Below are 243793 nucleotides of genomic sequence, written 5' to 3' on the forward strand. Positions count from 1 at the left end.
AATCATATGGTTTTTCTCCTTCAATTTGTTAATGTGGTGTATCACATTGATTGCTTTGCATATATTGAAGAATCCTTGCATCCCTGGGATAAACCCCACTTGATCATGGTGTATGATACTTTTAATGTGCTGTTGGATTCTGTTTGCTAGTATTTTGTTGAGGATTTTTGCATCTATGTTCACCAGTGATACTGGACTGTAGTTGTCTTTCTTTGTGACATCTTTGTCTGGTTTTGATATCAGGGTGATGGTGGCCTCATAGAATGAGTTTGGGAGTGGTCCTCCCTCTGCTATATTTTGGAAGAGTTTGAGAAGGATAGATGTTAGCTCTTCGCCAAATGTTTGATAGAATTTGCCTGTGAAGCCATCTGGTCCTGGGCTTTTGTTTGTTGGAAGATTTTTAATCACAGTTTCAATTTCAGTCCTTGTGATTGGTCTGTTCATATTTTCTATTTCTTCCTGGTTCAGTCTTGGAACATTGTGCATTTCCAAGAATTTGTCCATTTCTTCCAGGTTGTCCATTTTATTGGCATAGAGTTTCTTGTAGTAATCTCTCATGATCCTTTATATTTCTGCAGCGTCAGTTGTTACTTCTCCTTTTTCATTTCTAATTCTATTGATTTGAGTCTTCTCCCTTTTTTTCTTGATGTCTGGCTAATGGTTTATCAATTTTCTTTATCTTCTCAAAGAACCATCTTTTAGTTTTATTGATCTTTGCTATCATTTCCTTCATTTCTTTTTCATTTATTTCTGATCTGATCTTTATGATTTCTTTTCTTCTGCTAACTTTGGGGTTTTTTTGTTCTCTTTCTCTAATTGCTTTAGGTGTAAGGTTAGGTTGTTTGAGATGTTTCTTGTTTCTTTTTTTTTTTTGCGGTACGTGGGCCTCTCACTGTTGTGGCCTCTCCCATTGCGGAGCACAGGCTCCGGACATGCAGGCTCAGCAGCCATGACTCATGGGCCCAGCTGCTCCGCGGCATGTGGGATCTTCCCAGACTGGGGCACGAACCCATGTGCCCTGCATCGGCAGGCAGACTCTCAACCGCTCTACCACCAGGGAATCCCTCTTGTTTCTTAAGGTAGGATTGTATTGCTATAAACTTCCCTCTTAGAACAGCTTTTGCTGCATCCCATAGGCTTTGGGTCATTGTGTTTTCATTGTCATTTGTTTCTAGGTATTTTTTTATTTCCTCTTTGATTTCTTCAGTGACCTCTTGGTTATTAAGTAGTTTATTGTTTAGCCTCCATGTGTTTGTATTTTTTACAGATTTTTTCCTGTAATTGATATCTAATCTCATAGTGTTGTGGTCAGAAAAGATACTTGATACGATTTCAATTTTCTTAAATTTACCAAGGCTTGATTTGTGACTCAAGATATGATCTATCCTGGAGAATGGTCCATGAGCACTTGAGAAGAATGTGTATTCTGTTGTTTTTGGATGGAATGTCCTATAAATATCAATTAAGTCCATCTTGTTTAATGTATCATTTAAAGCTTGTGTTTCCTTATTTATTTGCATTTTGGATGATTTGTCCATTGGTGAAAGTGGGGTGTTAAAGTCCCCTACTATGATTGTGTTACTGTCGATTTTCCCTTTTATGGCTGTTAGTATTTGCCTTATGTATTGAGGTGCTCCTATGTTGGGTGCATAAATATTTACAATTGTTATATCTTCTTCTTGGATTAATCCCTTGATCATTATGTAGTGTCCTTCTTTCTCTCTTGTAATAGTCTTTGCTTTAAAGTCTATTTTGTCTGATATGAGAATTGCTACTCCAGCTTTCTTTTGATTTCCATTTGCATGGAATATCTTTTGCTATCCCCTCACTTTCAGTCTTTATGTGTCCCTAGGTCTGAAATAGGTCTCTTGCAGACAGCATATATATGGGTCTTGTTTTTGTATCCATTCAGCCAGTCTATGTCTTTTGGTTGGAGCATTTAATCCATTTACATTTAAGGTAATTATCGATTTGTATGTTCCTATTACCATTTTCTTAATTGTTTTGGGTTTGTTATTGTAGGTTTTTTACTTCTCTTGTGTTTCCTGCCTAGAGAAGTTCCTTTAACATTTGTTGTAAAGCTGGTTTGGTGGTGTTGAATTCTCTTAGCTTGTGTTTGTCTGTAAAGGTTTTAACTTCTCCATCCAATCTGAATGAGATCCTTGCTGGGTAGAGTGATCTTGGTTGTAGGTTTTTCTCCTTCATCACTTTAAATATGTCCTGCCACTCGCTTCTGGCTTGCTGAGTTTCTGCTGAAAGATCAGCTCTTAACCTTATGGGGCTTGCCTTGTATGTTATTTGTTGTTTTTCCCTTGCTTCTTTTAGTATTTTTTCTTTGTATTTAATTTTTTATAGTTTGATTAATATGTGTCTTGGCGTGTTTCTCCTTGGATTTATCCTGTATGGGACTCTCTGTGCTTCCTGGACTTGATTAACTATTTCCTTTCCCATATTAGGGAAGTTTTCAACTATAATCTCTTCAAATATTTTCTCAGTCCCTTTCTTTTTCTCTTCTTCTTCTGGGACCCCTATAATTCGAATGTTGTTGCATTTAATGTTGTCCCAGAGGTCTCTGAGACTGTCCTCAATTCTTTTCATTCTTTTTTCTTTATTCTGCTCTGCAGTAGTTATTTCCACTATTTTATTTTCCAGGTCACTTATCCATTCTTCTGCCTCGGTTATTCTGCTACTGATTCCTTCTAGAGAATTTTTAATTTCATTTATTGTGTTGTTCATGACTGTTTGTTTGCTCTTCAGTTTTTCTAGGTCCTTCTTAAATGTTTCTTGTATATTCTCCATTCTATTTCCAAGATTTTGGATTATCTTTACTATCATTATTCTGAATTCTTTTCCAGGTAGACTGCCTATTTCCTCTTCATTTGTTTGGTCTGGTGAGTTTTTCCCTTGCTCCTTCATCTGCTGCATTATTCTCTGTCTTCTCATTTTGCTTAACTTACTGTCTTTGGGGTCTCCTTTTTGCAGCCTGCAGGTTCGTAGTTTCCGTTGTTTTTGGTGTCTGTCCCCAGTGGCTAAGGTTGGTTCAGTGGGTTGTGCAGACTTCCTGGTGGAGGGCACTAGTGCCTGTGTTCTGGTGGATGAGGCTGGATCTTTCTTTCTCATGGGCAGGTCCACGTCTGGTGGTGTGTTTTGGGGTGTCTGTGGCCTTATTACGATTTTAGGCAGCCTCTGTGCTAATGGATGGGGTTGTGTTCCTGTCTTGCTAGTTGTTTGGCGTAGGGTGTCCAGCACTGTAGCTTGCTGGTCGTTGAGTGGAGTTGGGTCTTGGCGTTGAGATGGAGATCTCTGGGAGATTTTGGCCGTTTGATATTATGTGGAGCGGGGAGGTCTCTTGTGGACCAGTGTCCTGAACTTGGCTCTCTCACCTCAGAGGCACAGCCCTGACACCTGGCTGGAGCACCAAGAGCCTGTCATCTACACAGCTCAGAATATAAGGGAGAAAAAAAGAAAGAAAGAAAGAAGAATATAAAATAAAATAAAAAATAATTGTTAAAAAAATTTTTTAAGTAATAAAAAAAAAAAAGAAAGAAAGAAGAGAGCAACCAAACCAAAAAACAAATCCACCAGTGATAACAAGTGCTAAAAACTATACAAAAAAAAAAAACCCCAAACAGACAGACAGAACCCTAGGACAAATGGTAAAAGCAAAGCTATACAGACAAAATCACACACAGAAGCAAACACATACACACTCACAAAAAGAGGAAAAAGGGGGGGGAAGAAATATATATATATATAGTTGCTCCCGAAGTCCACCTCCTCAATTTGGGATGATTCGTTGTCTATTCAGGTATTCCACAGATGCAGGTACATCAAGTTGATTGTGGAGCTTTAATCCGCTGCTCCTGAGGCTGCTGGGAGAGATTTCCCTTTCTCTTCTTTGTTCGCACAGCTCCCGGGGTTCAGCTTTGGATTTGGACCCGCCTCTGCGTGTAGGTCACCTGAGGGCGCCTGTTCTTCGCTCAGACAGGACGGGGTTAGAGGAGCCGCTGATTCGGGGGCTCTGGCTCCCTTAGGCCGGGGGGAGGGAGGGGCACGGAGTGCGGGGCGAGCCTGCGGCGGCAGAGGCCGGCGTGACGTTGCACCAGCCTGAGGCGCGCCGTGCGTTCTCCCGGGGAAGTTGTCCCTGGATCACGGGACCCTGGCAGTGGCGGGCTGCACAGGCTCCCGGGAGGGGAGGTGTGGAGAGTGACCTGGCCTTGCACACAGGCTTCTTGGTCGCGGCAGCACCAAGAAGATTACTGGTTTCAGTAATCTATATTGTGAATATATTGCTACATCCTGACAAAAGACAGTAAAGAGTTTTATTGGCAGCATTGGGGCACTGGATGGGAGGGGAAGGTGATAAGCAACAACAGACTTGAAAAAAAAAAACCCTAGCTCTCAAAGCCTAAAATTAAACCTTTTACCTCAGTTCTGATACTATTTTAGATGCATGTATAAAGGCCTCCAGCTGCTACACTCTGAGGTGTGATCCTGTCACTGTCACAGTTTAAGGAGGACTGTGTCACAGTCGTGCCTTGACTAAAAGGACTCTCGGATATACTTGGGTGTCACTGGATGGTGTTCCAGCTGCCACAAGTGAGGAGAGGTCTCACCTGTCCCCCCCCGCCCCCCACCAGGCAAGGCCAAAACATCCCCTCAAGCCAGCAAACCTTCCAGGCACACCCAGCGTCCTACCATAAAGACATCCGGATAGTTCGCTGTGCTCAAGTTCAAATTAATCAGGTGAGGATTTTGTAAACTCCCTACGAAACAGACAGACAATACTAGCATGTCTTCGCGTCCAACCAGAAGCGTGTAGAGGTGGTCATTTTACCGTCTGACAGGACCAGCCATCTTGCCAGGGTGGCTCCTTCTGAGGAATTGTTTTCAGACAAATATATTCTCACACATTCATCTCAGAAGCTAAAATTAATCATGTAAGGTCTAAGATTTCCTTTTGTAAAAGTTCATAGGTGTAGGGGGAGGAGATTTGGGTCTTCCTTCTATCAGCAAGGACCACCACTCTCACCTGGGCTTTGAGAGGGGGCAAAGGAGTTAAGAAAACAAAAAAGCAAAGAGGAAGAAGAGACGAGGGGGAGAAGGCAGGAAGGGAAGCCAAAAGTTTGCTTCAGAATGAAGGAAGAGAATTAAATCACCCCAAAACCAGGACCGTTGTTCCTAAGGAACTCAAATTTTGGCCAAACCTAGAATCACTGAGCTGGAAAAACTGTTGCGATGATCTTGTCCAAATCTTTCAAAAACATGGTGAGGAAGCTGATGCCCAGAGCAGGGCAGGGACTTGCCCAAAGTCCCTGGTGGGTTAGAGGAGGAGATGGGAGTAGAAGCTGGCCTGCTGATGCCGGGTCCAGTCGTTGGCACACCACCCAACACTCAGACAGGAGTGTTTAGGGTTACATTTTTGGATACGCATATATGGTATATATGTTTACAGTATTACAGATTTCTTTTTCTCCGTGTTTGTAGATTATTCTATTCAATATATTTTTCAGATTAAGATAATAATATGTTTTCTACTAAATAATGCTCTAACATTTACTGGGTATTTAAATTTCTCTCGCCAAACATCTTAAACTCATTCAAATGAAGTACATTCAAATGACGGAAACAAAGAAAGTGAATATTGCCGTTTATTTACATTTCCCAAAAGCATGAATTAAGGATTACCTACTCTTGAGCACAGCATTATCTTAGCTACAGCTTTCTACAGTCAGTTTCATTTTCAAGACCTATGATAAAAGATGTGGCATCTATAACAGTTTAGACTCCTCCCTGGGAAAGGGATGAATTCCAGGCGATGTCAACACATTGGCAAAGATGGCTAACTCTCATCTCCCCAAGTGAACCTGACCTTAGTCCCCAGCCTTCTTCCTCCCAGCCCACCACACCCTCTCCTTCAGGAGCAAAATTATGAACATTTTAACAAAGGGACAATAGTGGAAACTCTTAATGCTTGGCATATGCAGGCTCTTTCTTCATTACGAGGACTATTCAGATCACTAAACTGTGTCAGGACAAATAAGGCAGTGCTGAAAGCAGCTGTATGTTAATCGGGAAGACAAGGAAATAGGATTTCCTAGATTTTGCCCTCAGCTAGGGTTAAGCTACCTGGCTTCTCAAACATGGCTCCTAAGTAACTTATTTTGCAACCTCTGTGGCATGTTTAGGCTAGTGCCTATTTATATTGAGACAATGAGACCCTCTGCATTTCTAGCACTGGTTTCCTTTCCCCAGTCAGGGCCCAGATAGCTATGGAAAGGTATGGGGAAATTTCTGTAATGTCCTTCCCTCCCTTCTATTCCTCTCTCCCTCTCTCCTTAACCAACCAACCAACAAATAACTCAGCAATCCTCTTCTCTCCAAACAACAACCTATAACTAATTCCCTCAAAACCACCCCCCATTCTTAAGAATGACTGAAATTCCATCATCCATTTTCTTCATTTTCTTGTTTCAAGGTGAGCTCCTCTTTGTGTTTCTCGGGTACTCAAATACCCTCACATTCTCTATCTCAGTCAAAGAGTACACTACACTAAAACTGAAATGACTACCAGCAGCTAAAAAAGATATATCTCCCAGGAAAGGATTTGCCTTTTAGCAAAGTTCTGTGAAGATGTATGCCCAGTGCCCATACAGTTCCCAGGGACTAACAGACTCTCCAAATTTTTGTTGAATTGACAGTTAGCTCAATGGGCAAAATTAAAGATTTCCAAATCAGACTGTTTCAAAATCAAATTCCTTTCAGAGTGATAACTGTCTCTATTGATAATAGTTCATATAGAAGGGTGCTAGAGTCTTGGATAACGAGGTAGGCATTTGGAAAAATCTTTGATTGAAATATTTGAGTCTAGGCAAACAGAATAACTCTTGTAATATAATTTTCATGGATGACTTGTCTCACCGACTAGTTAATAAACTTGAATTCAAAGAAGACATGGATATGATATCTTATTTTCCACAGCTCCTACTATATGCCTCACTTGTAATTAGAATTCAGCAGTACTTGCTGAATAGATGTGAGGACAAATGAATAAAAATGGGATAGAAAAATGGATGGATGGAAGGGTGGATGTAAGGCTGGATGGTTGGATGGATGGATGATTAGACGGATGAAAGAAAAGAGGAGAGTATCAACGGCCTAGAAGGGAAGTCACAAATTAAACGCCACAGTTCACTTTCACTCAAGACAAAACTTTAGTAGAGTTTCAATTAAAAGGAAATATATATATTGGAGACAGTAAAGGGGGAAGAAAAGGAGGAATAAAGGATCAGTGGAAGAAGCAGCCTAGGCAGTAAGAAAGTGGTGATGGTAAGAAAACCTAAACATACCAGGGTATCATAAAGCTATCTAAAACTTGGAAATAGGCAAAAAGAGAATACTGAGAAGCCTTTCAGTGCAATGCTGGGCTTGGCTTTTTATTGTCTGGGTCGGTTTACAACTCTGCAGAATGGAGGTTAACTTGTAGATTTTTGTTTGGTGGAATAGATAACCAGAGAGGTTAAGGCTCAGTTGGATATTAACCAACTTATCTTAGTATTGCCTATAAATGCATAGCTACTCAAATGTTCTTTGAACCAGTTTTAACATCTTATTGGTTCCCTCATTAATTAATGATTTAAATAAAACCTTTGATACAAACGTTCATTTTATATTTCTGTGAGAGTCATGATTTCCTTTTACAAAAATTATCAAAGATCTTCATGACACATCATTAGAGAAAGATTAGGTGATTTAGATCCCACATGCCATGGAGCAACTAAGCCCGTGCTCCACAACTACTGAGCCTGCACTCTAGAGCCCATGAGCCACAACTACTGAGCCCACGTGCCACCACTACTGAAGCCCACGCACCTAGAGCCCGTGCTCCGCAACAAGAGAAGCCACCACAATGAGAAGGCCGCACACCACAACAAAGAGTAGCCCCGGGTCACCACAGCTAGAGAAAGCCCGCACGCAGCAAATAAATTTATTTTTTAAATAAATAAATACAAATACAAATGAGGATCTCACCCTGAACTAAAGTAATATAACTCTAAAACTGAAACCCATGAGCTTCTACCTGAGACAGGTAGCCAGCCATACCCTTAGCTGCAACGAGAGTGCATGTGTGGGATTTGAAGCAGAATTTAGCTGTAAACAGGGAAATACCATTAGCAAACTCATGGATTAGGCTTCATTTTAGTCATATATTCACTGAGGCACAGCTCCCACCTATGTGGTAACAAGAAAGAGATTTCAAGAAAAAGTAGGATTTTTCTATATCGTGAAAGGCATTGATTCAATGCCCCAGCCTCTCTAGACTCTTCATAGGTCATGGGGCTTGGGAGATCAGCCTAGGGATATAGATGCTTAAGACGTTAGCATTTAAACTTAACTACAGTAGTGAGAATAACTGTTACATTTCATTATAGAGAGCTCTCCCAGAAAGGCTATAGAGCACTTGCATTTCACATCAATGAATATTTTCAGAAGGCACGTTGCACCCAAGAACAGTGCATTTCAATCGCCACCCTGTCAGTAGGCTCCAATCACTAACCAGCCAAATGGCAAAGGCTCCTTAAGGGTGCAACTGTTAAGCCCATTCGCATGTCTTAATATGACAGACTCCTCCGTTTTTTAGAGGAAAGAGATTAAAACTGAGATATTGAATATTTTAGGGACTTGACAAGTCTCTATAAGGTCATTTTTTTCACTTATAAACCTTAGGGACAGATTTCTGGCTGTGATCTCCGAGTCACCTGTTTTGAAATCGCAGAAGAACTTGCTGAGAATGCAGATTTGGGTCCACAGATTGACAAAATGCCAGAAGCGGTGGAGCCTAGGAATCTGCATTTTTACATACTCCCCAGGAAGTTTCTCAGCACACTCAAGTTTGAAAGACACTATCTTAAGAGATGTTGGGTGAATAGGAACCTAAAAATAAAACCCAAACTGAACACATATTGCTCACAACAGATCCTTTCTGACCTACATCTACTTACCCTCTCTCCCTTCTTCTTAGGTTAGTTTATTTCACATATAAATTCAAGGATGTTGTCATTCAGCTTTCTGGGATCATCCCCTCTCTCTCTGATTCTCAACCTCACTCCACCCCAAAGACCTTAAAACTACATAAAAGGTTATGTCTAAGCCTAGAATCACAAGAAAACACAAGCTTCTCTTGCTTTGTCTGGGGTTACCTCCATCATATCATGACAAACTATAATTCAGTCTGCTTTTATCAACTATAATTCCATTTCAGAAGATGTGACGCTGGCGCTGAAGAAAGCACATGGCTCTGATGGCAGGCAGACCCATCGCACATCCTGTCACCGGCCCTTGGTGACTCCTTTTATTTGGACAAGATACTTCATCTGTCTGAGCTACGGTTTCCTCATCTAGAAAACAGGAATCATAGTGCTTGGGATTGTGAAGAGGACTAAAGATAGTTTCTGTGATGTGGTGGTTCAGTGAGGACAATTGTGCATTCAACGTTTACTGAGCACCCACAGTCTGCCGAATACTCCTTCTAGGCCCTTGGGACCCATCAGAGAGGAACAAGGATACCTGTCCTCATGGAGCTTGCAATTTTAGAAAGAGGTTAAGCTAAACAATAAATAAAATAAATAGAGTAGAAGTGCTAAATATAACGGAAAAAAAGGAAAAGTAAGGGCAGTGTAAGTGGGATCAGGATAGCAGAGGTGAGGAAGAAATTCATGTCAGCCTTCTTCAGGAAAGTGAGATTTGAGCTGACTTGATGGAGGTGACAGAGGGAGCCAGCAGAAGAATGTTCCAGGAAGGGGACAGCTGGAGCAAAGGCCCTAAGACAAGGGGGAAGGAGGGGTGCCTTGTGGGCCTCCATGAGGACTTTGGCTTCAACTCGGAGTGAAATGGCGAGTAGCTGCAGGGTTTTGAACAGAGGGGTGACAAGAGCATCATGATTCCTTACCTATCATGAGAGGTGATGCACTTCAATTATACATCCTAAGACAGTACCTTAAGTCCAACATGTATTAACAGATGAGTCCTTTCCAAGAGGAATAGATTCTGCCTGGGCTTACAGTAATTCTTCTTTATAACAGAACTATAAAACAGGACAAAATTTACCAACTTGCTCTCCTACGTTTGCATAACCATCTTTAAACATGATGTCTCTGGAGAGCATTGTATGTGTGTGTGTATATGTGAGTTGTGTATGTGTACATGTGTGTGGATGGGTGCACATGCACACTCTCAAGCTAATCCCTAAATGCTGCTGCCAACTCTACCTGGATCGCAGGCCAAATCCCACCCTACTCTGGCACTGAGGTGCAAACCTGTGTTCCTGGGTGTGGAGCAGGGTCTGAGGAAGACGCAATAGGCCTTGACCTCTAGTCGTGAGCCATTACACTGCTGCAAGAGATCAGAGTTCGGCTCTACACACACACAACTCAGGCCACTTGACACCCTAGTGAAAGATTTTATAAGTGATGCATTTTCCCAGCTCTGCATAGTTAAGTGAGAGATGGTATATGTTAGACCTGTGCTTGAAGGAAATGGGCAGGCATTTAGGAGGAACCACACACTCTTCAATAGGTTTGGAAACAGGTAACAGGGCAAAAGGGTATCCTTTCCCATTTTATTTTTCCACGAAAGCCCTGTCAGGAAGCATCATGTAGTTCAAAGAAATTTTACTATTAGAACTTTGTGGTACATTTTAGAGATCCTAGCAGCAAGAGTATGAACTTCCCATATTTCACTTCATTGCTCATATCTTTATTGAAAGTTAATTTTTCTTTACAGGCCACTGTACTCGCTAATAGTGCCTGAATAAAGTGTAACGGCACAATAAGGTAAAATGTGTCCCACGGAACGAATAAACCCCCGGCTGCTGAATGGGCACCTTGAGCCCTCCACCTTTTGCTTGCTCTTCCCTGAGAACTGTATGGTGAACTTCATGGGTGTTTTTACTATTAAAACTTCATGCCCAAAAGGGACAAAATTGCACTATATTAACATGTTTACCTAATAAGAAATGAGTTCAACCAATTATTACCCTGTGTTCATTTCCTTTTTGGGATTCATCTGGAAAATTTAATTAAGCCAGGTCAAATCTTCTGATTGAACGTACAAGCTAATAAACTTCCTTCTCTATCTCCCGTATAACTGTAATGTGATCTAAACGCCGGCACTCGCTATCGTCAAATTATTTTTCTAAGGGTGTTTGCATCAATATTCAAATTGAATGGAAATCCTTTGAGATGGAAAGGATTTAATGTTTAATGTTTAAATGTATTCCTTTGCCAATATACTCAATAAGGGCAGGACTCTGGAGCCTAAGTGCCTGGGTTAGAAACCCAGCTCTGTACCCACCAGCTATGTGATGACGGCAGGTTGTCTAAACTCTGTGACTGTTTCATTGTCAATGAAGTGGGACTAGCAGCAAAGATGTTAAGAGGATAAAATGAATTAATAACTGAAAGCATTTAGAACAGTACTTGACATGTTATGATAAGTTGTTAAATAAACAGAAAAAAAAATCAAATGACTCTCTTATGACTCACTGTAAAGAAAAAAAAATAATAGGTCTTCCCTGGTGGCGCAGTGGTTGAGAGTCCGCCTGCCGATGCAGGGGACACGGGTTCGTGTCCCGGTCTGGGAAGATCCCACATGCCGCGGAGCGGCTGGGCCTGTGAGCCATGGCCGCTGGGCCTGCGTGTCTGGAGCCTGTGCTCTGCAACGGGAGAGGCCACAACAGTGAGAGGCCCGCGTACCACAAAAAAAAAAAAAAATAATAATAATAATAATAATGATGGGGGGACAAGAAAATCACTACCTTGAGCGTTATTTTACCAGCTACTTTCATAGTTCACCTGGTCTCACTGCATCTCTCCAAAATCCTCCTATGTGGGGGAACCACACCCTCCCCCTGCAAAGGTAGCATCCATACAGGTGATTCTGGGCATGAGGCCAAAACTCTCATCTCTTCTATTCCTTTTTGACAGTCTCTCTGATTCTGGGGGAGAAATACCTCAGGCTTGCCTCTGTGAGAGGAACTTAATGCGCCCCTTCCAAGCGTTATCTGTGGTACTTACGGGGGCTCCACGGAACAGCAAACCCTGGGGCCGTGAAAAGATAGAATCCAGAAATGGTTTCACAGGTCCACAGCTCTCTGGCATCTTGGTGAAATGCTGACCCTGCCATCCACAGGGATGGGGGTCAGTGATGAAGTGGACCAAAGGCAGAGGGATGTGCATATATACACAAGTGCTTATAAATACACACACAGTGGCCACTCACCCAAAATAGTTTGTCCTTCCACCCTTTCCTCCCTGAAGGTGCTGCACATACTCCCATTGCCTGGCACAGTCTGGTCCAGCTCACAAGTTCCCTCCTCAGAAAGACTGTCTGTGATCAAACTAATGCCCACAACAGTGGCTAGCACATGATAGATAACTAAAACAGTTACACAGAGATGAAAGAATGATCTGTTTCTTCACAAAGCCAAAAAGACAGTCTCATCATCTTTTTTTTGAGGGGAGGTAACACACTTACATGGTTCAAAATTCAGTAATACAAAAGGATTTACAGTGAAAAATCTCCTGTATCCTTAAACCCCATTTGTCCTCTTCTCCTCCCAGAAGCAACTGATATTCTCAGTTTCTTGTGTATCCTACAGAGATATTTGCATTTGCCGACCAGTATGTATATAGTCTGTTCTCCCTGCCTCATCTGTGACCCTTTTAAACAATCTTCTGTTGTCTTGCTCTGTTTTCCCAGAGCTCTTATAACTTTGCTTTGTGTTTTGCCTACTTTTAAAACCGAGTATAGTTGAGCTTACAGAATCACCAAATCAAAGAATTATTACTTGAGTTCTTATAAGTTGAAAGTTCCTCTGGTGTTTTTCAAAAATGTTTCTATTTATAAAAATTTATTTTGCAACTCATTTTTCAGAAAAGTCTTCGTTGCATAAAGCAAATAAATGTAAAATCTGCAGGTAAGTTTATGAGCACATAACCTTTCTATGGTCTAGGATATTTTAAGGAAAGGCTCAGAAACACACCAGTGTTGAGCTAAGGGGTATTTTTATATTTAAGATCAATGTGAAAGTGAATTTTAAGCACAGAGGGCTTCTTGTAGCAATTAACCACTTTTAACCTTTGGTTGTTTTCTGGAACTACTGACATGGGTTAAAAATCTCAATGTCCTGTGTGATTCAGATCTAATTATGCTGTTTGGGCCTCTAATGCCAACATTCTTTTATTTTCTACCCACTCAACTACAGGAAGCCCTGACTTCTCCGTTTCCTCGTTCTCAGAGCACTTTCTTTTACTTGTCCAGTTCCCCTCCCAGTGGTATACCAATCTCTACCCTGTTTCTTTACCCCATTTTCAGATTTTCAAAATTTCTTTGAGGTGTACCCACGCTTTAAAGTGATGAACCACATGAGGCCCGAGAGGAGACCGAGAATCTATCACTTATAAAATTCAAGTCTTATGTAGGGGTCAGCAAACTATAGTCCGTGGCTGTAAGTAAGGCATTTTTTTACATTTTAAAAGCATTATTAATTCAGAATGAAGTGCTCTTACAAAACAGAGTATTTGAAAAGTGAAGGCAAACTTCTAAAACATGATAGCAAAAGTGTTTTGTACCATTAAATTTTAAAAATTAAAACCATTTAAAACTAAAAAAAATAAAAAATAAAATAAAAGTGATGAACCACAGAACAGGTTAAAACCAGTGCTGTGTCTTGGAAATAGGAATCATTTCTAAATTAATTGACTTAAAGTCAGTACTTTCCCACCATGGAAGCCTATTATGGAAATGAATAAAACTGTAGAGTAATGAATTAAAAGATAATTTTGTATTTTATACCATTTGCCATATTTGACTCACAAATTTCACATTTAAATAAAAGAAGTTGGGGTTGAAATAGAAAACCATTACATGAGGGAAAAAGAAAAGTACTTAATAGAAATTTAATTATCAAGGGCAGGTATATTTCTCTTAAAAGGAAAATAACTTACTTTTGACAAAAGTATTCAAACAAGTGACTTATGAAAATATTAGTTATGCATTAAAATATGAGTGGGGTTTTTTTGCTCAATTGCCTTGGAAAACTTGAGGTTTTTTCCCAACCTGTGGCCAACCAAACTGTATTCTTTGTACTTTGTCTCCTACTGCAGGGAGCCTATGTTCCAGACAAAGTGGATAGCAGAATCAGAAAGTGTTAACTGTGGAGTTTTGAAATTTTTATTCAATATTATATTTTTATATTATAGAAATTGTGATTATATCATTCAAATATAAATATATACGTGTGTGTATATTTTTTATAATAGAAACTACAGAAAGCAAACCAATGCTTGGCAACATTTCCTTGGCTGGAAGAAATATGCAGAATACCCAGTGATTCTCAAATAGAGGTTCACCCCTAGGGGCGTGCTGGAACTTCAGACAAAAGGGAGAAGAAGATGTAAATTTTTTATATCAACTGTAGGCAAGAATGTTAAAGAGCTGCAAAACATTGGTGTCTGGGGGATATAATGAGGGTAAGTGAGCATCAGGGCTGTTTGGGCTAAAGGGACCAGTCTCTGGGCTCCTGTCCTGAGCTCATGATTGTAACATCAATATTTGACCATCACTCTGTGCCAGGCCCTGGGCTGAGTGCTTTGGCACCATCTCATTTAATCCTCCCCTGACCCTCAATGTACATAATATTAAAACCTCATTTTACGGATGAAGGAATGGATGCTTCAGGGGCTCAGATAACTTACCCAAGATCACACAGGGAGGAAACTCAAAGCCAAAATTTGAGAAAAGACATCCATGTTCTTAATCATCTTACTCTATTCTACTCTACTGGAAAGGGTTGATTTCTGCCTTTCATTAAAACATTCCCGGACTTCCCTGGTGGCACAGTGGTTAAGAATCCACCTGCCAATGCAGGGGACACGGGTTCGAGCCCTGGCCCAGGAAGATCCCACATGCCGCGGAGCAACTAAGTCCGTGCACCACAACTACTGAGCCTGCGCTCTAGAGCCCGTGAGCCACAACTACTGAGCCTGCATGCCACAACTACTGAAGCCCGTGCATCTAGAGCCCATGCTCCGCAACAAGAGAAGCCACTGCAATGAGAAGCCCGTGTACTGCAATGAAGACCGAACGCAGGCAAAAATAAATAAATAAATTTTAAAAATTAAAAAAACAAAAACAAAAGAACATTCCCATTAATCCTGTTGCTATATTTGACTGGAATTACTTTATATAGTCTCTTCTCTTAAACCGTATCATTTCTTAAGAGCTATATTCCAAAATTATTTTGGTATTCAGTGTAAACTAGTAGTCATGGGTTACATTAGGATTCAAATTGTGAAATTACTGGCTCCCTATAAATTAGTTCCGTCATGAGATATAGAATGAATGAAAGCTCTTTTGTCTAATAGGAAAATAATACTAACTAATCATATTGAATATGATGTGCTAGGTGTGTTCTGAGAGCTTTAAGTTTATTAATTGAAATTGACTTGATCTCATTAACAGCCGTATGAGGCAGGTGCTATTATTATATCCAATTTATGGATGAGAAACTGAAAATGCTTTTTGAAGACCTACGAACATACGTAATCCCTAAAAATATATGAATAAAATGCTGCAAAATAAAAACAAATGCTTAATAAAATGTCTAGCATGTATAGCCTTACATAGATTCTATTAATTATTGAATCTAACATACTTAAAATCCTTATTGTACCTGAAAACAATTTGTAGGGTAGATTTTTCTCACTTGTGGGAATCCCTGAGTATATTCATGGTGCTTGCTAAGACATCACTGCCAACTTTTACATTAAATGAGTTACTCATAGCCAAATAACTCAAAAACAAAATTATAGAAATCTCTCAAAATTCTCACAGAAAAAAAAAAAACGAAAACAATGAGAAAGGTGTTGGGGCATTTCCCAAAGAAAAGGAAAGGGCTATGAAGGGGCTAAAACCATCACGGCTGGTGATGCGACAAATTACAGAGCCTGGAAGAGCTAAGGACTTTACATTCACCTTGTTCAAATTCACTCTAAGTTTAAGATCCACCAAAGGACCATGAAATAAGATTTGAAAGCTGATGATCCTGCTCTGTTCCCTGCTGGCTGTGTGACCCTGAGCGAAGCCCTTGGCTGGCCTGTGCCTCATCATAAGACAGGGCTGTTGTCAAGGTTAAACAAGATGGTGTATTGGAAAGCGCTTTGCCAACTATATTTTCTGTGGATGTTACAATTCAGCCGTCAAGTCCAGCAATACCATTTTTCTCTTACTGAGGGAAGGACAATAAAAATTCTAAGATGCTTTTAGAAGAAATTTTGTTTTCTTACCATTTAGTAAATATGATGCTCCACCAAAATGCTGCCAAGTAGACATCTTCCCTTGGGAGGCTTTGTATAAATGGCTAAGAATAATGAGCCTATTGACCTTCCACAAATGAGCATTTCTTTGATGCCAGAGAAGTACATCTATTTAAACAGTTTCAACATACTCTCTGAGATATTATTTGTACCTGCCAGATCTCATCAAGGTGTTTTGGACACTGTGGTAGCCACCGGCCTCTGGGGAAGGTCCAGCCAAAGACCTAAAGGCAATTGTCCGCTCTGTTTTTCTCAAAAGCCCAAGTTCGGGAGCTGCTTATTGGACGGCCCTGGACTGTGTGAGCCTCAGAGATGCCCCCGTCATTCAAGGCTTGGGTCTGAGCAGAAGAGACACAGACCTGCTTTCCTCGGGTCTAGTGAGGAGACGGCCCAATCTGCCAGCCAGAGACTTTCCCTGGTTTCCCTCGGCTTCAAAACTTTAAGGGAACCAAAGCAAGGGGTGCCTGCAGGCCCATCCTAACACAGAGGTCACTGGAGATTAAATAAGGAGAAGCAGAGAGAGAGGAGGTGGAGGATGGAATCCAGTGATTCTCCATCTATGTGCCTATTAATTTTGACAATATTCTCACCTGGCCAAGTGGAGCCTCCAACACCGAGTGCAGCCAAACCTCAACTCTCCCTCCTCTTAGTTAAACCGTCTGTCTTCCCAGCCCAATATTTGTTTCTGCCATATGTACGCATTATGCATAGCATTTATATTTTCCACCTGGGAGAGACTTGGGATGATGAGACGGGAGGAGGTTGAAGAAGAGAAAAGAAGAGGAAAGAGCAAAGGGTAAAAGGTGTTTGTTCTGTCTCTGCCTCCTGCTCTTCCTCCCCATTCTCGAAGGGGGAAAGGGCCAGAGACTAGTGGAAGAGTTCAAGAGAGAGCTGGTGTAGCTCCAGACAAGCAGAGCTGCTACCCGGCTCAGGGGGCAACATTCAGAGCTGTGGAGGCCATTCTCCCAGCCCCTTTAAGAAGGCAGGACCAGGCTTCCCTGGTGGCGCAGTGGTTGAGAGTCCGCCTGCAGATGCAGGGGACACGGGTTCGTGCCCCGGTCTGGGAAGATCCCACATGCTGCGGAGCGGCTGGGCCCATGAGCCATGGCCACTGAGCCTGCGCGTCCGGAGCCTGTGCTCCACAACGGGAGAGGCCACAACAGTGAGAGGCCCGCGTACCGCAAAAAAAAAAAAAAAAAAAAAAGAAGGCAGGAACTCCTGAACCCCAGAAGCAGTGGAAACATATGGGAGATAGAATACAGACGATCCAAATGGAAGGTGCAGTGACCACCACTGCCAGGCTAGTCCAAAGACATACATAAAACCCCAGAAATAACACAAGTGACCTCAAGAGGCCACCAGAGTCAGGCAGGTGAGGTCTCCAGCTACCATAGCTTATCCCCTAATGACAAACGTAGCCTGAGACACCTTGGTGACATTGATGACATTACTCCCCTCACGAATCAGTATCTGTGTCTTACAGCCCTGGTCCGCATCACAGCTCCCTTCCTCAAGGGGGGAAGCCTTCTGCTCCCACTGGAGGTTCACTTGTGGTGCCACAAAACCCTTTCCTGTATGTGATATAAAAGTCAGTTCAACTAGGCTCCCGGCTCTTCATCAGAAATTCAAAACAAGGGAATGAGTTAAGAACGTTTTTTATCTTTCTAATGAGACAAAGAGGATACAAATTAGGCACAAAAAACTAACTCACCTCATCCAACTCTGGCTCCCATGTGAACTGTGTAACAAGGACTCTGAGCCTGCCATATAGCACGTCTTTGGAAAGACAAGCATGGGTACAAACTCACCAATGCACCTAATTAGCTGCCCTGGTGATCTCCTTAAGCTTGAAACATCTAATTCCTTCTTTCCAGGCTGAAATTGTTACGAATCCCTGTTTCTATATTTAAATGTTTGGTTTTCTTATGATATTAAAACAAAAACATTACTGCTTTTAGCTTCTCACAGATTTAGAAAAGCATGGATAAATACCTAAAATGTGTGGCTGTGTTAGATACAATATCCTTTCACAAAATCTTGGCTATCAAATTACTTGCAAAAAGAGACCTTTTTCCAGTTGTATGGCAGAGAGTGGGAGGAAATATCACTTGGTATTAAAATGTCAACTTTGATGGAACAAAAACTGAAAATGGAGAGACCATCACTCAAGTGAAAGAAGATAATATTGTCCACATGTCACCTGAATGATTTTCACTGTTTCCTTTTCTTTCTTTTTTTTTTTTTTTTGAAATGGGAAGAAATGAAAAAACAAGTCAACTTACGCACCAAAAAAAAAAAAAAAAAAAAAAAAAAAAGGCTCTTATCTTATTCTGATTCCTATCCACCTTTGTCCAGGACCCAAATTATTCTACGGGAAACTGTTCTAAGTGATAACAGAAAGAGTTGAAAGAGGGAAAAAGCAGAGAAGATGGATAAAATTGTCCTCCAAGAATCTCAGAAGACACTAAACATTAAGGAAAATGATTCAGACCCTCAAATGAAATGTCAGAATAGAATCCCATCCTGGTCCAACTCCGATTAATATGCTCACTCATATTAATATAAGATGTTATTTAATGGACCTTTGTCTGCCATTTGAACTTTTAACAAAGTTGCTCTTTTCTGGTTTTATAGATTTTAATTATTGTTTTCACCATTACCCCTCAATCTGAGGCAGCTTCAAAAAGGGTGGGATTTAAAACCTCAAAAATAATAGAAATGTTACTCTGATTGGTCATTTAGTCTAAATCCTACACATGGTCCATTTGGTTCAGTTATAGATTTGCAGCTAATAGCTACGTCCTGATGTTTTAGTATTAAGTGTAGGTTATTTAATGGAACAAAGAAGGTGACTATTTCAAGCTATTTTATCTTAGAAGTGGCATCTAAGACCCGGTCCAAGAGAGCTTGCTTCCTTCTTGCATGCATCAGGGGGATCTAGAATCCCCATTCCTGGGCACACTCGTAGGTGCATATGCGAAGGATTCAAGGGCTGGAATCCCACATCCTTGAGGTTGTTTTCATTGTCTTTTTTGTTGAACTGCAGAGCAGAGGGTTTAATTAATCATAACCCATAGCTGATGGCACATTGTTTTCCTTGACTCCAAGAAACGGTCTCTCTTTTATTTTACTTGTGAATTTAGCTCCTGTCCCCATCCCTGTCTCCATCTCCCTCTCCCACCACTGGCCATGTTTCTAACGTGTTTGAAGTCTGTTTCTTTCATTGGACCACTCCTGCTCTGCACCCATGCCTCCTCCCAATCTTGGCACTCCGTATGCAGGGTCTTCTCCCCATCCTCACATTTGATCACATCTTGCTGTCAGCGTTAGTTCCCCAGTTTACCTGCCCCTCTGCCTCCTCACTCGCCATTCCGTTTCCTTCACCCCTTGCTGGCTGATGTCGCCATGACTGACTACTTAGTAACGCGCCTCCTAGGCTCAGGGCTGGAGCTCTCCAACAAGGGCAACCCAGGCAGGAGGAATGGCCTGGACCTTCCAGGAGGGACTTTGGCCTCCCAGAGTCTGCTGTCAGGGAATTTCCACCTAACACTAACCCCAAAAGTACCTCTTTTTTGGAACTCTGATGATGTGTCAGATGACATACGCCTACTTAGGGAGTAAAAATATCTTCACTGATGACGTTGGGCTTTACTTGAGGGGAAACTGGAAGAGTCAAAGGAAGCTTGTGCCTACTTTTTATCAATGGTGGTGTGCGCTTCAGGATTTACTAGGTAACCATAACATTCAGGTATTGATTAGCTCCCCAGAATGCAGATAATGTGTACCCCCAACTCTTAAGAAAAACAATGGAGAAAATATTATTGTGTTTATAACCCCAAAAAGGGATTGAGAATGAGCCATGGTTTGGCAAACTTACAATGTTCAGATCTGTGCTACCTTTGGGGGCCTGTTACAGGTCTGGGACTACAGTGGTCGCTGCTGTAGACTGAAGGCATCCTTCCATGTCCAGGAAACCTCTGCTCACCTACTGTTCTTTTGGGAGGATCTTCCATATCAGGCATGGCATAGAGGTGGCTTGTCAAAATAGACTGTTAATAAATGTGTCTTTTATGAAAAAGGATATGCAATGCCATGGAAATTCTTGGAAACTCATTTTTAAATCTTCAATCTGGCAGCGTTAAGCAGACAAAATGTGGAGCAGCATGTTTTACTTTTATTTTATAATTTTAAACTTGCTTTTATTATTTTCATTTATCAGTTCCTAATGTCTAAATTCAAATTCTTTTTTTTTAACATCTTTATTAGAGTATAATTGCTTAACAATGGTGTGCTAGTTTCTGCATTATAACAAAGTGAATCAGTTATACATATACATATATTCCCATATCTCTTCCCTCTTGCGTCTCCCTCCCTCCCACCATCCCTATCCCACCCCTCCAGGTGGTCACAAAGCACCGAGCTGATCTCCCTGTGCTATGCGGCTGCTTCCCACTAGCTATCTATTTTACGTTTGGTAGTGTATATATGTCCATGCCACTCTCTCACTTTGTCCCAGTTTACCATTCCCCCTCCCTGTATCCTCAAGTCCATTCTCTAGTAGGTCTGCATCTTTATTCCCGTCTTGCCCCTAGGTTCTTCATGACCATTTTTTTTTCTTTTTTTAGATTCCATACATATGTTAGCATACGGTATTTGTTTTTTTCTTTCTGACTTATTTCACTCTGTATGACAGACTCTAGATCCATCCACCTCACTACAAATAACTCAGTTTCGCTCATTTTTATGGCTGAGTAATATTCCAATGTATATATGTGCCACATCTTCTTTATCCATTCATCTGTTGATGGACACTTAGGTTGCTTCCATGTCCTGGCTATTGTAAATAGAGCTGCAATGAACATTTTGATACATGACTCTTTGAATTTTGCTTTTCTCAGGGTATATGCCCAGTAGTGGGATTGCTGGGTCATATAGTAATTCTCTTTTTAGTTTTTTAAGGAACCTCCACACTGTTCTCCATAGTGGCTGTATCAATTTACATTCCCACCAGCAGTGCAAGAGTGTTCCCTTTTCTCCACACCCTCTCCAGCATTTATTGTTGTAGATTTTTTGATGATGACCGGTGTGAGATGATATCGCATTGTAGTTTTGATTTGCATTTCTCTAATGATTAATCATGAGCATTCTTTCATGTGTTTGTTGGCAATCTGTATATCTTCTTTGGAGGAATGTCTATTTAGGTCTTCTGCCCATTTTTGGATTGGGCTGTTTGTTTTTTTGATATTGAGCTGCATGCGTTGCTTTTACGTTCTGGAGATTAATCCTTTGTCAGTTGCTTCATTTGCAAATATTTTAAGCAGCATATGTTTTTAAGTATCTCACAGCTGTCGTCTTAAGAGCTGTAGACAGCTTTCCTTCAGCCAACATACTCATTTCCTGTAGATAAAGGGTGGAACAGACAAATACCCATATCTCCACATACAAAATGCATGTATTTGAGTATTAGTCTTCACTTAAATGTGCCTTATATTTGCCAAGGGCTTCGCTTTTTATTTGCACAGGGCTTTGCGATCACCCTGGTTACTCACTCCATATGGCAATCCTGTGAATTACCTTTTCTAAATTGACAGAGAAGTAAAACACTGCGATTATGTCACAGGCTGAGAGCCTGCACCTCCTGGATCCTGCAGCTTCAAGCGTTAGGAAGAGGAGACGGTAAAAAATGGGAGCTATGTTCAGCACCCTGTGAATCACCACTTCCTGTCCTAAGTGGATGTTCCCAGGGAGGCCTGTTAGGTGATGAAATCTCTCCTAGTTGGCAGTGTGCAAGTAATGCTGGCCTACACTTTATGATTCTTTTCTCCTAAGATGCTTAAAGTACTTTTCAGGTAATAACTCACAAATTACCCTAACATCTCTCTGATATGTGTCTGTGGCAGAGATCATCTCCATTTTAGCAAAATGAGGAGGAAACTGAAGCACAGAATCACAGAACAACTTGGCCCTCCCCTTGCTTCCAGGCAGCAGGCTGACTTAGCAAAGGACCGGGCACCTAAGTTCCATGAAGAGCATTTTGACAGAAAAGACTTCAAATGCACTTATTTACTAGCAACAAAACTAAGACGTAATTATGTGTTAAACCCCAAACAGAGCTATTTGCATTGATGAGTCTCAATAAATATCAAGTGACCGCAGCAGTGATAAGAGTCTGGTTGTTCTTTGCTTAGGAGCCCATCTCAAACCCTCTTTGGCCATTTAAACTTCTTTTCAAGGCCGATCAGTTCTTATGGAGGTACTTTGTTCACCTCTATTCAGAAAATGCAAGCCTCTTTTGTTTCTCTGACAAAAATTCAACTCCCCACCCCACCCCCCAAAAAAAGAAAAACTTAGGAGAGAAACAGAAAAAAGTCAGGGAGCATGGCTAGCTCCTGCAACACATAATTAACCAGGTACCTCTTTGCATGCGTGTGCATTTATTCGTTTGATTTTCCAGCTCTTTCAGGGATCCAGATGTAAAACAGAGCACTTGGGAAAAGCTCATAGATTTACAAGGCCCTCTAGAGGATACAAGTCTATAAACTGACGCATTAGCCTCATCCATAGACCGGGTGCAAAGTACTTTTACTGCCACAATATGGACCACAGTGTTTCTAATCCAGAAATAATTTGATATCGGTAACCAATATAACACTGGCACCGAAACGTCCTTCATTTCCCTTAACTGCTTCTGAACCATGGAAAAGTAGATGCAGTTGAGTGGAAATTGCTTTTCAAGGAGCTGTGTCTGCACTAGAAATGTGAAATGAGGGATCGGAGAGTCCTTCTCATCTACCCAGGCCCAAGAGGGAGCACCTTCTATTTGAAAACATGACGAAAAGTTCATAAGGTGGCTTCCTGTGTTGAATGTGCATGATTTCAGTAGAAGGACATACTGAATACAGTTTTACAAGCCAATAAGCAAGGGTGCAAAAACATAGCCTTTACGTTTCCTATAATTGAATTTAACTTCAATCTCAAGCTCGTGCTCTTCTCCGTAGCAGAAAAGTTAATCTCCCTAAGTTAATTCAAGTTAGTGATTCTTCAATCATTTCATGGATAAAATCAAGCAATTTCAGGTGTTTCACCCTTTCCCTTTCATTCTCTTGAGATGGCAGTGAATGTCTGTGGGTTTGCACATGTCATGGCACTGGAGAGTGAGGCAGCTTCTCCACTGGCACCCAGTGAAGGCAACTCCACCTGCTGGTCTCTTTCTCTCTCCACAGCATGCCCTGCCCTTGTGCACCGGTCCACTATGGCCTCTGGCTTTTCTGTGCTGCTCGTGTTGACAGTGAACTCTCATCACAAATCTCTCAGCTATGTCCACAGTCCTCTTAGGGACAATAAAAATTCCTGTGGGCTCTCCTCTGGGATGCAGGAGACTCAAAACTGTCAGATCCCTGCTAGCCTAGATTGGCCTAGCCACTGTCTCTGCTTTGCTGCTGTTCCAAAGTGCTCATGAGGTTTGATGTGCACTCAGGTTTCACCCAGGAACGGCAAAGGTCTTCCCTGCTCTTGGAACCCTCCAAACAAAGCTGAGCTTTCTATCATCCTCAACCAGGGTTTTGTCACTGCTAAACAAGGACTCTAAAGCCATACTGCCTATGTACAAACACTGGCTGTACCACTTACTGTGTGACTTTGGGCCCATCACTTGCCCCTCTGTGCCTGTTTTCTCATCTGCAAAATGGGATCTCATAAGGTTGTTGAGATGGGTAAATGAATCAAAATATGTAATGCACTTAGAATAATTCTTGGCACATAGGAAGTACTAGGTGTGTTGGTTAGTGTTATTGCTACTAGTATATGATGGAGACTGGGATGGGGCATTCCCTCTCCTAGAATCATATCAGCATCTCCCACCCATCCTTTTAGGAGAAGAACTAGCTATCACCCTCATGCTGTCTTTCCAAGTCTATTGTCTATTGTATGAACTTTGTGCTCTGAATCCTTCAGTCTCTTAGCTTTCTGGAACTCAAAATACCTTTTCTCTTTCAAAAACCTGGACTTCTGCAATTTAAATCCTTGACTCTGCCATCAACATCAAGAAATTATTGAACTACTGGACGTCCAAAGTCAAGAACTTAGAATCTAAAAAGAAAGGTTCTGAAGAACCTAGGGGCAGGACAGGAATAAAGACACAGACGTAGAGAATGGACTTGAGGACACGGGGAGGGGGAAGAGTAAGCTGGGACAAAGTGAGAGAGCGGCATGGACTTATATATACTAACAAAATAGCACAGGGAGATCAGCTCGGTGCTTTGTGACCACCTAGAGGGGTGGGATAGGGAAGGTGGGAGGGAGGGAGACGCAAGAGGGAGGAGATATGGGGATATATGTATATGTATAGCTGATTCACTTTGTTATAAAGCAGAAACTAACACACCATTGTAAAGCAATTATACTCCAATAAAGATGTTAAAAAAAAAAAGTGCCAGTCTCTCCTTACAAGTTGAAGAATATTAAGAAACTGAGTGAATTTCTTTTCTGTTTGCTTTAACAGATATTCTCAAAATCTTTGGACTGACTTAGTCCAACATCTTTTACAAATCTTTGTGGCTATAAAGACGCAAAGTCTGATGATACTAGGTCTGAACCAGATCGCTAAGTATAAACATCGTAATCTCTCGCTAGAACAACAGAGGTAGCCAACAAAAAGCCTAAATTATATCACTCGCATTTTATTAATCATGTAACTTTTAATTTAAAATAAACCATTTTATGTTATAAAAAAAAGAAAAAAGAATTTGTCTTCGACACTAGTCTCTCCCCTAAGGTAATAGCCCTGAGCCCTGTGATCAGGTATATGTAATGGAAAAATTGTGAGTTAAAAAGTTAGCATTCCTCTTAACTGACCTGCAAGTCTGAGCACTCTGTAGGGAGAAGAATAACAAGGTGGCTAGGCTGGCCATGCCTGTCCCATGCTTCAAATACTTCCAGGAATCATGAGGGCAGTTAAATGCTAGCCAACGCAACAGCCTGCTAAACTAATTACTTGAGGCAACTCATGGAAAAATGCAGAAATACATTAAAACACGTGTGTCATAGCCATCTGCAACAACACAAAAACAACGCATACCACGAGGACTGGACTGCTACCGCTGTGGCTGCTTGACTGCTGTAGGAGTCAAGATGTTAATGCTTTTCCCAAGATGTTAATGCTGTTCATGAAAAATTAAAATCAGTAATAATTTTGTCCCCACAAGAGCTTTGTTCTGAGCACAAGTGGCATCAACACCTCGGGAGGTGACGGTTAGCCAATCTGAGGAGGATCCTCTAGAAATGTATTTCAGTCGTGGATTTCCCACTGGGATCTTTATTTTAAGCTCTAAATATGTTTTTGCTTACTGAACCAGATCCTCTGGCATTAAAGTATATCCCCTGTGCATACTCAGAGATATATTGCCTCTTCCAGGCCATTAGAGCAATATTTGATGAGTTATGACCCCAGCTACAGGAGGACATTACTCACACCGAGTCCCCGAAAGCATCAGTTTGGCTACAGGCTCTAAAGTTACGGCTTAAAGGCAAGTCCTCAAAAGCCTTTTTAAGAAACAGCTAAATGATGCCACTAGGCATTTTAAATCGACCCACATCCATTTGAACTTCAAGTGATCAAACTTTGTGTGAGAAAAGGTAACACCGCTTTCTCAGTGGTTCTATCCTACCTCAGTATGACATCCTTCTGTCCTCTGCGCATCTTCAGACACGTGTTTTATATGTCAGCTTTTCAGGCACTAATGATTCCACAGATTCAGCACAGTGGTCACCACAGAGTTCCTTATGATCTATGAGGGGCAGGATCCTTGAGAATGCCCCAGGCACGGAGCCTTCAAAACCTCAGATTCATTTGTATATGTAAATGGAACCTGTTCACATTTCCATAAAGCCACAAAAGCACTGATCACTTTCATTGGCATCACTTCCATTCTAATCGTCTTAGGCTGATATTAAATGTATAATTAAATGACTGCCCAATTGTTTGGTCTCAGGTAATGGTAATAGCTCATACTTACAGAGGGTTCATTATGGCCCACTCACCATGCTAAGCTATTTATGAGTATTATCCAATTTGGTGCCACAAACATTGCCATTTTACATAAGCCTCCTGAAGGGTCGGCAGTTTGTCTGAGGTCACACAGCTCAGGAGTGTGGAACTGGGACTAAACTCAGGTCTGCTTGATCTCAGAGCCTCAGCTCAACCCCACCAGGCCACACCACCGCATGTACTACATAATCCAATCAAAATGAGACGGCATTCTCAACTTTCAGCCCTGAGAGACTCAAATATGACTTCGACCCTGAATAGATATTAAATTTACCTCCATGAAATGTCTTTCCCTCTTTTCCTCCTTCCCCTCTTAGCATATCTCTTTGTTTCCATTCACTTTACAAAACCTCTGGCCCCTTTAAATGCCGAGAGTCTCAAGCTCTCCCCTCACAGACCGCCTCTATAGTAATACAGCATATTCATTAAGGTCTATAAAGCACTTGAATAACTAAAGCAAGTCTTTACGAAATATGAATATTCTTATAGAGAAAGAATTTATTATTGTAATCCTTCTCAACTCTTAAAAGAAATTTGTTTTAAAAAGTGAGCCCCACAAAAACAGAAAGATAGATCAATGGAACAGGATAGAAAGCCCAGAGATAAACCCACGCACATATGCTCACCTTATCTTTGATAAAGGAGGCAGGAATGTACAGTGGAGAAAGGACAGCCTCTTCTAAGTGGTGCTGGGAAAACTGGACAGGTACATGTAAAAGTATGAAATTAGATCACTCTCTAACACCATACACAAAAATAAGCTCAAAATGGATTAAAGACCTAAATGTAAGGCCAGAAACTATCAAACCCTTAGAGGAAAACATAGGAAGAATACTCTATGACATAAAACACAGCAAGATCCTTTTTGACCCACCTCCTAGAGTAATGGAAATAAAAACAAAAATAAACAAATGGGACCTAATGAAACTTCAAAGCTTTTGCACAGCAAAGGAAACCATAAACAAGACCAAAAGACAACCCTCAGAATGGGAGAAAATATTTGCAAATGAAGCAACTGACAAAGGATTAATTTCCAAAATTTACAAGCAGCTCATGCAGCTCAATAACAAAAAAACAAACAACCCAATCCAAAAGCGGGCAGAAGACCTAAATAGACATTTCTCCAAAGAAAATATACAGATTGCCAACAAACACATGAAAGAATGCTCAACATCATTAATCATTAGAGAAATGCAAATCAAAACTACAATGAGATATCATCTCACACCAGTTAGAATGGCCATCATCAAAAAAATCTAGAAACAATAAATGCTGGAGAGGGTGTGGAGAAAAGGGAACACTCTTGCACTGCTGGTGGGAATGTAAATTGATACAACCACTATGGAGAACAGTATGGAGGTTCCTTAAAAAACTACAAATAGAACTACCATATGACCCAGCAATCCCACTACTGGGCATATACCCTGAGAAAACCAAAATTCAAAAAGAGTCATGTACCAAAATGTTCATTGCAGCTCTATTTACAATAGCCCGGAGATGGAAACAACCTAAGAGCCCATCATCGGATGAATGGATAAAGAAGATGTGGCACATATATACAATGGAATATTACTCAGCCATAAAAAGAAACGAAATTGAGCTATTTGTAATGAGGTGGATAGACCTAGAGTCTGTCATACAGAGTGAAGTAAGTCAGAAAGAGAAAGACAAATACCGTATGCTAACACATATATATGGAATTTAAGAAAAAAAATGTCATGAAGACCTAGGGGTAAGACAGGAATAAAGACACGGACTTGAGGATATAGGGAGGGGGAAGGGTGAGCTGTGACAAAGCGAGAGAGAGGCATGGACATATATACATTAACAAACATAAGGTAGATAGCTAGTGGGAAGCAGCCGCATAGCATAGGGATATCAGCTCGGTGCTTTGTGACCACCTAGAGGGGTGGGATAGGGAGGGTGGGAGGGAGGGAGACGCAAGAGGGAAGAGATATGGGAACATATGTATATGTATAACTGATTCACTTTGTTATAAAGCAGAAACTAACACACCATTGTAAAGCAATTATACCCCAATAAAGATGTTAAAAAAAATAAAATAAAAAGTGAGCCCCAATAAATAAATAATGAAAAATTAAAAGTAGTTAAATTGAACAAAATATTTTATCATAAAAACTAGTAAATTTGTATTGATATTTGCTTCTTAATAAGCCATGCTTGAAATAATCTAATTTAAAATTCCCCAAAACTTAATTTGGGCTGGGTAATTTTTCACTGTACAATGTACTTAGATTAATTGTACTTACTGTCACTTTCATCCATTTTTCACTCTTTCATAATATTATGCTAGAGTAGTTGTTCATTTTTATACCATTAAAATGTAGAAATACTCTAAATCAATATAGAATATCACATGTAATATTGTTAAAACTTTCACAGCTTAAGTCTCGTGAGGTACTTGTAATCATTTCCCCATGAGGCAACTTTTAATATTCTTTAAAATTATTACAGGAATATATCTAAATGATAGGGTTGCATTGGCGATCTGCTGTAAAAGCAGAGCATGGACACTACATGACGTAAGTACAAAATAAGGTTTTTAAGAAAAACTTACAGGCAAAGAAGCAGCAGAGGTCATGAGCCCCATCCTCTTGCCATCCTGCAAGGAGACAGTCTTGGGTCATGCAGAGTCAGACACACCATGGAAAGTGCACCAAATGAAGGACACCCCTGTGTCTGTGCCCCTTTACCTAGTTATAGAATCATTGAAAGGGGCCAGGAAAGCTCTAGACACCTATAAAATCATGGGAACTGCATGGTAGGTGTGATGGCCTTCTTAGAAAGGGGGACTCTCCTGACATCAGCCTCTGGGATGGCCTGCTCCTCTGTGGAGCTGTCTTGGATCCTAGAAGCAACTTCTTTCTAAGCTATTAAAAGAGGACAGGAAAGACCCTCCAGAAGTCTCCAGATTTGTATCTTTTCAGGATCTTAGTGAATATTTTTAGGTAGTGGGGGAATCATTATCAGTGCTGCACTGAAGAAACGAAATATGTTCAAGAGGTATTGTTGTGTAATAGGTATTATTGTATAATAGGTATTATTGTGTAGGAGGTATTATTGAAGGAAGTCTAGCCATTAATATAGAAACATCAGTGACCTAATTAAAAAACAAACCTAAAAAGCAGTGTTACAGGACTTCCCTGGTGGCACAGTGGTTAAGACTCTGCGCTCCCAATGCAGGGGCCCCAGGTTCAATCCCTGGTCAGGGAACTAGATCTCACATGCACGCCACAACTAAGGAGCCCTCCTGCTGCAACTAAGGAGCCCACATGCCGCAACTAAGGAGCCGGAGAGCCACAACTAAGACCCAGCACAACCAAATAAATAAATACATACGTACATAAATAAAAATAAAAAGAAGTGTTACTAGCTTTCTTTGGTGACATTTATAGATAATCCCATAGACCTGTGTGATGTGACACCGTGTACGCTCTAAGTGGAGGCTTAGGTTAGTCTTTAAAAGATAAGAGTTGGCGAGGTTTAGGAGGATGAGTGGGCAGTACCACTAATAGAACAGAGAGCTAACATGAATTCTGTGAATCAAGTAGAAATGGGGAAACTGATGTTTTTCCAAAGTTGTGCTAAAGTATCACTATACACTGGAATAAGTTTGGCCCATTTGGGGCAGCCAAGGCCACAGGTGTCTTTGGAATCAGACAGTCCCGGATTCAAACCCTACTTACTGGTTGTGTTACCTTGATCCAGTCATGTAAGTTCCCAGAGCCTCCTTTTCCTCATGTATAAAATGGCATAATAACATAGACTTGTCAAAACTGTTGGGGATAATAAATGAGATAATAAACATGAGCACAGCAGCCCACACATATTAGGAACTCAACGCATATTAGTTCTCTTCCCTTCTCTCCTCCCCATGGAAACAAATACAGTTACCAGAATAATAAAATTAGGTCCACATGAGGGCATCTCACCAGAAAGGGGCTCCACTGACATGAACTCAGAGGACAGCAATATATGGAAGTTGTACTTGCAGAGATTCATGACATACTTGGCATTCCTAAATAAGATAGAAGAGGTTAACCTTAACCTTCTAGCTATAACTTTAAAGTCTTATTATTGTTTGTTTCCATAGATTATAGAAGTAAAAATTGCAAAGAACAATAGTTAAAATGTTATAGGTTTTCTGCCGTTTTTTTTTTTTTTTTTTAATCTTATCTTCTTAAAAAGGCTGTTATGGTCCTAGAGCAAACCTTAGTGGCGGTGCAGCAGGGTTTCTGTAGTTCTTTGGGATTATAGATAATAATGAAGCTCTCAAAGTTCACTTTCCTCCCAGGCTGGCGCGGAGGTGGTGTGGCCAGAAAGTGCAGCTCAGCTGTGCGCATTGTGGTTCAGCAGGAACAAAGCAGAGAAAACAAAGATAAAGGAAGCAGGACTACACTGTTCACAAACCTAGGTGGCAAGCTGAGCAGCGCTGGGGCTGGGCTCTTACAGAGGTCTTACAGAGAGGTGATTATGTCTTGTCTTAACCTAATCCAGAGAAAGAAACTTCTGGCAATGTGGTTTCCGAAAGGCAAGAAGGAGATCAAAGGTCACAAGCAGCCTGCTGCCTGTTCTATCCTGCGTGCACATTTAACGCATCCCTCAGTGAGCCTCGGAAGCTGTAACAAGCTCCGCTTCTGTTCATAGCTGTTCCTCCCCGTGTCTCAAACTGCTCAGATCTGTGCTGAGAAAGAGCCTGCTTCTATGGCCATGTCTCCATACAGGGCTGTTTCCCAGAAGCCAGTGGTCATGTGTCAAGGTCTGATGGGTGTAAACAGAGCTTGAACTGAGCTGGGATCACTGCGGTGGCCCTCGATTCTTGGTCCAGATCTGCCCTGCTCTGAATGAACTCTTGTGAGACATAGCACAAAGGACGCCCCTGCCACCCCACCAGCCGAAGGCACCTTGCCTCTATTACTGGTCAGTGGCTCTCTCAGTCCCCCTCACAGCTTTGTTAGCTCAAGTGTGGAGAATGGGTTCCTTCGGTCTTTTTTTTTTTTTAATTTATTTTATTGAAGTCTAGTTGATTTACAATGTTGTGTTAATTTCTGCTGTACAGCAAAGTGATTCAGTTATACACATATATATGTGCATATATATTCTTTATGATATTCTTTTCCATTATGGTTTATTACAGGATATTGGGTATAGTTCCCTGTGCTATAACAGTAGGACCTTGCTGCTTATATCAGAATGGGTTCTTTATCTATCTCCCCTGGGCCAAGAACTGTGGTTCCCCATCTTTTCACCACCAAGAACCGTTTCTCTTTTATCCATCATCAAGTCCAGCATGAACAAAGAGTCAAATCTCCAGTTTTAATCCCTTGGAGATCCCTTGGATCCCTTGCAGATCCCTTGGAGATAACAGCCAGGGGAGAAGAGGAGGAAGGAGGACTCTATTTAACAGTGATGACGTTACCTTGAATTGGCAAGATTACCTTTCCCCTATTCATTTTGTTCTAAAGACGGCTATATATTTTTTTTGACCACTTGAATTTTGTAACTGTGTGAATATCATGCCTGCCACAAATGAAACACTCATTAAGCATTTCTCAGATGTCTCCTTCTCCCTGCTTCTCACCTCTCTTGTAGCTGCAGGCTGGGGATTTGAATTTCATAGCCTCAAAGGAGACATTTAGCCTTGTAAAACTTCAGACTTTTGCTTTTTAACGGTAGACTTTCCCCATTTCTTTTATCCTGTCTGTTCTCATAGAGTAACTTGTGATAAAATATTTAGAGAAACCTAATCACACACAGTTATTTAGGAAACTAGAATACAGTAAAGGGGATTAGTAACCAAGTTGTGTTCCAGATTTGTGGTAGACAACAGAGGACCTGTTCCCAGCCACATGTAGCCAATGTGACAGTGAAGGAATGACCAGTGTTCCAGGGAGAGCTTCTTCATCACGACAGTCCTGGGGCTTGAACCAAGTTCTCCACTGAAGAACCAAGTTCTTCTCCTTTCCCAAGATGAGAGTGATCGGGTAAAGTATGGAGTCTATGGTGGGTACTATCTAACTTGAGGAATACAATATGAAACAACTGCAAAATGTAGATTATTTCTGAAAAGGAGTAGTTTAACTGCCTTCTATACCCAGGCAGTGGCTTTAACACAATTCAGGACCTTTCATGTCATCTTTTTTCACATAATCTAGCACTAGCCTAATGTGCTGTGGGATTGTTTTATAATAATTGTGAAAATTTATTGAGCATTTATTTATGTCAAGGAACTAGTCTAATACCTCTGAATAAATTAGCTCATTTAATTCTTGCAACTCTATGAGACAACTACCATAATTAGTCCCATTTTATAGATGGGAAAACTGAGGCATAGAGAGGTTAAATAAGGTCACACAGCTAGTAAGTGAGTTTAGAGCCCATCTGTGAACCACACTAGTTTCACATTTAAGCTTGGTCTTTAATAAGCTTTAAAATTCTTTGAAGTTAGGGACTGTCTTATCTTCCCTACTACCTAGCCTAATGGGCAGAAGGTAACAAATAAGTGATTATTGACTTAACTGGTGTGAACAAAATTATGTTAATTAAAACTGCCCAACAGGGAGCTCCCTGGTGGTCTAGTGGTTAAGATTTGGCGCTTTCACTGCCGTGGTCCAGGTTCAGTCCCTGGTCGGGGAATTGAGATCCCGCAGGACACGCGGCGTGGTGGTGGGTGTGAGGAGGAACCAAAAACACTGCCTAACATTTTCTTAACTAAAAGAAAACAAAAACAAAAAACCAAAAAGCATTAGATCCTGATTTTTTTTTAGAAATTCAATAAAATTAATAGTATAAACATACACAAAAAGAATAAATTGTATCCTACTTAATGGTGAAACGTAAGCATTCTGATAAAAGTCTCAAATAGTATAAACATGCCAAACAATAAAATAACTTTACAAAAGTAAAATAAAAGGCATTAATATTCTTAACAAAAAACAAGATTGACTGGACTTAGCATTTAGAAATAATATGGGAATTCTGCTGTCACCAGTCCTCTTTGTGGATCTAACACAAACCCTCTCATTTTATAACTGGTTCAACAAAAGAATCTTACTATTGGTCACCTCATTCTGATTCCTGGTGATCTATGTCTCTAGGAAAATTAGTCTAGATATTGTATCTGTGATTGGAACCGAAGTTTTGATTTGACTTCTCTGAAACGCGTAAGTCTTACCTTTTGATTTACTGGTAGGTTTTTTTCACCAAGACCTAAAGTATGTTTCCATAACAGTGTCTCATAGGAATAATTCTCGTCATATGTGATATACATTTATTCCTGAAAAGCTGAATGTAAAATGATTCAACTGCACTTAGGAAGTTTGTTTCTTAAAGATACTCTACACTGAATCTTTTATAAAAGAAAAAATCTCATATTTGTTACTTTTATAAATCTATATAAGTTACACTTATGTCAGCCTCCTCAGAAAACATGCTGATGTTACCAATCTGATGCCTTAGCAATAGAAGTAACATACTAGGTGGCCATTTTTAGCCTTATAACGCTGATTGAAGATCGCCTTCTCAGACTGATTGTCAGAGAAGTTCTGCATTTTCTTCTGAGGCTCTTCTTGGGGTCCCTTTTAGAATACTGCCACCATTGCTCTCAAGTTCCTGGGGGAGCCACGAAAATGAGAAAAAAAAGCAAAGAGGTTGTTGGAATGGAATTGTCCCTGCTTCACTTTTTCTGTTGCCCCTTTCCAAGCAGATTCACTGATAGTCTTCACCTGTAAGCTCAGGAGGTGTCCAGAGCTGTATTAATAATAGCATTAGTTGCAACCCGTCTCCCTCAGTGGGCCATGGGATTAGGTCTCACTCAGGATCCAGCAGCCTAGCTACAGCTACGGGACTCTTGGGTACCATCTTTATCTCCACTCCCTGCCCCATGTTTCCTTTACTCCCAATTGGATCTAGTGAACTGGGGGAAACTTGGGGTCTGGGTAACTCCCAAGATGAAATGCAACCTCCCTCCTAGCCAGGGAACTTCCGTGCAAACCTGACAAGGCCTAGCAAGGAGTCCAGGGGCCGGCTTGCTCTAACCAGCCTTGCCTTGCTATTTTGGTGAGGCCTGAGACTTAGAAATGAGCTTAAGAGAAGGAGTAGTCTTTCAGCCTGCTTGGTACTAGATGCATAGCTGCCTCTTGTGGCAGCCAAATGAATTCTGCACTCTAAGATTTTACATCAGGGTTTCGCGCAGAAGTGGTAACAAGTATACATTTGGCAGACTTTTGTCTCCTGTGCCCGTATTTCCCACAAGTTCCTTGAAGATGTGGCAGATTGCTTTAAGACAAAGATTATATATATCACGGACTTCTGATTATACACTACTATCTTATGTTCACTCATTTATTCTAGATCCCTAGCTTTCTGGAAAAATTATTATTATTTATGTTATAAATATGATTCATCTTTTGGGTTAAAAGTTGTACTCTCTGGCTTCTAAAAGTTCTAGTTACATGTTTCTAATTAGTATAGAATATTGGATAGCTAAAAGCAGTTCATGCTTTATGCTAGAATTATTTTTTAATTGCATTTATCTAACTAGATTAATATTCTCAGTTGTTGGGGATTTTTAAGAGAGAAAAGTGAAAGGCCCAGAGATCCCACGAGCTGAAGCTGACAGGTACCTCCCTGTATTTCCGTGGATTGATTCCGGTGGGGACAGATGTTCATCAGCAACAGCCTGAGGGGATGACTTAGTTTATGGCGAGGAACGAATGATATCGCCGATGGTTCCACTGATCTGCTCAGGCCATCCTCAGACTATTCTTTACTTCTTTTTTTTTTTTTTTTTTTTTTTTTTTTTGCGGTACGCGGGCCTCTCACTGCCGTGGCCTCTCCCGTTGCGGAGCACAGGCTCCGGACGCGCAGGCTCAGCGGCCATGGCTCACGGAGCCCGGAGCTCACGGGCTCCGCGGCATGTGGGATCTTCCCGGACCGGGTCACGAACCCGTGTCCCCCGCATCGGCAGGCGGACTTTCAACCACTGCGCCACCAGGGATGCCCCTCTTTACTTCTTAATAATAGCTCTTTCTCTCCCTTCTTAGGAAGAACTGATTTTTCAGTTTAGTCCTTATGATTCAGAGAAGAAAGAATATGAAGATTTTTGTCTTTAGAAGATGAAAGATCAGGAAGAGAATGTAGAATTAAAATGGATCCTTATTTTCAACAGGATATCCTTTCTGAAAAATCAATATCACTAAAAAATAAAAGGGCGCACCCCCTAAAGTTACTGCAAATATATCTGGAAAATCTAAGTCGGAGAGAAAATAGTTAAGCTAACATTAAGTTGAAAAAAACAAAATAACGGTAAAATTCGGAGAGAAAAAAAGAAACATAAAGCCTTTGGAGGACTTTTACAACTAAATATATTTGTGGTAGCTTTCCAGTCCACGCTGGTGTTGGAAGAGGAGGAGGGGCAGTAGAAGGAGTAGTAACAGTAGTAGTGACAGTGGTAGCAGCTAACATTGGACTGCTTGCTATGTGCCGATACCTGTGCAAGGTCTCTATATGCTTTATGTAACTTAATCCTTAAGGAAGTCTCTAAGAGATAAATAATTGTTGTTATTATTATTCCCATTTTGCAGATAAGAAAACTAAAGTTTCAAAAAATATAAGTAACTTGCCTAAAGCCACATAATTAGTAAGCAGCAAGGCAGGATTTGAGCCCAGTCATTGATCTAAATACCTGGACTCAGAATTTTAGGACTGAAGCCATCTTTACACAGTGTCTAATCCAATCCCTCATTTTACGGATTAAGGGACTGAGGCCAAAAATGATTCATTCAGAGTTGTATGGGCAGAGTTAGAAGAAAAAGCAGAGCGAGAAGTCAGGTAGCCTCTCTTCCAGATCAGCGTTCTTTATACTATACAAAGCCAGTATAACAGCCCAGCCCATACCCCTTGTGAGATAGGTCTCATATTCCAATCCCTAGAGTAAAAAGAGAGATGCTGCCACGTATAACAGCGTCAAGCACTCACTTTCACGCGATCGTTAAGAAGGGGCATTGAATAGGCTCAGCAACCGGGGGTACCGGCTTCTCCCCTCCACCTGCCCTTTCAGGCGATGTCTGTGGACAGAGGACCCATCCGCGCAGGGCAGCTCTGGGAGAATTCCGGAGACACAGGAAACACAGGGGGGATGGGCCGAGGGCAGGAATTTAAGTGACCCAAACAGCTGCTGTCAGTTCCTGAGAAGCTGAGAGGCCAGACCATCTAGAGCATTCAAATGCTGCAGAGTGCATAGGAAATACCAGAAATCAAACCCTGAAAGTAGAAAACCGGAAGTAGAATAGAACTTTGTGGGAAGAAGGAAAACAGAAGAGTAGCAGGCCTAACCGGAGGACGAATGCCCTGATCTCCCACCTCCAGGGAGGGGAGCAACTGTAAAGATGCTGTAGTTTCCTATCATTTTGTTCTCAAACTTTTCAAACATACAGAAAAGGTGAAATAACTGTACAATACACACCTGTATACTCCCACCTAAATTTGACAATTCATGTTTCACTACATTTGCATTATAAGATATTGATCCCTCTCTCCATCCTTCTACCCATCCATCAGTCCGTGTTATTTCTGATGCATTTCAAAGTAAGCTGCAGACATCAGTACACTTCACTCCTTAACACATCAGCAGGCATACCATCAACTAGAGTTCAATATTCATAGTTATTTTCTCTTTTTGATATAAAGTTTACATTCAGTGAAAGGCACAAATTTTAATTCATTTGTTGTATGTTGACAAATGCATGCACCTGTCTAACCCAAACCCCTGTCAAGGTACAGGACACTCCATCATCCCAGAAAGTTGCCTCAGGCTCCACTCCAGTCAAAACCCATCCTCCACACCAGAGGCAACCACTGCTCTGAGTTTTTTTCACCATAGATCCGTTTGGCCCGTTCTAAAACTTTTTAAAAATGGCATCATACTTTATGTATTCTTTCATGTAAGGCTTCTTCTTTTACTCAGTACAGTGTTTTTGAGATTCATGCATGTTTTTGTGAGTACCAGAAATTCATTCCTTTATATTGCTGAGTAATATCTCGTTGTATGTAATATATCACAGTTTGACCACTCTCCTCTTAAAGAACACCTCAGATGTTTCCAGTATTTAGCTATTATGCATAAAGCTGTTATGAAGATACTTGTACAAGTTACGTGTCTTGGGGTAGATATATTAATTTCCCTTAGGTAAATACTTAGGCATGAAATTTCTGGGTCATTGGGTAGATGTATGTTTAATTTTAAAAGAAACTGCCGGATTTTTTCCCAAAGTAATTGAACCACTTTATGCCCCCAGCGACACTGAACATAAAAGAGTTCTGGTGGTTCCACAGGCTCGCCGACCTTTGGTACTGCCAGTTTTTATAGTTTTGGCCATTCCGGTGACTAAAATTTATTCACATAATTTTCCACCCATTTCCCCCCCTATAATTTAGAGGGGGAAACAGTCATTCCTTCTGTCTTTAACGCTCATTATAGCATTTTTCACTGGACGCTTATTATGTGCCCGATGCTGTGCTAAGCACATGACCCCATTGTATAGGCACTCCTTTATTATTATCATTTTATAGATGAAGCTACTGAGACTTAAGACAGTAGCTCCATCAAGGCCACACACCAAGCCATCAGTACCCCCATACTTGCCTGACTCTGAAGGCCATGGTTTTAACCTTTCTGGTGTACCACATCCCAAGGCTGGTGCTAGGACAGAAAGAGATTTCACTTTTGGCGCTACGGCCTCTCCTTTCTTCTGCATAATTAAGTCTCCTCCCATGAGACACACAAGTCCTCTTAGGTTCGAATGTGAAATAACTGGAGCAAATTCAAAGCTTAACAGGAATCCATCGAGCCACAGGGAACCCACCTGAGTGCCCATGAGAAGTGCATCCATTTCCGGGGGCCACTGCACCATTCATTCGTCCAGTCAGTCAATAGCCTCTTACTGGGTGCCCCAAGGTGCCCGATACTGTACTAGACTCAGGATTCCAGAAAAATGAGTGCATTTCACAAAACCTAAGATGCCACTCTTTTCTGTATTACTAAGAAATAAATAACACTGCTTTCTTATCATTTGGAATTTTTATCTTATACTTATTAAAAGAATTATTTTAATATTTAGAGGCAGGTGTCAAATAAGCTGTGGTCACTGGATCTTGATATTTTATAGTGCCTTTGCTTTGACAGTGTAATTTCAAGATGGTCAAAGAGCACCTGGATTTTATTAGCATTGCCACTTTGACTAAACTCATAGTTTGATTTTCTCCCTCAACAAAAATCACATGTTGCTGGAAGTTAAGGAGTTTCTATTCAAAGGTAGCAAGAAGTTTGATAAATTCATGTTTGATGCCTTAATGGTAGGCCTGCACCAGGCATAACTGACCCCAGCAGCTTCTCTCATTGCTTTAAAATTCTATCACTCATCTAAAGGATGTGATTCTTCTGCCTCCAGGGATTTTGCTTGGCCTGCAAACAGAGTTCTTCTGCACATATCTGAGGAAGAAACATACCACAGCTTCATCTGTTTGTGGGGACTTCCTCTCTTAGGTACCGTAGAGCATTTGGTTTTGCTTTGCAAGAAAGTATGGAGTTGCAGTTATTCCTCCAACAATGAATACCTGATTCATTAATATCAAATGTATGTCCTATTGCTCTGTTTCTGTGCCTTTCTTTGAACATAATGACTTTTCAATGCTGAATCGGAGAGTAACATTTCTTTTTCTTCATCAATAAATGTATTGTCTTAACCAAAATAACTTGATGGAGAATTGAGAGCGTATTGTTCAGTTTAGGCCTATTCTTGAGCCCTAAGGAAGCTGGCCACCTTCTGAGCAACCTCATCTTTCTTCCAGACAAGACAGATTTTAGGACAATCCTACCTTTTCTTTTAAACTCTGTCAAGTTTCTTTTACAGACTGGACTCTCTCTGTAGCAACATAAGCTTTCCAATATACCTCTTCCATCACGCCTGGAGTTACATTTTTCTTTAACTATTGAAATAATTATTTCTTATAAGCATCCAACCCATATGTTGATCATGTACTGCCACATGGAATTTTTTGCGTTCTCAGTCGTAACCAGGGAATCATTTGGTATCTGTGGGGGATAGAACAACTCCCCCCTCGCCCCCCGCCAATCCTCAGCTCCCTCAGAGCCCCAAAAACTTCGTTCCCAAAGGAGTCTGGCAAGGCCCACATCTGAAAGGACGTGAAGGCGGCAGGCTGACCACCAGTGCTTTCCACATTCCATTCCTCTCCGCTCTCCTGCACCTCACTGGGCCTTCACAGAACTTGTCCACACCAGTGAACTCTGCTGCAGTGTGGCTTGGAAACCAACCTTCACAAGCATGGAAGTTTGTGAGCAGAAGCTGCAGAGACTAACATATCCTCTTTTATTCAGGTGTAAGCAATCTGGCAGAGTAAGCCTCTGATGGAGACACAAAGTCTCATCCTTCATTTGGGTGAGGTGTACTTGTTTTTAGCCTCGACTACCAAGTGCTCAAGCATGGAAATCATACTTTTCCCCTCCTCTTCCTTCTAAATTTCATGTTGTATTTCTTAACAACTGTAATAAGCCTATCCTTCCATATTCATGACTTGATACAGACCTGAAGGCTTTGCAGTGCTACAAAGGACAAGGTTTTTGAAGATAATTTTAACTGTCTTTTGTTTAAATTAAACTCAACATGTAGCGCCAACAATGTACATCACATGATTGATGAGGAAACTGTATGAAGAGCAGTGATCATGTGTGTGCTGCAAAGCCAAGGACACTACATCACTACTGCCACCAATGTCAGGTTGTAAAATGTAAATTAAACAAACAAAAGTGGAACAACTCACCTAGAAATGAATGAACTCTGGAGAGAACTGCCTTGATTTCAGGAAGTACCAGGGCTCACCTCCTGTGTGTCTCCATACTCCCTGAAAAGAGCAGATTCAGCTGTCATTTCAGGTGTCATGGTTATAAATAAGTGAAAATTATCTTTAAAATTTTCTCTTTCCTGTTATACAGCTAAAATGGGAGTACATTTAATGTAGGTTGAAGCTTAAAGACAACACCAATGTACATTGCTGGAAATAACAGTGGACCTTATTTAGAGTTATGTTTACTCTTCTAATGAGAAAGAGAAATTTTTTTTTTTAATTTAAGGGACAACTTAAAATATGGTTTCTGGTGGCAGCCTAGAAAAGTATTAATGACTTGCATATCTGCAATAAAAAGATGTGAAATACAAATCTACTAGTAGATATTCAGATATGTTACCAATTACGCCAAGTTTCCAAAGTAATTAAGAAAAAATCTTACCTGAAACAAATGAAAGATTAGTCTTGAAAAGAGTATAAACAGTACCCTAACTGATGAATTCAAGGTTTCATTCTGTTTTTCCCAATTGTCAACATTAGCCTTCTTTCCATTTTCAACCACAATGTATATTGTAGTTGGACTTTCTATGCCTCGTTATGAATGCTTCACTTTTATTGACTTATGTTTTCCAAGAACAATGAGTTAAATGAATTCCATGGATTCCACTTTATTTACAACCAAGAAGTCAGCATTAAAAGATTAGTGTCAGTGGCCAAAAACTATTATGTATCCAATCCATGCCCCAGTCTTTTGCTCATCCTATTAACACTCTCGTTCCATTTGTACTTCAATTCAGTTCTTTCCATTCATTTGTTAGCTTATTTGATCAAAATGAACTGAGTTTCTTTGATGGGGGCCCCAGTACAGAGACAGCTCAAAAAAGCAAACCATTTCTCTTCTTTGAGTTCCTTTATCATCTTTTCAACTTACATGAGAACCCAGAGGACTAAAAGAGAAAATTTTAAAGAAAGCATGACATTTTTTTTTAAGTTTGACTATTCTAAATCATTTGCTTCAGCCAGAAAATCAGTCCTTTCATCATGGATTTTCTCAAGTTACACATCTCTCATTCTTCATTCGGTTTCTTTGATTCTATGTATATGATATGGTGCTGATGTGGGCAACTACTGGGAATAGTTATATTCAAGGGGATGATCACCCAATTACTTAGAGATATTTCCTGGGCAATTAATCAAGAAAAATAATTTCTGACATTCCATGGAATTTAATATGCCATCTTACATTTTAAGTAGTCAGCAAATATCTACCTTATAAAGGATGAATGGGAACATTTGAGGGCTGTGAACTTAAGTCTTTCCCTCACTGTCCTTTCTTTCTGAACCTGTCTACCTTCATTAAGTAACAGAGCTTCTACTGAGAAAAACAAAACAAAACAAAGAAACAGAACCATACAATAGCTGAAGTACTTTCAGAAGATTAGCATTAGGCCATGGTGTTTGACTTATTATGCACAATGATAAACAATCATATACCACAGGATAGTGAAAAGTCAGGTAAGTAAAACAACAGCAAACTGCTCTTAAGTGTTGTTTTATCGTAGGAAACTTGGGTTTGCATATATCGTTTTCAGATTTCTGCTAACATTACAAGCAAAAGCCTACAAAGAAGGATTAATTACACTATTTGCATGAAATCTGATTTCTACAAAGCACTTTACAGTATTTGGATGAAAAAAAGTGTCAGAGAAAATCATCAAAGCAATCAAATAAATTAAATTGCTAATTGCACATCCCTTTTAGTTAGAAATAATTCACTCTGCCAAAAAACGGCATAGAAGTAAAATTACAAAATTTAAGGCTTGTAATTTGGGGAATGTTTTTCCTTCAGCTCAAAACTGATAAACTGGTCATTAAGCACTGCCGTTAAAGTTGAGGCTTTAGTCCTTTCTTTTTCCCCCACAAACAAGAAATGAAGCTGCTTAAAAGGGAGTTATGTCAAGCATTTAAGCACGCTGTTTAAAAAATGAAAATGAAATCTGACTGATAAGTCAAAGTAGAGGGACTTTAAAGAGAGCACCCAGGGCTTCCCTGGTGGCACAGTGGTTGAGGGTCCGCCTGCCGATGTAGGGGACGCGGGTTCACGCCCTGATCCGGGAGGATCCAACGTGCCGCAGAGCGGCTGGGCCCGTGAGCCATGGCCGCTGAGCCTGCGCGTCCGGAGCCTGTGCGTCCGGAGCCTGTGCTCCGCACCGGGAGAGGCCACAACACTGAGAGGCCCGCATACCACAAAAAAAAGAGAGAGCACCCAGTTATTATCTGTCTCTTCAAGTTTTGGGCTACTCTTGCTTTGGGTCCGACTCTTGCTTGTATTAGTTTCCAGTGCTGCTGTAACAAATCATCACAAACTTAGTGGCTTAAAACAACACAAATTTATTATCTTACCGTTCTGGAGGTAAGAAGTCTCAGTAGGCTAAAATCGAGGTGCCAGCAGGACTGTGTTCCTTCTGGAGACTCTAAAGGAGAACCAAGTTCCTTGCCTGTTCCAGCTTCTAGGGGCTTCCCACGTTCTTTGGTGTATCACTCCAACCTCTGCCTCTGTCATCACGCCTCTGACTCTCCTGTCTCCTCTTTTACTTATAAGGACCCCCTCTGATTACATTAGGCCCACCTGGGAAATGCAAGCTAATCTCTCCATGTTAAGATCCTTAACTTAATCACTTCCCTTTCGCACAGTCCTTCTTGCCATGTAAAGCAATTATATACATAAGTTCTGGGGATTAGGCATGAATGTCTTACAGGGGGCTGGGGATGGAGGGCTCATAATTCTGTCGGCCCCACCTGGGGAACACCTGCGGGCTAGCAGCTGTGAGGTGAGCCAGAAGAAGCAGCCCCACTGGGCAGTCTGTGCTCCAAGACCAAGTCAGAGCAAAGGATTCCTAGTGTTTTCCATTGACCAAATGATGTGGGCAACGCAAGTGAGAGAGAAAGGATATTCAGGCAGCCTAAGGGGTGACAGGCCTCAGAAGAAAGAAGCCAAACGTCAGCATCTCTCAGGCATGAGGGAAGGAGCAAACAGTGAGCTAGATCAGTGCTCAATGAGCGAGGTCAGGACTGGTGCTGGTGCACACACTGTGACCAATCTACAATGTTGAAAAAGGACAGAAATTGAGAATAAGCCTTAGGAAAATTTTAGAGCAGTTTGACAGAGTAATTTTCTGTTGTAGAATGTGATTATTTAAAATGCAGGTTTATTTTTTGTATGTCTTTTCTTTCCATTTCATTTTATTAGCAATTTTTTTTTTTTTGCGGTACTCTCACTGTTGTGGCTGCTTCCGTTGCAGAGCACAGGCTCTGGATGTGCAGGCTCCGTGGCTTGTGGGATCTTCCCGGACCGGGGCACGAGCCCGTGTCCTCTGCATCGGTAGGCGGACTCTCAACCACTGCACTACCAGGGAAGTCCCACCACTGATGATTTTTCAAGAAGCCCTGAGCTAGAGGAAAGTGCATAACTTACAGAAGGGAATTCCAGGTGAGAGGTCCCCTGGAAATCTCCAAGGAGCCAGAATCAGCTGTAAACACTTGCCAGGCACTCCAGCGAGTTCCACACCAACTCACAACACTATCAGCTCACTAAGAACTGTCCCGGCCCCGTTCCCTTTCTCCACCCTATGCTCCAACCCCAAGGTTGGACAAGCTAGGAGAGGGGTAGGACCACTACCAGGAAAGGGGAAAGAAGCTTGCCACACCATTGTCCTCTTAAGTCAAACTTGGAGTTTTGATTATTACAAGGGACTAGACATTTTAATTACTGAACTGAGAATGTGCTCTGTGGTTTAAAATGAATAAAGGACATTTTTCATTGTATAACAGTGACCAGAAAATTCATGAGATCGGCCCGTTTTCATCCAGGGTCAGGGCCAGAACAAGCCCCGCAGACCATTTTAAAGGAAGAGTTTAAAGACAAGAAGTCACTTTATGGTTTCATCCCTCAAGTCATGATTGTTCAATCTAATAATTATGTAACTCTTAGAGATAGGGCAAGTCTCAATATAGAGCCACTCATGCCATGGTTTAAGGCAGGGTTTCTCAACCCTGGCAATATTGCCTATTGAGCTGGATAATTTTTTGTTTTAGGAGCGGGAAGGGGAACTGTCCTGTGCATTACAGGATGTTTAGCGGCATCTATACCTTATCTCTAACCCTTAGCACTCCCACCCCAAGTTGTGAAAACCAAAAATGTCTCCAGACAGCCAAATGTCTGCTGAGAGGGCAAAATTGCCCCCAGTTGAAAACCACTGATGTTAAGAGGAGCAATGAGATTCTGTTTCCTTTTCCCACCCAGTAAATACCTCCCTACCAAGATCCAAAGCATCTAAATTCCATCATTCCACCTTCATTGCCCATTCCAGGCATTTTTTTTAAATTTTATTGGAGTATAGTTGATTTACAATGTTGTGTTACCTTCAGGTGTACAGCAAAGTGATTCAGTTATATTTATATATTCATTTTTCATTCTTTTTCAGACTTTTTTTTTTTTTTGCCACACTGAGCAGCTTTCAGGAATCTCAGTTCCCCGACCAGATACTGAACCCAGCCTTGGCAGGGAAAATGCTGGATCCTAACCACTAGACGACCGCCAGGGAACTCCCGGACGTATAATTTTAAATTCAAAGTCCTCTGAGAAAGGACATCTAGCTGTTATCAGTCATTGATGCATTACCGTAATTGGGTCATCAGACTCCTTTCTTTCACAGATTGGCCCATTTTTAATATACTGGTTGTCTGAAGCCAAGGTGAGAGTAAGGCACAAAGATCTGGGAAAACCAGTTTGTTCCTTCCATTTCCAAAACATCCTCTGATCTTCTCCCTACCCCCACTACCAATTCTCTCTTTCAGGAACTCCGCTTCTCACCTGTATTATGGCAATAAATTTTTACCATGTCCTCCTGCACCAGTTTCATGTCCCTCAAACTCACCTTCTGCATTGTCCTTGGAATGATCTTTCTAATCATGCCATGTCCTAACTCATAAGTCTTTAAAGACTTGCTATCATCCAAAGGAAAACATCCAAGCTTTTAACAAGGCATGCACCCTACTTCCATCCATGTGAATGATTTCTAACCCCCATGTCTTTACCCTTGCCGTTCCCTTTCTCTTTCTCTTTCTTTCACATTTCTTTGTTTACTGGAAAACTCCCACTCAAACCTGCAGTTTCAACTCAAGCACTCAAGGTCCTTGAAAAATCCTTCTCTGATCCACTCAGCAATAATTAAGTTGCTCCTTTTCCCAGGATCCCAGATAACAGTGAGCATATCTTTAGTGTAGCACTTACCTCTTTGTGTTTAATTATCGTTTTACTAGACTTTTTTCTCCTCTAGACCATGAGTTCGTTGAAGGTAGAAACCATGGTCTGTTGTTTTCCTGAAATTCACAGCATGGTTTACAGAGCCCTGTGTGATCAGGCCTCTGTATTCCTCTCCTGTCTTATCTGGCCACACTGTGCATCTTGGTTTCAACTCCCATACCACACAGACATTTATTCAGTTCCAATTCATCATGTGCTCGCCCACTTCCAACCTCCCCATACAGTCTTCCCTCCTGCTTGCAATGCCCTTTTTTACCCCCTTGAACGCTGTCCCTGAAAACTCTGCTCTTTGTTTGTCCCTCAGCTAAATGTTACTTCTTCCAAAAACTTAATCTGAACTTCCAGACCAAGGGAGGTCCCTCTGTTTTACTCTTCCAAGACATTCTGTGCTTCTTCTGTGCAAAATAATTTTGCACTTATTGCAATCGTGTGACTCATACCACCTCACTCAGGTATAAGAGATGTGCTATTATTTAATTTTCTAAGTAAAATTAAATCTGATTCTGAACTTCCCACTCACCAGTGTGTGGGGAGGAAATATCAAAGTCAGTCATGTTTTTGTAAGACTGTTCAGAGTACAGAATTCTGAAGGCCTCTGGAATGCCTAGGACTTGGAGTAAGGGCCTCTAGTCTTTAATCCACTGTGACCCACGATCACTGCTAAGATACTCACCATCCAGTTTGTGGTTCATTCAAATACAGAAGGCCCTGGTGCTTCACGCCAAGCTTCTGGGCTCCGTGAGGCCCTAGAGTTCTTCCTATCTATCTACCTCTCTCATGACATCCAGGGCTCTATCACCCAAGTGGCCCCCTACAGCCACCTTCCTCCGAGGCCCCAAGACTTTCCAATGTGCCACTGCCCCCAGGACTGTAACTTTTGCTTCTAGCCCTCTGAGCACCAATCTCACCCCTAATATTCACAGGGGCCAGAACAAGAGAAAAGTAGAGGCTTATGTATCATACATCCAAATATTTTCAAAGTTACAAACCAAGCCAACAAACTATTCAATGAGTTCTATTGTTCTATGATAACATATATACCTTCATAATTTCCTGGAAGGCCACATTCAAGTTAAGAATCCTTGGATTCCTCAGTGTCCCATACTGGAACATGGTGGCCTAATCATAATTGGTCCTTATCCCATACCCCCAGCTGCATCCCACACTGTGAGGGGCCTCACATGCAACTATGTGGACTCCCCAGCCTGCAGAACCAAGCTGTATCACACCCCTGCAAATAGCCATCCTTTGGCCACCCTTCAGGACTAAGGTACTCAACTGGCAGGATAGGATGGACCAGAAGATGCTCTAGAAGGTGAGGCTGTTTGGATTGAGAATGCTGGATCCCAGGCACCCAGAATGCAGTCTAAAGAAGAGTGCTCAGGGTCTAGGTGGGCATATTCCCTCAGATCCACAGACTCTTCAAGAGTGACCGAAAGAGAGCCAGAGCAGGGCTCTGCAAAGCGTGGGGCCCAAGCAAGGGCCTCTCTTACCTGGGTCTGAGGGCAATCCTGAGATCAGATCCTTAGGCCTTGCTGGGACTAACTTGTCAGCACACAAGACGAGACACCAGAAAATAAACTTATTCAATATGCTAAATCAGTATTAGTTCAACTAATACTGATGTGTGGAAACCAAGAGGAAGGGCCACCAAGCTGTTGCTAAGCTAAGAAACAAAATCAGTGTTTCGTGAAATTTCATAAAAAAAATTACCAGTTTTACCAGGAAAAAGTACAGTATTCTGTAATGAAATGTTTGAAATACATATTTTAAAGCAAATTTTTTCTTTAATGCAGAACTTCTCAGAGCCTTTAATGTAAGAATGTGGCCTGTGAATCTTCAAGTAGGCAAATAAAGTCGGTGACATTTTCCAAACTTGTATGGGTGTGTGTATGCCTAGGTATGTGTGTGCTCAAGCACACACCTGTACACACATGCATAATATATCTCTTGGCATTCTGAAAATGCTATGAATCAAATAAAACAAAATCACTATAACAGCCAGAGTTCTTGAGTGCAAGTGACAGAAATAAAATAATTAAATGGAAGATTATCAGGGAAGTCTTCAAGAACCAGGCTTGGAAAGCAAGTAGTCTGGGCAGTAGAAACCACAGCAGGAAGAACCCAATCCTTATGCTACTAATACTGAAATAAATTAATTCCCAACCATCACTACTTCCTTATGTCATAGGGAAATGCTAACAAATAATAAGTAAAAAAGCAAAACCAAGATGCAAAAGAACATGAGTCCCTCTCCACCAAAAAAAAAAAAAAAAGAAAGAAAGAAAAAAGAGATGTACAGAAAGTCCTAGAAGGAAATACAACAAAATGTTAACAGTGCTTTTTTTAACGCTTGATAGCTTATAGGTAATTTTAACTTTATTTACGTACATGAATTACATTTGTAAGTATAAAAATAAATATTTTTAAAATGAATCTTTCCAAATATAAAAGAAAACTTGTCCCAAGGCCAAAATTTTCAAACTCCCTGTTCACAATTTTCAAATCCTTCTGGATTTCATAAACTTTGATAATGAGTTTTTCTAATTATTAGATGATCATTTAAGTTCCATATTACCTGAGGATTTTTGAAGCAGTAAACAGTATTAAAGCTCTTTTTACGCCTTTTACATGAGTAACTAGGATATTATATAGAAATCACAATTCCAGTAAATTATTGACACTAATGGTATACCAAATCCCTGTTGTCAGTAACTAGTATAGTCACCACTAGTCAACACTATTGATAGGATCTCATAATGAGGAACTCTAGGTAATGCTTGCATATAACTTGGGATAATTCAACTTCACACATAATTTCACTTTTTCCAATCAAAATTACCTCTTTATTAAAATAACAACATAAATATTAATAAATTTATTCTTTATTAAAAAGAAATAAGAATTAACAAGGAAAAAAACCTCACAACACTACCCTAAATAACACCAGTCAAAATGAAATAAAAACAGCAATTATAATCCATTATTTTAAAAATAGCAACAATTAAGAGACTACATACAAAAACTTTGGAGATGCAGTCAAAATTGTGCTCAGAGGTAAATGTAGAGCCTTATGTGTCCTATTATTAAATAAGAAAGAAGTAAAAATCAATGAACTAAATCATTAATTACAAAGAAATATTCAGAAAACACAAAACAAACTTAAGAAAATAAAGAAGGAATTTTAAACGATTAAAAGTTATATTAATGATGTACAAAACAGAAAAAATAGTTAAATGCTGGTTCCTTTAGACTACAAGTCTAATAAAAGAAAGAAAAATGCAACTAAAAATATTAGAAGTGAGAAAAGAGCTATAACTATTAATATAGAGAAAAATATTTCCAATTATAAGATTATATGTTGAGGACTGCTAACAAATTTTTTTTTTTTTTTTTTTGGTGGTACGTGGGCCTCTCACTGTTGTGGCCTCTCCTGCCGCAGAGCACAGGCTCCATACGCGCAGGCCCAGTGGCCATGGCTCATGGGCCCAGCCGCTCCGCGGCATGTGGGATCTTCCTGGACTGGGGAACAAACCCGTGTCCCCTGCATCTGCAGGCAGACTCTCAACCCCTGTGCCATTAGGGAAGCCCCAAATTTTTAAATTCTATGAAAATGCATGATTTTCTTTAAAACTGTTATTTTTTTAAATTGATACTCAAGAAATAGTAGTTAACCTGTCTAAGCCAAAACCATAGAAGAAAATTTAAATTTTTTCAGATAATTATCTTCCACTCACTTACCCTGAAAAAAGCTTGGGGCCTAAACTGTGCTATGGGTGAGTTCCTCCAAACCTTCAAAGAATAGGCAATTTCTACACTCTATACTAATCTAGGGTACAGAACAACATTTTTTTGAAGCTGTTTAAGATAGAATTTAAAAATGTAAAACTATAGTCCAATCTTATTCATGAATATAAATGCAATTATCCTAAATAAAATGTAAGGAACTGAATTCAACATGATTGTACTAAAAGAGGAAAAAGAAAACAAAAAAACCCATGATGAAATAGGATACATCTCATGCAGAAAATAATCCAATATTGAGATATCTAGTAATATAATTTATTATAAAAATAGCCCACATAATCTTCTCTAGTGCCCAGAATATGTTTAACATAATTCAATAACAACTTTTAATAAAATGCTTAGTGTACTTGAACAAGGAGACCACTTCTTTAGCCTGATAAAGAACTCTATTTCAATCAAACAGCTAATATTAAAAGCTGGTGAAATATTACTGGTATTCCTAAAAAGTCAGGAATAAGAACAAAATTAATACCATCATATATTAAACATATGAGGTATTAATATTGTAAAGGAAGAGAGAAAATTACTATTAATTATACTTCAAATGATTGTCTACTTAGAAGAGAATCACCTAGAAAAATTAATGAAAGAGTTCAGAAAAGTTACCAATTACAGAAATCAATAGCTTGACCCAACAAGGAGCAACCAGTTATAAAACATAATGTGAAAATGATCCCAACAAAGATATAAAATATCTAATAATATAATTAACAAGAAATATGCAGGACCTACAAAATTACTGAAAAATATATAGGAAGCCTTCAATAACCTTGACATGCGACAAGTTCCTGAATGGGAAAATTATTATTACAAAGATGGCAATTTTCCCCCAATTAATCTATAATGTTAAAGCAATTCTAAACAAAATGCCAATTCCTTTTGGAAACTGGCCAAACTATAACTAAAGTTTACCTGGGAGAATAAATGCACAAATATAGCTGAAAACATTTTGAAAAAGAAGAGTAATGTTTACCCCATAAAAAAGTTAATCACACAATAAAGCAAATTACAAAATGACAATAATTAAAACAACATGGTTCAGGAATAGAGGATACCAAAACAAAACAAATAAACAAATAACTAATAAATCCAGAAACCACTCCAAGTACATGTAAGAATTTAATTTTGATAAATGTGGAATTTTTAAAACAGTGGAAGAGGGCTTTTTCAATAAGTGATGATGCAGCAACTAAATAAATATTTAGAGCCTTAATCACATCTATATCAAAAATAAATTCCATTTGGAGTAAAGATTTAAATCTAAAAAAATTAAAATAAAAAAATAGACAACTATTTATATAACATTGAGCTGGAAGAAGAGTTTTTCAAACATATCACCAAAAGTAGAAATCATGAAAGAAAAGATAGATTCACCTAAATAAAAAATGTAATATTTCTATATATCAAAGACATCATGAATTAAGTTGGCACATATATGACAAGGGGCAAAATATCTGCAGCAAATGGAATAAACAAATTATTAGTGGTTAGTGGTTTTAATGTATAAAGAGTTTTTACAAATCAATAAAAAGTGAACTCCCAACAGAAAAATGAGCAAATGTGTTCATTTATTCCTTTAACAGATATTTATTGTTCAACTAGTATGTGTTAGGTATTGTGCCAGGGGCTAGGAATACAATGTAGAAGAACCTAGACATCCAGACACAGTCTCTTTCATTCTTTCCAATATGGGAAACACAGACATAAAAAGTAAATAAACAAATAAATAATGTTACAAATTGAGATAAGGAATTCAAAGAAACAAAAAAGTGAGATAGCAAATAGGAGAGAGGCGAGGACTATTTGCAAACAATGCTCTGGGCAGGCCTTTTTTAAGATGTTGTATTTAAGAAGTTATCTAAAGGGTTGTGGTTGGGGAGAGGATAGCCAAGGAGAGCAAAGATAACAGCATTTACTAAGCCCCTGAAGTGCAGAAAAGATCTTGGCATGTTGGAGGAACCAGTGTGGCTACATCATGGTGAGCAATAAAGAGAGGAACATAGGTTTGGAGAGATAGGTAGGGATCAGATTGTGCAGAACTCTGTGAGTCACGGTAAAGGGTTTAGATTTTATCTTACAATTTACTCAATTCAATTTAGGAGTAAGGTCACTGTTGCAACTCTATGAAGAATGTATTGAAGTGGGTCATGGGTCAAGAGTGGAAGCAGAGAAAACAGGTAGGCTGGCTGTCATAATAAACAGGTGAGAAAAAATAGTGATTAGAAGTAAGTGTTGGCATTGAAGATGGAAAGAAGCAGACAGATTAAAGATTTATTTGGGGGACAAAATGGATATATTATGCCAGTCTATCTGATGTAGGGGAGAGATGAAAAGAATCTAGGATGATGCGTAGGTTTCTGGCTTGAGCAATTGGTTGTATGGTGGTACTCTTTACTGTAATAGGGAAGATGTGGTAAACAGGTTTGGGGTGAGAATGAGGAATTCGATTTTGGCCATGTTAAGTTTGAAAGATCTGAGTCATTCAAAGGAAGATACCAAGCAAGCAGATATGTGAGTCTAAAACTTAGAGGAAAGGTCAAAGTGGGAAACATAAATTTGTAACTCATTAGCATAAAGCCAGTATCTAAATCCATGGAAATGGAAAAGATCCTCCTGGGAAAGCACATAGAAAAAAAGAGGAACCCAGTGGAGGTGAAAAACCTCAACTTTTCAAAGTTAGGTGGGAGATAGAGCATAACATTAGGAGTGAACAGTGAAGCAGGAAGAAAACCTGGACAGAATAGTGTCTTGGATATGAAGAGATAATCTTTAAAGAATCAGGAAGTGGTCAAGATGAGGACAGGAAAGTATCCTTTTGGACAGGGTAATATGGAAGTGCCTAGTGACTTTGAAATGGGCACTTTCAGTAGTGGTCGTGGGGAAGTCACATTGTGAATTGAAAAGTGAATAGAAGATTAGAAAATGAAGACAGTCTATAAGGATAACTCCATAAAGAAGTCTGGTTATGAAGGACAGCTGAGAAATGGCTAATAGATGGGAAAGATGTGCACAAGGGAAGCTTTGGTTAAGATGGAGAACACTGGAGCATGTTTGCAGGCTGATGAGAATGATCCATTCAAGACACAGATTAATAATGCAGAAGAAAAGGGAAAAGCTAAGGAGAAAAGTCCATGAAAAGGCAGGAAGGGTTGGGATCCAGAGCACAAGAGGAGGGGCTGGACTTTGCAACTTCCTCCATAGTCACAAAAAGGAAGTTGGTGGTTGCCAAGCTAGCTGGGTTGGGGGTGGAGGGGTCTTGTGCTAGGAAGATGAAGTTTGTATGTAACATCTTCTATTTTCCAAGGGAAATTTAAAGTAAACAGGGAGGAGGGGATCCGAAAATTTGAGGAGAGTTGAAAAGGTATAAACAGTCATTTTAGAAGTGGGAAACTAAGACTACAGTAGGAACAATAGCACCAATTTGAGGTTTGAGATAATTGATTTAAAGTAAAACTAGTTGACTGTGTTGGGTGATTTTTCTTAAAGAAAATGTCCAATTGTCCCAGTCAGGCCAGTGGAAGGAGATGGTAAGGTTCATCTGGAGTGGGGATTTTACCAGGAAAGTAAACTGGAAGAAACTGAGGCTCAAGACTACCGAGGGCACTGTATTTCAAGGATGATGATAACAGTGATGGATCATGGGATCTAGGCTAGACAAGAAAGGAAGTGAATCCAAAACATAGGCTGATAAATACTGGAAAAAATGAGGTTAATGAATTAGCTGTCAGTGAACAAGGGATCCAGGAGGATAGGAAGATGGTAATCAGAGTGGAATGTCTGATAATGTGTTAGCTCAGGTCCTCCTAGAAGCAGACACCAAGGCAGGGTTCAACTTAGAAGAGTTTTATTGAGGGAACATCTGTGAAGGACAAAGGAAAGGAATCAGGATCAGGGCGGGGTCTTCATATCATAATTCAAGTCTGGCACCTAGGAAAGGAGAGGGAGATTGGGCAAGAAGAGCCTTAGACTGCATGCAGCAGGGTTCTAAGAAAGTTTCAGCCAGGCTGCTGAGGAGTCCCCATGCCCAAGCTGCTCGTGAGAGGAGTCCCGACGTCTCACTAATACCCCGACTGTGCTCAGTCATGGACTAAGGGTAGCCCAGGAGATGCACCAGCCTCAGCGCAAACCCAGTTGAGGATGCCCTGGGATGGCAGTCTAGAACGTGGGAGCAAGGGCTGATTCCGAAGGGAAGAAATGGTCATTGGGGAGGAAGCTACAAGGAGTGGACTGGAGGTTGGAGTTCAAGTTTAACCACAGTTATGCGTCACACGACTCCAGACAGTGCGGGTCACCAGCTTGCCGATGATGGGATTTGAGATGAAGACTCATGTGGGAGCTAGTCTTTTAAGAACTAATAATGAAAGAAGCTGACTAGGAACTTGACAAATGACGAGGAGGAGGGAAAGAGGATGGTATTGTCCAGTGGCAAGATTCTCAGAGAAGCCGGGATTGTGGCAGACGGGATGAGGAAGTGCTGCTCAGCAAGTAGCAGCGACTAGCAGGGAGGCCTTCCTCCCCACCCGCCGGCCCTAAGGCACACGGTCCGCCTGCGGGGCTGCGTGGGACAGAGTTCGGTAAAGCGCGGGGGGACGGCAGGTCTGCGATGGCTGAGGACCCCAGGGAGATCGCCGACGCCCGAGTGGACTTCGAGAGCTCCGGCGGGTGCGGCGGGAAGGAGAGGCGCGACGGGCGAGGCTTGGGCTGTGCCGGGCGCGGTAGCGTCCGCCGGCGGCCGGGCGGCGGCGCTCACGGGGGCGCGGGCTTCCCCAGGCCGCGGGCGGCGTGCTGGCGCTCCCGGGCGGCGCCGCCGCGGAGCTTGGCGCGGCAGCTGGCGGCGGCCTGGCGCGTGGTGACGGCGCCCGCGGGAGGGCAGCGGCTCCCCGGGGCGGCCGGGCGCAGGGCGGCGGCACTGCGGGGCGACGGCTTCCCGAGGCTTCGGCCCGCACGGGCGGCAGCGGTCCCCAGGGAGAGAGACAAAGACACGCCGGTTAGAAACGGGCCGAACGCGCCGGCGCCTCCCAGCTAATCAAGGAGCCGCCAACCCAAACTCGGCGCGATGCCATTTCCGCCCAACAGGTTGTCTGTCACGTAAACACAGGAGATAAACCTGTGTTGATCAGAGGAAAACAGCATCCGATTGAAGTGTCATTATACACGTTTTTAGCAATTTAGGGAAATGTACCAAAACCCTTAAATTTTTTAATACTCTTTGACCCAGAAATTCTAATTTTAGAGTTTTCCCTTAAGGAGTAATTATGAACACATGCAAAAATTTCATATGGGGTATTCAGTGCAGTATCTGTAACAGCAAAAAACAACAGGCAAAGAAAATGGAAAAAAAAAATTTAAGGAGAAACCGGGAATATCCTATATCCCAAAATACAATTATAGTCTTTCTCTTATAGTTGATACTAACCTGCTATTAAAACAATGCTGGGATATAACTATTCATATGGAAAGGCATACTAAATAGAATGAAAAAAATTAGGTTCCTCCCCATTTGTAGTGGTGGGATGTGTGTATACTTTATGTGCGTACATGTGTATACACACACAACACACCACACATGTATAAAACAATGGAGAGAAACACTCCAAAATGTTAAGTGGTTATCTTCAGGTGATGAGGCTGCAGGTAATCTTTATTTATATATTTCCCAAATTGTATACAATAAGCATATCTTTATAATAAAAAAATCAAGTAACTTAATAAAAGGCATTTTAGTTCATTCTTATGTGCCCATTCTAACTTTCTACCAATTCAAAATTATATTTTATATTGTGTAGCAAAGTGGTGGACATCAAAAGATTTTAAGAATGAATGAATGGTCCACAGAAGTAGTTTATCTTCCTCAAAAGTTCTGAGTAAATCACAGTATTTCAGAGCAGTTTATGCCTTAAACGTTATGCAGTTAATCAAAACCACTGTCTTCTGTGAAGTTATACCTTATTTCACTCTATTAAGCATTTCTACTTCAGGAAGAAAAAAAAAAAAGCTTTCTGGGCTGCTAACGAACCTAATTTGATTTGTAATCTCCACAGACTTAGGAACACAAAGTTTTCCGAAAAAAAATTACCATACTTTTGGAACAAATGTTTTAGATAATACCAATGTTTTCACAATGTATTCAATAATTTGCTCTTTAAGTTGAAAGAACTTAGTGGGAGCAAAACTAAAATACTGCAATAAACGAGAGTCTAAACTTTACATCTTGGTCTTCCAGTCATAACAAATTTAAATTTTTAGCACTCATTAATACCAAGGGAATCTGTTTTGCTAAACCTTGTTCCAGAAAAATGTGTACGATGACAATAAAATTATACTAATGTAACATAGGGATGGGATTCCAGGGCTTTGTTATTAAACTGATAGAAGATCCATTTAATACATAAGTTCCAATGATATTTTAAGCCAAAGTGACCTCAGAGTTGTCAGACTGATTTTCCTTAATGATGAGTAAATCCAAGCTTAGATGTTTATTAGAATGCTGCTTAAACAGATGATGACCTAATCAACCACACCATCCTGCAAGTTTCCTTCCCTCTGCAGGTACTGGATAAAATGATCATGTCTAGAGACATACCTGTAGTAAAAAAAATTATCAGAAATAAAATATACAAAAAAAACAAATCCTAAGTGGTCAAAACTTTGTGTTAACCAACTGCTCAAACAGAAAGTGTGCATGAGGTTTTTATAAAGCAGTGTCTCTCCAAAACCCTTATTTTACACCAAATGATTTAACATAACAGTATTAAATGCATAAGACAGAAGAACATTTTTGGAGCGCTATCATCTAACTTTCATTTGGTGTATCATGTCCACACAGCAATTTCAATTTAATTCAACATTTTTGAGTGCCTATTATGTCTCAGGCACTGTGCTCAGACACTAAGAACCAAAAAAAAGACATGAGATTCCTTCCTTTGAGAAGCTCTATCTAGAAAATTACCTTCAGATTATTCAGATAACTCCAACCCTAAGGCTAACCTGAATCCCTAAATCACGCTGCAGTCCTGCCAAAGCTTTCCTTCTCATATCCTTCAAATGAGCACTTTCTAATTTCCTGTCATTCCTTTGCTCAAATTCATCCAGAGCATCCCATTGTCTCCACACTAGCAAAATTATTAGTTCTTAACCTTTTAGGGGAATCAAATAATAGTCCGAGATTCTGCTTAGACATGGACTTTGTCCTCCAGAAGCATGCACAGAAATGCATACACCATATACTTTATTTCACTGCACTAGAAACTGATTTCTTCAACATAAGCAATATACAAAAACAAATATTTACAAAGAAAGGAATCCCTCCCTCACATTGTTATTTTTCATGAAAGAAAACTGGTGACTTCCTGAAAGAAATTTTAAAATTCTAACTGCTTAGTAGTAGATCTGAGATTTGGCTTGAGTTGAAATTGTAATATGGACTTTGACACAGCAACACATACATAATCTTGGATAATCAATTATAACTTTTTCTCCATGGCAACAATTGTTGAAATCCTTGACTCACAAAGGTACACAGAACCAAAGCAGAATTTCATAGAATGCTTTGTCAGGTTAAGGTAGCCTGTGTACTAGAACACTAAATTCCTCTAAGGCTTTCAAGTTGAAGTCAAGTCACATTATTTCCTCTGCCTTCAAGTTCAATTAAGACCTCTGGAAAGGCAGCACATTTCTTTCTGTCTAGTAGAGAAAAACATCATGTTCTGTTCCCATTTCTTGGCAATACCTCTTGGAAAGGTGGTGACAGCTGCTGACATGGAAAGTAATGAGGCACAATGACATGTGGCTATCCCTCATCAAAGCAGGAAAACCATGATGTATGCCTGACATCACAAGTGTACATCTGACCTCAGAGTGCTATCATTTTTTTCCTGCCATCTGAATAATTATCAGAGAGAGACGGAGAGCTATTATCTTGAAGATATTGACAGCCTTTCCAGTTTCCAAAAAGAGTCCTAAAATGAAATTCTTTGTTGATGACACCAGAGAGCCCATGAAAACGTGAAGGTTGATGCACTGAGAGGCATCAGTTATCCAGTTGCATGATGAACGGAAATGGCATGGCGCCCATTTTTTTCCAACCCTGGAATGAATGATACCATTTGACAAACACTGCCTCAATTCTCTTTCATGGGCCATATTTAAGAAACTTTGCGCCAAACTACTTGACTCTCCACTCCCCTAACATATACTATTATTTCCCACCTCTATGCTTTTGTTCTTGGCATTTCATCCATCAAAAAATGTCTTCTCCCTCCTCTCATGTATTCAAACACTGCCCATCCCTCAAGACCCTCAGCCATTCTAATTAGCTTTCCCTGATTACTGCAGTCTGAAATGATCTATCCATTTTTATGAACTCCCACAATGTTTACTATTTATAACTGTCCTCGAAGTGTGGTTATGAGACCACCAGCTTCAAAAATGCACCATAATCTGTATTTTTACAAACACCAGAAAGAGCTGTAGCAATTTCTCCACTGTTTTCCTAAACCTATTTTGCCATTCTTAAAAAAAATAACTTATCCCCAGATGGATGGAGAGGAGAAGGCTGACAACAATGCTTATTGTTGCCCGAGTGACAGATCAACTCATCTCAATTATTCCTTTCTGTACTCATTTTCACACAAGAAGTCTGATTTGTCAAGTGTGTGTTCACCAGATCGGTAATGCCATTGTTGACTGCTGAATTTACCACCATCATAACTCTACCCCTGGATTGTTCAATCATTGCCTCCCAGTTCCGTGGCCACCTGCTATTCTAAGGATTCAGACCATTTTCAAAATAACTTTACACTCTATGAGAAAGAAGTTAAGCAGATTTGAAGTTAAGGTAAGCTGATTAGATGGAAAGGCCTACAATCGACATCATCCACTCAAATAAGATATAAAATTACCTATATCCTAGAGCTGAGCAGTAACTTGAAGATTATCTCTTCCAACAGATTCACATTACAGACGGAAGAACTGTGGGGAATGGGGTATTTTGGAGCAAGAAACTTAAACTTTAGAAGTATCAAAATCTCAACAAAATGGTAGCAAAATCATGCAGAGTCAAAAGGGATTCAACATGAATGATAAATGCAATTGAGTTAAAAGAATCAGGAATTAAACAATGAAAATAACTCAAAATGTGAAAGATGAGATTGATCAGTCATCTAAAGAAATGGCCCTTTAAAAGACTGTCTTTGACATTACAAGTACCAAGGTAACCTGAACTTAATACCAGTTACATTTATTAATATTAGTTATCATTTATTTACTGTATGCCAGGCACTGGGCTAAGTGTTTTACATACATTGGTGCAATTTTATTAAACTCTAATGGGGAAAAAAATGTGCTAAAGGAGACAATCTATAGTATCTGTAAGAAAAGAAATCAAGAAAGCAAAAGCCGGCCATCTGTCTGCATCCTGGTCTACGAGAAAGGATTCTCTGAAAATTGATGAATATCTGGTCTGAGTGGCAAGTATATTCCTATGGGAAAGATGAATGTATCATACTACCAGAGCTTGCTGATACTGGTCACTAAGAGCTGATTCAATGCTCATCAAGAAACCTTCTCATTATAATTTAGTATATCTGCCTACTGGGAGAAAATACACTGAACCATAAACATGAGAAGCCAGTGTCCCTGATACATCTCATGACAAATTTAAAAAGTAGTATTGTATTTATACACCAGTATCTATGAGGCTGGTCAGAGTGACACAGTCCTCAAGCACCTAGTCACCTTGCTAGGTGAACCAGTAATGCCCCTAGATGAAAAGTAGAAAAGTAGTGACCATGTGAAAGTTACTTGTGAGGCCTAGCAGGGAGGCTAGCCTGCCCTCTGTCTTGCTGTTCACCATCTTCAAACTACAATGCCACATGATTTCAAACACATGCATGCAAGGAAGAACCATTTAATTCAAAACAGGAATAATGGAAAATGGAGGAACAAGATACAGAGTTGTTTCTCCATGTTCCAGAGCACTACCTTGTGAATTTAGAGCTTAGTTTCTACAGCAGAGAAGGCTGAAGATTTGTGTGGTTTTTTTTTTTTTTGGTTTGTTTGTTTATGGCACCAATAAGTAATTATTTCATTTATTAAAACAATTAGTCACCTAAGCAAAAAAGAAAAAGTTCGAGTAGAACTTGGACATATAAACTTTTACCAAAGAATAAAGATTAAAACATTTCTCACGTCCAAAAATATGCACAATATGCAGTTACTTAAGGGTTTTGTTTCTGTTTGGGGTTTTTTGTCAGTTTTTGTTTTCTGATGATACCTCTACAGGCAAGATCTATATAAATACAGCAAGGTCCTAACATGACTTATCACAATTCTTGACAAGACTTGAGTTCATGATGTCACATCAAGAATTCCAAAGTCAGAATGCAGTAAGAACCATTAAGACCCTGTGTCCAGGGTCAAGGATAACACACATAAAAGTTGTGCTAATGCTATGAACCTCAAGGATACAATTTTATTTGTTCTACTACTGAATTTTAACTATTGTGATATTATGAAAATATACTTTTAGTCTGATTAACTTTTTTCCAATCAATAATGGAATTATAATTAATACTATTTTCAAACAGAATTACTCAGTAAATGATACATGGAGAAGTACTGCCATCTTTAGGGAGAATGCAGGATTACTAATTATCTAAAGTAAAATTCAAGTATAAGTACTTGGCCTCTATGACTCTTAACATGGACATTTGGTATGGTTCACATTTTTTTTTAATGGATTTGTCTTTTGTAATACAGTCTGGTCCAAAAGATGTAAAATCAAGCAGTTTTAATAGGCCCCATTAATCTCTGAAAAATAAAGCAATAATTGCATTGACAGAGAAGCTAGCCAAAATAAACCCTGAATGATCAAAATTAAGGGTGTATTTTTATACAGATGACCATGAGTCATCTCAAGAAGATTAAAGCACATAGTTAAAACCTGTTTTGAGAAACAAATGAAAATTTTTTCTGATTTGCATATGAGTTTGGAGATTAGAAAATAAACATTTGTGCTTTAATATTTATAACACCACTGCTTGTCACTGGCACTAAGATATTAAACTGCTTTGTACATACTTACTATACAAGTTTTTACACAAGTTTAAAAGTAAATGATTTCCCTGAAAATTTCACCTGCCATTTCTTTTTCATATATTAAAGAAAATATCCCAATCAGCTATTTTGGGTAACTAGTAGTAATAATTATTATGTACATTTCACTTTAGCATTTATCATAAAATAAATCCATGACCATGCTCTCTTTCTGAAAGAAATGTGAAATACCACATTATGTTGCACATGAGGTACTCAATACGATATGCTAGAAGCAAAGAATAATTTAACACTTTGTTCACATTAACTAAAACTGGTTGTCTAAATGATAGGAAGTAAAGTAAAATGGAAAGTTCATGGACCAAGGGATAAAAACATCTGTGTTCTACAATTTTCAGACATAATGTTAAAAAGTGAAAAAAAACAAGGTACAGTATAGTATGCTACCATTTGCGTGAAGGGGAATATATACATTTATATGATTATATATACATAAAACAGATCTCAAAAGCCCAAGAAACTGGAAACTAACTTCTTAACTCTGGGGAAGAGAATGAGTAAACCAAGAGATGGGGTGGGAAGAAAACTTACCTTTCACAGTACATCTCTCTGTACTGTTTAATTTTGTTAACATGTACATGTTATTACCTACTAAAATAATCTTTAAGAGATAGCTGGTCTCTATTTCTGACTTCTTCACTGACCTTGTGCAATCACTTACCTCAATTTTCTCCATTTTAAAATGAGGTTATACTACATCTCTATAGTTCCCATCTACAATTCAACAGAATTTTGGCTCAAAAGAAGGTATATACAAAATGTATATACCAGATGGCTAAATAAAATAACTATAAGCCTGACTTTGCAGTGACTTACATACATGATATTATAATTATTTATACTCTGCCTGCTCTGTTCCCACCAGGCTACAAAAGCAGCATAGTAAGCAAAAGAATCTGGGAAGAAAATTCATGTTTGTGAACTTGACAATGTTTCTCTTCTTTGTTTTTATTCTTTATCAAAAGTAAAAAATCTGGTTAGTCCTGGGAGTTCCCTGATGGCCTAGTTGGTTAGGATTCCAGGCTTTCACTGCTGTGGCCTGGGTTCAATCCCTGGTTGGCGAACTGAGATCCCACAAGCCGCAGCCAATTAATAAATAAATAAATAAATAATAATCTGGCTAGTCCTCTTTATACACACACACACACACACACACACAAACTATTGCTTCTAAGATACAGACTCTCAAAACATATTTTGATACATGAGTAAATATTAAAAATAATTATAAAGAGGTAGAATCTTGTGGTAGAGTTTAAAAATGGATCCTGGATAAGGAAAAAGTTGAAAAATCACCCCTGTATTCCCCTAAAATTAGCCCAAGAACCTCCTAAAAATCATCCATAATCTTCATAAACACAAGATACTAGCAGACCAGGCAGGGTAGCCAAGGGTAGAGCAACAGAAGGTTTAGACCAGTAAAAACAGGACATGAAGAGGATACTGACATCTGGAGAACAGGAAACGGGGACAGGCCTGATGTTCCATTCATTCATGACCTTACATGCTGTAGAGCAAAACTGTTAGTCTTGAGACTCAGAGGGCTTACAGTCTAATCATGGGGACACTGTAATTAAATAATAATGCATTAATAACAAAAAGGATGAAAGTGAAAAAAACTGGTAAATCTGAGTTCATCAGAGGAAGAGGTAACCATGGGTTGGAGCTACCAAGAATAGATTCATAGAAGAAACAGCACTTTAAATCTGTGTGATAAGCAAAATGATGATAGCATGGACAAAATAAAGTCAGCAAGGGGAATCAGTGCTGGTAGTAGGATGATAAATTTAGTTTTAGTCACAGTTTGATTTTAAATAGTAACTTGGCAAAAAAAAAAAGTCAGAAATTATTTTTCAAATATTGGGTTGCCAAGTTTTCTTGATAGAATACAGGAGTGATGACATGATAGAGATATATCAAAAGTGACCGAACAGGCTCAAATATAAGATTAATATGCATCTAGATACAACTTTTAATAGGGCAGGGCTCTGAAGTATGAGAAAATCATACCTATACAGGAGGCTTGGCAACCCTCTTCCAGTATTTTCTTGCAAGTACCTAGTATTATTTCCTATCACAACCTTCATACGCAAGAGTCAGCTCCACCCAAAATACAACAAAATGAGGAAATCAAGAGGTGCCGGTTCTACCTTTCCATTGATTAAGATTGTGAGTTGGGTCTGCCGAAAGAGTTCTGTGTGTTTTACTACATGAAAAAAATGTCAAAAAAACTAACCTCTCTCTCAACGATCTAGTAACCTTGTGAAGCTAAACGAATAATATAGAACCATGTAATAACTTTTGGCAAGATACATATTCAAGGTATTATCTTATGAATAAAGAGTGTACATGTATGTGTATGAGTGTGTGTGTGTGTGTTGTTATTGGTGACATACTGATAAATCTTGTAAGAAATTTCTAAACAAAATTTCTCTCTAAAATGTTGGGCAAGAAAGAATATCAACAAATATAAAGAAGGTTATTAAACAAATGAAGTCCTCAGTGCAGAAAATATAAATTCTAAAATTCTACTCTACCATTCGTTTTTGTTACAATCCTTCAAACACCTAAATACACATATTACCTTTTTTTTAGTAATCTCTTAGTGATTTACTGATGTGAGAATGAGTATACAGAGGCTTGCTGGGGGGAGGGAAAAATCAATGTTTAGAAACAAATTTATTTAAAAAGGAAGATCTGAAACAGGTGTTAGTTAAAAGTTTATGATTTAAAATAATTCTGTGCTATAGCAATGTGCCCTGTGTTATTTTGATATGGTTGTTAGGTTTATGCTGATGTCTACTATTGATTAATTTAAAGTTCAAATAACAAGAAAATGAAACCATTTTCAAAGCATTAAAACAGAAAACTTTTAAGTTTTTTTTCTCATTTTACTATAGATTATAAGATTATAATAAAACGTTGTTTTATTATAGTTATCCTCTTCTAGTTCAAGTCTGTCAGCATTTCTATTACTGACTTCCGTTTTAAGTTTCATAACTCAACCATAAAATCTGCTCTATTGAAACCTGACACACAGTCTCCTGGGAATTCTTCCCTTTAAAGGCAGATTTTAAAAGTTAATCAAAAGTTGGATAGCTTAAATGGTATACAGACCTACACTTTCAGTATTAAATCATTGGTTTCGATCCCAAGCAGGACTGACTTCTTAAAAGTCATTCTGCATACCCTCCTAAGTATACGCTGGCCAGGGCAGGGTAAACAGGCTGCTTCATTTCAGTTCCAAGAAGACAAAAATCTCTACTTGAACTCTAGTGGTTAGCTAGATGGCAAGACCTAAAGTTTTATTGTTAGGTTCTCCCTTCAGAAAGGAGGTAAAAAGAGAGAAACCAGTGCGGAACACAGGAACATACATGACAATGCAGGGCCTAGTTTTCATTTCATTGTTATTTTAAATATTCACCAGTCCAAATAGTGCAGCTTGGCAAAGTAAAATTACTGTAATTTATTTCAATAATCTGTTCAATGTTTAATAGCATATTTTTGCCCTCAGAATCTGGCTATGGATACTAAATTACTTAAGTTTATCATATGGATTATGTCAGATTCTATTCGTTTACCCAGATGGCTTCCTCCCAGTTTTCAGAAATAGTTTCTGCCTTAGTCAGAGACATAGGGACTAAGTCACAAACAACTCCTGGATAGACCAAAGCCATGGGAGTCAACAAACACATCTTCTTCAGTCCAAGAACACTGATTGTTTTATTTTTAAAAGTAGGATATTTCCTTTTTAAAGAAATAATCTTTTAAAAATAGGTCTTACAGAGTTTTGAAAAAGCCCTCAAAATACAAGACGGATTAGTTCACATTGCCTAATACTATTACAATTTAATTATCTAGCACTTCTTAAAGTAGTATCAAATACATGCTATATTATAGATTTCATACGTTGCAATGGGGGTGGGGAGTGGCAGTGGGGAGGAGAACTGGTGCTAGCTAAACATCATTTCCCAAATGAAAAACTGAAATAGGAAGGCACTGACCTAAACTGTAAAATAAACCAAAAGAATGTGAGAATTAGTATGGTATGTTGACTCTATTCTTGCCAGTAATCTCTACATTTTCAACCACCACAGGTACATGAATGATCCCTAAATCTCCAGCCCCTGTGCAATCTCTCTCCTGACCTCTAGTCTGTATATCCTCCTCACACTAAGCATCTCCAATATGATGTCCCACAAGCACCTCAAACTCAACATGTCTAAACTTTAATTCAACACTTCCCCGGAAAAGTGTTCCTCCTCCTGTGAGTAATAAGCAAATTAATCCCTACCTTGAAGAATGGTACCACCTACCTGCCCAACCAGAAGGCCCAAACTAGACGCCATCTTCAACTCCACTTCAGAAATTCCACTTCTGAAATAATTATAGTATCTGTATCCATCTCCATAGCCTCAGTGCCATTACCTAAAATTAGGTCCTTATCACTTCTTAAATTTCTGAAACTGGTTTCTGTTTGATTTCCCCACCACAAATCTTACCTTTATCCCATCTCCAATTCAGTCTTCTCAATGCTATCAGATGCCCCTGGCTTAAAATCCTTCAACAGCTACTCCTAATTTTGAAAATATGATTCAAACTACTCACTTGGTATATAAGACCTTTCTTGATTCGGCCATAATTCCTTCCCTTGGTCTACATGTGGTCTCATGTCCTCTGTACCTACTTGGAAAGTTTGTCTGCCTAGCTAACTCTTTCAAAACTCAACTTAAAAATGAATGAATGAATGATGAAAAGCCTTCGCTAAACCCTCAGTGTGCCTTAATATTCCACTTCTGTGTATCCTTGTAACATGTTCTTCTTTCACAGTATTTGAGAAAAGGAACTGCATTTCTTATCTCTGTAACCCTAGCACCTAACTAAGTGCCTCACACAAAGCAGGAGCTCAAAATGTCTACTGAATGGATGAAGCGAGTCAACCTAAGACAGTGAAATCTCAAGAATATTGATGAAATTCTGACTTTTGAAACCTGAGCAGGCTCCACAGGGAGAGGGAGATTAATTTGCTTATTACTCACTGATCTGTTTCTAGATAATATTTTTAAATAATTTTTTCATTTTCCATTCAATAAAAGTTTGCTAAATTAAAATCTTTAATCTTTAAAAGGCAAATAAATTCCTCATGTCAAACACAACTAGTCCTACAAGTAATGAACACATTAATTAACATGTGGTACAAAGGCCTGCATCACTCAAGAGGCTAAAAAGGAATCTGGGTTAAGTCAACTTAGCAAATACCTGTTTGTCTGCATGGCTAGGGTACCACCTATGTATTAACAACAGGTCAACAAATCTAGCTGCCACTACTCTACAGCCCCCAAATCAACTACAGTCACATCAGCGTTAATGTGAGTGTGGGGTAATATAATTGTTGACTCTCATCCTTAGGGAAATAAATGCAAACGACAGAAGGCAGAAGCCCATTACTATTTCAGAAAGGCCAGAACTACAGACCAAGGTCTGTGAAAATGTAGGAAGATTCTAGGACCCCGTAACTTTTCTGCCTTTGCTATCTCCTGTTTTCCTATACTGATAAGCTATCTATTATCGATCCACTCATTCAACAAATATTTTTTAAGGACTACTATGTCCCAAGCATTGTGCTAGGCACAGGGTCTACATAACTCTCCCCAGTCTGTTACATAAATCTCTCCAGTGCGAAGACAGACATTAAACAAATCAATGCACAAATATAAACATAACTAAAAACTGTATTTAATGACAATATGGAAAGGAACATGAAACAGAACTATAAGGGAGACTACTCTAGATTGTCTTTAGAAGTGACATTTAAGCTGAGATCTGACAATGAGTAAGTTAGTCAAGCAATGAACCTACAGTAACAACAGATCTGTGTTTTAGGTAGGTAGTTCTGACAGCAGCATGGAAGACAGATTAGAGAGGAGGTCGGTTAACAGATTATTGCAGTAGTATAAATAAGAGATAGTCCTAACTAAACTATTAAAGGTGGAGATGGCAAGGAGGACCCAAATGTAAGAAACACTGAATTGCAGGATGAACAGGCATTGATCGCTGATAAGGTAAAGAGTGTAAGAGAGAGAAAGAAGTCAAGGTATTTCCTAGGATTCTAATTAGCCTAGGTAACCAAGAAGGTAGGAGTGTGAATAATTGAAACAGGGAACAATAAACGAGAAGCAAATTTAAAAAGAAGGTAAGTTTGGCTTACTGAGTTTCGTTGCTGGTAAGATATGGAGAAATATCCATGTGGAGATGTCTGACATGTAACTTTGAAAACAAATGGTCTAATAATCAGAATCGCCAGGCTAGAAAATAGGTCTGGGGTCATCTTCACAGAAGTAATAAGTGATGCTTTAGGAGTGAAGGAATCAGTAAGAGTATTAAAAAAAGAACAGAAAAAGGAGGAAGGAAACTCTGATCATATTTAAAGACGTAGAAACAAAATAAAAGTCAGTGGCAAGAGAGGAAGAATCAGAGTTCACAGGACCATCAGTTCAAGAAATATTTATCAACATCCACCATGTTCCAGGTACTGTGCTAGATGCTAGGGGTATAAAGAAAAGACAGGAGTTCTCAAGATGCTTCCAGACTATGGGGAGAGACACAAATAGATAAATTCAATATAGTTATAGATGGGGCACTACAGAAACACACAAGGCGGAAACCCAGCCAAACCCAGGAGATTAAGAAATACTCACTGGAGAAGACAGTGTATGATCTAAGGCTCTAAAATTAAGTAAAATCATGCAAAGAAAATTGGTAAGGACAAACCAGATGAAATCAAGAGAATGCTCCTAGACTTTTGGAATGCTGAACAGGATAACAGGTTATAGAAAAGAACTGGAAGAAGCTGAGAGGCTAAAGTGATTTAAATTGGAAAGAACACAGTTAAGAGAACCAGAAGATGAAAAAAGCAGACAAGAGGTTTTGGTAGGAAGTTTACAGAAGATTCTGGGGGAAATGTTACAGAAGGGAGATTGAGGGAAGCTGCCAAGCTGTATGAGGATCTGGGAAGAGATGGGCAAAGAGAACTTGTATGAAGCTTGCTGAGCTTAACGTAATTGTACCTTTCTATCTCCTTAGAAGATTTCTGTAAAATAGTAAAAAGTTCATTATTTTCCAAAGATTTGGAAACTTGTCTGTTTCTTTTGGATGCAATACCATGCTGAGACCAGCCCAAAGTGACTTAGTTACAAGTAACCATGAAAATCTTGGAAAGGTATATTTTTGTAAGCATTAATGGTCATAGAGAGTTCAAGCATGATGGGAAGCAAGAAGGCACTAGATTTAGCATTTCTGTGGTCACTGATGGCCTTCAAGTGAACTCTCAATAGAAATGTAGGGGTAGGGAAAAACTATATGGTTCACATGTGAATGGTATAGGCATGGCTCAATATTGTTCATTCACTCAACAAATATTTATTGAATGCCTACCATGTACCAGGAACGACCCTAGGCCCTGGGGAATCAACGGTGACCAAGGCACAGGTCTCCTAAGAGCTTAATGGAGAAAGGAGACAACAAAATAGACAATTACAGTATAGTGAAATTAGTGCTAAAGCACAGTATGAGAGGACATGAAGTTTGACAGTGAAAGGAAGGAGGAACAGATGGCAGTAACTAGACTGAAGGTAGTCTGGAGGGGAAGTTTACCTTTTGGCTGAAAGGAATTTGAGCATGTCTTGAGGGGAGAAGTTTGTGGAAAGGGAGACAGAGATGAGGAGGAGGAAGGAGAGGACAGTTGGAGGAAGGTCTGAGGAAGAAGACTGGCAACGGCAGAAGTGTTGGACTTGGACTTCTTCCTTCAAAGAACCAAAGAAGGAACCGAAGACAAAACTGTGATGCAGAAGGGGAGCATAAAGAAATGTCTTCTACCCTTTGTCATGATATAGGCAAGGCTGCCTCTTATCAAGGAAGCAAAATAGGACTGGAGGCTTTAAGGGCAGTATAAAAGTTCTGAAGTAGCAATGTGAGAATTGGATAAATGAAATAACTAATTCTAATTCCTAAGATTACACAAATGACAGAAGAGGCAATCAACAATTGTATGCTTAGTTTGTTTAGATCTGGGAGTGGAATATGAAAGTGAAATGTGAGATGCATTTCATAGAATTGAATAGGGATGAATTAAACAAAGGTAAGTCTTAAAAAAAAAGAATTATCAAAAATCACTAAATGTACACCCAGTGTATAACTGATTATGGATTATTTACCAGGGTATACAGTCAGTACAGCACTCCCATGAATTTGAACCTGTCACCACTACTTAGTAGCAATGGCAGAAGCTAGGAGCCTCAAATTAAAAAGTCAGGAAACAGAAGCCATCAGCAATAGAAACGAAGAGGAATTCACAGGTAGAGAAGCTATATACATTAGAAGATGAGGTAATGGGAAAAGACGCTTAAAAGCAAAGACATATTGTGGACTAATATAAGCCTGAAGATAACTGATGTAATGTTGCTGCTTTCCTTCTCTCCTTCTTTCCACATTCTCCTAGCTGTTTTATGCCAGGTACATTGTGAGGCATTAGTGATACAAAGAGAAGACATAATTCTTGCTTATAAATTCAGAATATGTTCTTGTACCCATAGCCTAATTTTTACAAAAAATAATAATAAAACTGAAAGCTGTTCTGAGTTTTGCTACTCAAAACTATGCATTGTTCTATAAGACATTAATCACAAGGAAGCACAATTACATCATAAAAAGTTCAACAACTTCTTGAACAATTAGCAAAAGGTGCTGCCAAACACGGCAGCAGGTTAAGTACCCATAAAATAATATGTTCTAACTTAATAAACTGCTGTCCATCTTGGCTTTATCACAGACGTTACATCTGACTTTTCCTTAAATGGCTGGATTAATACCAACAAAAAGGCAACGAACATCAAATGGCAAAGCAAGATAACCAGAAACTATTTGGCAAGTGCCAGAAAGTATTTTGGCAGCAAACTGATAGCAATTTTAGTGATCACTGTAACAGTATTAATACATATTTATTGAGCTCTTGAGCCAGGCATTGTGCTAAGTATATTACATACAATATATCATTAAACTTCTATAAATTCCCACAATAAACCGACCTATACCGCATTTCCTAATACCATCATTATACAGACAAGAAAATTGAAGCTTAGAAAAACTAAGTAACTTGCCCAACATACACAGTTAGTAAGCAAAGGAGCCAGGACCTGAACTCAGGTATGCATGATTCTTAAAAATCCATGTTTTAACCACTGTGTGATTCTGTTTTCCCAGAAGAATGGAATGGTGCCAGACACATGATTAACACTCAATAGTGCCTGTCCTTGAAGGAATGAATAAAGCAGCTATTGCAGAGTAAGCCCAAATGCGGAAAATACAAGAGCAGAAGCAATACTTTAAGGTTTCACTAAATCACCAACTCAAATTGTGCAGCATAATTGTGGGTGTCTGGAAAATCACAGCAACTGACAGAATGGCCTAATATGCTGTTACAGGAAATGTAATGGCTCTTTTTGAGTGAAAACTTCAGGCTGCCTATGAATCTACAAAGCCAAAGACGGAAACAGCACCAGGCAGTTCAGAAAAGGAACTGCAGGTGCTCATTAGAAAACTCCTCCCCACATTTTCTCAGTATGGAAAGGATCACTGGTGCTGCACTGACGAACAGTCAAGCCCACAGGTTACCTTTAATTCTATCACCTTTAAAATGAAAGAAAATGATGTGTACTGGAAAGATTAGTACATTCTAGAACTATCCAGATCCCTCTTTTAAAAGACTGGCACCAAAAGATTCCTCTTACTAGGTCCAGGGCCATGTTTTATGGCACTGACTCTGCTACCATGATCACCAACGACAGGACCCACAGAGAGCACCTGTCCCAGGAACAGCCAACCTCTGAAGAGCAACCTATGACCAGCAACCTACGAAGAGGCGTAGCATGGGAGATTTGCCCAACAAGAATGCACCTAACTGAACCAATCAGATTTTCTCTTACAGAAGTCTAAATTCAAGCTATATGGAGAAAGAAAATACTTGAAAGACACAGAAGAGGCAAGCAGTGGAAATAATGAGGCACTTATATAACCACACCGAGAAGATATCAAATGATGTAATTAGTGTCTTTTTTCTTAAAGTAAAAGCAGAGTCTGACACGGGGAGGGGGAAGGGTAAGCTGGGACGAAGTGATATAGTGGCATGGACACATATACACCACCAAATGTAAAATAGTTAGTGGTAAGCAACCGCACAGCACAGGGAGATCAGCTCAGTGCTTTGTGACCACCTAGAGGGCTGGGATAGGGAGGGTGGGAGGGAGACGCAAGAGGGAGGGGATATGGGGATATATGTATATGTATAGCTGATTCACTTTGTTATACAGCAGAAACTAACACACAATTGTAAAGCGATTATACTCCAATAAAGATGTTAAAAAAAAAAAAAAAAAGCAGAGTCTGAGAAGGGCTAATAGCAGCAGAGAAGCCATACTCCTGCTCCTAAGAAGGCAACACCCAGTCCCTAGAGTAGCATTATTTTTTCCGGCTTCTTTAACTGGTTGAAATCCATATGGTGAAGCCAGTTTGTACAATTACTGCTAGGTTCCCTTAAGGCCTGGCCCCTTCTGTCTTAGTTCCCCACACAGCACTCTCTAACGAACCTCTCTTGACCAGCTACAGACCAACTAAAACCCTGCACTCGCAGCAGCAAGCACATAGCACAATGCTCTATCACGGGCACACATGCACTCACACACCTGCAATGAGATGGCATGGCAAGCTGGGTGGTGACTGGTAATCCAAGTACTGTGGGTCTTATTTCCATCTTGTAGAATCTGTGGTTTGAAGACATTGTGTTCTTTAGCTCTAGTTAACTGTTTTAGAAAGAAATGACCTTCAAAGAAGTATCTTAAACCTTAAAAAATAACAATTCATATCATTACAATTATACACTTAGAAACTGAAAAGAGATCCAGGGCAGTTACAGCAACAAAACCATTTCCTTGAAAAGTTTCTTCCTCTGGTGTGTGTTTGTATCCAAATTTCATGGTAACTAAGTGATTGTGTTCACTTACAATCATAAGAAACAACAGCTGACTAGTCAAGACAGCAAGGCAAAGAAAGGGCCAACTGGAAAATCATGAAAACGTTCTGAGGAAAGCTTAACTTGAGGATATAAATATTGATGACGACTCACAAATTTCACTAAGCGTGTTCCCTCTATCTTTATAACAGCCCCATGAGCCTACCTTATGTCCTCAAAGGCTGCCCATTCAAAGGAAAGGAGAATAAAGCTCAGAAAGTCTCAAACATCTACAAATGTCCAGCATGTTGGATTCTTAGTAATTCTTAGTAAAGGAACTAATACTAATTCTTAGTAAAGGAACTTAGTAAATATCTAATGAACAAAAGGCATGAAAATGGCATGGCCACTCTCCTGCAGAAGCTTATACAGAACGACCCTAACAACTTATATGACAAAACCCCAAGAACACTACATAAAAATCTTTTCCCTAAAAGTTAATTTCTTTTCATGTAATTCAATCACTTGTGCACACAATGTTCCTAGTACTTGGCTATTTTTTTTTCTTAGAAGAAAACTATTCCTCACTTTCTCTTCCCATCCAAAATAAAAACTACCAGACACAACCAGTACTTTGGGGTTTAAGTCTACCAAAGCATCAATTTAGCCAAGAAGAGTCTCAACTTTTAAAAAAATATATTTTTGCACAGCTTAGAAAGAAAGACTGACTAAAAGCCACAGTTCCATTTCTCAGAGCTAATTTATTCTCAGGATAATTCCACGGATAGAAGGAATTAAAAACTAATATTCAAAACCTGGGTTGTAAAGAGAGTTCTATGCATTTAGGGTTCATTTTTGTGTAATAATTTCTCCTCTGAACATAACATTATTACATGCTCTTGCATAGAAAGTGTTACCAGATTATACAGGAGCAGGACACCCAGAGAGGCTGCAAGTCATTATTGCTCAAGCATTCAAAGCGTTTGTTTTTGTTTTGGTTTGCCTATTTTTTTCAACCACCTCATTCTACTGTTTAAACATTACTATGTTTTGTGTGCCAGAAACATGCTCAGATACCTGACATAAGAATTTGAGTATCAGAATCATTAAGAAACCACACAACCCAGGTGTTGGGACCCCAGCACTTAATCTGCAGATCAAGATATGAAAGTTCATCCAAACCAAGGGACAAAGGTTCTCTGGTGTTGCAAATTAACCCTAGACACAAAAATTTCTAAAATCGTCATCTTATGGTTAAAAAAAACAAGATCAAGAACAGGGAGATGTACGGGTAAACCCTGTTGGTAGATAATTTGACAGTACTTGGGCCTCAAGTGAAATGTGGAGTACTGTCACTAATGCCTATTATTGGCAAGACTTTTGAAAAGTACCATTTCTTATTTCTTCATGACACATTCACCAAAGAAATTCCTGACTTAGCCCAAATAATGCTCTCCTGAAGAATCCACTCTTTCCACAACCAAATGCTTGCTTTCAAATAGTAATGCATATCTACTTTAGTTTCATAGAAATATTTGAACTATGTTACTCAGTTAATATTTGCTCCATGTCAATACTTTACACATGACCAAAACCAAAATATTGTGTGATAGAACAGATACTAAGAGAATTTTAAGACAGATGGGTTGTCCTAAGGAGTAATGATAAAAACAAAGCCTAAACAATGAATGTGCTTAAAACTACCTAATACCTTTTCAAGATAAATGAAAAACTTGAGTAGGAATGATAAACTAGTAATAGCTGCTTAGAAGAAAATTGGTGGCAAATAATAATATAGTTGGTTGTCCTCATTTCCCAGTTAAACACAAAAGCAGCAGTTAAAATCTGATGCGTAGCAATAAACTCTCTTCTAATGCACACATTTCCATTTAAACTTAACTTTACAAGGTAATAAAAAGTTGCACATTTATACTGTGAAAATGACTTATAGTAATCATATCTAACATTTATTGTAACATGACAAGGACCACCCTGTTTTACATGTATTTTTCATTTTCTCCTCAGAACAACCCTATCAGGTAAGAAATATTATTCTCATTTTATAAATGAGGTTAACTAGGATACAGAATGCTTAAGTAACTGAACTTGCCCAAGGTCACACAGGAAATAAATGGTGGATACAAAAATTTCACCAACGAATCTAGCTCCAGATCATTACACCAAACTGCCAACAAGTAATGTAGTGACTGTACTTTGCAAATGATAAAATCTGCATATATAAGGTGCACTGATTAAGGGAACATGCTTTGTGGTCAGACTTAGTGTCAAGTCTCAATTCTATAATTTACTAGCTATGTGAACTGCAGTAAACCACTGAACTTCCCTAAGCTTCAATTTTTCTACTCTGTAAAGTGGGCATGATGAAGGAACAGTTCTTACTCCACAGGGCTCTTGGTGGATTAGGGGCATCATGCATATAAAGGATTAGCAAAGCACTTGGTACATAGTAAGCACTCTATGCACGTTAATTACTATCAACTAATACTAAGAATTCTCTTTATTATCATAAACTCTCATTTTAGTACTGGTGGCACTTTCTAAAATAAATTAAATCTATCAATATTGAGATAATAAAAGTTTAGGAAAGTAAGACCCAAAGCCTCAAAGTATATGACAGCACAATTCAGATGGAAAAGGCTACTACTTACTTCAACATCATTAGCAAACATTTATTTAGTGTCTGGATATACATGAAAACGTGCTAGGCACTAAACAGAATTATCAAGACATAGTCCCTGACCTCAAAAATACACAATCAAGCAAATTAATTCTGCTGAGTGGGCACAACAGCACAATCTCCAACTCCGGGCACTTTCTGAACCAGATGCACCTATGGTGCTCATTATGTTCCCCTGTTTGTGGTATGATAGTGGTGAACATATGTAGAGAAAGAAACTTCAAAATAAATAATAAACCTGACAAGTGTAGAATGATAAAGATTCAGGAAGAAATGAGCTGTTTTTCCACACTCTTACCTTCTCAAAAAAATATTTTAGCTATCTTGGTACTATGATCTGTTAATTAACCAGAAGAGAAAAAAGGAAAGAGCTGGAAGCTCAGAACTGAGGTCAAAGAAAAAGGGTACAGAAACAAATTATAAGAGAGAAGGAAGGAATTTAGAAAGTTAGAAAAGCCAAAATAATTGTAGGTGACTTTAAATGAAACACATTTTATTCTGCCATCTAACATGTGCTTTATGCCTTAGAAACCAAACAACTAACAGCCGTACTTAAGATTGCTGATCCTTACTCCTTTTCAATCTTGAGGCTTCCGCTAGCTCTTGAAGTCAGAGAAGAGAAAAAGAATAGCATAGAGTACAGAAGGATTCTGTCTAACACCACAGCCAACATCATGCTGCCCATATCTTAGAGCTCGGCCACTGATCAACTACGAGACTGTGTCTGAATCATAATCCTGATAATCTAAGGATTCCATTAGAAAAGTAAATTCTAAAACTCCTAACTAAGGAACTAGAATATTTCCAAGGGCCACTACAGGAAACCTGAAGACCTAATTTCTGAAGTTTTAGAAGCATTTCAAATCTCATTTTCAGTGGTCATGCTATTCAAAGAGATCTTTTACAACTTCACAGCAGGAAATGATATTCACTTGTGCTTCTATCTCTATACCTACTTGCCATAATACCTACTGGGAAACTCCTCTTTCTATACCTGCAGCCTCAAACTGTAGCAAAACCACAAAACTCCCCACTACTGCATCCACAGGCTCTCTAAAGCAAACTGAGTAGAACAGCCTACTGACCATAAGGCAATGTAACAAATACATATTCCTAAAAAATGTGAAGGTACTTTTCAACAATACAAGCAATGTGTCAACCGAAAATTTGGCTCATATATATATATATATAAAAAACTAGGCTAAAAGTTAAGGATGGATAATTTATATATTGCTCAAGAATGTGTACATTCAAGGTTTTCTTCTTGAAGTAGGGAGTAAAGAGGGGAAAGAGACATGAACCCCCAAAATGGTTATTGTGCATTCAAGGTATATCTGCATGTTATAATCAACACCTGCTTAGGGAATTCCCTGGCAGTCCAGTGGCTAGAACTCCGTACTCTCACTACCGAAGGCCAGGGTTCGATCCCTGATGGGGGAACTAAAATCCCACAAGCTGGGCAGCGTGGCCATAAAAAAAAAAAAAAAAAACCACCTGCTTAGTATCAGCCATACTTCATCCAGCTTTTGCTTGCACTATACAAACTTATGAAGTTGAAGCGCAAGCCATACCTTTTACTGTTTCTCCTCTTCCACCAAATTTAGGAATAAAAGGTATCTTCAGGAAGGAAGATGATTTGAATTCTATAGAAGAACTCTCAATTGATCAAATTGCAGCAAAAGTGGATGTAATTTGTAGCCAGAAATAGGTCTTAATATAAAATAAGGAGTTTCTGATGGTTCTTTACCTGCTTCACTACTCCCCCCAACGACAACAAAAAGTACTATAAATACTTGCTTATACAGCCTGTGTGTAGAAAAGCTTCTGGCACAAATTTCTTAGGCCTCTTCTCAAGACCCTCAAGCCTGATCCTCTGAGATGACAAACCTCAAGAGTCAAAATAAAACCAAAAGGGATGAAGACCAGAAAGGAATAGGAAGAACAAAGAATTTCTAATCACTTCTTACTTGTTCATTCTACTTAACTGGTCCTAGTTTAGTCTCTATGCTTCCCATGATCCATTAATTTGGCTATTATGATAAAATATTCTTAATCTCTCTAAGCCCTTCTAATTTAGACAAGTCCTGACATAATGCTATTTTTTTCTCTATGACCCAGATGAAATATTTTTATAGTCCTTGGAACCCTTGATGCCCCCTCCTAAATTCCTGCTCTGTGGCTCTAAGTTACGACAGTGGAGACAAACTGTATGTGAAAGGTCCTGTGGAAACAGGTGAGTAAAGTAAGGGAACTGCAGCAATTGGGCTCTCCACCACCACCATCAGGATATTTCTCTTTCTTCCCTACAGTATTTAACAAGTAAAGCAGAAAGGAAAAGGCCAGCATACACAAGAGAGGCTGCAGCAAAGAGCTACCCCAAGCTTTTTAGGAATCCTCATATCTTTCCATTTGTTATAGGTACCTAAGTCTGGAAAATATCTTTGGAATATGTCTTGTGTGTAGGAATGCATAAAAGATAACACCTTGCAAAAGTCAAACATACAGGTTTAATAACGTGCAACTAATGAAGATGGTTTATAAATGAAATAACACCTACACATTTAGTTCCCTAAATATATTACACTATTAATCATTAAAGTTAGACCTATAAGTACAAGTTTTCCATATGTGGAAAAGTAAATCTGTTTTTAAATTAAAGAGAAATTATTACTCTAATTCTTAAAAATAAAACTATCAGGATAAATTTCAAGTGTAGCTGCTCATAGTCACTGAATAAATTTAAATTTGATAATAAAACATTTAAGTTTCAACCAATGCACCTTCGTTGAAGCACATTTAGCTGAAATAACTTCGAGTCTGGTTTATTTCCATCACATATAGTACATTTTTCCAACAAGAGCATGTACATTCAATATAGAACATTTCCAGCAACAGTTACAGTCTTTCTAGTTTCCTTTCACAGTATATTTTAGTGCAAAGCACTGGGAAGGGTAAATGTTTTTCTAGCTATGAAAGCATTTTATTATGACCTTGTGGATCTTCAACATTTTAAAATTTTATACAAAAAGTATATAGATGGACAGGGTCCCTCCTAAGTACAGGGATGAACCTATATAAAAACATGGTATATTCTCTGCTGTACCTTTTAAAATTATAATTTGACAAAAATTACTAAAAAATAAAATATTCCCTAAAAAGTACAAAATATTGATTACACAAAAACCTGTCCAGTATTTCATTAAAGATAGATGTACTTCTGTTTTCCCTAAAATCTTGATTACAAAAATGGACAAAAATTCATTATTTTCTAAATTTTACAGTAGGGATCAAATATTATCTAAAGTGGTCATTTAAGATTTTACTTGGGAGAGAAAAAGAATCAGGGTTTATACCCCAATCTTCCTTTTTTAGCAATATGTAAAGAAATAAACTAGTATTATAAGAAGTGGTTGTGCAGGGATTGTCTGCATCCATAAAATAGCAGTAAGCTATTTATTACCTTCATATTAACATTAGTAAATGTGGGGTCTTTTAAAAAAAAACTGAAAAATTAAGTTGCATCTATCATTAAAGTGCTTTGTATGAAACTTAAAGAAAAATAGGGGAATGTTTAATTTTCATAAAAACCTCAGATGTTTACAAATGAAGAATGTGATGATCCATGGATGAAAATGAACCGGAAGTTTCCTATAGTATATATTTTAGAATGAAATTTTCAAACATTTAAGTGCTATAGAACAAGTTAGAAATAAATGGATGTAAAAATAATTACAAATATTTAGTAGGCTAAATATTTATAATGTGTTGAGATTTGTCTTTTGGTCCTAACATACGCTCACTAGGAAATTATATATCTGTACAATCCAATAAAAATTCTGCCAAATAAAGTGGAACAAAACTAAAATCGCTAACTTATAAAGTCTTTGATAATTAAAAATCACCAGTGGTGGTATTTTCTTCAGATTGTTGATCACTTAATCAACAAACTGCTGGAAAACAAAATTTGCAACATTTTTGTAGAAACTGTAGACCAAATGCACAGGGGTGGTTAGCTGATGGACTGTGATGACAATACAAAATGTCACAGCTACTTGAAAGTGCTGGAAGAGGCAGTGCCTTAGAAACAAGTGGTTAGATGGTTATTATTTTAGTCAGAAAACAGCAGTTACAGTCATATATTTATCAAATTTTTTTCTTTTTTTTTCCTCATAGTACCATTTGAAGATGTTTAGTGGTTCTAACACCAATTTAAAGTCTTTCCACAAAAATGAACTCCAAACCTTTTCGTACATCACTTGAAGTTATCTGAGGAGAAATGGGAATAAATGAACACTTTTGAGTTTACCAATAAAACCTTATTTTCAAAATAATACAATAGTAAATGACTTCTAAAGGATGGTTTCATCTCAAGTTTTCCACACAAATAAAAAAATGTGTGATAATCAAACCACAACATTTAACCTACTGAGCACTCAAACTAAGTATACTGCTTTAGAATCTGAATCCAAAACTAATTTAATACTAATTAAATATATTAAATGCATTAATACAAGGGACACAGGTACTGAAGGTAAACTTTAAAAATATAGAGAGACTTGCAAAAACAAGTACAGGGAGTCTACTCCTTAGTTCATATTGCATTTTAAAAATCTACATTTGTTCCAAAACCCTCTAAAAAACTAATATTTTTTTCTTTCTTCCCAATAGGAATTTTATTTTTCTTGCAACACACAACCACAGGAGAAAAAAAAAAAAAAACCTCCTTAATAATATTACCTATGTTGAAATGATCACCAAAACTTTATTTAAACGAAAAGGTAAAAATAAGAGGATCAGGGACCTAAACAATCACTTTTTCCAAAGGTAAAAACTAAAAAACAGGAACTAACACATACTCCCAAGGAGAAGGAAAAATAAACCCAAACTTTTGTTTATCGTTTCCCCCTTTGCCTGGAAGCACTATGTTAAACGTAAATAATAAATGCTAATTGTTCTAAATTCAATTTGGGGATTGTTTTTTCTGAGTGCAGCACTTTATTTAGCCGTCACAGATTAATTTAACAATAATTACAGTGCCTCAAAAGACTTTTTTCCTATAATTATTGCCTTCACAAATTCATTCTAATATACTTAACTTCCTACAATGTATTAATTAGTAGACTAAGTCACTGAATCAAATTAAACCTGTGCAAAGTTAGTTAAACAGAAGACTTCTATTGTAAACATAAGCCAATATAAATGTATATATTTTACAACATTGAGAGGAAATCACTGACCCTGTGCCATCTACCTATAACTATATTGCATTGTCCTGTGGAAGATAAGTTCTGAAGTTAACTTTTGTTCCCAAGCCACTGGAATAAAGGTCACTGAAGAGGTAAATGCGATATGCACATTACTCTTGCAGTTCCCACTGCCGTAAGATATATGGAAGCAAATGTGTTAAAATGGAACCAGCTATAAATTATGGTCAAATGATTTTTTTAGTTCGATGGGGGGAAAAAAGCAAAACTCTGTAACTGTTCCTCACCAGACAAGAGCCTTAGATCTTGTACTTCGGCCTTTGGTTTTGTTTCCTTCAGGTGAATTGGAAGCATTTGCCTTATGAGTTTTCTTATGATGTTCAAGATAAGTCTTTTTGGCAAATGCCTTTCCACATTTATTGCATCTGTGAAGAGAAAAGTTTTTTGTGACTTTTACTTCAATACCAACATCAGCTACTTCATACTTTTTACTAGGAGAGTTAGAAGTGCCATCGTGTTTTGAATCACTATGTTTTGCTTCGTCTCTTGAAGGGCCTCTTTTTGCCACTTTATTTAGAACAAAATCAATGGGCTTTTTTATAGCTCTGATCTCTAAACTGGCTGTTATTTTCCCAAGATAACGGGATGACTTTTTATGAACCACAGTTATATGTCGTATCACATCGCGCTTCCGACGAGTTTCATAAGTGCAAAGAGGACACTTGTAGAATTTAACATAAATGTTATTCCCATCTGTGTGCAATTCAATATGTTTAGTCAAGTTCTGTTTGGAAGTAAACTGACGTTTACAAAGTTTACAGTAAAGTTGCTTAAAGTCAAAGCCAGCTGAAAGTTTTGGCTTCCTGGTTTTTTGCTGGCCACCTGCAGCAGACGGACTAGTTGATTTAGGGCTTTCAGAGTCTTGTTTAACTTTATTTTTCTGTGCTGCCGGTGCGTTCTTTTTTTCATTTGAATGATTTGTTCCCTTTAATTCATTCTGTGGAGAATGGATAATGGAAGGGGGTGAAGATTCTACAGAATCTGCTGGTTCAACTTTAACTTTTATTTCTGAACTGTTGGCAGTATTATTGGGGCCTTTCTCTCTTTTAGAGTTTGTTCCAGAAAGAGTTATCTTGTGGACAATTTGCATATGTCTTTTAAGCATTATTTGTGAACTATATTTCCTCTTGCAAAGGAGGCATTTGCATGCAGTTAAATTGTATTCAGCCTTTGAAGACGACTTTTGTTTTCGAGCCTTAAAAGATTTTTTAGGAGAAACAGAATCCAGGAACAAAGGTTGCCCAGGCTTTGTTGCTATATCAGGAGTAATTGAATCCCTCCTTAGTCCTCTATGAACTTCATCAAAATGCCTCCTTACATTCGCTTTTGTAGCAAATGATTTACAACATACTGGACAACTCCTACTTAATGGAACTAGAACATTCTTACTGCGTCCTTTAGAGGATTGGTTTGGATTCTTTCGTGTTTCAATGTACTTTTTTAGTTCTTCCATTTTTTTCTTGTGTACTTTTCGAATGTGACGACGAACACCTCGTCTGGAATTGAATTCTTTTCTACAAAGACAACATATCAACTGGTGACCAAAATCAGAATTGTCAGAAGTTTCCAAGTCAGCCTGTGATTCCTGCAGTTGTTCATCAGATGTAGGTGCAACTTCATCTGCAACAATTTCAACAGGAGGGGGCTCTACAGTTTCCACCTCTGTGTCTGTAACTGGAACTGTCTTAGACTGTTCAGTGCTAGTTTCCTGTATTTGAACTTCAGGCTGTTCAGGAGTACTGCTTGACTCTGTGACTTCAGTAGGATTATCAGTCCTTGAAATATATTGAAAAACTGCATTCTGATTCGTTTCTATGGGTTCTAGCTTAATAATGTATTCTCGCTTGTCCACACTTGGATATATGGCTTCTAGGAGATCACTTATGGCTTGGCTTTGTTTATCATTTACATCAGGAAGGTCTGTTAAGGAAAAAACAACATTTTAATCTGAAATAATTAGCCTGCTCTAGCCCTCTAATATTTTTAAATGTATTATGAACCTCTATTTTAAAATTTATTATATTACTGGTTTGCATTTATTTTTACAAGAGCATTATCTACTTCTCAGTATTTTATGAGTATAAAAACAAGTATTAATTAAATTAAAATTTGCTTTAATTTACAATCTCATCATGGTACACAAATGTTAAGGAGTAGATGCAATCTGAAGAGTTACTTCTAATAAGGGCCCTTAATATAAAATATTTAAGCATATGGGTACAATAAACAATAAAAATAGTATTTCATATTTTTAGGCTAGCAAAGGCAAATCAAAGTTCTCATAACCCAAGATGGATAAAACACCATGAAGAATGTTACTACATATAAAAATAATTCTTTTTTTAGAAAATATAACAGCATTCCTATTAACTTAATCCATAATAAATAATCTCATCTAATTGTATAGGGACATTTGAACATCTTATGGAAAATGAAGACGATTTATAGGAAAATACATAAACATGAATGACAGGATGTATAGAAGTGTTTGCTAAATTCAGTCCTATTACATGTCTTCTTAACATGGCAACCTATTAAAACAAATGATTAAAAACTACAGATTAACTCCAAAAACAGAGCTAGTTTTATTTATCTGTGCAATAATTACACCATCTGTAGGCAACCTAATATTCCTATTGTAACAGAGCTGTCTAACACTGGTTATGTTTCTACCTAAAATGTTAAAATCTAGCTACAAGTATAGCATCAAATCTGGTATCTAATTATAAATCAAGAAATGACTCATCATAGCTCTTCTAGTCTACTAATCTTTCTTTTTTAAAATGGATAAAGTGGTATCTATAAGAAGAATTATACTTTCACAGAAGTATTTCTAGAATAAGTATTGCAGTGCACAATAATACAGCAAATCCATTTATCTATTTCCCTCTAAAATTCAACTAAACTTTATTTCACACCAAAAAGTAACAAAGAATGACTACCAGAAAATTAAATTCCTACTAGTTCTTTAATTAAAAGGTTAGATTTGAAACTAATCTCTATAGACTACCTTTTCATTTATATTTCAAGGATAAAAAGAAGTGTAGTAAGATTTAACAGTGGTAGGGAAAGTTTCCAGACAAATATGAAATTTCTGTTTCATCTATGTCCTATAATATACTTTAAATCAGCTTCATGCTAATAATTAAAGCAGTACTTTCGATATTTGGAGCTCTGCATTCCATTTCCATCCCAAAAAGGTTAAGTGGAAAAATGCACAAAATCCATAATGCAACTGTAATATCAAGCTAACAAAATAAATTCTATATTTTGTAAGTCCACAAGAGTTAAATCCCTGAACAAGAAATAATGAAAGTAACCTATTACTTATTAAAATATTTTAAGGAATTTACATTATTCTTTAAAGCAAGAAAATAATACCATTATATATACTGCAACTTAATCATACAGAGAAGAGACAATATGCTTAATTCAACAAACATTTGGTTCCACAAAGACTTTGTTAGGCTACTACCTGCCTTTACCACATAAAGCTATTTCAGATCTCAGGTTAGCCCATAACACAATCTAATTTCTGATAAAATGACTTATCTAATAAACTTCACTGAGAATAAAACTGATCTTCAAATCAAGACCCAGAAAACACTAGAAAGATCAACAAGTATTTTTTAATGCTCTCTACAATTACCAAAAAAATCAACTCATTTACTCATTCTTTGCTCTATTTCCAACTTTCTCACTTACTTAAGGAGAATCTAAGTAAATGATGAGTCATATCTGGTAACAAGTTTTTAAGAAGTAAGGAGGAAAAATACCAACACCCTCATCAAGCATTAATATTTTAAATTACAAAAATCCTGGATATAAACTGTATAGTCCATATAAACATTCAAATATATCCAATACTTTAATACAAATATACTCAAAAATCTAACCTCATATATCTTTAGCAAAATCCAAATGAAAAACACTGATATTAAAATATCTATTTAAGAAACTGAATATAACATTGAGTCAAGTATTTTACCTTATTCTCTATCAATATATTATCTGTAACTAGACATCGATACTATTTTAACATAAATGTATAGCTGTAGTATAAGAATACATAGCAAAATGCATAATTGAATATATGAATAAAACTTACTGTCATCCATCTGGAGACTTGGTGGGCAGTAGAATTTTTTATGGGTAATTAAATTTGGTAATCCTCTGAAGAGACTGCGGCATAATTTACATTCAAAAATAGTGTCCACATCTTTTAATAAAATATGCTTAAGTTGTTTAGTTCCTGAAGGAAAAAAGAAAAGAAAACTTAACACAAAAGGTAACTTTAACATGCAGTTTTAAACTGGGCAACCACTGTTGACAATCCAAAGGTGCAGTTTTACTCTTTAAAAACAAAATACGGGCATTGCCAATGTCTACCATACTATACTCAGAACTAAGTTATAAACTAAGTTTTAAGCAAAATTCTACTATCATTTGGATATTAGGACAGCTGAAATTGATGGTCTTTTTCTAATTCAGCAGCCAATCAATTCCTGGGCTATCTTAACAGTGGTTCCAACATCTGGTTGATCATCACAATGACCGAGGAATAAAGATGTACATGACCCACTCCTGGAGATTCTGATTCAACAGACCTGGAGTGTGAACAGAAGAATTAAATGCCACCCCAACCCAAGTTTTTGGCTGGTTCTTCCAGCTCTCTTTCACATTAGGAAGTAAACATGAGTAATACACTTTCCCCGATTCCTTAAAGAAGGTCAAAACTGTGTCACAGGATTGTCTGTGACTTTCTTTTTAACTTCAGCTTAAATTACTTCGGGTTCTGGGGCAACGTGGGATTATGGCCATTCAGTGAGAGTAAAGAATCCTTGTCCACGGTTTTGAATTTTGCTTAGGTCTCTTAATACCACTAGAAATTTATTCAAAGCCTTTCTCCCTCAAAAACTCACCCTAATTGCAAAAAATTAAATATTGATATAATTACTACTTTAAAGCCCGTCTTTTCCACTAGATTATAAATTCCAAGGCAGCCAAGATCAAGCCTGCCTTATTTACAGCTAAAAAGTGTTCAGCTCTAATAATGCTCAATAAATATTCATTGAAGAATTGCCACCGATCTATGGAATCTAAGCATTATTATGATGGAAGATCAAAAGGCAGAGAAAAAATAAACAGCAACAAGCACTCTTTAAATCTTCAAAATAAAACACAAATAGAAGATCTTCTGTCACTACTTCTTACAGGTCTTTGACACAGGTAAATTGACAAAAGTGATCTGCAGTGTTCACTAATTAAGGAGCCTTTGGTTTCCTCAAAAAATGATAATAATATTGACTTAAATTAAAGAAGGGAGGGCTTCCCTGGTGGCGCAGTGGTTGGGAGTCCGCCTGACGATGCAGGGGATACGGGTTCGTGCCCCGGTCCGGGAGGATCCCACGTGCTGCAGAGCAACTGGGCCCGTGAGCCATGGCCACTGGGCCTGCGCGTCCGGAGCCTGTGCTCCGCAATGGGACAGGCCGCGGTGGTGGGGGGCCCGAGTACCGCAAAAAAAAAAAAAAAAAAAAAAGGAGGGGAAAAAAAGCATCCTGAAAAATACTTAAGACTATCTAGGTGCACAGTGTTCCATCATTCAACAAGCACATGACTATTAAGCTCCAAGACTACTAGAGAATAAACACCATCTCAGTAGCATAATTAATACTGTAGGATCCATAAAGGTTAAGCATTTCTGATTCAATCTTTTGCAATCTGTTTATATTTAATTATTGTATTAATCATCATGTTGCATTTTATCATTTTGAAGACAAGCCAGCCCTCAAATTTCTACTGCCAACAAGATTACCACATTATCAGAACTTTACGAAGTCTTTAGAGATTCCAATTTTGATTATCACCTAGTCGTGTGACCTTAAAGGGCTATATAATCTTTGCACCTTGGTTTATTCATCTTTTAAAACAAACAAACCAAACCTATCTTGGAGAGTTATGAAATTTCGAAAATATGAACCTAAATTCTAGAAGAACTAAATTATAAATCCAGGTTTCTACTGAGAAAAAATAAATAAATAAATAAATTATATATATATATATATATATATATATATATATATATAAAATAACTTCCACTATTTCCCAATCCAACTCAAGGTTTAATTTGGTCCACTAGACCATACTACTGCAAAATCAGAAAACACACATTTTTAAAGATTCAGAGGATAGCTTGGGTATTATACTTTGTATAAAAGTAAGTTCACACTCACTCACACACACACACACACACACACACACACACACACACACTTCTCTAGTTTATTTCACATTACAAAATATATTGGCAATAAAGTGCTAATATGTTTAGTTCATAGTTAACCTCATAAGTCACTGACAAACTATGAGAGGTAGGCTGAAGATAAAAAAACACTTTAGATAAACCTCTCCAATTGATCTACATATAGTTCTCAGTAAGTGTAGGTGGGTGTGTTACCAGACGGAAGAAAACATGGGAAAATTCTGCACTTTAATTATAAATTAAAAGACCAGCTAGACCCATACTACAAATTCAATTCTGCCTCTAAAGGTAGTTAAAAAGGATTGAAGAGGGACACAGAAATAATCTGAACTAGGATTAGCTTAAGAATTCTACTGAAGATATAACTAGAACGTACAACATAAAGTTATTTGTAAAAATGTAAAACTGCATCTCGAAATCAGGTTCTCTCAATCAACCATAAAAAAACAAAAACAGTATCAATTTCTTCTTTAGTCCCAGTTACACAGTTATATTCAGTAGAGAGTATATATTTATTCCCAGTAAGCATCCCCCCCCAAAAAAAAAACGAGTTGGGGCTAACCTTGACTCATCAATCTTTTTTTTTTTTAACATCTTTATTGGAGTATAACTGCTTTACAATGGTGTGTTAGTTTCTGCGGTATAACAAAGTGAATCAGCTATACATAAACATATATCCCCGTATCTCCTCCCTCTTGCATCTCCCTCCCCCCACCCTATCCCACCCCCTAGGTGGACACAAAGCACGGAGCTGATCTCCCTGTGCTATGCGGCTGCTTCCCATTAGCTATCTATTTTACATTTGGTACTGTATATATGTTCATGCCACTCTCTCATTTTGTCTCAGCTTACCCTTCCCCCTCCCCATGTCCTCAAGGTCATTCTCTACTTCTGCGTTTTTATTCCTGTCCGGGCCTAGGTTCTTCAGAACCATTTTTTTTTTAAGATTCCATATATATGTGTTAGCATACAGTATTTGTTTTCCTCTTTCTGACTTACTTCACTCTGTGTGACAGTCTCTAGGTCCATCCACCTCATTACAAATAACTCCATTTCTTTTTATGGCTGAGTAACATTTCATGTATATATGTGGCACATCTTCTTTATCCATTCATCTGTCGATGGACACTTAGGTTGCTTCCATGTCCTGGCTATTGTAAATAGAGCTGCAATGAACATTGTGGTATATGACTCTTTTTGAATTATGGTTTTCTCAGGGTATATGCCCAGTAGTGGCATTACTGGGTCGTATGGTAGTTCTATTTTTAGTCTCTTAAGGAAACTCCACACTGTTCTCCATAGTGGCTGTATCAATTTACATTCCCACCAACAGTGCGAGAGTGTTCCCTTTTCTCCACACCCTCTCCAGCATTTATTGTTTCTAGATTTTTTGATGATGGCCATTCTGACCGGTGTGAGGTGATACCTCATTGTAGTTTTGATTTGCATTTCTCTAATGATTAGTGATGATGAGCATCCTTTCATGTGTTTGTTGGCAATCTGTATATTTTCTTTGGAGAAATGTCTATTTAGATCTTCTGCCCATTTTTGGATTGGGCTGTTTTTTTGATATTGAGCTGCATGAGCTGCCTGTATATTTTGGAGATTAATCCTTTGTCAGTTGCTTCATTTGCAAATATTTTCTCCCATTCTGAGGGTTGTCTTTTTGCCTTGTTTATGGTTTCCTTTGCTGTGCAAAAGCTTTTAAATTTCATTAGGTCCCATTTGTTTATTTTTGTTTTATTTTTCATTTCTCTAGGAGGTGGGTCAAAAAGGATCTTGCTGTGATTTATGTCATAGAGTGTTCTGCCTATGTTTTCCTCTAAGAGTTTTATAGTGTCTGGCCTTACATTTAGGTCTTTACTCCATTCTGAGCTTATTTTTGTGTACGGTGTTAGGGAGTGTTCTAATTTCATTCTTTTACATGTAGCTGTCCAGTCTTCCCAGCACCACTTATTGAAGAGGCTGTCTTTTCTCCATTGTATATTCTTGCCTCCTTTATCAAAGATAAGGTGACCATATGTGAGTGGGTTTATCTCTGGGCTTTCTATCCTGTTCCATTGATCTATCTTTCTGTTTCTGTGCCAGTACCATACTGTCTTGATTACTGTAGCTTTGTAGTATAGTCTGAAGTCAGGGAGCCTGATTCCTGCAGCTCTGTTTTTCTTTCTCAAGATTGCTTTGGTTATTCGGGGTCTTTTGTGTTTCTATACAAATTGTGAAATTTTTGTTCTAGTTCTGTGAAAAATGCCATTGGTAGTTTCATAGGGATTGCATTGAATCTGTAGATTGCTTTGGGTAGTATAGGCATTTTCACAATGTTGATTTTTCCAATCCAAGAACATGGTATATCTCTCCATCTGTTTGTATCATCTTTAATTTCTTCCATCAGTGTCTTACAGTTTTCTGCATACAGGTCTTTTGTCTCCTTAGGGAGGTTTATTCCTAGGTATTTTATTCTTCTTGTCGCAATGGTAAATGGGAGTGTTTCCTTAATTTATCTTTCAGATTTTTCATCATTAGTGTATAGGAATGCAAGAGATTTCTGGGCATTAATTTTATATCCTACTTTACCAAATTTTATAGCTAAATTACCAAATTCACTGATTAGCTCTAGTAGTTTTCTGGTAGCATCTCTGGGATTCTCTATGTATAGTATCATGTCATCTGCAAACAGTGATAGTTTTACTTCTTTTCTGACTTGGATTGCTTTTATTTCTTTTTCTTCTCTGATTGCTGTGGCTAGGACTTCCAAAACTGTGTTGAATAATAGTGGTGAGAGTGGGCAACCTTGTCTTGTTCCTGATCTTAGTGGAAATGGTTTCAGTTTTTCACCACTGAGAACGATGTTGGCTATGGGTTTGTCATATATGGCCTTTATTATGTTGAGGTAAGTTCCCTCTATGCCTACTTTCTGGAGAGTTTTTATCATAAATGGGTGTTGAATTTTGTTGAAAGCTTTTTCTGCATCTATTGAGATGATCATATGGTTTTCCTCCTTCAATTTGTTAATATGGTGTATCACATTGATTGACTTGCATGTATTGAAGAATCCTTGCATCCCTGGAATAAACCCCACTTAATCATGGTTTACAATACTTTTAATGTGCTGTTGGATTCTGTTTGCTAGTATTTTGTTGAGGATTTTTGCATCTATGTTCATCAGTGATATTGGTCTGTAGTTTTGTTTTTTTTGTGACATCTTTGTCCGGTTTTGGTATCAGGGTGATGGTGGCCTCGTAGAATGAGTTTGGGAGTGTTCCTCCCTCTGCTATATTTTGGAAGAGTTTGAGAAGGATAGGTGTTAGTTCTTCTCTAAATGTTTGAACAAATCAACTGGTCAGACCACAACTTTTCAATGTTTAAAGCAGAGTAAGCTTCCCTGTAAAAGCAGCACCTTTGTGACATTTTAACTTTAGTACTCCTCTCCTTTTTCCTCTCCCTCTCCTTCAACAGAATCCACACCAACCTCCTCATAATCCTTCCCAAGGGCAGTCATGTCCTCACGGGCCTCAGAAAACTCTCCTTCCTCCATGCCCTCACCCACGTACCAGTGAACAAAGGCACACTTGCCATACATCAGGTCAAACTTGTGGTCCAGGTGAGCCCAGGCCTCAGTGATGGCTGTGGTGTTGCTCAGCATGCACATAGCTCGCTGTACTTTGGCCAGGTCTCCACCAGGTACCATAGTGGAAGGCTGGTAATTAATGCCAACTTTGAAGCCAGTGGGGCACCAGTCCACAAACTGGATGGTATGCTTGGTCTTGATGGTGGCAATGGCAGCACTGACATCTTTGGGAACCATGTCCCACCATGGTACAACAGGCAGCAAGCCATGTATTTACCATGGAGAGGGTCGCATTTCACCATCTGGTTGGCTGGCTCAAGGCAAGCATTGGTGATGTGTGCTACAGAAAGCTGTTCATGGTAGGCTTTCTCAGCAGAGGTGACAGGGGCATATGTGGCCAGAGGGAAGTGGATAAGGGGATAGGGTACCAGGTTGGTCTGGAATTCCGTCAGATCAACATTCAGGGCTCCACACTATTTGACCTATCAACCTATTCAGGTTAGTATAGGTTGGGCACTCAACATCAAGGTTTCTACGACAGATGATAGATGGCCTCACTGTCTACCGTGAAGGCACAATCAGTGTGCTCCAGGGTGGTGTGGGTGGTGAGGATGGAATTATATATAGGGTTCAACTACAGCTGTGGAAACCTGAGGGGCTGGGTAAATGGAGAACTCGCAGCTTGGACTTCTTGCCATAATCGACAGACAGATGCTCCACCAGCAGGGAGGTGAACCCAGAACCAGTTCACCCACCAAAGCTGTGGAAAACCAAGAAGCCCTGAAGACTTGTGCACTGGTCAGCCGGTTTTTGAATTGGATCTAAGACGAGGTCAATGATCTCCTTGCCAATGGTGTAGTGACCTCAGGTATAGTTATTGGCAGCATCTTCCTTGCCTGTGATGAGCTGCTCAGGGTGGAAGAGCTGGCGGTAGGTGCCAATGCAAACTTCATCAATGACCGTGGGTTCCAGGTCTACAAACACTGCCCTGGGCACATGCTTGCCAGTGCCTGTCTCACTGAAGAAGGTGTTAAAGGAGTCATCTCCTCCCCCAATCGTCTTGTCACTTGACATCTGGCCATCGGGCTGGATGCCGTGTTCCAGGTAGCAGAGCTCCCAGCAAACACTGCCGATCTGGACACCAGCCTGGACAACATGGATGGAGATGATAGCTGCTGTTTTGTGGCTGCCAAGCAGATGGCAGACAGGAGGAGGAGAGGCTGTTGCTTCTTACAGCGCGACTCTTAGGCAGTCGATGTAAGAGAAACTGCCTGACTTATCAATCACAAATGCTCCACCACCCTCACGTCACCTATGCACACACACACATACAAACACAGCTGTTTTGATCCAGGCATACCAAAATTCTTTCAGGTCCTTGGATTCACCAAATTCTCTCTCACTTACTTTTCAGGCCTTCACCTATGTTTTTTTTCTCTCTGCCTATAACATTCTCTCATTTCCCTGGTCTGGCTCACTTCTAGCAATCCTTCAGATTCCAGGTTAGATGTCATTTCCTCCAGGAAGCCTTCTCAGACTTCTCCTGTTTTTTGTTAAGAATTCTTCCCCTCAGGCTTCCCTGGTGGCACAGTGGTTGAGAGTCCGCCTGCCGATGCAGGGGACACCGATTTGTGCCCCGGTCCAGGAAGATGCTACATGCCGCGGAGCAGCTGGGCCCGTGAGCCATGGCCACTAAGCCTGCGCGTCCGGAGCCTGTGCTCCGCAAAACGGGAGTGGCCGCAACAGTGAGAGGCCCGCGTACCGCAAAAAAAAAAAAAAAAAAAATTCTTCTCCTATATTCCCCAGAGCACCCTATACATCTATACTACATAACCCCGCTATCTTGTAATTAGTTACTTTTCTGTATCCCCATTAAACTGGAGGCTTTAAGAAGACAGAGAAGATATCTTTGATGCTCACCACTGTACTCCAGCTTTCAGGACCAGGCCTGATGGGCATTTGTTAAATGACATACTGAAGAGCCTTCTCTATGTTTCAGAAAACTTCCCTATAAGTAAGATTTCTATTAAGTCTATGTAAAGTTGACCAGAAAGTCAAAAAAGGGACCTGAATGATTTTCCAATTCTGCTTACATACTTTCCAAATGAGAAAAATAAGATGTGCCCTCATTCCATAAATACAGGCAAAAGTTATTCCCTAAGTTAGTTTCAGTTACCATTTAAGGTTTTGTTGGTTTCTCATGGGGACATAACTGCTTTATTCTAATCAGCTACCTTTTTAACTGATTGCTTTGCTCACTGACAATTAGACACAGCAACCAACTGTGCCTCTGTCAACAGTTAAAACTTTCTATAACCTGAAACACGAGACAAGACAGCAGCAAAAGTTCATCTAGACAGCCACAAAAGTTCTTCCACAACTCCTAACCCTGAGAGAGAGAGAGAGCCATGCTGCCTTACCCCTAATTATTCCTTTTCCTATATTTAACTCTTTTTCTTGCCTTAGGTTTTTAAATTATCTTAGAAGTCACTACATACTGCTTACATACTGCTTACATAGATCATCAATCAGTATCTTTCAAAAAACCAGCCTTCCAAAGGGAAAGCTTTTGATGCCTAGAAATTAACTAATTAATGAATATTTCAGATTATCACGCATAATGGATGCTCAATAAAATTTAGTTAAACCTCATCAAGGGTTTCTCCTGTGCTATCAATTAATGCCAAACACATTGTATACACTGATAAAAATGTTTAAAAAATTATTTTCAAAAGGAATCAATATTCAATTTTACATTAGGTTCGGTGGCAGTCAGTTGACATGACATAATATTAATTCTAACTCTTCAGTGCTAGACAAAGATAAACTTTCCTTTTCTCCCTTAATATACTGATATGTTGATCAATGATAAGTTGCAGCAATAATGATTTTTAAATAGTATACTGCATGCTTTATTGCTGACTCACACATGAGCTCAGTTTCTTTAGGATGACTGTTTAACCACAATATCATCCCAACACTGCAAGCAAATCTGTAACTCGTGTCATACCTCCTGAGTTCCAAGACCAGTACGAAGGGAATTTCGTACTGATCATCCTTAACGTAAGAAAACTTAGGGAAATTGAAATTGTTATCTTAAAACCACCACCTACAAAGGTTGGTTAAAAAAAAATTACTAAATTATGGAACACTGCCACATACTACAATAAATTTATAAGTAGAATAAAATTATTTTAGTGCCTACTTGGTGAATCTTTCATTTAGTCTTACACACATTTATTGAACACCTATTAAATACCAGGTACAATGTTATTCACTGAAGACATGAGAAGTGAAGGATATGATCTGCACCCTTGAGAAATTCCCTAATATAAACGGCTGCTCTCCTAGGAACACAGCCCCAGATGAGATGCTTTGAAGATGAATGTAAGAACAATAAAACAAATCTACATTTTTCTTATTCATCCCCAAAATATGCACTCTGATTTAAAACTTCCTACAGTTGCTATGTATCAACCAAAAAAAAAACCCCAAAAAATCCATCATATAATATGGCACTATCTTATGTATCTCTGATAAATCACACTTCCAGGACAGAGGCATCACCATCCAGTCATAGCTTACACTAACTCCAAGAAATGTTGCTTTAAGCAATAAAAAATAAACAAAAACTCTTCTAAGAAAGTAAATGACCAAACTTAAATTTAATTAATGACAATAGCAAACATCACACAAAGCCAATTCTCATTTTTCACTGCAATTTATTCCTCCCTAAGATTCAAAAAAGATGCTACTTGCAAATAGTAGTAATGTGTTCTATAGGTAGAATCTTTCTTCTATAATACAGTTGACCCTTGAACAAACACAGGGGTTAGGGATGCCAACACTCTGCACAGTCAAAAATCTGCATATAACCTACAGTCCTCCTTATACTCCCTTCCTCCATATCCTCACTTCTGCATCCTTGGATTCAATCAACCAAGGATCGTCTGATACTGTAATATTTACTATTGAAAAACTCCGCAAAAAATAGACCTGCGCAGTTCACACCCATGGTGAATGTTCAAGAATCAACAGTATAATATTGTAAAAAGAGATAATATATATTTCAAGAATTCAAAAAAAGATGTCAACTTCATATTAAAGACTAGTTATGAATACTGGACAATTTTCCATTTTTCTGCTTCTAACCTTAGGGCATTCCACAGCTCCTTTGCCTCTACCAGAAGACTAAGCGACTAAGAAAGAATATTAAGCTCGATTAATCAATTATTTATAAATACCTCATGGAAGTACACCTTTTTTGTTATTTAAAATTTTGTTTCCATTTGGGGAGAGAGGTTGGGAAAAGAAGGAAGCTAAAATAAAAGTTAATAGAGGGAGGGTTGGATTGGGAGTTTGGGACTAGCAGATACAAACTAATATATAGAGGACAGATAAACAACAAGATCCTATTGTATAGCACAGGGAACTATATTCAGTATCTGGTAATAAATTAAAATGGAAAAGAATATGAAAAAGAATTAATATATGCATATAACTGAATCACTTTGCTGTACACCAGAAACTAACACAACATTGTAAATCAACTATTTCTTTAAAAAAGTTAATAGATACGAGGGAAATTTGAAGACAAAAAGTCACAGACATGATCCTGGAAGGACTGACACAACTAAGGAAAGGCTCGAGCAAAGGGCAGGGCACAGTCAAGGTAGTACCTGAAGCCAGGATTCAAAGCAAACAGCATGTCTCAAGTCACCCAACCATCAGGGATTTCAGAGTAGAAAATCTGCAAGTAGGGGCAAAACAGGCAGCCTTCTAAAAAAAATGAGGTATCTATCTATGGACAGATGTCAAACAACAGTGGAAAGTACTGTTAAAAAACCAAAGATACCTAACTATGCAGAGTCAGCTACTCCTTGTATTAGGAAGAAAGTGAGGAATATATGCTCATATGTGTGTAGAAGGTCTCTAGAAGAAGACACAAACCATGTAGCCGTGCTGTCTGAACAAAGACACTTACTTTTGTATTTCTGTATACCCTTTTATACCTCTTTATTATTTTTTTAAACAACTTATTCCAAAAAGAAAAGTCTATTCAGATTACAAGTTAAGCAGATAGAAATAGGGAGAGATTAGAGGTTAAGAAGTATTTGTAATTTAAAGCCAGGAAAACAGTCCAAAGCAAAAGCTGAAGTGTGAAGCAAAGAAAATGAGTCAAAACTGGTCAAGCAGTCAGTACAGCACACATGGGGTTGGTGGACCTAAAAAATGAGTCAACTCCTTCCTCAGCCTTTTACGAACTTCCAGCTTGGGTAGGAATTAATACCAGGTCAAAGAGAGCCCAGTTTAGGCAGGAGACCATGAATCCTTTAAGCAAAGCTGATACCGGAGCTGAAGACAACTATCTTGAGCTTGAAGACAAAGGCAGATATCCTAACACATTACTACTGCCCAACCTGGTTTAGCCTGTGAAGGTTAACAAGAGCAAAAGCATAGACTTCAAAGTTCTATCTTCAAATACCTGTCAGATACAAAACACCACCAAGATTGTTCTTTAAATGCAATGTGTGTGACCCAGCTGTAATGGAAAGAGCCTAGAAAGAGATGAGTCATTGAGGGGCTGCTTGGGAGTAGAGTGAGACTGGGAGAAACTTACACGAGTCTCAGGATGAGAAGGGATCTTAGACCCTAAGTCATGAGGCCCCAACTTCCAGCTCATCCTCTCAAGGTTTCAGTCAGCCAAGGCTTATATACCTCAGTGCTAAAGAAGAGCTACCTTAGGAGACTTGAGATTATCCAGATACGTAAGAGATTACTATCTTGAGGAAATTAGAATTACTTAGCTATGAGATACACTAATGAAGTAAAAGAATTCCTTTTTTAATCCACAATTAGTTTCTTTGTACCATTCAGCATATTTCTAAATCATCTCTAATTTAAATGATAGGGTACTTAGAGAATTTAAATTATAGTATTTTCAAAATTTGTTTGGGGGGAAAAAAAAACTCAGAAGGCAAATTTACCAGGGACATTTAAGAAAGAACATATTACCCATTTCACAGTCCCTTTCCTTCAGCTTTGTAAAGAAACAATAAACACAGAAAACAGATACAACCACAGTGCAATGGAAAAACACGTAATTTCCTTTTTAAATATTCACCTTCCAAAGTTAAAAAAATATATAGATTTTGGGTACAGGAGCTTATTGAGAAGGTATTTTTTACAAGACAAAGCACAAATAAATGAAACAATTCTAACTTCTTAATCAAATAACACTATAATAAACTGAAGCAGTATAAAATAACTTCGTTAATCCCAAATTATGAATTTTTAAAAAAGAAACCTATATAGCAAGGAATATGACTATGTGAAGCTATTACCTTCATTTCCATGATATGAGAAAGAACAAAAAGAAATTTTATCTCTATACTAAAAGCAGCTAACAGAAACTCTAACTACAAATAAAAACTAACCATTCTTCTGTTATGCCAGAAACGTATTTAAATACTGCCTCTAATTAGAAAAATTTTAATTGTATTTACCACAGGAGAATTTGACATATTATTTATTTCTGTTAACCAAGGGCAATTATCAAAAGTAAAAAACAACAACAAAAAACACAGTAAAATACGTTATACCACCATCCAACATTAAGCATAGGCGTATGGTATACACGAAATATTTACTGACTTAAATATACATAAAAGCAATGCCATAAGGACTACAGATGAAAAGTATAAGAAATGAATCTTAGACTCAGAAATTTATTTTAGATTAAAGAACAATCTATTTCTTAGAATCCTAAAGTAAATCAAATAGATACTACTTCCCTTTAAAATGATTTAAAAACAAGCACCTCAAAAAATTTCTCAATACAAAACAAATGGTTTCATATAAATTATCTTTTTCTTTGAATCTCAGAAATTTTTCATTATGATATAATAAGCTTTAAAATAATAACAAAAGATAGTCTAACCCTTTAATTGCCCACCACTTAGGTGTCCATCAGTCATGTATGTTTGCTTGTTCATATTTGATTTAATAGCCTGCAATGTCAGAGAAGCCATATCCACAAGAGGTGGACAAGTGGATCATAAGAATCACAGCAACCTAAGACTTTACAAAACACTGTAGTTCTAACAGTTCTCAACCATTTATACTTAGTGAGCAACACCTACTTTAGAGCACTGGATTGTAACTGCACAAATATACTTATTATATATCCATTATTATAGCAATCTAATGGAAAGAAAAGCTAAACAAATATATCTAAATATCAGGGCTGGAATAATCTTTTTTCTATCTGTGCTCTACTAAAGATATTGAAACTCCAGGGTTAGGTAGGAGATGGTGAGTCACATAAACAGAGATGATAAAGTAATTAATCTAGAACAAGGGACATCTCAGACATTCTGAGTAAATAATCTACTCTGTCAAAGCTCATAAAGACTCTGTATAATCTACTACCGTCCTTTGAGAGTTTATAAAGAACATGCCAAAAAATAACAATGAATCTTTGCCAGCAAATATACCACATATTTCTTTAAACCATACTAAATACTTTTTAAATTAGTATATAATATATAGTACTGAAAAGGAATCTCTATCAAGTCAATATTTACTCATCCACTTTTTAAAAATGACAATCAAAAGTATTCTGTAAAGAAAACCAATGTATACATTTTATTTTTAAAAAATTATTTCTAAGGATTTCTAGGTAGTTTTTAGCTACTATGTGAAGATTGAAAATACATCCTAAAACATTCATACCTGATCGAAAGCACTCAATTATTTGCTGAATACCAGATTTGGATGTCTGTAGTGGTTGCTGTAACAAAGGAGCATCTCCAGGTTCCAGGATATAAACTACATGGAAGACAAACACCCAACCCAATCCCCACAAAAAAAGGGTTATTTATTTAAATCATTTACTATTGAAGTAAAACAATGGTTTGCTATAATCACGTTAATGACAATCACACTTTTTTGTATGTACTCCACCATTATCTTTGTAAGGCAAAATGAAATAATGGGAAAAATGTAACTAAAATTTTTCTCAATTCAAGGTGAAACTAAGGCTACGGAGACTATGCATTAAGTTCAAATGCAAAGATCTTACTATTTTGGTGTTAGTTAGTACATATTAGTCATGTTTGCCTTTTTATTCCCCTTGAAGAGGAACCACTATATTTAACCAAAATTCTAGGGCAATGATAACCTAGCCACACCTCATAAACCATTCCAAAACTCTCCAATCTAGTACAGCTCTCTGGGCAATTAAGAGAGCAAAACTCAAAAACCACTACCTAAGGAAAGAACTGGTCAAGTGCACAACGACAGATGTACAAGAAAGTTCACTGCAGCACTCTGCAGTACTGTAAATAATTGAGAAAAATTTCAAACAACTTAGAAGTCTCTCAAAAGGAACCAGACTAAATAAACTATGAAATATCCATACAACAGAATCTCTCACGGCTCTTACACAGCATGAGCTAGGTCTACATGTACTGACAACAAAGGATGTCAATACTACATTGCTAAGCAACAAAAACAGGTTATAGAATATGACCTCAATTATATTAATATATATTTCAGGAGCTACAGAAAGAAATAAATTTAAGGTATATGTGTGTCTATGTATAAATGCTAATATAAACACAGAAAGTCTGATGGGATACCAACGAAATTTAACAATGGTTCTTTCCATCAGGGTGGGCTTATAGGGGTGATTTTCACTTTCTGCCTCACACTTCACTAGCCTGGGCTTTTGGAAGTGTGCACTTTAGAAAGTAAGCATTTTTATAATAAGTAAAAATAATATTCCCATTGTAAAAGTAAAAATTTTCATATACAGAGGTCTATATCATGCCTGCTTTCCAAAATTCCCAGAGTAGCAGTATAAATATATAATATAAATAAGATTATGGTAATAAGAAACAAGGTAACTGAAAAGGAAAACTGAAGTTTCCCATCAGATATCAAATAAAGAGATAGTTGTGGTGGAGAAAAATTGGCCATTTTAATTACCTCTTTTTTTTCAATATGTTATAATGTTTTACCGTCTTAACCCAGATGATATTTTACCATCATCTGCTCAGTGTGAGAAGATAAGGAGGGTTACTTCAGTAATGTGTGCTGCTACTGCTTCAGGGCCCAGGCTTGGACAGCATTTAGCTGTCTGATAAAGCCTGCTAGGCTATGTGTAGAGACACAGACTTAGATTCTCATTTTGGTTTCAACTCTTAAGTTCAGCGTACACAAAGGGGAGGAACTATGTCTCAGGACCAAATCATTCCATTAAGCAAAATTTTCCCAATTTTAAGAGAAACTCTGAGGTGTTTTTAAGAACATACACGCAAATACAACTCATTTTGGGAATATCTGACATTGGCACTAACTGCAGTGGTTAAGAACAGAAGACTCCAGACCTGGACTGATTGCGCTGAAATTCTTTTGCTACCAATAACTAGATACCACTAGGGCAAATTACACTCTCTGATTTCTCTGTTCTCATCTCTAAAATGCAGATAATAAAAGTACCCAAATCATAGGGCTGTGCGAGGATTAAATTGGCTAATGCAGGTACCTGGTTATATCAGAGCCTGGAATATAGTAAAGGCTCAATAAATGTTCTAGCACCATCATCATCATAATCTACAAATCAACTGCCTTCCTGACACCAAAAACTGAAAAATCTTTTCCAAAATCTAAGAGAAGTAGAATGCAGCCCCTTAGAGAAACAACAGTAGAAGTTTGTAAGTAGATTGATGATATCATTTATTTAGGTTAGATGTTCTTTCCAGTATTTGTACACTGTAACAACCAATAACTGATTATAAAAAATAACAACTACAGAAGATAGGGTAGAAGTTATACAATTTTAAAGAACTAAAAAGCTTGAAGGCCTGGCTCTCTAAGTGACAAGAATTCTAGAAAGGAAGAATGAAAAAAAGAGTAATGAATAAGGGAGAAATATGGGGGAAAAAAATGGAAACTTCTCCTTAGAGCCCCCTTTCTTCATTTAGGTATATGCTCCAGAAAACTTCCTGTAATACACTAACTTCCACTTCCACATAACAACATCTGATTTTAAAGCTAGAGCAAAATTTTGTTACCCATAACCATCACTGGTACCACCAGAATACATACACATCCTGAGATACCATTCAAAATAACCCCAGGGTTAGTTCAGTTATGAGTGGACACATTCATTTGGTATACACATCTGTGTAGGTCCCCTTGTAAGAAACTTTTCTTTCTTCATGAAAACATACTCTCAATCCTAAAAAAACTTTATATGTTAGTATTTTATAAAATTTCCTCTTACATATCCTAACATCCCTCCCAAGATCAGGTTACATGACCATTCAGGAAAAAAAGAGCATCTCTCTCCAGCCAAAAAACACAAACGCTCAGAAGTTAACACCTTTCTTTACATCCTTTCAAGAACACACTTCCCAGAATAAAACACCCACTTTTTTAAGTCTCTCCTACCTTAAAATAAGCCCCTTAAAATATCCTTCTACCTATGATGTCTGAGATTTGCTTTCAAACAGTAGAGAGTAGGGGAGCAGTTGGAGGATGGAGAAGGGAACTGTGGGGAGGGGAGAATACAGATCAAAAGAGCTTGTCCACATATTGATAACTGATGGAGTTGTGTAATGGCTACATCAGGTTCCTTATACCATTCTCTCTACTTCTGAACATCTGAAAATTTCTCTAACAAAAAACTTTCTTAAAACATAACTAAGAATATTTGACATACACTGATAGACTTATAACACCACCCCTCAATACAAATTGATCCATCCTATCAAAACCTGCTCAGGAACACACTGCTCTCATTCAGAACTCACCTATCGTTTATAATCCAAAGGAGGTTAGACCTCTTGGGATAGCTCATTAAAAGATCTTCTCAAACATCATGTCACCGTCTTTCCTCCATCTGAGGGCATCCTCTTTTTAAAACTACCATAACATATTCCTCTCAATAATGGCCCATACCTTCCTCTGAAATAATGACAATTAACTACCCCGTAAGTTAAACTTTTGGCTTTCCACTGAACTAAATCCTCAGGAAGTGTTTACTTCTAACTAAGAAAGTGAAGAAATACCAACCACTTTTGACATGACAGTCTGAAAAATAAGTTGCATGGGAAAAGTTCCTGGCAAAATAAAGTTGAAATTTTTCAATTAATGCAACTTATCTGAATTTGTGTTAATGAGGGAGAAAAAGCAGAAAAGTTCCAACACATATTTAAAAGTTCAACTCTGGAAAACCTCTTTAAAAAGACATTAAAGTATCTAGAAAACTTTAATTACCAGAATATATACTTTATAAATAAGGTATGGTCACAAATTATCTTACTTGTTTACTTACGTCTATCTCTTCCCACTCAAACGTTCCATGAGGGGGTGAGCTTATCTGTTTTGTTCACCACTTATATCCCCATTGCCTTGAATAGTGCCTAGCCCCTAACCGGTGCTCCATAAAGATTTGTCAAAGAGATAAAGAAATGAGTGACCAAATAAATTTCTTCCTAAATAAGAAGTTTTAATATGATGATTTAATTAACTAATGCAACTCAAATGACTTCTCAGAAAAAAATGGAATAAAAAGACAGTGGAACACAAGTATAAGAAGTCATTCACAGCTTTGTACTTCAAAACTAGCAAAAATCCATTCAACATTTGGCAAAACGTTAAGTGATATATCATCACTTCAAAGATACAAAATATGCAGCAGAAAGGATGGTGAAAGGTAGGTAGATCAGGAACAGTTGAATAAACACTGGATTCCACCCTGGGATTGCCTGTTTTACTAGAAGAGGTATTATTTTCAGCAAATCAGTGGGGATAGGGTCATAGTACAAATTTTATTCTCATGTGTACCAAAGTGTTCCGAAAATAGTTCTTCCCCTTTTACCATTGCCATTTTTTCCCATTATACAAAAAAAGTACTCTACTTTACATGAACTCTACTGTGACAAAACCAAGTACATTAGTGCAGTTAAAATACTCCAACAAAAAAACAAGCAAAAGTATTAAAAAGTCCTAATAACTTTTAGGTCAAAAATAATGATAAACAACTGCCTTTGAACTGTAACATAAGAGCCCTTAGTTGGTTTAGTGACTGTGTATTCAAGGATTCCCTTTTTAAGCTGTATCTCTAAATGTTTGTGACAAAGCACATCATACTTCTAATAAGCAGAGAAACTATTAAGAGTTTATATATCACATTTATTAAAGTGTTGTAATACTCTTCATGAGCCTTCAAAAAGCAACTTCATTTCATAAATTCAACTCAAAAGAGTTCCACTGAACAAACTATCCTAAAAATATTTATGTATTCTATCTAAATATTCAGATTTTGCAACAATGTGCTCTGTCCAAGAAATTTCTTTAAGAGGTTCCACTTAACAAAACCTGATTCTTCCAACAAGTTGACTTCAGCAAACTTTTCTTAGCCCAAACTAAACTCATTTTTAAGTTTAAGCATTATTCTGTCTCTAAGCACTATCAAAGCACGAGAAACTTTGTTTTTAAAAATTTACATGAAACAGCTTCCTTGAAGATAATGCCAGTATTCTACTACCCATTTTTTCCTTTCTCTTCAGTTTTAAACATTCACAGAGCATGAGGGTATACTACTAACTGCAGGCTGCCTTGAAAGAAAAGGAAAGGGGATTGAGTAATTGATCTTGTGGAAAAGATTTAAGGTGACACTTGCAGTACTTTTTTTAAGAGATCAAGCAGGGGAGATCTCTTGTTTGTACAAGCTTTTAGCTTCATAACTGGTTTTATGCTGGGGGAAATTATAGCCTGCTTAGTTAGGAATGTCTTCTTGGGCAGGAGGTAAGGAGAACTAAAAGAAAACAGAAGGCAGAGCGGCTCTGGTGGAGGGCAAAGTAACTGAAGAAAGGCGTATACCTGGTTCACAGCATCCGTGATGATGGTGGTCAGTCTGACAGTATTTGTCCCTTAAAGGCATTTTCAGTGGGCGCGACCTACTTTCCTTTCACTGTAAGAAGCTCTTCATTGCGGCTTGGCTGTTGAAAGAAGCACAAACCCGTCACTCAGCCTGAACTTCCTGGGGGGGTTCTGGCTGCATTTTCCAGAAACGTTCCCCTCACCCGCCCTCCGCTTGCCCTCCGCTTGCCCTCCACAGCCCTGCACCCTCCTCTCGAACTGAGAAAGAAAAACGCACGAAGGCTTCTTCAGCCCGAACTCCCGCACAGGTTCACCGCCCTACCCGGAAACGCAGCCCCGGGCGCGCAGGGCAAGGGCCTGGCCGGCTGCGCGGGCGGCGGCGGCGGCGGTGGCGGCCTCGCCTTCCCGGGCGGGCGCGCGCGGAGACGGTGGCGCGGAGCGCAGCGGGCACGGCCGGCGCCGGGGCCCGTGGGGCGGGGGGCGCGGCGGCCGGGCGGCCGAGGTGTAGCTCCCGCCGGCGGCCGGCCCACGTCGCGCCCTCCCGCGACGCACGTGCGCCAGGGTCTCCCCGGCTGAACCCCCGTCCCCCCAACCAAGTGCGCCCAACTTACTGAACTCTTAGGGCGGGCCGACGGGCGGGCGGAAGGAAGGAAGGCAGGCCGGACGGCCGCGGGGACAGCCTGGCGTGAGAGGCGGCTTCGGGCCCCACCTGGCGCAGCCTCGCCGGACCGCGCGAAGGGACCGGGGTTCGGGCCAGACGCGCTCCCAGAGATTCCCCGCCGGCGCTGACGCGGAAGCGCCGCAGCTCACCACGTCCCTCCGCGGCCCGAGGCGACGGCTGTGGCGGCGGCTCACGGCGTCCCTCCGCGCTGTGGAGCTGGCGGGCGGGCTGACGGCGCGCGGGCGCAGGCAGTTGACAGGAGGTACCGCCCCGCAGCCGCTGCCGCCGCCACCGAAGGAGCCGGAACCGGAGCGGGCAGGACCCGAGGCGCCCCTTGCCAGGGCAACGGCTGCCGCCGGAGCCCGGCTCCCCTCAGCGCCGCTCCACCTGCGACGGTCCCTCAGGCTTTTGGAGAGGGGCGGGGAAGGATGGGGGTTTCCCCCGCCTTGGGCTCCTTTTGGTAATAGTTGTTGTTTCAGGAAACTTTATTAAGTCAGTCTCTCTCTTTCTCTGTCTGCCCCTCCACGAAGAGCCTGAGCTGCCGCCGCAGAGCGGGTAGGAAGGGGGAAGCAGAGACTCGCCGGCTGCGACAGGGAGCGACTGACTGACCCCGGACGGAGATGGGGCGAGGGCAGGAAGTGACAAGCTCTCGGAGTGGGTGGGGGGAGTGTGGCCGGCACGCCCGGGAGCGCCGCGCGCATGCGCCCAGCCCGGCGCCCCCGACGGTGGGGTGGCGACGCTCTGCGGCCGGGCGCGGGGAGGGAGCCGGGGCGGGTGGCGCGGCCCGGGTCTCGAAGCGGCCGTACTCCCGCACGTCCCCGGCGGACTGGGAGCCGAAGTCCTGGGCTTCGCGGGCCGAGAGGTGTGAGGCCCCTGGTGCGGTGATTGCGCCCGGGAGACGGACTGCTGGGCAACCAAACTGTTGCTATCGCTTTTCTTCTTTCGGTGGAACCGAAACGGGAGGCTTGTAAAAGCAAGGGAGGGAACTGTAGGAAAAGGCTTGGCAAATGCGTAAGCCGTAAATCGTGGTGATTCCGAAAAAGTTGTCATAAATGGTACAAGTGGAACTTTTTTTTTTTTTAAACCCAACAATTTCCGAAGTGTGTCTCTCAGAACTTCGGGGGTTTTAGCAGGTCCTTGGGAGGAATACAACCTAGTTGGTGGAAGATCGGTATTGATTGCAGCTGCGCTCCGCTTCTGGCACCTGAAAGTGAAGTTGGGTCACGTGGGCTGTACGCACTTTTTCTCATCGGCGCTCTCTTCCAGCTTGGAAAATCCCCCAAGATCGCAGTGGTCTGTCAAATTCAGCAAACCCGTGTGCCGCTGCTCGGGGGCAGGAGAGACGCCTCCCCCGCCTTCTCCCCGACGCCTAGGATGGAATTCTTGCTCCAGAAGCAAATATGAAAATTTTAAGACAGAAGAAGCCCCTTTGCTTTGTTTATCTCCATCTCTCCCCCCCCCCCCACCCCCAAGATCCACTTCGTAGTTAGCTTGCCAGTTTTCGGATCCCTGAAAAACAAAGTTTCGTAGATAGGCTTTTGGAAAAACAAATGAGTGTCTGAAATCTATTTTCAGAATTAAAAGTTAAGTTTGTAGTAGACCCAGTAATTGATAAATTTGTTACTGTAAAAATATTGAATGGAACATTTGCATAGGTCCTAAGGGATTGTAGCAGCTTGGTTATAGGGGTGACAGGAAAAGGATAGGAAAATGAAAAACTTTTTAAAAGGAATTCCACGTACTGTACATTCTACATACTAACTGGTTACCTTAGTATGTTTGATCTCTTTATCTGTCCCATTGTCAAGAAGCAATACAAAACATCAAACTAAAATGAAATGCCACAATTTATAAACCAGTGTAAAATAAACTACGTCCACATGATGGTGTTATGAAGCCAATTTAAAAAATCACATTTTTATAATATTGTGTGTAATATGCTTAAGCAAAAAAATAGAAAAAAATTTTAAACGTGACCCTTAACAGTGGATTTTATTTAACACTGGAGATCTTTGGTAAAATTTGAGGTGAAATATTGTCTTCACTTTTGGAAGATCTTTTCCTACTTTAATAAGCAAATTTATCATAGGTTTAAAAAATGAATATACAATTTTAAGTTTTCATAAACCTGAAAAGGCATCTCTTTGGATATGTAAGAGTTGTAAATGTTTGCTGACCAGATGTGAATAAAAAATGTTTAGTTTCCTGAGTAAATGCAGTATTATTTATATTGTAAGTGGTCATTACTAGAGGGTCCTCAAAATTGCTTGTTAATAGAATAAGTTTTAAACAATTTTTGAAAAATTAGAATTATAGACAAGATTGTAATGTGCATGTGGGTAGAACAAATATTGAACCCTGAATCATAGAATTTTAAAGAGGAAAAGAAACCATGGAAGTTACATAGTAAACCTTACTTTATAGGCAGAAAACTGAAACCCAGATAGGTTAACTGATTTGCTGAAGGTCACACAGTAACAGAACTGGGTCTAGGACCTAGATCATTCCCTTTATAAAATAACAATGCTAGTATCTGACATGTTTTGCGTAATATGTTTTAAGCTCAAGCATTAACTCATTTAATCCTAACAACAATAAGATTTTGTTATCATTCCATTCTTCAGGGGGAGAAACTGAGGCAAAGAATAGTTAAATAACTCATCAAGGTTACAGCTGATAGGCAACTGAACCAGCATTTGAACCCAAACGGTATGGCTCTGGAACTCATGACCTTAGTCACTATGTTATGCTGGCTATATACTGTGTTGCCTACACTGTACCACAGCTGTTTTAGATCACATTGTATGTGAAAGATGAGCCAGTGGATCCTGTCATTTGTGAAAGGTATTAAAATGCCACGTACAAGTTCACGAAGCGGGAATGGAGTTGCTGAAATCACAACTGAATTTCACAGGGCCCTAGAGTTTAAAGAGACTTTGAACATCTTCTAGAATTTTCACCCTACCTCTAAAAACACTATGCACAAACCATCACAGAAAAATTGTCTTCCCTTTTCGTTGTTCACTGCAGCAACCTAGGTGATACATCATTACAGCTTTAAGGAAATTTTTGATCCTTAAAGTCTGCAAGTGCATCCTAATGATTAACCTAAGACCCTCTTACAGTTTAAAAATATTCCCTCATCTTCAAGGCTAGAGAATATATATGTGAGTGTGTGTATGTGTATATATTACATATACACATACACACACACACACACACATACACATATATACTATTACTGCGTAGCAAACCACCCTAGAATCAGTGCCTTAAAGCCATTTTATGTGCTCTCTGGCCTTGTCTGGGATCATGCATGTAGCTGCTACAGTCATCTGGCAGCTTGACTGGGTGCACTCATGGATGGCAGCTAGTGCTGACTATTGGCTGGACCTCTCTCTCCCCTTGTAGCCTTTCATCCTCAATATTATCCTGGGCATCTTCACATTGTGGCAGCATGCCAAGCAAATACAGAGTGGGAACTGCAAGACCTCTTGAAGCAGAAACTTGGCATCACTTCCACCACACTCTATTGGTCAAAGAAAGTCAAAAGGTCAGCACATATTCAGAAACTTGGGAGATAAATTTCCCTTCTTTTTAAATTTTTTTAATTGAAGTATAGTTGATTTACAATATTGTGCCAATCTCTGCTGTATAGCAGTGACTCCGTTTTATACATATATACATTCTTTTTTTAATATTCTTTTCCATTATGGTTTATTCCAGGAGACTGGATATAGTTCCCTGTGCTATACAGTAGGACCTTGTTGTTTATGCATTCTAAATGTAATAGTTTGCATCTACCAACCCCAAATTCCCAGTCCACCCCTCTCCCTCCCTCCCTCCCCCTTGGCAACTACAAGTCTGATCTCTATGTCTGTGAGTCTCTGTTTTGTAGATAAGTTCACTTGTGCCATATTTTAAATTTCCCTCCTTGATGGGAGGAGTAGCCAAGTCACATTTCAAAGGGATACGCATATAGGAATGGAAGCAATTATTGTGATGATCTTTGCATGTAGTCTATCACAATATACAATTATTTCAAGAATGATACTAACTAAAGCTGCTGGATTGCTTTTCTTTTTCTTAATGCTTGATGATGCCTTTAAGAAGAGCATAACAAGGAAACACTAGTCAGACCAATTCTTTAAACTAAGTGGGTCAATTTGCTGGCCTTGTATAAATAAACTTTAGTGATTCCTTTACTTTCCTCATCATTTTGTTGCTTTCTTTAAGATTTTCCTATGTGTTCTAAACAAATCTCTCTAAAACACAGTATAAAAACCTAACAGCAAGTAGAAGCACTTATAGTTCCTATAGGACATACATATTCCGGTCCAGATTTTTCCAGCTTTGATTATGATGTGGCATTTTACAACACAAATAATTAAATTCATAATTATTTACAAATCAAATTATGGACCAAAATAGAGGCTGAAAGTTTAGAAAGTGTCATGGAAAATTGATTTAGAAGGGCAAATATTAAACTGTTGATCTATTATCAATTCTAGAACTTAACATCTAAGCAAGCAACATAATATGAAAAGGGATGATAATGCTTTCCCTAAGATGTTTATTTTAAGGACAGTAGGGAGTAGGTTGTACCTGCTGCCCTGGAGGTAAGTCACCTACTAGGAACCACCCCCCCACCCCACACCCCGAACATGGACTTAAAGTTTCCATTCCTGGTGCTAAAAGCACACTTAGGTCTTCCTGGCCAGGTGACACAGAGCATGTACCATGGTGCCATGTGACACGGCACCAAACCATGCCTTACAGGTCTTCCATTCAAATGCATTTCAGATAGCATTTAAGTGAATTCCATTTTTAAAAATGTTTTTTGTTATAGGGGAGTATGTTCATACGTAAGTCTGTATTATAATCTAATAATAATAGCTAAAGATAATTTTGTCACTTATTGAACTCAGACAAGGTGCTAAGTGCTTTCTGGTTTTTCACTGAATCCTTACCAAGTTCCTGGGTTAGATATTATCCCATTTTACAAATTAGGACACAGATAATTTGTGTTTGACCTAAGATTTAAACGTAGGTCTGAGTCCAGGTCCTGTACCTCAAGTTACATGCGTTCGGATTATATATTCTGATTATTTCTAAAATTTTATCTTCAGCTCAGACCTGTCCCTGAAGCCTCTAAGCTCTATTTCTAACTACCCAGGAGGCAGATAATCTGAATTTTCCCAGGCATCTCAAAATTAGCAGGGTCCAAACTGAACCTACCTTCTCACGAAACCTGTTCTTCCTCTTCCAAATTTTAATCGACAGTGTTGCTATCTATTCAGGCTATCAAGGTAGAGGCCTTGGAGTCATAGAGAGGAGCACATGCAGAGATGCAAATAATGCAAGTTACCTGTGTACAAGGTTTCTCATCTCACTTATCCCCAGCGTCTAACCTAGCACCATTGGTTATACCTCAGAAAAGTCTAGAAAATAGTGTCCTCTCTCCGTGGGCACCATCAATCTTCTAGTCCAAAACCTCATCTCTGAACCATTTCAATAACTACCTCCATGGTCTCCCTACCACCATCTCTCCCTCTCTCCATTATTCCACACTATCAACAGAACTATAGTCCAAACAAATATAATATTACTTCCCAATTTAAAATTTCTGTTGACTACTCATTTTCCATATGAAGAAGTCAAATCTCAACAAAAACCATTAGTAGAGAGAGCACATGGGGAATCCCTGGTGGTCCAGTGGTTAGGGCTCTACACTTCCACTGCAGGGGGCCAGGGTTCGATCCCCGGTTGGGGAACTAAGATTCCACAAGCTGTGTTGGAAAAAAAAAAAAAAAGCATTTGTTTTGGAGCCAGAAAAATCTAGGTCTTAGTCCCATCTCCACCATTCATGAGTTTTGTGTCTCTAAACAAGTGAGAACCTGTCTTGAAACTCAGTTTCCTCAGCTGTCTGCTACTTTCAGTGTTGTGGGAAATCAGTGAATGAATAAAGTGCCCAGAAGGACCTGGAACACAGTTCAGGTATAACAATAATAAATACTTACTATTATACTTGTCCCTCCCACAATTTCACAACTTTATGCTCCAAAGAAACTTGCTGGATTTCTCACCCTTTGCAGAAATCAACAAAGCAAACAGTAGTTTAACTGGGTGGGGAGGGAGTGTGGGACACGAGGGAATTTTAGAGAGAGATGATAGAGTTGTAGGTTATGTGGCTGTATCCATTAGCTAAAGCAACTGTTAAATAATAGAACAGTGGTTTGGGTAGAAGGTTGGGAAGTGTACTGGGAGGGGAGGGGTGCCAATTTGGGGGCTACTGGCCATTTTATAGATTTTGACCTAATGATCGTTACATGTATATTTGCCTTGTAATAATTCAGCAAGCTGATAGTTATGTTTTATGCACTTTTATGAATGTGTATAATATTTCACAATAAAAAATTTTTTTAAAGCAGCTGACGTAGGTTTTAATGCCTCTGAACTACATCTGGCATAAATCAGAAATGAGTATTGAACTTTTCAAGGCTTTGAGCCTTTGCACATGCTACTCCTTACACCTGGAAATAAATATCCTTCCCCTCCACCCGGAAAGCTCCTATTCATCCTTCAGATGTCACTTCTTCCGAGAAACTAGCTCCCACAGACAAATAACTGCTCCATTTTCCTGCTCCTGTAATAAATCATTCTGATTAAATGGCTGACTCTCCCATTAGTCTGAATTCGTCAAGAAACACATCATAACTTATTCCTCTTTTGTTTTGCCATCACCTAGCCCACTACATGGCACACGATAGGCAACAATTAAAAGTTACTAGATGGGCTTGAGTGAACAAATTTTCATTTCAATTGGGCTAAAGAAGAAATAATGACAACGTTCATTCTTTGCAATAAACATCATAAGAAAAAGTTTAGTGGGGAAAATCAATTTTACTGGTTTAGTTTAATTAGGCCCCTGGCCTAATAGGACACTCATTTTCAATGTAGAGAACAACCATACGAGGACAATTAAAGGAACCACTATTGCATAGAATTAGTAGTGCTGTAGACTATATGCCATAGCTGGACACTTGAAACTACTAACCATTCATCATGTAAAACCATTCATCAGGATTGTGTTTTTGTTTTTATGAGGGGTGGTTATTTTGGTTTGGTTGGTTTTTTTAACTTTTTTTTAACTTGCAAATAAATGGGATTGTATTTTAAGCAATTTCTGCCTTTTTTAGATATCATCTTTGACTTTTTTAACTTTTAATTTTGAAATAGTTTCAAATTTAAAAGCAAATGGAAAGAACACAAATAATTCCCATACTCTACTCAGATTCACCAATTTTTAACATTTCGTCATATTTGCTCACTTGCTCTCTCTCTCAATCCATATACATATCTGATTTTTTGAACCATCTGAGGGTAGATTCAAATGTACATCCTGCCCCTTTATCCTTAATTACCTCAGTGTGTATTTTCTGAAAGCAAGGATTTTATTATCTTACATAAGTGCAATACAGTTATCATATTCAGCAAGTTTAACACTGATACGATACTTTTATTTAGACTAAGGTCTATGTTATAATTTTGTCAGTTATCCTGATAATGCCTTTTATGGATTTTTTTTCCTCCAATCTAAGACCCTATCCAGGATCACATATTGCATTTAGTTGTCGTGTCTCTTTGCTTTCCTTTAACCTGCAATAGTTCCTCAGCCTTTCTTCGTCTTTCATGACAATGACATTTTATTCAATACGGGCCAGTTGTTTTATAGAATGAGTCAATTTGGACTTGTCTGATGTTACTTCATGATTAGATTGAAGTTTTACCTTTTTTGAATGGTATGTAATACTTGATGTGGTGTCTTTCTCAAGGCATGGAATGCCTGGTTGATAGGCTTTTTTTTTTTTTTTTGCACCTAGCCACGTGGCTTGCCCTAACCATTAGGCCACCAGAGAACTCCCAGTAATCCTTTTTCTTGAGATATAATTGACATATAACGCTATATTAGTTTCAGGTGTACAGCACAACGATTCAAATATATTCGTATATATTGCAAAATGATCCCCACAATAAGTCTAGTTAATATCCATCACCACAGAATTATGAAACTTTTTTTCTTATGATGAGAACTTCTAAGATCTACTCCTTATCAACTTTCAAATATATAATACAGTATTATTAACTATAGTCACCACGCGATACGTTACAACCCCAGGACTTATTATTTTATAACTGGAAGTTTGTAATTTTGACCCCCTTCACACATTTCACTCACTCCTTCCCACCCCCGCAACCCCCCGCCTGCAGCAACCACCAATCTGTTCTCTGTATCTATGAGTTCAGTTTTGTTTTGTTTTTGTTTTTTTTAAGATTCCATATGTAAGTTAGACCATATGGTATTTGTCTTTGTCTGACTTATTTCACTTAGCATAATGCCCTCTATGTCCATCACATTGTCACAAATGGCAAGATTTCTTTCTTTTCATGGCTGGATAATATTCCACTGTGTGTATATATATGCACATCAATGGAGACTTACGTTGTTTGCATGTCTTGGGTAACGTTAATAATGCTACAATGAACACGGTGGTGCATATATGTTTGATATTAATCTTGATCACAGGTTTAAGACGTTATTCAGCTTCTCCACCGTATAGTTACTGTTTTTCCTGTTGTTATGAATAAGTAATTTGTGTGTAGATAACAATGGTTTTATTATAGAGACTCCTTTCAACTAGTGATCTCAGTAATCTTGCTTAGGTTTTAGAAACTATCAAAGCAAAATTAAAGAGAGTAAAAGTTAATTGAACTGACTGTAATATAATTAGAAACTATGGTCAATTATGTAACTGGAAGCTGTTTTTTGGTTTACTCTTATATGATAAAAAGTTAGAAAAGTATTTGTTATTACCCTGGGTGTTAATTTATTATCAGTAAATCCATTCAACCAACATTTGCTGAGTATCTGTAATATTCCAAACATCATGTCAAGCTGAGAATACATTGATGAGTAAGACCAGGTCTCTTCCCTTTAGTAAACAAAAATTTCTTTAGTGCCTATGCACTGGGTTCTAGGAATACATCCATGAATAATTTGGGAAGTTCTTACCTACTTGGGGTTTATAGTCTAATTATTGAGGCGCTCCCAATCTAGTAACTGTGACACAGTAAAAACCTGTATTGTTTCATGATAATCACATAAGACAAGCACATGAGAGATGACTGAAACCATGGACTTATAAGGTCTATTCACAACAGAAGCACGGGGGCAGGGGGACGGGGGTGTTTGCAGCATGTTTTCATCTCGAGTTAGAAAGCCATAATAATAGATGATGAATAATAATATGTTGGGGTTTTCCAAGTAAATATTAAAATGTTACTAAGACCTATTTCTTTAGGCCAGCTGACTAACAGATTACCTATTATTATATATTAACAGAATCATTCATCCTAAATCGGAAGTTGTAAATGTTTTGTGATTCAGGTTGAACAACAGTCATGAAGGGCTTTGTATTTGATATTGTACCATCAAAAAGACAGTCTGGGGGATTCCCTGGTGGTGCAGTGGTTGAGAGTCCGCCTGCCGATGCAGGGGACACAGGTTCGTGCCCTGGTCTGGGAAGATCCCACATGCCGCGGAGCGGCTGGGCCCGTGAGCCGTGGCCGCTGAGCCTGAGCGTCCGGAGCCTGTGCTCCGCAACGGGAGAGGCCACAAGAGTGAGATACAGTGAGATGCCCGCGTACCGCTAAAAAAAAAAAAAAAAAAAAAAAAAGGGACAGTCTGAGTTTTTCATTCATTCTCCTAACTGCTCCTCCTTATGGCCAAGAAGGTTTATTTGAATGACTGAAAATAAGGCTGCAGTTCAGGACTGTAGAACAGAATGTCTTTTATGTAACTCTAACTTCATTAGTATCTTGATCTAAAATACCAAATCCAAAATCTTCTCTGGAAAAGTGAGATGATGCCTCATCTCTAACAACAAAGTATCAGAAGAAATGTACATTTTTGACTTATGAGAACTGAGTCAACACATGTGCCTTAGGTCTTAATTCCAGTTGAATACATAGACTACTATGTACCCGACTATAACCTACAACAAAATACTGTACTAACAGAACATTTTAAGTAAATAAATTGTGTCTGCACTTATTATATTGATCTGAGATTTTAAGTAATTTCTAAAATAATTTCTACAAAATGATCACATTTTTATCTTAAATTGGCATTAATTTTTCCCATTCAAACGGTCTAATTTTCTCAAATGAAAGTTGCATATTTTACATCTGAGAAATCTCTAGAATTAGAGCCTCTGCAGGTAGAAGGTACCTTATAAAAAGTCAGGAAGCTTGCTTGGGTGTTTCTTCTACTTCAAGTCATCAGTTATTGTCAGTCAGCAAACAGTTAAAGCAATTTCAGTGTTGTAATGATCATATGTGGAGTAAGGAAAAAAGTTAGATCGGTGAGAATTTTGAAAAAGAGCATCAAGGAATTACTCTCTCCACTCAAGAAGAGACGTTTCAAGTTAGAAGAAAGCCCCTCAGGATCCAGAGTGTCGAGATCCTTGGTAAGACCTGTGTTGCTGGGCAGTACTACGTCATCCAGTAACACCTAGATGCTGGAGTTAATATCACTGTTTTCAATGCCATAGAATGATGCTTTCTCCTTAGTAATTTGTGGGGGAGTACCTAAAGTAGTGTCACTCTCTTTTCTAAAATAAATGTCTTTGTAAAAAAGTGAGTCAAAGTTCAGTGTGTTTTTAAGCATCTTATTGCTAAAAGAGATGGTGTGCCAACTGTTAGGAATGGCAGTTTCATTTATGGGAACAAAGTTGCTTTACATTTCTCAGAACCTTAGTTTTAAAGAAACAATTGCTATAGGATATTCAAGAATTCCCCTATCCATGTTAGTTCTCTTTTCTTAATCTCTTGTGAAACTGGAAACTGTAATACAATAAAGTGAGAGAATTGAAACTTCTCATTTTTTAATCCTTGTCTTTCTAGTCTTAGGAAGCTCATTTTATTTTATTTTATTTTATTTGGTGTTCAAATACACTAATTTTATTTGACTTTGTATCCATAATTTTAAAGAAAACAAATAGCTAGAAGTTCATTTTAAACACACAACCCAGCCAGATGAATGAAGATGCAAAATAATGCACAAGTCAACTAGATTAATAAAATGAATGCCTAAAGATTGTTCAACTTAAGTGCTATATTTTATGTGGAAAACGTCTGAGACGTTTGTATCTCATCTAACTCTCCCTTAGGATTTTAGTTAAAGAAAACAGAGAACTCATGTCTTCTGGGAATTACAAAAAGAGTCTACAGAAGGTATTTTATAGTCTACGTGTTCATCCCTACATCATCCTTGTGTTAAAAGAGAGGGGAAAAAATTCTGAGAAAAAATATAAAGAGATGGCGAGGGGAAAGGAAAAGTTAATGAACATTAGCTGAGTCACTACTGTGGACCAGACACCAGCCTAGGCACTTTACATACATTCATTGTCTCACTTACCAAGCAGTATTAAATAGCTTTATACTAGCCTTCATATGTTCACTGAGCATGGAGATATTCTCTCCTGATGTGACCTATGAAAAAAATCACTTTGCCCAGTCTAAAATGCTCTAGCTCTGATACTTTCACGAGGGAGACAGAAAGGTTGCTGCCGATTCATAGGAATTGTCACTACACTACCAGGAGAAAACGTGTGCGGAAACTCCTGGCTATCTACAAATCCAGTATTTGGCAGGAGCATAGTTGCTGCACATAAACCACACTTAAAATACTGGGCTCTGTCTGGACACTACACTTTTAAAAGAGATACAAACAAACAGAGGCACATTCACTGGGAGAATGACCAGAAAAGGGAAGAGATAGGAAATCATGTCCTACCTGGAGTGTTCGTACAAACTGGGGAAATTTCGCCTAGCCACTGAAGACTTCAAAAATACATGAGGTGTCAGATGGAAGAGGAAAAATATGTGTTCTATATGCCCATCCTTGCTGGGTGCAAGAAGTGCAGGAAGGCCAATCTCAATATGATAGAATAAAGAATTTTCTAACCAAACTGTCCTTAAATGGAATGGATTGCCTCAGGAGGTGATAAGTTCTCTATCACTTGGAAATGTGCAAACTTTGACTGGGCCCTTGGCAGAAATATTGTAAAGGAGATTCAAACTTAAAATGGAAGACTGGGTTTAAAAAGATGACTCTGAAGTTATTTCCAACCCAGACATTGTTCACAAATGACTGGTGATTGAACCAAACCTTCGTGCCTCGGAACTCATAGTTCAAAATACAATAAATCGGAATAAAGTTTCCTCACATGAACCATACAATAAGAAATCAGAATTTTCCTACCCTTCCTAATTCAAAGTTAGAATATACAATTTTACTCACTGGTTTTTTCATAAATTGAGACACAAACCAACAACCTGACCTGTTAATGCCAACACTGGGATCAGGCATCACTGGTTTATCCTCTATAAATATCAAGGATGGAATTAGAGTATTTTGATTCATTCATGTAACAGCTATTTATTGAGCACCTATTATATGCCAATAACAGTGCTAGGGATTGGGATGGGAGATATAATCATGAACAAAAAACATGACCTCTGCCCTCAAGGAGTTTACAGTCTAGTACAGTTGCTGTCTCCCTACAGATCACATGAAATCTACTGTTTCCATGCATGTGCCTTCATTAATTTACTTTCTGATTAAAAATGTCAAAATACTTAAAACAGAAAAAACATTTTCCTTCTATTAAACATTCATCAGAAATATCATGATTATCAGCTTAGAAGGACTCAATTTACATAATCTGAGAAACCATATTCTACCAAAATACATCACTGCTTATATTTATGGAGTTAGTACAAATATACATAATATGTAAGAATGTTCTTTGCTATGATTAATTTATATAGACAAATTAATTTGCATGCAATGTGACTCATTAAGAGAATATAATTACTTGAATAATCAAAAATTATTTATGAACGTTAATTAGCTGGCGTTTTGCAGTTTTCAGATAGATACTGTGGTCTAGATCAGCATTAGAAACATTTGTGGTTAGTAGTCTGGTTCTTACGTACCCCAGTAGTTTGATTTGCTGCAAAATTAAATTTACAGTTGAGCTGGAAGTTTGGTAGTAGGATTTAGGTTAGGAGCTGGAAAAAAATTTTATAAGATTAAGTCATGTGATTTAGTTGACTGACGTTACCAAGAATAACATATGAAAACTGTGAAGACAGAATCTATGAAGCCTTAAGTTCCTGCCATATACAAAGCCACATGATGAGGAGATGAATTCCTATATTCTTGCAGGCCTATTCAGAATTGTTTGCAGGTAAAACGACTCCTGCCTTTGTAATCGTGGTTGATTAAACCAGTCATCATTTCACGAGTCACAGGCAACATTATACAGTCTGGCACACACTAGGCACCCGATGAACATTTTTAAATGAATGAACAAATGGGCAGAAGTGGAAGTAAACTCAGAATTAGCATAACAGGGGTTAAAAAAAAGAAAAAGTGACCCACCCATTAACTCATTCAATAAATATTTTCTCATCTCTATAATTAAATCGGGCACTGTACGTCAGATACTCTTCCAAGGTATATAGGTGTAAGCAAGACCAGACATGATCGTACTACCCCTCAAGAAGTTTAGTCTAACTGAAAAGACAGATACTAATCAAAAGCCGCCCATTAAAATGCAAATATAATATGCATAATATGAGAAGTGGCATGATAAGATGTATGGTGCTACGAGAGGGTCTAACAGAGGGGTCTGACCTTGTCAGAGAGGTCAGGGAATCCTTGCTAAAGGACATGATGACAAATAATTACCCAGATGAAGTGAGGCTGAAGGAGCGTCCCAGTCACAGGCTGGCAGGTGCAAAGGTCTCATGGAAGAATGAGGGCCAGTACGCCTTTGCACAGGAGGCATGGTGTGAGATGAGGCTGGAAAGACCCCTGTAGGCCATGAGTGGTGGTCCTTTAGTCTTAAAAGCAAGTAAAAGCATCCCAGTGTGTAACAAGATTAGGGATTTAATCATTACACTCAAACATGCACACAAAACATGGTGTCATCATGTTACGTGTGTGTCTATATACAATGTGTGTATATATACATATACATATATATATATTTATTTTTTTTTATTTTTTATTTTTTTTTGCGGTACGCGGGCCTCTCAGTGCTGTGGCCTCTCCCATTGCAGAGCACAGGCTCCGGACGTGCAGGCTCAGCGGCCATGGCTCACGGGCCCAGCCACTCCGCGGCATGTGGGATCTTCCCGGACCAGGGCACGAACCCATGTCCCCTGCGTCGGCAGGCGGACTCTCAACCACTGCGCCACCAGGGAAGTCCTACTGTCTTTTTTTTTTATTATTATTATAAACATCTTAGTTGGAGTGCAGTGGTATCTCATTGTGGTTTTGATTTGCATTTCTCCGATAGCTAATGATGTTGAGCATATTTTCATGGGTTTATTGGCCATTTGTGCATCTTTTCTGAAGAAATACCATGCCTGACTTTTGAATATCCTATTAGGCTTTCATAAAGGTAAAATATTGTTTATAATTATCTGAGCCTAGAATTTAACTCCAGGTCACATACAATCATGAAATATTTTTGCATGGTTTTAATATATGGTAAATTCAAGGAATGCAACTACCATGTAAATTGAGTATCGATTATACCATGTTATATTCAGAAGCTTAGCAAGATCTGTTCATTATTTCAGAGCACATGATCAGTGGCAGTGCCCTCATGGCATTTGAATTGCTGGTGTAACATGCCTTTCTGTATCAGTCTGCGCTTGTTGCTGTGACATGCAAATAAGTATCCAAGGGAATTTGAGACTCCTTTTAATAGATTTAGAAACATAGGCATCTCAATGCATGTTAACAATAAGGGTTGTTTGTAAATATTCTATGTTATTTCTAACTTATGTATTTTAATGTTGTGTAACACAGTGTTATCTATGCTGTGAAAATTACATATTAAAATTATGTAATTCATAATGTTCTGTTGTTTTTCGATCTTACTTCATGTTCCCAGAAGCCTGTCAAACAACCCTCTTGGTAGTCTCTTCTAATACGGTATTATTTCCAGTCTACCTTCTTCCTCTTCGCCTAAGGATGTAGTATCCAAGGTCTTTTTAAATACCAAAGATTGAGTGCACTGGGATTTTAAGACAGGAGACATGTTTTGTGTGTGTGTGTGTGTGTGTGTGTGTGATATTTCATCACTGTCTATCTGATGTCATAATAAAGGGAATTATTCTACATTGTACTAACAAATAAGACCAAACTCGCGTGTACAAATATCCTATAGTACTTCCTCACTTTCTCCATTTCCACTGTCTGTAATTTGTCTTGGCTGTTAACTACACTTCAGTCATGGTTATTTCCCTCTTTCTCTTATCATATACAAATAAGTCTGATCCATAATACGTATCCTAATTCTAGTTTATACTTTCATTTCCACTTGTACTTCTGCTCTTTCATTTTCCTGTATTTCTTGTACAGAGGAATTTCTTACTTCTCTCAAATTCAAACTTTTTCATTGTAACAAGACTCAAGCATCTGACCCCTACATGATATCTTCTAGTCTAGACATGCCCAGGCATTTACACATTGAAAGATTTATTATTTTATAGTAAATTACTTCCCCTTTGTTTCCCCTTTATATTAGGTATAGGTTACTATATTGATTTTTTTGGAATTCTATGTGGATACATTTATATTACCTATGACTTTCATTTCAGGATAATGAAGGAGGAATTACACAATATTCGTTATGGAAATGGGACACTGGATCTGAGAGGGTTGAGACCCGCTGCTCTACATCATATCCTCCTCCACCCAGGACAGCAAGCCTCACGGCCTGGCTATCATCCGAGGCCTGGCTAGCTTCTCTACACTACGGCAGGCTCTATGCTCTCAAGTGAGTAGGCTTGGTTCTTGATATGCTAAAAGAATTTAGATGATCATCTCTAGCCCAAGCCTGGTTTCAAGATTAAAGAAGTCAGGTAACTTCCCTCTCATCCCCAGAGCAGTAAACCTCAAGCCTCATCCTCAAATGCAGAAGATGATAAAACTCATGATTTAAAGGACAAATTAAAATGTGCTATTTTAATTATTGTTAACTATAAATATTTAAAGCAAGATAGGAGGTAACATAATGATGTTTGGGTTCTATAAACTCCAGATGCTGTGCAGATAATTGACTGTGAGAAGCTCATCTATTGACTCAAGAGAAACACAACAGCTTTTCTGGTTTTCTTTGAAATCTAGTGCAAATGTGGCCAGTATTCCCTCATGCTCTCCCATGGTGCCGGGTATCATTAAATTAATCCTTTATCACTTAAGGTCTTCTGGGACCTTACAGGACCACAGCATAATAGTGTAATGTACAAAGATGTCAAACATATAGTTGGGGAGTGGCTTAATATCTTCAGAATCTAATTCCTTTATATCTTAACTTTATGTATTGATTGTCTCCAAGTAGCATGGTTGCTCAGCTGTGGTCTTGGTCCCTGAAGCTTCTAGCTAATAAAGGCAGGTCTTAGAATAGGAGTCCAGGTGCTGCTTCATGAACTGGAAAACATGGAGGCTTAATGCATTCTTGCTTTCTCTCTCTGAAGTCTCCCATTTTATTTTAATTTTAATCTATGATTTCATGAAGTTGAGTTAGATCCAATATCAAGACATCTCATATTATCATGGGGCATTATAGCAACGAGAGTCACATTGGTCCATGTGAATTGTTTAATGAACCTTGTATCATTGATCCAGCCACCAATATAGCTATGACATTCCAGACTGGAGAGAAGGAAAGAGTCACCAACTGCCTTAAATTATTTGGCAGAGGAGGTGAGTATAAATTGTGCAGGATGGAATACGTAAGTTAAGATCGCCAAAAGAAAGAGTATAATGTATTAGGGATCCACCATGCTCCAGTAGGACCTCATCTTTACCGTTACTCGGCAAAACTCTATTTCTAAGTAAGGTCACATTCTCATATATAGAACAGACTTGGGGTTGTCAAGGGGGAGGGGGTTGGGGGAGGGATGGAGTGGGAAGCTGGGGTTAACAGATGTAAGCTATTTTATATAGAATGGATAAACAACAAGGTCCTACTGTATAGCTATCCTATGATAAACCATAATGGAAAAGAATATAAAAACTGTATATATATGTATAACTGAATCACTTTGCTGTACAGCAGAAATTAACGCAACATTGTAAATCAACTATACTTCAGTTTTTTAAAAAACTCAATAAATAAATAAATAGTCACATTCTGAGGTACTAGGGGTTAGGACTTGAACATATAATTCTGGAGTGGGAGGAGGGACGCAATTCAACCCATAACGTTTACCTTTTTTCTTAAAGCAATAATGCTTTGCCTGTGAAATTACGGCTGTGGGAAAGGGAGTAAAATAGTGGTACTGATGAGTGGTATGACTTCTAGCTTCAATTTCTAAGTCCTCCTGCTTATTTTTGTTCTTGATTTTGAGGGAGAAAAATACCAGAAATATTGGACAACTGTAAGTGCCCTTAAGTCATCTTGAGGGCTTTTCATGTGAAATAATATAATAGCAATAGAGATACAACTACTTGTCATAGAAGAACATGCAAAATTACCAGCCAAACTTTACAGTGACAAGAAATTGTTACTTTTAGATTTGAGCATATAAACACTGCTGATATACACCTCAGCTTCCTGCTGCCATTTTCCTCAAGATAAAGAATCTTCAAAGCAAAACCCAACCTAAGCAAAATTACGAAGTAAAGGAGACTTGCCTTTTGGCCATTCCCTTCTCTTCCTCCCCTGTTTCCTCCCTTTCAGGCACTTCACTGTGTTGTATTTGCCTTTCCTGGCCAGGATTGTCTAGGGTCCTGTAGACATTCTGCCATCTTTGCTGTTTGGCCCGTCCTGCCACGACCATTCAGGATTTGTTATGATGAATTTACCTGCAGAAATCTGCCAGTTCTGAATTTCCTCAGGATCAGACTCTTATTTTTATTTTTATCAAAATATATATCTTCTTTTTAAAATTTGTTTATTTATTTTATTTTATTTTGGCTGCATTGGGTCTTTGTTGCTGTGCACAGGCTTTTCTCTAGTTGCGGCGAGCAGGGGCTACTCTTCGTTGTGGTGCATGGGCTTCTCATTGTAGTGGTTTCTCTTGTTGCAGAGCATGGGCTCTAGGTGCACGGGCTTCAGTAGCTGTGGCATGCAGGCTCAGTAGTTGTGGCTCACGGGCTCTAGAACGCAGGCTCAGTAGTTGTGGCGCATGGGCTTAGTTGCTCCAAGGCATGTGGGATCTTCCTAGACCAGGGCTTGAACCTGTGTCCCCTGCATTGGCAGGCAGATTCTTAACCACTGCACCACCAGAGAAGCCCCAGGATCAGGCTCTTTAAAATGCCATCTCTGATCACAATTTGCAAAACTAATGAATTTGATCCACGATAATGTGGTCATGGGAGACAGATGAAGAATCTTTCCATCCCTTGTAGGTAAATCTATATTGAAAAAGAAAAACACCTTTGAAACAATGGCAGATGCCTCTGTTGTATAATTCAGCATAGTGGCTTCTATCAGGATTCTCAGGCAGGGAGAGCTACATCATTTGCATGATCCAGTGCAAATTGAAAATGCAGGGCCCCAGAACCAGTCCCAGCTCACAGGGGACAGGCCAGTTCCAAAGGATTATAACTTCCACACCAGTACACGCTCAGCACCTGGATTAGGGATGTTCAAGAGGGCCCTCCGAGTCACCTGCCAAATGTAGAGGGTGCTGCCGCCCCAGGACACTACAGGTCACGCTCCAGACTCTGACCCTCCTTGCGCCTGCACCTAGGCCACCACCAGGGGCAGAAGTGGGCAACAGAATGCAGGTTTCCCCACTCTGCTGCCACCACCTGGTTGCTAGGTCACGTAGAGGGTGACAGTGGTCATGGGGTGAGAGTGGGGAGGAGGAAAAGCATGCCCAAGGCACCAGGGGTCAGGAAACAGGCAGCCAAGAACCTCCGCCAGGTCAGAGGGGGGCAGGTGTGTGAGCCAAAGCTCCGAGTCCCCAGAGAATGGTTCATTGTCCCAGCAGACTTCTCTTAGAAACCACAAATTCAAAGATAAAATTATTAAAGAGTTTCAAGACAGTAGCCACAGAGCATTAAACCCTAAATGCAGTGGCTCCATAGACAAGGGAGCAGTATTTTCATGCAAGTAGATCTTTGTAGTGGTCCTTAATCACATGGCATTACAAGGACATCAAGACATAGTGCAAACAGCGTAGGATTTGGAATGAAAAGATACAGATTTGTGTCCTGAGTTGCTGGTTTACTAACCAAAGGAGATTATTATTATTGAACTTTTCAAAACCATGTTTTTATCACGTATGATGTATTGTAAAGTGGTGTCCTACAAGGGTTAAATTCAATAAGGTTTGTGTGACAGAGACGATCAGCTAGCCACCAAAATCCATCTTTGGGTACACAGCTAGATGACATTTCCTTGTCTTTCTTACAGATAGCTGGAGCCATCTGACTAAGTTCTCTCCAACAGAATGTGAGCAGAAGTGATATACGCCACTCCCAGCCAGGTCCTGAAAATCTCCCACAGCTGTTTCTCTACACCCGTCCCATCCTGTAGGCTGGTTGTAAACGATGGTGAGGTCCTAGAAGCAGGAATTCTTAACCTGGGGTCTGTGGAGCCCCAAAGGATCCATGGATAGAACTCAGGGAATCTATGATTTAGATGAGGAATACCTTTAAATCTTTATTTCCACTAACCTCTATTTGAAATGCTGCATTTCCTTTCACTGTTAATGTAGGCAACAAAGCACAGTACTATGAGCTGTAACTGACCCTTTCACCAATAAAAGTCACCAATACTACAGTTGTTGGAGAAATCTGAAATACAATGTATGCTCATCACTACTTTGATAGTATAGTCATCCTTAGACCCACTGCTAGATCTTCTTATTTAATGCATTAATTAAAAGCACATATACTACTCCATCACAAATTAGCTCTTTTAATACTTTAATAATGATAGTTCAACATATACATTTCATTATGTAATCTTAAATATTTTATTTTATGCATTTGTAACATTATTCCAAGAAAGAAGTTTGCAGGCTCAACCAGACTGTCTAAGTGGCCCATGACACAAAAAATTTAGGACCCTGGTAGGATTATGCTAAGGAGGAAAAAAAAAAATCTAAACTTGAAAGGCTATTTACTATGTGATCCCATCTATAAGACATTCTGGAAAACGCAAATTTATAAGGATAGAAATCAGTGGGGAAGGGAAGGAGATTGACTACAAAGGGGCACAAGGGTACTTCTGGATTGATGGACATGTTCTAGATCTCAAATGTGACAGTGGTTATGCAACTGTATGTATTCATCAAAACCCACTGAACTGTACACCTAAGAAGGGAGAAATTCACTATATGTAAATTATACCTAAATAAACCTGACTTAAGAAAAAAAAACAAACCCTGCTAGAGGACAGCAGAGCCACAGAGGAAAGGAGCCTTCATGAAGACATTGGAGGAGAGTCACCCACTGGCCCGTACAACTGCCCAGGGCTGTCCTGTGAGAGAGAAAGAAACTTCTATTGTGTTGAGTCCAGGCTTGGGCCTATTTGTTACCACAGTTTAGACCACCCTGACACATTTAGTATAAGTATTTGCTACACTGTAACACATAATACAAATGTTGGAATTTGCAAAATTTGGACAATCACTTGACTTCTCTGAACTTTAATTTCTTCATCATGGAATGGATAGATTGATTATACCCCCTTGCATTATGTTGTGAAGATGAGAAACAATACAGACCTTAGCCTAGAGCACCCAATAAATGAAGAACTGTTAAGTAGTCACCTATTCTGATTGTGTTTGGAGCACTACCCAATGCATTTGTAGTCCCAGCCCTACAAAATCTAGCATTACACCTTCCTTTGCAAAGCTATTTCTTGCAATGTAGGCCCCCCTCTTTAGCAAATGACTTTCAGATCTCATAATTAGATGGGATGTTCAAGACCATGTAACCCATTCCTTTTGCTTCCTTCCGCTTAGGGGAACAAAACTAAAGTAACAGTATAGCTTTAGGCTCTGAGACACAGAATTGGCAACTAAGACTCAGAGATGAAAGAAAAGGTCCAGAAAGACCCCACATTCTGAGTCAAAGCCACAGATATTGAGGAGGAGGCAGCATCCCATGGGGCTTGTGGAGAGCTGCCGTTCTGGAAGAACTGAGGGAAGAACTGGAAGAGAGGAGATCATGATTTGGGAGACTACAGCTTCATTGAAATGAGGCTATTCTCTTCCTTTACCGCCTGCAAACCAAAGAAAGGTGATAATAAAAGTAGAGGATTCCCAAACTCTCATCCCCAACTACAGTGGGGGCTACAGATGAGTGTCTTATCTAAGAGTGGATCAAGGACCAGAATGGCCAAGTGCCTGAAGCCACGTCAGAGAATGATGATAGATCTGAGAGAAGGTTTGTCTGGGAGAGGCAACCTGAATTTCCACTCTTTGGAGAAACAAGGATTCTTGAGTGCCTGTGGGTCAAGACGACACTGATGAAGGGGTCTATATGTCTGAGCCACCGCACTTTTACTGAACTGAACAATCACCCAACAGTTATAGGACTCCAAGTGATGGGGATCCCAAGTGAAGTGGCAGGGGCTGTGGCCATGGTGGCTGGAATCCAAGCCAGACCCCCCAAAACCAGGGACCGTGCAAAGAGGAGGCCCCTATCAGCACCCTTCAAAGAATCAACAAACATACCACAGAGAGAATAGCATTTGGTTGCTACCACAAAATGCAAATGTACGAGTGCCAGTCACAATCGGCAGAGTAGTAGCTGCTACTTCATTATAGGCCATTCTATAAGGAGACCCCTGCCTCTGCCTTTCCTACTTGCTCCCCACCCCAGCACCATAGGGGAAGCAGTGAGAAGGTAGAAGTGAGGGCAGGTGCCTCAGAGAGTGTCCACCATGTGCTCTCAGCCTGCTCCAGTCGGCCGGCCTACAAACCACTGCTCCAGCTTCTACCACCACCAACAACCACTACTATTCCCCTTACCACCACTCTGCCCACCACCATCACGACCAGTAGCAAGCAGCTAGAGCCAAAAGTCTTACCTGTATGGGCAGGGGTATGGCTAGAGATTTGGGCCAAGTATGAGTTTTATATACATATATATTTTTTACGTTTGAATGTATATGAGTTTAATATTTTTAAATGGATAGTACTGCCCTTAAAACACGATCGATGAACTAGCCTAATAACTCTGTGTCTTTGAAGTTGTGGAATTGCACTGAAATGCCTCAAAGGAGCCCATTACCCAGAGGCAGAGCATAACTTGAGAAGGTAAAATCATTTCATGATTATGCCCACAATGAATTGAAACTTTCGATAAAATGAATAATAAATTGACATTTTTTGAGCACCAAGTACATCCCAAGCACTGTTTATTAAACATGATCTTTTTCACACCCGAGAGAACTTCCTCACTGAAATAGCTCCCGAGCCAAGGTAAGCTGACGTATTCTTCCCAACTCCAATGACAAAAGTATTGGTTTGCAATAGATTGTGTTTCAATACATTTTAACAAGTACACTTACTGATCTGGAAATCATTAGTGTGTCATGAATTAAGAGCATGAGGTAGAAACAAAAGGTATCAGGGATCTCAGAGCTTTGCCAGGCAACTGCCCACGAGGGCATTCATTTATCAGTCAATACATGCCCACATAGCAGAAAATACGGAATGTGAAACTTGTTTCTTGCCACTAATGTATTTAATCTGTGGGTGATCAGTATCCCTTTGCAGAAAGTGAGGCCATCAGTTCTGAGGCAGATGTTGGCACAAAAAACAAAGCCACAACCAATATTAACACCATTGAATAAGCCAGATATTATGAAGCCAGGCTAGTAATTCTCAGAAAACAAAACAGGATTATGTAAATCTGTGAGCATTTAAAATGTACATTCTCATCTCGTTAATAATTTCCTTACATCGTTTACATGTTGAAATGATTTTAAATATATCGGGTTAAGTGAAATATATTATTAACATGGAAAAAATTTAAAAATAAAATGTACATTCTCATGTTAAACAGTGGTTTGAGAATTATTTTCTTTGACATGATTGATGCCACTGCGTCCCTCTGGGTTTCAGTGGTGGTGATGGTGGTAGTGTTTTTGATTTCTTTTGTTTTTGACTACCCAAGGTTCACCATGAAATGACTCACCAAAACAAAAACTGAAAACCCAAAAATAAAGATCAATTCATCACAATTCTTCACCAAACCCAGTAGGACAAAAAGGCCCAAATTGCATGCTTAGCCATTGTTATGAGCTGAATTGTTTCCCTTCAAAATTCCTGTGTTATTCCTGGCACCCCAGAATGTGACTGTATTTGGAGATAGGGTCTTTAAAGAGATAATTAAGTTAAAATGAGGTCCTTAGGGTGGGCCCTAATCCAATACGACTGGTTTCCTTACAAGAAGAGGAAATTTGGACACAAACACACACAGAGGAAAATACCACGTGAAGATACAGGGAGAAGACAGCCACCTACAAGAGAAAGAGAAGGGCCTCAGAAGAACCCTGATGCCTCCAGAACTATGAGAAAATTAATTTCTGTTGTTTCAGCCACCAGTCTGTGGTACTTTGTTATGGCAGCCCTGAGACTAATACAGCCATCATTATTTTTCAACTATATATTTTACTTAAAATCATAGCACTGTGCCTAAAGCATCAATTAAGTGCCACAGTATCAATTATCCAGGCCAACCCTATCATTCTATGTATAGTAATAATACCTAGCAGTATTGGGTGCCTACAGTGTGGGACACTGGGACGGATATCTATATTCTGATATTTACATCAACCCTGTTCAGTGTATGCATTGCTATTGGCCCCATTTTTACAGATTCCCAGAGCCAGCGACTATCAGAAACCTGGGTTCAAACCCAGGTCTGCTTGACACCAAAGTCCTAAACTCTTGGACATTACACCAGAATGAGTTTACCAATTTGCCTACTGTTAATCAATTTGCCTGCTGTTCTGACTCACAGCAGAACTAGAGCTGGAATGGAGGTCACCTGACTCCCAAACCAGTATCCTGCCTCGATGACTGCAAGACATTTTGAAACACAAAATTTTACAGAGTTCTCGCATCAGTGCAGGGTGGCCTGGCAAAGGGCTGAGACCCACTGGACCTCTTGTTCCTGTCTCATACTCTGCAGATGCTCTACACAGCATCAGAAGATTGGAAAATGGGTGAGGCTTCTGGACTAGGAACGCCTGTGAGGGTGGCTGGATGCTGATCGTGGGTAAGAGAAGAGGGAGAGCCACGCTGATGAGGTTTAGGGGGGTTGGGTTTATTTATTTTTTTAAGAAAGGCAGACTGCCACTTGCAGAGCCCTCGTTAGGATGTATCTGGAGTCCTGGTAGGTTGACTGCCCTATGTTGTCCTACAAATGGACCATAAGAGCTTGCTTGGAGGTCCTAGCAGGAGAGCACAGCTACTGCCTGCACTTGAAGGAAGAAAGATCCACCTCTATCAGGGAAGGTTGCCCTCATCCACCAGCATGCAGCTTCAGGAGGGACACACGTGATGGAGCGGGCAGGGAGGAAGAGGACAGTTGCTTAGCCAGCCAGATCAGCCCAATCAACCCTGGCAATCAAAGGGGTGACAGATATTGCCGCCAGATCGCCCTCACATGCAAGATTTAGAGTTTGAAGAGGAAAACTAAAATAGTTGGGGTTTAGAACATGAGAAACAGAAATTTTCACCATACATAACAGATTTATAAGCTTTTATAGGCAATCTGCATGTAAATAGGAAATTCTAGAATTTCAGAGGTTTTCTTTTGATGAAATTGCTTTTCCTCTCTCATGCCTGTAGAGATCTACGTTGAACTCCTGTAGTTTATACTCGAGCTTGTTTCTGACGCACTCATTCTGACATACGCAAAATCAGACTACAAAATTTCATGTTAAAAGTCCTAAATAAAACCTAGAGCTCAACACTGCAGTGTGAAATATCCCAAATGGAAGATGCTAAATTGTAAGGATGAAACTCTTTCTGCAGTGTTAAGGGAAAACTGCCTTTTCTAAACTGTCTTCACATAAGTAGCTCTGTATCAGTGGTTCTCCAAGTGTGGTTCCCCAGGCCAGCGGCACTAGCATCACCTGGGGTGGGGACTTGTTAGAAATGCAGTCTCAAGCCCCAACCCAGATGTACTGAATCAGAAACTCAGAAATCTGTGTTTATAAGCCTGCCCAGGTGATTCTGATGAGCACATATGTTTTGCAACCACTGGTCTATAATATTTTTTTTTTATTGGAGTATAGTTGCTTTACAATATTGTGTTAGTTTATAATGTACAGCTATACATATACATATATCCCCTCTTTTTTGGATTTCCTTCACCACAGAATACTGAGTAGAGTTCCCTGTGCTATGCAGTAAGTTCTCATTAGCTATCTATTTTATACATAGTATCAGTAGTATATATATATGTCAATCCCAATCTCCCAGTCTTCCCACCCACACCCCCTTTCCCGCTTGGTATCTATACGTTTGTTCTCTACATCTGTGTCTCTATTTCTGCTTTGTAAATAAGATTGTCTATACCAATTTTTTCAGATTCCACATATATGCATTAATATACGATATTTGTTTTTCTCTTTCTGACTTACTTCACTCTGTATGGCAGTCTCTAGGTCCATCCATGTCTCTATAAATGACCCAAAAAACATGGAACGCTTCACGCATTTGCGTGTCATCCTTGCACAAGGGCCATGCTAATCTTCTCTGTATCGTTCCAATTTTAGTATATGAGCTGCCAAAGCGAGCACTAATAAATATTTTTTAAACTTTGAAAAAGTCTTAAATACTGAACTCTAAAATCTTTAATCAGTAAAATGATTTAAAAAGGAGAGTTGTCAGAATGACCCAAGTAATTACTAAATCATGTTCTGTCAAAGACTCAACACCACCTATTGAAGCGATACCTGGCCTCTTAGGTACCTTTCAATACCTAGAGTCCGTGAGCATTGAGAGAGAACAATCTCCTGACTGAATAATTGCATAACTACAAATAATTGGTACTTCAGTTTTTCACAAAGTTTTGATTTCCCATTCTCTTAAAATTAAGATTGTCATTCCTATGAAAATATCCTCCTGAACCATAACCTATTCCATTTAGCATTCTCAAATCTAAATAAGGAATACACCAAAATGTTAAAAGTGGTTCTCTCTGGGCAGAGGAATTATGGATGAATTTTATTCTGGTCTTTATACTGTCGTATTAATATCTTTTTAAAAAAAATTAAGGTAAAGTTAGATAAGCATATGAGGTTCTAGTAAACCTGAGAGAAATCCATTATTATAATGTTTGCAGCCAGATCCACCATTTATAGGTCAAGAAAGATTTTTATAAATTGACATAGAAGGTATTTTCAATAAACAAGATTGAACAGAGACATTTTTCCTATCACTTTTCTCTTTTCCTTCTAACATGTGACAGATGGACTGACTATATTACATGGCAATTAGGAATTATTCTCGCGAAAAAGTCAAAATAGATTTATCTTAATTGTAACAAGAGTTTTTTTTAATGTTGAAATGTTTTCTACTCTAAGTAAAGAGTATGCTTTGGAATCTACAGAGAAAATCTTTTTATAATACAGAGAGTCACTGTACATAACCCCTTGTCATGCTTAATGGTCCTCAGTTCCATGGGCTGTTACTCTCTTTGGTTGATTGGCAGTTATACTGTAAAAGAGATTCATATTTTAGCTTCACTCTTTATTGCAGCAACTGAGATTGGAGTTTTTTATTTTCCTCGCTTTGATTCTTTAAGATGTGTTTTCCTCAACATAGATCTATTTTTTTCATTTTTAAATGTTTTTCATTTAAATTTCCCTTAGGTACTTCCTGTGAATTTTATGGGCCTCCTTTCTTATTATTGCTATAGCTGTCATTTCTGAAATCAATGAAGCATAGCCTTTTATAGGGCTGACATGTACCAATCTAGTGAGCTAGAAGAAAATCTAGCAGTTTATTTCTCTACAATTTTCTACCAAAATAATGACTCTGTATATAATGTTGTTAAACGAATTTTTTGAAATCCTAAGTACGGTCTTTCTTCTTTAGGTACATTTTTGTCACTTCCCATATACCGTGCTATTATCTTCGCACTGTGGTTTAGTAGAGGAAGCACAGAGTTAGAATCAAAAGCCCTGGATTAAGTTCAGTTTCCGCCACTTACTAATTCTATCAATCACTTAACTTCTTTGTATTCCACATTTTTCAGCTATAAAATGGAAGTGATATTAACTACATCACAAGGATTTAAAAATAAATAATAGTAAGACCATAAAATTTTAGAGTAATTATGGTTATTGTTTTCTGTCCTGACTGAAGTGCCCCAGGTAGCATGAAGTAACTAAAGAAGGGAATGGAAAGAGTGTAATTCAAAAGAAATAAAATTTGCCTTCAGAATTAAGCGTAGAACTTTTCTTGATCACATCCTTTCTGCCACATACACACCCTTCACTTACACACTCCGTGGTTTTTATCAGCTCACAGTGTTTTCCAGGTGGTTTGGTTGGGAAGGTTCTTAACCAGGCCTGGGAGGAGTTTCTATACTGAGTTTCTAGAGTGTGGTTGGAGGCTGGTGGTTAAAAAAAAAAAATCCTAGAAGGAAACAAAATCTAAACACTCCCTTAGCACTTCAACTATCTGTTCAACCTGTAAATTCTCCCTCCAAAAACCACTGGTACATCCTTTCCTCAAGCCACTTTTGTGGATAAGATAGGGTTTCTGAAACGGGGTAAAAAGAGATGGATGGCTATGCAGGTGTACATTTAGGTATATATAGGGTCACTTAGTTTCCTGGGAATAAATGAAGTATTGAAAAGTAAGGAACAGATGGATCTTGTGAAATGGATGAAAGACACAGTCCCAGAGAAACCTCTGGACTTGAGAAGTCAGACAGGACCATGTGTGCAGAAAGGTCTGACTCTTAGGGTAACCAGAGAAGGAGGACAAAAGTAACAGCTCTAGGCCGCTAACATGGGAATCTGAAATGGGTCTGACAATGACAGGGTGGCCCTGGTAAGAATAGATACAGGACGGATTTCTATGTAGTGGTTAGCCTCTCCTATTTCACTGTGTTCTTTCCTCTGCTAATTAAAACCTTTGTCCACCAGAGGATACTTCAGTTACTTTCTATTCTCTGTGTTAAAAATCTGTTTGATGTTTTCCCAGAATTAAGAAATTGTTTTGTACTAACTGCAATTAATAACAATGGAAAAGAGCATTCCAGCAAAAGTACAGATGGATTCTGTTTGCCTAAGAGAAGAGTAAGAAAACTCTATCACATTAAAGACTCAACTCAGTCACTGCAAACATGGTCCCTCAATTTACCCACCTATGTGCAGAAGATAATAATACTCATTTTATAAGGATGTTATGATAGTGAATGGGACTAATGCTTACACAGCACTGAAAATACTGAAGTCTAATTAATTTTATGCATTTTTCCATGATATTTGTGTATATGTGTGTGTTTTATGAAAAACACCTTGTAAAGAAAAATGAGAATGTCCAGTTGGTTGAACCAAAAGACAGAGATTAAACTACTTCTTTTTTTTTTAAGTTATAAGGGAGCATTACTATCATCTATTCTAAGAACTGCGAAGGGTTTTATGTTATTCAGAGACTAATGGAGCTACTCTATTTATTCTTTTATTAGGCCCCACCAATAGCAATAGAGAAAAATTAATTCCTTGACTCAGGAAAAATTTATTGAGCACCCATTACGCATTATAATGGGCTCTGGAGATTTGATTTTTTTAATAAGAAATGATTCCTATCCTTGATAGAGAGAAGTCTATAAAGAAATTCTCATCTCAAACAATGAAAAAAATGTACTCATGCATTTCAAAGTTTATTCTGTGGCCTATGCAATAGACATACAGTTTGCTCATAGAGAAGAATAATTCTGTCCCTCTACCACTATTAGTTTAAAAAAACATCACACTTCTAGATCTAAACATTGCTGAAGATAAAACATTTCAAACTAAAAAAAAAATTAATGTGATTTTCTAAAAAAAAAAAAGAATGTATGTGAAGTACACCAAGAAAGATGATTTAATAGATTATAAGTATTAATGTTGAATTAAATTTCAACTTTAATGCTATTGAAATAAAACCAAAGAATCCTCAGAGAACAAATTTTGCCACTGATACTGTCATTCATGAAAATGAGCCATTAAAAAGTTGTAGTTTGATAAGCATTGCATTGAATCTGTAGATTGCTTTGGGTAGTATAGTCATTTACACAACGTTGATTCTTCCAATCCAAGAACATGGTATATCTCTCCATCTGTTTGTATCATCTTTAATTTCTTCCATCAGTGTCTTATAGTTTTCTGCATACAGGTCTTTTGTCTCCTTAGGTAGGTTTATTCCTAGGTATTTTATTCTATTTGTTGCAATGGTAAATGGGAGTGTTTCCTTAATTTCTCTTTCAGATTTTTCATCATTAGTGTATAGGAATGCAAGAGATTTCTGGGCATTAATTTTGTATCCTGCTACTTTACCAAATTCATTGATTAGCTCTAGTAGTTTTCTGGTAGCATCTTTAGGATTCTCTATGTTTAGTATCATGTCATCTACAGTGACAGTTTTACTTCTTCTTTTCCGATCTGGATTCCTTTTATCTATTTCTTCTCTGATTGCTGTGGCTAAAACTTCCAAAACTATGTTGAATAATAGTGGTGAGAGTGGACAACCTTGTCTTGTTCCTGATCTTAGTGGAAATGTTTTCAGTTTTTCACCATTGAGAATGATGTTGGCTGTGGGTTTGTCATATACGACCTTTATTATGTTGAGGTAAGTTCCCTCTATGCCTATTTTCTGGAGAGTTTTTACATAAATCGGTGTTGAATTTTGTCAAAAGCTTTTCCTGCATCTATTGAGATGATCACATGGTTTTTATACTTCAATTTGTTAACATGGTGTATCACACTGACTGATTTGTGTATACTGAAGAATCCTTGCATTCCTGGGATAATCCCCACTTGATCCCCATGGTGTATGATCTTTTTAATGTGCTGTTGGATTCTGTTTGCTAGTATTTTGTTGAAGATTTTTGCATCTATGTTCATCAGAGATATTGTTCTGTAGTTTGGCATTTTTCACAGAACTGGAACAAAAAATTTCACAATTGGTATGGAAACACAAAAGACCCTGAATAGCCAAAGCAACCTTGAGAAAGAAAAACAGAGCTGCAGGAATCAGGCTCCCTGACTTCAGACTATACTACAAAGCTACAGTAATCAAGCCAGTATGGGACTGGCACAAAAACAGACATATAGATCAATGGAACAGGATAGAAAGCCCAGAGATACATCCATGCACATATGGTCACCTTATCTTTGATAAAGAAGGCAAGAATATACAATGGAGAAAAGACAGCCTCTTCAATAAGTGGTGCTGGGAAAACTGGACAGCTACATGTAAAAGAATGAAATTAGAACACTTCCTAACACCATACACAAAAATAAACTCAAAATGGATTAAAGACCTAAATGTAAGGCCAGACACTATAAAACTCTTAGAGGAAAACATAGTCAAAACACTCTGTGACATAAATCGCAGCAAGATCCTTTTTGGCCCACCTCCTAGAGAAATGGAAATAAAAACAAAAATAAACAAATGGGACCTAATGAAACTTAAAAGCGTTTGCACAGCAAAGGAAACCATAAACAAGATGAAAAGACAACCTCAGAATGGGAGAATATATTTGTAAATGAAGCAAATGACAAAAGATTAATCTCCAAAATATACAAGCAGCTCATGCAGCTCAATATCAAAAAAACAAACAACCCAATCCAAAAATGGGCAGAAGACCTAAATAGACATTTCTCCAAAGAAGATATACAGATTGCCAACAAACACATGAAAGGATGCTCAACATCATTAATCATTAGAGAAATGCAAATCAAAACTACAATGAGATATCACCTCACACCAATCAGAATGGCCATCATCAAAAAATCTACAACAATAAATGCTGGAGAGGGTGTGGAGAAAAGGGAACCCTCCTGCACTGTTGGTGGGAATATAAATTGATACAGCCACTATGGAGAACAGTGTGGAGGTTCCTTAAAAAACTAAAAATAGAACTACCTTATGACCCAGCAATGCCGCTACTGGGCATATACCCTGAGAAAACCATAATTCAAAAAGAGTCATGTACCACAATATTCATTGCAGCTCTATTTACAATAGCCAGGACATGGAAGCAACCTAAGTGTCCATCAACAGATGAATGGATAAAGAAGATGTGGCACATATATACAATGGAATATTACTCAGCCATAAAAAGGAACGAAATTGAGTTATTTGTAGTGAGGTGGATGGACCTGGAGTCTATCATACAGAGTGAAGTAAGTCAGAAAGAGGAAAACAAATACCATATGCTAACACATATATACGGAATCTTAAAAAAAGGGGAAAAAAAAGGTTCTGAAGAGCCTAGAGGCAGGACAGGAATAAAGATGCAGACGTAGAAAACGGACTTGAGGACACGGGAAGGGGGAAGGGTAAGCTGGGACAAAGTGAGAGAGTAGCACTGAAATATATACACTACTAAATGTAAAAGAAGTAGCTAGTGGGAAGCATCTGCATCACACGGGGAGATGAGCTCGTGCTTTGTGATCACCTAGAGGGGTGGGATAGAGAGGGTGGGAGGGAGACACAAGCAGGAGGGGATATGGGGATATATGTATACATATAGCTGATTCACTTTGTTATACAGCAGAAACTAACACAACATTGTAAAGCAATTATACTTCAACAAAGATGTTTAAAAAAAAAACTGATAAAGAAAAATAGCAGTAGTTCGAGGGCCATCACTGATGTCTAGCAATACCAAATAAATATCAACCACTGTAGGTAATAAAGGTTTTATCTCCCCTAACATGGGTGTCCCAAGCTAAATGTTCACCACTTTTTTTTTTTTTTTTTTTTTTGTTGTTGTACGCGGGCCTCTCACCGCCGCGGCCTCTCCCGTTGCGGAGCACAGGCTCCGGACGCACAGGCCCAGCGGCCATAGCTCACGGGCCCAGCCGCTCCGCGGCATGTGGGATCTTCCCGCACCGGGGCACGAACTCGTGTCCCCTGCATCGGCAGGCAGACTCTCAATCACTGCGCCACCAGGGAAGCCCTGTTCACCACTTTTATGCAGACTCATCTGTCAATGAAATCTTCCCAGGAGAAGATAGTGCCATACTATGGAGAGGAACATCCTGCCACATTGCTCACTAATTGGTCCATACCTAGGACCTCTCAGCAGCACACCACAGATGATGCAGTAGATTTTGCTTTAAAATAAAAGGATCACTTCTGGACCTGGGAGTAATTTAGGAAACACATTAGCAACACCCTCAGCAATCTCATACTTCACAAACAAAATGATGGAGCTTTTTAATAGGAGGAATAGACCAAAATGAGTCTTCAATTAGACATAAGCCTTCAAAATCACAGACAGTTCTAATCACTTTAAAGCTACTAAATTTGCCCCAATAAGGCAAAATATCATGAAATCACCAGCATCAACAAACATTTCTTCAGTGTCTATGGTGAATAAAAACATAATGCATGATGTTAGGGATACACAGAAAAAATGGAACACAATATCTGACCTCAAAGGGTTTGTAAGATAATTGAGAAAGAGAACACAGACATTTTAAAGTGAAGTGAAATACAAGGTAGCACGAGGAAAACTACAGCACTAGATGAGCATTTAATCTAAAGGGTGGGGGGAGCAGCATTTAACTAAGGTGCATTATATATCCCTAAGCCAATCACTGACCAGCATGCTCTACATAGTTACATGCTTAATTTGAGTTTTAAGATAATAAACTCTATCCTAAGGAAATAATCCAATATTTAAGCAAAACTTCAGGCACAGAATGTTCTAAAACATTATTCATCACCCCTGAATAACTGGAAACAATCTAAATATTTAATAGAGTTTTGATTCAACTACACAGAAAAATTATACACAGCCATTAGAGGAGATATTTACAAATCATTATGAGAAAATACTAACTCTAGTACACTGGTACACTAACTCAAAAGTACAGAAACTGTATATGCTTTATGATCTCAACTTTGTACCTTAAAAAACTATGAAATATTAAACGAATTATTTACTCTGAAAATTAGTAAATAAAGAGAATCATTAGGCACTTACCCTGTCATTTTAGGAGGAAAATAATTTATGAGGGAAAGTTCTTTTACAGAGAATAATTCCAGCTAATAAATATAGAAAGAATAGAATTAGAAAAATCACCATTTTGAAATCCCCAGTGAAATAATTAATTCAGGCAAGAATCTCAGTGAATGCTAACACCATTAGGTGAAAAGATAATGAGGGACTGGATACTATGTGAAAGTGCCGAAATTTCACCCCACAGACTACTTGCAGATCACAAAGGGGAAAAACATGCAAGTATGTGACTGTATCACTTTAATTGGGGAATCAGACAGCATGGCTCCTAGTAAGATACTCTGATACTATATGCCTCTTGACATGAACTAATGAGCTACACAGCGTCACCTATGAAACAGTCTTGCCAAAAATGTTAGCTATGGCCTTAGATCTAATTTCCAGTCTGTAGGAAACACAGGGAACAGAGCAAGTCAACTATTACTTGGAAGAAACAATCCCTCAACAAAATGTGAGACATTCTACAAGATTGGTCTCTTCAAAAGGTGATGTCATGAAAAGAAACTAGAGAAACGTAATAAATAACCCAATGGCCACCCTTAACTGTATCCTGGTTTGGAAAACAATCTCGGGGAAACTGAGGACATTTTAAATACAGATTGGGTATTAGATTATATTGGGGAGCTATTACTAATTTTGATGATCATGTTATTTATGTTACATAAGAGAATGTTTTATATTTTGGAAAGTAAAGAAGCATGGCTCACTCTCCTAAGAGACAGAGATAGACAGAGATGGAGAGAGCTACAGAAAAACAGAGCCAGAAGAGACAGAGAAAGGAATTATTTATGGCAAATTCTAATAACCATTGAATCTAGGTGGTAGGTATATGGTCCTTCATGCTAGCCTTTCATTTTTTCTATGTGCTTAAATTTTTTATAATAAAAACTTGAAAAAATATGTATAGAAAAAAGACTAAAAAGAAATATACCAAAATATTGACAGTAGTTATGTCAGCATAATAATAGGTGATGTCCCTCTCAGTTAAAAAAATATTATTCTGTAACTTCAAAGAAACGCAGCCATTAGGTAGAACTGTGTGTGAAAAAATAAAAAGCCCTAAGTCTGTCCATTTAAGGCAGTTGTGATGTTGCTTTGGTTCTGACGTTATATATATATCAGCAGTTTCCAAAAGGAAGTTCAAGGCATATTAAGTCATATTTCAAATAGTATCTTGGCAAAGCAATAGGGAGGGCCACAAAAACAGGCCAACCCAGACACGAACTGCCCACACAGCTCATTAATAAAGGACATTTTTTTAATCTTGAAAAAATTCAACCCAAAACCTCTGGGGAAATTCTTTTCTGCATAGTTATTCAATAATAGAGAAGCCTGGAAAGCAACAAATGGCAAGAACAGCAGTGGAGAAATGGGGGAGATCTTGGAATGATAATGGAAAACAAATTAGAGATTGGTTTCCAATGACGTCAGTGAGAAACAGGTCAGTGCTGATTTGGACTGGGTATCGAGGCAAGACTGCCTTTCCTCACTGCTTGCTGAGACCATCTAGTCCCAGGTAATATTCAAATTGGGAACACAAGAAACCTTCGTCTAGCAAAGCATATAACTAGGAGCCTTCGGGGATTCATTCATCAAAAAAAGAGCAAGAAATGAAATATGCAGAACTTGCCAAGAGACGACAGAGTTAAGAGATAAAGTTACAAAAATATGTAAAAGATATTAATGTTAGGAAGAAAGAGAAAGCATTCAGCCTGGAGCTAAGAATAATGATATGAAATAAAATTAAGAACTGAAAAAAATTGTAGTAAAAATTATTTAAATGATGTCATTGGACCATCTCTTACCACTTGCCTTTAGATTCAACCAAGCAGTTTAATAGTCACATGCCTCTTGTACCAGTGTGTGGCTTAGCACTTTTCCCTTTTAGCCAGAGAGTGGCTTACACCGAGAGTCCGTAAGTAACAGTCTAGTACAGTGGTGCCCAATTCTTGCTGCACATGAGGAACGTTGGGAGAATTTTTTAAATTCCAGCATCCAGGCTGCATCCTATACCTGTTAAGCCAAAACATCTGCGAGTGGGAACAAAGTGTCAGTATACTTAGACTGTCAGGAGATTCCAACGTGCAGCAGGGTTTGGGAAATACTGGTGTGGTATGCAGAAGCAAATGCTGGGAGCCGTACCGATTACAGCGGATTAAAATATTTTAGGCAAAACCTCCCCCGCAAGTGCTAACAGCTCAAATCATATACCGTCTACATAGGAAGAGGCAAGAATTGTGATACTATAGGCAGTAAAGCCTAGAGCTGAGAGAGTCCACCAGGAATGGAAGCTAGTGAATTGTCCCACAGGTTCAGCTTGGCAAGAATGTTATAAGAACTGATTCCAGACTAGCTGAAAATAAATGGGATGTCTTTTTTCACCCCTTTTTATGGATAGAAATCGAGAGTCTATATACTCTGTTACCATTTAAAAACAACTGCTTTAAAATTTTTTCAGCCCTAACTGATTTTGGTTTTATTTCACCCATTTTGAATTGTCTCCATTCCTTTTTTGTTTTCTGATAGAGCGTTTATTAATACTCCTCATGTAACAATTTGGAAGCTTTCTTGAATCACTGTAACTTTTAAAAAATATACGAAGTAGCCAAGACATGGAAACAACCTAAATGTCCATCGAAAGATAAATGGATAAAGGAGATGTGGTACATATATACAGTGGGATACTACTCAGCCATAAAAAGGAATGAAATAATGCAGCAACATGGATGCAACTAGAAGATTATCATACTAACTGAAGTAAGTCAGAAAGAGAAAGAAAAATACCATATGATACCACTTATATGTGGAATCTAAAATATGGCACAAATGAACCTATCTACAAAACAGAAAGAGACTCACAGACGTAGAGAACAGACTTGCAGTTGCCGAGGGGGAGGGGGAGGGATGGACTGGGAGTTTGGGGTTAGTAGATGCAAACTATTACATTTAGAATGGATAAACAACAAGGTCCTACAGTATAGCACAGGGAACAATATCCAATCTCCTGGAATAAACAATAATGGAAAAGAATATTTAAAAAGAATGTATATATGTGTAAAACTGAGTCACTTTGCTGTAAGCAGAAATTAGCACAACATTGTAAATCAACTATACTTCAATTTAAAAAAAAATATATACATATATATGTATATACATATATATGTATATGTATATCGGGTTGGCCAAAAAGTTCATTTGGGTTTTTCTGTAACACTGTCTGGAAAAACCTGAACGAACTTTTTGGCCAACCAAATATATGACGTGATATATAAGTATATGAATTTGGAAGTGACTTGGAAAATGACATGAAGTTTATTTCACTTGTAAAGCATATAATAAATTATATTGTTTATGTGGCTTTTGAAAGTAAACTTGTAATTTATGCTTCCATATTCTGTACAAGAGGTGAAAGATTATCTCCTCTCTCTCAAATATGTCCCTTCATCAAACAAAACAAAACCTGGGTGCACTCTTCTCTGCTCGCATCCCATTGTCCACCAGCCTGTCTCTAACCCCCTCTTCACCCTGGTCCCCATCCCTCAGTGAAAAGGAATTTCCCAGGCCACAGGGGGGAATTTAGCCATCTAATCGGGGATGGAAGTAAGGTCGGTGTTTCCCACAAATGGCCGAGCCCAGACTGCCAAGCCTGATCTATCTTAGGGAATGGAGGACAGATCCAGATCTTAGATCTTAGGGTTGCTGTTAACTCAAGTGTGTCTGACATGGAGCTGCCATCCCCACTAACAAAACGGGATGGGAATTTCCTTTCCAGAACTGTTTCGCTTTTGTAGCTGCCAGGAACCCACAGCGAGTCTGATACATTCACCCACAACCCATTCTATGCCTCCTTACATATATCCAAGCATTTAGCCTGCAGCTAAGAATAATGATAGGAAATAAAATTAAGAAGTGAAAACAATTGTAGTAAAAATTATTTAAATGATGTCACTGGACCATCTCTTACCACTTGCCTGTGGACATCTCTTACCACTTACCACTCATATGTATATCAGCTTTACTGTGCTATAATTCACAGACAATACAATTCAGCCATATAAACTGCACAATTCAATAGTTTTAGTATATTCATAGGGTTGTACAACTATCACCACAATTTTAGGACACTTTCATCACCCCAAAAAGAAACCCTGAGCCCATAAGCAGTCAGTTCCCATTTCTCCCCAACAGCAACACCACCATTCCCCTGCCCCCAGCCCTAGGCAACCACTAATAAACTTCCTGTCTCTGTGGATTTGTCTATTCTGGAAATTTCCAATAAATTGAATCATACAATATTTTGTGTCTGACTTCTTTCACTTGACATGTTTTCAAGGTCCATCCATGTTGTAGCATGTATCAGTACTTCATTCTCTTTTATTGCCAAAAAAAATATTCCATTATGTGGATTTACCACATTTTATTCATCCATTCATCAGTTGATAGATATTTAGTTGTTTCTTCATTTGGATATTATGAATAATGCCACTATAAACGTGTATGTACAAGTTTCTGTATGGACATATATTTTCATTTCATTGGGATATATACCTAGGAGTGGAATTTCTGGGTCATACAGTAACTCTTATGTTTAGTCTTTTGAGAAACTGCCAGACTATTTCCCACAGCAGCTGTAGCATTTTAAATTCCCACCACCAATATATGTGGGTTCCAATTTCTCCACATCCTCACCAATACTTGTTATTGTTTCCCTTTGATTATAGTCATCCAAATGGGTGTGGAGTAGTATCTCATTGTGGTCTTCATTTGCATTTCCCTGATGGCTAATGACATTGGGCATCTTTTGATGTACTTGCTGGCCATCTGTATATCTTCTCTGGGACAATGTATGTCTTCTTTTATGTGTCCTTTTTTTTTTGCGGTACACGGGCCTCTCACTGCTGTGGCCTCTCCCGTTGCGGAGCACAGGCTCCGGACGCACAGGCTCAGCGGCCATGGTTCATGGGCCCAGCCGCTCCGCGGCATGTGGGATCCTCCCGGACCGGGGCACGAACCCTTGTCCCCTGCATCGGCAGGCGGACTCTCAACCACTGCGCCACCAGGGAAGACCTACTCTTGATATATATATCAGATACACAATTTGCAAATATTTTCTCCCAGTCTGTGAGTTATCTTTCCATTTCTTAATGGTGTCCACTGAAGCACAAATGTTTTTACGTGCTGGTTTCTTTTTTCTCTCTTTCTCCTTTTAACCAATCCTATATACTGGTGGTTCTATACAAGGTTTTTAATAAAAACAGAGCCTAGAGTATAGGCTTTTAATAAAGCAGTGATTCTCATTTGTTTTGTTAAATTCTGCGGTTCTTAAACAGTATGCAGCATATAGTATACCCTCAATGAATATTTGTTGAATAAATGATTGAATAACATTCACATACACTCAAATTTTTATCTTTCTGAGAGTATGTCCCATCTTATTTAAGTGCGGCCTTCTGAAACCAGGGAAATGACCCCTGGTTCTCAGTCCAGTGAAATATTATAGGAATATCTCAGTCAAACACAAACAGCAGGATCACCTACATCTCTTCCAGTCTTTAATCTTAACTATCTCCCTCCTTTTACAGAGGAGTTGCTAATCAGTGCAGCAAAGGAATAGCTCATCTTAGACCTTTCCCTGCTGCATAAACTACAACCAAGAATGGACTTCAGTGGTCCCTCCTTGCTTGCCTTTCAAGGGACAATTATACACATGGTTGAATTCTCTTATCATTTTAAGTGAGAGTCTTCTAGTTCTACAGAAGCTAATTTTTAGTGTTTCGAAGAAACTGAGTCACTGGGATAAGGGTGTATAGGGCCCTTATCACCACACCATCAGAGGGGCACTTCCACGTCCTTCCTTGGGTGGACACTGAGAATAGATGCCAGTCCATCGAGGATCATGCAGCCATGGCAGGACTGGAGTGACAAAGGCCCAGACAAGCCACCTCAGAACGTATGTTTGCTGGCCTCAGTAATATTTTGGGTTGTAATAGGCATCCTTTTTGTTAAAAGCATTAAGTCTCGTTTTGCTTAAGTGAGTGATGATTGGAATCATTCAGTTTGCTTTGGTCAAACTCACTGGAGCAAACACAAGCGATCTGGAGGGAAAAGGAATAACTCCAATACTAAGATACAGACCCTTCAGAGCCTGGCTATGAAGAGACAGACTCAAGACTATCAACAAAATATTTTTTATGTTATTCTCATTACATCAATGCTGCATGTGGGATCTTAGTTCCCTAACCAGGGATTGATCCCAGGCCCCCTGCAGCAGAAGTGTAGAGCCCTAACCATTGGACCACCAGGGAATTCCCTCATTACTTCACTTTTCTAAATTCATATTCTTCATTGCTATCAATTAACTACAGAAAGAATTTCAGCACCCAACATAGAAGCACCTCAAGACATAAGGTAAATGCTAACAGCCATAAAAGGGGAAATCAACAGTAACACAATCATATTAGGGAACTTTAACATCCCACTTTCACCAATGGACAGATCATCCAAAATGAAAATAAATAAAGAAACACAAGCTTTAAATGATACATTAAACAAGATGAACTTAATTGATATTTGTAGGACATTCCATCCAAAAACACAGAATACACTTTCTTCTCAAGTGCTCATGGAACATTCTCCATGATAGATCATATCTTGAGTCACCAATCAAGCCTTGGTAAATTTAAGAATATTGAAATCATATCAAGTATCTTTTCCAACCAAAATGTCATGAGACTAGGTATCAATTACAGAAAAAAACTGTAAAAAAAACAAACACATGGAGAAGAAACAATACACTACTAAATAACCAAGAGATCACTGAAGAAGTCAAAGAGGAAATCAAAAAATACCTAGAAACAAATGATAATGAAAACATGATGACCCAAAACCTATGGGATGCAGCAAAAGCAGTTCTAAGACGGAAGTCTATAGCAATAAAATCCTACCTCAAGAAACAAGAAAAATCTCAAATACACAACCTAACCTTACACCTAAAGCAATTAGAGAAAGAAGAACAAAAAACCCCCAAAGTTACCAGAAGGAAAGAAATCATAAAAATCAGATCAGAAATAAATGAAAAAGGAATGAAGGACACAATAGCAAAGATCAATAAAAGTAAAAGCTGGTTCTTTGAGAAGATAAACAAAATTGATAAACCATTAGCCAGACTCATCAAGAAAAAAAAAGGAAAAGACTCAAATCAACAGAATTAGAAATGAAAAAGGAGAAGTAACAACGGACACTGCAGAAATACAAGGAACATAAGAAATTACTGCAAGCAACTATATGTCAATAAAATGGACAACCTGGAAGAAATGGACAAATTCTTAGAAAAGCACAATCTTCCAAGACTGAACCACAAAGAAATAGAAAATATAAACAAGCACCAAAATTGAAACTGTGATTAAAAATCTTCCAACAAACAAAAGCCCAGGAACAAATGCCTCCACAGGAGAATTCTATCAAACATTTAGAGAAGAGCTAACACCTATCCTTCTCAAACTCTTCCAAAATATAGCAGAGAGAGGAACTCCCAAACTCATTCGACTAGGCCACCATCACCCTGATACTAAAACCAAAGATGTCACAAAGAAAGAAAACTACAGGCCAATATCACTGATGAACATAGATGCAAAAATCCTCAACAAAATACTAGCAAACAGAATCCAGCAGCACATTAAAAGGATTATACACCATGATCAAGTGGGGTTTATCCCAGGAATGTAAGGATTCTTCAATATACACAAATCAATCAATGTGATGCACCATATTAACAAATTAAGGGATAAAAACCATATGTTCATCTCAATAGACGCAGGAAACGCTTTTGACAAATTTCAACACCAATTTATGATAAAAATCCTCCAGAAAGTAGGCATAGAGGGATCTTACCTCAACATAATAAAGGCCATATATAACAAACGCACAGCCAACATCATTCTCAATGGTGAAAAATTGAAAATATTTCCACTAAGATCAAGAAGAAGACAAGGTTGCCCACTTTCACCACTAATATTCAACATAGTTTTGGAAGTTTTAGCCAGAGCAATCAGAGAAGAAAAAGAAATAAAAGGAATACAAATCAGAAAAGAAGAAGTAAAATTGTCACTGTTTGCAGATGACATGATACTAAACATAAAGAATCCTAAAGATGCTACCAGAAAACTACTAGAGCTAATCAATGAATTTGGTAAAGTAGCAGGATACAAAATTAATGCACAGAAATCTCTTGCATTCCTATACATTAATGATGAAAAATCTGAAAGAGAAATTAAGGAAACACTCCCATTTACCTTTGCAACAAAGAGAATAAAATACCTAGGAATAAACCTCCCTAAGGAGACAAAAGACCTGTATGCAGAAAACTATAAGACACTGATGAAAGAAATTAAAGATGATACAAACAGATGGAGAGATATATCAAGTTCTTGGATGGGAAGAATCAACATTGTGAAAATGACTATACTACCCTAATCAATCTACAGATTCAGTGCAATCCCTATCAAACTACCAGTGGCATTTTTCACAGAACGACAACAAAAAATTTGCACAATTTCTATGGAAACACAAAAGACCCTGAATAGCCAAAACAATCTTAAGAAAGAAAAATGGAGCTGGAGGAGTCAGGCTCCCTGACTTCAGACTATACTACAAAGCTACAGTAATCAAGACAGTATGGTACTGGCACAAAAACAGACATATAGATCAATGGAACAGGATAGAAAGCCCAGAGATACATCCATGCACATATGGTCACCTTATCTTTGATAAAGGAGGCAAGAATATACAATGGAGAAAAGACACCTTCTTCAATAAGTGGTGCTGGAAAAACTGGACAGCTACATGTAAAAGAATGAAATTCTTGTGTATGGTATTACCTAACACCATACACAAAAATAAACTCAAAATGGATTAAAGAGGGCTTCCTTGGTGGCGCAGTGGTTAAGAGAACTCCTGCCGATGCAGGGGACACGGGTTCCTGCCCCGCTCCGGGAATATCCCACATGCTGCGGAGCGGCTGGGCCCGTGAGCCATGGCCACTGAGCCTGCGCAGCCAGAGCCTGTGCTCCGCAACGGGAGAGGCCACAACAGTGAGAGGCCTGCATATCGCCAAAAAAAAACCAAAAAAAAAGGATTAAATATCTAAATATAAGGCCAGACACTGTAAAACTCTTAGAGGAAAACATAGGCAAAATACTCTATGACATAAATCACAGCAAGATCCTTTTTGGCCCACCTCCTAGAGAAATGGAAATAAAAACAAAAATAAACAAATGGGACTTAATGAAACTTAAAAGTGTTTGCACAGCAAAGGAAACCATAAACAAGATGAAAAGACAACTCTCGGAATGGGAGAATATATTTGCAAATGAAGCAACTGACAAAGGATTAATCTCCAAAATATACAGGCAGCTCATGCAGCTCAATATCAAAAAAACAAAAAACCCAATCCAAAAATGGGCAGAAGACCTAAACAGACATTTCTCCAAAGAAGATATACAGATTGCCAACAAACACATGAAAGGATGCTCAACATCATTCATCATTAGAGAAATGCAAATCAAAACTACAATGAGATATCACCTCACACCAGTTAGAATGGCCATCATCAAAAAATCTACAACAATAAATGCTGGAGAGAGTGTGTAGAAAAGGGAACCCTCTGCACTGTTGGTGGGAATGTAAATTGATAGAGCCACTATGGAGGCTCCTTAAAAAACTAAAAATAGAACTACCGTACGACCCAGTAATGCCACTACTGGGCATATACCCTGAAAAAACCATAATTCGAAAAGAGTCATGTACCACAATGTTCATTGCAGCTCTATTTACAATAGCCAGGACATGGAAACAACCTAAGTGTTCATTGACAGATAAATGGATAAAGAAGATGTGGCACATATATACAATGGAATATTGCTCAGCCATAAAAAGAAACGAAATTGAGTTATTTGTAGTGAGGTGGATGGACCTAGAGACTGTCATACAGAGTGAAGTAAGTCAGAAAGAGAAAAACAAATACCATATGCTAACACAAATATATGGAATCTAAAAAAAAAAGGTCTGAAGTACCTAGGGGCAGGACAAGAATAAAGACGCAGATGTAGAGAATGGACTTGAGGACATGGGAGGGGGAAGGGTAAGCTGGGACGAAGTAAGAGAGTGGTATGGACATATATACACTACCAAATGTAAAATAGATAGCTAGTGGGAAGCAGCCTCATAGCACAGGGAGATCAGCTAGGTGCTCTGTGACCACCGAGATGGGCGGGATAGGTAGGGTGGGAGGGAGACGCAAGAGGGAGGGGATATGGGGATATATGTATACATATAGCTGATTCACTTTGTTATACAGCAGAAACTAACACAATTGTAAAGCAGTTATACTCCAATAAAGATGTTAAAAAAATAAAAAGAATTTCTATCTTCTCAGCATGGCACCCACGGTTCCCATGATCTGGTCCCACCTCATCCACCCAGCTTTTCCTCGCCTTTCTTCTCTGCCAACACCCTCATCTCCGTGAACCATCTCTCAAGTCTTCCAAATATGTCATACTAACTCCAACTCTTTGCATTTGCTTGAACACAATAATGTAATATGTGTCTACATCTTCTCATCTCTTTTTTCTTTTTATTTATTTATTTTTTTGCTGCGTTGGGTCTTCGTTGCTGCACGCAGGCTTTCTCTCTTTTTTTGCGGTGAGCTGGGGCTACTCTTTGTTGCAGTGTGCAGGCTTCTCACTGCAGTGGCTTCTCTCGTTGCAGAGCACGGGTTCTAGGCGCACAGGCTTCAGTAGTTGTGGCACCTGGGCTCAGTAGTTGTGGCTCGCGGGCTCTAGAACACATGCTCAGTAGTTGTGGCACACGGGCTTAGTTGCTCCACAGCATGTGGGATCTTCCCGGCCAGGGCTCCAACCCATACCCCCTCCATTGGCAGGTGGATTCTTAACCACTGAGCAATCAGGGAAGTCCTCTCATTGTATTTTAGAAAAGTAATTCAGTGACAGATGTTGAGTGCTTTCCATTTCTTAGATGTACATTTAACAATTTTCTTTTGGCCCTAGGCTATTAGTTTTATTTTTTATTTCTCATATTAAAATTTATTATTATTATTATTTTGGCCACACCACGTGGCTTGTGGGATCTTAGTTCACCAACCAGTGATTGAACCCAGCCCATCAGTGGAAGCACCAGGAAATTCACTCAAATTAAAATTTAACGTCAAAAGTTATAGAAACAGATGTTTCCAAAAACAGGAAGAGTAGAGCAGTTGAATATATAGTGCTCAAGTATGCAAGAAATACATATTTTAAAATATCTAAAACAATAGGCAAAATCAACAACACATCAAGTTCTGCCCTACCTATCAGTAAGCTTTTTAAATAGCAAAGAAATATGGGAAAAGAATGATGAGTATTTACTGCTCAAATTAGTTTGGTGTGAGATTTTTCCAATTTAAAGTATCATTAAATTACTGCCTTTCCAAGTAAACCTAAAGAATACTTTAAATTTTTAAAGCATCTTTCATAAGCCACATTGTAGCACAATAAATAGATTTCTCAATAAAAGAACAGAAACCTCACTAACCAGGTGCCTTCTCAACAAATTAAACCTGAAGAATTTATCCAAATTCCTTTTAAAAAGAAAAACAGTTGACAAAAGAAATACAAAAATAGCCTAAACAGATGACCAAAAATATTCATTGTCACTAGTAATAAAGAATTGTCAATTAAAATAAGATACCATTTTTGCCATCCAAACTGGCTCTGGCTTTATTGTGTAATTAGACACACACACACACACACACAAGATTATTCCACTTTCTGTTTTTTCAAAGTACTCACGGCAGCAAGGGTAAAATTAGATGGATACGCTCAAACACTGCTGGTAGACGTAACTTGGTTCAATCTTACTAGGAAATGATTAAATTATCTATCCCGTGGTCTTACAGTCTTCTAAAATTTAAAGTTTTAATGATTACATAATATTTCATCAAATGCATATATCACCAGTTATTTAATCATTCCCCTATATTAACTATGTAGTTTTTGGAGGGGGGATGGTTCTATTACAAATGATGCAATGAACATTTTTACATAACTTTTGATAACATCTCATTATTTTCTTCAGATAAATTCTTAGAAGAGATAGTACTAGATCAAGAAGTAAAATACTTTTCAAGGTTCTACTTTTAATCAATCCTATGTACTTATGGTTCTTTAGGCTAGAAGACAGCCCTTTTAAGGCAGGGATGCTTGTCCGCTTTGTTAAATGTTATACCCCCAGCACCTAGAACTGTACCTGGCACATAGTACACCCTTAATAAACATTTGTAGAATGAATGACTGAATAACATTTGCATACATCCAAATGTTGGCATTTGCCCTTGTAAACTTCTGGGAAGACATCCCACACTGTCTTATTAAGGAAGGCTGGAGGCTCACTAGCATTTGGTCAAGGCATACCAAGTACAGATACGAAATTTGGACAGATGTGCCCAGTCATTCTATTTTCCATTTTAAAAGAGATAGTAGAATTATAGCAACAAGCTGGTGATGGCAGCCTTCAAGACGGCTGCTCCAATCTACTGTCCTTGCTCCCCAATTGATCTATAGACTCAATGCAATTCCAGCGAAAATCCTGGCAAAAGTTTTGCACATTTCACTGTAAAGCTACAGTAATCAAGATAGTGTGGTACTGACTAAAGACAGACATATAGAATGAGAATACAGGCAATAAAGATAAACATAAAGATCAACAATGAAACAGAATACAGTCCAGAAATAGACTCACATATATATGATCAACTTTCATCAAAGATGCCAAGACAATTAAATAGGGAAATGATAACCTTTTCAAAAATGAGCTTGTAAAAACTGCATATCCATATGCAAAAATAAAATGATTCTAAACCCTTACCTCACATCATACACAAAAATTAACTCAAAATGGATCATGGGCCTAAATGTAAAACTAAAGCTATGAAACTTCTAGGAGAAAACATAGGAGAAAATCTTAGTGACCTTGGGTTAGGCAAGTAATTTTTAACAGGATAAACACAAATTCTAAAGAAAAAGATTGATAACTTGAACTTTGTCAAAATTTATAACTTGGGGCTTCCCTGGTGGCGCAGTGGTTGAGAGTCCGCCTGCTGATGCAGGGGACATGGGTTTGTGCCCCGGTCCGGGAGGATCCCACATGCCGCAGAGCGGCTGGGCCCATGAGCCATGGCGGCTGAGGCTGTGCGTCCGGAGCCTGTGCTCCGCAACGGGAGAGGCCACAGCAGTGAGAGGCCTGCGTACTGCAAAACAACAACAACAACAAAAAAAAAAAACAGAAAGTCCGTAAAAGAAGGTACATGAATAGCAAATAAGTAATACATGAAAAGATGTCCAACATTGTTAGTCATTAGGGAAACCAAGAGATACCACTACACAATCCCTAGAATGGCTAAAATTAAATACTGAGTTTCCCACGATGTGGAGAAACTGGAACTTTCATAGTTTTCTGTTGGAAATGCAAATTGGTTCAGCCACTATAGAAAACAGTTTGGTAGTAAGTTAACACACACTTAGCATGTGATCCAGTACGTCCACTCCCAGGTACTTACCTAAGAGAAATGAAAACATAAATCTACACAAAGACTTCTTATACTCAAATTTTCATAGAAGCTTTATTCACAACAGCCAAAAACCGGAAACCATCTAAATATCCATCAACTATGAATGGCTATTCATAGTTGCCAACTATTTTGGCATATTGTATGATGGAGTAACACACAGCAACAAAAAGAATAATTAGTGTTACAGGCAATGATTTGCAAAAACATTATGCTAAGTGAAAGTAGCCAGATACAAAAGATTACATTACATGAAATTCTAAAAAAGATAAAACTATAGTGGTAGAAAATAGGTTGGTCATTGCCATGGGCCAAGCAGTAGAGTGTTGGTGGAGACATAGGGGGACTTCTGGGGATGACATAGTTGTTCTATATCTTGATTGTGGTGTCTGTTACATGATTGCATGCCTTTTTCAAAACTCATTGAATTATCCACTTAAAATAAGTGAATTTTATTGTATGTAAATTATACCTCAATAAAGCTGATTAGAAACCCTTTTGATAATAGCTTCTTTTCATTTTTAAAAACAGAGGCTAAAAGTAGTATTACTTATTTATTATGGCTGCATTGGGTCTTCATTCCTGCGTGCAGGCTTTCTCTAGTTACAGCGAGCGGGAGCTACTCTTAGTTGCAGTGTGCAGGCTTCTCTTGCTGCAGAGCACAGGCTCTAGGTGTGTGGGCTTCAGTAGTTGTGGCAATGCAGGCTCAGTAGTTGTGGCGCATGGGCTTAGCTGCTCTGCGGCATGTGGGATCTTCCCAGACCAGGGATTGCACCCATGTCCCCTGCATTGTCAGGCAGATTCTTAACCACTGCGCCACGAGGGAAGTCCCTAAAAGTAATATTTTGACGTGGATGGGGAACTGACTTCAAAAAGATGGGAGATAAAGGGGCAAATACTAAATATCCCTTTCCTTGGGTGGAGATGTGTCAACAACAGGATTTCTTCCCTGAGTGATTTGTACTCAAATCAATCTTATTCAATGCTAAAATAAAGAAGGTGATTGCATAGGAAGCAGAGTTTGTAGATTATCCTTAAATTTCTTTCAGTAGTGCATGCCAAATGAATGAAGATGAATTGTTGGATGATTTTATACTGTGTGAATAAGGATAGGTAATGCATTTTAAGAAAAACAATTCAAACCTACATTAATAATATTGTATAGGCTCAAGATATTTTCCCAGGATACACTGTTATCTGAAATTATTGATAAGTATTGTAGACATGATAATGGTATTATGGTTTAAAAACATTCTTTATCTTTTAGAGGTAAATACTAAAGATTTTACAATGAAGTAATATGACATCTGGTATTTGCTTTAAAATAATCCAGCGGAGTTAGAAGAAGTAAGAGGTAAGAATAGTTAGGAACATAGAGGAAACAAGATTGGACACATACTGATAATTGTTGAAGCCAAGTGAGTAACTAAGTAAGTACAGGGGATTTACTTTTCTACTTTATTTTGTGTATGTTTGAACGTTTCCATAATAAAGAGGTTTTTTTCTTTCTAAGTTTCCTGGGGAAAAATCTTGGCCTGGAGTCGTCCTGAACTATGCTACATGTTCCATAAGGGCGAGAAGAGAAGTTGAAAACACATCCTTCAAGTCAAGGGGATGTGGTATGGCGGAATCACCAAGGGCGCTCATCCATTCTATGCCAAGGGCCTCTCTGGAGGATTTGATGTGCTTGGATGGTAAGTTTAGTCAGTATCACTGGGCAGAGGTGATGCCCAAAGTCTAGTGGATACAGGGTTATGATTCTGAGCTAATTTGGTTCTGTGCTATTTGAACTAGGACCCCAGGCAGAAACTGAGGGTATAAGAGATAGTGTTCAATATGCTGGGGAGAAGTAGAGGAAAAGGAAAGGTGAACTTCCAGGATTCCTGCCAATGAGAAATCATTTGGGGAATATCTATAATCACTGCGAAGGTGAAGTTTCACCACACCATCCCAATAGGCTGCTCTGAATTATAAACCCAACAGAATGCTAGGAACAGACAGAGTATAGAAGATTAAAATTTTCCATTCTATATACTAATTGCAAAAAAAAGTACTATTAGAAATTCAAAAAATCCAGAGAAGGGTAATTAATTATTTTTTTAGATACTCAAGGAAAATGTATGAAAACAAGAGACCAAAAGATGGTAACACTGGAGACTTGAAGGTTGTAATTCCTTAGAGGTATAAACAGTGTTGTAGGGACTTTTCACTAAACCCTAGAATGCTAGAACTAGAAGATGCCACTTAAAGCTTAAAAGATGTAATTTAATTCCAACAAAAGGAAGTATACTTTATAAGAATGTTTTAGCTAAGAACACAAATAAGCACGTTTAGCAAATAAAAAAGTATAATTAAAGGAAAGTAGGATATCTGAGAGAAAAATCTTCAACATTTTGAGACCAACATCATGGAAGTCATCTAAGCTTTTTACAATCTACCCATTGGTACTACTTCAGAGGCTGAGTTGGACAAATCTGTGTTGCCAAATACTGCAGTTCTTAGTTTTTTAAGATTTGATTAAAACCCTTGAGTCACTGCCAGAATAGCTGTTGGTCCTTCACATATACAAGGAATCTCCATTTCTAGAGTCAGACATGAGAACTCACGTTGGCCAGAAACGGAATAAGGCAGCATTCCACCACCCTGGGCACCATCCTTGAAAACTTACTCTTTCAGTTATTTACTGCTGTGTAAAAAACTACCAAAACCCAGTGGCTTAAAACAGCACCTTTTTATTATATTTATGATTTGGGAAGGGCTGGGCTAGGTGATTTTTCTGCTCCATATGGCATCCAGTGGGGTCACGTGTGCTATTCAGCCAGTGGCTGGGCTAGGCTGGACGTTAGTTGCAGCTGCTTCCCTCACTAGCCCAATGTCTTAACAGTGCTGCAGATGGCTGGGTTTACTTGAGCTCCCCTGCCTCACTATATAATCTCAGGACTTCCCCACATGTTTTCTCCAGCAGGGTTGTTAGAGTTCTTACCCGATGGTTGACTTGTGATCAGGACTCCAAGAGACAAAGGAGAACCCTGTCTGACCTCTTGGAGTCTAGCCCCAGAACTGGCAGCATCACTTCTGTTGTGCTCTGTTGATCAAAACAATCCAGGCCAGCCCTGATTCAAGGGGAGGAGAAATGGACTTCTCAATGTAAGAAGTGTCAAACAACTTGAAGCTATCTTTAATCCATCACAGATGCCCTCAGAAAACTGTCAGGAATGGAAAACTACACTTGTCTGCCTTTAAGGAGAACCAGAAAGTAATTTTCCTTGACTAAATGTTTATTCAATAAGAAAGATAAATAGTTCTGCATATCTCAATATTTCTATTTTTAGCCAGACCAACAGAATATTCTCCACCACATATAGAAGTGCCTTGTTCCTCGATTTACCTGTATATGTAGGTGAATGTGTGTAAAATATGTATGCATCATACTATATATGCATTGGTCAAATGACATTGTTAGGAAGGAAGTTGGGATTGTTCTAAATAACATATGATAGAGAATGAATCTTTTTAATTTTCTTAAAGAGTCCTAAAGCTTACCACAAGGAATATGTAATAATAGCAATAATAATTCATGGTTACAAGTGTAAAGATGCATAGGCATCTTTTTTTCTTTTGCAGTACGCGGGCCTCTCCCTGTTGTGGCCTCTCCCATTGCGGAACACAGGCTCCGGACGCGCAGGCTCAGCGGCCATGGCTCACGGGCCCAGCCACTCCGCGGCATGTGGGATCTTCCCGGACCGGGGCACGATATAGGCATCTTTTAATACATTGTATCATTTATTCGTTACAAGAAGTCAGCAAGCTGATATTATTAGTTCAAGGTCACATGCTATAACCAGGATTTGAAGCCAGGTTTGCTATAGTTCTAAAGCCTATAGCCACACTGCAAATGTAGTAGAGAAATAACAAGTGTTGGCAAAGAAGTGAAGAAACAGGGGCTCTCATATACAGCTGATAGGATTGTTAGTTGTCACAATCATTACAACCAATTTGGAAAACACTTAGTTGAAAACATATATTGCATGACCCAGTCCCACTACTAGTTAAATCCCCTAGAGAAACTCATTCACATGTACATGAGAATACAAATATATTTATAATTCACTGTAAGTAATACCAAAGAAAGAGGAAACAGCACAGATGTCAATCAACAGTAGAACAGATAGCGAAGTGGTAGTGTGTCCATATACTGGGATAACCTGCACTAGTGAAAATGAATATCTGGAACACCATGCATCAACAAGGACGAATCTCAGAAATCCAAAACTGAAGCAAAGGAGTAAGTCACGGATGAATACCTAAGTATGATTCTATTTATATAAAGCAGAAACCACTGAACAATATGTTCACTAAAATGCATACAGAGGGATAAAACTATGATGAAATAAGGCAATATCACACAAAATTCAGCCAGGAGGGAGAGGAATATGATCTGGTAGAAACACACAGTGGGTACCCGGTACAGAACAAAATTCTATTTCTTGGCCTGGGTGGGAGTTCATTTTGTTATTTTTCTTTTAACTAAAAATGCATCATTTACACAGCTAACCAGATCAATGATCTTCCTAGCATATTTCAGTGCCTGTAGCTAGTCTGCCACACTGCAGTTATCTGTTAACTGCTTTCCCGTCATCCATCCTAGCATGGCCGGGCAGGGTGAAGTAAGCTGATTAATGCTCCTGCCCTCACCCTGAGCAGCTAACACTGAAACCCATTGGGTAGTTGGCTTTAATAAGTGTTTGAAAATCTGTTATACAAAAATTAGGTTATTGCATTTCTGAAGAATGTCTATGAAATAACATTACTATTTTAACTTATTTAGGTGAAATATATGATTCTCCAGTTTTCCTTGGCATATTATTTTTTAAATCAGCATCACAGATCAACTATACAGCATAGTGCCCATTGTTAATAATACTGTATTGCACATTTTAAAATTTGCTAAAACAGTAGATCTATGTTAAATGTTCTTATTCACACACAATAATAATAATAAAGAGGGTGAGAGGAAACATTTGGACGTGATAGATATGTTTATGGTATAGATTATGGTGATAATTTCACAGGTGTATACGTATCTCCAAATTCATCAAGTTGTATACAATAAGTACATATAGTGTTTTGTGTATCAGTCATACCGTAATTAAGTGGTTTTTAAAAAATCACCACCACATGCTACTATGAGATACATTGCTTTAAAAGCAAAAGACTCATTAAACCCACACACTTGTGGTCAATTAATCTACCACAAAGGAGGAAAGAATATACAGTGGAGAAAAGACAGTCTCTTCAATAAGTGGTGCTGGGAAAACTGGACAGCTACATGTAAAAGAGTAAAATTAGAACATTCTCTAACAACATATACAAAAATAAATTCGAAATGGATTAAAGACCTAAATGTAAGACCGGATACCATAAAACTCCCAGAGGAAAACATAGGCAAAACACTCTTTGACATAAATCGCAGCAATATTCTTTTTGATGTCTCCTAAAGCAAAGGAAACAAAAATAAACAAATGGGACCGAATTAAACTTGAAAGTTTTGCACAGCAAAAGAAACCATTGACGAAATGAAAAGACAACCTACTGACTGGGAGAAAATATTTGCAAATGATATGACCAGTAAGGGGTTAATAGCCAACATATGTAAATAGTTCATATACCCCAAAATCAAAAAAACAACCGATTAAAAAATGGGCAGAAGTGTATACATGTCCATGCCACTCTCTCACTTTGTCACAGCTTACCCTTCTCCCTTCCCATATCCTCAAGTCCATTCTCTAGTAGGTCTGTGACTTTATTCCCATCTTACCCCTAGGTTCTTTGTGACATTTTTTTTTCTTAGATTCCATATATTTGTGTTAGCATATGGTATTTGTTTTTCTCTTTCTGACTTACTTCACTCTGTATGACAGACTCCAGGTCCATCCACCTCACTACAAATAACTCAATTTTGTTTCTTTTTATGGCTGAGTAATATTCCATGTATATATGTGCCACATCTTCTTTATCCATTCATCTGATGATGGACACTTAGGTTGTTTCCATCTCCTGGCTATGGTAAATAGAGCTGCAATGAACATTTTGGTACATGACTCTTTTTGAATTATGGTTTTCTCAGGGTATATGCCCAGTAGTGGGATTGCTGGGAAGCAGCCACATAGCATAGGGAGATCAGCTCGGTGCTTTGTGACCACCTGGATGGGTGGGATAGGGAGGGTGGGAGGGAGGAAGATGCAAGAGGGAGGACATATGGGAACATATGTATATGTATAACTGATTCACTTTGTCATAAAGCAGAAACTAACACACCATTGTAAAGCAATTATACTCCAATAAAAATGTAAAAAAAAAACGGGCAGAATAACTGAATAAACATTTTTCTGAAGAGGAAATGCAGATGGCCAACAGGCACATGAAAAGATATTCAACATCACTAATCATCAGGGAAATGCAAATCAAAATCACAATGGGCTATCACCTCACACCTGTCAGAATGGCTATCATCAAAAAGAACACAAATAACAAATGTTGGCGAGGATGTGGAGAAAAGGGAACCCTTGTACACTGTTGGTGGGAATGTAAATTGGTGCAGCCACTGTGGAAAACAGTATGGAGGTTTCTCAAAAAACTAAAAATACAACTACCATATGACCCAGCAATTCCACTCCTGGGTATATATCCCCAAAAAAGCAAAAACACTAATTCGAAAAGATACATGTACCCCAATGTTCATAGCAGTGTTATTTACAATTGTCAAGATGTGGAAGCAACCTAAACATCCATCAACATATGAATAGATAAAGAAGATGTGGTATATACATACAATGGGATACTACTCAGCCATTAAAAAGAATGAAATTGTGCCATTTGCAGCAACATGGATGGACTTGGAGGGTATAATGCTAAGTGAAATAAGTCAGACAGAGAAAGACAAAGACTATATGATATCACTTATATGTGGAATCTGAAAAATACAACCAACTAGTAAATATAACAAAAAAGAAAGCAGACTCACAGATACAGAGAACAAACTAGTGGATACCAGTGGGGAGAGGGAAGGGAGAGGGGCAATATAGGGGTAGGGTATTAAGAGGTACAAACTATTATGTATAAAATAAGCTACAAGATATATTGTACAACACAGGAAATATAGCCAATATTTTATAATAACTATAAATGGTGTATAACCTTTAAAAATTGTGAATCACTATATTGTACACCTATGACATATGTTATACATCAACTATACTTCAGTAAAAAATAAATATAAATAAATAAATAAAAGCAAAAGACTCACCATATCTGTGTAGAAAGGGTAACCACAGGCTCCATTATGAGCAAATTTGTCTATATTTGTTGTGTACAAAGGCCAGTAAAAATGTGTTTGTAGCTTGATACTGAAGACAGGTGTAATGAAAAGGGAAGGAAAATTTCACTGCTCCCATGTGGAAAGAGGAAATCATCAGAAAAGTAAATAGTTCTTTTAAGTAGTACATTCTATTTTGTAATATAGATATCCTAGAGCAAAAGAGAGTAAAGCGTTCTAAAATTATCAAGTTCTCCACCTTCACAAAGAAAGTAAATACGATAATTAGAAAAATCCAAGTGAAGTATATTTGATTTCTACTTGGCATAAATGCAAAGCAGAAAGACTTCTTAGGGGTTTTTCTTCCCTTTCACTATAAGTTGATGTCAAAATAATTAAAGAAAAAGAACTTCAAATCATGATCCTTTCTCCCTTCACATCAAAGCCAAGGTTTTACTCCTAGTTATTTTAACAGGTAACATATTAAGTCAAAACAAAGTAAATTAAAATTCATGCACTGGAGGGCACATTTTTATCCAATTAAAATGAGACAGTAAGTTATGCATCAGGTAAGTAAAACCATGCTTTCAGAGCAATTTGAAAGGGAAATACTTTTCTCCAGTTGTGAAACTTCATAACTATTTATTTTTAAAAATTGGTAGTTTGACCTATTCTATTTCTTTTTAATTTTACAAGCAACACACTCCAGAATCATGTGATCTTCTATTATGTATATTTAAAATAACTATCTTCAATGCAAAGAATGAAATCAACATTATATGATGCAAGTTTATGTTTGCTTTTAATAAAATTAATAGGATTCCCTAGTAATGCTCATTGTCATTATGAATATAATACTAGATTCTCTAAATTTTTCCTGGACAAGAGTAAATATAAGTAACATAAAATAAATTCTAGCATTTTTGTGCCTAGCATTGTATATTACCTCTGATCCTTAAAAATCCGTGGTTGTTATTATCCCCATTTTACATATGAAGACACTGAGGCTTAGAGAAGTTGAGCAACTTGCTCAGCACTGCATTCCTGGCAAATGGCCAGATGGGGATTGGAATCTAGATCTTCCACTGCTTCCATGTTATTATGCATACTTATACTATGTCAGTTAACACATGGCCTTTGGATTTTAACAACTTTAATACAGCAGTGCCTGCTAGGGGACAAACAATTTGTTATGTCCCCCAAACACCATCATTTTTTTTAAATGTTCTATTCTAAAAGAATGTTTTTCTGTTATTTAAATTTAATTAGAATGTAGATTCATTCCAAATTATATAGATACTACCCTCACAATATTACAAAGGGTGATGAAGGCAAATGTTCTGGAGTAGCAGGCATTTCCAAATATTATTGTTTACAGTTAACTATAATATTTCAGAAAAGAAATATTCAATAAAGATAATATATCCATTAAGAATCAATGCATAACTTTGAGCCAAACCAATCTTGAGAAAGAACAAAGCTGAAGACATCACATTTCCTGATTTCAAATTATATTCAAAGCTATAGTAATCAAAACAGTATGGTATAAGCATTAAAAACAGACACATGGATCAGTGGAAAAGAATAGAGAGACCAGAAACAAGCCCATCCATATATAGTTGTTAATTACAACAAAGGAGCCAAAAATAGAGAAAGGAAAAAGTCCCTTCAATAAATGATGTTGGGAGAACTCAACAGCCACATGCAAAAGGATGAAATTGGATCCCTATCTTCACCATCCACAAAAATCAACTCAGAATGGATTACAACTTGAACATAAGACCTGAAACCATAAAACTTTTAGAAGAAAACATAGAGGTAAGCTCCTTGACATCAGTCTCAGCAATGATATTTTGGATTTGACAGCAAAAGCAAAGGCAACAAAAACAAAATAAACATGTAGGACTGCATCAAACTAATAGGCTCTGCTCAGCAAAGGAGAGCATGAACGAAATGAAAAGGCAACCTATGGACTGGGAGGAAATATTTGCAAACCACATATTTAATAAGGGGTTAATATCCAAAATATACAAGGAACTCATACAACTCAATAGCAGAAAACCAAATAACCCAATTTTAAAATAGACAAAAGACCTAAATAGATATTTTTCCAAAGAAGACATACAAATGGCCAACAAGTACAGGAAAAGGTGTTCAATATCCCTAATTATCATGGAAATACAAGTCAAAACCACAATGAGATATCATCTCACACCTGTTAGGATGGCTATTATCAAAAAGACAAGATATAACAAACACTGTGGAGGATATAGAAAAAAGAGAACCCTTGTGTACTGTTAGTGGGAATGTAAACTGATACAACCACTGTGGAAAAATGTATGGAGGTTCCTAAAGAAATTGAAAATATAACTACCATATGATCCAGAAATCCCATTTCTGGATATATATCCAAAGAAAATAAACAATTATCTCAAAGAGATATCTGTACTCCCATGTTCACTGCAGCATTATTCACAATAGTCAAGGTATAGAAACCAGACAGTAGAAAAGTGATTGCCACTGGCTTGGTTGGGGAGGGGGAATAGGGTAGGGAGTAGTTGGTAATAGGGCACAACCTATCATTATAAGTTGAGTTAGGTCCATAAGAGGATCTAACGTATAACATGGTGACTATAGTTCATAGCACTGTATTATATAATCAAAACTTGCTAGAGAGTAGAATTTACATGTTCTCACCAATAAAGGGGGCAGGGAATATGTGAGGTGATGGATGTGTGGATTAACTAGATGGGGGAAATCCTTTCACAACATATACATATATCAAGTCATCATATTGAATACTTTAAATGTCTTAAACAATTTATTTGTCCATTATACTTCAATAAAGCTAAAAAAAGAAAGCATAATTTCAAACTAATCTTTTTTTAAATAAATTTATTTATTTATTTTATTTTTGGCTGTGTTGGGTCTTCATTGCTGCGTGCAGGCTTTCTGTAGTTGCAGCGGGTGGGGGTTACTCTTCATTGCGGTGCACAGGCTTCTCATTGCAGTGGCTTCTGTTGTTGCGGAGCACGGGCTCTAGGCATGCAGGCTTCAGTAGCTGTGGCACATGGGCTCAGCAGTTGTGGCTCACGGGCTCTAGAGTGTAGGCTCAGTAGTTGTGGCACAAGAGCTTAGTTGCTCCACGGCATGTGGGATCTTCCGGACCAGGGCTCGAACACGTGTGCCCTCCATTGGCAGGCGGATTCTTAACCACTGCACCACCAGGGAAGTCCTCAAACTAATCTTAATTGATGAGTTTAAACCACCTGATTCCTATGTAAAAGAGATATCTTTGGAAAATGATATACCTATGTTCTCAAATACATCAGCACACTAATAGTTTGAAATTTTGGGGAAAAAAACTGCATTAACAAAACTAAGCTCCAGTGGATAATGAGATAGTGATTCTGTACATACGTACGTACGGCAGTTCTCATAGCAGCAGCTGAAGAAGGAGGAAAAGGAAGAAAAAGAAGAAAAGGAGGAAGAAGGAAATAGAAGAAAGAGGAGAAAAAGTAGGCGGAAGAAGCAAGACGAAGAGATACAGGTGAAAGAAGAAGAGAGAAGGGAAAGAAGAGATGGAAGAAGAGATGGAAGAAGAGATGGGAGGAGAGGAAGAGGAAGGGAGAGGAGAAAGAGAATCTGCCATGATAGCCTAATTCCAGATCATTATTTGAAATTCTGGGTACTTGAATTACATAGCTCTACAAGATCCTACTTGGGGACAGACAAAAAAATGATAGCCTACCAAGTCACCTCTGTCCCTAAATTTTGACGCTGCTGCCAGAAAACAGAGACTCTGTACTGTAAATTGGGGACTGCCACATGAAAGAGTATAAAGTCCAAATCACCATGAAGGGAAATAGAACTAATATTTATTGAATGCCTACTGTGTGCTAGACCTTTCGTGAGGTTCATTACAAGTATTTTATCATTTCATAACATTAATATTATTATAGCCATTTTACAGATTGGAAAACTGAGACTCAAAGAAGTTAAGTAACATCCCCATGGTTGCATCACAAGTAAGTGGTAGTCCAGAATTTAGAGAGTCCCACTGGACTCTTTCTATTCTTATCTCCTACTTCACTGCCCTAGAGGTATGGTGCTTGTTAATGATACATTCTAAATAGCAGCAGCTCAAGGCTCTCTTCCCCCTGCCTCTCCTTGAGAAGAGCTGATGTGGCCAGAAGCCAGAGTCACTACCATTGAGCTAAGGGATTAGGGGTTGAAGATTTCAGTATGGTTCAAAGACTCTGATGTCAACATGGCTTGCTGCCCCATTGGATTCCTGAACTTTAGACTCCCATTCCTGGCTCTTCACCTTCTTAGACTTAAGTATTGTGTGACTAAAACTATTTGAGGGGAGAGACGGCCATGTGTGCTGTTGTCCATGGTCCTGAACCATTGTTCAGGTTAGGGTTGTTCATCTGGGAAGTAGTGGTTATGGACGTGGGATGGGGCACAAAACCAGGAAGGCCTAGCAGACCCAGATACAGATGTGGTCCAAAGAAAAGGAATTACTGAGTAAGTGGCTTAACCAGCACATCCAATACAACTTTCTGCAGTGATGGTAATGTTCCAATTCTGCACTGTTCAATATTGTTGCCATTAGCTACATGTGGTTATTGGGCACTTGAAATGTGGCTAGTAGATGAGTAACTAAATTTTTAATTTTATTTAATTTTAACTAATTTAAATAGCCACAAGTGTACCATATTGTAGAGCACAGGTTAGATCATTAGCACTACGCTGTTTCCTGAAAATGCAAACTCCTTGGCACCATGTCAGATATACTAAGTCACAATATCTGGGATGAGTCCAGGGATGTGTACTTTTAACCATGAAATTCCTGTGCTCACTGACATTTGAGACCCACTATCCTGCAGGGCATCTGCACCAGTCTCCTCAAACTTTTCATTTGGGTCCACTGATACCTGCCACTTTCACTTCAGTTCCTAAGTTGGTCTTGACTTAGGAAGTTTAAGAGCCTCAGCCTCACAGTCAGCCCTGCCTGTACAATGGACCCAGTGGTTCAGGATGGTTGCTGACCTCCCATATCCTCCTTCTGCATCCCAAGATTCCTTAAAGACCAACTTTAAGGGCACTCATGACACACAAACTCTAAGCACCTGCCTCACCCTGCCGTGAGTCACAGTACTCCCAAATTCATATGCTATTTGCCCTCCCTCCCCATGTATTTTTGTCTAGTCCAGAGAAGTAGGCTTGAGTTCTGCCTCCTTATGTCCCCTGCCCTGCCCCAATCCCCTCTAGTATAGGGATGGTGCTTTCCTAGTTACCACCAGTCTGTCTCAGATGAATCCTCATCTTTACAATCTCCATCCACAGGCAGGATGTGCGGTGAGCTCTCATGACATTGACGACTATCCTGACCTTCAAGTTGAACTCACTTAGAATAGACCTTCAGGTTCTGATGAATGACTCATTCATCCATAAATTTGATATATCCTTGAACCAATTCTCTTGCAGTGCCAATTCTCTGTAGCTGAGTCCTTTTCTCCAAGCTTCATATACTGATCACATGATCCAGGTTCCAGCATGCTATACCTCTGAGCCCACCTGAGTTAACTAATTTTAATTTAATAATGGAAGTCAGAGATTAAAAGCTAAATAATTATTTTCAGGACTGTAAATTCAATATCTGTTAAAGTTTTCAGGTACTATGTCTTCTCCCCACCTGCCACTACACGTGCATACATACCACACAAAACTTACACTGATACAACACTTTAAAAATAATTTCCCATGCATTGTCACGTTTGACCAAGAGAATGTACAGATTGCTACGCTAATAGTCCCACATATATCAAGCCTCCATACTGTGGCAAAGTTCCCACCCTCACTGACCCTGGGCTTGGTCATGTGATTTACTTTGGCCAAAGACATTTAGCAAATATGACATAAGCAGAGACATGGTAAGCATTTGCACATTGGGACTTGCCTTCTTGGAATTACTGCCATTGCCATGTAAGACACCTGGACTTGGCTGCTGAAGCAGCCACGTAGAGAACTGAGGCATTCTGTTGACAGTCCCAGATGACTGCCAGATCAGGGTGAGGCCAATCCTGGATCCACCGGGGAAACCCCAGATCACTGTAGCTGCATGAGTGACTCCAGAAAAGACCAACAGAAGAACTGCCCAGCAGAACTGAGCCCCAAGTGTGAGCAAATAAATTATTGTGTTTTAGGCCACCGAGCTTTGAGACAGCTTTTTCCTTAGCGACAGATAACTGATACACAGAATGACCCTAGGAGATATTGTTTTTGTTCCTATTTTATAAGTTAGGAATATGAGCTTCAGAGACATTAGGTAATTTATCTAAGGTCCTGGAGCTAGAAAGCAGCAGAAGAGGGTCTAGAACTTCAGTCTGTCCCCAAGTTCAGCACCTCTGCCGTACTCTAAACTGCATCTACACAACCTCCATTCAACTAGTAAAGCATCATTGATGACCCTAGTCCTCCCCAGACCCCATTTGCTGACCTAGTTACCGACATCCAGCAGCCCTTTATTGAGGATAAGAGTCATCTCACCTCCCCCTCGGCCTGCTGGTGACCTCACCTCATTACTTTCATTATGCAAAAACTAAGGCCAGGAATTATTTTAAGAGAACCACTTGAATACAGCTAATGGAAACAGTAAAAGTTGAGGTTACTTTACTTGCAAAATGCATATTCTGGCCTGCAGTCCTGACTTAGGTCATCATAATGGAGAAAAAAGAAAAATTTATTTGGTCTGGAGGAAAATGACAACTATCTAAGGATTAAAGAAATTCATTAGTGAAAAACAGATTTTGGAATCGAAGGTCTTATTCACAGAGAACATTATAAATTAATTCTTTAATGCAAAACAGAAGAACGAAATGAAGTTAAATGACAAAACTGTGAAAACAGGCCACAAAGCTGAACACAACTTTAAAATGGAAATCTTGGGGTAAATAAGCCTCTGACAGAAGTATTATGAAAACTCTCACCTTTTGGGAAGTTGTACATGAATTACTGAAAGAGTAAGAAGATATGAACAGTTTCATCCTTCATTTCTTCCCCAGATTCTTGAATAACATCATCATCCCCGTTGGGCTAATTCATGGATCTAGTTCCAGCTGAAGCAAATGATTTGAAAGCAGCCCCTGCTTCTCAGCTGGAGATGTGTTTACTCGGCTATTAACAAAAGGCATGTTAACTGGTCTTCCAAGTTTGGGGCTTGGGAGCCCAAAACAATTTTAAAATTAAAATTTTCACATCTGAATGTAAAACAGTTAGAAAGCAGGTGACATAAATTAAGTGAACTGATCTCCAAGTCAGTTGGAGAATAACTCTTAGTGTGATGATGTGAGGTCATTATGACCTCACATCATCACACTAAGCTGGTTCAAACGTTTGAAGCTGGTTCAAACGACGGCGTAGATAAAACATGTGAATTCATAAACAAGCTTTCTCTGACCCATTAATTTTCCTGCAGTCCTCTGTCCACACAATGGAGTGCACAATCACACAGGTGTGTCAAGCAGCGCTGCCTAGCCTGGCGCCGTGTTTGTTCCAGTAGAACTTGTGGGCCCACGTAATTTCACTCAGGAAGGGGAAGCAGCGTGGGCTGCTGTGGAAGCGCCACTGACTTTAAGCCACAGTTTAACCGCTCTGTGGCTCGTGGTTGTCGTCGGTAAAAGGTGAGTAGAAAGACTCATCCTTCCTACTTCACAGAGTTGCAAGCATAAAAAAATGTAAACATACTTTGAAAAAGTTAAAAATGCTGAGCAAAGCCAAAGTGCTTTGTATCTGGTGAAGAGTATGAAAAGGGGAAACCACGAGGCTGCAGGTGATGTCTCACATAAAAGCAGAGGCTTTTTAAAACACAAGAAATCTAACAGGGAGCAGAAATAAAGGTCTGCCACCTAAAAAAAAAAAATGATCACGGTTATTCTGGAGTCCTCACATAAGAAAATAGTATTTTGAAATATTGTCACGTTAAACTTAAGCTACCCTTGCGTGACTTCAAACTATGCAATTTGCATTTAGCCCATGCTTAATTATATCCTAGAAGAATTCCTCTAATTCTCATTCATGACAATAATCCTGCAAAATTTAATAAAGACCCACTTACAAAGACGTATACACAAGGTTAATAATAACAAATCAATCATTTCTCTTCCTTTCACCTACATTCTGAAAAATGATTTTCTTTCTTCCGCATAGCACAAGGTTTCCAAATCCCGTTTACATATAGACACACATTTTTCCATACCATTTTATTATCTCCGTACATAACTTCGCATGCACTAATACTGAAATAAAAGAATGCTCTGTGTTCAAACTAGTCTATTTCATCCAATTAAATAGATGTTTTTTGATTGTATTACATCTAGTACTTTTCTTGTATCTACACCACATGTATTTGACACTGGTTTTGGCATTTGGAGAGGAACACACTTATGAATAAGATTCTCTGCATCTGAGAAGTTTCCATTCGAACCAAAAAAGAAAAAAATGATAACACAAGGCAGAATAGAAGAGCTTTAAGAGATGTTTAAAAGGCTGTGGGCAGCAAAAAAAGAGATCACATCTTGTCTTGTCAGGGTGAGGTTTCAAGAGGTTGCTTTCTAAAAAAGAAACCTCAAAGTAGAAATAGAGATAGAAAACACAAGATGCACTCTTCGTCTGCAAAAATAATCAAGGCCTAGGTGGGAGAAGAAGGAAGGACAAGTTGAAAGGCTTTGAGGTGGCAAAGCAAGGAGCCTGGTCAGGATCCAGTGCTGGTGCAATCTGGTGGAGTTCAGGGTACAAGTCTCTACAAGGAGAGGAGAGGAAAAATGAAGCAAAATTAGCTCCGCTTATTTTGAAGAACCTTCATTGCCAGGCCAGCATTCAGGGTATGAGAGAATCTTTTTTTTTTTTTTTTTTTTTTTTTGTGGTACGCGGGCCTCTCACTGCTGTGGCCTCTCCCGTTGCGGAGCACAGGCTACGGACGCGCAGGCTCAGTGACCATGGCTCACGGGCCCAGCCGCTCCACGGCATGTGGGATCTTCCCAGACCGGGGCACGAACCCGTGTCCCCTGCATCGGCAGGCGGACTCTCAACCACTGCGCCACCAGGGAAGCCCGAGAGAATCTTTGAGAGTGGAAGTCAGGAAAATATGATATTTCACTCCCACAAAACCCCAGCTCTTTCTATTACACAATCATTACATAAATAATGTATTAAATGATAAAATCAAATGTACATGTTTGCATTAAAATCCTGATCAAATACTGCTTGACTGTTTTATTTATGTATTTACAATATTATTGCTGGCTATACTTTTATTAGCTTTCTATGAAAAGTACTGTCATACATTTTACCTTGTGATAGTCAAATGCTATCCAGTTATTCAGTATTAAGAAAGTTTTCCCCAATATACGGTTGACTCTTGAACAATGCAGATGTTAGGGCACCACCTGTCCCCCTCCCTGGCCCCCACAGTGGAAAATCCTCATACAACTTAGAGTCAGCTCCTTCATATCTGCAGTTTTTCATCCACATATTCAAACGACCTGGATGGTTCAGTACTGTAGCAGTTACTATTGAAAAAAATCCCTATACAAATGGACCTGCCCAGTTCAAATTCTTGTTGTTCAAGGGCCAACTATAATTTCAAGTTGATATCTAGATTTCTATTTCCAACAATTTGGTTAACAAAGTACCCTGCTTGGCCCTCTTGCAGAAAACATAATACTGGAAAAACACAATAAAAAAATTTTTAATACATCAATTATCTAGCTATTTAGTAAGGAGAACTCAGTGAAAGTAGGAAGCCAGAGAGGTAATCAGAGAAATGATTTTTTTTTTTTTTTTTTTTTTTTTGCCTTTGGGGAGCATTTGCCAAAATGAATGAGCTCGCTTTTTTGGTTTTCTCAGTCCCATAAAGCCACAGAACAGAGGTCACAAAGCCCACGATTCACCCAACGTGGGAGGTTTAATTGGAGAGCCCACTTCATAAAGCTGAGACTGCAAAGGGCCACAGCACCAGTGTAAGAGGGAACTAGAAAAAGAAGGAATTGAAAGCAAAATTATTTACCTAGAAATTTAGGCTTGGAGAGGGCAGGACACTTCCCCCCAGATTTTTAACCACAAGCCAGTCATGCCAAAGTCATACTACCGGGGCAGGGGCACGGGGTGGGGGGGGGTAGTTCCCATAAATCACAAGCTAAGAAGTCAGTTTAAAGTTGTCCTGGGCTGGTAGTTCCTCCAGGTTCCTGACAGAAACAAATTCAAATCCTCTCTGGAGTCTGCTTTATCAGTTTCAAAGAATTCATGCAAAAGAAAAAATGAAATATGAAGTCACAGTAAAAAAAAAAAGACACAAAACATAATAGGACAAAGACAGTACCATGAAGCCCAAGCCCAAGCCATCAGAAGAGACCTGAAAAAAATGTCTAAAAGGCTTTCTGTCTAAATAAACTAAAGAATGGTTTAAAATTATGAGGGGAAAAAAAAGCCACTGTAGAAATGATGAAGCATATTAATACATACATTTTATATATATATATATATATATATGTGTGTGTGTGTGTGTGTGTGTGTGTGTGTGTGTGTGTGTGTGTAGTACTCATTTTGGCAGCACATATGCTAAAACAAATATAACTCCTGGAACAAAAAAAATTAAAGCCTAACAGACAGACTAGAAAAAGCTGAAGTGTGAAATGGGAAAATAGATCAAATAAATCATCCCAAAGGCAGCATAGAGAGCTCGTGATAGAAATCACAAAAGAGAGACTAAGAGATATGTGACATCAGAGCTCTAAAAGGACAACAGAGAAAAAAAATAGGAAAAAAGAATATTTGGATTGATGATTAAAAATTTTTCAGAAGTGATAGGACACCTCTCCACAAGTTGAAGAAGCCTAATGAATCCCAAGCTTGATAATAAAAAGGAACCTATACCTGGATACATCCTGGAGAAAGCACAGAATAACAAGGACAAGGAAAGTCTCTTAAAAGCAGCCAGAGAGAAAAGACAGCTACCTTCAGATAAAGCACAAAGACAGACACAGTGAAAATTAAAAGACCATGGAACAATATTTTCAAAGGGCTGAGAAGAAAATAGCTGACACTCTAGAACTGTAAACTCAAAATGCCTTTTAAAAAAGGGACAAAGGAAGATATTTTCAAACACAAATAGCCTGACAGACTGCTACCAACAGACGCTCGATAAGGGAAATTCTAAAAGATATATATTTTACGCAGAAGGAAATTGATCCCAGATGGAAGATCCAAGATGCAAAAAGAAATCATCAAGAAAGAAAGTAGTAAATATGTGGACAAAACTAAATAAACATTGATTTTATAAATAATAATAATATTGTCTTATGGAGTTAAAAGAAAACAAAATAAACCTAAAATGGATGCCAAGATTAATACATTCCAGGACTGTCATGATTAAATGTTTTACAATAACTGTATTACTAGAGAAGAGGGCGATGATATGATTAACTTTAGGATTTGATAAGCCAAATATGTATATTAAAATATCTAGGATAACAAGTAAAAGAATAGAAACAAAGCATATAATAAAGAAGAAAATGGAATGAGGAAAAAAAACTCAATTCAAAAGAATGCAAGAAAAAAAGAGAAAAATGACATTAAAAAGGTAGGACAAATAGAAAATCCATGATAAGATGTAGAAATATATCCAAGTATATCAATAACTACTATCAGTAATAAATGTAAATAGATAAGTATCTAGTGGAAGAAATATGTTTTCCAACTGTATAAAACAATAAACAAAATCCACTTAAAGACTGTTTAAGAAAACACATCTAAAATACAAAAGTATCTACAAAAGAAATGGCCTCCACCCTTCATAAATATCAAGAACATGAAAGAAAGACTGAGAAAATGTTTCTGGTCAAAGAGACTAAAGAAATATGACAAGTAAATACAATGTGTGGTCCTGAATTGGACCCTGGACCAGAAATTGTTTTTCTCCTTTGCTGTATAGAATATTAGTGAGACAGATGGTGATATTTGAATAAAGTACACAGAGTAGACAACAGTACTGGATCACTGTTGATTACCTGATAATGCCTCTACCGTGAAAAGCACATGTCCTGTCTAGTCTGCTAATCCAAGAAGGGTGAGGGGCATGCAGAGCACAGTTGTCTCAACCCAACCACAGTTCTCAGAAAATATGAGCTGCCCCCACTGCCACAGCATCAAACAAAGCCATGCGGCCTAGATCACCCAAAACCCAGGTGACCCAAGATGCCTGGGAATAAATGTTTATTGTTGGATGCCATCGAGATTTGGGGGTGTTTGTCTTGCTGCAATGGGTAACTTATACAGTAACACAATGAGATTATTCTAGGAAGAAAGGTTATTTTAACATTAGGAAAATCAACTGGCATAATTGACTATATGCTCAGTAAGCATATAAAAAAAAGCATTTGATAAAATTTAACATCCATTCCTGACTTAAAAAAATTAGCAATAGAAAAGTTTGCTCTGATGGATATTGACCTATTATTAAGCTATAGCAAATAAGATTGTTTGGTTTTTGTACAGAAACAGTGAAATAGAACAAACGAGAGAGTCCAGAAAAGGATACACCCATATATAAATAGTTAAGAGAGGTAGGAAAGGAAATTTGGCATAGGAAAATGGGCAAATCAAGTATTTTCAACAAATGGTGTTGAAACAACTGGGCCTCCATATGCAATAAAGTGAACTTTGATCTAAACTTCACATCTTATGCAAAAACAGAGAGAGAGCGAGACAGAGAGAGCATGGCAGATCAATTAGGAAAAGACAAGTGTGTTTTCAATAAACGGTCCTGGGACAGTTAGCTATTCAAATGAAAAAATTAAATTGTATCCCTATATCACATTATATGTAAGGATCAATTCCAGATGGACTAAAAATCTAAACACAATAAGAAAAAGACATAAAACCTTAAAAAATAATAAAGGCAAATACATTTATGACTTCAAGGTATACTCAGAGAAGTACTTCTTAAATAAGACATAAAAAACATAACTGTAATAATAAAGATTGATAAGTTATACTACATTAAATAAGAATTTGTGTCCAAAAAAAAACAATGAAAAGACAAGCCACAGAGTAGGAAAAATATTTACAACATGTATGTATAATCAGCAAAGGACTAATGTCCAGAATATACAACATACAAAGAACTATAGTTAACACAAAGAATAGTGAGGTTAAGAAAGAAATTCCCACTAACAATGCAGAGAATACAAATAGCTTTTGTTCTTATTTTAAAACTGTAGACTTGTTGAGCTCAGGGATCCTCAGAGATCATCATCCCAACTACTGAATCTCCTATTTCTCAGGTGGTCACCAAGACCCAGGGAGCAGAGGGCTGGCTGGGTAGCATGTCCTGTGTCCATGCTCCTTCCTCTTCTGAATCTCGGCACTCCCAAGACTGGTTCAGTGTCGAAACTTAGGTGTGGTCTCATCTCTGTAGCAGTCTTTTTTTCCAATCAACAATTCTTCACTTCAAGAATAAGACAGCATGCTCAATGACGAGAGAGTCTGGTTGATGGCGGCATCCACCTAGAATATTTTTCAATATCCAGCCATGTAAAGCCAAAGAAATATCCACAGAATTTCAGCTGCTGGAGTTTGTCCTGAACTCTATTTATGTTCTCCAAAGAGCAGCTTATTTTGTGCCGCATTATATTTCTCTCCTCTTTGTGGGCCAGATTCAATTTGTCACTACTTAGATATTGAACACTTTTTGCAAATTAAAGAGAAAGTCACCTCAGGCAACTCTCAAATACAGGCTTAGTGGAGACTTGATGATACTGCAAATCATTAAAGAGCTTAGGTTCTGTTCCACTGCCCTCACTGATCAAATAGAGGGCACTGCTTTGAAGCCAGCAAGGACCCCTGGGACTGACTTAATGCTTTTGCCTTCAGCTTCTCAAGTTTATCATGTTACTAATGTTTGAGCTTCTGGATTCTGCTGGCTAGTTTAATCATCTTGAAGTACAATAATACTATTAATGCTGTTAGAAATGATTTATCCTTCTTTGCATTAACTGTTTCCTCTGCTTGATTCATTCATTTTATCCACAATTTTGTAACTTCAAGTTTTCTTCTCATAATCCTTCTCTTTCTGGTCATTCAAAGTAAAGATTATACTGTCCTCTTTCTGTTAGGATAATCTGTTGCTATGGAAATAGAGTTCCCAAACAGGGATTAAATGATCCAGGAGTACTAAAGAAAGAAAAAAAGGATTTTTCTAAGAAAAAATTTGTGTTCAAATACAATCCCTTTAAACTAAGCTGTCATAAAAACATTATACAATTATTAATTAAGCACTATATGTCTAGCAAGGTGCTAGGTCCTAAGCAATAAAGAAAAAGAAAGTCCATAAAATTGTGTTCCAGCTGAGGAAATAGGACACATGTATAAGCAATGTAAGACTGTTTATAATTCAGAGGTAAAAAAATACATTTGGGATCATAAAAGCAGTAAAAAAAAAAAAAAATCACAGTAGACTAACAAATAAAGGTAGATGGGCTTGATGTGAATGAGCCACTAGTGCAAGGCTTTAAGGCCAAAATCAGTCATTTTCAAAAGTTTATTTATTTGGCTACGTTGGGTCTTCATTGCTGCACATGGGCTTTCTCTAGTTGCAGAGAGCGGGAGCTACTCGTCATTGCACTGCGCAGGCTTTTCATTGCAGTGGCTTCTCTTGTTGCAGAGCACCGGCTCCAGGCACGTGGGCTTTGGCGGTTGTGGTTCGCAGGCTCTAGAACGCAGGCTCAGTAGTTGTGGCACACGGGATTTGTTGCTCTGCGGCATGCGGGATCTTCCCGGACCAGGGCTCGAACCCATGTCCTCTGCATTGGCAGGCAGATTCTTAACCATTGCACCACCAGGGAAGTCCCCAAAATCAGGAATTTTAATTTCATAATTAGAAGTTAGGTTTGGAAAGAAAGTGTAATGTGATCAGCTTGCTGCCCAGGGAAGATGACTTCATTTGTTCATTTGGTGAACATTTTTTGACGGTCTAATTGGCATTGGGTCCTGGGCTAAGCAAGAGGGCATGGGACAACAGAAAATACTGAAACAATGTGTCTTGGATCAGGTTCCCTAGAAGCGGAGTTTGGGTGCACGTGATTTATTAAGGAAGTTCCTTAGAGAGAGAGAGAATAAGAGAAACAGAATAAGGCTGGAGAAGGAATTAAGATGTGGTGTTAGCAAGGGACTGGCTTCAGCTTGATCCCTTGGAGAGCTCTGGAGCATGACCATTTCCCACAGAATTGGTCTCACCTTGAGGCAGTGAGAAAGCCTTTTGTACGCCCCTACCAGGCAAGGGCTGGAGGCTGCCCCCAGGAAAAGTGGGTAGGTAGTTTACCAAATGAGTTAGCTCTCTTTGAGCAAAGGGCAATTCTCCAGACAAGGGAGCAGGAGTGAGCTGTTAGTAGCCAATGATCATGGCAGCTGTGGGATGGATGCCCTTGCCTGTTAATAGGGATCTCAGAGGGACACCAGCAGTGTAAACAATGTTTTCAAATCATTAAGAGAAATTTATTTTGAACCTAGAACCCTATACCTGGCCCTCTAGCCTCTCTATGAAAGAATTACTTGAGAGCAATATTGGAGCAGCAAGATAAATGAGTTCAAGAAAGAGAAATGCATGGTATACAAGAAAAAATACAAACAAAGGAATACATAAAATGTCAAGTTAATTCTAATAATTCTTAATGCAGAAATCAAAAAACAAAAAAAACCTGGAAGTAGAATTCCAGATGATTACCGTGAGGCAGATAGTGGTGTAGGATGAGGAACAGAAAAATCAAAGTATCCTAAGGTGAGTAGCAGTGTATCTGGAGAGGAAGAAATAAACACAAATTAACTCTGGGCCTGTGTTCTCCAGCATGGTTGTTATGGGCTGATTTGTGTCCCCGCAAAATTCATAAATTAAAGCCCTAACCCTCAGTAGCTCAGAATGTGACTGTATTTGGAGATAGGGCCTTTAAAGAGACAAGTAAGTTTAAATGACATTGTTAGGGTGAATCCTAACCTAATCTGACTAGTGGCCTTGTAAGAAGAGGAAGTGTGGATACACAAGTGACACCAGGGATGTGTGCACACAGTGGCAAGGCCCTGTGAGGACACGGCAAGAAGACAACCATCTACAAGTCAAGGAGAGAGACCTCAGGAGAAACCAAACCTGGCAACACCTTGATCTTGGACTTCCAGGCTCCAGAACTGTGAGATAATACATTTCTGTCATTTAAGCCACCTATGCTGTGGTATTCTGTTATGGCAGCCTGAGCAAACTAATATGATGGTACTTGCTGGCTACATATGGCTATTTAAATTTACATTCATTAAAATTAAATAAGTTGGGCTTCCCTGGTGGCGCAGTGGTTGAGAGTCCGCCTGCCGATGCAGGGGACACGGGTTCGTGCCCCGGTCCGGGAAGATTCCACATGCCACGGAGCGGCTGGGCCCATGAGCCATGGCCGCTGAGCCTGCGCGTCCGGAGCCTGTGCTCCGCAACGGGAGAGGCCACAACAGTGAGAGGCCCGCATACCGAAAAAAAAAAAATTAAATAAGTTAAAACTTCAGTTCCTCAGTCACACTAGCCACATTTCAAGTAATCAATAGCCCATGTAGCTAGTGGTTACCCTACTAGGCAGTGTTAGAGATATAAGACATTTCCTTCATCACAGAATTTTTTATTGCACAGTACTGCTCTAGAGGTTGAAGTCAAATTTTAAGTTTAAATATAGGGGATAAAAACTTAAAGGATGGGCTTCCCTGGTGGCGCAGTGGTTAAGAGTCCACCTGCCAATGCAGGGGACACGGGTTCAAGCCCTAGTCCAGGAAGATCCCACATGCCGCGGAGCAACTAAGCCCGTGCGCCACAACTACTGAGCCTGCGCTCTAGAGCCCATGCTGCACAACAAGAGAAGCCACCGCAACTAGAGGAAGCCCACACGCAGCAACGAAGACCCAACGCAGCCAAAATAAATAAAATAAATGAATAAATTTCTAAAAATAAAAACTTAAAGGATAATGATTAGAAAGAGAGAAATAAAAATTAAATGACGAAAACATAATAAATCTAACAAAAGACCCAAAAGGATGAAACACCAATAAAATAAAGTAATGGGAATATAACCGACCATATCAATAATCATAATAAGCATAAATATATTAAATTCCACCTTTAAAAGACAAATTGCACTTTGGGTAGAGAAGGAAGAGAGGGAAGGAGGAAGGGAAGAAATTATGAAGTAAAATTAAAAATAGAGGTATGGAAAATATACAATTGGTAACAAAAAGAAAATGTAGCAATATTAATTTTAAACAAAATAGGATTCAAGTCCAAAAGACAGTAGCTGGAACAAAAAAGAATATTTTACATTAAAAAATGGTGCAATCAATCACAAAGATTGATAACTCTTCGAAATGTAAGGTAAAACTGTCAAATCCATGAATGGCTACATTCAGAGTGGAAACTTCATACTCACAGAAGGAAAATATACTCTTGGATCAGTAACAAGATTTGACATATATTAGATCACAGGTAAAATTTCAATAAATTCCGGAAGTCAGAAGTCTTACAAGCCATAAAACTGACCACATCACAGTAAAAAGAGAAATTAGTGAAAAGAGGGAACCAAAATATTTATCAACTGGGACATATTTTGAACATGCTTCTAAATAGTTCCTGGAATAAAGAGGAACTCAAAATGTTTTTTAGAAACACTATTTATTTATGTTATTTAGGAACATTACTTAGGAAACACTATTTAGAAAGGAACGACAATGAAAGCATGTATTCAGTCAAGATTCTGAGTTGGCCTATGCTAATACATATATATGGAATCTTAACCCAAAAAAATGGTTCTGATGAACCTAGGGGCAGGACAGGAATAAAACCGCAGATGTAGAGAATGGACTTGAGGACACGGGGAGGGGGAAGGGTAAGCTGGGACGAAGTGAGAGAGTGATACTAACATATGTACACTACCAAATGTAAAACAGATAGCTAGTGGGAAGCAGCTGGGTAACACAGGGAGATCAACTCGGTGCTTTGTGACCCCCTAGAGGGGTGGGATAGGGAGTGTGGGAGGGAGGCTCAAGAGGGAGGGGATATGGGGATACATGTATACGTATAGCTGATTCACTTTGTTATACAGCAGAAACTAACACACCATTGTAAAGCAATTATACTCCAATAAAGATGTTAAAAAATTTTTAATTAAAAATAAATAAAAAGCAAAAATTTTTAAAAAGATTCTGAGTTGGAAGCAATAGAAACCAACTCTGGCTGACTTCAGCAGAAAATGAATTTATTAACAGGACATTGATTAGCCCACAGAATCACTGGCTTGGCAGCAGAACTAGACTCAGGGCTATACAGTTAGAACAATGCCCACCACAGTGCCACTGAAGCAATCTGGAGAGGACAATGCTCCTGCCACCACCAGGTGCCAGCAGCTGCTTCTTGCACCACTGAATCTGACAGCCATGGATGCTGAGACTGCCCTGGTGGTCCTGCCCCAAGAACTTGGTCTTGCTGCCAGTGCTACTGCTGTCACTTCTGTGCACTGCTAACTCTCACTGCAAAACCAGGATAGCATACCTATGCTTGGAGCCTAGATCATGTGCCTGTGTTCATGCTGCAAGGCAGAACAACATTTTCAGCTTTTATAGAAAAGGCAGGCTTTGCCTCCCACTAAGACTTATCAACTCAAGAACAAAATAAGCCCAAAGAAAGTAGTAGAAAGCAATTAACTAAAACAAATAGAAAAATTAACAAAATGGAAAACAAAAATCAGATAGACTTGATTTTTTAAAAGACAGACAAGCTTTTATCATACTTGATTAAGGAGAGAGCGAGAAAAAAGAAACACAGACACCTTTTAGGCTAAGAAAAGGAACATGACTATAGATAGAATTCTTATTTTTAAAATAATATTACATACAGGTTATTATCAATAAATCTGAAAACTTAGAGTAAATGGATATTTTCAAAGAAAACATGAAATAATTGACTCAAGAGAAGACACAAAACACGAGATCAATAACCACTGGAGAAAACAGAAATGTAATTTTAAAAATCTATCCCTGAAAAGGCATCAAGAAGGTCCAGATGGCTTTACTAGCGAGTTCTAGAAAAATTTTTGGGGAAAAAAATGTGATTTCTGTTTTAGACAAACAACGCCAGATCGAGTATAGAAAAGGTGAAAAGTTTTCCCACTTCATTTTACAAATTAAATATAACCATGTTACCAAAGCTGGACAAAAATTGCATGCTGAATAAGACAGTTACTGACAATATGATTCAAAACTGTAGATCCAAAAATCCTAAACCAAGTATTAGTAAATCAAACACAGCAGTATATTAAATATATATATGTAATGACCAAATAAGGCTTATGGCAGGAATGCTAGGATGATTCAACATTAGGAAACCTCATTACCAAAGGAGAAAATATCAGGAGTTTCTCCATTTTGATAGATGTAAAAAATGCATTTGATAGAATACAGCAAGCTTTTTGAAATAAAAATCCCATTCTAAATTTTAAAAAAGCTTTTATGAGGTAAGAACAGAAAAAAATTCCTTTTCCGAGATAGAAGTTAACCATCAGAAACATGCAAATTACTTTTGATGGTGAACTACTAGAGGCATTCTCATTGAGGAGAAGACCAAGAAAATGTATCACATAAAAGTTCTTGGGTTGAAAGAAATTGCCTGAAAGCAATTCTAACTAACTTGGTACAAAGGGAGGGAGAATTTATTGGAAAGCTTTTAGAAAGTTCTCAAAATCAACCAGAAGTCTGGAGAACCTAGCTCCAAAACAGACAGGAATTACTTGGTCTCTGGAATCAATGAATTACAGTTTTTCTCGCTTGCTTACACATGGGTCACTTCTTCAAGAGCCGAAGTCCTAGGACAGTAAATCCAAATGGCTAAGCTCCGGTCATGAACTTGCCCCTTGACTATGCAGGTGCACTGATGCGAAAGATCTAATAAAAAAAATGTCCAAGGGCCCCTTCTATGTCCATAATAGGAGAGCAGGGTCCCAGGATTTACCATTCTTCTATGACTGCCCACAGTGGGGGAGAGGTAATTCCACAAAATCAATCAATCAATCAAGGTGCTGTCAGAAGGAGAAAAGGATGCCAGGAAAATATAATTCTACCACAACATCCTAGTCAATGTAATAAGACAAAAAACTATATATATTTTTTTTAAGAAAAAGGAAATAAGTGGTAAAGATCTCAAAAGGAAAAAGTAAACACTCATTATTTGGAGATGATATCATTGTCAAGCTAGAAAATTCAAGAGAATCAACTGAAAAGTATTAATATATTATTTTTATATATTATTATATTTATAATTAATTACAACTTGTAATTAATACAAATTCATGAAGGTGGCTAAATACACTATCAACACAAAAAAATCAACAAATTTCCTACCCAGTTGCAATAACCAATTAGAAAATGTAAAGAAAAAATATCCATTCACAGAAATAGCAAAAACTGAGATATCCCAACAACCCTAATGAGAAATGGATAAAACTCATTAAATAAAAATATAAAGTTTTCTGAAAGATATATTGAAGAAGACCTGAGAAAATGAAAAAATATACCATATTTCAGAATGGGAAAACTCAAAATTATAAAGCCACTCAACCTATAACACAAATCAAATCCAAGCATAGATTTTACGGAACTTACAAACTTTTTATAAAGTGCATCTGGAAGAGAAAAAGGTATAATAATACATTTGAAAACATGAGGGAGCATTTACCATACCAGGTTTCAAAACAGAGCTTTAATGATTAAAACGTGGTATAGTCTACAGAGGACATGAGAGAATCTAGCAGCAGCCACATATTCATAATTTCTGTTATGACAAAGGCAGCATTTTACATTAAATGGCATTGGTACAACTGGCTAACCATTTGGAAACAAAATTAGATCCCTATTTCCTGTGTTGCACAAAAATAAATTCCACATACAGAGCTAAATGTAAAAACAAAACTATAAAAGCATCCTAACAAAGTACAGATTATTTTAATATAATCTTGGGGTGAAAAGTTTTTTTTATCAGAACCAGAGGCCATATATTGACCATTTCACTATATAAAAATTTTTAACTTTTAAATAATAAAAGGTACCTTTTAAAAGATAAAAACAAACAAACAAGCAAGCAAACAAAGAAAAAAAACACAGCAACAGACTGGGAGAAAATATTTGAATGAGCTCCTGCAAATCAGTAAGAAAAAGACCAACAACACACTTTAAAAATAGGCAAGGGCTTCCCTGGTGGCGCAGTGGTTAAGAATCCGCCTGCCAATGCAGTGGACACGGGTTCAAGCTCTGGTCCGGGAAGATCCCACGTGCCGTGGAGCAATTAAAGCCGTGCGCCACAACTAATGAGCCTGCGCTCTAGAGCCCATGAGCCACAGCTACTGAAGGCCGCGTGCCACAACTACTGAGCCCACACGCCTACAGCCCATGCTCCACAGCAAGAGAAGCTACTGCAATGAGAAGCCTGTGCACTGCAACAAAGAGTTGCTGAGTAGCCCCCACTCGCCGCAACTAAAGAAAGCCCACGTGCAGCAATGAAGACCCAACACAGCCAAAAAAAAAACAAAATAAAAATAAATAAAATGAAAGGTGACATAAAATGTGTGCTAATTTTCAGCTTGCTATGACTTGCTGTTTACAGTTTAAGAAAGAAACCACACACTAAGTCACAGGTACCACAGAATTACAAAATTACTTCATTCTCTAGACATTTACATAGTGCAGATCAGTGAAGTTGTAATGCTGAATTCTCCTTTACTTCATACCCAGGAGTCAACCTATTACCCCGAATCCTGGTTCTCTACCTCCTCCCCACTACTGCCCAATTTTTGGCCATTTGGCTAGTCATTACTCAAAATATAGGTAGGAAGAAAGAAAGGCGGGAGTTTAAAATTCATAAGCAATGTACTGTACGGTGTGAACAAATTTTATAAAATTTTTGATGATGCTTGGGGGACAGAGGTTGATTGTGATTACTAAAACACATTTGGAAAATTCTCTGAGTCTTTATGTCTACACCTCAGCCATCTCCTACCCCAGCAACACAGATAATAACCAAGGCCAAGCATAAACGATACCTCCTTTGAAAAAACTGCCTGTACTCCCCTGTACAGTTAGTCCTTCAGCCTCCTTGGTCTGAAAGCACTCTGTTTGGTACCTCCTATAGTCTAGTAGTTGGAATGCTATCTTTTAATGTTTTCCAGATATGTCTTGCCCTTTTCTCTGTGCATGCCACATAGACAAGGACCTCTCTGATGCATCTGTATAGCTCTTGTGCCAGCCGCAGTGCTTGATACATAGGTAATATGTAGAGTTTTGTTGAATGAATGAACGAATGGTGTGACTTTCATTCAGCAGTTTACCACTTTTGACCAACTCCTGCCTTGTCCACTAAGTATATACCTCTTCCACTGTTATGTTACTAGCTTTCTGGATACTACTTCTCACCTCCTTAGTCCCTTGCAGACATACAATGTTCCCAAAATGCTCCATTTTTATCCAGACTCAAGTCAGAGGAGGAAGAAGAAGCAAAAGAAATAGAGAACTCATTTCCATAATGTCAGGAGCCACACGATTTGGACTACAGCTATAACCCAGGCCTTAACAAACAGTCAAAATTACCCCAGGGCATAAGTTTTGAAATTCCAGTACTGGGTGAAAGAAGTCATCCTTGCAATATGGCAAAGAAAATAAACCTCAAAAATGTATGAACAATATAATAATAACAACTAACATTTATTGAGCACTTACTCTGGGTCAGCTACTGTTCTAAATAATTTTAATTGTACTGTAGCTTTATAAATGGTCCTGATATCTGGTAGGACGAGTCTCCCATCTTGCCCTTCTTCAAGAGTACTGTGGCTCTCTTTGGTTTAGGGCTCCTCCATATAAATTTTACAATCAGTTTTTCAAGTTCCACCAAAAATGAAAAAATCCCTTTGAGATTTTGATTAGAATTGCATTGAATTTATGAATTATTTGGGGAAGAATCAATGTCTCACGACACTGAATCTTATATCACGTAGTATACCTCTCCATTTTTTTAGATCTCTTTTAATGTCTTTCTATGAAGTCTTATAATTTACTTCATAAAGGTCACATGTATCTTTTGGAAGATTTATTCATAAGTACCATATTTTTGTTGCTATCATAAATGGGATATTCTTTCTTCTGTTATATTTTCTATTTGTTGATGGCAAATAGTTTGTACAATAACATTAGATCCAACCACCTTCTTATTAATTCTGTAACAAGCCTATAGATTCTTTGAACTTTCTGGGTAGAGAATCATATTATCTGCAAATAATGACTAATTTGCTTACTTATTTCTTGCCTTACTAAAAATCCAATAAAATGTTGATGAGAACTGACAATAGTGAATGTCACTGGCTTTGCCAACTGTCATTGCCAGGTCTTAAAAAGAATGTTTCTAAGATTTGAACATTAAGAATCATGTTCACTGCATCATTACTAGAGAAATGCAAATTAAAACTACAATGAGGTATCACTTCACACCTGTCAGAATGGCCATCATCAAAAAGTCTACAAATAATAAATGCTATAGAGGGTGTGGAGAATAGGGTGTGCTGTTGGTGGGAATGTAAACTGGCGCAGCCACTATGGAGAACAGTATGGAGGTTCCTTAAAAAACCAAACATAGAACTACCATATGATCCAGCATTCCCACTCTTGGGCATATATCCAGAGAAAACCATACTTTAAAAAGATACATGCACTGCAATGTTCACTGCAGCACTATTTACAACAGCCAAAACACGGAAGCAACCTAAGTGTCCATCAACAGATGAATGGATAAAGAAGAAGCAGAGTATATTTACAATGGAATACTACTCAGCCATGAAAAAGACTGAAATATTGCCATTTGCAGCAACATGATGATCTAGAGATTATCATACTAAGTGGAGAAAATCAGACAAAGACAAATATATGATATCACATATATGTGGAATCTAAAAAATAATACAAATGAATTTATTTGCAAAACAGAAACAGACCCATAGACACAGAAAACAAATTTACAGTTACCAAAGGGAAAAGGAGGGGGAGAGATACATTAGGAGTAAGGGATTAACAGATACATACAACTATATATAAAATAGATAAACAACAAGAATTTACTGTATACCACAGGGAACTATACAATATCTCGTAAAACCTATAGTGGAAAATAATCTTTAAATATATATATATATATATATATATATGTGCGTATATATAACTGAATCACTTTGCTATACACCTGAAACTAATACAATATTGTAAATCAACTATAGTTCAATACATAAATAAATAAAAGTTTTTAAAAATAAGAATAATGTTCACTGAAGTGTGTTGCTGTTCTTTTAATACCTTTTATCTGGTTAAGGGAATATCTTTCCGTATTTAACTTCATGAGATTTTTAAATAAAATCATAAACAGGTTTTGAATTTATCAAATATTTTTCCTGAATCTATTGATTTTTTCTCATTTAATTTCTTGATATTATGAATGGTATTTATAAATATTTGAATGTTAAACCACGCTTGCATCTCTAAGATAAACCCAATTAAATCATAATATATTATCTTTTTTATACACTGCTGGATTTTGGCTTGTTAATATTTAGTGTAGAATTTTTGAATGTTCAGGAATGAGATTGGCCTGTAATTTTCCTTCCTGTACTATCCTTGTCAAATTTGGGGGTTTTACGTTTATAACAGGTTCACAGAATAACTGAGGAAGTATTGTCTCCTTTTCTATATTCTGGAAGCATTAGTATAAGAGTGAAATGACTTGTTCATTAAAGTTTGGTAAAAAATCTGGGCCTGGTATTTTTTTATGGGAAGATTTTAACTACTTATTTCATTTCCTTTTTCTATCTCTTTCCTCTGATGAGTTTGAAATTATAGAATCTATTTCTATTCTTTTAGTAGTAACCTTTGTAATTTTTAGATTTTATTTTTATTTTTATCAAAGATACATGTGGATATAGCTTAGTGTCAAATAGTTCTATGAATTCGTTATGTAAAACAGCAGTTCCCTAACCCCTACATGCAGCCCCATTTCCTGATTCCCAGAGGTAAATTCTCTCAATTTTTTCATTGATTCTTTTGATATTTATATCCATAGCTCTACATAACATGCTTATATTACTACTTCTTGGTTTTTCTGTTTTAGGCATTACCTATTACCTTCCCACCTTGGAAAATAAGAACTTAATACACTCTCACACATACTCTACATCCTCATAAACCTACCATATACACACAAACACTACCCTTCAATCTTCACAATATAGCTATTTGAATTTTTTTTAATTTATTTATTTATTTTTGTCTGTGTTGGGTCTTCGTTGCTGCACATGGGCTTTCTCTGGTTGCGGTGAGCGGGGGCTACTGTTCGTTGCAGCGCGTGGGCTTCTCATTGCAGTGGCTTCTCTTGTTGCCGAGCACAGGCTCTAGGCGCATGGGCTTCAGTAGTTGTGGCATGCGGGCTCAGTAGTTGTGGCTCGTGGGCTCAGTAGTTGTGGCTTGAGGGCCCCAGAGTGAAGGCTCAGTAGCTGTGGCGCACGAGCTCAGTTGCTTCGCAGCATGTGGGATCTTCCCAGACCAGGGCTCGAACCAATGTCCCCTGCATTGGCAGATGGATTCTTAACCACTGAGCCACCAGGTAGGTCCCTATTTGAATTTTAGATAGGGGTTGCTGTTTTACACGTATTCAGTACCTACACTTCAGTATATAGAGTTTAATAGACTCCACTCCCAACTATGCCTACCACTGCCCATCCCAAAAGCCACAGGAATTATCCCATCCAGAGGAAATCTTTAGGGTGGGAAGGAAAGCTGGTAGGCTAGCCTCTTCGTAGAAAACCTCTCAACCACTCTTCCTTTTGCACCCTCACCAAACCTCCACCTCCAGGAAGTTCCTAATGACACCCACTCCTGGACCTTTTGTGAATCCCTCAGCACAAATAAGGTGCTCCTCAGCTTTCTCCATCTGGACGCACACGATTCCATTTCTCTCTTCCAGGTCCACATTGTGTTTCTTGTTGCTTTCCTTTTATGTGAATACATATGTTATGTCCTTTATTCCCTTCCAGTTTTATTGAGATACAATTGATATACAGCACTATATAAGTTTAAGATGTACTGTATCATGATTTGACTTAAACACATCATGAAGTGATCATGTTATTTCTTTAAGCAATTTCATACAGTTTCTATTATGCATCTCGCAATTCTAAAATCTGAAGTTCTTAGGAATCTAAATCATTTTTCATTGTTGCCGCTGATTCCTCAAGCAGCTTGGAACTCGGCTTCCCCAGGTTCTCTAAGACAGTTACCACGCACCCAACTGCTTCCCACCTTCCTAAATTTGGCTTCTCACTTGTTCCTATAGGCTTGTATCTTTTAAAAACATCCATTTATTGTCATGCTTGTGATTTTTAGAGTGAAAATAAATGCATTCAATCAATCCATAAGGTTTAACTAGACATCCCATCCTTAAAATTTTTTCCTTCATATTTAAACAAAATCCAAAAGTTAACCAATACCGTAACATTCCCTCCTGGATATCCTTCATCCTTCCCAGTTCACATATGATTTTTACCCCTCCCAATTTGTACGGCTCTGCTGCCTATAATTTAACTCTAATATTTTAATCCCCACAAATAAAACATTATTATTTTATACAGCTAAGATTTGTTAGATTACCGTTTTCTTCTCATCAGACCTTCTTCTATTTCAGACCTTACTTCTGGAGACATTTTTTTCATTCCTTTTGAACAGCAACCTCAAAGTGTGATTTATGGACATATAGGGTCCCCGAGACACTTTTAGGGGTCCGAAAGGTCAAAACTACTTCCATAATAATACTGAGGTGTTACTTGTCTTTTCTACTGCGTTGACACACACGCTGATGGTGCAAAAGCAACAATGGTTAAAAGTGCTGGTGCCTTAGCACGAATCAAGGCAGTGTCACCAAACTAGGCTAGGAATCACTGTGTTGTCACTGTCACGCCCTCACAGTAAATTTTCTAAAATGCCAGTTTCACTTAACAGTGTGCTTGGTGAAGCAGGAAAAATAATATTAATGTTATTAAGTCTTGACCGGTAAGCAATGTCTTTTTAATAGTCTCTGTGACCAAAGGGCAAGTACAAAAAGCACTTCTGCTGAATACCAAAGTATGGTGGTTGTCTCAAGGAAAAACACTTGTGTGATTGAGTTTCAAGCTGACGTAACCAGTTTTTTCATGGAACCCCATCTTTACTTAAAAGGATGACTGACAGATGAACTATGGCTATTCAGACTTGGATAACTGCCAGACATTTTCTCAAAATTGAACGAAGTTGAGCCTGTTACTTCAAGGAAAACAACTGACAGAATTTTTTGCCAATGATAAAATTCAAGTTTACACGCAAAAGTTAGAATTTTAGAAAACTTGTATTTCCCACCATGAGCATGACAGCTTCTCAGTGGAGGGACTTTTCTATCAAGATCGGCGGTGATGTTAATGAGTGTGATTTTTGCACCAATATTTGGAAGATCTGCATTATTCAATGAACCAATATTTTCCAAATCACCAGTCCACGATGTTACAAAGTCATACATAAGTGAAATATCCATTTAAAGTTTAACATAGGCAAATAAATTTTGATGTAACAAGAATATGAAAAGTTTACCGATATGGCTTTCAAATTCCACATTGCAACTAACCATTAGAAAACTACCATTGGTTGAGTTTTGGTGTAATATTAACAGTAATATCCACCATTATCTGAAAAGGGTATTAAAATACTTCTCCCTTTTCCTGCTACATATCTGTGTGAGGCCAGATTTTTTTCATACGTTTCAACCAAACAACATATAGCAACAGAATGAATGCAGAAGCAGATATAGAATCTAGCTGTCTTCTATTTACCCAGACAATAGATTTTCAAAAACATAACACAGTTTCTCAGTAATATTTTTGTTTTGGAAAATAAGCTATTTTTCTTAAACTATGTTATTTATGTTAACATCAAATGGATTTATGATTTTTGAATGAATTAATAAAATATTTTAAAATTCTGTTTTATCTTTTAATATGGTAGATATCAATAGATATAACCTACATATACAAAAGCACTTTGGGGTCCTCAATAATGTTTAAAAATGTAAAGGGGATCTGAGATCAAAATGTTTGTTTTAGAAGTTCCTTGATTGAGGGCTTGCTGTGATAAACTCTTGCATATTTTCCATCTCCCTGTCTTTCTGTGCTATATTCTGGATAATTTCTTTTAATCCTGTCAATAATTCTCTCTTCAATTGTTTAATCTGCTATTTAACCAACTCATCGATTTTTAAAATTTCAACCATTATATTTTTCCATTTGGAAATTTCTATTTGGTTTCTTCTCAAATCTTCCCACTTATTTTGGGTAGTTCCTTATTGCTTTCTCATTTCTATAAGATGCCAGGTTATTTCTTTAAACATTTCATACCTTATCATTTGATATTCTACATCTGATAATTCCAAAATCTGAGTTCATTAATGCTCTGAATCCTTCGTTCGTTGTTTCTGCTGACTTTCCTCATGGTGAGACGGATGTTTTCTCTTCTGCCATTTTGGTGATCTTTGGTTGTGAGTTTATATTTGGTAGATCTTAACCTATAGGAATCCCGAAGGTCCACTGAGGTTGCCCTCGTCCAGAGCAGGTTTCCCCTTCTTCTGCTGGAGGCCCAGGACTCTAGACCTTGGGCTACCTTATCCCCCTCCCAGGGTCTCACTAACATAATAGTCTCAGATTCCACTCATTCACCTTGCTTTGGGTACAAAACTTAGTCTCCTGATCACATTTGGTTACTGCTCACTGCATCTCCTACTCACATTTCAACAAACTATTCTCTTTTTTTCACCATTGGACATTTCCCTCATTTCCTACCAACCTAGCCCTGCATTTGAAGTTGTGATGTTACTTAAGTACATATATAATATATCATAATAGAATCAAAACCCAACTTTATTTTTGCCTCCCACTGTTCCTACAAGTTTTATTTAGTAGGGGTAATGTTTCCCTGCACCTGGATTAAAACACAGTCTTGATTCAGTAACTAGAATGTCCGATTCTGTATAATAATTATAACTCTGGGTGTGACTCAGCAGTCAATCTCTTCCTCTCCCAGCTTGCTTCTGCTTCAGGCTACAAGCCTTCCATGAGAAAGAGGGGCTGATTGGCTTCTTCCCTAATTCACTGCCTTGTGCGTCTCTTCTCATCCTTCTTCTTCTGTCTTCCCTCTTCCAAGCTGAAGTTTTGATGCCTTCAGGGTCAAAGTAGGAGGATGGAGAAGAGGAATGGGACAAAATGTTCTCACTTAACCGATATCCTCATGATCTGAGGGTCAATGAGCTCTTCAGAGGTTATTATCAATGGACATCTTTCTCTTGCAACTTCTGGCTCCAGGTGGGTGCATTTCTAACCTGAGTGGTCTTTATAATTCCCCACCTAGACTTTGTACAGCAGTGGTACATTACCAGCCTCTATCTTCTGATTTCTCACCTCTCGCAGATGGCAGGCTCTGAGAGAAACCACACTGGCTCATTTCCCCAATGCCCACATCTAGATTTTTTGAAACAGTGAGACAGCATATGGGGAAAAAGAAAAAGCCAATCCCTCCCCACATCTGCCACAAGAGTGGTTAGTCAGCCCTTCTCTTGCCCTCCAGATTTCCGACATTAGAATCAGACTCCAGCCCACAGGCATCAAAGCCCTCCAGGTGGTGCTACAGACCTGAAATAAAAAAGGAAGTGTCTCCACCTACGGGGTGGGGGTGGGCAGTGCAATGGATTCCCAGGTTTCTCCAAAGGGATCCTCCTCACTAATCCTTTCCTCGCTCCATGCAATAAGCCCTTTTCATATCCTTGACCTACTACTTCATGCACATTGTTCACAGAATATTCAAACGCTCTTTGGTAGCCACCATATTGGTGTTTGAGTCAAAACCCAGAGGAAAGAATTTCAGTCCAACACCCTGTGACTCATCAGTGAGCATGCTTTATCCGGGAACTAGCTGAGTATTTAGTACACCATGCCGGAGGAAGCAGGAGCCTGTGCTAATAAACTTAACTCATTTAAATGTTGTAAATGTATGATAAAATGCCTTAAAAATAAGGCTGCAGTGCCTGGATGGGAGGGGAGTTTGGGGGAGAATGGATACACGTATATGTATGGCGGAGTCCCTTTGCTGTGCCCCTGAAACTATCACAACATTGTTAATCGGCTATACTCCAATATAAAATAAAAAGTTAAAAAAAAGTAAGTCTGCAGCATTTAGTCATATTCTGAAGGCCCTGAGCTGTGAAGAATACTGCTGTCACACCCCCAAATCAATGTCATTTCTGGAAAAGAATGATCACATACACTACAGTGAAGGACCTGTCTTCTTCATTATGCGTCGAGTTCCAAGTTCCCTGTTACACAAGTATGTCTCAGCCCACTTCTACCTCATTTGGATGCACATGAGGCCGTTTTTCCCTCCAGATACACATTGCATGATTATTTTCCGCTCTAGTAAATGAATAGCTTAATTAGCTCTTTAATTTGATTTTAAGAGCTGAAAAATATAAGTAATGTGCATTCTTTTTTTTAATATTCTGCATGATCACACTTTGTGACTAATTCTTAGATATGCAAACTGCACTAAAAGAACAGCAAAAATAGAAAAAAGCAACATCTACTAAAAGCTATTTTTGACAATTAAAGAGGATTTCTCTTGTTTACATCAGAGGAGTAATAGTACAAAAGTAACTGAACACATGCCAGAATAATTAGCAGCTCTTGGCTCATTTAAATTATATGCACATTGCCATTTTAATGCATTTTTTAAACACCCGCTTGCAATCCTGTTTTATTCTTGGAAGAAAATTAATAGCTTTCTACTACGTATGACTAGTGAAAGCAAATTTGTTTCCTGTTTTCTTGTAAAACATATCTTCCTCGCTTTACACACCTACTTTTAATAATAATTAAACACATAAAATAATAATTGTACTTTGGATTTATACTATACTTCTGCCTGAAAACTGGAGGCATTCTTTTATGGACGATAACTCCTCTGTAAGAATATCATGTTGTTTTTCATGCTCGTTATATAACGTGTTGATTCTAAGGATCACCTCATATTAATAATAAGAGGATTGAGACTGTGATTTTCTTTTTTCAAGAAAATACCCCAGTGGCTCCCTAGAAACAAATTCAGGGCATGAATTTTACACATTTTCTTCTAAATTTAAGGTCCCTGATGATTAGTCACAAAGTAGTGATTAGCAAGAAGGGCATGTATATGCATGTTTCTCATCCTAGGAGATAAAAACCGGGAGCAAAGAGAGGAGATAATTTATATCTTCTGAAGACGTAAATACAGAAAATTTGATCATAAGGACAGTAGACCAACTGATCTGAAAACTCTAATCCAGAACAACAAAATTCTTGTCATTAAATGTTATAGCATATGTAGCTCAGCTAAGTATCATGATATGCCTCAGACTTTAGAATATATGGAAAGCATTAACACAACCTGTCCACTGTTATCCTGTGCCTAGTCTGCTCTGGGCCGCAAACACATGCCACGTGAAACCACAAAAGTAGCTGTGACATGACCTGGGCCCTCTAGAGGCCTCCAGTCTGTTGAGAGATATGAGTGCCACATAGGTAATGAGAGGAAGGTAAAGAGTTGGACATTCTCTAAGATGGAATCAGACAGGGTGCTGAGGAAATTCACAGGAGGGAGCTAGTACTTCTGCAAGGAGAGACCAGGGAAGACAAACACAGCCCTGAACCATAAGGCCAAGGAAAGACATGAAAGTGTGTGGACCTCAAGAGGGGCCCTTTTGAGCCAAAGAGAACATCTGTCCCACTCATTCACTGGGCAGGAACGCAGTCCCACCTCTTTCATACCAAGTTTTGCACAAATTATACAAAAATAAAAGAATGGTATACCTATCATAGAAATGTCTGTAAGCAAAAGAAAATGAGGCAAAGTCAGAAAATATGATCAGGTAATCCAAAAAGATAAAAGTAGGGACTCTGGGGACTTCCCTGGTGGTCCAGTGGCAAGACTCCATGCTTCCACTCCAGGGAGCATGGGTTCAATCCCTGGTTGGGGAACTAAGATCCCACACACCTTGCGGAGCAACCAAAAAAAAAAAAGCAGAGACTCTGGTCAAGAGGTTAGCTTGTCACATGGGGCCTCTTTGTCTCTAGATTCAAGTCTGAAACAGGATATTTGAGGAGGTGTGATCCAGCCATGTAGGGAGGAGACTGCAGGTCATGATATGCATGACACTTCCATGCTCTCTCTCATGCTGAGAACGTGGAGCAACGACAATATAAGTTGAGTACAGGTGGCTGGAGGAGATGATACTGTGAGCTCAGGAAGATCCAGGTTTTCTGCCTTCCTTTAGTATATTCACTCCCTTCTTTGCTTTGAAAGAAGAAAGACTACAACAGTGCCATCTTTATTTTTAGAGGCTTATTCCCTTCATTTGATGATCTACAATCAAAGCTACAATTGAGGAGACCAAGTACATCACCAAGGTCCTTGAAATTACGCATTCATCATTTTCAAGATATGTGTGCAGTACTAATATTCATATTATTTTATCACATTTTTGACAACAAAATAACATGTATAAAATATTCTCTTTAAAACCAATAATTTTTGCAAGAGTATAAAGATCTGATTATATATTTTAAAAATAGCTCTCCTAGCACATGTAGCAACTAGTTTGTGAGCTGATTTAATTTGACGTGTGAAAATCAATCAATGTTCGATCTTTGATCCATGCATGTAATTTCATTGATTTCAGTGGAATCTGTCTTCAAGGGCCAAGGGTAGAATCATTCCATAATTATCTTTACCAATCCAGTTACTATATTTATTACAAAAGCCACTTCATTTCCCATACTGACTGTTTGAAACTCAGAATGCATACATTATATTCTGAATTTCTTCCTTCCATAGGCAGAGTATGAAATCCATCATGGAATTGGTAATATAAAATTACCAGAACAAGGATTTATGATGACAGTGAACACTCCTGAATGTCTCCAAGGGAGATACAAGTTTATACTTACTTCTTTAGTAAAAAAATCCACAGTGGAGTAAAAGACCCTCACCAGATCTCTTCTTCACCAATAATACTGATAACACTGAGGTTTTTTGTCCCAACCTTCGAAATATTTATTTTAAGCTTTTACCAGTTTCTCCCTAATCCCTTTCCAAAATTCCCTCTTCTACCTGCCTCAGCAGTACCCTCCAGCCATAGTCCAACAATATAACATGAAACGTAACTGGATGCTTAACCACTGAAAAAGGCACTTCTCACTTCCAAAGCCAGGAGAATACGTAATGAAACAACCAGTGCCGAGAAAATTAAACCAGTTCACAGAGCTCTTTCCTAATAAGGCAACAGTTAAAAATGACTCAGGCCCATAACAAAATAAACTTAGCAGAATGTCATAGAATGTTTTTCTGTTGTTGTTATTGCTCTTCAGAAAAAGACTACAAAGCCTGCATTCCTTTTTTTGATGTATACATGAAAAAGAGCCCAGGGCTCTGCTCAGGGGAATCAGAAATGGTTTAGATTTGTTTAGTTATTAAAACCTGCCATCAGGGGACTTCCCTGGTGGCGCAGTGGTTAAGAATCTGCCTGCCAACGCAGGGGACACGGGTTCGGAAGATCCCACGTGCTGTGGAGCAACTAAGCCCATGCACCACAACTACTGAGCCTGCGCTCTAGAGCCCACGAGCCACAACTACTGAGCCCGCGTGCCACAACTGCTGAAGCCCGCACACCTAGAGCCCACGCTCCGCAACAAGAGAAGCCACCACAATGAGAAGCCCGTGCACAGCAACGAAGACCCAACGCAAGCAAAAATTAATTAATTTGTTTAAAAAAAAAAAACCTACCATCAGGCACAGTTTATCTGCAAAGTGGATGCTTATTTTGGCACCAATTGACAGTCTTACTAAAGTAGTGACAAGACGAATACAAGCTTCAGGAACCAAAAGACTCTGAAATCTGTTCATATCATTCCATTTTTTTCTATTACAAGAATTTACTCCTACAAAAATTAACTCAAAATGGATCACGGACTTAAGTGTAAAACAAAAAACGTAACACAATAAAAAAGGAGAAAAACTTCGGGTCCAGGAGTAGGCAACAAGTTCTTAGATTTGACACAGAAAGCATAATCCGTAAAAGGAAAAGTTGACAAAATCAGACCATATCAAATTGAGAACTTTTGCTTTGCAAAAAAACATGTGACAAGGACAGAGAGCAAGGTGCAGACTGGGAGAAAATATTTGCAAATGACATATCTAACAAAAGACTAGTACGTAAAAAAATATTTTTAAACTCTCCAAATTTAACAGTTAAAAAAATGAACAATCCATTAGAAAATGGGCAAAAGACATGAAAGCACATGAAAAGGTATTCAACATCATCAGCCCTCAGGGAAATACAAATTAAAACCAACCACAAAGAGATATCACTACACACCTACCAGAATGACTAAAACGAAAAATAGTAGCAACATCAAATACTGCTGAGGCTGCAGGGAAAAATGGATCACTCATACATGACTGCTGGGAACGTAAAATCATAGTCATTCTGGAAAACACTTTGACAATATGGCAGGCTGAATGATGGCCCGCAAAAGGTGTCCATGTCTTAATCTCCACAAACTTTGAAAATGTTACCTTATGTGACAAAAGAGACTTTGCAGATGTAATTAAGTTAAAATCTTGAGATGGGGAGATTATCCTGGATTATCTAGTGAGTGCAATGTAAACACAAGGGTCCTTATAAGAGGAAAGCCAAACATCAGAGAGAAGAGAAGATGCTGCAGAGGCTTTAAACATAGAAGGAGTGACCATGATGAGCCTCTAGAAGCTGGTGGAGGCAAGGAATAGATCCTCCCCTGGAGCCTTCAGAAGGAATTAACACTGCCAGCCCTGTAAGACTGATTTCAGAGGTCTGACCTCAGAAATTATAAGAGAATACGTTTGTGTTGTTTTAGGCCACTAAATTTGCAGCAGCAATAGGAAACTAATACATGCAGTTTCTTATAAAATTAAACAGACAACTACCATATGACACAACAGTTGTACTCTTAGGTGTTTATCCCAGAGAAAGGAAAAACTTGTATTCACACAAAAACCTGTACACAAAGGGTCAAAGCAACCTGCTTTGTAACAGTCAAAAGCTGGAAATGGTCCAGATGCCCGTCCATAGGTAGGTTAAACAAACAGTGGTACATACATACCACAGAACACTCACTACTCAGCAATACAAAGGAATGAACCATTGATGCACAAAACAATTTGGATGAGTCTCAGGGGAATTACACTGAGTGAAAAAAGCCAATCCCAAAAGGTTACAGACTGTATAATTCCATTTGTCATTCTTGAAATGACAAAATAATGACAATGGAGAACAAATTAGAGACAGAAAGTGTGGTAGAAGGGAAGGAGGTCAGTGTGATTACAAAAGGGCAGCTGGAAGGATCCTTGTGATGGAATTGCTTAGGATCTTGACGGTAGTGATGGATACACAGATGTGATAAAACGATATAGAACCCAATACACACACACACACACACACACACACACACACACACAAATAAAACTGGGGAAATCTGAATAAGAAAGGTAGATTTTATCCATGTCAATATCTTAGTTGTGATAGTATACTACAGTTTTGCAAGATGCTACCATTGGGGAAAAAATGAGTAAATGGTACATGGGACTTCTCTGTATTATTTCTTGCAACTGCATGCGAATCTACAATTAACTCAATAAAATTTCAATTAAAAAGGCATTTATTATAATCTGTATACTAAAATAATATCTTCCTCTTTAATATGCATTTATATCCCTCATACAACCAAATACTATCAGTATTTTCGAAAAACTACCCTTGCATTTATTATAAAGAATTATATATTGGAATGTAGAGTTTTTAGTAATAGAAGAAAACTATTCTTAAGTCAGATATGATTTAATACTCTAAGTATTTGCTTTTATTTTTGCCACATATGCATTTCTGAATGCCCTACTCTACTGAAAGCTTTATATCTACTATGTGTGTGTGTACTGGATTCTGTACAGTTGCATCATATGTAGGTTTGTGTAAGTTTGTTAATGGAGCACATATTAGGGACAGAAGGTGCAGCAGGAGGGAAAGGGGTGGCTGGGGTTGTAAAAGGGCAAAACCAGGAATCTAGTAACAGACGCTGAAGATAGACCTTAAAGTTACAACTGCCCACACTCAGCACCAGGAATCTCATAACAGACGCTGAAGACAGACCTTAAAGTTACAACTGCCCACACTCAGCACCAGGAATTTCGTAACAGACGCTGAAGATAGACCTTAAAGTTACAACTGCCCCCACTCAGCACCAGGAATCTGGTAACAGACGCTGAAGATAGACCTTAAAGTTACAACTGCCCACAGTCAGCACCAGGAATCTCCTAACAGACGCTGAAGATAGACCTTAAAGTTACAACTGCCCACACTCAGCACCAGGAACCTCATAACAGACGCTGAAGATAGACCTTAAAGATACAACTGCCCACACTCAGCACCAGGAATTTTGCTGGGATAATACTAGAAAGTCCAGCAATTTGCCAGAAGTTGTGGAAGAAGTGCCCAAATTCTGATTATGACTCAAAGCCAAAACCAGATTTCTGGTTTCTATCACAAGCTCAGCCATTAACAGTGAAAATGAGAGAGTGAGACCCAATGTCATATCCAATAAAATATCTCAGAAAGCACCATGCTGTCATCAGCATCCACCTTTAGCTTCCTTACTCTCTAAGGCTGAATCTTCCCACTACATTCTGCAGTTTCATAGTCATCATGATTAAGTGTGCATCTTTCCAACTGCTGAGAAGTCACTATTACCTCTGTATTAGAACTAGGTAAACTGAGTCCTGGAAATCAGAATTCTTTTCTCCAGTACCAACAGTCAGAGTTCAAGTTTCCTTCCTTTCGGCAGAACGTTGCTCAAAAGAGCAGACGATCATATCTAGGAAGCCAGACGACACGGAAGGCCAAATCCCTGAATAGACTTGAAAATACAAGATGGCTAGGCAGCTGCAGCTTTTCAGGAGTATAGCTTCTCTTCTTGTGACTTTGACCCCTGTGTCATCCCCTCTCCTTACCTCTGCTGTCACCAGACAGTTGTTTACACTGTCAGCAACTCTGTCACACCCACAGGGAAAAAAGAAATTAGACTGGGACAAAAAGAATTCCATCTGTGAGCTCAACATCATTGGGTTAAAAGTTTAATATCCAAGCCACCACTTTGGGAAAAGGTCTAAAAACAAACAAGCAGCCTGGTGAGACATGGAGCTCTGTCCAGCCTCTGACAACATGTGCTTTTGGTCACAGTGTCAGGCTCCCCAAAGAATAAGGAGAAATCAACTGCCCGTCCAACTCATAGTCTTCTCGGGGTTGCTTGAACCCACAAAACAACTGGATCCCAGCCTCCATGACACCTAGGCATGCAGTGAGAAGGATGGAGCATATGCTATGTAGCTGTTGCATCTCTTTAACAAGCATAATTTTTCAAAGGATACAATGGAGCTTGATGAAAGAATAAAGTTGACACTCTTTAGAGCTGGTGACTGTGTCAAAAGAAAAAAGATCTGTGTTAACATTTAGCCAATATATTCCTCACCATTGACTATTTCCCCTGTTCATTCCAAGACGTTCATTATCAGATACAGTGTCACCCGAGTGCCATCATTTTGCAGTTGCTGCAAAGAGATGCATTGAAATGACACTAACTCTTGTTCATTCTCAAGATCTGATGACACTTCCAGAGTGTGAGAAGCAGTTCTCTGTATGCAGAAGAGCTTTCATTATAATGTACTTTTGCTGGTGTATTTTAAGGGGGAGAGGTAGCTAACAATATTCATAATATTAAATCAAAGTCTGAAGTATGACATGAGAGGAGACGCCAAAACCAGGCTGTGTAGCACATCACAACACTGACATCTGTTGGCTACAAGTGTACTGAATCTATCTCCCTTCTCTGCGGCTGCAGAACAACTCCTAAACCAAATCTCTTACTGGCCCTGAGCCATTTGAGGTATGTTATGTCCTTCACTTCCAACAGATTGCAAACTCATGTTCATGGCTTCTCGTGTTAGCCTTTAACTCTCTTATGAAACAAGACTTTAGGCCATTTTAATTCTTTTCTAAAACAGAAATCAAACATCCGTGTATACAACGGCCCCGTTAATCCATGCCCAAGCTCCATAAATGAGAACTGTCGTTTTACTGATACAATTTTGAAACGCAGATTATGAAGATTACACGTTTATTGATGTGTCGCGTGTCCCCCATGTAAGTGCCTCCTGCCATTCACCCTGCTAACTATTCTCTCACTTGACTCTCCTTTTTAATCCTCCGTTCTTGACGCCATCCTCCACTGTGTTCCTCTCTTCTCTGTGGTCCTACACACTCTTTTTCTTCCTCTACCCATGAACTATGAGCATCCACGAAGACTCCCTGTGTGGTCTTCCAGAGCCCTCCTTCTAACACTCAGTATCAAGGGGACTGTATCTAAGCACATGGTTCAATATTCCATAGAAGAAGCACTCCCTGACCTTTCCTCTCCTGTATCTCCTGAGGTTTCAATGACTTAGAATAAGAGGGATTACTTGCAACGTCCCTTCTTTAATGCTATGGATTAAAGCATTAAATTTAATTTAATGAATCACCCCACTTCTGAATCACCACTCCTTTCCAATTCCCCCATTTCTATCAAATGCAGTGCTATCCTTCCGGCCCTTTAATTGCAATTTTGGATGTGGTGCTGTGGCTTGGCTCCTGCCTCTTCTCCCCTACAACATTCCCTATCCATCTCCACAGCAGGGGCCCTGATCCCCGACCCCACTGCCTCTCACTTGGACAAAGACAGTAGAATGCTCAACCTCTTCCATGACACCAACCACCATCTACGTTCTACGTTCTAAAGACATCCCCTTCTCCAGCCTAGATATCTCCCCTAAACTTCAGAATCCATAATTGGTCACCTTCACTTGGATATCACCAGGTACCTGAAACTCTACGTATCCAAAATCAAATTTCTGTTCTTTCCTTTCTCCCCCCAACAACCTGCCTCCCTCTCCTCTGTTTCTCATCTCTGTACATGTAAAGACCGTTGACTTTTTTGTCCAAGTCAAAAACCTGGGAGTCATCCAGAACTCCCACCTTCCCCTCAGATATCCTATCCAATCCATCACAGAAGCTTAATTAACTGCCCTGTGGATTCCAGCCCCTGGGTTACTCTCTATTTCATTCATGTCTCACCAACCCAACTGTAGCAGAGACCACTGTCTGACAACCCAAGATCTGAGCTCCTCCTCTGTAGTGTGCAATTGTCACAGGGGAGGAGCTGTCCAGACAGAAACTACTTCCTAAGCCCCTAGCATCTGGGCTGCGGAAGAAGCCATATGATTAGTTCTTGCCCGTGGAATGTAAGCTGATGTTACTTGTGCCACTTAGTACTTACGAAGCAGATGTACATTCCCAAGGCTCTTTCCCCATCCACCAGCTGAATGGAGTAGGCTCTTAGGTCTCAGAGGGTAATGGGGCCACGAGACAGAGGAGCCTAGGTCTCTGAATGAGCACTTGGAAGGCTGTCTTCCAGGAAGAGACCTTTTGGGCTGTGACCCAGTGTGAAACAAACTATTATTGTGTCAAGCCACTGGGAATTCTGGGCTTATCTTTTACAGTGCCTAAAGCGCCCTCTGACACTGCCTAGTTCAAGCCACCATCAGATTATTGCAGGTGACTCTCAGCTGATCTCTGTGCCTTTAGTCATGTCTGGGTGCCCTCTAGATTGTAAGCTCCATGAAGGCAGAGTCTGGCTCTGTTTGTTCACATCATGGATCCCCATCATGTTGCTCAGTGCTTACCAGGCAATAAAAACAACCAGGAGCCTTTCCTCCCAATCACTCCCTAGCTCATAATCTCCTCTCCTGGTTTTTAATACCCAATGCCTCTCTCTCTCTTACACCAACACACACACACTCATACTTACACTCACAGAGGGTTGACTTGAGCCCTCGTCCCAGTCCTCATGCTGACAATTCCCTCATCCCAGCCCCTCCCGTTCCCTCCTACCCACGCCCCCTTGCAAGTTGCTTATAGCTCAGCTTCTGTGAATTTTTGTCTAGCTTCATCTAGGACGGATTATCCCAACATTAGTTATCCCGTTGTTCTGTGTACCTTGTCCTAGACCTCTGCTTGCATTTGCAATAAATCCTTTGTATCTGACATACACTCTTTCCCCTCCCCTGTGCTATAGTACACACTCCCACAGGGAAGAATAGAGGTTCACTCTTTTATTAGAGCTCCTTAGTGAATGTTCAATAAATACCACTCACTGGGGCTTCCCTGGTGGCGCAGTGGTTGAGAGTCCATCTGCCGATGCAGGGGACACAGGTTCGTGCCCTGGTCTGGGAAGATCCCACATGCCGCGGAGCGGCTGGGCCCGTGAGCCATGGCCGCTGAGCCTGCGCATCCGGAGCCTGTGCTCCACAACAGGAGAGGCCACAAGAGTGAGAGGCCCTCATACCGCAAAAAAAAAAAAAAAAAAAAAAACACAACAAATAAATACCACTCACTGAATCCAATAATTTGCTTTGTATAATCCTCTACCTAGCATCCTCTAGGGCACCTCTGGGTCCAACTTTTTGTGTGTGTACTTCAATTTGAGGGGTTTTAATGGAAATTATGCATAAAACGAAAATGAAACACAGCACTTACAAAAAGAAGTATCTCTCTATTACCTCCTTTGTGACTACGTAGTTTTCCATAAAGGAGAAATCGATTGTTAGAGCATGAAATAAGCAATTAGGTCCAGTATATAATTATCATTCATAACAAGTAATAGTAATAATAATAATTTAATGTCTATTAAACCAGTGCTTGGCACATAGTAAATGCTCTATAAACATCTTACTTAATTCTAACAACAACACTATAAAGTGGTCCTCCTGTTGTTTCTGAATTTTATCAGTTTCTTCCTGAGCTTCCTTTCTTAAAGAGCCTGTAACTGAGGAAGGGGACTGTGTTGAGACATCTGAAAGGCTCCCTGCTGAGGGCTTCCAAAAGTCAAGGGTTTGGTGAGTACACCAGAATATAGGTGAGGGCTTCCCTGGTTAAGGATCTGCCTGCCAATGCAGGGTCACGGGTTCGAGCTCTGGTCTGGGAAGATCCCACATGCCACAGAGCAACTAAGCCCATGCACCACAGCTACTGAGTCTGTGCTCTAGAGCCTGTGAGCCACAACTACTGAGCCCACGTGCCACAACTACTGAAGCCCACATGCCTAGAGCCCATGATCCACAACAAGAGAAGCCACCACAATGAGAAGCCTTCACACCACAAGGAAGAGTAGCCCCTGCTCGCTGCAATTGGGGAAAGCCCGCATGCAGCAATGAAGACGCAGCCAAAAATAAAATAAAGAAAAACAAACAAATTAAAAAAAATAAGAATATAGATGAAAAAGATGCACCGGGGATGACCAGCCTCAGACAAGAATCTCCTATCTTCATAGCGTGGCTGCTGGGAAGTTACAGGGAAATCCTGGAGGTACGATGACTATTCCTAATACAGACACCATCATCCCCACTGTAGTTTACCCATTCCATCACACAGTCTACTCATCACACAGAAACTCAATTGCCGACATTTGGTCGGCCAATCATCGTGGGTCATCTAAAGCACGGGGAAGCTGTGTATCCAGGATCCCTGGGATGCTGACACATTAGCCAGCCCAGGACCAACATCTCTTCAAACCATTTGACTGAGCACTCCTCGGAGAGACATAACCTAGCTCTCAAGGAAATCTGCTAAGGCTTTCAGGCGTGCCTCACCACGCTTTTGAAAAATTATTTTTCATTTATGTGCTGTACATTATCACTCTGTGTGAAGGCACTATATATATATTGTGCTGCACAAAAATAATTGATTACTCATGAGTGACAGAGTAATTGGCACTACCCTGGTTATTCAGCTATTTTTATACATTATAATTACCAGCTTCAGTACACTAGACAGAATTTAATGTTCTTGAAAATTAACATTATTGAAGGAATTGATACAAACGAATGTAATGTTCTTAAATTTAAAGCTTGTCACACACTGATAGTCTCCCATTGTTGGCTATTTATTAACATTTCGTTTTAATCATTTCAAACCCCTTTATCAACTTGCAGAGCCTGTAGCTCCTGTCAATTCAGTACAACTGAATTCTAGTAAGTCTATAATCTGAATTCAAGCTTGTAGTAGTAATATTACATGTTTAATGCTGTGTTGAAGACCTAGAATCTTTTGTGTACTGACCAGTGTTAGAGCTGTGAGTTCCTTGAAAGCAAAACATAAAAAAGCAGTCATTTATATGTGATCCTAATAAGTGCCTGGTGTGCTCAGGCTGCATGAAATGTATTAAATAAGCAGAGTAATATACAACAATGATGCCTATGAACTCCCTAGAAGAAATTCCATCTTCTGCACTGTGGTCTAGCTGTGATGCAGGAGCGAGACCTCCCAGGGTAAAAGGCATAGCTGTGAAGCTGACTCTGGCCCTTAACTTAAAGTCATCCTACCCAGGGTAATGGTACCAAGATAAGATACCTTTTGTTAAATGCTTTGGATTGTATAAACAGAACCCTCCCACCCCCACTTTTTTATTTTTTAACACTTAACTTTTTTTAAAAATTTATTTATTTATTTTATTTATCTTTGGCTTCGTTGGGTCTTCATTGCTGTGCGCAGGCTTTCTCTAGTTCCGGTGAGCGGGGGCTACTCTTCACTGCAGTGCGTGGGCTTCTCACTGTGGTGGCTTCTCATTGCGGAGCACGGGCTCTAGGCACACGGGCTTTGGTAGGTGTGCCACGCAGGCTCAGTAGTTGAGGCTCGCAGGCTCTAGAGCGCAGGCTCAGTAGTTGTGGTGCCCAGGCTTATTTGTTCCACGGCATGTGGGATCTTCCCGGACCAGGGCTCGAACCCATGTCCGCTGCATTGGCAGGCGTGTTCTTAACCACTGCGCCACCAGGGAAGCCCTCCCACCCCCACTTTTAAATGACTTAACCACTGTCTCCCAAACGCTTCTTACTTATGAAACCTGGTTTTCTCTTCACTCCTGTGAACAATTCCTGTATTTATGCCAGTCTCTCTTTCCTCTTTTATTCTGCCTACCTTTGTATCTTTAAGAGCACAGGAAGTTTTACATGTTTGTAACTGAGGCCATTCATCTGAGCGGGTCTCCCCTCTGCTACAGTCCCCCGCTCCCCATTGTTCCCAAATGACCTGCCAGGTCCTACCAGCCATCTGGGTGTGGCTTTCCTAACTATTCATCTCTCTCCCGTCTTCATTTTCCCTTATCCTTCCCTCCAGTCCCATCTATCTTTTTTCTCTTCCTCAGCAGTTGGCACTTAAATACTTAATACTGAAGGGCTTAAATAGTCCTTTCAATTGCCAGCTCCTAACGCAAGAACTAGATTCATGGACTCTTTTTCTTAACCTTATGGCTTTCTTTAAAATAATAATTAAAGCTAATTTTACTCCTGTGGCTCATGAATTGCTTTTTTTTCCTGTGAGTTAGCAAAAGTCCCTTCAAAAAAAATTATTTCCCATCCCCACTATAATGGCTTAACAGATATGAATTAAAGAATCATAGAATATTTAACTAGTATTAGCTTTAAGAAAATTAAAGTTAGAAAAGATGGGGTAGAATCGATCTTAAATGTGGAGCCAAAATTTTAATATGTCTTCCCAATCAGATTAATGTAGTAACATAATTTCAAGTAATTGACTCTATTGTTCTAGTACACATTAGTTCAGTAACCAAAGTGCCAACTTGATTAACTCCCATAAATTTGTACAGAAATATGCTTATTACCTCATACCAAATACAAAAATTAACTCACAATGGATTATAGACCTAAGATTATAGTTCTTACTATGATTAATAAGAACTAAAACAACAAAACTCTTAGAAGGAAACATAGGAGTAAATCTTTGTGACCTTGGATTAGGCAATGGTTTCTTAGATATGACACAAAAAGAACATGTGATAAAAGAGAAAAATAGGTCAATTGGACTTCATCAATATTAAAAACTTTGTGCTTTGGAGGACACCATCAAGAAAGAAAAGACCATTGACAAAATGGAAGAAATAAATGCAAATTATATCTGATAAGGGTCTAGTATTCAGAATATATAAAGAACTCTTACCACTCAACCTAATTAAAAATGAGCAAAGGATATGAATAGATTTCTCAAAAGATGATATACAGATGACCAATAAGCCCATGAAAAGATGCTCAACATCATTAGTCATTAGGGAAATACAAATCAAAGCCACTAGGAGATACTACTTCATACCTACTAAGACGGCTACAATCAAAAAGATAGACAATAACAAGTGTTGGCAAGGATGTGGAAAAATTGGAACCCTCAAACATGCAAATGGAATGTAAAATGGTATAGTCACTTTGGAGACCAGTTTGGCAGTTGCTCAAAAAGTTAAACCTAGAGTTACCATATGACCCATCAATTCCACTTCTAAAAGTTTGAAAGCATACATCCAAAAAATTTGAAAATATTCATCCACACAAAAACTTGTACATGAATGTTCATAGCAGCATTATTCACAATAACCAAAAAGTAGAAACAACTCCAATGTCCATTAATGATTAATGAATAGATAAGCAAAATGTGGTATTTTCATCACAATGGAATATTATCAGCCATAAAAAGCAACTGATTCTTACTACAACATGGATGAAACTTGAAAACATTATACTAAATGAAAGAAGCCAGAAACAAAAGGTCACATATTGTACGATTCCATTTATATGAAATATCTAGCATAGGCAAATCCACAGAGGCAGAAAGCAGATTAATGGTTGCCAGGGGCTGAGGCAGTGAAAAATGGAGAGTGACTCCCAGTAGGTGTGGGATTTCTTTTTGGAGTGATTAAAATATTCTGATGAGATCGGGCACATTCAGGGTGGTATGGCCATAGATGAGTGATTAAAATATTTTGGAATTAGTTAGTGGTGATGCTTGTATAACTTTGTGAATATATTAAAAATCACTGAATTGTATACTTTTAAAGAGCGAATATTATGAAGTATAAATTATATCTCAATAAACTGTTATTCCTTTATAAGTGCTTATTGCTAGGAAGTGCTTTGTGCTCTGATCAGCAAAGGAGTTCCCAGTGATGGGGACTGGTTGGTGTCTAAGACCTGGAGGGGATAGAGTTCCATTCCAGAGATCCAGGGGCTTCTCCCTGGCCTTCCCCTTTTTCCTCTACTGAATTAATTCAGAAAATAGACCATGTGTTGATGTTACTTCATGTAAATTAACTTCTCCTGACCTCAGTTTTCTCAGGTATTCACCCAAGGGAGTTAGAACCCAAGTGTTAAGAGTATACGTTAGAGGGCTTCCCTGGTGGCGCAGTGGTTGAGAGTCCGCCTGCTGATGCAGGGGACACGGGTTCGTGCCCCCGGTCTGGGAGGGTCAGTGCAGTTACTATTTTCATCCCAGCTCTACCTTCTTAGAGCTGGAATTAAACCTTGGTCATGTTATTTAACCTTGCCAGGCCTCATTTATCCTCACTGTAAAGTGGGCATAATTGTACCCAACTTAGATTGTAGAGAATGAAAAAAGTATACATAGCATTTATTGGGGTCCTTGATAGGGAGGAAGCACTCTGTAATTGCAACTATTATTAGCTCAAATCTCCTTCCAGTTCTAAAATCTCTAAGATGCCTAATAGAATTACAGTTTAAATAGTATATATGATAAAAATATTAACAGACACAGAAAAATAGCTTTAAATAGTATATATCATAAAAATAGTAACAAACACAGAATAATAGCTTAAGTTGACTTGACACAGAGCTTAAAATAATAAGAAAAAGTTGAAGTCCTCTTGTCATTCTGCACAAACACTTCCATTACAACAATGTTTCCTTAAATGTTTTTTCCCATCTTCTGTCAGTTGCCTGATTTCTCAGATAAAATAGAGTATCCAATGATAGTTCAGTTGTTTCTGAATACACAAAGATTTTCTTTCCATAATCTGGCTAGATGCTGGGGCGTGACTTTCTTATCATACTTAAGATTGCTCTGGCGGATCACATAACTGATGATGTACAAGGTAAGTCTACGGTAAGCCACAGGGACAGGTGCTGTTCTCGCTGCCCCTTATTTCTGAGTCAAAGAGAAGACAATTTGATGATGGCTCAGGGGTTTTTTCCTACTAATTTTGATGCCCACATGCTTGAGGGGCTATTTCTTAGATTGCCAAGCAAACATTATTGACATCATTTGCAAAATGACAAAATTACAGGGATATCTCCACTAACTATTCAATAGACTGACTTCTAGCTCTCAAGGTGTCTCCCATTTTCTTCTAGCAGTAATTTATCAAAGAGATAATTATCAGCCATTAGCTCCCCCACTGAGCTACCCCAGCATTCTAAGTTCAGAGTGAATAAAAGGGGGAAACCATATAACTTACATAAGTACAGCCACTGATTTTTCTCAAAAAACAGAGAAACAGAAATAATACTTAAAAAAGAGTCTCAGTCTACTAGAGAATGGACTTGAGGATATGGGGAGGGGGAAGGCTAAGCTGTGACAAAGCGAGAGAGAAGCATGGACATATATACACTACCAAACGTAAGGTAGATAGCTAGTGGGAAGCAGCCGCATAGCCCAGGGAGATCAGCTCGGTACTTTGTGACCACCTGGAGGGGTGGGATAGGGAGGGTGGGAGGGAGGGAGATGCAAGAGGGAAGAGACGTGGGAACATATGTATATGTATAACTGATTCACTTTGTTATAAAGCGGAAACTAACACACCATTGTAAAGCAATTATACTCCAATAAAGACGTTAAAAAAAAAAAAGAGTCTTGGCAATACTACTACTACTACTAATAATAACGACAACAACAAACTCCTGCAAGCAAAATCCCTTAGACCTAGTTGTAAGATAATGAGGTCTCATTTCATTTTTAAATGAATACATACTACACCAAGAAACAGCAGCCTGTGATTAAATCTAGAGCCAACCAAATCCCTCCAAGCCTGTGAACATATACCATAAAATAAAAAACATTCTGGTGTCCATAGGTCAGCCCATCTGTAGTAATTTGACAACCTGGGGGAGGGAGAGAACAGATATACTTCAGATAATCCCTTAAAACTTATTAGGGTTTCTGTAGGAAGCTTGTCCTTCATCTTCGAAGGTGCCCACAGGAAAGAGCAACTCGTGAACACAAACAAATGACACATTATGTTGAATCACAATCTTGAATAAATGAAAAGAATACCATTCAACAAATTATTCCATAGTACCAGTAGCTAGTAACTTATGCAGGCCTCATCAAAACAGCTGACATGCACAATGACATTTAGAATCACATTACTCCATCTTGATCTTGCTTTGCCATCTGTGAGGCTCCACAGTTAATGCATCCTACCTTCGTGACTGACCATTTCATCAAACTGGAATATTGCATGTAGAGTCACAGGCTTTGTGATATAGACACTTCATTGGTAAATTGATTCAGTAAAGGGAACCAAAACAAATTCTAGAAAATTTGGGACATATTAAAATAAAAATATTTAGCATTCAAATAGAAGGATAAAGGCTATGCATTTGCATGCTTTTCTGAAAGGCAATGGACTCCAGAGCCAGATGAGCTGGGTTGGAATTTTGGTTCTGCTAAGCTGTATGACCTTGGGCAATTTAACTTCTCTGTGCCTCAGTTTTCTCATCAGTAAGATGGGGACAGGAATAGTACCTATCTTGTAGGGTTGTAAGGAGAATTAATAAGTTAACGTGTGTAAGATACTTAGAATAGTGTGTGGTACATGGGAAGCATTACATAGCAGTCAGCTGTCATTGTCTCTATGAGACTAGAGGTGGGGTAGCAGTAGAGTGCCATGTTAGCACAACCAAACCAAAATGAGCCCCTTGGCTTGGCACTTCTGGACGCTTGAACCCAAAAATCCAACCTGACTGATGATCTGAACCAATAGATGAGCCCCTCTATTATTAATTTAAGGCAGAGCTCATGAGTTCTCTTTCATCCAGGTATCTCCAACTCCTGAACATCTAGGGGATGGGGAAGAGCACGCACTGGATCCGCAACGTTAACTAAGAGACGCCGTAAGGAGACCATCCGTGTATTACCAACTTGCAGAAAATTTGTGATACTGTACAGTCTACCTATAATAACATTTATAAAACAAATTTTGGTAACTCAGAAAGCACTTCAAGATCCAATAATATTTCAGAATCATTATTATGAACATCAGTTATTACTATACTGTAGAGGTGCAGACAGAGAAGAACAACAAAGTTGAACTTGCCTCAACTATATCCTGGAAGTAGTCTTTTTTTTTTTTTTTTTTACTAAATATCCTTGATATGAGTATATTTACTCACCACTTGTGTGTCTTTCTACTTTTTTTATTTTCCAGTTGCTTGGACTCTGGGCAATGAGGACTTCATCATTTCCTCTTTTTCTGTGAGAATGCATTATTTACCCAGCTCCGCATCACACCACACAGACCAATTACTCTCTGAATGTAGCATCCCAAAATCAAACATCCGGCCCTAGTAAGCACTGAAAAAGTAGTTCCCAACATTTTCACCTCTAAGAACTCCTTTTATTTTCTTTCCCCACAAACATGTCTTAAAAGATTTTATCTACTGAAATACAATCATCGGTTAACCATTTACTTGTTGAAGGATACCTAGGTTGTTTCCAATTTTTAGCTATTGCAAATAAAGCTGTTATGAATATTCACTTTCAGGTTTTTCTGTGAAGATAAAGTTTCATTTCTCCGAGATAAGTGTCCAAGAGTACAACTGCTTGGGTGTATGGTAGTTGCATGTTTAGGTTTATAAGAAGCTGCTAAACTGTCTTCCAGGGTGGCTGGAACATTTCACATTCCCGTTGTCAATGTAAGGCTGATCCATTTTATCTACATCCTCACCAGCATTTGGAAATGTCATTATTTTTCATTGTAGCCATTCTGACAGGCATGTAGTAATATCTTATAGTGCTTTTAATTTGCATATCTCTAATGGCTACTGACGTTGAACATTTTCCATGGGCTTATTTGCCATCTGTATATCCTCTTTAGTGAAATGCCTGTTCATATCTTTTGCCCATTTCCTAGTTGCACTGTTTAGTCTTTACTGTTGCGTTCTAAAAATTCTTTATATATTCTAGATACTAGTCCTTTATCAGCTATATGGTTTGCAAATATTTTCTCCCAGTCTGTACTTACCTTTTCATCCTCTTCACATAGTCTTTTAAGAAGCAAAAGTTTTCAATGTGGTGAGGTCCAATTTCTCAATTTTTTCTTTTATGAATCATGCTTTTTTGTGTCAAGCTAGAGAACCCCACAGCAGGAGCCATTGCACTAGAACTATGGTAACCAACTCGTCCAGGTTTGCCTGGGACTTTCCTGGTTTTAGCTTTGAAAGTCCCGCATCCTGGGAATCCCCTCAGTCCCAGACAAACCAGGACAGTTGGTCACCATAACTAAAACCAATGGAATTCTGTCCCTCTTTTGGACCAAAGTAGCCTCGGCTGAATGGTGGCAGGGCTAGTGCCAGGGAGACACCACATCCTATGACTTACAGTCAGGACGTGAAGTCATTGACATATAAGTAGCTGTGATGCTACAAAGTCGTGATGTGCACACATGGTACGTTTGCCGTTTCCTCTTTCACTACGAGAAGCATGATGCTCTAGAAAGGCAGGCTAACAGGGAAAGAGAGCTCCACTTGCATGGTCATCCCACTGTCCTCCCCTGACTTTGGAGTCTGTACTGAGGCAGCAATTCTCACAATGCCCACCCACATCCTTCTTCATCTAGTTCAACCCTTTGGGCCAGGAGTCCTCAGTCCTGGCTGCACACTAGATTCCCCTCAGGAGCTCTTCAAAAATAGTGATGACTAGGCCCCATCCCAAACCAATTAAATGTGACTCTCTGGGAGTGGGGCTCAGGCATCGATTAGTTATAAAAACTCCCCAGGTGATTCCAGTGTGCAGCCAAGGTTGAGGCTGCCTGCTGGAGACTCTAAGAGTATAAACCACTTGAGGACAGGGATGGAATCTGTTTGCCAGCACTGTACCCACAGCATCTAGCATGATGCCTGCATATAGTAGGCATCTGATATATATTTGGTAATTTTTAAAATGAGTGACTAAAATAGAAGTGATCATAGATTGGGACCAAATATCACTTACTTTGTCTTTCCTACTTGGAACCAAAGAATCAAATGAGGTACAAGATAAACTGCAAGATAAGCCTCCCTATAACTAGTCTGTCCCCAAACCCTTCCCAATCTCCCAAAAGCTATTGTTGAAAAGTCAAGAAATCCAAGATTGCATCAATGGCCATTTTTTCTTTTTTTTTTTGCGGTACACAGGCCTCTCACTGTTGTGGCCTCTCCCGCTGCGGAGCACAGGCTCCAGACGCGCAGGCTCAGCGGCCATGGTTCACGGGCCCAGCCGCTCCGTGGCATGTGGGATCTTCCCGGACCGGGGCACGAACCCGTGTCCCCTACATCGGCAGGCGGACTCTCAACCACTGCGCCACCAGGGAAGCCCCCAATGGCCATTTTTATTACCATCATTTTACAGATAGATACTTTGGCTCTCGGACAGTGAGAGCTACATCTCATCTCTGGGTAAGTTAGAATCTCGAGCCCCTGGCAGCATCAGCATCAGCAGGAATGCTGATTTTCAGGCCCCATCCCAAAACAACAGAATCAGAATGTGCATTTTAACAATATTTCAGGTCATTCACATGCTCTTTAAAGTTTGAGAAGTACCCATCTAACCCAAATGGCTGAGAGAACCAGCTGGCTCCACTGGGAAGGTCCTCAGTCCAGGAGATGTATACGGGGAAGGGAAGAGACCCTCAGATGAGGCTGGGGGGAGCAGTGGAGCCACACCCAGAGACCAAGTCACAGAGCTTTTTGACCTTCATAAAACCTCCAAAGAATCTAAGGACTTGAATCCTTAACTTCGCAAGTGTAAGTCTTGAGCTAAAAAGATCAATGAGCAGGCAAACCGATACAGCAAAGGAGAATAACCTATGGACACCCTATAGTGTGTTTATTTTTACTTCCTGAAGGATCTGGATGAAGGCAGAGCCATGAACAGGTACTGGGTATCATCCTGAGATGGACTGAGGAATGTGGTCACATCTCTGAATTACGGCAGCAGAGGCTGAGGCAAACACTTCAGGGTTTGCTCAGGGAGGCGGGGTGGGTGGGGCTCCTCGCTTCCTCCCCCACGTGGCCAGAGTTCTCTAATTCCCACATGACGTCCACCGTGCTGGGCAGTCCCCTCACAGCACCAAAGATAAGCACCAAGATCCCTTAGAAACCCTTGCTTGTCTGTCTGCGCATCTAGCAGTTTAGTTAGCATGGCAGCATCCTTACCAGCGTTTACGACTGGTGGCTGTTATTTTCATCATTTACTTCATCCTAAAAGCAGCCTTCTGTGGGGTTTGCAGGTGGAAAGGGATGGCTGTGGTCATCTTTTCTTTTGTATAACGGGGGGGGGGGGGGGAATTTTATACCAGCAAGGAAATGATTTATTTTTTGCAAACTATAGATACAGTTTATGCAGTTTTCTCCAGATTCTGATTAACACCTACACTTTCCCACAGAGGCAATACCTGACACCCACCAGAAGTTCACAGAGAACAGCTCCCAAACCAGGGTGAACATCAAAGGCAGAGCTAAAACCTCAACTCACTCCATCCTAAGAGCCTCTCTGCCCTCGAAGTAACCTGACATAACTACATAGACACAGAAACACCAGAAGGGGAGATCTCAGAAACTGTGTTGCCACAATGATGTTTTGTCCTGCTTTTGCCCTTGATGAAACTGCTTAAACTATTTTCTGCTTTATGACATCATACACAGAAAACATCTTACACAGAAAACATTTTTCATGCCCGGGCTCTGGCCTAAGGCAGTTTTTGCATTTTGCAATCAGGAGGAAATTGATTAATGTGAATGTTTTAGCTGTGGTTGTTGTTTGTGTATAAACTTTTGTTAAAACAAGTGCCGCAGAAAAAATGACCTTTATGTAGACACCCATTAAGGCACTAAAAGGCTTGGCTACATTCATCTGAGACGCGTACACATAACGAGAGGAACAATGAAGGGATCAGCAGCTGCAAGGGGTTGAATTGAACTCTTCAACAATGGAAAAGTTTTTCAGACCCAAATACCAGCAATCAAAGAGAATTTTTGCAGATAATCCGAAAGAAAGAAAATAATAAAATTAAAAAAAATAATGCTAGCCAACTTTGCACCAGTTAGCATAAGGTTGCCATCTGAAACATGTCAGCTTAAGAGCAGACGTACCACCATTCTTTCGCCCAACTGAAGTATTCAGAACTGTTTCCCCAAATAATCCCAGATGGCATGCCACAAAATTTCAATTCATTTTAAAAGCTTTCTTTGCAGTTATTATGTGATTGAAAGTGCAAAAGCAAGTTGCCATTCTCATGGCACTATTTGCATTGGCTATTATTATCCCCTAAAATCCCCTTTAAACAGCTACATTGTCAGCCCATAGGCCTCATTTAGAACTACAAAAAAGCCCAGATTAATTCGATCAAAGAAAGAGCCAAGTACAAAATGCACTTTTCAAACTGTATCAGAGTGGGTTCGCTTTACAGATCGCTTCGGGGCAAGAACCGCAGGGGAAAGAAAGCCTCGAAATAAAGCTTGGTTATGAAGCGAACTAACTCGGTTTGGCTCCTTCTCTGTTTTATTGGAGCACCTCGAGCCGAAATCTCCAATTAAAATTCTTACAGGGAAATATATTTAAATATAAATGCTGACACGGATGCCCGCAAATGGCAGCATCACATTCGTACCCTTGCCTTTCGGCCATCGTTCTCGGGAGGCAGTTGGAAGCCTCGTGTGGGTAACCCGGTTAGTTAGCAGGCATCTCTGATGTCTCACACACTAAATAAGCCAGAGGACTTTGCACTATAAACACTTATATCCAGTTTTTTTCACCCCATCCCCAGAGGAAATGTTTTAAGTTACTACACGACAAGAAATTGCTGGGAAACAAAGGAAAACGGGGGTGACGGCCTTTCTTCGCACAAAACAAAACATGCTAAGATTCAGGTCGAATTCAAGGATGAGAAGCATGCTGCAAGCCCGCCTTCTACAGGCAGGCTGATTGGACTGCCGGCCGCGGGGTTGGTTGGTTGGATTTAGTCTCACCTGGGGGTCTGGAGGTGGGGGAGATAGCTGGTGTGAGCCAAGCTGGAGTTTGGGTTTCTTAGGGACGCTCCATTAGTTTCCTAGGCAGGGTTAGCAGCGTCCGTTTCCACTGGAGATGGTGCAGCGGCGCTTCAGCCGGCCAGCTCCCTCCTCCCTCTGTGCCCAAAGCTGTTCCCTTCAGCCGCCGCTTTTGTGCGCTGAGAACATTTTACCGAAGAGGGACCGGAGGCACAAAGGTAGGGCTACAAGACGTATGCAGCAAGTTGTGCAATTGCCTCTTCAGGGACCGAGCAGGGCCAGCTGCAACAAATGTGAAAGTGATTTGCACGAGGGAGGAGAAACAGGGGCAATTCCAGCCGGTAGTTTCAGTTCAATCTTTTGCGCCCCCCCCCCCACCCGGAAGGATGAACTCAAAGTCCTGTTGTTCCCCAAACCCACCCTTAAAACAAAAGAGCATCATGCTGCTCTGGTCACATCCCACGTAATGTTTAGAAAGGGCACGCTTACCAAGGGGCTCCAACCATAAAGCACTGGTCCAGAACTTCTCGGTCACATGCTCAGCTAGAAACGCACAGGACTAAGTTATTCAAATTGCACATAGGTGTGCACCACCCCGCAACAACTAAATCCTCATAATCATCCTGAGAATTATCTAGAGAAAACAAACGTGGATAGAAAACGCTGCAGATTGGAAATGTTACTTACCTCCCACCTCTGAAGGCAGGAAGACAGGGAAAGAAGTCTTACAGGAAAGGGACTATAGACTCAAATTGCTTTCAGCCGAGGTAAACATTCAGGGTTTTTTTTTTTTTTTTTTCCCCCAGATTTTCCAAATTAGTTGGAGTCTTTTCCTGATAGTTCTAAATTTTAACTACAGCATCATAGTTCAAAGAAAAATGGTTCTGGTTTTCTGAGACCTGGATAAAGTTTCTGAAATTCTGCAAACCTTCACCTGTAAAGCAAAAGGGAAAAAGACAGGCATGTCTACTGATTCCTTAGGAGAAAACTGTCACTGGGAGAAAACATATCCACAGTAATTTATTTCTAGTGAATTTCAATGACCGTTTGTTACCTAGTTGCAATGGAAATGTTCCTGTGACTTTTTATGTAGGTCTCACTGAAGCCCTAAATGAAAACACAATTACTTCCCTTGATGGGTAATGTTTGATGATAATTCAAAAAATATTCCAAGCAAAATAAGAAAGGAAGATCAGCACTTCATCATTACCACCACTGCCAGGATCCAGAGACCCATGGTGATCCCATCAGGACTCACAAGCACATTGTTTAAGGCAAATCCTTTGAGGTTTTTGTTTTTGTTTTTGTTTTAGGGAAGCAGAGGAATAAGGGAGAATTTGTCACAGTACCTTGTAAAATCCTCAACTCTTTGTCAGGAGATCTGAATTCTGGTCCTGGCTCTTCCTCTAACTAACAGAATGACCTTGGGCTAGTCCCTTTCCCTCTCTGGACCTTCCTTTCCTCATCTATAAAATGAGAAGACTAAACTAGATGATTTCCAAGGACCATTCCAGATGTAACACCAAAGAGTGATGTGAAGATTCCTCTGGAGACTGCAGACAATAATAGTAATACAAAGGTTCTAAAATAAGTCTCATGTTATGTGCTTTCTACATGACAGAATAGCTTCACTGGCACAGGATAGGGCTTGGAAGGCTTTCTTTTTGCCTATTAGAGGCTCTGGTCATCTCTATGATACACATATGAATGAACTTCAACGTGGTCAATAGGAAATTAGCCATGAAGTTTCTGGCAGTTAGCTGCCCCAACTTTTAGTCCTCTAGAAACAGCCTCTATGTTTTTCTTCAGTCAAATGGGAAAACAGGATACCATTTTTAAAAATTATCTGACAAATATCTCTTAGGTATTTTGTATTTATAAAGAGGAAGTCTTGGTTTAGTCATAAATACTTCCATTACTAGTATCACTATCCAAGCATTCATTCAAGAAATATTTATTTAGTGCCTATGTTGCACCAAGCACTAGTCCAGGTGCAGTAAATACAAGAGTGAAAAAGAATGACAAGTTCTCTGCTCTCATGGAGCTCAAACCCTAGCGCAGGACCAGGGAAAGATCATACACAAGCAAAAACAGAATTAGAAGTAGAGTGGTGGGACAGAAATTGGTGGGCTACACTGGATTGAGTGAACTCTTTAAAAGAACTAGCCAGCATAGATCAGGGAGAAGAGCACTCTGGGCAGAGGGAACAGCAAGGGCAAAATCCTGAAAACTTGGGACAGAAAGAAAGTCAGGGGCTTCCCTGGTGGCGCAGTGGTTGAGAGTCCGCCTGCCGATGCAGGGGACACGGGTTCATGCCCCGGTCCAGGAGGATCCCACATGCCGCGGAGCGGCTGGGCCCGTGAGCCATGGCCGCTGAGCCTGCGCGTCCGGAGCCTGTGCTCCGCAACGGGAAAGGCCACAACAGTGAGAGGTCTGCGCACCGCAAAAAAACAAAACAAAACAAAAAACACAAAGAAAGCCAGTGTGGCTAGAATGCAGTGGTGGAGGGAGCGAGTGGTGTAAGATAAAGTCAGAGAGGTGAGCAGGAACCAGACCAGGTACATCACTGGACTTTATGTTAATTATAGGATGGAGCACACAGGGAGTTTTATGCAGGGTAGTGACCCAGCTGCCTTCCTTTGTGCCCACATCCCACATCTCTCATGTCCAACCTCCAAGTTTTGCCTGAGGACCTCCGTTTTGAGGCAGACTTCCTCAGCTCCCACATATGTGAGGCAATTAATGCCCCATGGGTGAGTCTTTGACTAAGGCAAGATGGCAGCTGACAGATAAATTCATCTCCCTTCCACCTCCATATGGACTGCTCTGAAAAAAAAAAAAAAAATCAAAGCCAGGAAATGACCTCACAAGATTGAGAAATCAATCATTCTTTTTTGTCCTTCCAGTTTCATTGAGATGTAATTGACATAACAGCGATGTATAAGTTTAAGGAGTACAGCATAATGGTTTGACTTACATACATAATGAAATGATTATCACAATAGGTTTAGTGAACATCCATCATCCACAGATATAACAACAAATTAAAGAAACAGAAAAAATATTTTCCTTGTGAGAAATCAGACATTTTTATTTAGTTAGTTAGTTATTTTATTTATTTATTTTTTTTGCGGTACGCGGGCCTCTCACTGTTGTGGCCTCTCCCATTGCGGAGCACAGTCTCCAGATGCGCAGGCTCAGTGGCCATGGCTCACGGGACCAGCCGCTCCGCGGCATGTGGGATCCTCCCAGACCAGGGCACGAACCCGTGTCCCCTGCATCGGCAGGCGGACTCTCAACCACTGTGCCACCAGGGAAGCCCGAAATCAGACATTTTTAAATCCAAGTGGTGGCCCATTGACTAATGTGCACTCATGTTCCCTCACTCTCCTCTCCTGCATCACTCCCCCTTTGCCCTCACTCTTCTCCCTGGGATTGGGTTCAGAAGGCAGGAGTCCAAGCAGAGGTGCAGCTGCTCCGCCATCGTACTGCTCAGCAGCTCTGGCAGTGCTGGAAGTATCTGCAGTGGATAAGAACACTGTGCAGTCTCTGGAAAGCCTCAGTGGGAGAGTTAGCACAAAACACGATGGTTATGGAGGAGGACCAGACCTTCTGTGGCCAACAACTATTTTCCATTTGAGAAAACAGCTCCTGGTACCACTGAGACCTAGTAGAGATTGATTGATCTTGCTGCATGAATTGACCATGCAAATGACTATAAGGTCAGGGAAGTGCGGCAATCCACCATAGGATGGAAAATGGCGTATTCAGGATTGGGCCTGAGCAAGTCCAGAAGGTATGAGTAAGCCACCTGAACAGGTGGTCCAGATTCCCCTACACCTCTCTCTATTGCATTAACACCTCTTCCTCAACTCATTCCCACAGCTTCATAGAGGACTCCTTGACACCAATTAACAGAAGAGGAAGGGACTCAGGCCTGGTTCATAGATGGGTCAATAACAATATATTGGTACAAAAACAAAATAAAATAAAACAAATAAAATTAAAAATATAAAAAATAAATAAATACTGCAGCTGCATTACTCAGGAGTGGGTCTAAGGTGCGATGATGATGGCAAATTCTCCCTGTAGGCAGAGCTCTGAGCAGTATACTTGGTCACCCACTCCATACGAAGTGGCCTGAACTACAGATATACATAGATTCCTAAACAGTTTCAAAGAATGGCTTAAAGGTCAAGTCCTGAAAAGAACAAGATTGGAATATCAGAAATAAGGAGGTCCAGATAAACAACAAGGTCCTACCTCATAGCACAGGGAACTATATTCAATATCTTGTAATAACCTATAATGGAAAAGAATCTGAAAAAGAATATAGTTATATGTATATGTGTGTGTGTGTATATGTATGTATATATATATATATATATATATATATATATATATATGAATCACTTTGGTGTACCCCAGAAAGTAACACAACATTGTAAATCAACTATACTTCAATGAAAAAGAAAGAAAGGCATGCAGGAAGGAAGGAAAGAAGAGAAGGAGGGGAAGGAGGAAGGAGGGAAGGAAGAAAGAAGGCAGTCTGGGGAAGAGGTATGTGGGTGGATCTGTGGAAGTAGACCCTAAGTGTTTAGATCTTTGAATCTCATGTTAATGCCCACAGGGGGTGTCCTTCCCAGTTAAGGCTCTCACCAACCAGATGGACAGGATGACATGTCTTATGGACATGAGCCAGCCTTTCTTTCTTGGCTACCTCAGTGCTTGTGCAATAGACCCATGCTATATCCATAGGCTTCATTCATGCTACCATGCTATGGATGGGCTAAACAGCATGAATTGCCCTCACTAAGACTGATGTAGCAACTACCAGTGCTGAATGCCCAACCTGCCAAGAGCAGAGTCTGACACTGAGCTATTGATATGGCGCTATGGCTCAGGAATTACACTTATATCACCTTCCACCCTACATGGAAGAGTAGGTGTTCTTTCCAGATTTGACACCTGCTTTAGATGAGATTTGCCTTTCCTTTTCATAATGCCTCCAACAGCACCGCCATTTAAGGTTTACAAATGCCTCTTCTAAAAACATTATATCACACATGATACTGCCTCGGTCCAAGGGATCAATTTTACAGCAGAGGAAGTGTGACAAGGGACACATAACCAGACTCCACTGCCTTATGCCTCATCACCCTGAAACATTCAGGCTGGTAGTGAGTGTAACGGCCTGTTAGGACTCATTTAAGGTGCTGGAATTATTATGCTCTATTCCAGGATTTGCTGTACGTATTGAATCAACAGGCAGAACCTGGTTCTGTGTGTCCAACAGCTAGAAGACCCAAGACCAAGAACGAACGAGGGGAGGTAGGATTAACCCTTCTCACTATCACTCCCAGTGACTCACTCACAGAATTTGTGCTTCCCGTTTCTTTAGCCTTAGGCTCTGATGCATTAGCAGTCCTGGTCCTGGGTGAGGATACTTCCACCAGGGAACACAGTAAGAGTTCTACTAATCTTGAGGCCCCAACCCCTACTTGGTCACTTTCATCTCCTCATTCCAGTAGACCAACAGGCAAATACATGACTTTATTTCTAATTACCATGATGAGCTAGCATTGATGCTACACATGGGGTCAGGAGGGAATATGTCTGAAACCCAGGGGGCTTGCTGTAGTATCTCTTGGTGCTTCCTTGCCCTTTGATAACAATGGATGGACAATTGAGCAACCAGTACCTGACCAAGTTAAGGCAACTAAGGATTCAGATCCCTCAAAGATGAAGGTCTAGGTCAGTCTACCAGCAAAGGAACTCAGACCAGCCAAGTGCTGGCCAAGGGAGAGAGGGATGTAGAGTGGTGGAGGGAAATGATGATGAATATCTATTACAGCCAAGGGACAGGTTGCAGCATCAGGGACTGTAGACCATGCTGCTAACTCTGCTACCTTAAATCTTTTCAGAAATTATGGCTGGCCATCAAGTTGTGAATTATTGAACGTGTCCCTCCTTTCTCAGGGAAGACATGGAAACATCTTCACGTCACAAAAATGAAGGCCACAGATCACAGTGTGAGAGCCAGATACAGTGGGAGGGTGGAGCTGATTTGAGAAATGCAGGAGGAGAACTGTATCAGCACCTCTCATGTGCCAGTCCAGATCTTCATGGTCTCACCATCCACAGGGCCTTTGGCCAGTTGTTCAAGACATAGCTGCAATTGTAGTGACCTCGTCCATATGGCCTCTGACCCACTTCAGGCAGAGAAAACCTAGTAGCACCTTGCTCCACACTATGGTTCACACTCCCATCCTTTGCCCTGAGGCATCCCTACTGACACCAAGGCACGGTACACACAGACCCACTCAGTGCCCCTCAGGGCCAGCTGCAGAATTCGCAGTACAAAATGAAAATGTGAAGTTGCTTGTTCAAAAACAGGAAAGAAGCTTTTTTCTTTCTTCCACAGTCTCTCTCTTGACCTGTCAAGGTATATTTTACCTGCTACTTCATGTTGCACTCCCTCAGGCAGAGAGGTACTCACCGGGTGAGTGCAGACCCTTTCAAGTATCCAGGGCACCGCCAATGACTCAGTGGCACAAAGCTGGGCACTGAGAACCCATCTCAGAGAGGCAGGGAAAAGAAGAGCCCACCATGAGCAGAAGCTCTAAGTCCCTCAGCGCAGGCTGCATTGTCCCTCAGACTTCACTTACAAAACACAAATTCAGAAATAAAATTATTAAGACTTTCCAGGCAGTGACTACAGAGCATTAAACCTCCAGAGTGGGCCCCCTTCTGAGCTCGGTTATGACTTCACTGGTCACGAGCCCAGGAAGCCGGCCCTGGTGCCCATGCGTGCCCAAATGGGAGTGTAAAAGAATTAACACAATTAACACCCTGTGGAGCAAACTGTTAACCAATGGGAGATGGGAGACAAGTAAATTCTTCTCCCTCCTTAATCCAGACATACTGTCCTGAAGAGTAGTTTCTCGGAAAACTGTCCTATAAGAAATCAGTCCCACTTGATTCCAAGTGCAGGCTGGCTCAGTTGGGCATTTTCATACTAGCTCTCTCTCCTTCCTGGACTTACTCTCCTTTTCTTCATCCTGCTTGGGTTGTATCCCGATTAAAGTAATAGCATATAAGCCTTTTCCACAGGCTCTGAATTTTGGGTAAACTAGGGTAAGACCATCAGTTAACTAAAAAAGCAAGGAAACAGGGAAGATACTTTAAAGAGTTTATTTTTATTTAAATGTTTTATTTTAGTTTATAATGCTATTTTAATTTAAAATGTTTAAGCATGCACTTGTTTGCCAATTTTCCAAAGGTTTTTTTGGTTTGTTTTTTAAAGATTGGGTTCACTTGGGAATTCCCTGGGGGTCCAGTAGTTAAGACTCCGTGCTTCCACGGCAGGGGGCACAAGTTTGATCCCTAGTTGGGGAACTAAGATTCCACGTGCCGCTTGGTGCAGCCAAAAACAACAGCAAAAAAGCAAAACAAAACAAAACAGGACAAAACATTCCCTGGTGGCACAGTGGTTACGAATCCGCCTGCCAATGCAGGGGACACGTGTTCGAGCCCTGGTTCAGGAAGATCCCACATGCCGCGAAGCAACTAAGCCCATGTGCCACAGCTACTGAGCCTGCGCTCTAGAGCCCGTGAGCCACAACTACTGAGCCTGCGCTCTAGAGCCTGCGAGCCACAACTACTGAAGCCCGCACGCCTAGAGCCTGTGCTCTACAGTAGTTGTGGCACACGGGCTTAGTTGCTCCACGGCATGTGGGATCTTCCAAGACCAGGGCTCAAACCCGTGACCCCTGCATTGGCAGGCAGACTCCCAACCACTGTGCCACCAGGGAAGCACTCTACTGTGTTTGTTAGGATTAGGTTTGACTTTATATAAACAAAAAATGTAAAACAACAATAGTTTGTGTAAATATAGTTAACATTACTGAACTGTACACTTAAAAATTGTTAAGATGGTGAATTTGTGTTATTTTTTTTACCAGAATTAAAAATAAATTTAAAAAATTTTAAATTTAAAATACAGTGGCTTAGAATTCCCTGGAGGTCTAGTGGTTAAGACTCAGTGCTTTCACTGCTGGGCCCGGGTTCAATCCCTGGTCAGAGAGCTAAGATCCCGCAAGCCACGAGGCGCAGCGAAAAAAAAAAAAAGAGTGGCTTGAGCAAATTAGAAATTTATTTTTCTTTCATCTAGAACAAATGCAGAAACAGAGAGCTCATGACCTGTATGGTCCTCCAGTAAGTGACCAAGGACTCAAGTGCCTTTTGCCTCACTCTCCACCATCCCTAGTGTGGGACCCCTGTCCTCATGGTCCTAGACAGCCACTGCATCTACATCCCAGGCAGCAGCATCGAGTAAAGGAAATGACATGGGTACTCCCTCCCTTAAAAGGAGCCTTCACAGAAATCCCACACAACACTTCCTTTTAACATCTCATTATCCAGTAGTCACATAGTTTTTCACAGCTGCAAGGGAGCTGGCAAATGTCTTTTAGCTTAAGGCACAATGTGCCCACTCAGATATTACTAAGGGAGAAGAAGAGAATAAATATTGGGAGACAATGAGCCAATTTTATCACACATTGTAATTGTAAAATCATACCTGCCATTACCCAACCCCCAAATGAAGAAATCACTTACGTAAACATTTCTAGACATTGCTGTAGTAAAAATGTACATGGAATCAGCTTTCTTTTGAGGAATAAGAATTCACATTTTTCATCAGACTTTTAAAGGGAAAGGGGGAAGAAAAATACCCTTTACCAAGGCCTACTATGTGCCAACCACAGTGCCTTTGCATCTGCCATCTCATTGATTGTCCACCATCAGGTGTGGTAGGAAATCTTACTTTCTGTAATAGTCAGGATGGGCTAGATTGGGTGCAGTTGAAGAGAAAACTCCTTGTCACTTGTTGGGAAGGGGACAGGGAAGTGAAGGAATCACACAAGAGTTCCTATAGGTCAAAGAAAGGGACATGACCACGCCTACCTTCTAGCAGGTAACTAAGTGCTCGGGAGAATTGGAAACATCAATGGCTGATGGTCCAGGGTTAGAAAGAAGCTTTTGAGGCCAGAAGCAGTGTCTCACTACCTTGGCATCTGGCATCTGGCCCACATCCTCACACACCTAAGGAGTCTGCTAACTGTTTAAGTTAAACTGTTTGCCAAAGGGGAAGTTTTAAAATTCGCCCAGATCTCCCACGTGAATCTCAATCATCTTTCTAGAACCACTCTTCTCCTGAAAGAAGTAGCTTCTGCAGCATTATTCCTAGAACTCATCAAGATTGTGAAAAAATAAGAACTTGCTGAAAATTAGGTTCTGCCCAACTTCTTCCACACTGCTGCCACCCAGGCAAAAAATTCCCCAAGGCAGCATGGACCCCAGGCCTCTAGTGGAAGAGACACTCATTTTGGCTTTCGTGCTGCAGGACAATTTGACGTGTCAAAATTCTGTTTTTAATTTGTCCATTCCCAAGGAAATCATGACAAATGTTATAATGGGAAATACATTTTTCCGACGATGAGGTTATATAGCAGACTAATCACTTTTGCTTTTATGAAGAATCAAGTGCTGGTATTGTTACTAGGGATTGTCAGCTAAATAATTCAAGCTGTGCTATTTACGTAAGTCCCTAACTACTGCTGGGATTCGTACAGTAAGATGGAGTTAATGATTTTTTCTGTCATATATCTTCTGTAATGTGATGACTTTTGCAAGCTTCCTCCTTCTAATTGCATAAAACAACTAAAGCACTGTGTTAAGGAAAAATGGGCAACTAAATAATGATGAGTCAAAACCCACCTAATTAAGATGTGAGTGCCAGAGCTGAGCCCAGAACTACTTAGGGGCGCACTTCTCATCATTGTTGGATGACTCAAAAACCAACTGTGCATTAATGTACCAAGGGAAATAGCCAGTATTATCCATCCAAGTATCTTCATCAGTACATCTCCCTGAGCCTCTGGTGTCAGGACTTTAACACTGTAAGCAATAGAGTGCTGAAATTAGACAATTTGACACCACTTTTTTTTTTTTTTTTTTGCAGTACGTGGGCCTCTCACTGTCATGAGAGGGTGTGACAGCGGGGCACGAACCCGCATCCCCTGCATCGGCAGGTGGACTCTCAACCACTGCGCCACCAGGGAAGCCCTGACACCACTTTTGAACATGAATCTTATTATGTGGATTCTCATTCCACCTCTAAACCCCTCAGTCCATTTCTGGATCCATAAAGATTTTAAATTTTGAAAAGAAATGGCCCTTGGGCCACTGCAGAATTTTGGTCTTTCTTATGATTTCATGGAGGTGTTTGCTGGCCTGTACTCTGACGCAAGGCAGTTTCTGCGAGCAGCCAGGGGGCGAAGAGAGGAGTGCCATGGCCTCCAGGCTAAGGACTCAGGACTCGGGTCACATGGGAGGCTCTAGGCTCATCAGCCTGCTGGATCGGATGAAGGGCAAGGCCAGGAGGGTGTCATCACAGAGAGCAAGGACAGAACCTAGCTGCACGGGGAGGATGGAGACAAGAAAAGCCGATTTTTCCATCTACTTAGGAGACTTCAAAGGACTCAGCCTGGCCTGAAGACAAAATAAGGTGACCAGGAAGAGTGGCCCCTAAGTCGAGGCTGAGAACCAGAAGGAGAGAGACTAAAGGAGCTGGAAGGAGCTATAAAATGTATTATACTTTCACCTGTAATTTCCTTAAATGTATATTTTGTGTCCCCTTGTATTGTATAAAAAGTTCGTGTAAACAAGCTTTGATAGTGTATTGATTGGGTAATTCCTACACTGCCACCAACCATAATTCTATGTGTGTGTGGGGGGGGGGGGTGTTTTACTTCCTCCCAAACTGCTCAATATCTATCTTTTTTATCTTAATTAAAAACTCTGCATGTGGGAATTCCCTGGCAGTCCAGTGGTTAGGACTCAGTGCTCTCACTACCGGACCCCAGGTTCAATCCCTGGTCAGGGAACTAAGATCCTGCAAGCCACTCAGTGTGGCCAAAATAATAATAATAATAAAAGTTTAAAAATAAGAAAAAATAAAAACTCTGCATGAAACCATCATTTTGAAAGAGCAGGGTCTGTGATTCTAGCTGAGGGAAGAGGCAAATCAATACAGGGCTTAGAACACACTGAGTCTCAGGTGTCCGTCCCTCCCCTGGAAACCCTGCATTGACCGCATGCAGCTGGAGCACAAGGATGCGCTCCCGACCAGAACACAGATTCAGGAGTCACGAGCGGTGGCAGTGACAGTGAGGAAACTGGATGGATACCCAAGAGAGTTTCAGAGTGATGCGAGAATATCAAATACAGAACCCGAGTGCACAGCAACATTTTCTAATGGGTGGAGGAAGAAGAGACAAGTCACACAGCTAAGAAGAGAGGAAGTCACAGGAGAAAGAAGAAACAGGTATAGCTCCCAAGGAGAGATGTTTCAGGAAGGGATGGCTCATGGTGTCAGAGTTCATAATGATCAAGCAGATCATGGATGTGGCTACACTTTCAGCTCCTGACTTTTAGCTCTGCCCTGGATGCAAAACTTACCTCGACCCCCTGAGATGATGTCTTCGTGGGCTGGTCCTTCCCTAAAGGCCACTGGGACATGGCCCAGGGCTACCACAGGCTCACTCATTGTCACTCATTGCCCTGGAAGGCCTCACTCAGCCTAAGACCAGAATGTGTACTTCTGCTCCAATGCTCTCATCTTCCTGTCCACTCAGCCAGGACTTTAAAAGTCTATCTTTTATACACAGGTAAATGGAACTCTTCCAGGCTGCACTGATGATACAGGTGATATCTGATAACTACCCTTCAAAGAGGGCATATTGGATGACACTATTCTTTTAAAATGGTCTGGCCAGGTCAGAACTGAGTGCTCTCGTGGAGGTGGAGACAATATACTTTTGGAGGATTTAATAAAGCTTTAACTTTAGAATCATTTTAGATTTACAGAAAAATTTTAAAGACAATGTAAAGTGTTCCTATATATTCCAAACCTAGTTTTCCCTCTGATGAACTTCTTACATTGGTATGTCACATTTCTCACAATTAATGAACCAATATTGATTTCTTATTATTAACTAAGGTCCATACTTTTTTTTTTCCTTAATTTTTACTTAATTTCCTTTTTCTGTCTCAGGATCCCATCTGAATACCTTATTACATTTAGTCATCATGTCTCCCCCCACTTCTCCTGATTAATTCTCCTGGGTGTGATAGTTGGGCTACTATCTTTTACAATGGCTCTGCTGTCTCAGACTTGACATCCATGCATATCCCACTATCTAGATCCCCAGAACCCACGAGCACGGGGAGGAAGTTCTTGGGGCAAACATGGGTCACTCAGGCTAACGCACGGAGCCTGAGCCAACCTGCACTGTCTACAGATGACCACAAAATAAGTAAAATAACTCTTACAGTGGTGTGAGGAGTGGTATCTTGTCCTGGAAGAAATAGTACCTCAGTTTGTACTATCTTGTACTTGTACGGCACAAGAGGAGGAACAGGGAACAGATCAAGAATAAAGTCACATGGCTGTGAAGGAAACATCAGAACATGAGGAACTGCTCTATCAGTGGAACAGACAGGAGGGTGAGTAGCTTGACGACCCAGAGCAAGGCCGCCACGGGGGCAGATGCAGACGCTGCTAGTTCACACCTCCCGTGGGGAGCAGGGACACAGGCAGCCTCGAGTGTTCTGCCCCAAGATTCTTCATTCTCCAGATAGATGGGTAAACTGTGTGGTGGGCCACAGGCTCACAGAGCCCCTCCCCTGTGCCATCAGGACCAGGGACCCCCCAAAGGATATTTGTTCCCCAGAATCAGAGGTGCCTGTCATGGGCGGACACCCTCAGGAGGGATGGGGCGTGAGTTCTATTCCGTGCTCTATTTCCATCAGCTTATTCACCATTTTATCTCTGTAGGGAGCAGAACTGCCATCTCTCTCCTTGTCTGGGGCCAGGTCAGCCTCACACGGTAAACAGCTTGCTGACTGCAGTGGTGGTGGGGGAAGAGGTGACCTAATATATGGGAAAGAAAAGGGTAAACCTCTCTGAGGCCTGGAGAAGGAACAGGCGGGAAGGGGGCAAAAAACTAATGGAAAGTACTTTTCCCATCTCTTCTTCATGGCCTCTAATTAGTCATCACCCATTTTTGCCTCCTTGACCTTCCTAGTATTTTTTTAGTAACTTTATTGAGATATAATTCACAGTTAAAGTGTACAATTCAATGGTTTTTAGGGGTTTTAGTATATTCACAAAGTTGTTCAACTATCACCACTAATTCCAGAACATTTTCATCACTCCCCAAATAAATCCTGTACCATTAGCAGTCACTCCCCATCCTTCCCTCCCCACTTCCCAGACCCTGGCAACCGCTAATCTGCTTTCTGTCTCTATGGAATTGCCTGTTCTGGATATTTCATATAAATAGAATCATACAATATGTGGCCTTTTGTGTCTGGCTTCTTTACTTAACATAATGTTTTTCAGGTTCTTCCATGTTGTAGAATGTATCAGTACTTCATTCCTTTTTATGGTTGAGTGATATTCCGTTGTACGGCTATGCCACATTTTGTTTATCCATTTATCAGTTGATGAACATTTGGGTTGTTTCCACTTTCTGGCTCTTATGAATAATGCTACTATGAACATTAGTGTACAAGTTTTTCTATAGAAGTATGTTTTCAATTCTCTTGGATATATACCTAGGAGTAAAATTACTGGGTCATATAGTAACTCTGTTTAACTTTTTGAGGAACTGCCAAACCAGGGCTATACCAATTCTTTCACAAGAACGAGAAATAAACCTCTCTGTTGTTTAAGCCAGTGTTCTTTGGGGTTTTGATGTATGTACAACTGAGCCTAATTATAACTGGTACCCTTGGCCATTAAGTCTTCAGTGTTTTGTAAATGGGTACATATGCTTTAATTGCCAGGGTGTGTCTTGACTGCCAATAAGACTGGGTGCAATCTGAGGATGAGGGTCATGTTCTTATCTTTCTGCATCTATCACAGAGTCCAGCATGGTGCCAGGCCCAAAACAGAATTGATTTAAATACTTCTGGATGTACACATGGGTGTAGGGGTTCACACTGTCTAAAGAACATACAGAAGACAGAATCAGTCTTCTCCTTCTATGAATGGTGAGAATTTCCTTTTTCCACCATCAGTCACTGAGCTGTACCTTCTAGTCTACGTTTTTAATTACAGGACACTGTAAGTTTTCTGCTGAAATTTATTTGGAGAGACACTAGGTGTTGCTAGTTTCCCATGAAAAAGAATCTTGCTAGGAATTATCCAGTAATACTGGAAGCCCTTATTATCAACAAGTTAGGAAGAATTTTGATTTTCCATTTTCACTTTTGCCAAAGTTCTTTCCAGATGAAATACTTACAAAGTATATAATGTGGTAGGAAGAATAATATCCCGCCCCCCCCCTGCCCCCGCAGATTTTCATGTCCTAATCTCTGGAACCTGTTAGGTTACATGGCAAAGGGGAATTAAAGTTGCTAATTGACTGAATTTAAGATAGGGAGATTATCCTGGATTATCCAGGTGGGCCTAACCCTAATCACAAGGGTCCTTAAGAGTGGAAGAGAGAGGCAGAAGAGAGTCAGAGGGAGATGTGACAATAGAGAAGGCGCAGAGAGATCTGACATTGCTGGCTTTGTGGATGGAGGAAGGGGACCGTGAGAAAAGCAACACAGGCAGCCTCTAAAAAAGGAAAAAAGGCAAGGAAACAGGTTCTCCTGTTGAGCCTCCAGAATGGAACACCTTGGATTTTAGCCCAGTGAGACCCCCTTTCAGACTTCTGACCTCCAGAACTGTAGGATGATTAATTTGTGTTGTTTTAAAGTCACCAAGTTTGGGGTAATTTGTTCTGGTAGCAATAGAAAGTCAATACATATCCTAATACTATTTTTCCCCACCTCATCTTTTTAAAAGTAGGAATCTTGGGACTTCCCTGGTGGCACAGTGGTTAAGAATCCACCTGCCAATGCAGGGGACACGGGTTCGAGCCCTGGTCCAAGAAGATCCCACATGCCGTGGATCAACTAAGCCTGTGCGCCACAACTACTGAGCCCACAAGCCACAACTACTGAGCCCGCGAGCCACAACTACGGAGCCTACATACCACAGTTACTGAAGCCCGCGCACCTAGAGCCCATGCTCCGCAAAAAGAGAAGCCCCTGCTCGCCACAACTAGAGAAAAGCCTGCACGCAGCAATGAAGACCCAACGCAGCCAAAAATTAAAATTTTTTTAAAAAGTAGGAATCTACTTCTTAGGAAGACAGTGGGATGTGGGAGCCAAAGTAGGAGTTAGGTAATAGTTGACCCACACAGAGTTATTTATCATTGTATTATGTTGTCTAGTATATGTGATGTCAGACATTAATAATAATTACATTTTACAGTACTTTACACTTTTCTAAGAACTTTCAATACATTGTCTGATTTGATCAGTAAACAAACAAAAAGTCCTCACAATAACTTTGAGAAGCTATGCAAATGCATTGCTTCCCTTTTTGACAGATTAAAAACAATGAGTCACGAAGAAGGTCCCAGAGAGAGGTAAGGACAGAATCAGCATTTTGTTTTCATCTCTTCCAGGGTGGTCCTTGGCCTTTAATATCTTACTCTTTCAAAGGACTAGGGTCCTGGGTGCTAGAAACCAAAAGCCCACTTTCCTAAGGACATCTGTATGTTTGCAGCCATTCTTCCACCATATCTAGCACTTAGGGAAAGAGTTCAAAGACATTAATTGAAAGTTTCTACCTTGGGCTTACAATGACGTGAAGCCTGGTAGGCAGGCAGGTCTAGGTATTTCAGACCTTATGTTGTACGACTTATGGTTCCCAGAGCATAAAGGGACTCTCGGACTGTAGGCTCCTCCTTCAACGGTTCACTCCTCACTGGCTCTCCCCTCCCACCCAGCCTCCACCATCCTCTGAAGCCTGGCAGCAGCCGTGCTGGCCAGGGGTTCGCCATTGACTGACACTATGAATCTCTGGCTTGAACTCATCCCTCTGGCCCGTCCTACTCTGGATGCCAGAAGTAGAAAATTCTACCCTGTTTGTGGCCCCTGAAAGCCCAAATCTCTACACAAGTCAGACATATTCTACAGTTCATCTCACCAGCCTTCCCAGTCTCCAATCTATGCCCCCACTTCCACCTTCCACCCTCCCTCCCTTCCTTCCTTCCTTTTTTCCTTCAGTAAGTATTAAGGGCACATCTACTCTGCATACTGCACAAGACACTTGGGATGAAGTAGTGAAGAGCAGGCCCACTCCCTAGCCTCTGGCCCTGCCACTTATTGGGAAATGCACACATACATTAAATAACAAACCCTAAAAAGGGGGAAACACAGGGCACCCGCACTCAGTTAACAAGGAGACTGGCTCCAGCTCCCTTCATAAGCTTGGATTTGGTTATTTTCAGTTTACTGATGCCATTCTAGAGGGGCATCATAGTGTAATGATTAAGAACCTAGGCTCCAAAGCCAGACTTCCTGGGCCCAAATCCTGCACCTGCTGCTTGCTAGCTATGGGCAAGTTATTTAACCTTTCTTTGCCTCAATTTCCTCAGATGTAACAAGGATGATGATAATAATACCTCATAAGGTATGATTAATTAAATTAATAGCACAGAGACACTCTTAAATCAGGTCTTTTGATACATGTAAATATAGTACCTGGCATATATTAGACCATATGAAATTGCTGTTGTTATAGGTTGGATATCAGCAACTCCATATGTTTTCATCTTAGCAAACGTTACATAAGTGTTGTCACTGTCTTTCCAGCAGAGTGGTGGGAGAGTGAGCAGATGAAGGGGCAAAGGAGTGGTTCTGGAAGCCACAGAAGATGGAAGAAAGGAGGCCTCTTCCCACTTTAATCAGTACAGCCATTAAAACAGGTCAAAATGAAGGCTGGGAGGACACATGGAGAATGAACAGATGCTGTAAGATTATCTCAAGCAAAAAGCAAACACAAAATTATAATGCATCATGTTATAATTTCAATAAAGGATAGAATTCCTATGGACAGATATTGGAAGGGAGCATCAAAATGAAAACAGCTGCTGAGTTACATAGCCGGGATATGCATGGATGTTTAAAAGCTTTTAAAAATCTTGTTGAAAAGTGATTTAAATTCGACAGGGCCGAACACTCTCTCCATGATAAAACTTATTTCTCCTTTGAATTCTTTGACACCTTCTCTGCTAGTTTTCCACTTCTTTTCTGGTTGTTCCTCATCTGTCTCTGTGTGCTCTTTTATTCTGCCTACCTTTTAAATGTTAAAGAAACATTTAACATTAATGAAATACTAAAGGGCTCCATCCTTGTGTTCTTGCTGTAGAAGAAATATATATGGGATAGGAGATGGTAGGGAAAAACTGAGTGGAAAGGGATTGGAATAGAGATATTGGTGCAAACTTGCAATTTTTTTTTTTTTTTGCAGTTTTTGTGTTTTTACATTTTCGGTCTATGATCCATTTTGAGTTATCTTTTTTAAATATTTATTTATTTGGTTGCATTGGGTCTTAGTTGCGGCAGGCGGGCTCCTGAGTTGCGGCATGCAAACTCTTAGTTGCAGCATGCATGTGGGATCTAGTTCCCTGACCAGGGATTGAACCTGGGCCCCCTGCATTGGGAGCGCAGAGTTATCCACTGCGCCACCAGGGCAGTCCCCAAATTTGGAATTTTTAAAGTGTGTATTTATGCATGAATAGCTACATGTGCACACATGTATGTATACATGTATATATAATACATAATATTTTCTAAGTCTGTCTGCTGTAAGGACCTAGAAGCAAAGACACCCCAGTAGCAATGAGCTCGCATAGCTCCCAGATATTGGTTTCTAATACCAGCCTCCACAAAAAAGAACCAGGCATCCCCAGAGAAATAGTTGATTCCAGGACTAGGGCACAGAAACCATAAGATGAGCCAAAAACATGTTTTCCAGCCAGAAAGTAAGGAAGTACTCCAAAAAATGATGGGAGCATGTCACAAGAACATGGGAGTTTGAAGGGGTCTTACCAATCTGGGGAAATTTGAGCCAAAACAATTAAGTAAAACAGTAAATAATAAACCATTGAAAAATAGGAATCCATCAGTCTAATAATAAATAGATAAATAAATGTTAAATAAGTGATGGAGAAGGCAGGGCTCTTGCTTAGAAAATGCCAAGGACCAAAAGATAAATGCGGCAGCAGTGCTGGAGTTGAAAAATCATTATTTTTCAACCATCATAGCAAAGATTGGATTATCATCAGTTGATGTTAAATTTAGGGGGAAAATTTTGAAAAGAAGCAGGATATCTGCATGGACTTAGAGTATCTCCCCATAGATTATTTATTAGTAGCAAAATAAAATATTAACTATACAGTTAAGAAATCAGACACCTTGTCTGAGTATCAAAATTAACATCACCAATGAGGAGCAAATGATAATTTGCCTCTGGGAGTGATACCCTGAGAAAAGCATGTAAAACAAAGAATGTTGCTCACCATCCAGTTGTACAAGGATTAAGTCATTAGCCACTGCAGTCGCTGACCAACAGTGTACCCTGGGAGGAATTCAGGATGAAAACCAGGATGAGGTGCTCTGTGCTTCGGGAAAATAGGCCCCTTAGATAGATGTTTATCTCAGGAAGAACCTTAATGAACCCAGATTCTTGGATCTTCCCATGCATGGTAAAGCATTAAAATCATTAACTGATGTATCTTTTCCTTGTGACTAGCAGTAACCTTTCACCAAGGTGTACGCTTGATTGCATGTACTCTCTAGCCAAAAATCATAAATATACTGGCTCCTCCCCTACCCCTTTAGAGAAGTCACCTCAGAGCTACTGTGAGACTGTCTCCCAGGCTACAGTCCTCAGTAAGACCCTGAATAAAATTTAAACTCAGAGCTCTTACGTTGTACAATTTTCTTTCATTCAACAATCACATCACGGATCCAATATCCTGGCAGGGAATGCATAACCTTAGTCTAATTGTGAAGAAATGTCAAACTCAAAATGAGGACTCTTCTATTTTATAAAGTGGGGGAGGGCTCTATTCTCTTAAAATGTCACTGTCATACAGGACAGTAAAAGGTAAGGAACTATTCCAAATTAAAGGACATTAGAGACATGACAACTAAAGGCAATATGTGATCCTAGAGAGGATCCTATACTAGAGTGGGGGAAATCCTATAAAGGATATTATTGCGTTAGTTGACAAATTGGAATGCTGATGATGGATTTGATTATAGAATTGTATGGACGTTAAAATTTACTGAAGATTGTTACTATATTGTAGTTATGTAAGAGAACATCTTAGGAAATAGTCACTGGTAAAAGGTAAAGGGCCATGATGCATGCAATTTACCCTCAGATGGTCCAGAAAAAATATATATGCATACATAGAGAGAGCAATGGATAAAGCTAGTGGAACACAAGGTGAACAATAGACGAGTCTGGGTAAAGGGTATGATTGTTCTCTGTACTGTTCCAGAAACTTTTCAGTAAATATGAGGTTATTTCGAAAAAGATCTTTTTAAAGGGGGTGGGTGCCACCCCTGGCCCACTTCTCTCCAAAGTCTACACATCCCCCGAGTAATCGCACGCACACTAGTGCCTGCGTCACGCCGCAGACTCCCAAATCTTCATTTCTACTCCACACTGTGCTCCTGAGGTCCCAAACTCTATGACAGTCGAGGGGGCCTCTAACTAACGAGTGGGAGCAGTTAACATAATTTGAGATGACTTGGATAATGGAAAGTTTGAGAGCTCTGCATTTTAATTCTTAAATTATGCACCTACTATGATAACCCGTGAATACAGAAGTGTTTTCCTTTTCTGAATAACCTCTGACTTAGAAGTTTTTATTTGCATGGCTATATTTACATTAACATTGATATTTTCTTCTACTCTTCTCCCTGAAGTCATCTTCTTTCTTCTCTAAGCTGAGCACTGTGTGCCTCCCAGCTGCTCAGGTTGGAAGCTGGAAGTCAAACCCCCTTTGCCAGGATCTGGGCAACAGGAAGACACAGCAGCTGCTGGCTCTGGAGCCACGTTTCTGTTACAGCCAGGCCAGAAAAACAGAAACTTTGCATGCCACCCACTCAGTCCGTTCCTAGCTCCAATCTCAGATGGAGCCTCAAGTACCTCTGGAATCCTACTTGCAAAAGAAACTGACAAACATCGTTTTTAGCTTTTTCATCTCTGCAGTTCAGGAAGATTGAATCAAAAGGGGATTAGAAGGACACTGAATGAGCTAATCTCCTATATCTACCACGTGCCCCCATGCCCACTCTCACCACCACTGTCTGTCCATGTGGATAATGCCAGTTGTCTTAGTCTTGCAAAGCTCAATTGAAGTGTCACCTTCACTTTAGTTCTTTGATTCTTTGCAGACTGAGTTCAATGTCCTGTCTTCCCCTTCTACCCCTCCATTACAGCACTTGCCACACCGAATTATAATCATTCAACTCTGAACCTATATCCTGTGCTGAACATTGAGTATATTTTGAATGCCCAGCAAAGTGCCTGGGATAGAGTAAAAGTTCACTATGTGTGTGCTGAACTGATGAATAAAGTGATATGACCTCCACGTTGCAGACTTCACCTACAAGTGGGTTAAAATTTAGGTCCATAAACACTAGCACCCATGGGTGGGAGTTACTGGGTAAGTTACCCTTAGTCAGCTGAACCAATAGCATCATCCTCCTGGATCTCTCCCTTTTCCCTTCTTGCATCTCTTTAAGAGGCCCAGAGCAGGAGCCGGAGAAGAGAGGGAAGACTCAGCCTCAGACACCAGTAGAGCTGCTGCCTGCAGTTCTCACTGCCCCCTGTCCTCAGCGTCGGCCGCTGCTGTGCTCACCCAGACCCACACTGCATGAACCCACCGTGCACCCGATGCCCCACTCTGCCTGCCACCCAGCCGCTACCCATCAGCCACTACTCTGGACGAGAGCCTCTACTTCACTCTTAAGCCACAACCTGTGATAGAGCCAATTTGTCCTGTGTGGGTCTTGGTTTCCTCTTCTCTTAAGGGAGCAGCATACCAAGCAAGCTACAATATCCCTTACGGAATGAACATTCTGTGATTCCATAAATGCTCTGATGGACTTGCACACTCCAGGCCTTTGGTCCATGCTTTCATCCTGTGTGGGATGCACTTCCCCACCTAAGCCACCAAAGAAGGGCAGATCATCACTCATGGCCAGGCTCATATCCTGAAGCCTTCCCTCATCACTCTGGATCACTCCCTGACTCTTCACCATCATCATCCATTGACCAACCCACTCTTGGTGTACAGAGTCCTCCTGCTATTGCAGTTTGGATAAACATGCTATATGAACCCCAACAGACTCTAAGCAACTTCAAGGCAGGAATCATTTTTATTGGAGGAGCAACAGGTCTGAAATGGAGAGAGGAGACAGAGGTGGTTAGTGAACCCATGCTAGGTGCTGGATCAGCCTCTGATCCAGCTTCTTGGCCAAGTCTGCCATCATAACTTGGGAAAGATCCCAAGAGTCACCTCTGTGGTTTGTACAGCATCCAGATACAGCCTGAATCATCTGATGGCTGAATGACCAGGGATTGCTAATGTGAACGATTTTGGCCCCAGGTGTCTCCAAATCATGGTTCACAAATTGTCGAAAATTCTGTTTCCTTCTGTACCCATGGGGCTGGCTGACTCACTGACCATGAGCCATGCACAAGTGCTGACCAAGGTGCTGAAGAGGCTCCCGGAAAGCTCCCTGGGAAGATGCTAAAGAGAAAGAAAGATAGTGCCACTCTCGACTCTTACCTCCTTCCAGACAAGCATTATCTTGGTTACTCCCTCTCCAGAAGTTAGGTGCCGGTCTGAAGGACCAAGTGTCAACTCACAGAAAGAAATCAACTTTTTTTGCTCCTGACTAAACCTAGGCAGCAGAGAAAGTTTCATTTACAAGAACTTTGCCACAACCATAAAAGGATATGACGATAGAAGAAAAGGAAGTCCCTAATCCCCTTGAGAGATAAGGGAATGGCGATGCCTGTTCTACATACCCCTCAAGTACAGGGGTCTCTTAAATACAGGGACACGCTGCCAGAAGCTTCCTGCAGGGGTCCTCATCAGGAGCAAGACCTCAGGCCCAAAGTTTGGCTCAGCACCTGAGCCTCAGAGCACTCGCCACATCCTATATCCTCCTTTTCTCAGCCATCTTCCTCATAGCTCTGAAGAGAACTCCCCAAATCCTCTAACAACCAAAGGAAGCTAATTTACCTAAACTCAATTCTAGTCATATTCCCAGAGACCAAGAGAAACAGCACAGCCATTAAAATGGCCGAAGAGACAACTAGCAGGTAAACAGCACCGTGGGAGAAAGCAACACTAGCAAAAAATTAAATCTCTCACTCTGAATGTACAAGATTGGTATTTTCAGTCTCTTGTTCATTCATTCAGCTGTTTATTGAACATTTAGTATGTGCCAAATTATGAAAAGTCCTGAGAGTGCAAAAACGAATGAGGCCTGGGACATGACCATGAGAGGTTTATAGAGTAGTCAAAGAGACAAGAAGTAAATTTAAAATGAAAGTACAAGAAATGACTGTGCCCAAGGTTGTATGAACAAAGTGCTAAAGGACCTCAGGGAAGTACCTGAGCGTCCCTGGGTATCGGAAAAATCAGCATGGATGGAGTGATGTTTCAGCTGAGTCTGAAAGGATAGGACCATACTGCACGTGGCTAGGATAGGGTTGGGGGGTGGATTTTGAAGGTGGAGGAAACAGTGTGCCTAAGGATCCCAGGTTTGGGAAATGTAATCCAACCAGGTGATACAATGTAAGTGTTCAAAACCAACACAAACAAGCTTGGCTTCCAGACTCCTTCAAAGCTCCTCTCAGCTGGCTAAGGCTCCAAGTTGGGCAGATATCCCAGTGGACTATACAGGATGCCAGAGCAAAGATATCCACCCAAAGGGGCAGGAAATTCCCCAGGCTGAGGCTTCATTTTTAAAACCTGATAGCTGTTGAACTAAAGGAAAGACAATGGACCCTACTCTAAATATTAACCCCCAAAATATTTTGACTGTATGGACAGCACAGTCTCAGCTAATAAAAAATTTGCATGTGATTTGCATTAAAAAACTCATGTTCAAGTAAAGTGGTATCAGCCTTTAGATTCATTCTCTCAAATAAGAAAGACAGTGTGGTCCCTCAGCGGCAGCCCATACGGATGGACAAATTTACACTGAACCAGAGATGGTCTCCTTGCTGAAGTCAACGGACAGGGTTTACCCATGAGGGTCACTAGCTTGCAGGTGACCTTCACTTTTCTGGGTTCCCTGACCTGTGGGTTTGTCAGAAGCTTTGATATTTAGGTTATTCACAGATCCGGGTCCCAGGAAAAAACAGGCTGTTACTACTCAAACTCACATAAAACCGAGCGGTAACGAGTCCATTTCAGAACTTTCAGTGTGAAAGAGCTCTGCTGTTTTTCTGCTGTTACGAAGAAATGAGGCTTCAGAGAAATTATAAGGCAGTTTGTTGCCACTGAAGAGAGGACCACCTGGACAAGGACTCCTTCCTCCCCAGCCCAGGCCAGAAACACAGCCGCCTGAACTCCTGGGCAAGCACCGCGTCCTCAGGATTCCACTTTGCCCTCTGGTGGCATAGACGGCAGAAAGAGCTGGGCCGCTCAGTTCAGATAAATGGGTTTGAATCCAGGTACTACCATCCCTGGCTCTGGGCCTTGGGCAATTCATCCTGCCAAGCCTCCATTTCCTCATTTGCAAAATAGATATGCTTCACAAGACTGCTGTGAGGATTAAGTAAAATAACGCAGTCAGCTTCAGAGCAAGCACTTGATAAAAGACAGTCATTTTTCCTTTTGTTTATGGAAACATTTGTGGCTAAGAAATCAAGAAAAGCTCAGTCTAACTTCCAATTCTGCCAATTCTTGGGGAAAAAAACTAATGTGGTTTAGCACCTACTTTGTTTCAGATACTGTGCTGGTTCTTTCTGTATTTAATTTCTTTATAACCTGAGAATATAACCCTGAAATAGCTATCATTATTCCCATTATAAGAAAATTAAATTCAGAGAGATTAAGTAATTAATCAAGGTTATACAGTTGTCAGGAGATTGGACTGAGATTTTAGCCCAAAATGTCTGAATCTAGTTCCTTGCTCCAAAAACCATCAATCCCAGTAAGCCAGGCTGCCTGGGAGAGGCAGAGGAAGAGAGTGGAGGGGAGAGAGTAGAGGTGGTTGAAGGTTGGGTAAGGTGACCAATTCATTACAGTTCTATTTCCAATTCCCAAAGCTGTTTCCCCAGCTTTACTGGAGGTTATTATTGGAACACAGTATAGTAAGAGCTGATATCCTCCTCTCACTTAGTTAAAATGATCCCAGTTCTAAATAATCCTAAAATTTATATGGAACCACAAAAGACCAGAATTGCCAAAGCAATCCTGAGGAAAAAGAACAAAGCTGGAAGCATAACCCTCCCAGACTTCAGACAATACTATAAAGCTGCGGTAATCAAAACAGAGAGGTACTGGCACAAAAACAGACATATGGATCAGTGGAACATGATAGAGAGCCCAGAAACCCACGCACCTACAGTCAATTAATCTTTGACAAAGGAGGCAAGAATATACAATGGAGAAAAGACAGTCTCTTCAGCAAGTGGTGCTGGGAAAGCTGGACAGCCACATGTAAATCAATGAAGTTAGAACATACCCTCTCACCAAACACAAAAGTAAAAAGTGGCTTAAAGACTTAAATATAAGACATGACACCACAAAACTCCTAGAAGAGAACATAGGCAAAACATTCTCTGGCATAAATCGCAGCAATGTTTTCTTAGGTCAGTATCCCAAGACAACAGAAATAAAAACAAAAATAAACAAATGGGTCCTAATCAAACTTATAAGCTTTTTCACAGCAAAGGAAACCATATAAGAAACAAAAAGACAACCTATGGACTGGGAGAAAATATTTGCAAATGATGCAACAAACGGCTTAATTTCCAAAATATACAGACAGCTCATATAACGCAATAACAAAAAACAAACAACCCAATCAAAAAATGGTCAGAAGACCTGAATAGACATTTCCCCAAAAAAGACATACAGATGGCCAATAGGTACATGAAAAGATATTCAACATTGCTAATTATTTAGAAAAATGCAAACAAAAACTACAGTGAGGTATCACCTCACACCAGTCAGAATGGCCATCATCAAAAAGTCTACAAATAATAAAGGCTGGAGAGGGTGTGGAGAAAAGGGAACCCTCATACACTGTTGGTGGGAATGTAAATTGGTGTAGCCACTATGAAGAACAGTATGGAGGTTCCTCAAAAAACTAAAAATAGAGTTGCCATATGATCCAGCAATCCCACGCCTGGGCATATATCTACAGAAAACTGTAATTTGAAAAGATACATGTACCCCAATGTTCACTGCAGCACTATTTATGATAGCCAAGACATGGAAACAACCTAAATGTCCACTGACAGATGAATGGATAAAGAAGATGTGGTATATACATACATACATATATATATATATATATATATATATATACACATACATACATAGAATGGACTACTACTCAGCCATAAAAAAGAATGAAATAATGCCATTTGTAGCAACATGCATGGACCTAGAGATTATCATACTAAGTGAAGTCAGAGAAAAACAAATATGGTATCACTTATATGTAAAATCTAAAAAATGATACAAATGAACTTATTTACAAAACAGAAACAGACTCACAGACACAGAAAACAAACTTATGATTACCAAAGGGGAAGGGGGTGAGGGATAAATTAGCAGTTTGGGATTAGCAGATACAAACTACTATATATAAAATAAACAACAAGGTCCTGCTCTATAGCACAGGGAACTATATTCAAGATATTCAGTATCTTGTAATAAACTATAAATTTTTTTCTTTGTGTCTCATCTAAATTCTTTCTCTCTCTCTCTCCCTTTCCTTTCTTAGAGTATCTAGAACAGAAATACCAGTCAAATAACTGGAAAACTTATCCGGGGGAAAGGGGAGGGAAGACAAGGAACTTGTGTCCTTAAGGGTAGGAAGGGACCAAGTCTTTTCCTTTCAGTTGGGCGCATTCGCACAGCCTTATGTATATCAATACTTAAAATTATTAATCTGAAACTGTCCTGCTTCTTTGCTCGTTTAATATCTCCTCAAAAGTCAAAAGCACAGAATTATTAGTCCTAGGAAAGCAGCTGTGACTATGGATCTTTCTATTCTGTCCAAAACCACCTAGGAATAACAACAATCATAGTATAGCCTACATTTAAGGGGATCAGGTAAGAAAATTAAGAGATGATAACACCACCACCACCACCACCACCACCACCACGATCATCATCATCATCATCATTTAGTTTAGCTTGATATCCTGAGAAATTTTCCAGGATACCATGAATCCTGGTTTGAAGTATAATAAAGCATTCATAAGCAGATTACTTCTAAAGTTTAAAGCAGGGCTTCCCTGGTGGCACAGTGGTTAAGAACCTGCCTGCCAATGCAGGGCACATGGGTTCGAGCCCTGGTCCAGGAAGATCCCACATGCCACAGAGCAACTAAGTCCGTGTGTCACAACTACTGAAGCCCACGCGCCTAGAGCCCGTACTCCGCAACGAGAAGCCACCGCAATGAGAAGCCCGCGCACCACAACAAAGAGTAGCTCCCGCTCGCCGCAACTAAAGAAAGCCCGTGCAAAGCAACGAAGACCCAACGCAGCCAAAAATAAATTAATTTCAAAAAATAAATAAATAAAATCGAGTTTAAAGCAGTAATGATGGAAGTTTCAATCTCACCCACTAAACCCATGAGAAGGCTTTTTCCAGTGTAGTTGCCTATACACAAACACTCATACACAATTCCAGGCTAAGAAATTTGGGCTGTAATTGAGGCAGTTAAAGCATTGAGGTATTCCTCCCTAGATTCAAGCTCATGGATTAATATGATGAAATATTTCTTACATCCTTTTCACTTCCCATTTACATTCACACTCCATTTATGTCTCTCTCTCTCTCTCTGTGTGTGTGTGTGTGTGTGTGTGTGTGTGTGTGTGTGTGTGTGTGTGTGTGTGTGTGTGTGTGTGTGTGTATACCATTAAGGAAGCACACAGGTCAAGTTGGTCAGGTTTAATGATTCCGTGGTTATTGTTATTATCATTTGAACACATCACTTCTGTTCCGCTAAGTCTGCTTACTGTAAACAGTCCAGGTCACCCAGCCTCCCAATCAGAACATTTAATCACAGTCTCTGCACCCCCAAACCCTCACAAAACAGACTACTATGATGAAATAACAGAAAGATACACATCAGCCCAGTCAGTGGCAAAGCACTGGTCTTTAGGATCCAAAGATCTTTACAACCAGCGAGAGCAGATGGGGGAAAGCAAAGAATAGGGAAGTGATACTGTTTGAACCCAACTTTTCTGAGCTCCTCATTTAGTAGTAACATGTGTGGGAAGACAACGCTTTCGGACTGAAACTCTATGACCTCCCTAAGTGAGCGGGCAAAGTACTCTGGTGACAGTAATGCATGAACACCCTGGCTGCAGGGACGTGGAGATTTAGCCAGAATGCTATCCACGGAGCAGCAAGTACCCCAGCCCGGCCTCAGCTGAATTCCCACCATTTTCCTGTGAGGGTCATAGCATCCTTCTGGAATCCTCTGCAGCAGATCTTCTTCCTCTTCCCTGCCCCTACAAAGGCAGAAACAGCTTGGGGGGGGAAGGGTGTAAATCTCTGAGCTAACTCCTTATCTCCAGGCAGGATCAGAGCTTCCTGATCAGACCCCTCTCTGTAAGAAGGTAGAATTTTTTTCTTAATGAAAGTTCAACATTGAGGGAAAGCTAGCAAAGTCATTCACTCACAATCTCAGGCCAACCCTGGGCAGACAGGTTAAGGCAGGGACAAATGTGAGAGGCCTAGAACCCTATCCAGGCCAAAAGCAGGTCACTCAGGAAACCCCTAAGATCCAACTGGTGCTCAGAGTTCTCTCTAGGATGGTCACAAGTGGTGTGTTTTGTCCAGATTGATTAGGTCATACCTAGCCCTAAGTATTCCAAGCTTCCCAGTTCCAAGATGAACTTCCCAAGTTCACTATTCCTTGGCCGTTTGGAGTAGGGGACAATCTGTCACTATTTCAAACTTCCTGGTCCCTCTCCAGCCTGAATTTCTGTCCCCAGAGAATTGGGGCAGCAGTTGACCAGATTCAAGATTTTGATGAGATGGAGTAAATAGCTGGTCCTTGTGCATGTTTAGAAATTAACTGAACTCCCTTTGGAGTCATATGTACTCCTAGCCCTGCACTAGGAGTATGATATTAAAACCAAAAACACCTTATTTTAAAAGACTCTCACTTCCCCAACTTTTGCACCTCTGAGTCCTAACCTCTCCCCCCGCTTCCCCTCACACACACCACCAGAAGATGCTGTCCCAACACTTTTAGTACCTCTAGGGCCCAAGGATAAAATGGCATTAATGGCATTTGGCAGAAAATCCCAACCCACACTGAGGATTCCTCCCATGTCAACACAGTGAAGAAATAAATGATAATGTAAGAGAAGAGGCAGGAGAAACCAGAGCCTGCCCCTTCTCACAGAAGAGGCACAGAAAATTGAGGAGTTAGTGAAAATGGCATCATCTCTTGCCAGAAGGCCACCAACTACCACCGGCTGGGAGCCGCATGATCACTTGTTTCTCCTCCGGACTGAAGTGCAAGATGGTGAGGATGGCGGTGAGCGTCTGCTGGCGGCCCACGGTGTCCGGCAAGGTCAGGAAGCGGTAGATGATGTTCTTGAGGTACTCCAGGTTGGCTCCCTCCCGACTCTGGTCCCTGATGTTCTTTGCAATGTGGCTCTGCAGGGCTCCCACCTCCTCCCGATGCCGCTCCCCCTCCTCCAGCAGCCGATCCTGCAGCTGATGCACCTCCCCCTCCAGCCTGTGCTTCTGCTTCCTCAGTGACGTGATCTCCACCTCCTTGCGGGCCAACTGCTCGGCGTAAAGGAAGAAAGTGGGCTCATTGGCCGCAGCTAGCTGCAGGGCTTGGGTCAGGCTGTCCGGAGCAGATGTGTCCGCTGGATCCCCGGGGCCCACACTGCCCACAGGGCTTCTGCGTCCCGGCAGCCCAGAGGACAAGGCCACAGAACGCAGCTGCTCCAGCTCCAGGTCCTTCTCGGCCAGCACGGCCAGGGCCCGGTCCCGCTGCTTGTGCAGCTCCTCCTCCAGTTTCAGCGTGCGGTCCCTGAAGTCCAGCTGGCTCCGCTCCAGTTCCTGCCGGTGGATGTGCTGCAGCCGGGCCAGCTCCTGCTTCCAGCCCTCAGCCTCCTGCTGGTGCTGGCAGTCGAGCTCCTCGCAGGACAGCCGCAGCGAGATGTACTTCTCCTTCAGCTCCGCCAGCTGCTCCCGGGCTTCCTCCAGCTCCTTGCCCAGGTTCCCGTCTTTGACGTTCTTGCTCTTGAGGACGACCTGGGCCCGCATCTTGTACCTCTCAAACTCCTCCTTCAGCTGTTTCAGCTCCTGCTGGTAGTAGAGTGCACTGGCCTTCTCCCCGTCGGCAGCCTCTGAGCTGGGCATTATCTCCAGGTTGCAGAGCTTCTCCACATCCAAGGTCACCTGGCTCTTCCTGGCCGCAACCTGAAGCAGCCTCTTCAGCCTCTCCATCTTGTCCTTCAGGACATTGACATCCAGACTGGACTCCTCTCCATGGCTGTCCAGAGGGGACCGGCTAGAGGCCGCTAGTGCCAGTGTCTTGTTCTCCAGGTCCAGCTGAAGAATGCGCTCCTTCAGCTTCTGGATGGCCAGCTGGTCCTTCTGCTTGGCTTTCTCATAGGTGCCCAGCAGTTCCGACACCTCAGATATTTGATTCTCCAGGGCCGCCACCCTCTGCTCTTCCAACTGCGATTGCTGTCGTAGCTGATCTTCGGCGACGGCTGTCTGGAAAACAAGGGAACAGGTGGAGATGCATCCAGAAAAGCCACAAGGCCCGATGGCAAATTTTGAGAAAGCAAGAGAGGGGAGCAACAGGGTTACGGGACGGAGGTGGTCTGGCAAAAACGGGAACTGGGAATTTTTCTGTTCGTTTGGGAGCTAACCCAAGCTCCTGTAACCTGCTCCCAGCCACACATTACACCAAACAACATTAAGAACCTCTGTAGATCTGCTGTTGTTCGGCTTTAGCGTTTCTGCGCTCTGTTCTCATACGCCAACCTCACATGTGAAGTGTGCTCTTAACCATATGACATTCTTTTCCACTTCCAATATTCCTGGAAGTTCAAAATTGACTTGGATCTCTCCCCACACTGAAAGGTGGCGCTGTAAAATAGCATACCTTTCCACACAAGGCAAATGTTGACTGCAAGCAATACAACAGGTTATTTCTTCTGAGAAAATTCCCTTTGCCCCTTTCAGCCACACTACCTATAGGAATACACTGTTACCTATATATAGGCATATTCCTACAAGCATACACTCCACCTTTCACTGCACAGCCGCCACTACACTGCTTCACAGAGCACAGCTGGGAAGATGCCAATGCCCAGATGCTCAGAGCTGTCTGGCTCCAACCCGGCCTACACTCAGAAACTCCACATCCTATTGGAAGCACACTCTGTGGATACTGTCAACACCACACAGAAAAGGATTTCCCAGGACTCACAAATGAAACTTTTTGAATAGCATCAAAAATCGACAGTGCAGGGCTTCCCTGGTGGCACAGTGGTTAAGAACCTGCCTGCCAATGCAGGGGACACGGGTTCGAGCCCTGGTCCGGGAAGATCCCACATGCCGCGGAGCAACTAAGCCTGTGAGCCACAACTACTGAAGCCCGAGCACCTAGAGCCCATGCTCCACAACAAGAGAAGCCACCGCAATGAGAAGCCTGCGCACCGCAACGAAGAGTAGCCCCCACTGGCCGCAACTAGAGAAAGCCCGCGCACAGCAACAAAGACCCAATGCAACCAAAAATAAAGAATAAATAAATAAATAAATAATTTAAAAATAAAATTGACAGTGCAGCCACTTAGTTCTAACTATCAAAAGAGAAAAAAAAGCCCTAATATTTCCCCATTTCAGGTTAAATGACTAATGTTTGAAGGAGATGAAGATAATTACCTTCCTCATTTCCTGCTGCAGCTGAGCCTGGAAATGGCTTTTAAGGCAGGCGGCCTCTTCCTGAAGCTCCTGCAGCCGGGGGTCAGGCCGATTCTTCTCATCTCGAAGAGCCTGCAGCTCACCTTTCAGCTCCTCTACCTCACGGGTCAGCTGCTTGGTTTGCAGTTCAAACCCTTCCATCTGACCTGCTGCATAGGCCCGCCCAGCCAGAGCTTCTCGGGTCTCTTCCAATCGAAGCTCCAAGTCCTGGCGCTGGGTCCTCTCCTCCTGCAGCAGCTTCTGGAGCTCACGCAGCATCAAGGCATGGTCACTCTGCTCTTGGGCCCGATCGTGCTGCTGCGTGATAAGTCGGGCTTTGGTTTCTGCTATCTGCTCCTGCAGCCCCTTCAATTCTCCCTCCAGCCGGCCCCTCTCCTCCTCTGCTTTTTTACTGGCATTATCTAAGTCCTGTTTCATCTTCTTTTTGTCAGCCAGGTAAGAAGCTTCCATGCGGGACTTCTCCTGGGTGACTGTAGCCAAAGAGCTGGTCAAAGTCGCCAACTGAGTCTTCAGCTGGTGCAGTCGTTTGTCCACCTCCCCACTCCCAGACAGTCCATCCCCACTACTACTGCTAACGCCGCTCTCCGATCCACTGGCCTCTTCGGACTTTAGAGGTGGTGGTCCACGGGCCAGTCTGTCATCTTCTACCCCAAACTCACCCTTGGTGCTGGTGAGACTGGCCGCAGTCTCTAAGCTGGTGGCGGTCCCGGTGCTATCCTCGCTGTGAGTGGAGCATAGGTCATCCACAGAGTCAGGAAAGGTGAGGCCTTGAGGCTGGACACCTGCAAGGCCCACATCCGCCTCGTGGGATACCGACAGCACCTTAATGCTGGCCTCCAGCGCCTCTTTCTCTTTCAGCAGACTTTTATAGGCGCGGACTACATCCTTGAGACGTGCCTGGTACTGGAGGAGCTGCTTCTTCTGGGTCTCAATGGTCTCCAGCAGGTCCTTCTTGCTTGGGCCGCCCCCGAAATTCATCCCAAACTTCTCCATGAGGGTTCAGAACGGGTTGTTCCACGTCAGTGTTCGGACAGCCTGGGAGAGGGTCACGAAGACGCTGGCGGGGAGAGAGTTGTCCCTAAGGCCGCACACCCGCTCCTCACAGCTATTCGTGACCGGATGCAGGGCAGCGGGGCAGCCTGACAGAAGCGCCCGCCAGGTCCCAGGCAGCAGGGCAGGGGCGGGTCCTATGGCGGAGCGACGCTGGCACGAGAGGAGCACACTGCCAGGGCTCGCCCGCACTGTCCCAAAAGCCGCTCCGCGCTCCCAGCTCGCCCGGGCCACAGCAGCACCGGCCGGCCCCCCGGCCAAAGCTTCAAGCTGAGCGTAGCCCCATTCCGACTTCCTAACTCTAGCGGTTAGACAACCGCGCTTCCGGGGCCACTGGAAGTGACGACAGCACGACGCCTCAGGCCCCGCCCCCCGTGGGCGCGAGGTGGGCGGAGCTACTTCAGTCGAAGGGTGAGAAGCAGCCTGTTGCGAGCCCCGCTGGTCCACGAGTCGGTCTCTCTCCACCAGAGCAGAGCAAGCAAAGTCGAGTACACGGAAGTAATGCTGGTTTGGTGAGGGCGCCTGATCTTGCCCTAGCGCTACGATCAGCGAGGGACGGGGGTGACGTCGCACTGTGTCCTTACCAAAGACCCAGGTGAGCGACACGACCCCACTGTTTGGGGGCTCAGTGCATTTGTGTCCCTAAAGAGCAACAATTAAGACTCCCTTTCGGACCACGAAAATGACAACCCTTTCTAGGACAGTATTTGGCACCTAGTAGGTGTACAGTATAATTATTAGCATCCTTCCTGAGTTCTGCTGAGTTCATTAAACAAATATATATAGATGACTATATATAGCCATGATGTCCATCCTAAGTGCCAACTATATTTCAGAAGCTTCACAAGAGTTTTGCTATTTAGTCTTTACAGTAATTCTGCTGAGTGGGTATTATTAGCACTATTTTACAGATAGGGAAACATGAGGCACAGAGAAGCTAAGTAACACGCC

At 39.7% G+C, this 243793-nt stretch overlaps 2 protein-coding genes and 1 pseudogene across 6 annotated transcripts; all 3 read right to left on the reverse strand.

Annotated features, from left to right (window-relative positions):
- Nucleotides 1-53291: 53291 nt before the first annotated feature.
- On the reverse strand, nucleotides 53292-241824 carry ZNF800 (zinc finger protein 800). 4 transcript variants are annotated; one of them, XM_079931471.1, is made up of 6 exons: nucleotides 102853-103501; nucleotides 102242-102360; nucleotides 97082-97177; nucleotides 83626-83769; nucleotides 79745-81437; nucleotides 53292-54371 (listed from the first exon to the last, which is right to left on the reverse strand). In XM_079931471.1, exons 2-6 carry the CDS (start codon nucleotides 102300-102302, stop codon nucleotides 54185-54187), a joined length of 2181 nt encoding a protein of 726 aa, XP_079787597.1. In that variant the 5' UTR covers nucleotides 102303-102360; nucleotides 102853-103501; the 3' UTR covers nucleotides 53292-54184. The 4 variants fall into 4 exon arrangements, with proteins under 4 accessions (XP_079787597.1, XP_079787595.1, XP_079787594.1 ...); XM_079931469.1 differs by lacking the exon at nucleotides 53292-54371 and adding an exon at nucleotides 76742-78519; XM_079931468.1 differs by lacking the exons at nucleotides 53292-54371; nucleotides 102853-103501 and adding an exon at nucleotides 241754-241824 and having other exon boundaries at nucleotides 78539-81437.
- Nucleotides 89113-92270, reverse strand: LOC307191980 (tubulin alpha-1A chain-like; annotated as a pseudogene). The gene has a single exon. The product of its transcript is annotated as a tubulin alpha-1A chain-like (transcript).
- GCC1 (GRIP and coiled-coil domain containing 1) lies at nucleotides 237774-243148 on the reverse strand. The gene is made up of 2 exons (XM_079931467.1): nucleotides 241754-243148; nucleotides 237774-240577 (listed from the first exon to the last, which is right to left on the reverse strand). Exons 1-2 carry the CDS (start codon nucleotides 242783-242785, stop codon nucleotides 239282-239284), a joined length of 2328 nt encoding a protein of 775 aa, XP_079787593.1. The 5' UTR covers nucleotides 242786-243148; the 3' UTR covers nucleotides 237774-239281.
- Nucleotides 243149-243793: the final 645 nt, after the last annotated feature.

This window comes from Stenella coeruleoalba (assembly GCF_951394435.1).
Source record: "Stenella coeruleoalba genome assembly, chromosome: 9".
NCBI classification, from domain to species: Eukaryota; Metazoa; Chordata; class Mammalia; order Artiodactyla; family Delphinidae; genus Stenella; species Stenella coeruleoalba.

What these genes read in the sequence shown, in the direction of transcription:
- ZNF800 (XM_079931471.1), bottom strand. Translation starts at nt 102,302, where the DNA reads ATGCCTTTAAGGGACAAATACTGTCAGACTGACCACCATCATCACGGA. An exon ending in TCACGGATGCTGTGAACCAG is followed by an intron (nt 97,178 to 102,241) that starts GTATACGCCTTT and finishes TCTTCCATGTAG; the next exon opens with TTTATATCCTGGAACCTGGA. An exon ending in AATTGAGTGCTTTCGATCAG is followed by an intron (nt 83,770 to 97,081) that starts GTATGAATGTTT and finishes TTTTTCCTTCAG; the next exon opens with GAACTAAACAACTTAAGCAT.
- GCC1 (XM_079931467.1), bottom strand. Translation starts at nt 242,785, where the DNA reads ATGGAGAAGTTTGGGATGAATTTCGGGGGCGGCCCAAGCAAGAAGGAC. An exon ending in TGCAGCAGGAAATGAGGAAG is followed by an intron (nt 240,578 to 241,753) that starts GTAATTATCTTC and finishes CTTGTTTTCCAG; the next exon opens with ACAGCCGTCGCCGAAGATCA.